This window comes from Stegostoma tigrinum, chromosome 22, assembly GCF_030684315.1.
Source record: "Stegostoma tigrinum isolate sSteTig4 chromosome 22, sSteTig4.hap1, whole genome shotgun sequence".
Taxonomy (NCBI): domain Eukaryota; kingdom Metazoa; phylum Chordata; class Chondrichthyes; order Orectolobiformes; family Stegostomatidae; genus Stegostoma; species Stegostoma tigrinum.
Genome location: NC_081375.1, coordinates 19759040 through 20047397, shown reverse-complemented (window position 1 = coordinate 20047397; position 288358 = coordinate 19759040). Strand labels below are relative to the sequence as shown.

At 40.7% G+C, this 288358-nt stretch overlaps 1 long non-coding RNA gene across 1 annotated transcript; it reads left to right on the top strand.

Annotated features, from left to right (window-relative positions):
- The first annotated feature begins 47617 nt into the window (after nt 1–47617).
- LOC125463489 (uncharacterized) lies at nt 47618–270290 on the top strand. Its single transcript, XR_007249838.1, has 3 exons — nt 47618–48496; nt 204339–204387; nt 268742–270290. It is a non-coding gene; the product is annotated as an uncharacterized LOC125463489 (long non-coding RNA).
- Nucleotides 270291–288358: the final 18068 nt, after the last annotated feature.

Genomic DNA, 288358 nt, shown 5'->3' with positions numbered 1-288358 from the left:
CAGTCCTAAGCAAGGGCGCTTGTGTGATCCTAATCCAGACCAGAAGATCCCAGTTCAAATCCCACCTATCCCAGTCATGTCATGATGTGTCTGATTAAAAATATTATACTCTCAGGCATGTTCAAAATTGCCCAAAAAGTTAAGTGCTTCTGAACTCTAAATTCAGACCCCATTTACACTTCAGTTGACCTACCAACAATCACAAAACCCACTGAACTGCAGTGGAAGGATATCATCTTCAATCCTGTAGGGCTGGCTAAGAAGAAACCATGCAAAACCAGTTTAGATGGTGTGAATGCACTCCTAGGTTACCTATTACAATTCTGAATTCAACCTAAAACTGACTCAAACCAGACCAGAGTGCCACAGACTGCATAATACATTATTGAGGAGGAGATAGCCTAATGGCATTATCACCAGGCGAGTTATCCAGAAAGCTAGCTAACAGTGTATGAACTCAGGTCCAGTATAGTAAAAATCTGGAATTCAGAGTCTAAGGATGATAATGAAACTGTTGCTGATTGTCAGGGAAAAACCCTTCTGTTCACTACCTACACATGATTTTATAACCAGCAGCAATGTGGTTTACTCTTAAATGCCCTCTAGGCGATTAGGGATTGGAAATAATTGTTGGCTTAACCAATAGCACTGCCCACATCCTGTGAATGAATAAAAATAATTATTTACTTTCTGAATATTCTAAACACATTAATCTTTTCCTCAGCTGCAGTAATATAATGATTTTTATTTTAAAGTCAAGCAGAATCGCGGGCAACAGTACATCCCTACTGCACGAGCTCAATATATACTACGCTTGCCTCAAACAGAAGGTCAGTACAACAATGTCACTTATTGTAACAGCTTTGGATGCAACTGTACCCACAAACACGGCCACAGATGTTAGATTGGCCTTCTTGAGGGTAAACCCATGGAAAGCAACTGACCCGGATTGAGTCCCTGGTCATGCACTCAGATCCTGTGCAGACCATCTGGCGGGAGCATTTGCAGACATCTTTAACCTCTCATTATTTCAACTGAAGTCCGCACTTGCTTCAAGAAGACTACCATCATCCTGGTGCCAAAGAAAAATCATGCAGTGTGCCTCAATGAGTACCGCTCAGTGGCTCTGTCCACTGCAATTATTAAGTGCTTCATGGCTCTCATCAACTCCAGCCCACTTGATCCTTTGCAGTTTACCTACTAGTGCAACAGGTCTATGGCAGACACCATCTCTTTGGCCCTACACTCATCCCTCAAACATCTGGAAGACAAGGATTCCTACGTCAGGCCCCTATTTATTGACGACAGCTCCACCTTCAACACCTTAATTCCAAACTCATCTCTAAACTCCAAGACAATAAAATGTGAGGCTGGATGAACACAGCAGGCCCAGCAGCATCTCAGGAGCACAAAAGCTGACGTTTCGGGCCTAGACCCTTCATCAGAGAGGGGGATGGGGAGAGGGAGCTGGAATAAATAGGGAGAGAGGGGGAGGCAGACCGAAGATGGAGAGTAAAGAAGATAGGTGGAGAGAGTATAGGTGGGGAGGTAGGGAGGGGATAAGTCAGTCCAGGGAAGACGGTGAAGATGGCGGAAAAACTGCTCTACGAGAATTGGAGAATGTGAGATAACAAGGTGTAGAGCTGGATGAACACAGCAGGCCAAGCAGCATCACGGATGTAGGTGGGGAGTCTCAGCCTGCTCCTGCCCCACCGAACTCATCTCCACCTATCTGGACTCCATTTTCTCCCCTTTGGTCCAGGAACTCCCCACCTACGTCCGTGACACCACCCATGCCCTCCACCTCCTCCAGGACTTCCAATTCCCTGGCCCCCAACACCTCATTTTCACCATGGACGTCCAGTCCCTATAAACCTGCATTCCTCATGCAGATGGCCTCAAGGCCCTCCGCTTCTTCCTGTCCCGCAGGCCCGACCAGACCCCCTCCACCGACACCCTCATCCGCCTAGCCGAACTCGTCCTCACCCTCAACAAATTCTCTTTCGATTCCTCCCACTTCCTACAGACTAAGGGGGTGGCCATGGGCACCCGCATGGGCCCCAGCTATGCCTGGCTCTTTGTAGGTTACGTGGAACAGTCCCTCTTCCGCACCTACACAGGCCCTAAACCCCACCTCTTCCTCCGTTACATTGATGACTGTATCGGCGCCGCCTCTTGCTCCCCAGAGGAGCTCGAACAGTTCATCCACTTCACCAACACCTTCCACCCCAACCTTCAGTTCACCTGGGCCATCTCCAGCACATCCCTCACCTTCCTGGATCTCTCAGTCTCCATCTCAGGCAACCAGCTTGTTACTGATGTCCGTTTCAAGCCCACCGACTCCCACAGCTACCTAGAATACACCTCCCACCCACCCTCCTGCAAAAATTCCATCCCCTATTCCCAATCCCTCCGCCTCCGCCGCATGTGCTCCCACGATGAGGCATTCCACTCCCGCACATCCCGGATGTCCAAGTTCTTCAAGGACCTCAACTTTCCCCCCACAGTGGTCGAGAACACCCTTGACCGCGTCTCCCGCATTTCCTGCAACACATCCCTCACACCCCGCCCCTGCCACAACCGCCCAAAGAGGATCCCCCTCGTTCTCACACACCACCCCACCAACCTCCGGATACAACGCATCATCCTTCGACACTTCCGCCATCTACAATCTGACCCCACCACCCAAGACATTTTTCCATCCCCACCCTTGTCTGCCTTCCAGAGAGACCACTCTCTCCGTGACTCCCTTGTTCGCTCCACATTGCCCTCCAACCCCACCACACCCGGCACCTTCCCCTGCAACCGCAGGAAATGCTACACTTGCCCCCACACCACCTCCCTCACCCCTATCCCAGGCCCAAAGATGACTTTCCACATTAAGCAGAGGTTCACCTGCACATCTGCCAATGTGGTATACTGCATCCACTGTACCCGGTGTGGCTTCCTCTACATTGGGGAAACCAAGCGGAGGCTTGGAGACCGCTTTGCAGAACACCTCGGTTCGCAATAAACAACTGCACCTCCCAGTCGCAAACCATTTCCACTCCCCCTCCCATTCTTTAGATGACATGTCCATCATGGGCCTCCTGCAGTGCCACAATGATGCCACCCATAGGTTGCAGGAACAGCAACTCATATTCCGCTTGGGAACCCTGCAGCCCAATGGTATCAATGTGGACTTCACCAGCTTCAAAATCTCCATTTCCCCCACCGCATCCCAAAACCAGCCCAGTTCGTGCCCTCCCCCCACTGCACCACACAACCAGCCCAGCTCTTCCCCTCCACCCACTGCATCCCAAAACCAGTCCAACCTGTCTCTGCCTCCATAACCTGTTCTTCCTCTCACCCATCCCTTCCTCCCACCCCAAGCCACACCTCCATCTCCTACCTACTAACCTCATCCCACCTCCTTGACCTGTCCGTCTTCCCTGGACTGACCTATCCCCTCCGTACCTCCCCACCTATACTCTCCTCCCCACCTATCTTCTTTTCTCTCCATCTTCGGTCTGCCTCCCCCTCTCTCCCTATTTATTCCAGAACTCTCACCCCATCTCCCTCTCTGATGAAGGGTCTAGGCCCGAAACGTCAGCTTTTGTGCTCCTGAGATGCTGCTGGGCCTGCTGTGTTCATCCAGCCTCACATTTTATTATCTTGGATTCTCCAGCATCTGCAGTTCCCATTACCTCTAAACTCCAAGACCTTGGTCACACCACCCTCCTCTGTACCTACATCCTGGACTTCTTGACCGCAATCATGAAATAATGGCAATAACACCTCCTCCAGCGTAATCCTCAACACTGGTGCCCTGCAAGGCTGCATACTCAGCCCCCTACTATTCTCCTTAACAACTCATGACTGTGTGGCCAAATTCTGCCCTACCTCCATTTGCAAGTTTGCTGATAACACCACCATTGTAGGTTGGATCTCAAACAACGACGAGACAGAGTACAGGAAAGAGATTGAATGCTTAGTGGTAAGGTGTAAATACAACAATCTCTCCATCAAGAGATAGCAGGAACTGCAGATGCTGAAGAATCTGAGACAACAAGGTGTAGAGCTGGATGACCACAGCAGGCCAAGCAGCATCATTTCTGAAGAACAGTCTAGGCCCGAAATGTCAGCCTTCCTGCTCCTCTGATGCTGCTTGGCCTGCTGTGTTCATCCAGCTCTACAACTTGTTATCTCAATCTCTCCATCAATGTCTGCAAAATGAAGGAGGTAGTTATTGACTTCAGGAAGTGGAGAGGAACACACTCCCCAATTTACATCAATGGTGCTGAGGTAGAGATGGGTGAGAGCATCAAGTTCCTGGGAGTGATGATCACCAACAATCTGTTCTGGTTCACCCACATCGATGCAACTCTCAGGAAAGCACAACAACATCTCCAAATCCTCAAGAGGCTAGGGAAATTTGGCATGTCGACACCGACTCTTACCTATTTTTATAGATGCACCACAGAAAGCATCCCAAATGGGTGCATCACAGCTTGGTATGGCAATTGCTCTCCCAAGACTGCAAGAAACTATAGAGGGTCTGACATAGCCTATCATGCAAACCAGCCTCCCAGTGACTTCATCTTTTCTCCCCCATGCCTTGGGAAAGTGACCAACATAATCAAAGACCACTCCCCCAACCGAGTTATATTCTCTGGCACCCTTTTCCATTGAGCAGAAGGTATAAAAAATTGACTACAACTACGATCAGATTTAAGAACAGCTTCTTCCTTGCTGTTCACAGAGTTTTGAACAGACCCATCAAATGCCAATTCTGATTTCTCTCTCTGCACCTCCTCTCCAGCTCCAACACCGCACTCCGCACGCTGTTCTGCTACCCCGATTCACTCTATATGGCGCGACCTGCCTGCACAGCACGCAAAACAACACTTCCGCCGTATCTCCGTACATGTTAGAACAATAAATTAAACTTTAGTTTAAAATCCACGATTGGCAACTTGAGAGTATGTGCTGAGCAGCAAAGGTGCCTGAGATTGGCATGTGTCACAAGCAGCTTGCACCAGGAAAAGCTGGGTCACTGTGATGGTTTGGTTCCGACAGGCGGAGATCAAGAACAGAAACGAAATATTAAAACAGGGAGGAAGAGAGCAGGAGAGGGAGAGCGACAGGTGATTTCTGTTGCGTGTTGCTGGTGTTCCGGGTTCGATTGAGTCACAGGCTGGGAATGCATGAGGTGAGATTGCGTGCGGAGAAGGCTTGTTTACTGTCCCAGGGAAAGGTGCAGTAGAGCGGCCTGCGGTTTCACTGAGTGGGCGGGGGGACAGAGCGATCAGCCTGCTTCGCACGCACTTTGAACAAGGGGCCCTTTCAAACAATGCTTCCCTTCTTCCACAGCCTGCGCCAGCTCCCTACTAGAATGCACTTCAGCAGACAAATAGGCAATTAAACCCTCTACCTGGTGACGAATCGACATGCCCGTAATGATGGTATAGACACTCTACAAATTTTCCAAATCCATCGTTGGGGCGGGAGTGGAAGCAAACTTCCCACGTTTCATGTTTGTACCGCGCATTTCTGCCCGCACCTCTGTCTCTAACATACCTTTACCATTGCTGTCTCCTCCCCAAATATAATGCAAAATGCTCGTCTCGGCTGAAATGTACACACGCGATCGGAATGTGACTTAACAGAAAACGATTAGAAGCGGGTCTTACGGTGAACGAAAACAGCCTACAACTGATGCTATGAGATAGTCAATAAGAATGCTTCATAGTTTCACCTGGAATTCCTCCCTCCGCTATTCTGTCAGGGGAGGTACCCCACTTTGAAAAGTTAACGCCTCCTTTAGCAGAGAGAAAAAAGCGTTGCTGTCAGCAAGTGCGATTATATAAAATTCTTTTGTCAATTGTTACAGTGGCGCCGTTGAGCTATTTCATTTTAAATGAACTTGCACGCAGAGTCACTCCAACGCACAGAAATTTGTCGGCGAATTTTAATTCCTCTGGAAATGAAAACAACTCCTACATTTATGTTTATACTTCAGATGCACTGAATTAGAACAGGTTGGGAATTGTTGTGAGTAATAGCATTTACATCACCGTGTTGACCCCAAAAAAAGTCATTTAGTATGAAGCGTCAGCTTTATACAGAACTGAAATCCCGATTGATAACAAAGTGTGGAGCTGGATGAACACAGCAGGTCAAGCAGCATCTTCCCCATTGAACCTGTTTGAAATTGGAGTTCAGCCACAATAGAATTAACAAGTTTACTCCATTTTCACCTTACCTCCTCCCACCACTCTATCTTCAGCATAAAAATCGACATTTTCCTAGCTATTATCAGTTCTGAGGAAGAGAACTCGATCCAAAAAGTTAACTCTGATTTCTCTGCACAGATGCTGAGCTTTTCCAGCAATTTCTGTTTTAGTTTCGGATACACAGCATCTGCAGTTCTTTCGGTTTTAACTTAAAATTAACAAGTACTCCTGTTCTACAAATTATAAGTTTCAAGTTTCAATAGTCTTCTGCACTGACCGTATTTTGATGTAAAGAAAAGTTTTTTTTAAAACTTTGTTGCATTAAAATGAATTGCGTTAGGTTTTGTTAGGAAAGTCAAGATTTCTCAGATTGAGCTATAGGAAGAGATTGTTTACCTTGGAGCTTCAGAGGTTGAGGGGTGACCCGAGAAGATGAAGTTTATAAAGTCAGAAGGCACATGGATAGAGTGAATTGCCAAGGTCTATATCCCAGGGTAGGGGAGTGCAAAACTAGACCTCAAAAGGTTTAGGGTGAGGCAGAAAAATTTAAAAGGGACCTAAAAGGCAACTTTTTCATGCAGAGGGTGGTGTATGTATGGAATGAGTTGCCAGAGGAACTGATAGATTCTGGTACAATTACAACATTTAAAAGGCAACTGAATTGGTACACAAATAGGAAGTGTTGAGAGGGATATGGACCAAATGCTGAGAAATGAGACTAGATTAATTTAGGAATCTGGTTGGTGTGGATGAGTTGGACTGAAGTGTCTGTTAGTCTGCTGGACATCTCCATGACTCTCTGCTGGCAAATCAGATGAGATTAATTTAGGATATATCAGGTCAGCATGGATGTCAGATCGAAGGGCCTATTTCTGTGCTGTACAACTGTATGACTTTATGTTGTGACCAAAGAGTTTTTATACAGTATCAAGTAGAAGGCCAATTTCAGAAACCCAAACTTTCAAAGCATTCTGGAGCCCCTGGGAACAGACAATTTAATGGAAACAAAATATGTTGTTAGGCACAAATAAGGCAGAACCTCAGACAAGGAGCAGATCCATTGCTGAAGGTGGACATTCAAAATTTGGTTATTTCTCCACAAAGCTCATGAAAATAGCTTTTATGAAAATAGTTTTGTGTTCTCTGTCTCACCATTGAAGTGCACTGAACAACCTGAAGTTAACACTATTTACACAACAACTACACTTGCCACAGAAATGAGTCACATGAGTTTAATTGTATTTTAATATGCTAATTGTTAATTCCTATCAGTTTGACTTTTGAAACTGAGAATGAAATATTACACAGGTGGAGTCTCATTCCTCCAGATTTTAATCATACAACCCTGATTGTATCCTAGGATTGTCATTATGCCATATTTATAAAAAGTTTTCCTTTGTTTCACTCTCTTAAAACAATCTTTCTTACTCCTTAGCTTCTTGCACCTTATTTGGCATTGATTTCACTCACATGCATTTGCACCCTCATCTCAATGTTGTACCTTAGTTTGTCTCACTGCCCTTGATTCTCATTGATTGAGGAGATACACAGTTGCTTCTCCTGGTAACTCAGGATTGATATGACATTTCTCCTCTCTGCACCATCATCACTTTTCAGCAACTTGCAACATAAAACCTGTAAAAAGTTAATTATACAAGATCCAACATAAGCCCTGTCACAGCAAATTGTGATCCAATATTCCTACCCTACCCATCTGTCTAAATTGAATTTGGTGTACTTTATTTCCTGCAACCATTGATGATATGTATTATTTAAATGTGAGGTGGAACACCATGAAAGGAAGTATGCTGAAACCAATAAGGGATTGATTTTGCCCACACGCTCATTTTATAAGTTTTACATTTCAAATTATAGGCAGTTCCAAACTGCAAGTAATTTAACTTTGGTCCCAATTTTGCAGGTGATGATCACATCCAATTAGCATTATTGGGCAATGGAGTTACTCATTTGATTCAAACTGATCCTTAGAAGTTAAGTTTAATTGTGTACTAGGTGCGAGAATGCATTGGTATAAGCCAATCATATTAATTCGTCACGAATACTAGGATTTTGTTGTGGCAACTGTTAACTTCTTTAGCAGAGAGGTGATTTCGCAAGACTTGTGAAAAATCATAAGTAAGAAAAAAAAGTTCACACAAGAAAAATCAGTTAAAGCAGAGTAGGGTAAGGGGAATAATCAGAAGGGAATTCAAACACAGAATTTAATGCACTTGTGAAAACAACCTAATCAGTTATTGAGATCCTTCTCTCATGGAGTAAATGACGTTTTCTATTGCTCCCCAGTGAATGCCCTCTGTTACGTATTGGCTCGCTGCCCATGAAGTGTCAATGATCAGTTTTCTGGCAAAGCTTTTGCATACTGAGGGTCATGGATCAGTGAGAAAATATGATTAAACAAATGGAAATACATTGCAAACATGACAGCTTTAAACAATGCTCAATTTATCAAAATAAGAGACTGTTTATAAAAGAAAGAAAGAGGCAAGTATGATTCTGCCTGTGAAACTACATTTCATGAAGCAATTAATGGGAATTATTGGAAATCCAAATTCCTCTCCAGTGAACAGACAGGCCATTTCATGACTTAATCAAGGACTAAAGGGACATTTAGTGTTCTGGAATATTTGTGCAAATTTTGGGCAAAATTCTACCACCATCTGATGCAGCTCTCCAGAGTTTTCAGTGCGCTTAATGCATATTTGATTTCAGCATGTCACTGCTTAAGATAGACCAGTACAGGAGCATCTCCCGAAATCAACTTGACCTCTCTCTTCTTGCTTAACATCCTCCACTTTAACCATTTCTTCCAGCAAGCTTTCAGTTGCATGTCCCCAACTCTCCTTTCCTGGCCTGGCATACATTTCCATGTGACAATTTCTGAAATTTTGCTATTTATGGTGGATCTGCAGGAGATATCTTTGGAGTTCAGCATCACAAATTATCTTGCAATTGGATGTCATATCCCCTACATCCTGGAGAATACCTTAACTACCTGATGTCACAACGAAAAAAATAGCACCAGACAAAAGGTTGAAGCCGTAATTTTTTTTCCCTATACTCGATACTACGATATTGCACATTGCCAGGTGTATTTCTCTATGCTGCATAAAATGGACTGATAAACTTTCAGTGGGACAAGGTCAAATGGAAACAAATTTAGCACGTAAGATACAAATGAAGAGAATATAGTTAGCACAATAAGATTCAATCAACTTTCTATTTCTTCTGTATCTTAAACAAAATATGGGAAAATTCTCTCTGAAGTTCTGATGAAGGGTGACTAGATTCAACATTAACTCACAGAAGACTAATCCATTTAGATTTTAATACATAGCTTGTTGCTTGCAGCACATGCGGCTTGTGAGCTACAAATGCTGCTGCTAGCATATTATGTACGTGTGAGCTTGATGTTGCAATGAGCTGTACAGAAAGATCCCTTGACGAAGGACTGCTGACTAGCAAGACAAGCTACCTAACTCTCTGTCTATTCTGCAAGGCAAGGTAAAGCAACTGTGACCGTGTAGGCGCTAAGTGAGTGAGAGCTAAGAGAGTAATTGAGCATCTCTTGAAATGCAGCCAGGCCCAATCCGTGAGCTGGGTGTGTGTCCCTGCACACAAAGTGCCCTGGCAGCAGTGTTTGATACTAGCTGCCGGTGTGCCTCAGGGTGCATCTTTAAATTGGAGAAGCATCCTGCAAGTGGATATGGCAGAGGTCGGTGATTGTCAGATGCCAACGTCTGTGGATGTGGTGTGCACGTGGCCAGAGCCCATGGAGTGTGCCTTGAGATGTTGCGGGTAAGTTGACAGGGAGAAATGGGAGCTGGACTCTCCAGGTACCCACTCTGACTTTAATGTTGGAAATTGTGGAAATCTAGTTTCCTCATGGGAGGTGGTAAAACAGGAAACTGAATATTAATAAGGTGAGATTTGTGTTAGTGAGGCTGATAATAAGCAATAGCTCCTGTTAATTACATCTTACTGCTTTCTAGAGTGAAGCTTGTTGGGACACCCTGAGCTCTTTGAAAATGCAACAAGTTGCTCCACGCATCGGGAAAGGTGTCACCTGATTTCTCAGATAAGTCCACATAGCCCATGTCGTTCAGTCCCCTATAAGATTTCACTGAATGTCATTGGTTCCTTCATTTTCGAGTGAACTTGATTGTGATTGAAGTTTGATAGCTGCACAATAAAATGAAATAAAAATGTTCCGAGAGAAAATTAGAAAGAACGCCCCTGATTCAACCTCCTCTTCTGATCATAGCAAACCAAAGAAACATCTCAGGGTGTTTTTTAACATTAAAAGCAATGCATTACTGCACATTGTTAAATTATGTCCCAGTAAGATCAGTCTGGCTGTGGTTTGCAAATATTGCACATCATCTTTTCTCAATATCTGGATTTTGACTGTAAGTTTGCGAGGTCTTTTTCCCTGAAATTCTTTTCTGAATTTTCCAGATTCATATATGTCCTCTGTCTTCAAAATTTATTCCAATAGTTTGCTACTTCAGAGATACATAAACACCCTTACAAAGCTAAACAGCTTGTGTCACGATACTCATCATTATAGCAGCATTATTTTTACACGAAAATTTAGCTTTAACTGTATTGAAAAGTACTGCAAACAAGCAACATTTTATTTGATAACCACTTTAATTTTTATAGCACCTGTACTGCAGAAAAAGTTTCAGGGTTCTTAATTAAAGGATCATTAAATAAAAAGTTAGGAGTGGTGACTAGGAGGAAATTTTAAGGCCTGAACGATATGGGCAATGGCGAGAAATGTGAGAGACTCATCTGAGAAATCAGGTGATGTTCCTCAAAGCCTGGAGCAGTTTGTTGCATTTTCAGAGTCAGGGGTGAAGATGAGCTTGAGGAGTGGTTGAGGACTCTGGGTTTGTACTCGACGGAATTTAAAAGGATGACCTTATTAATATTCAGTTTCCTGTTGGGATGAGGGGAGATCTGATTGAAACATACAGAATACTGAGAAGTCTGCATAAAGTGAATGTGGAGGAGACTTTTCTCCAGTAAGAGAGACTGGAATCTGATGGCACAGCTGCAGAGTGAGGAAACAACCCTTCAGAACTGAGATGAGAAAGAATTTCTTCAACCGGAGATTTGTGAAATGCATTGCTACAGAGGGCTGTGAAGGTCAAGTCATGGAGTGTATTTAAGACAGGGGATAGATAGGTTCTTGATTGGTCCAGAGATCAAGGGTTATAGGGAAATGGGAGGAGAATGGGGTTGAGAAATATAGCAGCTGTGATTGAATGGCAGAACAGACTTGATGGGCTGAAATAGCCCAGTCCTGCTTCTGTATCTTATGTCTTATGGACTAAAACTCCTGGCTGTATGAGGTGGCTTCTTGGAAAGTTTTAAAGGATCAAAGTGGGGGATAATGTTTACAGGGGTGACTCTAGAGAGTGGGACTGGGATTTAGTTGGATTGGCTATGCTAAATTGCCTATCTTGTCTAGGGTGGGAAAAGCAGGGATAGGGCAGGGGGTGGGGGTAGGGGTTGGGGCGGAGTGGGATGCTCTTCAGAGGGTGAATTTGGACTCAATGGGCCAAATGGCCTGCTTCCATACTGTAGGGATTCTATGGTTCTATGATTTTATTCTATGGCAGTCTGAAGAAAGTTACAGAAATGGTGAGCAACAATGCCCTAAAGAATTTACATGCAAAGATGAGAATTTTAAATTCAGGTTGTTTGGGTAGACCAGCAAATAGATTGGTTAATGCTTCAACAAAACTCAATAGGTCAGAAATAGACCATTCAGTCACTTGAGTCTGCTCCATCATTCAATATGATCATGGCTGAACATCCACCTCGGTATCCTGTTCCAGTTTTTGCCCCATCCCCTTAGATTCTTTCTCCCTAAGAACCAAATCTATCTTCTTTTCAATATTTTGGCCTCAACCACTTTCTGTGACAGAGAACTCCACAGACTGACCACTCTCTTGGTGAAAAAATTTCTCTTCATCACAGTCCTAAATGGCTGACCCTTTATCCTGATACTGTGACTTCTGGTTCATGATATTTAATTCCGCTCCCACCCCTACTCTTCTTAACTCCAGTGAATATTGTCCTAAGCAATCAAGTCTCATACATCAGTCTTTCCATCCCTGGAAACCAGTCAGGATAGTGTTAGAACCCTTGCTGCTTTTCATTATTTTTACTTTATTCTTTTAACAAATTTGGGTTTGCAGCTGTGAACAGAGAACTATGAGCTAAAAATGACCTTTGGACTGTGGGTAACAGCTTGTGTTAAAAGGAAAACAGACCAAACAAGTTTTTGTTTATTTATGAGACTGGATGTTAATTGCAAATTGGTTCTTGATCGAAAGGTTCAGCAGACATTCCAACACCAGGGAAGACCATTATGTTTTAACAGATGTTAAAACAGAAGTTGACCTTTAACAAGATTGGTACCTGGGAACTGGTTCCAGCAAGTCTGGGAGAAGTCTTATTCTCAAGCAGATGGCAGATGTTGAATGGTAACTGGGACCTCGTTGGGAGATAGTCAACCTGACAGAGAGAGGCTAGAGTTTGAACTGGGCTTTGCACTGTGTTTTCTATGAGAAGGAATTGCCTGTTGATGCTTTTCAAGATTTGAAAAGTGCTGTGTCCATTATCAGCTATTGGAAGTACTGAGAATGGAAATTAACTTATATGTGTCACTGACTTCTTGCAGAGTGAATTATTTGTTGGTACTGATTGAAATCTTAAGAAATTCAAGCAAAAAACAATAATATATGCCCGTGGAACAATTGTGAAAACCACTCAAGTAGTCTGGCCAGCTTAGTTATTTTCTTTTATTTGTCCCTTAACTGTTTGTTAGCCTGTCTGTCTTTAGTGCGATGGGGCAGGACACAAAGGTTTTTGTGTTTAAAACGTAAATGTCAATTAGATTACTTTGTTGTTTAATTTGGCTCTGCTAGAGATTCCTAATGAATTGCTAAGTCTTTATTTAAGATACAAACTAGAGTCTGGATTTGGTTATTCAAAAGTTCTGTTTGGAACCAGTGAGATAAATTTTGAGGGTCTTCGAAAGTTTTAATTTTACTTTGTTGCAAGTACATAGGTAAAAAGGCTGATCTGGTGAAGCAGGTTTTTGATTGAGCTGACATTGAAGGAAGGTATAGTCTGGGATTCAGGCCAGCAGAGGAGCTGACATTGAAGGAAGGTAGAGTCTGGGAATCTGGTCAGCAGAGCTTTGGAATAACTGAATCTGGAGATGGATGAGGGTTTCTGAAGCAGATGAACTATAATAGCTATACAAGCAAGCAAAATTACAGAAATTGAATAGGTTGGGTTTAAGATAGTGATACTGGACATGGGATTTGAACAGTCTGGTTCAACCAGAAAGAATTGGCCATTGACAGGATTGGAGCCTGTGACAAGGATTAGAAGCTTTTGAAGACTTTGGTGTTTCCTCTTTATAAATAGAGAAGATTACAGTTAACACAGTGCTGACTTTTGGGCAAGGCAGTAGATGGCTTGTGACTGATGAGAGTGAGGTAAAGCTCAGTGTCATCAACATAATCTGGAACAGAATCCCAAGTTTTCTTACAATGTCATGAAGAAGCAACATGCAGTTGAGGAAGTGAAAAGCTTGATCTTTGAGAGTGGCAAGTGGCACCTTTAGTGGAGGTGCTCTTGTTATAATTCAAGACAGAACAATGGACCCTCGTGTTGACACTCTCACCTAGATGGATAATGGAAGAAGGTTAGCACGCTTAATGTTTGTCAAAAGCTTTGGAGAGTTTGCAAAGAATGACGAATGGTAGCGCCCCAGTGCAGATCATTTATAGTTTTAATTGGGGCTGTTTTGTGCAAGGCAGCAATCGAAAAGAATCAAACACAGAGATGTGGGAAAGATGAATATGCAACAAAAACAAAAATTGCTGGAAAATCTCAGCAGATCGGGCAGCATCAGTGGATAGAAATCAGAGATAATGTTTTGGAACCCCCAGTGACCCTTCCTCAGAACAGATGAACATGGGTTTGTGAAACAATGGCACATTTGGAATTTTATCCCTACTGAATTTGAACTAGCCCTTAATTATAATATAATTAAAAAGAAATAATCCCAGAGAGATGAAATATTTAGCATCAGATGTTTTTAGACCAAAAATATTTAATGTGACTATGAGGAACAGACAACATTTTTGCCGCCAAGTAAATGGGAATTACAAAGTTTGCGCCATAGGTAGGGATATGGTTTCAGTTTAAGAGGAAAGTAATGTTTCCTTGCATTGAGCTTCTTATGAAACAACAACAACAACAACATGGAGCTGGATTCAAAAGAGGAATTGTTAGAATTCTGCTAATTTGTTGCTGTTATTATATAGTAATTACTCTTCTTCCCATTTCTGCATGTTTGTGTATGAATGAAATATATTCCAGTGTGCACACAGATCTGTGGTAATCTCATTAAAGTTTAATTAAACTGAAATAATTAAAAATAAATTAACCAGTGTTGAGGAGCTTTTTCATGTTACTTGTGTATTTAAAAGTCCCACCTTATGCAATCCTGATTGGTACTGTCTATGACAGATATGTTTTTGTTTGGCTGACTGAGTTGTCCATTAAACTTCAAGTGGCAGTGCTGTGATTGACACATTGCGTGTAAAGAGCAGTGAGGATTTGGAGTTGTGATTACGACTGATCTCTAGCCTGCAGCTTGCGGTTTGCATTGTGTGCTGACACTCAGTGACTGATTGACTTTGTGCCTTTGCACTGAATGGAGGTGCTGTTGTTGGTGGATACAATAGAGATTATTGTTTGCTGTGCAGGTTCCAGCTCGCTTCCCTTCCAAGCCCAGTCATTTCTTGGAGATCTTCGTGAGGAGCTGATGCAGGTGAATTTTACATGAGTCACGCTATGTGCTGGAAGCCACTGTAGTCCAGCTGATTAGCTATGTTCATTCTCTCATGCCAAAAAGACACAAAAAAATTCAAATTGCAATGTTTTTTAATTTTATTAAAAGGTACCATTAAGAATTACACAGTAAATCCTTCAAATTTAGTTTTTATCATCATTTACAATGGTACAGTTGTGTCCCTCAAAAATAGAAATATGGGACAGATAACTAATGATCAATTTGGATCATGGAACACATTTTCCCATCACAACATAATACAATTGTTGTACTTATGTAACATATTTGACAGATGAAACTTCCTTAATTTTTTGCAGAGAGGAGAAAGAGCTCAATAAAACCAGACATGGAATGGATGCCAAGCCACGGAGAGAGAGATTAGGAGAGGCGACTGAAAGATTAGTTGAAAAGATGGGATTTGAGAAGGTGAAGGGTGTGGATCTGACAAGAGAGAAACAGTAAGGTTGAATCTTAAGTAATGTGCATGTAAATGGGCACATTGTCTAATAAGTCAGTTTAACTTTTTTAAACATTTATTTCATGGCTTGAAAATAGAAAATTTGGTTCAAGGAAACCTTTTGGTATAGCAATGCCATCATTGACTATTAATCACAATGCCTACTTCTGAATGCATTGAGTAATGCTTTAATCTACTGCTGTTACAAGTCAGAATAAAATTACTGTTAATATTTTAATAAAAAAGAAGGGGTAGCTATTTGAATATACCTGGACAAAAAGGTGCTGAGGTAATTTCAAAATATAACTGTAACTTTTTCTTTCATTTTCATTATCTCTTCTTCCGCAGAAGCCCAGAAGCTTGCTGTAATATGGTTTTACAGGTGTCACCTACTTTCAGTAGCTATTCAATTGCTATGTGTATGAGGTCAAAATATTTGACAAGAATAGATATTATAGCTAAACCTAATTGGGTTTTTATACATGTGCTGAATCTCCAGCTAGTGATCAAGACCAGGAATTTTGATCCTCTCAGGGAATTGTTTGCCTTGTTGGAGCCCTGCATTCAATGTTAGACTTCAGAATGCCACTCTGCAGTATATTGTTGAATGGATCATACTTCTGTTCATGGTGCAAGGAGCCAAGGATCTATGTAAAACCTTGGAACAGTAAAGAGCAAGATTTTTAAACAAATTTGAGAATGTTTTTGACACTTGGGGCATGCACAAGCGAGTTTCCCCTCCCGAGTTGTCACTGTATGAACAAGTAGTTTCCCTTTTGCCCTTAGCTTTGTGCAAGATGTAAGGCTCAATTTGGAACGCTGTGAATACTTTAAATATTCATCACTTGTGTCAGATAATAATGGAATTTGCAGTACAAATCATGAAGCCTTGTAACATCAGTAAACAACCTATGATTCCCCAATTTCAAATATGCTGTTAGTTTTATTGCTAATACAGTTTGCAATGATCTTCATTCCAGATACCAAATTTTAAATCTCCAGGCTGATACCCCAGTGGAGTACTGAGATTAAGCTGTACTGTCAGATGTGCCATTCTTTGGATGAGGCATTAAACAATGGCTGAGTCTGCCCTTTCAGGTAGACATAGAAGATCCCATTATAGTATGTCAAGAGCAGGGGAGTTATTCTCAAAAAATTTCTAGCCAATAATTATCTATTAATGAGCACACAAGAAAACAGATTATCTGGTCAATATCATATTTGCTGTTATAGTGTCATAGAGTCATGGAGCTATATAGCACAAAAACAGACCCTTCAGTCAAACTCGTCCATGCTGAGCAGATATCCTAAATTAATGTAGTCCCATTTGCCAGCATTTAGCCCATATCCCTCTGAACCCTTCCTATTCATATACCCATCTAGATGCTTTTTAGGTGTTGGATTTGAACCAGCCTCCACAACTGCCTCTGGCAACTCATTCCATATACGCACCACCCTCTACATGAAAAAGTTGCTCCTTAGATCCCTTCTGAACCTTTCACCTCTCACCTTAAACCTATGCGCTCTAGTTTTGGACTCACCAACCCCAGGGAAAAAGACCTTGTCTATTCACCCTATCCATGCCCCTCATGATTTTATAAACTTCTATAAAGGCACCCCTCAGCCTCCAAAGCTCCAGGGAAAATAGCCCCAGCCTATTCAACTTCTCCCTGTAGTTCAAACCTTCCAACCCTGGTAAATTCCTTGTAAGTTTTTTCTGAACCCTTTCAGGTTTCATAACATCCTTCCTGGAGCAGGGAGGCCCAAATTGCATGCAGTATTCTGAAAGTGACCTAACCAATGTCCTGTCCAGCTGCAAAATGTCCTTCCAACTCCTAAACTGAATGCATACCAAATGCCTTCTTCGCTGTCACATCTATCTGTGACTCCACTTTCCAGGAACTATGAACCTGCACTCCAAGGTCTCTTTGTTCAGCAATATTCCCCATGCTTGCAGTGTCAACATTGACTGATGTATTTCCTGCTTTGCAACAATATCATTGCACTGCACTTCATTGGATTTCCTGGGCATTTTACAGCCATATGTCAAAAAAAGGCTCCATATTAAGGCTCTTTCTCTGGACATGAACCAATTGCTCAGGGGAATATTGAAAAAAAATACTTGCTCTAACATCACTACCAAAAATAAGCTACGGTTTGTAAGTGCATGTTTCAATTCATTTGAATAGCACAACTTCTGCGCCTGTTGTTAGACACTAAAATATATAGCCAGAGAGGATCAGCTTAAACCCATTCAAAACTCAATCAGGCCCGTGGCATTTGTGTCTCATGTTCTTTCACACTTATGAAAGAGGGGTGCTACAGGCAAATGTTTATTCACTAAGCATTAATTTCCTGAGATTTGATCGGGCTCAAACTGTAAAATAAACTGCCTTAATCACTGACTTTAGCATCAAAGGTTGAAAACTATTTGGTAGATCAATTGACAAACCTTTTTCTGGCTATTTGATTAGAAACTAGAAATTAACACTGAACTCCAGTTGAAGTACATACGTTCTTTGATTTATCTGATTGCAAAAAAAAACGCTTGAAGGTTTCCTACTATGACAAGCTGTCTGTGCCGTTTACATATATCTGAAAGCAGAAACCACATTTATCTGCTGCTCACAATGTTCCAAAGGTTGTGCAGGGTTTATTGTCAGTTTGTCCTTTGGAGTTGAAATTTCAGTGGAGAAAAAGAAACAGTGGAATATAAATTGTGTGTGTTTCATCTGTTTTAAGGGTATAATACAGACACAAGCCAACAATTTAGCAGGGGACAATGTGAATTGATTATGTACAGACATGGTCCACTACAATAATCATTTACCATTCTGGGCAGATGCTTACAATCGTTCCTTAGTTATGAATCTTGACAGAGTGCGCTAGGAAACTATTCAAACTACGAAGAACATCAAGCCCAAATTTTATTCTTGGCTGACTTTCAGCCACATGCACTTTACAGAATAGACCACTGGATAAAAATCAGTTTGACCAATTCTTCCTCTTATTAGCTTGGGGTACTAATGCCTGTTGTAGTGCCCATATTGCCACCCAACTGAGATCAAATCTCGACACAACCCGAAGATTACAATGAAAATTGGAACCTTCACAATGTACATGCAACTATGTTATTCATCAGATGCACTAATCAGTCCATTAGATTGGTCTTTTTTGCCATGTTTTGCTTAGAGCTAATACCAAATACAATATGTACATACAAAGTAACTTGAATAGATGAGTTGCAATATCAAGTAGTGGAATAGATGAGAGTTCCAGGGATAAGTACCAAAAGGAGAGGAGAGACAATGAGAAACACAAAACCTATGACATAAATAAAGATACACAATGAAAGTTATTAACTGATTTATGTTTTGAATAATTCCTGTTCTGACACACTTAGTTCTGATTGTTGCTGATATTTCTCAGTTAGTAATGTAGTCATGTGACATTCCTTTTCACACAGGCACTAAACCATCTATTTAAAATTGTAGCATAATGAAGGAGAGTCATGTGAAGCTATTCCATATTGGGTTGCTAATATCATAAACCATAATTTCTATGCTTTTATATCATACTTATCCATGCAATCATGGAGGAGGCAAATGTTGAACATGAATGTGGCTGATTACTGCTATGAGGTTGGTCAAGGCATAAGTTTCTGTGGGTTAAAAAAAAACACTTTTTACTAGGACCTAGCAACTGAATTTGGTCATATAACAAGAATTAATACAAGATGTGCAAGCAGTGTCTCTAAACTTTCTGTTGCTGTTTAGTTGTTCACTTAATTCACACTTTCACTTCCAACAAATCTCATCACGCATGAAAACTGTACAGTCGCATGAACTACTGCTTTGGCTCTCCTCTGCTCTATTCATGCAATTCTTATTAGGTAGCGTATTTACAGATTGTTCGCAGTTGAGAAAAGGGTCTCTGTACAAACTATGCCATGGTACTCTCTTACATGCAATTTAAAATTACTAACTCAACCCTGGACGCTGAACTTGAAGAGCATAAGGAATTTACATCTATCTGCTGGTACGTGAATTGATGTACATCTTTGCATTTCCTGCCACACGGAAATAATGTGCATGTTGGACTGCAAGCTCAATGCATGAAATGAGCAGCAGCACAAAGTATTGAAATATCATTTCAGATTATTGAGACATCCCTAATGTTGTCTTTTAAACCCCACAGTCCTGGAAACATTTAGTGCAAGAATCATCCAGGTGTTTTTTTCTAAATCATTTAAAATCATGACTTACATCTTGCAAAAGGAATATGTCAAACACTGCTGTTTTGTAGCCTGATTCAACACTTCTATTCCCACATTGTATACCTTCAAGTTATAGTGGGAATGGGGCAGCTTTGGTTTGGTTGCTGTTATACATCCACCCCATTTTACACACTTTTCTTTAGATGGTTGATTTGAGCTGGGACAAATTTTCCAAAGTAACAAGATGCTTTTATTTTCTCCTGTTTGTTTGAAAGGATTGAGATCCTTCCAGCATCTAGCTTCAAATGGCTATTATTCAATTTTGATTATTGACTGTGAGTGTTGGCAAGTTGTTTCACTATGGAATACATCTCAGCCAATGTAAATCGTTTTGATGCCTGCTGAAAATGTGCCAAAAAGTATTCTAACCAAAAATAATTTCAGTGCATTATCCGTGTGATGTCTTCATTTTATTCTTCATACCCATGTCTGGGATAATTTTTTTTTCAGCAGACCTGGCAGTTTGTTTCCAATAAATCTTTATTGATCCTGCAAGGTGATTAAAAATGCCTGAATAAGGATGGAAGCAAAGTTACCTAACTTCTAATGATGTATTTTTGTGCACCTCATTCTCTCCTGAATTTCCCTGCAGGCACTGCTAGAACATTTATGGAATTTGTTCTAGAATTTGGTCAAAAACTGAGCTTGTGTGTGGTTTGAGACCTTTATACAAGATGGGATTAGTATTTCTCAGAATAACTATGATCATAAGAATGACAAAGATAAGTTAACCTCAGCTTTTATCATCCTGAAAATACCAGCTTCTATATCTCACCCGCTTCACCAGTTGACTATGCAACAGCAGGGATTCACTGGAGAAGCATACATGATTATAACAATCTACAGTCATTACAGGGAGGCTGCTAATATTTGTGACAAACTATCGCAGCAACACACAAATGTATGAATCAATGTCAGGCAATGACCATTTCCTATAAGATACAATCTAACCACACCCTGACGTTCAATAGTGTTGCCATCACTGAGTTTCCAACTATCCACAGCCTGGGAGTTATCATTGACCAGAAAATCAACTGGATTCAACACTGAGTGGCTACAAGGGCAAGTCAGAGGCTAGGAATGCTGTGGCGAGTAACTCATCCCCTGACTCCTCAAAGCCTGTCCATTATCTACAAAGACATATGAGGGAATATTTCCCACTTGCCTAGAATGACGCAGCACTGAGGAACCTTGACACCATCCAGGACAAAGTCTCCCACTTGATTGGCACCACATCCGCAAGCATCCACCCCCTCCACCATCGACCCTCAGTCACAGCAGTGTGTACTATCTACAAGATACGCTGCAAACCTTCACCAAAGATCTTTCAACAGGAACTTCCAACCCCACAACTGATTCCATTTAGAAGGACAAGGGCAGCAGATGCATGGAGACACCAACATTTTAAAGTTGCCCTCCAAGCTAATCACCATTCTGACCTGGAAATATAATCGCCATTCCCTCACTGTCACAGGATCAGATTCCTAGAATTCCCTCCCTAAGGGCATTATGCTTCAACCTTCAGCATGTGGACCTCAGCAGCTCAAGAAGGCAGCTTACTTGCACCTTCTTTCAGGGCAGCTACAGATAGTCAGTAAATGCTGGTCAGCCAGCAATGTCCCTGAATGAATTTAAAAATAAATTCCTGAAACCTGGGGCAATTTTGTTTTTGCCAACCTCCATCTTTTCAAAGTCATTAATATGCCTCTACTTATCACTATGACCTGTTACGCAAAATTAAAGATAGTATCTGTCCTCCACCACCTGAATACAAAATCACATACTATCCTTTTGATTGAGTGAACCATGTCCTTGCCAGACAACCTAGTATCCATTTGCTTCATGACTAAAATACCAAGGGAGGTGTGATATGACACAACAGTGAAGAACTGATTATAATACTCTGTAACAAATGTACCAACCAGCCATTGGATGCATATACGGCTACAAGTTGAAATAGTGAAGATATTTCAGCTATCCACTCTTTGCTATTTGCAAATGAGAATATATGCAAAGAAACCTCCAAGGAAAGACTTCTTTGCTTCTTACTGCATTTCACTTTCAAATCCTTTTTGAATTAAAATAACCAAAGTTCAGTGGATCCACCATACGTAGTTTGCACAGAGTGATCCTGAACAATCCCTGCTAACCTGTTATTCCAAAGTTACATCTCAAATGACTTAATGTAAAAATTTTACAGGATGGAAATTGGCTATTTCACCTGTTGTACCTGGATTGGTTTTTGAATTAACTGTCCAACTCAGTTCCACATCTCAGCTTTCTCCATGTAACTTTAAAAATTAGTCAAGTACACATTCAATTGGGATTGTCCATTCCTATTTGCCTTTGAGAAGGTAGTGGTGAACTCTCTTTTTGAATCATTGCAGTCCATGTAGAATAGATACATCCTCAGTTCTGTCAGAAAGGGAATTCCAGGATCTTGGCCCAGCAATTGAAGGAACAGTGATATAATTCCAACATGGTGCATTTTATTGGAAGTGAACTTTCAGGCAGTGGTGTTCTCATATCTGCTGTCCTTGTGCTTTTAGATGATACAAGTTGCAGATGAATCTCCAGAAATGGTTGACCTGTGAACTGGCTGTTGTTTTGCAGATATGTCCACAGCAACCTTCCTGCATTGGATGAGCATTGCTGTAACTGCTGTGCAATATTTTTGACATGGGTGCTGAACATCACACAGCGCTGCCACAACATGATGCACGAAAGGTTCACAGCTCTGGTATTGTTGTTTAATGCGCAACATTCTGACTTATACAGACTGAAAATACCCATTTCCAAAATGAATATCTATTTGAACTGGAGGCATATTCATGACTCTATTTTTCATTTAGTGGTTTTTTTTCCCCCCTCACAAAGCAGAATTACAGAGATGGCATCTCTACCTGTTAAATTATACACAAAGACACAAGAAACATTCTGCAATGTGGCTGAAATCATACCTTTACACTGGTGCACATGCTCGTGTTGCCAATTAGCCTTGCAGCCCTGCAATCTGTCTGCCTATTTCCAAACTGACTCAGCCTTAAAGGTATTGGCACAAATTGCGAAAGCAGCAGCCAGCAATGTACACTGCTACCTAACAACAGCTATAGTTTCTGAATGCAGGTGAGCATACAATGTCAGGACAAGAGGAGGGGTGGAATACCAGGATCAAATGGAGAGCCTCCAGCTTGGTTTTGAACAACAGGCAGTAGAAAATTGTTTTGGACAAACTTCACCTTGAACCTACTGTACCTGGGCATCGTCACTCCGTCAGTCAGCCATTCACTCATTCACCCTCACTGTCAGTCACTCACTTATTTCTCACTCTGTCAGTCAGTTACTCATTCAGTCCTGCTCACTCACGCACCCTTGCTCTGTCATTAGGGGCGGCATGGCAGCTCAATGGCTAGCACTGTTGCCTCACAGCACCAGGGACCCAGGCTCAATTCCATCCTCGAGCGACTGTCTGTGTGGAGTTTGCACATTCTCCCCGTGTCTGCATGGGTTTCCTCCCACAAAGATGTGCAGGCTAGGTGCATTGGCCGTACTAAATTGCCTGTAATTTCTGGGATGAGTAACTTAGGTGGGTTATCGGGGGATGCGTCTGGGTGAGATGCTCCAAGGGTTGGTGTGGACTTGTTGGGTCAAAGGGCCTGTTTCCACACTGCAGAGCCAGCATTGACTATATCCAACAGAGAGAAACCATAACTGGTTGGCCACCAGCATCATTTTTTTAACCTGGTCTTACACACTGATTTGCAATGATTTCGCCTATTTTCTGGAAAATTAGAATGGGTGATAAATACTGGCCTAGCCAACCACATCCTGTGAACGAGAACAACCAGTTAAAATGCCTTTTTCTTCAGTGATCATTACTTGTGTGTATGGGCATGTGTTCTACAATTGCATAAACAGACAACCTTATGTAATTAAGCAAATTCTCTTCTGGAATGGGCCATGGAATGAGCAGAACAATCAGGTTACATGTCACCGGGGAGATCAAACTGACAAAGATCGCGTCTTTGAAATGGTTCAGAACTTTTAAAAACTTCAACACAATCTTCTAGTACTTGAAGGGTTAAACATGTCCTAGATGTCGAAGAAAGAGCAATGTATTTTATCCACTGGGGAAAAATAACGACACTGAGTGCTACTGTTTCAAATTCCATGAAGCTTTACACATCAGTCTTGACGTTATAATCTGCAGAGTTTATAACGTTTAATTCCATGTTCTGATGTAAACAGTAAATTGTGACAATTTAATAAAAACATTATGTCAGCTGTTAGGTTTTGAAATGGAAGAGATTGTGGTTCAAGCCCCATTTGAGGGACTTGAGTTGACACTTCAGAACAGTAATGAATGAGTGTTGCACTGTCAGGGGGTTGTCTTTTCAATGAAATGTTAAACTAAAGCCTCGCATGCTCTCTCAAATGAACGTTAAAAGTTCCTATGGAAGCAAGAAGAGCATTAGCATCCTCTCCAATCACCTGCCAATATTTAAATCTGAAACCAACATCTCTCAAAACAGATGATCTGAACATTTACCACATTGTTGTTATTTTGCATTAATTGTTGTAAGGATTTTAAAACCAAACATAATAAGCTCATCATCCTGTAATAGACATTAAAATGCTTTAAGGCCTTTCTAGGGTGCATCTACTTTCAATGTGGCAGGGGAGGATCATAATACTGAAGAATACACTGGATGATAAATATTTTTGAGAGAGTGAAAAATATGTTGATGATATTCCTGCTAATGTGCATTGTGTATCTTTGAGGAGCAATCTCAAAGTGATATGTGCAAAATACAGGGATAACAAGTTGAAGAAACCAAGATGCCTTTGTAATTCACCTTTACCTTGGATGTCTACTATTTGAAGAGTGGATTGATCTGAAGACGTTGATTTGTTTCATGTCAATTTGATAGTTTTGCTGTTGAAAATAAACTTTTTTCTTGTTGCTGACATTAGCCAGTGCATATTTGTATCGTGGTCATGTTTACTTTTTCAGAAATTTGCAATGTTATCTGCACTACTGAGATAACCAGGCACACACAGTCACGCTGAAATGATGCAGAAGCTGTTGAAATATATCCTGGCTGATGGAACCCTATTAGTAATTTGGGAAAGCAGTTATCTACTGAAAGAAGTTCTAAAAGTCATCAGTTCCTGTGACTCTGGGAAAAGAAATACAGACCAATATCCATAGTTAACAATAAGCTTGGAAAATTCCTTTGCACCTAGAAACTTGGGGTTGAGCACTTCCAGGGTAAGAATTTTGTGTCTTTTTTAATATTGCAATGTTCAGTGCCTTGAATCTAATCACTCACACAGGTATCACCTATCTCCCAAGCATGAGCAAGGGATTTGGATTGGAAATCAATGTGCAGTTGCCCTTTGAAATTACCACTAGAATCAGGTTGTAGAGATTGGTTAGACTAGGAACAGACTCAATGTTTGGCCTTTAAAGTTGATGAGTTTGCTACCCCATGGATCATGGTAATACTGAAATATTTGCATGCTGCTAGACAAGTGATAGTAGGCCCCATTGTATCTACGATGCAAATGTTTTGGGTGTCCATTATAATGAGTGATATTGACATTGAAGATGGATAATCACAAAGCATAGGAATGTCAGAGCCATTGCAAACAGTTAGTTTATTGAATGTGGATTGCACCATAATGTACCAGTTTTCTGAGTACTTTTTTAAATTTAAGATCTGTAAAGGGGTGATAAATTTCACCAAATACCAAGACTGGTTATTGTTGCAAGTGTATGTTGTACATTTTATTTGGGGGCACACATTGTTTGGATGACTTCAGTTTTACCAATAGTGTCAGTGTAAATTGGCCACATGTACAATATAACTAAAAATGTGGTTTGCAGCTACCCCTTTGTTGACCTTCTTGTGTGCCATTGATGGGAGTATGGAAATATCCTCAGATTGTCCCTTGGTTCGCTCTTCTTCACACATTGATGTGGAATTTATGGTGCACGTTGGGTTTCTCTGAGCACTTGGACGTCTTGCACGTTTTAGCCCAATATCTTCCGGCAGAATATAGCTTGCACATGTCACAAAATTCTGAATTCGGTTTCAGTGAAATAGATAATTCACATCTCATTCAAGTTTTGGATGTTTTAATGACAGTATTGATGGCTGTAAAAGTTGTTGAAGTGCAAGGCATCTATAGATGTTACTGTCATGCTGCAATTGTTTTGAACTTGCGTCTTTTATCAAGCAGTGTGTTAATAGTACGATCTTTAGGTTAGTCCACAAATGCCTTTTGGAAAGATTGGATAAATGTAGAAGCAATGATCAATTCCATCAACTTTTTAAGCCAGATTAATTTCAATGAAATTGCATTCCACACTATTGCACAGACATTATCAAGTGTTTCACCTGGTTGGTTGTTGTAAAGTAGGCATGAACTCAAGCCTTTGAATTCTGATTTGACTTGGACTTTAAGCTGGTCTTATAAATTGGAAAATTTTATATTGGTCTTTGCGTTCATTGCTAGGAATACTGATGGACTTTATTCTTCTCAATCATTGATTTCCCAAAGCAATGGCTGTTTCTTTTTTAGTTATCTGTCGATCTAGTAAATGAAGATCGAGATATTCCTTGAGTACTGAAGTTCTGACAGAATTTTGCTAGGTTACCAGTTCATGTTTAGCTATTTAATTTCTGTCATTGTGCTTCTTCCCTTTATAAATTGCAAGCATACAAAGGGAAACAGCGTGGTGCACAATGCTTCATTTATTCTGCATTGGCTTCTCACTATACATTTAACTCCTTGTTTCTGCATTAGCAATTTCTACTTTCCTTCTTTTATTTTAAAATAATATAACTGAACAGTGCTTACACATTGCATTTGTATAAAGAAAATGCTGGGGTGACGTCAAGGCTTTTGTTTTGTTTTGCTTTTACGCAGTTTCTGAAGAAAATAACATGGTGGAATAAACCCATGATTGTATGCAGATGAGCCTCAATGATTGATTTTCTGAACAGGTGGTGTCCTGGTCCTCTTATAAACTCTTGTGACTTTTTAAGAAAGTCTTTAAAAAAAAAAGAAAGGAGGCCCGTGTGCTGACAACGGTTCCTATGTTGTGGCTGCATGTGTCAATAGACTTGTAGACTTTTCACCTTGGTTATTAATTGCAAACTTTGTGAATGCATTGCAAGGCAACTTCAGCACTGAACGTGGATGTTTTATGGTGTGTTTGGAAAAACTAACACCTGTTGCTGCTGCTATTATTTTCTGTCAACCTTCAAGACCATCTTAGGGTCTCTAGCATCTGATGGCTGCTTGCCCCTGCCATGATGTGATGGGATTTTCTATATATTAGCTCACCACAGAGACTGAGGTCCTTATTGAGCCAGAGTTTGTTTATAAAAAACTCTGTACATTAATGGGGGCACCACAGACTTAGACATCACAGTCTTGGTTGTAGATATCTGCTAACCAACCTGTTCAGAGTTGCAACAGCACACCTCTACAGTCACTGGGTAGTGAGTTCAGACCTCCTGACTCAGAGGTAGGAGCACTATCAGTCCACCATAAGAACCCTCTTATACTTACTTTGATTACTAAAATGTACGTAGCTGATGGACTAAAGTAGCAGACTGACTGGTCTGTTAGGAAACAAGAGAAAAAGAGATCTTGTATTGTTGTCACATACATGATATCATCAACCTTTCTTAAAAAGGTACTGCATCTTTCTGAGATCCCTGCAACAGTACAATGCTTGGATGTACTATCCCCATTGTCTGTGTAAGATGATGTAGAAGTGTTTTGATATCATTTTCCTCACTTCTCCCCTCTAATCACAGAGGACTGGTAAATGTAGGAACATTTTTAAAATGAGCGATAGTAGATGTAGGTATTAAGAATAATATAGCTTTGAGGCATTTGAAGAGTTATTTGCACCTGGAAGTCTGGCAAACATTTAGCAAAAGAGAAATGTGTGTGTGTATGTCTGTTAGTAACATTTTGATTAGCTGAGAGTTAGTAAAAACTGCTGATGATGGAATCAGATAACAGTGTGGAGCTGGAGCAGGGCTGGCAGGATCAGAAGAGCAGGAAAGCTGACATTTTGGGTCAGGACCCTTTTTCAGAAATGGGGAGAAATAAATAGAGTGCAGGGGTAGCGCTGGGGAAGGTAGGTGGGATGGTGATGGGCGAATGCAAGTAGGCAGCGGTGGGGATTGATCAGGTGAGGTGGGAGGAGCGGATAGGTGGGAGAGAAGACAGACAGGTCAGGGAGATGGGGATGAGAGGGAGATTTGGTCGTGGGATGAGGCTGGGGCTGGGGAGATTTTGAATTCCACATTGAGACCATTGGGCTGTAGGTTCCCAAGACGGAATATGGAGTGCTGCTCCTGCAGTTTCCGGGTGGTGTCATTGTGACGCTGGAGGAGGCCCAGGATGGGCATGTTATCCAGGGAGTAGGAGGGGGCGTTGAAGTGGTTTGATGACTGGAAGGTGTTGTCATTTGTTGCAATCAGAGCACAGGTGCTTTACAAGCGGTCTCCAAGCTTCCGCTTGGTCTCACCGATGTAGAGGAGGCCACATCTGGAGCAGTAGATCACATTAGCAGATGTGCAGGTGAACATCTGTCTGATGTAGAAGGTTTTTGGGGGCCTTGGTTAGGAGGCGAGGGTGTGGTGTAGGGGCAGGTGTAGCACTTCCTGCGGTTGCAGGGAAAGGTGCCGGGGTTTTGGGGGGGGGGGGGGGGTGGGTGCTAGTGGGGACTGTGGAGCGGACAAAGGAATCGTGGAGAGACCGGTCCCTACAGAAGGCAGATAGGGGAGGGGAAAGAAATATATCCTTGGTTGTGGGGTCAGATTGCAGGTGGTGGAAGTGGTGGAGAATGATGCATTGAATCTGGAGGTCAGTGGGGTGATATGTGAGAACAAGGGGGATTCTGTCTTTGTTTCTGTTGTGGGGAGGGGATGTGAAGGCAAAGGTGTGGGAAACACAAGAGATGTGGTCAAAAGCATTTTTGACCACTGAGGTGGGGGCGTGGGGGGGGGGGGCGGGGAGGGGAAAGAATTGCGGCCCCTGGAATAAGAGGACGTCTGGGATGTTTGGGAGTGGAACACCCCATCTTGGGAGCAGATGCGGCGGAGGTGAAGGAATTGGGAGCAGAGGGTCACATTCTTGCAGCAAGGTGGGTCAGAGGAGATGTAGTCTAGGTAGCTGTGGGAGTCGGTGGGCTTGAAATAGATATCAGTTTCAAGGTGGTCACCAGAGATGGTGACAGAGGCCCAGGAAGGAGAGGGAGGTATCAGAGACAGCACAGGTGAACGAGGTTGGGGCGAAAGGTATTAGTAAAGTTGAAGAACTGTTCAAGCACCTCATGGGAGCTTGAGGTGGTGTTGATACAGTAGATGAGGAAGACGTGGGGGATAGTGCCAATGTATCTGCAGAAGACGGACTGTTCCACATATCCTATGAAAAAGCAGGCATAGCTTGGGCCCCATGTGGGTTCCCATGGCCACCCTTTTAGTCTGTAATAAGTGACCACATCCGCTACTCCCGATGTGGCCTCTGCTACAATCGGTGAGACCAAGCAGAGGCTCAGAGGCTGCTTTGTAGAGCACCTACGCTCCATGACAAACACCTTCTAGTCACAAACCATTCCAACTCCCCCTCCCACTCCTTGGACGACACGTCCATTTTGGGCCTCCTTCAGCGTCACAATGACGTCACCCAGAAACTGGAGGAGAAGCACCGCATATTCCATCTTGTGGGCCCATAACCCAATGGTCGCAATGTGGACTTTACCAGTTTCAAAATCTCCCCAACCTCAGCCTCATCCCATGACCAACCCTCCCTCTCATCCCCACCTCCTTGACTTGTCTGTCTTCTCTCCCACACCCACTCCTCCCCGAATAATCCCCACTACTGCCTACCTGCACTCACTACCACCATCCCAACTACCTTTCCCAGCCCAACCCGCCCTCTCTATTTATTTCAGAGCTCCCTTACCCCTCCCCCGTTTCTGAAGAATGGTCCCAACCTGAAACATCAGCTTTCCTGCTCCTCTGATGCTGCCTGGCCAGCTGTGTTCCTCAAACTCCAAGCTGTGTTATTTTGATTAGTTGTCTCATTTATCATTAAAAGGCCTGTTTCAGTCAGATCTGCACAGAATTAGAAGCACCCAAAATTATTCAGTTGTACAAAGAGATCTGGTTCATATTCTTTGCAAGCATTCTTTTGACTACAGGCCATATACAGGTAGAAAAACGTTTTGATTCTGTATAAATGTGTATCCATGCCAAAATGCTTCTGTTTCAAGTACTTCATTAAAAGGGTTCTGATAAAAACATTGCTGAAATTGATTTTGTTGGCAGCTGAGTGAAAGGCTGCATTAAAAATGACTGAATATTGAGCAATTATGAGGCAGCTTTAAAAAGAAACTATAAATGGCAACTATTATGATAACAAAACTTGCAGATATTTTCATTTTAAATATAGCAGCTGATGCGATTTTGCCAGCAACAGGGTATTTTACTTGGATAATGCAATACTTACATTATCCATCGTAGTAAAAGAAGTTGGGTGTGGATATCACGTTAGTATATCCAACAGATATTTATTACAGCTAGTTATTTATATGAAAAACATTATGTTCAGTGGTGCATAAGCGTCTGGACTCACTTCATGCTATTTGTTACACAGAGCAGCATGCTTTCCTTAGCATATCATGCTTTAAATGATCACAAGTGAAGTGGAGTCAGATTTTTATGCCATCAGGTGGCTTGCCAAGATACAGAGAATAAATCATGCACATCTATTTTAAAGGTATACAGACATGCTTTGTCTCTTAAAAGATATACTGACTGTGAAACATTACACAACATTCCCCTTTTCCCAAAGTTAAAATCATATCACAATTAGATATATATGGTTATACAAAGACACCTGTTGTTATTTCAATAATTATGCAAACTGTACAATGGAGTTTAGAAGACTAAATTTCAAACTTCAGTATAACACGCAGGAGGTCCAGATATTTTCTGGATTGTTCAGAACATTTGTAGAAAGGCTGGTTGTGTGAATTTTTTTGAAGCCCTTTTTTTTAAAACCAGTGGAAGTTTGTTTTCATTCACTGACAGGACATGAGCATTGCAGGCTGGGCCAGCATTTATTGCCCGTTTAAGTTTCCCTTGAGGAGATAGTAGTGAGCTATCTTCTTGAACTGATACAGCTTATGTACTTAAGGTAGACCCATAAAGCCGTTAAATGAGGGAATTCCAGAATTTTGACCCAGTGACAGTGATGGAATTTCCAAGTTAAGATGGTGAGTTGCTTGGGGGTGGGGGAGATTGTACATGACGATGTTCTCATGTATCTGCTGCCTTGTCCTTCAAGTTGGAAGCGGTTGTGAATTTGGAAGGTTTACAATGGCTCATAGGTCTTGGAGACCCAAAAATTCATAGAGATAATGGGAACTGCAGATGCTGGAGACTCCATGGTAACAAAGTGTGGGGCTGGACGAACACAGCAGGCCAAACAGCATCTCAGGAGCACAAAAGCTGACATTTCGGGTGGTTGTCCTACAATGCAATAGTTGCAGTCTTATGTGACGTTGCGCTACAGAAAATCGTGTCATAGAAAAATCACATTATACAGAAATTGCCGTACCTGCACAGCAGAAAGTTCACGTTATCCAAACAAACAATGTCCACTGTTCATCAACTGTATGAGAACATAGCACAGTACAGGCCCTTCTGCCCATGATGTTGTGCCGAACTTTTACCCTAATCCTAAGGTCTTTGTAGCCTCCACCCCTACCTTTTTACTATCATCCGTATGCCTATCTAATAGCCACTTAAATGCCCCTAATGAGGCAGATTCCACTACCCTCTCCGGCAATGCGTTAATGGAACATGTGCTACAGCAGAACTACCTGGGGAGTTCCGGTGGTCTCCTGCATTAGCTTGGGCAGAACCCCAAGGAAAATCTATGGGGACGCTAACAAACACCAAATTACTTTGTTTAAAGGAACAAGAAGGTAGGAGAGACCATTTCCTCAGTGACTAACAATGGAAAATATGGTTTGTGGATGTCAGGTAAGCATGGATTCAGATTGGGCTGTGATGCTCTTTAAGTTAGGTAAATGATATAAAATTTGAAAGGAAGCTTTCCAACAATGATTAATAGCATAACAAGGAGTGGCCTATGACAAACATTGAGAAATAATATCTACTGCAGTCTCAAACATGCCCAGAATCATTATTTTTGCGACATGAAAGTGAGCATAGTTTCAGGATTGAATCAAAATTATTTATTTATGTTTATAAGATTAAACCATTCAACCCCTCTAAATTATTCCATTATTTAATTGCTTTTCTATATCTGGACTCCATTTACCCATCTTTGATCTATATTTCATACCTATTAAAATCTGTTAATCTCGAGTTACCTTTCAATTGAACCAACAAGCATTACTATTTGGGCACAGAATCCCACATCTCCCATTCCTCTTTTTAATACTTTGAGAGTGAAATCCTGATTGGCATTGCTGTAATTTTAAGATCTTGCCCTGGTTCTGAATTCCCCAGAGGATATAGTTTCTTGATATGGACTCTGTCGAGTTCTGTTAAAATTTTAAAGCATTTCAGTTACATTAACCCTTAACTTTCTCAACATTAAAAGTGCATCTTGTGTTTTAGCAAATTGCCCACAAGTTTAACTTCATTATCATTTAATAAAATTCCACCATCTGAGGCGAACATGTCCTCTTGGCTCACTAACAGAGCTAGCTATCAGTGCACACAATTAATTATCAACACCATTAAGAAGTGCTAACTGTAACCAGCTGAAGAGATGTGGTAAATTCTTGCTAAATAAACTTTGCTTTAAATCAAATTGTGAACTAGTTAAGTCTTGCCTTTTTATTAAACTGGAACTTTACTCTGTACTATCATCTAAGTACTATTTGTTTTAGAAAATTGCCTGTATAAAATGAATAGTAACCCTGGTTAACAGTAAAATATAAAACTTTCTCCAATGCATAGTGTTGAAAGTATCCCCATCAGGAATGTGAAATATAATAATGTGTAATCTCCAGGGAGACTGCTATCTGCTTTATATTTCTCTGGTATGCCTTGATAATACCCAGTGTCAGAAGAATTTTCATGCTCAGGTTGAATAGAAGCTAAGAAAGGTTAAGGGGTGTAGGCTGGGCTGAGAATTGGAGATATGTTGTTTAGCTTGTTGGACACTACGAAGACTATGTATATGCATACAGGTGTTAGAATGCTCAGAATGTGCAGTCATTGTTTCCAGATAAATTGAGTGAATGGTGTGTAACATCTGCCTGCAAGGTACCAGCAATCAGGTGCAAAAAACTTCCACATACAGCTGTGATTTCAGATGATAAAATTTATCTTTTGCCAATCATATTTAACCCACTGATCACCAAATGTAATTCATGGCTTGGAGAATAAATACTGGTGCTATTTTAGGAGACATGCAAATTTTAAACGATAACTTTATTCTGTGAAATATTCAATTAACTTGAGGTTCTCCCCCCAAACAGTTATCTGGGATCCTAATGCCAATTATAATACCTCTTCTGCAATTGCAACTGCGATCAGCAAAATTAGCACAGACTGGAGACTGAACCCAGACTATCCTGCACTGATGCAGAGGTACCGGTGTTGGTCTGCTCTGTTTAAGTTAATACCACATAGCATGGTCCTTTTCACCTATTAAGCCACCAAGGGATTTATTTGTTTCAATATCACATTAAATGAATATGTGAAATAATTATGACCACACTTGTTTACTGCATCTACCAGTTGACATTGAAAGCCAGGACTTTTCTAGAATATCCTCCGCTGAAATGTTTTTTGAAGCTGGAATTGGGATTTTGGATGGAATAGAATGTATAAGCTTTCTTGGGGAGGTTTTCCTTCTACACTCCTAATTTTTCTTAGTGTGTCAGGTGTCTTAGTGACCCCGACAAATTCGAACCACTTAAAAACCCTGTTGATTTTTAAAGAATGTTTTCATAAATTAATTTTGTTTTAAAAACGTTGCCCAGCACTTGAAGTGAAAGTCTGTATTTGTTTTCAAGGCAAATCTATGTAGTGACATATACCAGGTTTGCAATTAATTGAAATACTTTGACCATGGGTGAGGCTGTGTGCATAACTGACCTATAATGTATGGTGTCTGTTCAAATTTCTCAACATAATGACTTATGTAGGTAACATTGGTCCCAGTTGGTTGAGAACATTGCTTTCCTTGGCCCAGTGAACAGCTGAGTCATACAGGCCAAAAGTCTCTAGTTTTATCTCTGGATTGCACAGAGTTAAGCTGTTTGAGCAATAAATCTGCCCACCTCAGCAATAAAATTAGCCAAAGAAGCTGGTTAAGCAAGATCTGTTTTCTTGCTGAAGTCAACAGTTGGCAATTGTTTAATTTTCAAATTGATGATCTTAAAATTATTTCTAAGGATGAAACTATTTTTCAAGCTGTATATCTAAGACAAATGTCTTCCTAATCAGTTATTTGCCTTTTTAAAAAACATTGTAAATGTGCACTGCTTGACGCATTAATGAAGTTACCTCTGTGCTCTTGGTCTCAGATTGGAGATCCTGGTCCTGAAATACTCTTTTCCTCAGTCAATGAAAAGTTGAGCTGGCACATTTGAGGTGATTTATCTTATTTATGTTTGTCTTTGTCAAGTATAGAAACTTCCATAATATGGAAAATGTTCCATGCTGTTCACGACTTCATTGTCAATATTAATCAAAGGACTAAGGTATTTGAGAACTGGTTGGAAGAGGACTTCAGTTTTCTAGGTGTTCAATGAAAGGTCCATTATCTTGTCTGCTTTGGAGTACATTAAGCACTACCCAATATGTAATGTCATACAGACTTGGGTGGAAGAACAGCTTGAAAATCTTGAAATAGATCTACCATGTAGATCTCCCTCAGTCTTGACAACAACATGTCATACCAATGCAATTTGCACTTGCTTGTTGTCCTTACAATAAACTATATCTTGTTTAAGACAAGAACCCCCTCTCACCATATTACCTAATGGTTTCCTTCTCTGATTCGAGCCAATCAGATCCTTTTGTTCCCAAACTAAAGTGACATGGTGAAGATGCATTGAACAGTAATGTGTTACTTCCCAAGATTAATTTATAGAGTCTGAAAGTCAAGATGGAATTGTGAATCTATTTAAAATCTTCATAAATTGTTCATTTTTGAAAGGAAGATAGTGAAGTAATAGTAAGTGTGATATATGCATTGATCTGTAGAAAGAAATGTTAACACCCAGAGAGACTTCGAGAGAAATTAGGCTGTTTCTGGGTGCATTTAAGAAACTGGACAAACTAGATAGGAACATACGCAGTGTTTCTGGAAGTTGATAAAGCGAGATCAAGAGAATGTGATATTAAATTAAATGCTGGTGATGTAGCATAAAGAGCAGCAGGATGGTTTCCAAGACTGAAGCAGTCCATGTCCAAAAGCTGCAAGACCAGGACAATGTTCAGGCTTGGGCTGACAGATGGAAATAACATTCACACCAGTAACAGGCAAATGACTACCTTCAATAAGAGAGAATCTAACTATTACCTTTGACGTTCATTGCTATTACCACCACTAAAGCCCCCAATTTCAGCATCCTGGGGGCTAGCATTGACCAGAAACTCAACTGGATTTGTCATACAAGTACTGGTTACAAGAGCAGGTGTGAAGCTTGGAATACTGCAGCCTATGAACCTAGCTGAGTAATTCTTACACTTGCGCCTCCTCACTCCCAAAGCCTGTCTAACATCCTCCAGGTGCAAGTAAGGAGCATGATGCAATATTTCCCACTTGCCAGGGTGAGTTCAGCTCCAACAAGCATTCAGGACATAACAGCCCACTTGATTGGCACCACATCCACAAACATACTCTCTCTCCAATACTGATACACAGTAGCAACATTGCCCATCAGCTAGAAGATGCACTTCAGAAATTCACCATGTCTCCTCAGACAGCACCTTCCAAACCCATGAACACTACCATCCTGAAGGTCTGGGGCATTAGATACATTGGATCATCACCTGCAAGTTCTCCTCCAAGCCACTCACCATCCTAACTTTGAAATATATTGCTACTGGTTTACATTGCTGAGTCAAGATTCAGGAACTCCCTCCCTGACAGTACAGTGGGTGCACCTACACTGGATGGACTGCAGAGTTCAAGAATGCAGCTCACCACCACCTTCTCACGGACAAGTGATAAGCAATAAAGTGTTGGCCAACAATGCTCTCATTCCCTCAATGAATAAATAATGAAAATAATTTCCAGTGTTGTGAGGATGAGGAATGCATGGAGTTACTGACTGAGGCAGAGACCCTGTTGGAATTAAAGGGTAGGAGTAAATGGCAGGTCCACAAGATTGTGACTAGTGTTCGTATGAAGGATAAATGTCAACAAAGGATTGGACAGACTAAATGATCTGCTTTCATGATTGAACTTCTCTGTAAGCATTCTTTCGTTTTCCTTTCATGACTGACCTTTGGTGGAATATTGTTCTGTAGGTACTGGAAAGCTTACTATACCTTGATGTGATGGTTGATCTTAGCCACATCTGTGTATTAAGCACTGGCGGATTATTTATGGTTGAGGAATCACAGCTAAGCCTAGGACTGTTTTGATAGCTGATGTCCACATGTACTATTCATGAGGCAAAACCAGGTAATGATCAGGTCTGGGAGGCCTAGCTCACTTTCCACTGCATTTGTCAGAGGACATTGAGATTCATTCTTCATGTCCTTCTTCTCCTGCCCTGACTGAGATCAGTTTATTTAGCATGGGACACAACTCAAATTTGGCAAGATATGGAGGTGCTGGTGTTGGCCTGGGGTGGGCAAAGTCAGAATTCACACAACACCAGGTTATAGTCCAACAGGTTTATCTGAAAACACAAGCTTTGGCAGCCTCAGTCCTTCTTCCGGTGTTAGTGAGAGAGGTAGTATCAAATACGGAATTTATAAATAAAGGAGCAAAGGTTCACACCATTGAGGAGGATGTACTAAAACCTAAGATGTTGTTAAATTTTTGATCAGTTGGAAGGTTTTAATTGGTTATTATTTATATGTAGATCCCTGAATTCCTTTCAAGTCATGGCTCAAGGAGAACTGAAGGTTTTATCAGTGTAAAGAAGTGACATTTTAAGTCAGACAGTGCATATTCAGTGTGAGGCCTTGTTTAGAATCTGTCTGTGTTTTAGTTTGCAGTCAGGTTGGCTTTATTTCTAAAGTAGGAATTTATAAAATGCCTTATTGACTGTCTATAAATTGTGTGCTTTTTGAACAAAAAAAAGTATCTGAAAATACAAATTCACCCCATAGATTCATGTGTGTTTGTGTGTATGCATGTTGGGGAGGGGGGGGAAAAAAAGAGAGTGCGCGTGCGTGTCAGGGGCAGGGGAGCATGCAGGGGGAAGGGGGGGGGGTAAGAAGGTGATGGGGGTGAGTGAGTGTGGTGGGCCCATCTGCAACATGAACAAAAGATTCTGGGTTAAGGCTGTCTTCATTGATGCCAAACTTGGCTATAAGCCTCTGCTCGGCTTGTTGTGTATCACAAAAGTCTGCCTTGGGAGGACATTTATCTGAAGATTTGAGACCTAATGCCCTCAAATTGCTGAAGTGCTCCCCCGCTGGGGCAGAGCATTCCTGTCTGGCGATTGTTGCGTGGCTCCATTCATCCATTGTCATAGTCTGTATGATTTCAGCTATGTGCCACAACGTACCAATTTTGGCATGCGAGGCTTTTTCCTCAAGGAAGAAAAAAAACTCTGCATGTTTAAGTGAGGCAGCTAAGGTGTAGTTCCAGCTAAGTTTGCTTAACGGTCACTCCAGAACACTGCGTCAGAGGTTTGTGAAGTGCTGTGTAACCCACAGTTGGTGACTGACATAAACAGTTCATCATGTTCTTGACTTGTATACTTAATACGCATTCCTATCCATGAGTAGACCACATGAGAACGTAATTACAATTAGGACGATCAATGTGCTGTTCTATTTAAAGTGTCATATTTCATTTGGAAGATAATGTTTATCATCTAAAAGACACATGATTTGTTAACACGTGCCCTCATGCATTCTAACAAAAGAACAAATCTGTTACGTGGAAGGTTGCGTTGTTTAATTTGAAATAGCACATCTTAGTCTACCAAAGAAGGATCATATTGTATTGCGTTATGTCTCATGTCTGAAGCATAAAGGCTGCATAAATTGAGCTTTCATTTCTTAAATTATGGGGTTGTCATCCAGTTCTCAAATAGAGTGCATACCACAGTGTAAACGCTCTGTGCGCTGACTGACCACGATCATGCTTATTGGATAACAAGACATGACAAAAGATCTGCATTTATTTAAATTGGTAATTTTATTGATGAGAGTGTCTGGCAAGCAGTGAATCGATTTACTATTGCAAGGGTATACTTTACTATGAGCAATTCTTGTGTTCTAAACACAAACGGTTTTGTTTTATAAGGAAAATGCAAGGCAGGCCTATCAAGATAGTATATAATTTTGGAAACTGACTGTTGTAAACCAGCTTCAGGTGCTGAGAACAGGACTAGTTGTGATTTGATACAGAAGATCAACAATTAAAATCAAACACTTGAAGAGGCCTAATGGAGCAAAGTTGGGTTTATTCCATCATAGCAAAGCTAGTTTTTTCCTTCACAATTTCTCATGTTCCTACTCTACCACAGGTTTGGTTTTTTTTTGATATGCACTCCAATACATGCTCTTCTGTTTTTCCAAATTACTGTCCAATGCAGTCACAAAGGAAGGTGCTGGCCTAGTGGTATTAGCACAAGACTATTAATCCAGAGGCACAAGTAGTATTCCAGGTTCACATCCTGCCATAGTAGATAGTGGAATCAAAGAAAATGTCTGAAGTAAATAAGACACACAGTCTAATGATGGCCATTGTCAATGGTCAAAAATCCCATCTGGTTCACCAATGACTTTAAAGGAAGGAAATCTACCATCCTTACCTGGTCTGGCCTACCTATGACTCCTGACCCCAGCAATGGAGTTGATTCTAAACTACTCTGTGGCCAGTCAGGATGGGGAATAAATACTGACCCAGCTAGCAATGTCGCAACCAGTGATTGAACAAAACAAAAACCATATTTACTGCTGATGTAGGAGTCCCCAACCCACGACCCCATCCTACCTTCAGATCACCTTGGCCTGGGCCTTAGAGGAAGTCCTGGATTTCTAGTGGGTGCATTCTTGATTCTTACCTCTAATGCCCTAGTGCTGCCAATATACATCTTCTAGTCTCTTATTTGGCTGGATGAATGCTTCCTTTGCCCACCAGTACCCTATGTGTCATTAATCTACAGGAGTCCCGCATGTGGCTACTCAATGCCTAGTGGGCACTTATTTCAGGGTATCTTCCCAAAAATACCTGGTGCAGGGTCTCCAACTGATGGATATCTCACCTATGTTAATACCACCCAGCATTTCTACAGTTCTACTGAGGACTGGCTGCAACTTTCATACCCTTTCAAATTTATCAGCATGAATAAACCAACAGTCACAAAAGTAACAGAATAATAGATATACAGTGTCCCTGGAATTTTTCTGAGAACAGTAATTAATTGTCATCAAGAGAGGAAAGCAGAAAATTAGGAAGAACCTTTGTACACATTGATTACAGGAGCAGATTGCTTGTCTCATCTCACGTTGAGTAATAAGTATCTGATTATTTATAGGAGAGTCTAATCACTGAAAGAAAAAAATTGTTTATCTACAGTGTAATCATATTTTTACATGCCAGCCAAAACACATTGACAGCATGACACAATCTGAAATCTAAATTCATCTGATTCAAAATTCCTATCATGGTTTCTTTTCTCCAAGAAAGCCTTGTGACAAATATTTGGTTCAACTTAATGTCATGTGATAGGTTTATAAAGCAAGTGCTGGTACTTTGTGGCTAAGCAACAGCATTGTTACCCAACAACAACCTGTCTATTGCTCTTGATTGGCTCTGAATTCTCAGTTCACAGCGTGTAGGAACATACACAGTCATCAGTCGTCATGATTCCCTCCCAAATGATGCTTTCCTCTGCAATGCAAACATAAGAGATTTTTCTCTATGTGAGATTGCAGCCTTTGATAGGTGTGTGATTTTATGCCATGGTTTGCCAAATGTTGGTTCCCCAATCTAGAATTCGTCCGCTGCAAAATGCCCAAAAGAAATAGTTCTCATTTTTTTGACATTTATTGAAAGTATTCATAGAAACAGATAGAAATTATAAACAGGAAGTGGGCCATTTGACCCAACTGGTCCAGGTCAGTCTTCACTGTCTACATGAGCAAATAGTTCTAACCATGTTTACCCATGCTGTTCCCACATCCTTTAAATTCCTCTTCAGCCAGTTTTCAAATCTAATCTCAACATTTATTTTGTGCCACCCACTAACACTGCACATGAACTTCACAGCCTTAAAACTCCTTGTGAAGAAGTGTTTCCTGTTTGCTGTCCAATGTCATTTTATAACCATTCTTCACTGCTCACCTGACCTAGTCGGATCTGATCTACTTTGTTCCGTTCTTTCATAATCAATCATCTTTACAATCTGTCAGCTGTAGATGCAGCAGTAAGGATGACCACTGCACAGTCCTTGTGGAGACGAAGTCCGAACACACGTTGAGAATAACATCCATCATGTTGTGTGGCGCTGTCACTGCATTAAATGGGACAGGTGCTGAACAGATTTGGCACCTCAAACTGAACATCCATCAGACACGGTGGGCCATCAAGAGCAGCATAATTATACTCCAGCACAATCTGTAACCTCATGGCCCAGTAGAACCCCCCACTCAACTATTACCATTAAGACAGTGGACCAACCCTGGTTCAATGGAGAGTGCAGGAAGGCATGCCAGGAGCAGCACCAGGCATGCCTAAAACTGAGTGGTCAACACACTGAAGCTACAGAACAGAACTACTTGCATGCCAAACAATATAAGCAGCAATTGATAGGTAGAGCTAAGCAACCCCACAACCAATGGATCAGATCTAAGCTCTAGAGTTCTGCCACATCCAGTCATAAATGATGGTAGCCAACTAAACAACTCACTGGAAAAGAAAGCCCCACAAATAATCTAATCCACAAAGATGGAAGAGTCCTGTACATCAGTGCAAAAGACAAGGCGGAAGTATTACCAGCAATGTTCAGCCAGACGTGCCAAGTGGATCATTCATTTGGGCCTCCTCCAGTGGTCCCCAGCATCACAGATACCAGTCTTCAGTCAATTTGGTCCCTCCATGTGATATCCAGAAATGGTTGGAGACACTGGATAGGGCAAAAGCTATGGGCCCTGACAACATTCCAGCAATAGTGCTGAAGTCTTGTGCTCCAGAACTTGCCACTTTCCGAGCCAAACTCTTTCAACACTGGCATTTACCAGACAAATGTGGAAAATTAGCCAGGTATGTCCTGTACACAAAAAGCAGGTCAAATCAAACTTGGCTAATTACCATGCATTGGACTACTTTTGATCATCAGTAAAATTGATGGAAAGTACTATCAGCAGTGTTATTAATTAGCACCTACTCAGGAATAACGGCTCAGTGATGCCCAGTTTGTGTTCCACCAGGTCCAATCAGCCCCTGATCTCATTACAGTCTTGGTTCAAACTTGAACAAAAGAACTGAATTCTAGAGGTTGGGTAAGAGAGTGATAGCCCCTGACATCAAGGCTGCATTTGACCCAAATGTGGCCGCAAGAAGCCCAAGGAAAACTAGAACCAATTGGTATTAGGGCAAACTCTCAGCTAGTTGGAGTCATACTTGGCACATAGGAAGATGGTCAGCTCCAGAACACCTTTGCAGGACTTAGTGTCCCAGGCCCAACCATCCTCAGCTCCTTCAATAACATTCCCTCCATGATAAAAAAGGTCAGAAGTGAGAATGTTCACTGATTTTAATGCAACATTCAGCACCACTCTTAAACACTGCAGACACTGAAGAAGTCCATGTTCAAATGTAACAGGACATAGACAATATCCAGGTTTGGGCTGTCAAGCATCAAGTGACATTCACACAACACAAGTGTGAGGCAATGACCATCTCCAGTAACAGAAAATTTAACCACTGTCCCTTGATATTCAGTGATGTTACCATCATTGAATCCCCTAGCAACTTCCTCAGGGTTACTACTGAATGCAAACTCAACTGGACTTGTCACATAAACCAGTGGCTTCAAGAGCAGGTTAGAGGTTAGGAATATTGCAATGAATAATCATTTCCTGACTCTGCAAAGCCTGTACACCATCAACAAAACAAAGTCAGGGTGTAATGGAATACTCCCCACTTGACTGGCTGGATGCAGCTCCAACACTCAGGAAGCTTGACACCATCCAAGACAAGCATCCATTCCCTCCACCACTGATGCTCAGTGGCAGCAATGTATTCTATAGACACAATGCTCTGCAGACATTCACAAAATATCTTTAGATGACATCTTCCAAACCCACAACAACTTTAATCTTGGAAAGGGGCAGCAGATACATGGAAACACCACCACCTATGAGTTCCCCTCCAATTGCCATCCCTTCACTGTTGCTAATTCAAAAATCTTAGAATACCATCCCTAACGGCATTGTGGGCCAACCTAATAGTACAGGGACTGCATTGGTTCAATGTGACAATTCACCACCACCTTCACTAGGGATGATTTCATCTGTTTTTGTGAAGTTGGTTGAGGGATGAATATTGACCTGGATACTCAAGATAACCCCACTGCTCATTTTTAAAAAATTATTACCATGAAATCACCTTCCAAGAGGACAGTCCAGATCTTACTTTAACTCCTCAACCGAGCCATAACTGACACCTTATTTTCATCTGGGTGAATATCACCCTCCCCTGCCCTATTCTTACAGTTGATAGGTAACATCTATATTCTGATTATATCCCATTTTTGATGTTCCATTCATCCATCTATCTATCTTCTGTTTGCTGACTTATCTTGGGTTTTGTCCACCAACCCTTTTGTATTAAAATACGCACGCGCACACACAGCTCCTCCTCCATAAACCTCAGAACTCAGCATTCTTTCACCTCTGGCCTTGTGTCAATTCTCCCCACTTTCTCTATGTCTGGGCAAACTGCTCAGTTTGTTAAAACTTACCTCTTTCCTATATTTTTGGTCAATCAAATCTCTTTTGGATCTACATTGATTTCTGTTGGACTGAACTCAGAATTATTATCATATTGAAGGTGCTATTATAATCATATTGAAGGTGCTATATAAATGTAAGCTTTTGATTAAGCAACTGGTAGGAGGAGGGTAGTTGAATATCAACAGCTGTAATAATTTCCAGAGCTCAGCACGCATGAAGAAAACGCACAGCTGAAGCACTTTTAACTACTTTCAGCTGAAAGTCTTAATTAGATGATTCATTCATTATCAGTGGAGTAAAAGCTACAGGGCCTTGATAACAGCCTGGTTTGTACAGTTTTAGACCCTGTGCTCCATAATTAGTCATGCCAGCAAATTGTTCTAGCATGGCAATAATGTTGGTATCTACCTAGCAATGTGGAAATTTGCACAGGCATACTTTTTGGACAATAAGTGTTACAAATCGAACCCATTCATTTACCATTCAATTAACCTACACCCAAATTATCACTAAAGTCATGGGGATCAGGGGAGGGTGATATTCACCCAGATGAAAATAAGGTGTCAGTATTATTTACCAGTAACCTGCTCCCTCTTATCAGATTTAAATGATCCTTCTGAAATTCACTCATTATGCCCATTTGACTAAGGGTGTAATGTCTAAACTTTCAAAGATGTGGTGGCAGTGACTGCTCTTGACATAAAAGCAGTGCTTGATTGAAACTGACATGAAAGAGCCCCAAAGAAATCCTACAGTCACTGGGAATCGGGAAGATTGTCCTGCTGGAGTCGTGCAAAAATAAGATGGTTATATTCCTTGGAGACCAATCAATCCGAGACATTGCTGCAGATATTCCTCATTTCAGAACTACCCTCAACCCAACCATCTTCAACTGTATAAGCAATGACATTCTCATGATCATGAAATCAAGCGTGAGAGAGCTTTGCTGACAATTACCCAGTTTTCAGCTCCATTCACAATTCCTCAGACGACGCAGCATCATATCATCATTCAGACTTAACACTGGAGTGCCAACAAGAGAGAGTTTGACCACCTTTCCGTGATATTCAGTAGCATCATCATTGCCAGCTCCCTCATCAGCAACATGCAGGTCACTACTGACTTGAAACTTACCTGGAAATGCCACTGACACACCATATTTACCGGAAGATTGTGGCTTCGCTGACACTCCTGAGCCTTTATCGCCGGCAAGGCACATTACGTGGATGATTGAATACTCTCAACTTGTTTGGATGGGTAGAACAGGTGCAAAATTAAGAAGCTCAACACCATCGGGTCATTAGTCATGTGCTTGATCGGCACCCTGCTTAACATAGAATTCCTGCAGCACCAACACAATATAACTGTGTTCTGTGCTTTTCAGATAAAGTACAGCAAGTTGCGGAAACTAGTTTTGCAGAACATCCCAAACCTATAACCTCCGCCATTTTAAAAGTGGGAAACCCTATCACTTCAAAGCAGACTCAGATATTTTGCACCATTGGTTCAGTCTTGTTCCATTTCATCCGACAAACGGTCCAGCTGTTCAACATTAAGAAAAATCTAATTATGAATGTACCTGTCTCGGAAAAACACCAGCTGACCTCGAAAGTTTTTCTTTTCTTTGCAATAAAGTTTTTCTTCCTGCTGCCCTTGGCGATCTCTGGCACGGACCCAGTTAATGTGTAACTATAACAGCCTTTCATTCTGATCTCCGTGGGTATTTTATGCAGCATAAGGGCACACTTGTTCGCCCGAGTGTGAATGAAGCGTTGTGGACACACCAAATAAGGCTTCATGGAAATCAAAAGTATCTATTTGCATAATAGTGGCCTATAGAATTGTTTACTCTCCTTTTAATACTTGCGTCTAAAGGACTAACATATAACTCATATAACTAATATATAACTAGACATGTTTCCTGTTCCTCTCAAAATACAGAATTTAAAAGTCACTTTCCTGCTTTACCTATGTAGAAGTTCAAAATCTGCTTCTCGGAGGTGTTCCAATCCCTTGAATATTCACTGATGAGATTGTATTTGAAGCTAACTGGTAAAACGTTTTGAAGTTTGTTGTGTTTTTTCTTGACTCCGGATTATGGCAATTACTAAGTACAAATCTGTTTTCTGGGAAAGTGTTATGAAGTAGTGGGGTTGGAAGAATTCGAGGAGGGTTTGGTTTCCAATGCACGCGAGAAACTCTGAATACAATTGCTTTGTGTTGGCAGCCAGCTCTAGTCACGCAAACTTGTGTGTACAAACTTTTAAGTAACCAGACAATAAAGTGATCGAGTCCAGGTATTTGACAGCATCGCGTGCAGCTCAGGTACTAGACGGTTTGGCATCCAGCCAATGTGATTCGCAACATCAGGACTGGAATGTTATTCCAGTCTTGGATTTTTCCAATCTTATTTCAAGAGCCAGGCCAGCTGACCTTCCTTACTTAAATCCGGAGTAGTCTAAGACTTCAATCAAAGTCCTGGGCTCTCTAACTCTATTTCAGTAGCCAAATTAGCCCCAACCCCCCCTGGAATATCGTAAATGATTGCAGCTCTGACATTTGAGACTGCCGTGCCAATCGTGCGATAATTTGACAACTTTTCGTTCAGTGATTGTACGTACGTTCTTCCACTAACTTCATTTCGATGTGTTACCTTTGTTTTCGCCCGAGAGGCAGCTCAATGAGCTGTTCGGCTCCATGAATCCTTCCCGTGTTTTCTGAGATGATATTTTTGCGTGCTAAACACTTTAAAGATACCGAAAAGAAATGGAAGCCCCGGGCCAAGTAGGAATTGAACGTAAGGTAGCTGAACAAAAGTTCATTCATTCTGAGGTGATCCACAGGAATGATACTGATTAGTGCATGTGTTATTCAAACTATTAAGGCACTGCCTAGGGCAACACGATAAAAGCCTACTTGCCAAACAATAATATTTAATGTTCACATGTAACAGGGAGCAACTAGGCCTTTCATTTTACAACCCAGTATTGTAAGAAAATGATTTTATTCTATTTTTGTTTAAATCCATAGCTTTTGAAACCGGAGTCATTTAAATGTATCTAAAGCAATTCAGCAGGGGATAAATACTTCCAGTATATATGGATTGAAAATGAACTAATGTTTTATTACTGGGTTAAAATGAGGGTTTTTTTCTAAATTAAAGTCTTGTATTCTTTTAGGTGAATCCCATGTTAATTTCTCTTGACCTAAATGGTGCAGATTGACTTTTTTTAGGGCCGAGCGGGCAAGTCTACTTTCAATTATTTGTTTTACACGCAGTTGTCAGTTGTCATTTTTAATGCTAGGATATATTCTTTGAACTAGAGTAATTTAAACTTAGTTTTGTATTTATGAGCGTGTTATTATGCACACTTGATTTTGAGAGCGATTTTACTTTCAGTACTGTAGCCTCATAAGTCGGCCCAAGTAAATACTTTTTTTTAAATCGCAAGATGTCACTTGTTATAAATATCCATTTAATCCAAACAGATTTTGCCGCCAGGGACTTAATGTATTTCACCCTTGGGCGACTATGTGGAGTTTGCATGTTCACCCTGTGTCTGTGTGGGTTTCCTCCGGGTGCTCCAGTTTCCTCCCACTGTCCAAAGATGTGCAGGTTAGGTGGATTAACCCTGGTAAGTATGGGGTAACCCTGGTAAAAATGCTGTTCGGAGGGTCGGTGCAGACTGAATGGGCCGAAAGGCCTCTTTCCCCACAGTAGAGATTATATATGATATGATTTATTGCAATGGAAGATCTTGAAATGTTCGATATTTAGAATCGAATATTTTTAAAAAGTCTTGTTTTTAATTCGTCGGATTCAACAATTCTGTAAAACATGATAGAAAGAAGAGGCTATGAGCATTGTCTACACAGAAACTGCTTGCTTCTGCCAGTTCATGTAGTGTCAATCAGAATTTGTAGTTGTTTCCTGTGTGGACAATTGCAGATCGTACGCTGCATTGTCAATCTGAAGTTTTTTAAAAAAATTATCTTCAAGGTCACGCTGCTCTGAGGAATTTTCCTGAATAAATGTGTTCATGGTCACAATTTGAAAGATCAGTGAATGGGTTGATACACTGCAGTTGTAACCAGGGGGCTGGGATTCATCCTAGATTTTTTTTAAATTGACCTGTTCATTTCACACTTCAGGAGACTGGAACACGAGCCTGAGTCCTTTTAGCTCAGAGAAAGGGACACTACCAATGCGCCACAAGGGTCCCCGAAATGGTGCACATCAAAAGCTGAGCAGACCCACCTTGAACTGGTCTTGCAGAAAAAGCTTGGGCACGTCCCGGCTCGGTGCGCTTGCGTGCGCGGTGCCAGCCGGTCTTTGTAGTTTCTTTCTCCGGCCTTCAGCGCTGACTGGATCAAGGGCTTGAACTACAATTCCCGACGGGCCCCGCAGCGCCTTCCGTGGCCCCGCCCCTCCATTTGCCTCTGATTAGCCTATAGGTGGCCCTGGGGGTGGGGTGAGGAAGGGAAAGGTTTACGCTAAGTGGCCGCTGGCGTAGCAGGTTTGGTTGAGCGCCTGGTTTTATAGTCAGTGTAAGGTTCACCGTCACGCTCAGTCGCTGCAGCAAGGCAGCCAGGCGGGGAGGGAGCTCCGTTCTCTGCAAATTGAAGGCACCCAGACAGATGTACAGAGCCTGGGTATGCAGCTCCATCCATAAAGACACTACTTACTGGAGCAGAAAGGAAGAGAGCCAGGGACAATAGCAATAGCTGTTAACTGCTCCTTACTGAACATCCAGAAAGAATTTTAGCCAGGATTTTGGCTCGTTTGCCAATGCAATTACCATCTCCCCAGACGTGACAAAACTTGGGGCTCATTGGATTATTGGAATCTAAAAGGATAGCCAGATCTGTGGACTTTTTTCAAGATGATGGATTATTTTGACCTTTCTTTTCCGTCCTTTCACCACCGCCCCCCCTCCCCAGCCAGCAAACTTGGAAGTTGCCTTGCACTGTTGAGAACACGTTGATGCGGTATTGAGTTTGGATGATGGGAATCACTGACTCAAAGCACTTGCACAAGGAGTAGTGGCCCCGCTGATGGAAAATTATTGCGGGACTCTTCTGGGATTATTGGAGTTGGACCATTTTTCATTGGGAGATGCTTGGGGTGTATACTGTTGTGTCAGGAACGTGGAAACATCATGGTTCGAAACATCAAGCGTCGAGATCCGCATTGTAGTTTCTATATGGAGTTATACGGATGGCTCTTAGGAAATTATTACCCTCCTTTCCCAATAAAAACCCCTGGAATATGTTGTACGCTTTTGGAATGTCCTTGCCAATGGATTAACGTCGCCATTGAGTGGGTTGGATGGAACTCCGAGGATATTTTATCCAGATGATGTATTGAAGACCCTGGGATGTATTAGAGGAGACTATGTGGATTTAAATCTCAGTGGGATAACGTGGATTGTTGCTATGTTTTGGTTTGGAGTTGCTTAAGAGGTAAGTGTGTTTCAGTACGAAAAAATGTATTGGCAGGTATTGAAATCGATGACTGATTCCTTTGTTTTCAAACAACGAAGTTGTCGGAGCTGATCACTTACGTGGGCAACAATATCTTATTAAAATAACCTCTTATCTGCTGCCTTTCAAGATTAATGTATTACAAAGGCCCTTTGATGAAGCACTGCTTAATTGAAAGAGTGAATGCTACAGTGGGTTATTGTGACAGTATATGGCTCCACGCACATACAATATGTTACATTGTACTGTGTTTCACTGAGTTTGTTCAAACTGGGTTTTAGCGGGTTCCTGCCTTTAACTATTACCTCGCCGGTTGCTATGACTTGGAGCACGATTAACCAGTTTCCTCCCGGCTTGCAATGTTAACTTGGATCAAGTAGACTTAGACAGGATTTGTGTTTTAGGATCGGCGATTCAGCTGTGCCTCCATTTTCTCATTTCCATGCGATAAGAGTTTTTAAACATTAAAGCCTCTGTCTTGGCATCGGAAACGGAGTCATTTTCAATGCCACGTACATTTTATTAAAAGTAAAATTTTAAGTCTCACTTTCAGACTCGAATTTTCCTGCAATGAAAATTAACTCGGTGTTCTGAAGGTCAGAACTTAAAAATAAGAGGATTTTTGGGAACATTTGTTTTGCTTATCAATCTTCTATTTTGTTTTGAAAGGGCGATTAATCGTTTTGGCATAAGGTGGCGTCACTTCGTTGAAGTCTCGCCGTTCTTCCCTGATAGAGCATCAGGGTTATTATGGTGTTTTTTTTTCAAATGATATCTGTAAACTGCGTTATCTCTGTAGCGGTACTGGGACAAAATGAGTCGCTGTCTTTGTGTCTGCCCCCGCCCACCACACAAATTGACCTCCCCCAGAGTAATTGACCTGGTGTGAATGCCCAGCGAGAAATAGCACTGATTCCAATGTAGACTGCTTCCTCCCATGCACCTGTCAGTGCACCATACCGTTCAGCTTTTGAGAGGGTGGGCTGGAATCGGCGACTGAGAGCGCTGCTCTCAATTTTCCAATATTAGACTTTGCGGAAGCAAGAGCCTTTGGACTGACCGTGCTGTCTCATCACCTTTTGCTTCATTGTACACGCCAGTCGGTTATCATCTGATTCCAAACTCAGGATTTAAAAGGGGATGCCATCTGGTGACCTCGCCTGTTCAGCTTTGTTAGAATCCACATGATACATGAATGAACCATGACTGGGCACTGGAGATGTAGATTTCCCCCAGCGACTGAGAAATGCTAAAGGAATCGCCCTCTTGGAATGGGGAATAAAGGCATCAATCCTTTCCTTTTGCAGCGCTCTGAGATTTGTGTTACAGTAGACAGTGAATTGACAGTGTAGTTATGTAGACATAATGCATTGTTGGGTGTTTTAGTCTGCAGTGCTATAACATGCCTAATTAGGTCGGTATATTTGAGACGTAACCAATCCTGAAATGTGATTTTTGATGTGGCTTCTGATCTGCGTACAGTGTCATGTAATATTCTCCCCACCTCAACTCCAAATGGACCTTTTCTTTTGCGTTTCCGTGTGATTCCTAATACCTCTAGCAACACAAGCGTCATGCCTGGGGTTACGTAGTATGTGTCAGCAGACAGTTGAGTTTTTTTTCTGTTCCTTTTTTTCTTTCACGGAGCCTCGGGAAGGGTTTGATCTCCGATGACTTGGACACCTGTTTCCCAGGATCACAAATGAGCTCCTGGGGGATTCGTCTCTTCACCTTCTGGTGATCTAACACAACATGTGAAAGGCTTCACTCCTCGGCAATAGATTATCCTGGCACCAGGTTGGAATTATTGATTCAGTGACACATCAGTACTGGGCCACTCTAAACTATATTGTTCGTGGGAAAGTTAATTTCCTTTGGCAATAAATCACTCGACCGCATCAGATATTTGTTTTTTTTCCACCGTTAGGTTTGTGCTGCTACCTTTTAATCAAATCTGTCTATATTTTTCGTGTGTGTATGAAACATATGGATGTGATTGACTAAATTGGAGAAGTTTACATATCCATCAGTTGATATGATTTTAATGTTAAATGTTTGTCACTGTAGCCTACAAAGTGACTGACAACACGATGTCTTGCGTTGTGGAAAGTTTTCTGTCAAGGACCAACAATACTTTGTCCAAAATACAGCCCTCCTGCTCGTGTCAATGAATTATCTTCTCAATGTGGCTTGAAAACTCAATCACTCTCAGTGTAACTAATTTTTTTAATATTGGCTGTTCTATATGAATAATAAATTTAGCAGATGTCTGTACTTATAAGTGCTAACCAAGCCAAAATATTATCACCTCCTGGGCCACTGGCATCGTTTCACTTAGCACTTTTTAATGGGCTCAATGATATGTGTTTATACAGAAGCTAGGGCTTTCATGTGGCTGGTAGCTTTCTGCTGCTTCCTTTGTGACAGATTTAAGAAAATGTTTGTTTTAACTTTAACTGTTTTAGACACACAGACACATGGCTGCTTAATCACAAAAGACTTAACACTCCCGAACCTGAAAATGGTCCAAATTGACCAATCTGAGTGATTGAAAGCCTATCTTTTATATGACCATAATATGTTGAGCCAGAGCAAGCTTGAACACTGGCAACAATAGCTAAGTAAAAATGTGATGCAATAGCATACAACCAGAAGTCAAAGGTAGTTTCTTATACTGCCAGAGGAGCAGTATTGTTAAACAAATACTTTGTTGAGACAGTAGTTTGTTTTTGTTATTCCTTTTTGTGGATAATACAGAAAGCCTGTTGTTAGAAATATGAGAATAAGGTCACACTATTTTCCTGACCATATTTACTTTGTCATATTCAGATCTGCACTGAAGTGTAAATAGTGTGCTCCAAAATTGCTGCATCAGCAGCACATTGTGAAACTTCCTGAGCTAGAGAGAGCTTGACAATATATTCTTCTGTTGGGGGAGTTGGACATAAGATGTGAGGATCAAGTAGCTTCCTTGAACTAATTTGTGGATCCATGTTCTGTTGACCTTGGATGTAATCAAGATTTTGACCTAGTATTACATATTACTTGAAAGCACTCATTTGCTTTAGGCAACATCGTGGCTCAGCAGGTTCACCATTACCAGAAAGTACTACTTTTGAATTAAGTGATGATATAGGCCATTTTATTTAACATAGAATATTTTGCCCTTTCACAAGTATGTTTGTTTGAAAAAAAATGTTGTACTTTGTTTTGAAAGTTCGCAACAATGGTGGTTGTGTTTTGACACATTCAGGGTAAATAAACATTTCCAAATATCACTACTGCAGTACAAGCCTGTTTTTCTGGTTCTGTGTAGAAGGTATTAGTCTTTGGGCAAATTAATACAGGAGATGATCTTTTCATTTTCGTACAGAATTCAAATTGGACTTTTTAATGGGCATTGCATTACTGCACCCACACCAATGTTGGCATAGTCCCCCATTGGACTGTTAGATGCTTCCTTTCCCATAATATTTGTGTTTAGCTTGAGGTTAAATGAATGATGTTTTGAAGGTTAATTCATTGAAACAGTGCTGCCTTCAGCTGGACTTGGCTTATCCTGAGCATGACTTGGAAAGAACTATTGAAAGGTCTCCAGATCTCTGACAGGAAGTCCGAGGGAATGGTGTATTACATAAGAACTGCTTGTTAAAAGAATATTTAATCCCCGACATTGAGGTACAGAGCACCTGCACAATACTTTAAACTCTTGTCAGCACAGAAACATTTGGACAACAATATTTTAATAGCAATTACGTTCCTAAACTCTGAGAAAACTAGAACGTTGGCAGCAAAACATGAATTGGACTTCTAAGTGGTACCCTCTGAATTAGAAAAGTAAGTTTTTTTTTGTTTAAATTGCCTTTGGAACCTTTTTGGGGTGTAACATAGCTAGGGTGGCTGTGGATGGCTACATCTTGCAAAAGACTGGTACAGGCACAACTGAAATACTTATACTTATAGTACCTGCAAGAATATCAACTTAATCATTAAATGACTGCATCCCTGGGATTTGAGGTTGGGCCAATAACCAGGGTGAGTAAGGATTCGTTCCCAGCGCACTTGTGGTGGTATGGGAAGTTATATTTTATTTTCTGTAGCCTCTGTTGCTTTGCCATGGGGTGATGATCATCTTTTGTTAGTGGTTGTGCCTTTAGATCAGTTTTTCAATCTGTAACTTTTAAAGATGTTTAAAACCTATTGATTTGCTATTGTACTTGTTTTATTTGTGTTAAAACATTTATGGCTCTAATCATTTTTTAGATTCCATTTAAAGAAAAGCAAAATTTGTTCTAGCATCTCTGTGCTTGAAATGTGTCGATGTCTCTGTATCTGAATTATTTTGTGACTGACAACAGACAGTTACTGATTTTGGTGAAATAAATACTCCTCTGTTTACTGGCACTGCCAGTAAATTTTGTATGAACAAAGTATACAGCCAATTAATTGTACCTTTTTGTATGACTGCATCTTGTATGATGTTTTTAAACTGCATTCAAAAAAGATCTAATCTTTCTTCACATTAAAGAGGTATTATAATTATTGCAAAAGATGAATAGAAATAACCTCTCTCTAAGACACTATGAGGTAATGTCAGAAAACATTGCCTAAAGTTCCATGTACCTGTCCACATAAATGACATGAGGAAAACTCTCAGTTTCTTAAGACAAAGGCATATCAATTACAAAGGTAATTTCCAGATGTAAGTGTATTTTTAAGTATTGCAGATTTGAATTTTTTGTATGCGAATTGATAATATAGATGTATGGATTCGGTCGAGCTGTGTGTGATAGAATTCCTGCAGCATGAAAAATAAAGTCCAGAACAGAATACTTATGAAGTCCGGTTGTTTTGAACAACATTTGGTCATTGTGTAACTCATGCCATCAGAATGGACTTTCCACCTGGTGCTTTCCAATCTGATGAATTCTTCCAGTGTAGCTTTCACAGAAATAGACAATAGGAGAGAGATTTTTATTTCATACACTTAATAGTTGCCTATTATAGAGCTGCATATGTTGAGATGCTGCAGTCTTGAATGGCAATAGTTTGTATTGTAGTAGAACAGAATTCAGCATTCCACCCAAGACTAAAGCTGGAAGGTGTTACCAGTATGATCAGTCGGGTTGACGTTCTGAGTCTGAGCTCTGTGGAGAGCTTTGCTTGCTGGCTTGGCATTTCAGGAAATCATCACAGGTGCACACACCATGGGGTATTTTTTCACATTTGAAGTAGAAGGAAAATCATGGGAACATGTCCATAATTTCCTGGCAAAGTTCTGTGCCATGATTGCACATTTGGAAAATGTGGATCTGAATACAGGACTAGAAATGTTGGTGAAATGTGACAAGAATTCCTGTCTATGCAAAGCAGTTATGTTTACAAACCATTATCACCAGCTGAAGAGGAACAGGCATGCAACAGATTGAAGGGCTTTTACTTTTTTCCCCTGGTTTAGACACTGGTTTAAATAACTATTTACCTTAACATCTGTCTTGTCTGTTTGCCTTGTGTGTGAGGTGGAGCTCTTCAAGCATATATTCTGCATGAATAAGTAATTCTACTTGTTCACTACCTTTAATCTGTTGTGACTCTATGAATAAGTACCAGAAATATGCTTAAATTAAAATTGGACCTATTATTTTATGAATTTGACTTTGTACATTGCTATTTTTAATAATTATCGGCTGGGGGGAGATTTTAGCCCATTGCACTCAATAGGTAAAATTTTGAGAGCTTGCTATGCATTCCAATTTGGTTCTCACCAATATCCACCTTACCTAGGCATTGATCTTTAGGTATCTGTGGCACCTATTTGACCCAGGTTGGAGTCTAATTAGTAAGTTGAGTCATTGACACCCCATTGGCATTTTAACTGCTAACAAAGATGGGAATGCCCACTCTGGTCAGTGATCTCTTGTCTGTAGGAAGGAGAGGCCCTCCTGTAAATATTAAACTCCATCCCGGGGGCGGCAAGAGTGTCACTTCAGGCCTTACAGTTTCTGGGCTGCCCAGCATTCTCTAGCTATGATAGCTAGCTGTTTTCCTCTTTCTACCTGGTTTTGGGTGTGTGGCTATCTGAATGATGATGCCTTTAAGTTTTAAAGAGAAGTGTTGTGACTCAAATTGGTGCCAAGGAATTATTAGGGAAAGAGCTCTAATATTCTCCTTTAACTCACTCCCATTTTTTTCTTTTTTTTTGAGAAAGCTTCCCTTTCCTCCACCCAACACTCTTTCAGACAAGCTAACAGAAGATTATGTGAATAGAATTCTTTGTTTTCATCCATGAACAATAAAATCGGAGAGTGACTGGTTTAAAAAACAATACCATCTGGAGACTTTCTTCCCCTCCCACTCTTAAATCCTTGCATATCTCCAGCTCAGTAAGCTATATGTGACTGGGCCTTGGCAGCTAAGGATTTGATAAATATATAAAATAAGACGCTTTGTTTCCAACTGCCATTTTGGATGTGTATACACTTTCTGTCAGATCAAAAAGAACTCTAGATCCAGTCATCAGGGCCAAGAGGTTACTGTGACATTTTAAGTATACAAAGCACAAAAGAGATGCATAATCTTGAACAGCTACCTCTTTGCTTCATTGAACATTAGTCCAGACTACAGCATGGCTTAAAATAACCTCAAAAACATTATTATCAATTAAAAATCAATGTATTGGACCATCTGTCATATTTTTCTCTCTCTCTCTCTCTCTCTCTCTCTCTCTCTCTCTCTCTCTCTCTCTCTCTCTCTCTCTCTCTCATGCACAAACCCATGTTTGTGCCTAAATAAAAATAGAATTCTCAGCCCCTTTTTAAAAATTCATACCCTGCAGACAACTGAGCAAGAATAAGTTTTAAGCCTGCAGACACTCTCTCTCATACAAGGTTGAGCAGGTACCTGTGGCTGTGTCTGGAGATGGTGGATAGATCCTGTTTTTGGAAGGGGAGAATGGATAAAGGGCCAGTGATCACACAAAGATGCTTTTAGTCCATAGAAGAGATTAACTAAGTCTAGTAGAATAGGAGCTGTGTTGTGGCATGCGGGGGTTGACAGGCGAGCAGTCATATTGACTGCTTGGATACTGACTGCACATTGGAACTCCAAAAGTTCTATTTTAAAAAAAAAAATTTCCACACACATTGCTTTATGAATACATTTCTGCTGCATGGAGCCGTCATAAATCTGGAGCAGAAAGAAGAAAACAGACATTGCATCTGGCATATTTACTGACTAACAATCTGCAAGCAGACTGACATATCATCACCTTTTGGGATATTTCTACTGCAAACTTTTTTAGGTTTTGAAACTTTAAAAAAAATTACAACTTTTATGCATAAAAGGAAATGGAACAGACCCATTTTGTCCCAGTTAGATGTTTTTAACACTCAATTTAAATAATCATTACCTCATCTGTTGGATCCAGCAACCAGACTTTCCTATTTGAAAACTGGGCTCTCAAATCCCGTAACCTGTCCAAGCAACACTAACCTTACGGCACAGGTACTTGGATCTCCATAAAAGAAGTATCAATTCAGCAACACCCACAGAAGGGAAAGTAGCATCTTTCGGCACGCCAGTCTTTCACCTTTTCGGGTTTTTTTGTTTGTTTTTTAAATGCTTTCTATCTTTGAATGATTTGATTAAAGATGAATTTAGGTGAGACACCTAGACTAGGAGTCAGTGATGCAATGCACTGTATATGAGATGATTTCCCCCTTTTTTAAAGCATTGGAATCCACCTCAAAATATATTTTCAAAGACCAAGTGGAGGCATATGCAAGTGGCAGCACAGGATGCCTTTGATTGCGATGATTTCGGACTGTAGGAAGCTTTTTTATTGCTTTCCCATGTGAAGCAGACATAGACGCTCTGTTTTTCCGTGGCACTTTTTTTTTAAAAAGGACTATTTTGAAGCGTTTGTAACTGACTCAGAGTTCTCAGTTTGCAGTTTGACAGAGACCCTCTGTCAGACTGCAATGTATTCCTCCAGCTTCCCCTTTCCACTGACCCCCTCATTAAAATTTCTTCCAACAAGCATTTTTTTCTCTCTCTCTCTTTTTAAGAGAGGCAACTGTCTAATGCCAAGTGACTATCTGGATTGTTTTCATTGTCCGACACTCTGAAAATGTGAGTTTACAAAGAGTGCTGGAGTGTCATGTAAACTCGGTCAGGCCCTAAAAAAAATTCCTTTTTCCTTTGGAGACAAAGGCAGACTTTGTGTCTATGAGCAGGCTCTAACAAAACAGCATTTCACGCAGGATGGTGGACACTCTAAATCATGTTGCTTTTGACCAGTGTGAGGGTTCGCTGCTGGAGCTGAGTGCTTCTGACCAATCTCCATTTACCCACTTGCGTTATTTTAACTGCTGGCACACACCGAGCATTTCGTTCAGCTTTTTTCTTAACGTTCTTCTCCACACACTCAACCCCACAACCGTCTTTCTTTTGCAGCCACCTTTTTTTTAAACTTTCTATAGGGATTTAGTTCTTGTTGACGCCCCCCCCCCCCCCCAACCCACCTCCCTGTTCCACAGGTGACCTCACTCAAACAAACATTATTCATTTGTGAGGCTGGTTAGTTTTGACAGACAAAAGTATAGGTTTCGCACCATCATCATCTTCATCATGGTGAAACCTGATCTTCTCTATGGCCAGCAGAAAGTTTGGCAGGGGTGGCTTACGTTGGTGGCCGGCGATCGATTTTTTTTTGTATTCATCGCTCTGTTCAATCACCCTATGATCTTTGTATGTTATGATCTGCCTGTACTGCCCACAAAAAACACAATTTTTCACTGTAGTCAAGTACATGTGACAATAATAAATCAAATCAAATCACTGATTGGAGTGCCTAGCTTGATCTCCCCATTCCTCTAATCTGGGATTTACAGCCAGTTGTGCGCTTACTACAGTTCAGATCACGACAGACAGTATGTCAAACTGTGACCTTTGGCTACTTACTGTATGAACTCTGGGCTACCATTGACACCAATTAACTTTCCATGATTTTCCCCCCACTCCCAACCCAGTGTACAACCCTCCATGGGACGAGTCTTGGAGAAAATGAATCCCTTTTGAGGTGATAGCCTATTTGAAAATTGCCACTATCTTGTAGGAAAGAAGAAAAAAAGGTCATAATGGTTGTGAATGAAGCATGGATACAAAGTTTCACACAGCCAAAAAACATCAACTTTTACATAAATAACATATCTTCACTGCTTGGTAATGGTTATCCACAATCACGTGTTGCATTACTCTGGTTAAACAAACATTTTGAAAAGTTCCAGCTTGTGAAAATCTATAGCTATAGTTACAAAACATCTTTATCCTTTGTTGACCAAGAGGAAAGAAATCTCTCTCGGAAACAGAACTTTAAATGTGCCTATGTCATTATGTATTGAAGCAACTTTGAAAAATGAGCTGGCCTACCAGTGCAAATAAACACACTGACAGCTAGACTGAGTAACAATGAATGAACCCTTTGCCTTCAATTGATTTTGACCTATCTGAACAATGGAGCTGTAATAGTTCTGGTACCAAGCCTGTGTTGGCTGATAACATTCTCCGGTTCAGAAATGTGTTGTTTGCAGCAAAAGATGCTAAAGCTTAACACTAGCGTGTACAAAGTGTGTGTTTTCATTGCCATGGAGAGTAAAGGGTAGGAGAGCCATTACAGCAATCTGCTAATAACAAACCCACCCAAATGAAAACCTAAGCAAGGGCAAAGCAGTATCAATTCTGTGCCATTAACTATCTTGGCACAATTGGAAACAGAACAGTTTCCATACTTGCCTTAATCTTAGAGCTGCAATAGCAACCCATTTCTAAGATACTGCTATTGCTGCTGTGCAAATCTGAAGTGATCGCATCTTTTATACATTCCCTCTGTTGCTGTATCCAAATGTTCCTTTCATTTTCTGTTGTACTGCAGGAAATAAACTCTTGTTTGATTCTTATTGATCCATTGAATTAGTAATATTTGTATTCGGGCATTCTTAAACACATCAAGGGAAAATACATATTATTTGGAGCCTGATTTTTTTTTGTCGAGTCTGATCAACGTCACATATTTAACCAGCAACTCTTGTTCCGACAAGACGGAGTCAAATAATGCGAAGTTTCTTGCGTTGTAGCTTTTAATGGAACATTGTATACTGCTGATTCTTTTGCATTGTGTTTGTATGGTATCTTTTGTTCCTGCTGTGTTCTCAGGAGGGGTATTCTTTTAATCATGGATCCCCTTTGGATAGGCAGTCCTTCAGTGTCATCCCTCCATCTGACTGAATGCTATAATTCAAGGATATACTCCCTTACATTGGCTTTAGGTAATTTCAAAAGGCAGAGCCTGCATTAGATTGTGTGGTTAAATTATCTGCAAGAAGCTGATATTGGAGCGGATATTCTTGTACAGTTGGTCAAATTAATTTGCAATTAATTATTCCTAATGGAGGTAAAACTCCAAAAGATTAGTTGATGTGTACAGACAGACATCCTGGTGTTGAAATTATGAACTGGTGCAACAGTGAGTTCTGCCAACATTGTTAAAACAAAAGCAAGGGAACACAGATGAGTGTGGAGCTGGAGGAACACAGCAGGTCTGACAGCATCAGGAACAGGAAAGTTGACATTTTGGATTGTGGGCCTTCTGCAGGATTGGCAGTTCTTACTATTGCTGAGCAGGTGAACACAGGTATTTCGAACATGACCTATGGTTGCTCGAGAAATTCTAATCGATAATTTCTTACATTGGTGGAATCCAGTGCTAAAAGACTTTATTGTTTCACTGAAGCCACTCTTGTCTTCCCAAACTGGAGAAAAATTTCCTTTTTCTTTGAGTCTCACATGTAATGTAGTAAAATGTATTTGTTTGTGTAAACAATATTTATTTTCTTTAAGTTAAATTATTGTCTCATCAACTCCTTCTGTTTGTCTCTGTACTACACCCACTTTTTAAAATGTATGTTGTTCGCGTTACAGTACACTCCTTTCGAATTCTGTTCAAAATAATAGAAACACCATCAGTAAAGATCTTGTCCTAGACATTAGTTGTACTGAAGCATTTGAGTGTGAATAGTACATAGAACATTACAGCACAGTACAGGCCCTTCGGCCCTCGAGTTGTGCCGACCTGTCATACCGATCTCAAGCCCATCTAACTTACACTATCCCATGTACATCCATATGCTGGTCCAATGATGACTTAATTGTACTTAAAGTTGGCGAATCTACTACAGTTGCAGGCAAAGCGTTCCATTCCCTTACTACTCTGAGTAGAGAAACTACCTCTGACATCTATCCTTTTATCTTTCACCCCTCAATTTAAAGCTATGCCCCCTCGTGCTCGCCGTCACCATCCTAGGAAAAAGACTCTCCCTATCCACCCTATCTAACCCTCTGATTATTTTATATGTTTCAAATAAGTCACCTCTCAACCTTCTTCTCTCTAATGAAAACAGCCTCAAGTCCCTCAGCCTTTCCTCGTAAGACCTTCCCTCCATACCAGGCAACATCCTAGTAAATCTCCTCTGCACCCTTTCCAAAGCTTCCACATCCTTCTTATAATGCGGTGACCAGAACTGCGACCGCACCAGAGTTTTATACAGCTGCAGCATAATAATAGTATGACAACTCATTCATATAATTAAAAGTGGGATGAATTCTCGTTGATATGAAATTGACCCCAATTTGTCTCTACTTGTTGATATTCCTGCTTGTTTTGTTACATCAGTGGTAGATAACTTTTGTGGCTTAAAGTGTATTGGCTTAATTATCTCTGATGCAAGATCAGAGCATTTCAAAAAGTGATGATAATTCCTAAAAGGCTCAACTGTTTTTTTTTGAATTAAATGTAGTTTAAAAAGAAAATAGCTTCCACATGATTGAAGCATTATAATAGAAATTAGTAATTGAATGTGTTTTTGTGTCTACTGCTGATTCAGCTGTGAAATGCAAATTGCTTATCTTTTTTACATATGACAATTCCAGCAGAACCATCAAGTGAACCAGAGATGGTAGGGGTCAGGAGTGAGCGTGCAAGACTGTTGCAAATGTGAAAGGTTTTGCAATCCACTCATGTGTATTTTTTATTTTGGTAATGCTAGGTAACTGATATTCATCGTCCTTCTTTAAGTCAAGCGATCAAGCAGATGGTTAGCTTCTTCTGCATACCATCCAGAGCTGTCAATGCTTATGTTGACAGATGGATTTTTGCAATAAAACTGGGAGATTTAGCAGCTTCATTGAATTCTCAATGTCTGAATCAAAAAACCATGGTAAAACTCTTGAGCTTGATTTCAGTACCCCTGCCTGTGTATTCATTGCTACAGATGATCGTATAGTTCCTGGATTGGATACAGTAGAACAGTTTTGGTAAGTTGAAAACTAAGCAGTGACTCAAAGCTACAAGCATGATATCTGTCGAAACTAGGAGATGCCAGGATTGACTTCAACTCTGATCCCTTCAACAGTCATCAAAAACTGCTGAGGTTTAGGCATGTATGATGGTCACTTGAATGAAGTACTGTAAGCCACTTGTGATGTGGATGAATGCTTCAGCAGGGACAATTGTAAAGCATAAAGCTTTAAACTCAAAAGCTCGGCTTCTCCCAAGTTTAACGGAGTGGAAATGGAATTATAACCAACAGCTCTAACGAATCTGAAACTTGAAATCAAGGAAAGAGCACAGAATGCTGGAGAAATTCAGCTAGTCTGGCAGCATCTATTGAAAGAGAAAAAGAGTTAATGTTTCAAGGATCAGCTTTGAGTGAAATGGTTTTTTTTTTCCAAAATTCATAAGTGCATTGTAATTGTGTCACTAGAAAATCCCCTCTGTCTCATTTCAAAATGATGTGGAGGTGCTAGCGTTGAACTGGGGTGGGCAAAATCAGAAGTCACTTCACCTGATGAAGGAGCAGTGTTCCGAAATCTCCAGCTTTCAAATAAACATTTTGGACTAAATCGGGTATTATGTGACCTCTGACCTCATTTAAAAATGATAACTGATCAATGTCTGCATTTTTTATTATCTTGTTATGTTATCTGCTGATGTTCAGTGCTTTTCAAGATATACACTACTGTTCACGCTGGATAAGTGACATTTTTACTCTGAATGTTTGCTACTTTAATTGCAAGTGTCACGGACTTTCATTATGCCTAGCAGTCTCCGTAACAATGAATTAATTTTTTTTGTGTGTTTGGTACCATCTAGAATCCAAGGGAATCTGTAAGTTTTGGGCTACAAGGTGGGACTGACTGACCAGCGAATGTAATTCATTTGAAGGCATGTATGTTTTTCATGTTGATCATTGAGTCTCACCATTAACTATTCTGAAGTTGGGCACAAGTCAGTCAGAAGCCTTTTGTGACAATGAAGCAACAATGTTTTGCAGACAGCACCTCTGCTTCTAGTTTTGTTGTGCAATAGTATTACTGTTGCACATGCCATACATTCTGAAGACTATTAGGGCCAATGAGTCCAAAATCTAACGATAGATTTGTGGTATTGGCCCTTGCCAACCAAGAACCAGGTTGTCTCTGCCCAACCATTTTAACCATTTTAGTTTCAACCAAGCATCCAATTTTTCTTTTTGTGCAGTGAAAGTACCACTTACACACTCAAAGTAAACTCTCTCTCTTTTCCATGAGTCATCCTGTTAAATGGAACTGGATAGATCACATATTTTATAGAATTGGGTCTTTCCACCTCCTCCTCACACCACTGTTTTCCACGGGTACACAGATGTCCAGTAAATTAGAGAGCGCTTAAGCATTTTGACTCCCAACATGAACTGATTTGACAACCGACAGCAAAAACTGAAATGTGCTGCAGAGGTGCATGTTAAATTTCACTTCTGCAGCATACTTTTGGACAGAATGCCACAATTACTCTTTTTAGAAGTTATATTTGATCATAAACTGTCGGATAAGCTTTAGGGCATGTACGAAGAGATTTTAGCTGAATTAACTGCTCTTTTTTGGCAGTGGTTTCACCTCACTCCTGTGTGAAATAGTTCACTAACAATGCTCTGCTTCAGCCTTCTTATAATGTACAAAGCAAGCAGAATACAAGCTTTCTATATCAAAAAAGAAAAGACCCATTTAAGCAACTTTAAAGTGTGTCAGTGCAGGGAGTTGTCGTTTATTGGTGTAGCAAAACAATGTGGAGCTTGTTTGGAGAGTTATAAGCACCCAAAGAGCTAGAATGAGCCTGGGTCCAATGCGCAAACAGGCACACATTTGATTAAAATATGCTGACCCTTGGGAAGAAAAAAAGCACCTTTTGTTTCAAGAGTGAACAGCTGAGGTGTTTGTGCTGAGGGAGGGCTGCCTATACTGAGCAGCTTCCAGCTAATAACCTGCATTCTTGAGCATGGAGACTTTTACATTGGTGAAATTGGAACGGAAAGCAAATCTAACATGACATGAGTCTGGGGAGGGGAAAAACTAATGTCAAAGCTACAAAGTAGAATTTTTATATGTTCTGGCCCTACTTTTATTGTATGGTAAATGTACACTTTCAAATAAGTAACTTGCTGAGCTAAGTAGATTGGGTGATTCTCAATGGAGAACTTTTAATGCAGTTTGTTTTCTTTGGTTTGAAAGGAACACTAGATTTGGTGTAGAATCTTACATTTTGCTGGAGATTTGTTTTTGAGTCACTTGAAGAGAATTATTCAGTTTAGTGCTTTAGATAGTAATACAGACCAGCTTTGTGAAATGGAACCACAGACAAGTAGGAGCCCAGTTCTAGTTTCGTATGTTGAGGAAGTTAGATGCACACCTCAGTGATTGCTGTTTTAGGAAGGGATAAGTTGACCAGATTTCCCATTTCCTTACAAACAGTGGCTCTTGCCCAAAGGTGGTCCCTGTCTTAACAAGTGAATTGGGTTCAGATACAATGCACTTTAGCTATCAGATGAACTGTTACATATTTGCAGAATCACCAGAATTGTTACAGAACAGAAGGAGATCATCTGGTCCATCCCATCTGCACCGGCTCCCCAAACAATCATTAATACTGAGTGCCTTTTGCCCATGACCCTGCATGCTGTTTCAGTTCACATGGTCCTCTAATGTCCTCTTGAATGCCTCCATTGAACTTGGCTTGACCACTATGTCTTGTGTACCAGACCCTAACCACATGCTGCACAAATACTTTCTCTCACACATCGCGTTGTGGTTTTTGTTTGCAATTTGTCCCTTCTTGTTTTTTGTCTCTTTAATGAGTGGGAACAGTTTCTCCTTGTCCACTCTGTTTAGACCCCTCATGATTCACAAAGCTTCGGCCAAATCCCTTTTGGAGATGTTGGTTGGAATATTGAAAGGTGACTTGCGCATGTGGAATTGTAGGCCAACATCAGCCAGTCAGCCTGGGGACAGGAAGAGAAAGAAGAAATTGTGGCATGGAACTTTTTTACCAATTCACAACATTGCAATTGCAGCTATTGAATTGGCCTTGAAGTGTGGTCATTGTTCTCTCTTTTAAAGGCACATATATATGCAGTCAATTTATACAGAGTAACATTGCTATTTGGCAATGATTAAAGGACTCACTGACTATGTTTGGTGATATTGGTCAAGGATGTATCTTAGAATATAGAACATAGAACATAGAACAATACAGCACAGAACAGGCCCTTCGGCCCTCGATGTTGCGCCGACCTGTGAACTAATCTAAGCCCGTCCCCCTACACTATCCCAATCTTAATTAGGATATGGGCAGACTTTTAAAACTTCTGTGGGACCATACCTGCAAATGGGGTGTGGGTATAATTGCTCAACAGTAAGACGTGCTGCACTCCTTCAATGCTGCATTAGTGGGAGGAAAATAAAATAACATTGCATCAATCCTTCAAAAATGTAAATAATTTTTGTTTTGTTGTATTTTCATCTGGGTATGGATCCTGTTATTTTGGGCTCAGAAAATTCTGCATAATGGCACGTTGATTGCTGAAGAAATATCACAAGCTGATAAGTGGTGTATTTTCTGATTTCTTCATAATGCTCATGTTAACCAGCAGTGTAGTTTGTTTTGTGATTTGGAAAGTGAACGTTGACCATTGCTTTATGGTAGTTCTGTGACCCTGTGGTTGCATCTCCTGTCCACGAGACTTGAGTAATTCAGTAAGGTACTGAGGCAATGCTGCATTATTGGAGGTATCATCTTTCAGATGCGATGCTAATGCAGTGGGATGGCTTGATACCATGCTGTTTAACTGGTTGATTTGTGGGTATCATACGGTTTGTGTTCTCACGAGCTTAGAAAGCTGTGTGATCTTTTTGAATAATAAAGGCATTTGATTTGGTCTGTACAGAGACACTTGCACTTCCTCTTTTGATGGAATTCAATTCAAAGGAGCACAAACTTGTTAATATATCTAGGCCAGTTAAGACTGAAATGGGGAGTCATATATTTTCAAAGGGTGTGAAATTCTGGCATGCCTTGTCCTCAAAATACTGTAAATATTGAGTCAATGTACATTTTTCTGGACTGTGATTTAGATTTTTGGGAGGTCATTGCATGAGAATATGGAGGAAAGGGAGGTCCATGTTAACATCAATCATTATCTCAAAATGAAACACCAGGTTTGAATAGCTTTTTCATGTTCCAGTGTTTACTCAGTTTGGTAGATGTGAAAGATCCCGTGGCGCTATTTGAAGGGAGAGTGCTCCTAGTCTCCTGTCATACTTATCCTGCAACTGGCATCGATGAGACATGTTCTTGGTGTTCTAGTACGAGTCACAGAAGATTAATGTACAAGTACAGCAAGTAATTAAGAAGGCTAACAGAATAAAATCCTTTATTATGAGAGGAATCAATCATTACTGAAGTATAGTGTCCTTAGTTTTATGTAGGGCATTGATGAGGCTGTATCTCAAATGCTGTGTGGGATTTTGGTCTACTCATTCATGGAGGCATGCAAATGCATTAGTGGTAGTTCAAAGGTGATCTACCAGATGAGTATTTGGATAAGCAGATGAAAGTTTGGACAGACTGCGTTGGGTTTTTTTGTGGAGTTTAGAAGGGCGAAAGGTACTTGATTGAAATGTATAAGTTCCAGAACGGTTTTGATAAGGTGGATGTGAAAAGGATGTTAGCCTTTTGTGAGTGAGTTCAGACTGGGGGGTGCTGTTCTTAAAATTTAAGGGTCAGACTTTTAGACAGCCACAAGAAGAATTTTTTTTGAGGGTTGTATGACTTTGGAATTCTCTGCCTCATTGAATACTTTGAAGGGAAAGGTGGATAGATTCTTGTTAGGCAAGGGAATCTAAGGTTATCTGGATCAGATAAGAATGTGGAATTTGAACACTGTCTAATCAGCCATAGTCTTATTGAATGATGGAGCAGGTTCGTGGGGCTGAATGGCATTCTCCTGCTCTCAATCCACACGTTTGTATGTGTAATCTAGTCATTGTTTGTGGGATCACGCATTTTATGTTATTTGCCATGTTTGCTAAGGGCTGGACTTTTCTTCTGGCTGTAAAGTATTTTGGAATATCCTGAGGATATGAAAGGTGTTTGACAATTACAAACTTATTTCGCACCCCCCAGATTTCACGCTCCGCTTTCACAATCTGTAGGAACCAATTTGGCTATCAGTTGAGTATATTGGAAGTATAGCGATGCATTACAACTTTAAGTGTTGGGGCATTTGCTTCTATTCTCTCTTGTGATCAAGGATTAATTTCAAAGTTTTCTTAGTGGATTTATTATCAATGCTTAAGTGACCTTTTTGGCAACTGACTTAAACTGAGCAATTGGTCTGCTTGATGCAGTGGGCTCGATAATCTGATAAATGGCTTTTCCGCAAATGGGATGTATTTCATTTTGAAATGTGCCTTGAAGTCTGATTCCTCTGAGTCTTGGATTCATGATGTATTATTGTCTGACTGGAAATCACAGGGAGAACACATTTTCAAAGTGGAGAAAGCATCTTGCATGATTTTTGTTCACATCTGTTAGCAATTTTATTCATTTCCCCACACTATTTCCTCTTGACCCATTCCCTTATCAAATTTGGATTGTTCCAGGAGGCCACAGATGAATCTTTATGAAAGGGTTGTACTGAATGGAGTGTGGATTCATGATATGGACATGACATCTCATTCCATTAAATTGATGTTTAATCTAACCTCAATTAGCTGAAGCACTGTGAAGATGAAAACATTTGTGTGCAAGTGAACGTATGTGCCATTCAGGTTGTCGACTTCAACTGTCCCAATTTTTCTTAAGTAGATAGGACTTTTTACATTTGGGTTATGGATGAAATGACTCAACAGCCTCCCTCTACCTTTTTCAGTTGGCCTTTGAATGACAAATCTACTTAATGCACTGAAGGACTCAATGCCCAACAGAGGTTCGGGGTACTGGCTGCTGGATATCACAAACTGGTTCAGATCATTTTTTTAATCAATCTGTTTAGAGATCAGATGACATCTCTGGAGCAAGTAGGGCTTGAACCCAGGCCTCTTAGCTCAGGGGTAGGAAGATAAAACTAGGAGATTTGGCTGCTTCAGTAAATTCTCACTCTCTCTCTCTGAATCATAAAATGTTCACATTCGATGAAGCAAGATTTCACTTTTTATTCTTGCAGAACAATCAAGTGACCCTACATTGTGTGTGATTGCAGAGATGGCAAAGCCTAGGTATGTATGGATGAGAGAGATGCAAACATGCCACAACAGCCCTCACAGAATAGTTCACTGACTTCCATACTCCCAGTGAAATTTTTAAAAGCACCTGAGAAGAGGTAACAGAAAACCATTTCCCTCATTTATTCATTACTTGATAAAGGGAAGAGAATTTTGCAATTCAGCATTTTAAAAAAAAACTTATACAGGCCAACAAAAAATTTCATAAATGCCTACTGCTAAGTTGCAGCAATTGTCAGCAAAACTATACCCTGCTGTAATGCCTGCATACAGTGCAATGCTTACATCACAGTCTGAGTTTAACTCTCAGACTATCTATTCATACAATTCTTTTAACCTTCCTCCATGTCAACACTCCGCTGGTTCTGCTGACGTTTATTTTACTTCAGTTGCTATTTGGGAAGTTTTCTAATGACTATAGGTGCTGAAGAATTTCTGTTTGTGTCTTTTTAAGCCATTTTTGTTTTGCCTGGGAAATGTAAAATTAAAGTGTGTGTCATTGTCCCGGTTAAAAGTAGTGCAGTTTCTCAGTTGCATAGTCCTCTTCTGTTCATGTAGATTAGAAAGAGATCCACAGTTTTGTACAGGAAACCCGTTAATTTAATCAGGAATTTGTGGACTTAGCCGCTGTTGATATTGGCTTTGTTAGGATGTTGCTATTTAGCAGCATTTAAAGCATAATGCCACTTATTTGAGAAGTCTCTCTTTTTGTGTTGAACTGCTGGGTCTAGCAGGACATTTCTGAAAAGATACATTATTCATGTCTATGTTGACTGCGTGGAAGTCAAGTGATGTTTTATGAAGGGGATCTTTATGAACTACAGTATGAAAGTGTAGCATTGCCTGACTTTTTAACTAGTGCATTTTGCATGAGATTATGATTTGACTTGACATTGAACTTGAATCTGTCTCGTATTCAGACCTCTTTGCTTCTTCTGAGATGAGTGCCTTTTTTTTGCTTTTGTTTGACTGATGGGGAGGAGATCGAATTAACTGGAAAGTGAGGAGTAAAGAATATGATAGCCTGGGATCACTATGCTCTTCAATCCATACCTACACATGGGCAATCGATCTACTGAACCGCAAGAGAGCAGAGAATGAGTTATTGACATGCATGTCTGCCTTACTGCCCATACCTTCAAATTTGTTGATTTCAATACATAAATGCAAGGATGTGATTACATGGACTCCTGATTCCTAATCCTTTGTTGCTCAGTCCCAGACAGGAAAAATGCAGAAATGCTGATTACTAATTAGTGAACAAGCCTCTAAAAGTTTGAAGGAAATTGTATTACCACAAATCAGTTTCTTAGTAATAGCAGATAAAGTAACTTGTATCACTTCTGAGAGTAGTGACTGGGGTCAGAAAACTTCTTCTATCCATTGGTGTGCACATGCACAGTATTACGTGTGTGTGTGTGTGTGTGTGTGTGTGTGTGTGTGTGTGTATACACTCGCATGTGCACATAGTGTGCTAACCCTGATGCTTGCGCAGAATACTTTGGCTGTCTAATATTGCTCCATTGCTAAAAGGTTTACATAGCATCTAGTAGCAAGAAGCACAGCTCCAAACCATATTGTTCAATTACTACTTGGCATTTTAATTCTTGGCATTTCTCCAGTTCATTCAGGAACCTTGATGCCTCCTTCTGCATGAGGCAGGGTGGGCCTTGGACTGTGTGTTGTCAGTAATGGGCTTGAGACTGATTTTGATTTACTGTCAAGTACAATAAATAACTATGCTCGATTGGGATACATTTCTCGAGTCTTCTTAACCAAGTAATCATTTTTTGTGACTGAACTTTATTTCTCTGAAATTCAGCCTGATTTAAAAGAATGGGGCAGTATGCAAGTTTGTCTCTGTCTTGGTGAGGGAGAGCCGGTGTTCTCTTCTTGGATCAATTAAGAGGAGGATATGGATCTTCTCCATTTCCCAAACTGTACTTTTTTTTAAATAACATGAAGAGTAATCTCTATAACAATGCTACTGTCCAAATGTGGTGTTCAATATTAAGCTTCCTTTTACTCACGCATATCTATCCCTGTTAGGGGGGCATCATCACCATCCTTGGGGATCAGATCAGAGAGGTCTACCTCCTTATCTCAGAGTTGAAAACAGTGCCCCTTGAGCCACTGAGTTCACTGGACATTACTGTATATGCTAAGGTTGCAAAGAAATTACACTGCAATTCAGAAATTTAAGTTCACTGTGGCATATTTTGAGTTAGGGAGGTCTCCAAGGCTAATCATAACAAAGCTCACAATGAACATATTTTGAATTGCATTAGTAGAGGAGTAGTCAATTGTACATTGGCTCTAGAAAATTATTTTATTCAGAGAAGTATCTTCTCTTATTGTGTTCATTATGAGCAATTTGTTTCTGTTGATTTTTCAGGTTTTGGAATAAATTCTATTACCCTTGTTTCAAGTATGAATATGAAGCCGTTGCTTGTGTATTGGGGGATGGTGTAACAGCTGACCATCCAGTAATTTTCCTGTAATGAGAGAGTGAGCTCAATATTTGTGAATAATTTGAAGGAAATGGAATTAATCCTGTGCCTTTGGCGAGGCACTAATTCACAAGTCTTGGTGAGGACTTCAGCAGGGGCTAGGGTGGGGCATGATATCAAAGGTAGGTTGAAGCTGGGGTAAGAGATTATATACTTGGAGAAGATGCTGAGCTGCCTGTGTTTAGAGCTGGATTTACTTTAGTGGTGACACTTATTTACCCAGGCTGCTTTGGCAGATGTTTTTTCAGCTGTGAATGTTTGTACAACCCGTCCCTCTCTTGCAATGATATCCTCAGTGCTTGATATTGAAATAATATTTTAATAATCCACCCAAACTGGGACAAATACCTGAAAGATGTTCCACTTAAAGAATTTTTCTTTCACACTTTTTTTTAATTTGCTTTTAAGTGAAGAACCTCACTCTGAACTGTGATTTGTGACCCATTTGAGTTATAATCCACTTGAGTAAGTATTCATGGACCTTCTTTGGGGGAATGTTTCAATCTAGATAGCTTTACCAGGAGAATTAAAGAAATGTGACGGAGGAGATTTCGGAATTGTGAGAAGTGATTGCCATTCCCAGGATTGTATATTTGGATAAAGAAAAATGCAGAACGGTACTGCTACACAATTCTAACATTGTGCCCAAGTGTATTAAAGACAGTTGCTGTTATTAGCAGGTCTTGTTAAAATATTAATGAAACACCATGGGAACAGGCAGTTGCTTTCCAAATAAGTAGAAAGAATATGGATTGAAAATCTGAAAATTAACAGACTCAAGAGCAGTAACGGGAAGCCAAAACTGTTGGAATTTTGAATGCAGTCGTCCTTTTACTTTGAGTAGATGTTAACCATTTGCTACTGGAAGATGAACGAAGACATTCCAAAGCTTACAAGATACAACTAAAATTATTTAATCCTACCTTTTTACAATAATGATTTTTTTGGATATTTAACTGCCTCAAGAGTTTTCTGTTGGTCACCTATGGTTACATGACATAAGTTCAGACAGTTTTCCTGACTGATCATTGTTTGCTGAAAACATTTCGTGAATAGCCTACCATGCTTAGTGTGCACCTGTACATACAACTTGTTAAAACTTTTATGATTGATTATCGAAACCATCTATGCTAGAACTTGTTTAAAAGCCCTGCCTTGTCATGCAGTCTGGTGTACCAGAACATTACTGAGAACCCAAACACTCAATGGTAGTGAGAATAAGTGCTATTTGCTTTTACTTGAAAGAGAATGTAAAGTACGAGTATTCACTTTTTTTGCTGGTTATTTCCTGATTAAATAATATGTAAATATAAGAGATTGTTTACTCTCCATTTTGTGTGAGTTGATTTTCTTGAGCAGTAATTTCGAAGTGGATGTATTCTCAGTGTTGATAATCATTTTATTAATTGCTGCAGTCAAAAGCATGTAACAGTACGAATAGTCTTACATTCTGGAAGAGCTGTGCTATTGAGTTTATGGGCATTTCTGAATAAAAGCCCAGAATTGAAAGTATTTTACCAGAGGATTCTGCTTAGGTATGACTAGTTGAAGAGCTATGTGGTAAAAAAGAAAAGATGTAAATCAGTAAAAATTTAAATCTGTTCTTTTAAAAGAACAATTTCCTTTTAGCATTGCTGTAAAATGTCATGCCCTGAGAGACGGACAGTGAAAGAGAGAGCTGCTGTTCCATACTGGGCCGTCTTATTTATTTAAAGTGTGGTACGTGAGGGAGCAATTTACTCACCTGTCTGCCGTAGCATGAAAAATATATTCCTTATTTACCATGGATGAACTGATCGTCTTTTCATTCACTCATGGGGCGTGGGTTTTGCTGGCAAGGCCAGGATTTACTGCCCATCTCTAATTGCCATTGGTGGGATCTTGACCTTCTTTACAAACTCTTTCATGAGGAAACATGCTTTCCTTGGTCTGTAACTAATGTGTTCACGGCCAGAATGAGAGTGGTTTAGTAATGCATTGCCCGCAATATTTTTCCCATCAAAATGTCTTGTACCTTTGCCACATACTGAGCGTAGTTCTGAGTAACGTGCAATGCTTTTGTATTCCAGATTTCACATTCTGTTGTGATCTGTTTGGCTTTCCCTTGTCGATGATTTCTGCCCTGTCACCTTTCCCTTTTGAAAGGTTTGACCTTTTTTGTGCTAGTTCCATAAACGCTGGTTTACCCCTGATGACTCATCTGAGTGGCCATCATTCAAGTGTAAGACTTGATAGTACACTGGCCATGGGGAACATTTTGATTCTGACCTCACTAGAGGCCTATAAATCTCAGTTTGCAGGGGTGACTGGATAATGAGTAGGCATGAGGAGTTCAGGTCACTTGCTAGACCTTTTTTAGTCTTTGGACTGAGATTATTTCACTCCACCCAGGGCAAGAACTGAAGATTGGTGCTTCTGTGTCGACGTAACCTGTGAATCACTGGATAGTGTTGCTAAACTTTTGGTGAAACTTTCTGGCATTGTTTTTGTTCCGTTAACCTGCGACTCGTACTGTTGAAATTTTAGAGGGACATGGAAAGTAAGAGGCAGAGAAATTAGACTTGATAAAATAATTGCATAAAAATGAGTAATATTACTGTATATGTTCACTTATTAATAAGACAAGTTAATAGAAAACATTCAAACTGTCCTCTTATACATTCATTTTACAAACAAAAGCAATGATCTTTTTCATAAGCTATAAGTCAACTTAAGAGGGATTCTAGTTTGTGCATCAACACCTCTAATACTCAGTGCACTGAAATTGTTTGTGTGTCATGCAGTGCACTGCAGTGTCAATATACAGGGCTACTGTATGGGTTTCAGTGGTGCACTGTCAGTATCCTTACCTTTTTTAGGCTGAGGTCTGGGTTCGAATCTTGCTCGTCATGACATGTCCTATCAGATGAAGTTAAAGTGATTTTTTTTACAGGTGCAGAACAGATTCCTTCACGTGACATTAATGGTGCAATGAATTGATGGGAGGGGCTAAATGAAAAGTGACTCAAAATAGCCAGCTTTAACACTTTCGTACTAAGTCCTTCCAAGTAACATGTTCTAAATTAGTATAAGTGACATTGTGATGCCGTCTTGGCACATCTGTTGTCCTTTTCTTTTGAAGCCTGGTTATCTGTTTTCTTTCCTCAGCTCTTGCTCAACAGACGGTCTGAATTTCATAACCCCACACTGATTGCACTACCCCTTCACTAGCTCTGTGTGTGGTGATGTTCAGTACAGATCCTCCACTTATGCTCACTGACCTGAAGGAACATGCTGTGTCTCAGCAGTCATATATACTGACTTAAAGGTCTTTCCCATTCAGAGCACAGCATGGAATGGACATTGCTTGTTTGCTGCAAATGAGAATGTGACCTTGAATTTATAATCTTTTGGCTGGATGACCAAATATGTTACTGAATGACTTCTGAGAAGCTTTCTTCTTAAATGTACACTCTCTCTCTCCCTCTTTCTTTCATTCTTAAATGATCACAAATGTTAAACATTGTTTTTACTTTTCAACTGGCAAGGCTTCAGAGCCATCTCAATCTTCTCCTTGCCCAAGGTCCACATATTCCTCAGCAGGAATTGCCAAATAGAGGCAGGAAGCTAGTCCGTTGTCACACCATTAAATCATAGCTTCTGATAAAATTGAGAAATAACGCACCGTACGCTTCCTGGTCTGTTGGCTTCTTAAGGAGTGCTTTAAATTTTTGGCAAATTTGCTTTCTCAGACTGCACTGCCACTTGCTGGCTGATGTGGCATTTTGCAAATTTTGTTTTTGCATCTTTAATTCTAATTTGTGCCGCCCATGTTAGACAGAGAGATGGGCATAACATGGAGCAGGATCTTGTTAGACATATTGTCTTACTGCACTGTTATAAGATTTCAAGTTATTTTATCTGTTATTCAGAGGCACAACTAGGAAAGCAATCAGTGACTAAAGTGTGGTTTAACAAGGTGTAGAGCTGGATGAACACAGCAGGCCCAGCAGCATCAGAGGAGCAGAAGGCTGACGTTTCCGGCCTAGACCGTTCTTCTGAAGAAGGGTTTAGGCCCAAAACATCAGCTTCCCTGCTCTTCTGATGCTGCTTGTCCTGCTGTGTTCATCCAGCTGTACACCTTGTTATCTCAGCTTCTCCAGCATCTGCAGTTCCTACTATTGCTAAAGTGTGGTGTTTTTAACAGTAGAGCTGTTTGATATGAGGATGAGAGCATCCCGCTCTCCCTGTCATTAACATTTGGGGGTGTCTGAGGATTATGTTTACAGGAACCTGATTGGAAAGGGGCTGATTTGTATCATCTTTAACTGAAATTATTATTTGACAACTTGGTTTTCTAAAGCTACAGACCAACTTATTTTCGTAGCATCTAATAAACTTGGAATTATACCACATGATGACATTACAGAGCAAAGTTTGAGAGGTATGTGTATATCTCTTTTTGTGCTGGCATTTCCCCAACTGAATTACCAGAAGAAATCAAACAAGTCATAAACAGAGGTAGAAACAAACCGTGCAGTGACCTACCTATTCTGACTGTTTTTAGCTGAGTTTTTTTGACTCTTAATCATATTTATTTCTGTTGCTTTCCTCCCTTTTTTTCTATTGCATGTACTCTAACAGAGTCTGAAGGACAAAGGCTCCTTTGTTTTGAGGCAGTGTTTTAAAAACGCTGACTTTTGAGCCCAGGTGGCCCAACAGCCTGAACCTGAGGCCAGTGTTAGTCCCACTGGTCTTCCAAGAAGAACATGTGTTGATAAACCACTAGCTGACTGCTCTGAATTTGGGATTGTGAAGTTTTGATGACTAATGGGAAAGTTATTTTGGCATATGCTGATTTTTTGTTTTCTTACTGTTTCAATCCTTTACCCCAGCTGGTTTGTGTCTTGCACTGTATTTCAGAGGAGACTTTAAACTCTGCTCCCATCTGTTGCCTTGAATAGATGAGGAAAGATCCCATAGTACTACTTTGAACAAGAGCAGAGATACTAGCCAATATTTATCCTCCCAAAAACAGAATGCCGAATCACTACCCTGGTGCAGTCCCCTAGAAATTATTGCCCATCCCTCATTGCCCTACAGAAGATTCTGGTGAGCTGCCTTCCTGAGCCGCTCTCCATGTGCTGTAAATTGACCCACATTGCCATCAGGAAGGGGATTTCTTTGTGTTATTCTGGCTGAAAGATTGCCATCATGCAATAAACGGGATGCTTTCATTGCTGACAGGCTTCATCTTGTGTGCTTGAGATGTTGGTTTTGTTTTAGTCATTGCATCTCTCTACCATGGTGTAGGATTCAAGTACTTTTTTGGTAACCATTTTCCATAAGAGTGCGTGATTGATGTTTGAAAGCAAATAAGAGCAAAAACAAGATTTCTTCTATTGGGAAGAAGGGAAGTCTCCATCTGAGCACACATTGTTTTGCGTGACTCTTTTTTAATGTAAAGATACCAACCAGTCATAACCGCTTCTGTGGCTCCACTATATATTAGATACTGGCAGAAATTTCTATCTCCTAGCTTTAGGGGTCGATTTAAAGCAGGACAAAAATGCCTGACCAGGGATTGGAATAATTATTGTTTCAGACGGGGTTGGGGAAATGAGACGTACATAAATTGTGTTCTCCATGTAATGATCAAGTGAGTCCTCATGATTCAGGTAGTGAAATTTTTTTCCTATTTGTTGTTCCAAAGCCCATTAGCGCCGGAAGGTGGCTGTGGAGGATGTGAATTTCAATCTGTGTTTTTGAACTCTTGAATTGATCAATTTTGAGCATTTGCCTTGAGTTCAACTACCTCTGTGCTGAAGCCAGAACTGAGACAAAACTTCAATCTTTATTAGCAAGATGACTTCTAGTTCAGAAAGAGGTCAATTAGTATTCACCCTAATGTGGTTCAGATCACCTGGCTCTAATATGATGCTTTGTTTAATTTCAAACACTTCACGTTCCAACGCTGCAAAGGGTTGAATGGGGATAATATGTGGCTCTAATTGAGGCAAAACAGTTTTACACTTCTACTCATTCTTGTCCATCACCATTGTCCACTATCATGGTCACTGGAAATGCTCGCCTTTAGAACATGTAGTGTGCCACTGCACTCATTCCAAAGAAAATGATTTGATCCCGAATATGTGTAGAGAGATCTCCCCTCCCCCTATCGCATCTCAAAACCAGCCCAGCTAGTCCCTGCCTCCCTAACCTATCCTTCCCCCACCTATACCCTCCTCCCACCTCAAGCCCCAGCCCCAGCTCCTACCTGCTAGCCTCATCTCACCCCCTTGACCTGTCCGTCCTCCCTGGACTGACTACCTCCTCCCTACCTCCCCACCTACACTCACCTTTATTGGCTCCATCCCTGCCTCTTTGGCTTGTCTGTCTCCTCTCCACCTATCTTCTCCTCTATCCATCTTTATCAGCCTCCCCCTCTCTCCCTATTTATTTCAGATCCCGCTTCCCTTCCCCCATTTCTGAAGAAGGGTTTAGGCTCGAAACATCAGCTTTCCTGCTCCTCTGCTGCTTGGCCTGCTGTGTTCATCCAGCTCTCCACCTTGTTATCTATATGTGTAGAGAGAGCCGTTTAACTTACTGCTGAGATAATAAAATGTGAGGCTGGATGAACACAGCAGGCCAAGCAGCATCTCAGGAGCACAAAAGCTGACGTTTCGGGCCTAGACCCTTCTTCAGAGCTCTGATGAAGGGTCTAGGCCTGAAACGTCAGCTTTTGTGCTCCTGAGATGCTGCTTGGCCTGCTGTGTTCATCCAGCCTCACATTTTATTATCTTGGAATTCTCCAGCATCTGCAGTTCCCATTATCTCTAACTTACTGCAGAGGTTGCTTTGCACAGGAATAGTTCCTTCTATTTAATTGGTGTGTCAAAACTATGAATAACTGATCAAAACTACTGTTCCCTCATCTTTCCTGATGAATGGACTGGACTACTTTTTCAAATTTAAGAAGGTAGTTACCTTGAAAAGAAAGTTACTGTGTGTGTGTGTGTGTGTGTGTGTGTGTGTGTGTGTGTGTACAGGACACTACACTTGGTCCTTCACAGTATGTCACACATTTGCATCTATCTTCCTGTAAGTTGTTAACTATATTCTGCATGGCTGTGTTCTTGGGCTACAACATGTTTATTGTTTGGATTCTGAATATGTGACAGAGGTGATAAAGTAATATATCTTTGCTCTGACAGTTTGTACTGCATTACAGGAGGGGACAGACTGAATGAAATCAGGAATGAGTTGCATCAACCAGATTGAGATCTCTTAATTTAACAAACTCTCTCCTATCACATCTAACATTGTTTTATACAGTTCATTCTTTTTTAAAAAAAAAATTAGTTCTGTTCTCTTCTGGGATTAAAAATAAGGTACGTCTGTTATGTTCAGTTTCCAAACTAATTCCAGGTCTCTGGTGAGGCTGTGTTCCTCTCTTTAGAAAAGTTGTGGCATTAAGCTCTTCAGCATGCCTGTAGTAGTCAATATAAAAACAATTTTATGTAAATACTGGAGGCAGAAATACGTTTTCTGATGATGCTTTGCAGAACCGATTTATTTTCATAGGTGCTGAAAGAAAGGGCTAATCTCACTCTGTTTGAGCTTCAAGTTTGTACTAGCTGGAGCTGGGTGGAATAGTGCTTTCCAATCTTCATGGGTTATGTTTATACCATGAAGCTTCTTACAAAACAGTGCCCAAAATCAACATTGAACATTCTGTTTGCACAGATCTCATGCGATTGGTATTCACAAGCTCTGGATATCCTGGGTCCCAGCAAAGAACCTTTACAAATTTCAGAAGTGCAACAAAAATGATTTTGCAAATAGAACCTAGAGTAAACAAAGACCAGCATTCCTATAGCACTGTACGTGACCTTGGGACTTCTCAACGATTCTTTTAAAACAAATGACGTACCTTCGAAATTCAGTGACTATTGTAATGCATGAAACACAAAGCGTGCATTCACAATCAATTGTCTTTTTTTTGTCAGACTGTTACAAGTATGAAAGTTTTTACATGTGGATCTTGCCATTTTAAGTTTGGATAAAATGGAGGAATGAAGGGGCTTCTGTGACCTGTTTTTGAATTCTGCCTGACACCAACTTTAGTGAATAATTTGCTAAAGTTCCTTGGTCAAATACAAAATTGCAGTGATAACAAAGTGTGAAGCTGGATGAACACGGCAGGTCAAGCAGCATCTTCGGAGCACAAAAGCTGACGTTTCGGGTATAGACCCTTCATCAGAAAAGACCTTTCTGAAGAAGGGTCTAGGCCCGAAACGTCAGCTTTTGTGCTCCTGAGACGCTGCTTGGCCTGCTGTGTTCATCCAGCTTCACACTTTGTTATCTCGGATTCTCCAGCATCTGCAGTTCCCATTATCTCTGATACAACATTGCAAATGTTGACTTGAGGGTGCATTATTGATCTAGGCACTGGGAATAATACCCCTGCACTTCTTTTAAATCATGGCAAGGAATCTTTTTACATCCTTCGGAGCGGGAGATGTGGATTTTGGTTTATCATCCCATCAGCAAGGCAGGGTGTCTTGACAGAGCAGCACTCCATCAGCAGTACATGGGAATGTTTGCTTGGCTGCCTGGAGTAAGACTTGTACCTTGACTCTGTGGTGAGTGAACCATGGCGGCTATGTCACTAGAGTTGGTCTTTGTGGGTCGGGTTGTCCCAGTACATCACCTGTGACCCTGCTGACTGCTGAAAGGGCCAATGTCATTCTTCTTGCATCATAATGAAAGGATGATTCAGAAGGAAGTCTGTCCTTAGAGACACTGACATGACTTGCTTTCTGCAAGTTGCCAATCGATAATTTCCTTTTTAATGTGCTTGCAGAATCAGAAATATTCCTGGTCTGGAAAATATTTACAGTGACCAGCAACATGTACACATTCACTGTGAATCTATAACTTGAGTAGAAGGCAGTATGTTTCCTGTGGGGAATATAGACATTCTGGAGCGGGTAAAACCAGTGTATCTTGTACCAAACAACTGTTTGTCAGTGACCAAGTACCGGTGGCTGCAGGTGTCACTTTCTAATCTGCTGACCTGTGACTCTGTCTCTGTCTGGCTGTCTTCCCAATGTCATTTGAACCCCTTTCCCTCCGCTGTGTTTAGGTGGATTCACTTGAATTTTTGTTTTGAACTCCACACCTGAAACTGTCTGATACTGCAGTTTTTGTATGACTACAAACTGGCCTTCTTATTTCAGCCAGCATAGAACAAATTTGTACAGTGGGTGAAATGAGGTAGAGGTTTTAATCCAGAGGAATATATTGTACTAAGTAAATTGCATCATTTGTGGGAATTAAGTTTCTTCCTCTTTGTTTATTTTTCCTCGTTCAGTATAAGTCCAGTCAGGTAAGGGGTGTTGTAGTGACCTCACTTTCTGAAACGGTACAGATTTGATGTTTCCATTCTGAGGTGGGCCATTGTTGTTTTCTCCTTTTTTGTCTTAAAAAGAAACATTTTGTGTACGGCATCTGCTACTGGAATGCGTGACTAGTGGGACTCTGGCCACTTGTTGCTTCTGCATTGGCTGGCCCCCCTCGTAAAAATGTCTTTAGTGTAGCAGTCATGGGACAAAAGTGATGGTGTTCTCCTCCAATGAGTGGGAAGGCAGGTCACAGATGGGAGGCATATCGTCAGATTAGTGTAAAATGAACAGACCTCTGTGGTAGTCATGATGGGGGATTGGCCTCCTGCCAGCCTTATTGGCTCTTTCCAGGTTGGTATCCCAATTTGACTTGCAGATGACTGAAGGGTCTGTTTCAGTGCTGCACGAATCTATGACTCTAGGGGTGGCACTGCAGTTAGCACTGCTGCCTCACAGCACCAGGGACTTGGGTTTGATTCCACCCTCAGGGAACTGTCCCTCTGTGTAGAGTTTACATGTTCTCTGTGTCTGCGTGGATTTCCTCCTTGTACAGGGTAGGTGGATTGGCTATATTAAATTACCCCTAATGCCCAGGGAGGTGTACACTAGGTGGGTTACAAGGGATTGGTCTGGGGTTGGATGTGGACTGGTTGGGCCAAAAAGCCTGTTTCCACACTGGAAGGATTCTATGATAAATGGTGACCAAACCATGGTTTTAGTCCTGTGTCTCCAGCTTTCTTTTAAGAAATAGTTTCTTTTAATGTCACATTCCTTCACTCATAGGATAGTTTCCCATTGCAAATCATCAGGACACTGGCAAGAAATGCTGTAAGGGCTCTTGTGGTGTGGTGACAATGTTCATACCTCTGGACTGGGAGGCCTAGTTTGAAGACTCACATGCTCCAGAGTTGTGACAGCAACTGTGAACAGGTTATTTTCACTGTACTCCTGTACTTGAGTACAGGTGACAATTACCTTTTTTTAATACTAGAAAACTTTATGAAATGCTGTTGCCATGGCAACTTAAACCAACACCTTGATGTGTGGACAACTATGATTGTGCCAAGATAATAAAATGAGAGGCTGGATGAACGCAGCAGGCCAAGCAGCATCCCAGGAGCACAAAAGCTGACGTTTTGGGCCTAGACCCTTCATCAGATGATTGTGCCCCTCTTTGTATCTATGTCTGAAGTGACCACCAAGCAGTTGCTGCAGTGAGAGCTCCACTTGGGTCTATTGTATTGGAAGCTGTGCTGACTTTACAGCCATTCTGCCCATCAGCTTGGACTAATGCTGAGAGCCAAAGTGCTGTTGGAGAAATGACTCAGCCAAAAAAAATGTAGCTGCAAGATGACTTGAGTGGGGATAGAGGGTGCATGTAAATTAACAGAAGCATGACTTAAATTGCACTGTTGCTTTGTTTCCTCTGCTACTTCCAGAGACAGAGCAGTGTTCCATGTGCCCTAACAAGACCTGCGTCCCAGTACGCCCTGAACCCTTAATTTTGAGTCAATTGGATTTTGTATTTGCTGAGTATATTGGGGTTATGTAACGCAGTGGGTAAATGCTGTCATACAGGTCAGCTGTGATCTAGGTGGATGGTAGAATAGACTCTCCGGCCTGAGCAGCCTGTTTTTTTTTTTGCTTCTCTGGTCCTGCCATTGGCCAGATGTTAGTTACCTGGTGACTGAAGCCTAGGCATTCTGCTTCTCATTAAAGGATTACTGCTGATATTAGAGTGGTGTGATCGGAAACTTTCGAGGCTTTTTAAAAATCTTTTTTTCCTTCCACGATCACAAGTAACATTCTGTTTATCATTCGGTAAACTTTCATTTCCCAGTCTGGAATGAAGGGAGAGTGCAGGAAGCTCTTTCCTTTGTTTGCATGCCATTACCTCTCTTTGATTTTTTTTGGCTTCCACTCTGTAAACTTTAGCAAGCCTGGAGGGCTGGTACAGGCCAGTCACTTTCTGTTGGAAGGAGGCTACATCCATTAAACAGGAACCTGTCTGTGTCGCAGTCCTCCCGGCAAGGCTTTAGTGTTCAGAAACTGGGCGGTTGTGGATGAGATTACACTGTGAGCTGGGAGATGACGAACAAAGAAGTGACAGTTGGGACAGCGTGTGGAGGAGGAGGAGGAGGAGGGGGCACAGTGGGGGTTGGAGGAAAGAGGATTTGCATATGCTGCTCTTTGATATCTGACAACTTGATGTTAGTGCAATTAAATTCAGATCTCAACTTTTGTAATATGCACCCGTGATAAAGATATCTCTTAAGGTTTTTGAAGGAAAAGTTCAGGGTGAGGGGCTTCACTGATAATTTGATGTTAGCAATCCCTAGTTGTCTTTAGAAGCTGAGGGTTGTAGAAGATAGGGCCAGGTGGAAGCTGCTTGGTCCATCCACGCTGCTCCATCTTTCACTGTGGCCTTTTTACCACCTGGGTCTGGCTCTGAGGAAGGGTCCCTGGACCCGAAACGGTTACCTCTGATTTTCTCTTAAACAGATGGTGCTAGACCTGCTGAGCTTCTCTAGCATTTTACTGTTTTTGTTGCTGTTAATGGATGGGGAGCAGGTTCAGATGGTCTCCTGCTGCTCCTAATTTGCATGATGGTATGAAAGAAGCCTTTCCACAATCCAGTCTGTGAAAGCACTCTGGTGGCTTGTTATCCAATAAAAGCTCAACATGGCGTGCACTTCGAGTGGTAGATCCAAAGAATTAATCAACATGGGAACAGACCCTTCGGTACAACTTGTTCATGCCAACCCGAAATCCTAAATTAATCTAGTCCCATTTGCCAGCATTTTGCCCGATGTCTGTTGCAGATCTTCAAGCTTTTGTTGCAAAGAACAAACAGCCCGAGTAGTGAGTAGAAGTGATGCAGGGTGTTGGAAGAAGCTTCTAAATAGGAAGCAGGAATGCAAGTGAATTTCAAATTCCATTAAAATGATGGAGATAATTATGGTGATAATCAGGGTTTTCTGTGTGTGCCACCAAATCATGGAATCCCTATAGTCTAGAAACAGCCATTTGGCCCTTTAAGTCCACACCACGCCTCCCATCCAGGCCTACCCCCTACCCTATCTCTGCATTTCCCACCCCAGGTACTATGGGCAATTTAGCATGGCCAGTCCATCTAACCTGCATATCTTTCAACAGTGGGAGGAAACCGGAGCACCCTGTGGAAACCCACGCAGACACAGGGAGAATGTGCTACAGGAACTGGCATTGTTAACGCTTTCAACTTCCAATAAAATCTTAATTTTGATTAAATAACTTTGCAATATTTAAAAATACCTGCGTGACAAATTACCTGAAGGATTGGAGATATGGAGACATGTGGCTGATTTTCAAGTAATTGGGTGTTTAGCTGATGATGTCTGAGGAGGTGTATTGAATGTGTACCTCAAATGATGCAGCTTCTGCCAGTTTAAGCCTCTGGTTTGTACAGACACATCTCTTCAGAGTGAAGCATGGTGTTCACATTCACAAAGCATACATTCCATTTGAAGTTGAAGGTTTTCCCCTGCATTTTAGGGTCTAATATTTGGCTTCAGCTGTGAGCAAGTGGATTGTGCTTAAAATTGAGGAGTGCAAAGAGATTTATTTTCCTTGATAGTTAATATGCATGCACTCTTGTGTAGCTCCCTTCAAGAAATGCACATTGATATTTTCTATTATGAAAGTGTATTAATAGCATAAGCAACACCACTCTTCTCTCCACAAAATAGATTAAGCTCACTGCATGGAAACTTTCCTCTTTCAAATTGTCATCAGTATGGAACAATCTTGATTGAGTTGAGATTGAGGTTCACAGTGAGAGTTGATGTGGATAATGCAATTGATGTGTGTAAAGATTCTCAAGAGCTATTTGATCAAATGCTACATAATAAGCTTGCTGGCAAAGTTGAAACCAATGGAGTAACTGGGAAGGTAGCAAGATGGATCTGGAGATAGCAATAAGACAGTAATGGTGAATGGTTATTTTTCTGTTGGGAGGGGAAGTGGTGGGCAGTGGGTAGGAGGGAAGTATGTTGTGGTGGAGGCATATACACTTGTGGCTGAAGGAAGGAAATTTGCTATTCTCTGGGGAAAGGATGAAAGTGTGCAACCAGCTGAGGGTTGCCGTGAACACGGGGAGTCTAACGGATGACTTATGAAGCCTAAATATTCTCTAATTCTGTGATTTCCATCTTTCTTTCCCTCCGGCCCCAGGTTCTTGGGTGTCAGAATGTGTGTGGATGTATTCAATCTTATCAAATACTAACCTCTGCTGGTCAGTATGCAAAAGTGCAGTTTTTGACTTTTAAGGCACTGAAGTCACTTGAAGAATTATGCACTCCACTCCATCTTTATCATTAACCCACAACACTAGGGATCTGAAGATCTCAAAATATGCAGCGGATGTATGAGCAACAAGGCAGGGCTGGTGTCTGAGAGTAGGAACCCCGGAAAATAAATGTAGGGAAAAACACCGCGGCAAGATGTTTTAGTGATCCCTCTACTTGTGAATTGTATAAGTTACTGAGACTGGACTTCATAGAAATCCACGGGGGTTTAGTTTCTTTAAACCTGTTTTTTGACTAAGACCTCTGGACATTTCTCTGCAGCCAATAAACTGACCTCTAAAACAAAGTGTCTCACTCTTTCACCACATGATTTTAGGCAGGCACGCTGGAGGAGTACGGTGTTGAAGGAATATCAAAAATACTAGTATTTGGTTGAGATGTTTGATGTTTCCCGGGGCTAACAGGAACTTAAAGGTTCCCATCATGTAAATGGTAACCAAAAGGGGCACGGATTGGGTGAATTGCTAAGGTCTTTTTTTTCCCCCCAGGGACTCCAAAACCAGAGGACACAGGTTTAATGTGAGATGAGAAAGGTTTAAAAGGGATCTGAGGGCAAATTTTTCCACACAGAGGGTGGTATGCATGTGGAATGAGCAGCAGAGGAAGTGGTAGATGGAGGTGCAGTAACAACATTTAAAAGACCTTTTGGACAGGTACATGAACAGGAAAGGTTTAGAGGGATATGGGCAAAAATGCAGGCAAGTGGGACAAATTCACTTTGGGAACATGGTCAGGGGTTGGACTGAAGGTTGTTTCTGTGCTGTATGAATCAATGACTCTGTAATGAAAAGGAAACACGTGTGAGATTCACTGCAGGCTCTTGCTTATTGCCCTTGGAGTTGTATTCTCATTGATCAACAGGGAACAAAAGTCCAACAGGTTCAGTGGGGTGAGCATCACTCATGCTGTTACATCGAGAGGAGGGTAAAACTCTGCTGGAGGAGAACTTTGGGGTGCTCAGCGTCAATGTTAGTTACTCACAATGAAATGTGCCAGTTACCACACGATAGACCCCGAACTATTTGTATGCTGGTGTCCAAAACATTAATTTCCTAACTGAAATCTTAGCCTTTATGTAAAGGACTATGATCAGCTCTCAATGATTTCTGATATCTGCCTGTTTTATGTTCAAATATCCAATACTGTCGAGGAATAAGCTGACAAGTTGCACCACACTAGTGTATAATATTGCTAGTATCGGACAGTAGTCACAGCCACAGTGATTAGTTTATCATGGGTATTTTCTCTTTAAAGAACTTCTCTTGTATAAAGCCAGTATTACACGTGGAATTGTTGCAAGGGCAATATGTTTTGATCCCATTAAGAATATTTCTATGTGTGAAGCTTCCTTTCTTTCCAGTTGTAATCTGAACTTTTGCCTGTGCTCACTTGTAGCTTTTTGTAAGGCCCAATACTCCTGTTGACCAAGGCATTCCAATCCACCTGGACTCAGTCATAACTGATGCTGCCCTGTTTCCAGTACCTTGTGCCTTCAGCTTTAGAAATACCTGTACTTAGTAACATCATTTGGTGATTAGAATATCAGTTGAAGATCTGTTACTAACTGTGTCGCTTGCCTTGTGTAAATGAATGCTTTAAATTTTATCTGTGCTTCTTGAGGATCTGCATCCAAGTATCCAACAACGACTAAAATCTTAATGCTCCACCTGTAGGATTCAGCAGTGTACGTGTTACACTCGATTCTTCTTCACTAGGTAAATGGTTTTCAATCTCTTGTCCAGTTTGCAAGAATTAAAGCTGTTCCTGAAGAAACATGTCTCTGGTGATCCTGAGCGGCTCTATACAAGAGCCGATTGTTTGAGGCAGATCAAAAAGTGGTCTTTCACAATTTAGCCATCCTCCTGCAGCGCTGAGTGCTCTATTTGCTGTGCTCTACATAGAAAGACTTACATTTATTTAGAGACTTCAAACACCTCACAAAGGATATGTAATCAATGCAGTATTTCCAATGTACACCAATGGGGGAAGTAGGGCTCTCACTTTGCAGGGTCCCACCATTAAATTGTGATAAGTGGATCTTTCTCTTTTATTTTGTTGTATTTTGATAAATATTGGCCCGGGCATGAGGGGCATCATGTCTTTCCCTCCCCAAACAGTCATAGGATCATTGTGTTTGCCTGAGAAGGTGAATGGGGGCTTCGGTTTAATGTCTCAGCTGAATGCATAACTCCCCTTTCAGTGCAGCTCCCCTCCTCCACCAACCTCTCCCAGCCCCCCACCACCACAGACCATGCAGTGTCCCCGACAGTGTAGCACCCTGTCGGTACTGCACTGCAATCCTCCACTGAAACACCATCAAATGTCTGGTTGGTCTCCAGGCTTGAAACGACACACAACCTTGTGACCCGCAGGGGAGAGTGTGGCCACTCAGCTTATTAGTACTTTGAACCCCATTCCAATGCATTCATGTTAAAAATTAGCTGGACTTTGGTTTGGAAAGGTGAGTCATTTCAAGTCGCATGTAAAATTATTCGAACATTTTTGATTTCAATTTGGAGTCATTGCTACTTGTAACCTGCGTGACCACAACTCCATTTCTCCCCAACACCCCCCCCCCCCCCCCACACCCCCCTGCAGTGGTCGAGAACGCCCTCGACCTTGTCTCCCGCACCTCATCCCTCACACCATGCCCTCGCAATAACCGCCAAAAGAGAATCCCCCTAGTCCTCAAATACCACCCCACCAACCTCTGGATACAACGCATCATCCTCTGACACTTCCGCCATCTACAATCCGACCCCACCACCCAAGACATTTTCCCATCCCACCCTTGTCCGCCTTCCGGAGAGACCACTCTCTCTCTCTGTGACTCCCTCGTCCGCTCCACACTCCCCTCCCACCCCACCACACCCGGCACCTTCCCCTGCAACCACAGGAAGTGCACACTTGCCCCCGCACCTCCTCCCTCACCCCTATCCCAGGCCCCAAGATAACTTTCCACATCAGGGCAAATGTTCACCTGCACATCTGCCAATGTGGTATACTGTATCCATTGCACCCGGTGTGGCTTCCTGTACATTGGGGAAACCAAGCGGAGGCTTGGGGACCGCTTTGCAGAACACCTCTGCTCGGTTCGCAATAAACAACTGCACCTCCCAGTCGCGAGCCATTTTAACTCCCCCTCCCATTCTTTAGATGACATGTCCGTCCTGGGCCTCCTGCAGTGCCACAATGATGCCACCCGAAGGTTGCAGGAACAGCAACTCATATTCCGCTTGGGAACCCTGCAGCCCAATGGTATCAATGTGGACTTCACCAGCTTCAAAATCTCCCCTCCTCACACTGCATCCCAAAACCAGCCCAGTTCGACCCTCCCTCCACTGCACCACACAACCAGCCCAGCTCTTCCCCCCCCCCCCCCCCCCCACCCACTGCATCCCGGAACCAGCCCAGCCTGTCTCTGCCTCCCTAACCGGTTCTTCCTCTCACCCGTCCCTTCCTCCCACCCCAAGCCGCACCTCCATCTATCTACTAACCTCATCCCACCTCCTTGACCTGTCCGTCTTCCCTGGACTGACCTATCCCCTCCCTACCTCCCCACCTACACCCTCTCCACCTATCTTCTTTACTCTCCATCTTCGGTCGGCCTCCCCCTCTCTCCCTATTTATTCCAGTTCCCTCTCCCCATCCCCCTCTCTGATGAAGGGTCAAGGCCCAAAACGTCAGCTTTTGTGCTCCTGAGATGCTGCCGGGCCTGCTGTGTTCATCCAGCCTCACATTTTATTATCTTGACTCCCAGAATAATGATTTGCTTTTGATTTGGTATTCTGAGCTGGGGTCATGAAGATTCTGCCCATTGAACTTTTTTTTTTGGTTTTGGTTTTTACGACAATGACCACAAAGCTTGGATCTGTGGCAGTCTGGCACCCTCTCCTGGTGAGTGGAGAGACTGCATTTTGGAGCTAATTCCCAGATAATGTTTCATAGCATCTTTGAGGCCATCTGCAGGCTAGCTGAGGAACTGCAAGCAGTAAGTCTCTGATCTGGCACTGTCTCTATTTTTTTAAAAAGAGACGGGCAGTTGCAAGTAGAGAACTGCATAAGTGTCTCTGCTTCCCCACCTCAAACTGTACAGGCACTGCTGTAATCAAATGTTTTTAATGTTGCTATTAAATATTGTTATTTCTTTTCAACAAGGAGGAAGATAGATATGGGTCTCGTGTGGGGAGGACAAGATTAGGCTCATAAGCCATAATCATATTGAATATTGGAGCGGGCTTGAGGATTCAAGTAGCCTTTTTCTATCTTCTATGTTTCTGTTTTCTTCCCCTTGGTCACTGGCTGGCCAGCATTTATTGCCTGTCCGTATTTGCCATTGAGAAGGTGGTGGTGAGCAGTGTTCTTGAAACACTGCAGTACATGTGCTGTAGCTAGGCCCACAATGCCCTGGGCGGGGGGAGGAGGGGGGGGCGGATTTCCAGGATTTTGATCCAGTGACACTGAAGGAAAAGGATAAACAGCAAACTTTTTTTTATTAACTATGGAACCAGGAGTGTGCCAATTGATCAAATATTCTGGTTGATCATGAGGTCCACATAACCCATGTAAAAACTCACAATAAGTAATAGAATTATAATGCTGGGTATATACTCATGACTGTCATACCTTTTTTACAGCACAAATCACTTAAATGATAATGCAACTTTGCCTTTTTAAAAAAGCTTACTGGCAAAGAACCTTCTCACTCATTCCCTCAGCTGACTACTTGGACATCGCAGAGATTGCGATAATATAGTAAACTTCTGTATTTCATGGATATAATTTGTACCAGTTTACCAAGGATGCCAGTTCATAAGGTGCGGGTTAAAACAAAGTCTGCTGTATTTTCAACTCTGGATGGTGAGTGCCTTATAGGGGAACTTTGCAGGCGGTGTTCTTCCCATATATCTGCTGCTCTTATAATTCAAGATGGAAGTGGTTGTGAGTTTGGAAATTGCTGAGTAAGGATCTTTTTGGGTAAATTTCTGCAGTGCATCTTGTAGATAGTAGCAGCAGTGTGTATTGAGTGCTGGTGGTGGGGGGAGTCCATGTTTGTGGATGTAGTACCAATCAAGCAGGCTGCTTTGTCCTGGATGGTTTCAAACTTCTTCAGTGTTGTTGGAGCTGCACCCATCCAAGTAAGTGGGGAGTATTTCATCACAGTCCTGACTTGTGCCTTTTATAGATGGTGGACAGGCTTTGGGGAGTCAGGAGATGAGTTATTTGCCACAGTATTCCTGGCCTTTGAATTGTGCTTGTAGGCAGGGTGTTTATATGTGAGTCAAGTTGAGTTTCTAGTTAATTAATAACCCCCAGGATGTCGATAGTGGAAAATTTCAGTGATCATAACACCAACGAATGACTAAGGATGGTAGATTGTCTCTTATTGGTGGAAGTCATAGCCTGGCATTTGTGTGGCGCAAATGCCACTTGTCAGTTGTCAGCCCAAGCCTGGATATTGTCCAGATTTTGTCATATTTGAGCACTGACTGCTTCAGTATCTGAGGATTTGCAAATAGTGCTGAACATTGTCCAATCTTCGGCGAACATCCCCACTTCTGACCTTGTGATGGAGGGAAGGTGTTTGATGAAGCAGCTGAAGGTGGCTGAAGACCATTGATATAAGCAGACACTCTAATTTGACTAAAATAAAGCTCTGACTTTTATTTTAAAGTTGGGGTAGCTGTCGTAAAGCTTGCAAATACTGCAGTATAGTACTTTGAGAGGCTATAAACCACTGTATGGACTGTGGACGATGTTTGGCATATAATGTGAATGTATATTACAAATATAACCTATAATTTCAAGTACAGTAGAGACATAGAGTTATATCACACTGAAACCGATCCTTTGCTCCAACTTGTCTTTGCCAACCAGATATCCAGGATAAATCTGCTTGCCACCATTTGTCCCGTATCCCTCTGAAATACTTCCTATTCACATACCATCTGAATGCCTTTTAAATGTTGTAATTGTAAGCAGCGTCCACGAATTCTCTGGCAACTCACTCCATACATGCATCACCTTCTATGTGAAAAAGTTACCCTTTTAGGTCCCTTTTTAAAAATCTTTCATAACCCCTCCACCCCCCGACCTTTAAACCTAGGCACTGTAGGAGTTCCCTACCCTCTGAGTAGTTGGAGGGGTGGGGGGAGAAGGGGAAACCTTTCTTTTTTGGGTTATCCAACCCATCCATGCCCCTTTTATGGTTTTATACACCTCTATAAATGAGGCATCTCACTCATTGAAGAAACTGAGTTGAAATCACACTTTGTCTCTTCTCAATTCCACCCCCTGCCCCACCTCTGCCATCAAAATGCCTGAGATTTACCTGGGAACTGGTTATTGAATTGTGCAATCTCCTCAACATTGTGGGGAGATGTAGGAGCCGTGGGCACCTGGCTTTGCCAGGGAAGTGGGTTTCCTATTCGTGGTCATTACTTGTGGCTTTGCCCATCATTGCAGAGTGTTACAGAAACTTCAAGGCATTAGATTCTATTAAAGTGTGACCACATACATACATCCCACCAAGATGGTCAATGCCTGTGGAGCAGCTATAATGTCCCTTCATCCTGCAGCACCCTACTGTTCCTGCCATTTTCCAGGCTCTGTGCTGGTTGGTCTGAGACCAGGGGACAATCCTGGACATTGGTCTCCTGACTCCGTTGCTCAGCCTGGCTGAGAGAGGACCATGTGGCCTGCAATAACAGCCAGGCTGCAACGTGGTGCTGGCCACTGATCTCTGAGAGAAATCCCTATCATCCTTTTCTCTGGGCACCATGCCTCCAGGTATGTGGTCATCGTATGTACACAGCACACCCTCACTGAAGTGGGTGTGCTGGCATTGGCTGCCAGGCATGGGAGACGGTCTGTAGGCAGCAGCCCCATTTCCACCCCACCCCCGCCAACCCGCCACCACCGCCACCCTTGTCGGGAAACCACTTTGGTTCCAATGCCGGAGGCTCCGGGAGGGCAGTGCGATGATCTCGTCCTGCGAGGAGCTGTGTAGATTCTCCTGAGCCAATTTGTGGTACTTGATCATACAGTTAGCCGGCATTTGGAGTGAGTTGGCTTCACCAAAATGAGGGAGAATAATCAGCAGGACAAGTTATTAAATTATCAACAAACCACGTATTGAACTTCTCCAGTGACTTCTGCAACGCAAACTCCGTGGCTTACGTTCCTTGTGAACTACATGGGCATATGTGCACAGGGGCACACACGTGTGCGTGCGCGCGCACATAGACTCTGTCTCTCTCACTCTGTGTCGCACATGTACACATGCGTGCGCACACACACATACATATATATATATCGTGCCATCATGCCATGCCATATCCATTGATCTACATTGGTTTCCTGCCTTGCAGCATCTCCATTTTTAAAGCTACTTATCCTTGTTTTCAGCTCCTTTCCTCCCCAATCTGTGTCATTCTCTGCAACCCATCATTCTCTGAGATATCTGCATTCCTGTAGCTGTGATATAGCCCCAATGTTTACTGCTGCACACTTACTGGTTGTGCACTGGACACTCAGCTCAGGATTCTCTTCCCTGATTCTCTCTCTTTTTTTAAACCCTTTCTGCTATTAAAGTGCTCCTTAAAGCCAACCACTTCAGCTCCAAAGTTCCCTCATGTGGCTCAGTGTTACATTTTGACTTTGCTCTCCTGTGGGATGTTTCAGGATTTTTACAGTATTATAGGTGCTATGTGATAACAGCTTAGGTGAGCAAGTTGAGACTGAGATCATCAAGAATTTTGAAGAGGAATTTGGGCAGATGTTGGCAAGAAAATTGATTTGAGGACTATGATCAGGGTCATGTGTGTTCTAAGTTGTGAATTGTTGAGCCAGCCCCTGAACTGACTGTGCATTCCTGGATTGTAGTAATTGCTGTCAGTTCCTGTCTGAACTCCCAAAGAGAAATCCTTGTATAGAACCTCTGGCTGTTCTAAATGCACAGGCTCCTCTTAAAACATCACACGTTGATATAGCATTCCAGAGGAAAATGCTGCTGGGTCTCCTCAGAATCCTTAGACCAGTGCTCACTGTAAAGTGTTTGTTTTTCTTTTCCAAAGGCTTTCTCCAAAGAAGAAATAAATTAAACTCCCTGAAAAGATTCCAGATGGTCGCACTGTTGAAAAAGCAATTGTGATGAGGAGAGAAAATGATGCAAATCTTTGTTTTACCAAATATATCAGTATAAATGGGAGAGAGAGGGCACACACATTGCTTCAAGGTAACAGAGTTGAGAATATCCTCCTTCCCTCCCACATGGTCATATTGTATATGTTCCTCTGCCACTCCCTCCTTAGCCTGTTAGAGATTGAAGTAGGCTTCGCTAGACTTAACATTTCCTTTCTGTTTGCGTGACTGTGAGCATTGGCAAGGACACAAGAACAAAATGATCAAAATAGTTTTCCAAGGAGCTCAAATTGATGGCCCCAGAGCATCATCTAATGGAAAAATGCACCATGACACTCTATTGAGATACACTGAAAGGACAACCACTCAGAGCCAGCCTTCTGATTGCTGCCTGACTGCCCTCCCTGTCTGTAATTATAGCCCTGTGTGACCTCCTGTGGTTCTCCTTGGCTTTCGTTGGTGACAGGGGGACCTGTAGAAAGGCTGCCTAACTCAGGAATTGGATGGTCTTCAGTATTCCAGTGCTGGTTTGAAAACTCTCCATGCATTTAGCAGAAGTAGATGGTGGGAAATCGTGTTTCCTCAGTAACTCAGCTTGGGGGTTTGTAGCTCAGTTGGCTGGACAGTTGGCTTGCAATGCAGCGTGATGCCAACAGTGTGGGTTCAGTTCCAAAACTGGCTGAGGTTTACGTGAAAGACTCCTTCCCAACCCCTCCCCTAGCCTGAGGTGCGCTGACCCTCTGGTTAAACCACTACCAGTTGCCTCCCCCTCTCTGATGAAAGAGAAGCCCAATGGTTCTCTGGGACAATGACAAACTTACATAACTGGGCCAGTAAACAGGAACTGCTCCAGACAGCCGCCAGTGCCCTCCACAGGGGTACATGCTTCTCAAATACAATTGCATTTTTCTTTGTTTCGATTTGTATTGGTAGTTTTATCTGGTGTATTGAGATTCTGGCTGGTGCGGGGATTGTCTGAAGGTCTTGCTGCTGCTGAACTTCTAGACTGAGTGTGACGTTCTGAGGGTGAGTAGCTCGAGATGAAGGGACAGTCAAGCCAAGCTCCCCTCAATGTTGTGACGAAGTCTGGAACTGTTTGGCAGCAGCCAAACAGCTCCACTTTGGAAGTAGAGGAGGGAATCCTCAAAGAGATGCAACAGACAATGGTGTCTTTGTGGGAGGGAATGTTGTCGGAGGGGTCAGGTGAGTGGGAAAAACTTCAGAAATATGACTCCTCCTCTTTTAATTGTCTCTGTCTATACAATTAATGTCCTCTGCTGAAAGGCCTCCTTTGAAATAAATAACCAGCAATGAGAATCTCAGCAAAATGAACCTTAACACTTTTTTTTTCTGATTGTTGTATGGTTCAAAAATTGTACTCTGTATATAGCTTGATTAATTCAGTGAAGTGTTGATGGAGCCAATGTTTTACTAGTGGGAATAGTGTTCTGTATATATAACTTACAGAACATAAGAACCAGGAACGGAGCAGGCCATTCAGCTTCTTGAGCCCAAACTGCCATTTGATATGACCTTGGATGATCTCCTTTTGGCCTTCGCTCCCCTTTTGCTGACAGCTCTCCCTGCACCCCATTGCTAATTTAAAAATCTGACTGTCTCCTCCATTGAGTCAACTTAATGTCTCAACATCAGCTGCCACAGATTCACAACCCTTTGAGAGAAATCATTTCTTCTGATTTCTGTTTTAAATCTGCTTCCCCTTATCCTAAACCTATGACATTCTTTTGATCTAGCTTGCCCCTCATGAGGAACCATCCTCTCTGCCTCTACTTTACCGATTCCCTTTAGCATTTTCTATACCTCCGATGAGAGCTACTCTGGAGCTTGAGATGTTGGTGAACCCTTTCACATAGTAGGTAGCATGTAGATAGATTGGGAGCAGCAAATGCTGTCTCTTTTTCTAATTTCAAAAAGGCCTGACTAACTTAGCAGGAGTCTCATTTCGTATGCTAAACCTTGTATTATGGGAACTAACATAACATAGATCTGAATGGACTTCCCAAACACTTGGTGGTCATCTGAGAGATAAACAGGAGAAGGCAGTGTGATTCCAACTATTTCTCACTCATTGCGGAGAATATGACACAAGTGACAAATTAGCAGAGCAATTCCCTCAGTGAATGTGACTTTCTATCCCTGGGGCTGCCTCTTTATCTTGTGTAATGATTACTTGAAGCAAGCCTGGATTTGGGAAAGGAAGGTGGGGCCTCAAACTGGGTTTCTGAGTGATGATGCTCTTGTGTTTTATACCCCGAATCATTCCGTTTTGCTTAGTTGTTGATGAAGGCTTTCGCTGCGCTTTGGTTAAACATGAAGGCTCCTGAGAGCAAGAAGGATGTTGTCAATAGCATAATGAATTCATCTATTGATGCCTTGTGCCTTGTTTATTATGTGGTTTATTAAAGGTGGTTGCTATGATTTTGGGAAAGGAAGCTGGGAGATCTCTCTCTGCCCTCCAGGATCTATTTGGCATCCCCTACTGTTCATCATTGATCCTGAGTTGTATTTGAGAGCAAACTACAGAGAGGAAATGGGATAAAATTCAAAGCAACTGGGCAGATAAATTTCAGATGACTTCAAGGAGTATTGTCATGTGTGTAAAAAAGAACTTGTCCTTAATTGCTTACTACAATATTTACTCTGATCCACCTTTAGCCCAGCGGCTGGGTCACAAGCTAGGATGGCATATCAATGTGGTGCTATTTGTCTCACAGGGCAGATGTTAAACCATACCATAAATAAAAGACCAGTTTGGTACTGGTGTCCAAAGTAACGTAAATTTCTTAATCAGCACGACAAACTGTGCATATCTATCTTACTGTCTGTTACCATTACGAGTGCAAATTTGGCAGTTGTGTTTTCTGGCAAGTATGCAATATAATGTGAAGTGATTGTGCTCATGATATCATTGATGTATTCTGATGTGTAACCTGATGGTATGGTAATTTCAATCTATTTGACTGGGCCCACTTGCAGCATGACAGGCTGAGGGAAGGGTGCAGTGCTCAATACTAGTCCATTCACAACACTGACCTGTTATTGCAATATATGTAGTGCCAGGAGCTATGATAAATGTTGAATCTTTCAGGACTATGTTACTGATGTCTAGACCTTGTATTATGGGAACTAACATAAGTATCACCTCAAGTATGAGATTCCTGCTGAGGGAAAAGTAGATTTTGAAGGCAGAACAGATCAGGATTAACATGTATATCTGTTTATAAAGTGACTCAGATCCCAGATATTACATCACTACCTAACAATAGGACTGCAGCAATATGTTGCCATTAGCCTCCTTTGAGACTTCCTGAGGCTGTGAAAGGCACTATATAAATACAGAACTTCCCTGGAAATTCATCGAATGTACACCAGGATGAATCATGTCTTGTAGGAGAGTGAATATCTTTAAACCGAGAAAACTTGAATGTAGTTTTTGACCAGAGTGAATATGTTGATAATTTGGTTAGCAACAGTTTGAAGAGAGGTCGTTAGAAGCATGAAGTAGATCCATGGGCTTGCAAGTATAATTTAAGTATTAGAGAGGCCACATTCAGACAGTTAAATTCATTTGCTTTCTTTTTTGGCCATCTGAGAATGGAATTGGCAATATTTGCATCTTTCAGATCATTGAGATTTCAGGGTTGGTTTAGAGTATGGAGTGTTTGGAATATGAAAGGTCATTTTGTCCATTAAACCTGGTCACACTGGAGACCATTCACTGGAAAAAAAGGCAGAGTGAGGACCGAGGGAATGATACTTTTGTATGAATTTAAACAGACCTATTTGACAGTGTGTGTACTTTTTGTCCTGCTAAATGATTTATTTTAACCTTCCTGCAATCTGTATAAAGGAGCTAGGCAACTGAATTGGTTTTTATTCATTAGAAACTTGTGTTTAACTACGTTTATAGTTCACACATGTTGCACAGATTATTCAGGAGAAACTACTTGAGACAGGAATACTGTCGAATCATTTGGCCATTCGGCAGAGTCCATTACAGATTCTTCTACCATTCTTCTAAGAGGAGATGGAATTCTTTATTAGTTATCATACTGAATTCCTGATAAGGAAAATATTGTTGATAGGTAAATAGCGAAACATGTTGATGGAACAGACAAATACTTAGCAGAAACTGACTGTCCTATAGCTTTGAATTTTCGCGTTTTGCTTCCAGTTTTGATCTTGTACACTAGGTGGCAGTAAAACCCCACACATTAAGCCCTAACCACCAGACATGCTGGTGCTGTACTCAATTAAGCAGGCTGACGTACAGGCTCCCTGTTGTAATACACATGGGTTTTGTTGGAGACTTGGACCAAGTCCTGCTCATTTGCAATATGTCCAAAAAACCTTTTGCACAGCACTTCGTTGCACCCATCTTAAGCTTTTTAAATAAACTTTAACATTGTCTTAACTAATCTGTATTTGTTAGGTGATCAGTAGTTTTAATAATTTTAATTCTCACTTGTTTTATGCTGTAATATTCCACTGAAAACAAAGTGGAAAAAGAGCGCTAGAGCAGTTGAATTCAAAAGTAATTGCATTGAAGTTGTCTAGATCCTTGCTTACAGCACATTTTCAAGTACTGTGCACAATTCTGATCCTTATATTGAACAATAGCACAGAGGCGTAATGCGCAACAAAGATTTACCAGTGTGACAGCAGAACAGAGAACGTTGGGGAAAGACTAAACAAGCTGGGGTTTTCTTTCTCCAGAAGGAAGACTGAGAGGTGACCTGATAACTTATCTAGTGCCTTGTTTTAAAGAATGCTATTTCCATTGTAAGGTGACCCCAAAACTAGGGACCAGAAATACAACGGAGAGAAAATACTGTGGATACTGAAACCCTGGAATAAAAATTTTAAAAATCCCGAAACAACAGTTAAGATTTCAGATGAAAAATAATGGGCCAGAACACAATTATAAAACACTTACTTACTAATACATCCAATAAAGAATACAGGAATTTTAAAAAAAAAGAGTTGTGTGAATGTATAATTTTCTGAGATGTTCGCATGAATAGCATCAACACATTTGTACTGAAACTGGATTTGTGTACAAAAGAGGGCTAGAGGACTGAAGGTATACTGAAGTAAGTAGTGGCAATGGGATCACAGCTTGCAGGAACACTCACTGGTTAGCTGGTAATACACAGGCCCCAAACCCCACCTCTTCCTCCGGTTACACAGGCCCCAAACCCCACCTCTTCCTCCGGTACATCGATGACTGTATCGGCGCCGCCTCTTGCTCCCCAGAGGAGCTCGAACAGTTCATCCACTTCTACCCCAACCTTCAGTTCACCTGGGCCATCTCCAGCACATCCCTCACCTTCCTGGACACCTCAGTCTCCATCTCAGGCAACCAGCTTGTAACTGATGTCCATTTCAAGCCCACCGACTCCCACAGCTACCTAGAATACGCCTCCTCCCACCCACCCTCCTGCAAAAATTCCATCTCCTATTCCCAATTCCTCCGCCTCCGCCGCATCTGCTCCCACGATAAGATATTCCATTCCCGCACATCCCAGATGTCCAAGTTCTTTAAGGACCGCAACTTTCCCCCCACGGTGATCGAGAACGCCCTTGACCGCGTCTCCCGCATTTCCTGCAACATATCCGTCACACCCCGCCCCCGCCACAACCGCCCTAAGAGGATCGCCCTCGTTCTCACACACCACCCTACCAACCTCCGGATACAACGCATCATCCTCCGACACTTCCGCCATTTACAATCCGACCCCCACCACCCAAGACATTTTTCCATCTCCACCCCTGTCTGCTTTCCGGAGAGACCACTCTCTCCGTGACTCCCTTGTTCACTCCACACTGCCCTCCAACCCCACCACACCCGACACCTTCCCCTGCAACCGCAGGAAATGCTACACTTGCCCCACACCTCCTCCCTCACCCCTATCCCAGGCCCCAAGATGACATTCCACATTAAGCAGAGGTTCACCTGCACATCTGCCAATGTGGTATACTGCATCCACTGTACCTGGTGTGGCTTCCTGTACATTGGGGAAACCAAGCGGAGGCTTGGGGACCGCTTTGCAGAACACCTCCGCTCAGTTCGCAACAAAAAACTGCACCTCCCAGTCGCAAACCATTTCCACTCCCCCTCCCATTCTCTAGATGACATGTCCATCATGGGCCTCCTGCACTGCCACAATGATGCCACCCGAAGGTTGCAGGAACAGCAACTCATATTCCGCCTGGGAACCCTGCAGCCTAATGGTATCAATGTGGACTTCACCAGTTTCAAAATCTCCCCTTCCCCTACTGCATCCCTAAACCAGCCCAGTTTGTCCCCTCCCCCCACTGCACCACACAACCAGCCCAGCTCTTGCCCCCCCACCCACTGCATCCCAAAACCAGTCCAACCTGTCTCTGCCTCCCTAACCGGTTCTTCCTCTCACCCATCCCTTCCTCCCACCCCAAGCTGCACCCCCATCTACCTACTAACCTCATCCCACCTCCTTGACCTGTCTGTCTTCCCTGGACTGACCTATCCCCTCCCTACCTCCCCACCTATACTCTCTCCACCTATCTTCTTTACTCTCCATCTTCGGTCCGCCTCCCCCTCTCTCCCTATTTATTCCAGTTCCCTCTCCCCATCCCCCTCTCTGATGAAGGGTCTAGGCCCGAAACGTCAGCTTTTGTGCTCCTGAGATGCTGCTTGGCCTGCTGTGTTCATCCAGCCTCACATTTTATTATCTAGGAACACTCACTGGCATGTGTTTGTCCTGTAAATTTGAAGCAAAATCAAACCAAGCAGATTTTCTTGCTGGTGTTTCAAGACCAGAACAAAATACTTCATCAACACTCATCTCTTTAATCCAGTAACAAACTGAGATATGTGCTGTTTTCGAATAGATCTACTTCATTTTGCATCATACCATTTTGCTCTTCCGTCCCCTGCCCAGTAAAGTTAACGGGAGATGAAATGGTGAACGAGTTAGATTTTTTTTAAAAAAAGGCACTGACACACGTGTAATGAGCAGAATTGTTTTGTTCTGTGAGTATTGTTCTGCAGTTTTTGCAGTGAAACATACCTTTTCTTTGTAGAAAGGTTTGCAGAGACTGCAATTTGTTGATCTTAACCTATTTACCTGTGGATCCTAGCAAGATTGACCTGCTGACTGCTTAGTACCTTCAGAGGATTAAATCAGCCGTGGAAGAGCATTGAGAAATCAAACTTTAGTCATTGCTAAAGATTGAGGCAAGTGAGTAATTCACTGCCAGGTACTTTTTCACTGAAAAATTGAGTGACCAGGATCTAATCATGTTTCCTGTTAGGAATAAGGTATTTTATTTTAAATTATTCTGACTATCGTTGCTGTCAGTAGTCCCCCTTTTTTCCATCTCACAACAGCCAAATCTTAAATGAAGGATTAGTGGCGAAAACTTCAAAAGTGGGTGAAAATATTGGTATTGAGCTTTCAATACTATTAATATTAAACTTTTTACCTGAAATTGCAATAAATTGTTATTGTTGCCTTGTGGAACTAGGTTTTTGAGTTGAAATCCAGTAGGAGTTGGTGTAGGTTAATCAAACCGCGCCTTTTCACATTGCAGCCAATCCTGGGCATATAGTGCCGACGCTGTGTGTATGTGTGTGTGTGTGTGTGTGTTTGTCTCCCTGAGCCTTTCACTGTCAAACCTGGGAATGGTGCAGTTCAGTTCAGGGTTCCCTTCAAAATTGGTCTATTTCCCCTACCCACAAGTAACATCCCTCCACCCCCGCCCCCGCCCCCACCCAACCCCTCTCTGATGCCTGCTGTTTTCAGGTACTTTATCTGAAGAGGTTCTTGGTGATTTTTGGTGCCTGCGATTATTCTGGGTAATGCTTTGTTGTTGGACTCTGCAGGAGAGAGGACCCAGTCTCGCTGCCTGTTGTCAGGGGAAATCCGAGGGATTTCCAGACTGACAGTCTAATTGTTTGGCCACTGTATGAAGGCATTGAGTCATGTTCTTGTTCACTTCCACAAAGTGGATTATTTACCCAGTGTGCCTTTCCTGGGATCCCTTTGGGATTCTTGCAGATGCATTAGAATCTGTCAAGCCAATATGAGAAACTTGGAGAGTGTGGTACCACAGTGTGCTGTACCTCGGGGGGTGCATTGACAAATATCACTGTCTGGCGTTTTACCTGGGGAGCTAGGGCCTGTTGTTTTGAGGAGGGATGTTGTGTGCTTTTACTCTGGGGAAACTCTATGTGGTTTGCCGCCAGGGCAGCATCAGGTTTCCCTGTCCCTTTGGACAGAAATACCTCTCTGCTGGACCACCAGGAATGGCTGGCATGAGACAGTGGGGATGGGCGGGAATAGTATTCACCAGAAATTGCTGATGGATCCACGGGCAGAGGAAGGAGCTTCACCAGCGATTGGAGGAGATCGAGGATGTTCAGAAGCAGGAACAGAGCTCCCAGCAATGAGGAGCCACCGCCCTGTAGGCCCAATTCCACCTTAATTGGCAAATCTTTAGAAAGCTTTTGTTGAGTGAGTGACGTTCCTGGGAGCTGGAACCTGTGTCCCCTGCTTGAATACCAGAGGCATCAGTAGAACGATGATATCCTTAAGTGATCCATCAGTGTCTCCCAAAAGATTGTAACTTTTTTGTGTGAACGGTTGGCCCACTGCAAGGCTCATCACCCCAGGTCCTCCGCTGTCAACCCTCACCCCTCTGCCTTCAAACTCCTGGCGATGGCATGTGTGTAAAGCAGTTCTTTCACTCTCTCGATGTAAATCTGGGTGCCGTCCAATGAAGAATCCTTGTATCGCTATCCTGCTGAGCAGCTGATCCAGTGCTGCATTTGGTTTGTTTTGTAGCTGGGTCTTGTCGCCCTAACACTGAAACCAGGCCGTCTCCCACCTTCTTTTATTTGTTTTTGGTGGGTGTTTCTTTTCGTTTTGGGCTCTCATTCAGCTGACTGTGCTCAATTTACTTTTCATTACGAAAGTCATTGCTGAGGAAATGTGAAGTCTGTGTTGTTCTCCGACCTTTTTTAAAACTTGTCGTTCTATTCCAATTTCCAACACCCCCCCCCCCCCCACCCCACCTCTCGCCCCTGTTTCCACATCGTTTGCTTTCCCCACCCCCACTTTTTCTAAAACAGCTTTCCCTGTTGCCACTGTGTCTATCACCCACTCCCCTACACCTCTCCCGGCCCACGTTCTAATGCTGTTGTGTGCTCGCTCCCTGGATAACGTCTTGCTTGTGCTCGGAGCTGACTTTTTGCAGGATCTGCACTGGCTCTAGTACGAAGTGAGTCAGCAGCAGAGCTGCAACCAGCGTTTGGTTGGCTCCGGTTTGTTCCGGTTGAGAAGCCCACCATGATTTCCTGCACGTCGTTCAGCCGATCAGAGTGCGAGAGAGCTGACCTGATTTTCTCCCCGTCGCTTTCTGACAGCCAGAAGCAGGCTATCAGCTTTCATTCTCATTACCTTTTACCTTCTTCATCGTCCAAACTTCTGTGCTACTTTGTTTTCAACAAAACAAATGTTCTCGCTGCCTGCTTTTGTTCCCTTTTTTGTGTAGCAGTATCTTGAGTTGGCCTGGCATTCGCACAATATAACATTTTCAGTGAGCACCATCTCCATTCCTTGATTCTGTTGCAAACAAAGACTTTTCTCTTAAAAAATTCCCCATAATCCTTTTTTTTTGTTTTAAAGGGAGGCATGGCTCACTTTACTATCATGCAGTTTTGTTTCCTTCTGACAAAAGCTGTATGTATGTTTCCCCTCTGTCTCGCTCTCTCTCGATTTGTGTTTGGCAAGCAGATTTCTCATGTTTTGGGGGTTTGTGACTGCTACTGCCTGCTGCCTGGACCCCACACTCTCTAACAGAGCTCTGCTAATCTTGTGTAAATCTGTGTTTCCCATGCCTGCACTGCACAGAACAAAACTGACCCTTCAATCACCTTGCCAGCTGCCCGTGGCCAATCACCACTCCCTCTGCTTATCTTTTCTTTTGATCTATTTTGATGAAAGGAGCGGCCTGTTTGTCTAAAGGCTTATGTCTTTTCATATAAATTTTAAAGGGATATATTGAGTTTTATGTTTTAACACCCACCTTAAGGCCTTGTAATACTTATTTTGTTGTGCTACAGTTTTGATTTCAGCACTAACATTTTGTCATTTGTTAAGTAAACTCTGGAAAAATTTTTAAGATTAATGTGTACAAAGCATAGACTTGCTGTGAGAATGAAATCACCTTTTTTAAAATACTGTATCAAGCATATCTGAGTTCAAACTCTTGCATTCATTGTAACCCTTCGAACACTAAGTACTCGGCATTCTGAAACGGGAGCTCACTGCCATCAAAACCACCACCACCCCTCAACTCCCAAAACCCTGTTAAGGTTCCTGACTGCCCTGGATGATTTGAGGCAAGAGCTTCATTCAGTGGAGATGGTCAATAAGGAAATACTCTCTACTCCCTCACTCCCCTCACTCTCTCTGTTTTTACTCTACAGCAGTTCATGATCTGTCAGTGAAAACGGAGGGGGGGTTGTGGAGAGATCTGTGAATGCAGTTGTGGGAACGGCAGTGGAGGACAAACTGTTAGACTTGTAGCACGGCTGCTATAATAAGATCTTTGTTGCATGATGTCCCTTACTTCCACAAAATCTGAGGCCCGGGTTATTAGCTTGTGGCCCCACTTGGCACTGTGACCCCCACTTTGGGAAGCCCTGCTCTATGGTATGAATTAGAGCAGATAAGGACAGAAGCATTGACGGATCGCCACATTGAATGGCAAACAAGGCTATGTCATGGGGCACTCCGAAGCCATGCAGAACGGTTCTGGGTTTGATTTTATTTTTTATGCACGGGATGTGGGTAATCAAATCAACATTTAGTAGCCATCCCTAAATGCCTAGAGAGTAGCCAAGAATCAACCACATTGCCATCAGTCTGGAGTTACTTATGGGCCAGACCAGGTAAGGATAGTGGATTCCTTCCCTAAAGTTCATTAATGAACCAGATTGGTTTTCCTGAAAATCGTGCATGTTAGGTGGATTAGCCATGGTAAATGTGGAGTTATAGAGAGAAGCTGGGATGTTCTTTGAAGGTTCAGTGCAGATTCGATGGGCCAAACTGCCTCCTTCCGCACTGTAATGATCTTATGATTCTAACAACATGATAAGAACAGCAGGAGATGTAAGGAAGGCTGGAGCTGAGAGGGTTGCCTAGCTGGAACTTGAGGTTGAAGAATATTTCAGGGATGGCAAAAGCCCGTAGAGGGATTTGAAAAGTCACCTTGGGATTTTCGTTGCTTTTGTGAGCAGCAAGTGAATTCATGTCGAAGGGAAGTAGAACCATTCTCTTTAAAGAAAAGGATAACAAAATGTGAAGCAGGCTCAGGTTTGAGACTAAACATGACGACCAATGATTCTATCAACTTTTGTATAACTCATTGCACTGAATGGGATCCAGTTTGACATGACTGGACAAATTAGGGAAGGATGCGATTTCTGTAATTTGAGGGGAGATGGAGACAATGCATATTTTCTAGATGGTGGAAGCATTATTTCCAGAATACACATGATCCTCCGTGGCACGGTTTCACAGCAGCTTTACTGTGACTGACTGGTTGTTTAAGTCTATTGCTGTCAACAAGTACATGCACCATGTCCTTGATTCCTGATGGTTTCTGAGTTGGTCAGTTAATCCCTGCTGTCAATTGTGTGCGTGTCCCTGCATGTCTCCCACCTCTGCCAATACCTGTGTTCCATGATGTTCCAAATTCCACATTGCACCCACAGAGCTGTGTTATATAGTGCTGCAGCTTATCTTTCAAAGGTCCTCCTCCCCTTTATTGGGATTTGCGGAATATGAAGTATGTCCCATGGTTGAAGCACGCTTAGAGGAAATAATATCTCCAATCTCTTGATCACAACGAACCAAATTTTGCTTTTCGGATCTGTTTCATGCCTCACCTTTCAGTGAGCTGCTCTGGAATTACCCTGCTCATACTTTTCCATTCTGCGATTTCAATTTTTGAAACAAATCAAATATTGTCCAAGTTTGATTGCTAAATGCCACCTTTGTTTGTGCAGTGCAGATTAGTTCTCCCAGAACAAGGACATTTGTAGCTAGTTAAGGACAGTGCAAGACTGGGCTGGGCCTACATGTTGGTTGATGACTGCCTGATTTCCCTTGAAGTATTTAATACACAGGTGAGAAAGCATCTGAATTGTACATAATTTTCCTTTGCTTTTTTAGAAGATCTTTTGAGGTTGTTGTGTACTAAATGGAAAACTCCTGGTTGATTCTGCTGGTAGTGATTAATTAGGTGAATAAAGAACAGTTGGCTTTTATGATTACATTTTATGCAAGGGAACGGGCTTGTGGTAGTCAAACTTGATATGATAGCCACATGTTACTATGCTAACTTTCCACAAGGTAATATTCTGTTTATAATAAAAGCAGATAATGTTGGAGAAACTCCGCAGGCTTGGCAATGACTGTGGAGAGAAAAACAGTTAACATTTTGAGTCCAATGTGACTCTTAAGAACAAAGTCCAAAATAATTCTTCCAAACTCAATACTAATTCTGTTTTTCTCTCAACACGGGCACTGCAGGCTCTGCTGAGTTTGTTCAGCAATTTTTGTTCTCCTTGCAGCTCAGCAGTGCTTTACTACTATTTTTGTACTCTTGCTTCAAAGTTTTTTTTTTGAGAGAATTAAAATGACAAACCCATGCTCTGAGCAACTGTTGGAATGAGGGAATTGTTGGTGTTTAGTCAGTGGTGCATGAAATGAGGTCCATTTCCAACTCCAGGTAGGTATGAGGTTTGGTGCTGCTGATTTGAACTGATCTTGGTGAGAGTGAACGCAGTTTAAATCAAGTCCCTGGCAATTACTGCCCGAGGCAGCTGAAAGCTTGCCACCTGTGGAGTCAGGCAAGTGCATGCATGTGTGTGTGTACACCAGATGTGAGTAGGATCAGGGCTCGGCTGTGATTTGCACTCCCACCTCCACATGAACTTTGAATACCCTCCCAGCACACCGTGTCCTGGTCCACATGTGGGGGAGTTGTTATTTGTGTGAAGCGTTGGAAGACTGCCAAACATCTAGGGAACCATTCTCATGCCACAGACGAGGCCTTCATAAGAGACAGAGCAATGCAACGCTCTGCTTATCCCCTGATAATTCTTTCAAAATTAAATAATGCATCTTTTTAAAAAATTCAACACTGGATTCTAACTTGTGTGATGTGTTCACAGCAAGTTGGAAAGTGTAGTCTGTCCTCTGTTTGTCATATATTGCTGTCTCTCTTCTTCTCAAGTGTGGTAGTGGAAAAAATGTGGAAATTAAGCTGTTTGTTGCCATGTGTCACGTCCAGCGTGCACTCGTTCCCTTGCCTTTACACTACCATACAGCACTCCCATTGCTGTTTGACCCCCTCCTCCCATCAATCCACTTTGCCCTGCTCTCCCTTGCTTTATTTTTGCCCTTCAACAACTTCAGCAGCCAACTCCCACTTAATTTTTCCCCCCGTGTGGGTGGCAAGTGGCCAATAAACCCCTTCATCATCACATTGTCTCCCGTAGGTTACTGGAACAAAGCTTAAATAAAAATAACTTCTCATATGTACGCCATCAGTCTGCCAACTAAAATATATCCCACTAGTGAGAACAAAGAATCCGAGCTACTGCAAATGAACCTGGATCATGAATTTTTTAGAATAAAGATGCACAGGATAAGGCAATGAACATTGTGATCTGGTGCTTGGGATCATGTATGTGATAGTCTGTGTGCTGCCCATTCAGCACCTTGGAGGCTCATCCTGTTGACTACAAGATGTGGTTGTTATCTATTGCAAATCAGTGCAGTGTTGAGCCTCCCTTAAGGGCTAATCTTGAATATGCATAAATTCAATAAGGCAGTAGTCCAGACGAGACCTTGATCAAATTTCTATTGGTTGTCAACATCTTGGGCCAGCATTTCTGTCCAAACATAATCAGATGGCTTCCCTTTTCCTCTTAAATAAAAACATTGAAGACAACGTTTTCCCAGATAGGCAATCTGAAAATGTTGTTAAGTTCAATCCTTGTTACTTATTTCTACAAATATTCAGAGAAACTCAATGGTGACCTCTGTTGACAAATGACCAGCCAATTAACATCAACAAAAGACATGATTCTTAATAGTGGACTCAAAACATATTAACTCTGCTCTCTCGCTGCAGCCAGACTTCATGACCTTGAATAGACTTGCTTTCCAGTATTAAACACAAGCTCACTATAGCACTGTTTAGTCTTTTTACAAGAACTCTATTGGTTAATCGGATGATTGTATAACAATCAGACTTTTTTTTTTCTTTTTCAAATCAGAATTGAAATCTTCTCCTCTGATGTGCTGGGCTCTTCCATCACTGAGCATGGGGATATTTATGGAGCCCCCTCCTACAGTGAGTTGTTTAGTTGTCCACTATCATTCTTGACTAGATGTGGCAGGATTGCAGAGCTTAAATCTGATCTGCTAGTTGTGGGTTCGCTTAGTTCTATCACTTGCTGTTATGCTGTTTGGCATGCATGTAGTGCTGTTTGGTGGCTTCAGCAGGTTGTAACTTCAGCTTCAGGTATGCCTGGTGTTGCCCCAGGCATGCCCTCCTGCATTGTCCATTGAACCAGGGTTGATGTCCTGGTTTGATGGTAATGATTGAGTGGGGGATATGCCAGACCTTGAGATTACAGATTGTGCTGGAGTACAATTCTGCTGCTTTTGGTGGCCCACAGCACCTCATGGATACCCAGTCTTGGAAGTTTATCCCTTTTTTTTGTTCATTGGTTTAATGCAGCAATAATGAAGGATGAAAATATAATTGCAAATTGTTCTGGAGTGTGAATTGGAGGGAACCTTTAGAAATGGTGCTGTTCTTGCCTTCTTGTTACACTCTCCACCCAGACAGTTGTGGAGATCCATGTCTTTGGGAGGTGCTGTCAAAGAGGCTTTGGTGGAGTTGCTGTGGTATATCTTGTAGGATTCTTTCAGGTAATTAGTATTTTTAGTCCTGGATTTTTCCTGGCAATTTGTATGTCATGAATATATATCGTTCCCCTGTGGATACAAGAATGACAATACAAACATTTCACTCTGTGTGCGCATTGCTGGGATGCTCACAGTTCTAGACATCCATCACTCATACCAGACCAAAATGTTAAGAATGTTCCTTCATAAATGGTTGGAATGTATTTTAAAAATAAAAATCCTCCATGGCAAATATTTGAAAATGATACAGAAATGTCACTAAGTGGGCAGGGCAGACATTTTCATTCAAGTCTAAACCAAGCCAAGGATTTGGCATGACTGTTTGCGACCAAATTGGAATGGTGCCACATTAAAGCTGTGGGTTGCATTGTGCTGTCTCAAGTCCTCACCCTCTTTGCTTCCTAATGCATTTGCAGAACTGAAAACATTGATTAGATTTATAAGTGTTTAGGTGGCTGGAGGTGCTGACTTGTCTTTTAGCCAAATCCACAGGTAAACACTGTAATGTTTGCATTGTACAGTATGCTCTTCCCACCACTAAATGTCACTAGTGTGTTTTATAAATGCAGAAAAAGTTTTTGACAGTGAGAGGTTGTATACCCTGATATTTTGCTGGACCTTATGTTGGCTGAATGTTGGCCTTGCTGAAATTCAGTTTGAATTGTTGGATCGACCTGAAATTGTTGTTACTCTTTAATTCAAAGAAAAATCATCTTTAGATTCTGCAGATCAATGAACTCTTGCTCTATGATTTCTCCTTAATCCGGTCGGACTGCATTGACTTAGATATGTTGCTGTGTTTCAAAGTAACTCACGGTTGGTTAAGTATTTCTGTGATGTTTACAAGAGGTGTGGGCAAGTGCTGTACAAATGCAAATCTAGCTTTGGAGGAAAAAAGCCTGCAATCTTTGAATATCATTGTTATATTCCAAGAGCTAGGAAGAAGGATAGAACTGGAACCAATCTTTTACATACTTTGTAAACAAACAGTTCGACAGCCACATTGTGAGTGTGCAGGTCCTAAGGAAAGTTTTTCATTCCATATTTACTTATAAAGGCTTGAATGAATCCCCAACTAATACCCACAAAGTTTACATATTAAACACAATTCACAATTGTGGCTATTTTCCTGGAGCAAAGCAGTATTGGACTCTTATCAGCAATGGAGTATTTTGGGACTTCTTATTTTGGAGTTAAACAACTCACTTGAAGCTTCCTATATCACTTTACAGCAATTAACCTTCAGTTAGATAGTCAGTGGTGTTCTCTGGAAACAGGCTCTATTTTACTTTGCTCCATGATGGTGAGATCATGACAATGGCAGACAGTAACTCAAACCTCCTTTCATAGTGCGAGATTTTTGACCCTGAATTGGATTAGGTGAGCTTTCTTCGATTTTCCTGAGTTTGCTCGGCTCTGAGGTTTTTGAGGGTGTTTGGGCAATTATTGGATGATGGGTAGACTTCCAAATAATTCCTGTCTATTCACTGGGACCTGCCCAAAATAAAAAATAGAGTGAGGTTATTATACATTGATTGCAATGTTTGAACACCTTCTTCTGCAATAACTATTAAGCAAAGTAAATGAAGCTCTGATCCCAATCGGGCTGTTCAGAGAACTGTGAACAGTGCAGGCTTCCATGCTCACTAAAGGCTGGATTTAACTTCGAGTTAAAGGGAATGCATTTAGTTTTTAAAGTTTTACCTCTAAGTGACTTAGGTCGGTGTTGGATGCAAACCTGACCAAATGTGAATTGCCTGTCTCTTTAGCAGTTCATCAGAATTCGGTGTGTGTTGGGACAGGTCTTGACTGTGTTTCCTGTTGGTTTAGCTAATCTACTCCCACAATTCTCAATTGTCAACAGACTGTGGTGTCAGCCACCTCTTGTAAACCAGTCCCACTGAGGGCCTTTATAATGCTGGCTAGCAGTTGTTTCTCTACACTATCTAGTCCTTGTGCATGTTCATGCTTGACCTACAAGCGAAGGGGACTTCCTGTACTGTGCCAAGTCAACATTGGCTTCCCTTTGTAATATTCTTTCACCAGCATGTGCAACTGTCGGGGAGGGGGCGTTGTTGGTGGGGTCCTGTCTGCATCTGTTGAAACCCCAGGGTTACTGGAGATGGAATACTCTGGAAGGCCTGCTAGTTGGTTTAATAGGGATAATGCTAGGTAAGCATTGGTCCCTGCGGAGATGTCCAAATGTCAGAATTTTTTTAATTTTGTAACTTAGTGAGAGACATTTTTTTAAAAGGTAAAGTGCTCCTTGTCACTCTCCTTGGGGACTTTCCTAAAGTTCGAATGTGCAAGAGCTTCCCCTTTTTTATTGGCCTCCTGTTCTGTCATTTGAGTCAAAAAAAGATAAACGGTCAAATGGAAGTTTTGGTTTATGCTGTTAACGATTTGGAGTGTAGGCCATTCATTAAGTGAACATTTTCTGTATATTCTCCAGGTACATAGCTTTTTGAAACATTTATGTTCTCTGACAGCTGTCTAAAGATTAATGTGTACAATGCTAGGGTTTGGCAGAGCTGCAAACACACATATCGGGGACTGAGAGAACCTTGCTCACTGCTTCAAGTGAGCCGCTGCTTGCCGTAGTTATGACAACCAAGTTTACAGTGTTAATGGTACTGATTATGAGTTTCTCCATCCTGTCATCCGTTTCGAGACCATTTTATTAAGAGGCTCAAAGGTCCTCCCTCAGAAGTTTGACCAGACATAATAGCAAGATAAAGAGGAAATTAAATTCTATAGGTGATTATTCAGTTCTGAAAGTGCATTTGTTTTCCTCAGCATTGCCAAGTACCATTAAGAGATTGGATTCCATTATAAAAACTTCTGAGAAACTAACTGATAAATCACTTATTGGACTGAGGACGTTAAGGCATTTCATTAATAAATGACTATAATTCCTGGTATGAAGCCAGCACAGAATACAGTGAATTTTGAGCTTTGAGGCTATAACTTGTAACTCTGGGAGGAAAGATGGTGAAGTGAGCTTTTCAGTCTGATTTGTATTTATGGATGAAGGCTACTTTTTCAAAAGATTTTATTGTACTGTCAGTGGTTGGCACACCATGGAATAAACATTGTACTGTACAAGCTTCTACGCAGCTTGTAGCATTGACTGAATTAAGGCTTTCTGAACTGCAGCTTGTCGCTTATCTCCCTCTCTGTCCCAAATACAACTCCTGCCTCTGGAGTGCATGATATAATATTCAGACAGTACAGTGAAACCCTTCTTAACTCAATCACGGCCAATATTTTTTACTGTGAAGCTGTTGCTGTGGGACTGAATGCATCTCCTATTACAATAACATTGAATGTTTGCTGTGTGATTGACGTTTAGACTGAACTTTCATCAGAAACTTGGGAGTTTCCCATGTGTGGATTTGTAGAAATTAGACATTTAAAGAGCCTATGATTAGGGAAATCCTAGATATCATAAATGTGAGTGCATTTCCAGAACTTAACGAGTGCAGGTGATGTGAATTATGTGCCTACATCAATTTTACTTTTTTAAAGTCGTATGCTTTGCTTTCCATTTCTGAAACCTGTTTAACAAGAGAAATTTATCACCATTTCCTAGGAGGCTTATTGTCCTCAGTGGTGCATGAATGAGTTAGCTGTTATATTCAAATTGTGGCAGAGAAAAAGTAATTGTCATTTAAAACATACAGAAAATATGGAACTACATAGGTATGAGAACATTTCACTACCCCTCAAAAATTTCTCTGAATAGAACCAATTTTTTTCTATTGTAATTTGCCACAAATTAGTTTCAATCTCCAGAATGCAAAATGTTTCCTTCATGTTCTAGAACAATTTGCAACAGGACCACCTAAATAGAGGGGATTTTCAGCTTGGAATGATTTTGCACATACCAAGGTAGAGGCGCACACTGTTTAAAATTGGCAAAGTACTCACTGCAGATACTTTGTATGAACAAATTTGTAGCAATGTCTCTTAAAAACTCAATGTTGAAATGTGCCAAGTACTTCAATGCTATTACATAACCAATGCCTTCTGCACTGTAGCTGTCTAGGCACAGGCTGTGTCTGGAGATTACTTTGTAGTATATATATATATTAGTTTAGCTGTAAGTAAAACCTCCAAAGATCTTCAAGTAAACAGTCCATGTGTCTTATTACTGTTACATTTAGATAACATGAATGTTATTGCAGTTATTATCTTATTGTATCTATAGATTCCCTACCATCAATTTTTTTGGCAGTATTAACCTCTGCTACTGATACCATTCTGAGGAAAGTTTCCTACATTACATTGTCTGTAAAATCTAAGCTCAGGCTTGATGAGTGAAAAGGTTTATTGCACATTACTTCATTTGTTAATTATATCTAAGATACGTGATCATCTCAAAGGAGACATCAGGCTCACTTTAAGAGTGCATTCATATCGCTTCTTTCGCTGTGTGCTATTAACATGAAGCTCAATCATTGAAGGATTGGCTTCAATTAGAATGTACCACACATCCGTGGTCAGCTCCTCCCCAGGAATGGTTGTTTTTTATACTGTATCATGATAGGTGGAACTTTACTTAGGAGATCAGTTAACCTCCTCCAGTACTGATTACCTTATACAATGTGGAAGATTGTCATCGCCACGTTGTAGTAGAGATGTACAATGAAATACAAGTTTATTGGCAGAACTTGCACATCAGGAGAGACTGCTTAGCTCTCATGTGCTGCTGAATGGATTTGTTGCCTCTAGTTGAAAATTGAGAGAAATTGTTGCTTTTGCTTAGGCTTTTGCTCCTCTTTTTGGGCAACAATCTGTCTGCACAGGCACCCATGAAAATGAGCAACGTGTAGCCCTCCCAAGCTCTCTGACATTTGATCAATAAAGCTTGAAGCCTTTTGTTTTGTTGAGAAAAGGTGAAATCAGTATTGTTACTGCATTGGTCAATCAGCTTCTTCTCCCAGTGTTTTTATAAGGCAAGTCCGCTGTTTTGGTACTAAAACATTTAGGACTTACTGTTGAAGCACCTTCTCCTCCCATCTTATGTAATACTAATACTAATTTCTGTGCCATTTCACTTCTAAGTAAAGAAATAAGGAGACATTGACAGTATCTTCAAGAGAAGAAGAACACAGTCTCCTGGGATGTTTATCCATTTTGATCAACATTCCAACAGTTTTCTACTCTTCTCACTGAAAACTGCTCTAAAAATATCAGTGAATACTTGAAACTAGGAACAATCTGTAGAAAATGAATTTTTGAATTAATAGGACAATAAATCAGATCTCATCAAATCTATAGAAATGCAAAGTTTAATATCATCCATGTATAAATTTGAATTGTTGCATTATTTTTAGAATGGGGGCAGTTTAATAATCTATATTCATATGATAATTTGTCACAAATTTCAAGTTGGTGCCACTGATTACAATTGGCTGCAGATGACCTTTGTATGATATATGGAAGATATAAGTGTAATAGGTTCACTGTGTGTGGCGGTGTTGGCTGGATTAGACAGTAACTGCCAATTGCAAAAATGCAAAGTAGACCTCTCTATTCTGACAAACGAGGGTAAATTAAATTTTCTTCGACATCTCCAGGAACGTAACTATTCACTAAAATCTCTCTCCCCCACCTCCTCGCGTTCCCCCCCCCTCACATTTCACCCCCCTCGCGTTCTCCCCCTCTCACATACACACATGCGCGCGCACACACTGATAATACAATTGCATTGGGGATTGAATACTGAAGCAGCTGCAATCATAAACATTAATTCTGATCATCTTGATCGAATTTAATGACTTGGTATAAAAAAAACTAGGAATGCTAACCTGTTAACAATCACCAATTGCCTCCTTCACAAAAGCACAATGTCCCCATTGTCCTCATTCTCAAAATATACTAAAAACATTGCAGTCTTCTATGTGGGGAATGAATCTTCCCTGTGAAGTTGGTTTCATTTCTGAAAGATCATTCAGAAGATTCTGATCTTTGTAGTTAGTTGGTTTTTAGTAATGTACGATGAATGAGTGGGCATCACTTTGAATAAACATGAGGGCAACAGCAATTTATGTTAATGAAAACACCTTTTAATATAGGGAAACATTCCAAGACACTTCACTGCAACATTTAGCATCAAAATTTGACACAGATATTTGATGCTATTAGGAAAGGTGTCCAAAAGCTTGGTTAGTGACTGGTTTCACGTAACTTCTGAAAGGAAAGGAAAAGGTTGAGGAGGAACTTCCAGAATTTGGGGCTGAGGCAACTGAATGCTTGACCATCAATTGTGGAATGGTGGAAATGGGTGTGCACAAGAATCCAGAATTCAATGAATGTGGGGATTTTGCACGTGATGACATAGGGACAGATTAAATTATAGGCTCAATGAGATCATGGAAAGATTTGAAAATGACAATGAGAACTCAAAAACTGAGGCATTGCTGGACTGTGAGTCCAAGTGTTCAGTGATCTAGGTTAATTGGACATTATGTGCAAGTTAGGACGAAGGCAGCAGAGTTATAGAAGAGATAAAGTTTATTTAGCAACACTGTATTTGTGCTAGGGTGACACATTTGGCCTGCAGAACAAGTGAGTTATAAAAGGCCAGTCCTACGGAACTATAAACATTTACAATGCAAGAAATCTCTTCAGCCCATGTCCATTTGTGCCACCTTCTTAGCAGAGCCATGCAAAACAAAATTAATTGATTTACTTTCGTATCACAGCCTTGCCGTTTCCCATTAAAATGTTTTCCGTTTCCCTGCATGAAGATGCTGAAACGCTTAAACACTGCTTACAGCAAAATATTTCATGCTTGAACAACTCTGCCCTTCCCTGACGCCTATTCCTCCCTCTCTCAAATCGACAAGCTGTCACCGAACCCCAAAAAGACAAGACCTGATATAAGAGATAATGGGAACTGCAGATGCTGGAGATTCCAAGATAATAAAATGTGAGGCTGGATGAACACAGCAGGCCAAGCAGCATCTCAGGAGCACAAAAGCTGACGTTTCGGGCCTAGACCCTTCATCAGAGAGCTCTGATGAAGGGTCTAGGCCCGAAACGTCAGCTTTTGTGCTCCTGAGATGCTGCTTGGCCTGCTGTGTTCATCCAGCCTCACATTTTATTATCTAAAGACCTGATATAGTTACTCTCTTGCTTTACATGACTTTCTTTTGTCCTTCTCTACAACTTCTTCATTTCTCATTAAAATGTTTATAAATTATATTTGGATTCTGCCACAATGCACCAAGTGCAATAAATGATCTTTTTAAATAACTAATGGAATAGAACTGTTATAATGAATCAACCTAAACAATAAATTGTTTCCACAGAAACTGGGCAAATACAGGAGAAAACAGCACCAATGATTTTGATCGGAAATGCCATGAAACCCTACTGCATATGTAATAGTTTTCATTTTTCATTTGTCAAAGGTCCTCCAACAATTGCAACTCTGTCTGTGGTGGTCAATTAGTCAAGGGGAATCAAATTGAGACTAAGCGATGTGATTGGCAGGCTAGCCAGTACAGGCTGCCACAAGAGTCTAGCGCTTGAAGCTTCAACATTTAATCTTCCAAATTCTCTTTCATCCAAGCTTTGGCTTTTAAGTTAAAAATCAGTCAAGGCAGGAGAGATAGTAAGAACTGCACATACCGGAGTCTGAGACAACAGTGCAGGGCTGGATGGACACAGCAGGCCAGGCAGCATCAGAGAAGCAGGAAATTTTGATGTTTCGGGTCAGGACCCTTCTTCAGAAATAAAACACAAAAACTCCTTTCTTGGGTAGTACTGATTAAAGCAAAACTTATATGTCTCCCAGTGCGAGCTCCAGAAATGGAAATGTGTCCTACACCAGCTTCCAACAAAAAAAAACAAATTTGTGAATTGAGAAAACACTTCTGTTTTTGCCAGTTGTCTCCAAACCTGACTGGATCAGGTGTGTTAAATGTTTAGCTGAAAATTTGAGTGTTACATTCAGGATGAGGAGTGGAAGTTTTGAGGTGGAAATTTGGTCTGCATGTACCTTGAGACTGAGATTTGAACCAAGTCATGTAGTTTCCCAGCACTGACTGACCTCCACATCCCAACAATGAAATAAGTAGTGGGCGTAGATCTACCAGATTACATGTAACAGAGAAACCTTTTTTGGATCACCAGTGGAATACCACCAGGGACCATGATAATGAGGCATCAATGCAAAATCACACTCTAGACTTGCACCATTTTAAAATATGAATCAATTAGCAGCACTTGCTGTCTCTGGTCTGTAGGCTTTATTCTTGCAAATTATGCCAAGGAAAGGCATCAGATTCCAGTGATGACACTTTCACATTTTCACATTCAATGTATCATTGAGCGCTTGAAAACTTTCTTTTAAAGTATTTTTGAGAAGTTAATTAAATGTACCTGCTACTTTACTGAAATACTTGCTGTATCAGTAGCTAGGAGATTAGGTTGTAGGGTCTTTATGTCAGCGAGCTATGGAAATATAGGGTGACTTTCTTTGCCCTATTCTTTATGTGGAACAGGTAGCTGGAAAGTTAGACTTCTGATACTAGAGGCTTCGATAAGCAGACAACCATTCCTCCCTGACGCCTGTGAGGTAAAAAGGGATTATTTTGTTAAACTTCTGCAAACCAGGATTTGGCCCATTTTTTCCCCATTCGTTTACACAGCCTCTGCTATTGCTGTACTTTGTAAAAAGAAATGTTTATTTCGGAAATGTGCCCAAATCTCAGCGTGTGCTGTACCTGCCGACTGGCAAGAAGCCTGCAAGAAGAGAAAATATGGAAGAATGTGAGGGCTCCAGTTAACCTGAAAGCAACCACTAATGTTTTGAAAGGCAAAAATAAACTTTTATTGGTGCAGTTCTGAAGCCAAGTGTGTGCCTGCTCTAAGCACTAGTGTTAGCTCACACTTAGACTTACATCAACAACTAGGCTTCCCGAATTTGCAAACTGTTTCAATTCAGAGCAAGTTGGGTGAGGACTCTTGATTTATGGTACAAAAACTTGTTACAAGGCTCTATTCATAAAATAGGAAGCAACATGAATTAGGTGGGGGGGCTTCCACCCTAGATTCTCCAGTGCATGTTGTTGTTGTATGAGATCTGTGCTGAGAATAAGGCCTCCTACCTTCACTGCTATGTTCTTTATTTCTTCAGCTTCTGTCATTTTATTTGAGATCACCTCGAGCTGGTTAATGATCCTTCTGTCAGTCACCTATTTCTCTTCCAATTACACTTCATTTAAGTCACTTACTGCTGCATCTTTCCATGTGAAAGAATACCAGTAATGCTTGAAAATGTATGGTCCTTCAGTTTAAAGTAAACAGGATATTCTGACCAGTAACTATCTGATTTTATTGGTTTTACTTTCTGGATTCTGATCCTTCTATTCCACCACTTGCCTCACCAAATTTTCCTGCCTATTTCTGTTAAAGATGACCATTATTGTTTCAAACTGTTCTTGGTTACTTGCTGTAATGTTCTCACAGTTTTCATTGATCCATTGATGTCTGGCTCCTAATCGTGTCCCAAATCATTGCTCCACATCGTGATTGCCATATCATCTCATTATTGTCCAATCATTGCCTTTCTCTGCTCTTGATGTTGCCCATATTTCTGCACCTTGTTAACAAATCCAGCCTCTCACTATTTTGTAAGTTTTTTTTTATTTTTCCTTCAATTTCGGTGATACTTCTCTGGAGAATATTCTACTTCCAATCACTCCCAATACTGCAATGTTCATGCCAAGTTAAACCAATGAATTGTCACTGACTGAAGGTGTTGTTCAAAGTATGTTCTAAAATCACCACACAGCAAGCCTTAGAGTATTCACAAAATTATGTTTTTGTCTAGATCATTTTATCTGTTTTAAATGAACCTACTCCGGTGGCTCACCGCGGCCTTACAGTGCCAGGATTTGATTCCACCCTCGGGCGGCTGTCTGTGGAGTTTGCGTGTTCTTCCATGTCAGTGCGGGTTTCGTCTGGATGCTCTGGTTTCTTCCCACAGCCCAAAGATATGCAGGCTAGATGGATTGGCCAAGCTAAATTGCCCAGGCTAGGCAAATTAGCCATGAGAAATGCACCGTTACAGAGCTAGATTAGGGGGATGGGAATGAGGTGAGATGCTCTTTGGAGGGTCAGTATGGACCCAATGGACAGATTGGCCTGCTTCCACACAGAAGGCATTTAATGATTCTTTCGCTTATCCTCGTACTACTCTCACTCGGTCTTGTTCTCTCGCATTCTCTTCAGACTTTTTATTTTATCTAAATACTTATGTACCCATAATGTGCAGCACATTTCTCATTTAAGTTACCTGGGAGGCTTAAATGCAACATCTTCCTTGTCTATTGGAATAAGATTTTATCTCTAGTAAGCATGTATGCTGCAATCTCATTCTTTTTGAGCCATATTTTTATGGATGGCTTTAAGTAGAATTGTATACCTTGATACATTGGAGGTTTCCATAATATGGCTTGTGAATCCATACAATTCAACCTTAAGAATACTTCTTGCAAACGTAGTTGGAATAAGAAATAAATTGAATCCCACTTACGTCATTGATGGCAGGGCCCTGTTGTCAAACAGATCTCGGGGTGTAGGTACATAATTCCTTAAAGATGGATCACAGTAGACAGGGTGGTGAAGAAGTCATTTGGCACACTTGCTCTCATCAGTCCTCACCACTGTGTACTGGAGTTGGGAAGTCATGTTACGGCTGTCCGAGGCATTGGTAAGGCTGCACTTGAAGTACTGTGTACAATTCTGGTAGCCTTGCTGTAGGGAGGATGTTGTTAAACTAGAAAGGGTGCAAAAAGATTTTCTAAGGTGCTACTGAGACTGGAGGGTTTAAATTACAAGGAGAGGCTAGCTAGGCTTGGGCGCTTTTTCTCTTGAGCATAGGAGGTTGAGGGTGGCCTTATTGAAGTTTATAAAACCATGAGGGGCATAGGTAAGGTGAATGTCCCAGGTCTTCTCCCTAGGGTAGGGGAGTCCAGAACTAGAGGGCATAGGGTTAAGGTGAGAGAAGAAAGATTTTAAAAAGCAACAAGGCAGAAAACTTTTCAGACGGTGATGTGTATATGGAACGAGCTGCCAGAAATAGTCGTCGAGGGGAGTACAATTACAACACTTAAAAGGTATTTAGACAGGTACATTGGAAAGGAAAGGTTTGGATGAATAATGGCCAAATGCAGGCAAATCGGACAAGTCCGGCTGTAGGGTCTGTTCTCAAGCTGTGTGACTCTCACTCTGTGACTCCCTCGCTGTTTTTCTCCAAGCAGTACACGTTTCATGTAAGTTACTGCTTTTCTTTTGAATAGACTTGATTTCCTTATTTGGTCAGAGAATTTCAAACCCCAGCCAGGTGATATGTGGGGAAAAAAAAATTAGTCACTAGACATAAGAAAACTTGGAATATTGGAAGCATTTAGCATTGGGCAACATCTGTTGGTGAAATAGGTTGATTTATTGGTGTAGGTGTGGCTTCCAAAGTGTGCCACTTTTACATGTCTGTTCCCTATTCAGATATTCTGCCTGATTGACTGACTGCTTTCCAGTTTGAGCTTTTCTTGTGTGTTCCAGGTAACGTGCTTCAGCAGTGAATAACCTTTCTCTACAGTTTCTGCTGTCTCTTTTTTTTAAATCCAAAGACTATAGCCTAAGGGTGTACACTTTCAAAGAGTATGATTGGCTGTGAAGTGCTTTGGTTCATTCTGAGATTACGAAAGGTGCTACAGAAATAAATCTTACTTTCTGTTCGGTTTGCAAGCTATTTCTTTGTGGGTGATTTGCTACCTATTTTGGAAACTGCTTCCGTGTTGTGAAGTTACGTAGAGTATTTGATGTCTGTAAAATGATGAGGGGGGAAAAGTGGATGATCCCATTTAAAAGATGATGTCCTTTTCTAGGCTTGGGAATTTTAACAGCAGATGCCGAAAGTTCTCAAAATTGAAACATTTATATCAAAAGGCTGTGTGGTTAGCAGCTAGGTAATTCTCTTGTTTTGTTCTGAAGGCAACCAGTTTCAATATCAGCCAATTGATTTAAACCAGGTATTTAGAACTAAAATACCAATTAAACTTAAATCTGATGGTTTTGACAACCTAGGACCAATCCAATTATAAGATATTAATAGGTCATCAAGGATTTAAAAGAAGAGGGTATTTGAACATTTATGTGACAGCCACTGCCATCTGTTAGGGTTAACAACCAGCAGCCCTAAAGAGAAAATCACTGGTGCTCTCAAATTTCTGAGCTCTCTGAAAACCAGCATCTGGCTAAAAGTACAGCAGCACTTTTGAGCTTATATTTCTGACACAAGAATTTGATGGACAAAGGTTCTCCTGACCGAAGGAACAGCAGAGAAGGCGCAGAACATTCAGAAAATGCATGCTGGCCATTATTTCAAGAGATTAAGTTTTAATTTATTTTATAATTATTTCAGTTTTTATAAATTGGACATATATTTGTTGGAGTGGCATACCATTAGAATTTTGTTTTATTTGGGAATTTTTAGTAGTTAAGGAGGAATTGTCCAATTTGTTGTTAGTTCTGATAGTTTGTTCACTATTAGAGTTAGAAAAATAAATTGTTACTTGTCGATTTTATAGTGACTGTCAGCAGTTCATTTCATTTAAGTTCTCCTTTATAACAGATTGGAGGGGTGAGAGGCAGGTTATACCACTTTTCACTCTTCCTTTAACAGATTATGCAGTGAGGTGAGCTTCTCTAGGTGTTTTGGCTTTGGTTATCGGGGTGGGGGCAACCTCTACTTTTGTAATATCTGTCATTAAGCTCTGAATGTAAATGCGCTATTGATAGTTCACAAGACACTTCTGAACCAAATTTGTGACTTGCCTTTTCTATATTTATATCCTACATATCCCATTCTAAATTCCTGTTTCCAAGGAAAGTTTGACATTGGCACATTCAATGACCATTCAAACAGATGAAAACAATTTATTCTGCGATAACAAGGTGTAGAGGTGGATGAACACAGCAGGCCAAGCAGCATCATAGGAGCAGGACAGCTGATGTTTTGGGCCCAGACCCTTCCTCAGAAATATTTCTATTGATTTTCTGAAGAAGGGTCTAGGCCTGAAACGTCAGCTCTCCTGCTCCTCTGATGCTGCTTGGCCTGCTGTGTTCATCCACCTCTACACCTTGTTATCTCAGAATCTCCAGCATCTGCAGTTCCTACTGTCTCTAAAACAATTTGTTCTCATCCATTATAAAAAATAATGTTGTCTATTGTTCTTTGAACTTGACCAGTTGATCTCTCTACATTCGTTGAATGGGATCCAAGCCATGTAAAAAGTCTCAACTTTAGAGTGATCCAATTATTGCAAATTATAAAGCAACATTTTCCTACATAAATGAATCATACTGTGAAGCATATGTTTTAGGTTCTCCTCTTTTAGATTGCATCTCATAAGAGTCTATAAACATTGGTGAAAGTATTGTGTATATTGAACAGTCATGTGTATGTATGCTGTTGACAACTTATACTCAAGGCAGACTGTTATTGGCATGACTTGATTTGACTAAGTAGTGAATCCACATGGCAGTTCAGCTTCTGCAGTGAAGAAAAAATGTCTATAATTGAAATCTGGGTTCAAATAAAACATAAACTTACACGTCTTTAAAAGCAGAATTCTGGTATAGTGGAATCAGTAAAATTTTAAAGTGGGTGTGGGAAATCTGAAATAAAAATAGTCAATAGTTTTCGTTCTGTCGTCAAAATGAAATGCTAAATAGCTGTTACTGTTGACAACTTTACCATGACCTGCTGAGTATCACCAACGTCTCCTGATTCTATAGATTGTTTGCGTTTTATGGGTGAACAAGTCATGGATGTAGAACTTGCCATGCAGCATTTCTTTGTCAGTTTCGTGAATGTATCACATTTACATGCAAATTAGGATATGGCTGATATACAACTCATGAATTCCTGCCCTGGCCTTTCTGTCAGCCAAATATTTACCTTAATATTTACCTTCTGTCTCTTATCAACCTTGAATGGGAGTGTTTTCCCATTCTGACCTTGCATTTATGTGAGCCCTAAGAAATCATTGACCTCGTTTCAGCACTTTTTCAGATGTTAAATTGCATTATATTTTTAGCTTGAATTTTCAGATGATTGCATACAATCCTATGTATGTGAGGTCCACTGTTACTTTCTCCTGCTTTGTTGCAATTGATTATCCATTTCTTTAATTTCTACACCTAACTAAATGGTATTGCAAAGCAGCAACTTTGTATGCGACAAAGTTGGAGATAAATATAACCTTGATTCAAGACTATCTAGTCAGAAAGAACATTGTGTTACATACTTTCTTAATTGTTTTTAAGAATTTTAGCCAGAGACCAAATTCTATTCATCGCTAGCATACCAAAACAGTCTATAAGAGAATGGGAGTAAACCTGCTGGTGCTACCGCAATGAGTGGCCTCTTTTCATAGCACAAGTTTTTTGTTTATTTTTAGGAAAACCCATTTTATTGCCATTCTGACGAAGAGCAGTGTTGTGTTATGCTATCCATTCACCTCCTAGTTTCTTGGCTGACTTTACAAGACTGGCACCTTGTGTGATCAGCCTATGGACTATCATTCACTAAGCAAGGTTGCAGATAAGTGATAATAAAGGATATATATAGGATTAGAGTAACTTGTGATTTGATGAGGGTGGGTTGAAGATTAGACCTTGTTTTAATAAGCTGCTTCTTCAATTAAAATTGCCACATTCATAATTGCTAAATTGTTACTAAAGTATAATTTGGATAAATCCCTTCAACAGGATGAGGGCATTGCTGGCTAAGCAGCATTTATATTACCTGTCCCAGAGGACATTTCAGAATCAATCACATTGCTGGGGTCTGGAGTCACATGTAAGCCACACCTGGTAAGGATGTCTTAAAGAGCACTAGTGAACAAGATGGGTTTTACCTGACACTCGATTCACGGTCATCATTAGATTCTCAATTCCTGATGTCTTTATGGAATTCAAAATCTGTCATCTGCCATGGTGGGATTTGAACCCAGGTTCTCAGAACATTATCTGGGTTGCTGGATTAATAGTCTAGCGATACCACTAGGCCATCAGCTCCCCTGGGGTTATTTTCTTTGGAAGCAAAAACAAGAGGCAGATTAATACCTGAATGGCTGTAAATTGGGAGAGGGGAGTGTGCAGCGGGACCTGGGTGTCCTTGTGCGCCAATTGCTGAAGGTAAGCATGCAGATGCAGCAGGCGGTAAAAAAGGCAAGTGGTATGTTGGCCTTCATTACAAGAGGTTTAGAGTGCAGGAGTAGGAATGTGTTGCAGTTATACAGGGCCTTGGCGAGGCCACACCTAGAATATTGTGTGCAATTTTGGTCTCCTTTTTCTAAGGAAGGATGCTCTTACTCTGAGGAGTACAGCAAAGGTTTACCAGGCTGATTCCGGGATGGCAGGACTGATGTTTGAGGAGAGATTGTTTGTGTGGAGTTCAGACGAATGAGGGGGGATTTGTAGAGACTTGTAAAATTCCAACAGGACTGGGCAGGATAGAAGCAGGGAGGGTGAGTGTGCTGAGAACTAGGGATCGCAGCATGAGGATTCAGGGTAGACCATTTAGAAAGGAGATGAGGAGGCATTTCTTCACCCAAAGAGAAATGAGCCTGCGGAATTCATTACCGCAACAAGTTATTAATACCAAAACATTGAATGTATTCAAGAGGCAGCTAGATGTAGCACTTGGGGTGAATGGGATCAAAGGTTATGGAGAGAAAGCAGGATTAAGCTATTGAGTTGGTCAATCAGCCATGATGGTGATGAATAGGGAGAAGGTTTGAAGCGCTGAATGGCCTTCTCCTGCTCCTATCTTCTATGTTTCAATTTCATAAGAGTTTTAAATTGCACTCCCCTGAGGGAAGTCAGTCACTCATTGCATACGGTTTCTTCAGGTGCAAAGAGCCCTCAGATATTTTGTGATGCCTACCCCACAGAAAGCCCTTTCTGGTGCTGTTTTCTGAGTCACCTGTACCATTCCCTTTGTTGGGCGGCTTAATGACTGGTACCGATTGGTGGAGCATTTGCTTGATTTTAGACACTTCAAGACTCAAGATGGTAGCTGCAGGGATAGCCGCTGTTTTGAGGCTTTTTCAAAAAAATCCGCTGGGCCAGTTTTAAGGAGGCATTGGGCACATCATTTTCAATTTACAGCTTTGGGTCACGCTCATTTTCAGTTCGAACCAGTTGGATGGTGATTACAAATTGCCTTTTGTCACGCCTTAAAAGATGAGAGATACAGTATTGAATTTTCCCAGCTCGTTGGAGAATTGACTGGGTGGGGAAGAAGGATGGTGAAGTGAAGGTAGGAAGGGCATCCCAATATCTTCCTGCCCCCTTATTTTGTTACCAGTGGCAGGAAACGGCTGGTATTTTATCTGCACATGGAAGTTAATGTTGGTAGTTGCCCAGTGGGGTTTGGGGTGAGGTGAGTGACTTGATGAGTGAACCGTGGCTCACAAAGGGGTGTCTTTACAGCAATATGTGCCATTTACTGATATGTGCAATATTTCACTTTTCATTTGCATAAATATTTTGAGTTCAACCACTTAGCACTGTTCCATTTTGATTGGCATGAAGGACAACTTACAGTCCAGTAATAAAAACAGAAATAGCTGGAAAACCCTTAGCAGGATCGGCTACATCTGTGCAGAGAAAGCAGAATTAGCATTTCAGGTCTAGTGACCCTCCCTCAGAACTCAGAACCTGTTCTGAGGACTGGTCACTTGGTCTGAAATGTTAACTCCGAATTCTCCTCCCAGATCCAGCCAGACCTGCTGAGGGTCTTTTTTAGCTATTTCTGTTTTGGTTCTGATTTCAAGCATCTGCAGTTCTTTTTGGTCCCTTGCTGTTTTTAGTGGTGAAGGTTTTCCAGAAGTCAGGCCTAGATTTCAAGGGGGTTGGGAGTGAGGTTTTGAGATGTTTTCACATGATGACAAATTCTGTGGCATCCTGCTCCAAAGATGAACAAACTAAATGTGAGTACTTGGATGCCTGGTCCCTGATTTGCAATAGGTTATTCTTAATTTTGAGAATTCAAAACATAAAGTGTGGGCTTTAAAAATTAGTTAAAAATCAATATCTGATCAGAATAGTGAGAATTCTTTTGAAACAAATAAAAATCACACTACTCAGGACACTGACATCACCTAATCAATGCAAATTGTACTGAACCGTGGCCACTTTTGTACTGTAGAGTTAGGCTGCTGTCTCTATGACTTAAAGCCACCTCGTTCTCTTTACAAGGCCTCAAAGCGATGAAGCATTCACCCCCTTGCTCTTGGCTGGATGCAAGCCCAAGTTCCTGAGGGTGAAGGACAATGCTGAAAGCCATTGTACAACCCAGTCTCTTTAAGCAAAAATATTTTACTGAGAAATGAACCATTCACCCTACACTCTCTCAGCAAACAAATTTTGAAATTGTTTGGTTTGATACAATTGCAAATCTTCAGTCAAATGAGAATTGCTGAACTCACATATTTTAAAGCTTGTGTCAGATGCCATGCATGTGCCAATACTTTGAATCCAGATTATATCCACCACAGGCTTTAGATGATGTCTGTGAGAAACACTGCAGACAAGTTACTTGACATTTATTTTCAGTATTCTATACTAACCCTGGAGGGCAAAATAAACCCCTAACTATCATGGCTGTTAATTGCTTGGCTTTTTAAAGTTCTCTGTCGGCATTTAACACATTACTGTTTTCGTCTGGAGGCCCATTGATGGCACAGGGGTGGTCTTTGGAACTGTGGGATAGAGCTTACAGTAAGACTTGTTGGAATTGCTGCCACATGTATTTGAGATCAGTTCATTCTTTCATTCAAAGAAGTCATGTACTGTGGCTCAGAACACTTATTTATATTTTCCACCCGACTTTTAAAACCTGTGAAATATCTCAGCGACTTCTCACACTACTTTTTTAATAGAAATTTTCTTTTATAACTACAGATCCTTTGAATATGCCCGTCTGCACGTGGTGGCACTTACACTCTGTCACTTTTATAACTAAAATTGAAGACAAGGTACAGACTCAAGACCTCCTTGTTTAATTTATCATTTGCGACAGATTAATCCCGTTTGAATCAATGTATTTCAATAGAGTAGAAGTTAATGCTCTTGTCTCCTTCAGCAATAGCCCAGTGGACAAATGAACCAGAAAGGTTTCTGAGGTGACTCTTGACTATTGGTGGGTTAGTTGATCAAAACTGGGCAACAGAATGCTTTAGGTAATTTGAATACTGTTAATACAGGAGAAGGAAAACATCTAGCCTGGGGCTTCCCAGTGACCATGGTGGACAGTGCATGGATGCTAATGAGTACAGCGCAAGGCTCAACATTTGTATAAACTACTTGGGTGTAATAGCACATTGATATGTGTAGTTGAAAGCTGGTATGAAATAGCATCCAGTGTTGAGTGGAAAGGAGCAAAACATACGAGTAGGGAATATTGGGAGGTGAAAAGAAAACTTAACTCTGATTTCATGACATAAGTTTCATATAACAATGTTATGACAAATGAAAGTAATTCAGTTAAAAGGTCAGATGCTCTAGTAAATTATACAAAATTTCCTTGTTCCTTCTGAGTGTGGCCATGACCTACATGCTCCATGCTGATGTTGGACTGGCAAAGGCATTACTGCATTTTATTTCCTATTCTCCACAGCTACAGTGAGTTGTGGCATCTCAACCCATCCTTGGATCGGATAACAACACCAAAGATACTTTAATTATCGATTTCGATTTGGCAGGCTGGTTAATCCTCTTTGACAATTGGCGGGCACAGCAGGGCATTCACTCCATAACTGATAGTTGTGACAACAGATTAATCTCTTTGTCTGATCAGACTTGGTTGGAGGTTAGGGGGCACTTGTTGAGTTGATTCCCTGTCTGGTCAGCCTGGAAAAGGGCATGGTGGCAACATTGCTAGCTTAGTTTAAAAGAGCATGCTGTCATCCTTGGGTATGGCAGGGTTGCAATTCAGCAGATATGGCTTAAAGCCGCTGCCTGAAGAATTGCAGAATTTTTTTTCAATGGCTTCTGGCATTTGTTTCAGAAACGTTAATTCCCTAGTCCAGAAGAAATGTGTGGAAGTTATGAAATTGGCATTATTTGAATAAGATAATTGTTCGGCACTGCCTGTGCCCTGTTTGTCTGTGCAGTGGATAGCAGCTGTTGTGGGTTTACGTATCCATTTGCATTCCTGTTGCCTTACATTGGAAATATATGAAACAGGTGTGTTTTTGAGGAGCAATGTCTAAGTGGTTCTATTAAATATGAACTTGTAATGACCTGTAGGTGCGGATTAACTACAGCTGTGTGCAGCTCCACACATATACAGTAAACTGCCTGAGATCATGTCACTGCTGAAAGATGGTCAATAGAACTTTGCTTTATCGCAACTTAAGCACAAAGGGAATTGAAATCTTCAGTTTACTAATACTGACTGAGGCACAGGGAAAGATTCCCCTCTTTTATTAAACTTACATTATGGACCTGTCTGTATGTTTTATTTTAAGAAGAGGAGATCCCACCTGTCTGAATTGACTTGTCTTGCCTTACTCTTGTCTTCAAGGTCCCTCTACTTCAAAACCTCAAGCTGTCAATTATCACAAATCCACCGATTATCCATTTAATATCCCCCTATACTTCTCTCTCATATAAATCAGTTCTGTTCCCATCCTCTGATTCATCTTGTGTGACCAAATCCCATTGAATTAATGCCGTCCTAATTCTGAACATTTACCATGATACAAATAATCGGCCTGTTTCTCTAATGTGCGCTTCACACGCCAGTATTTTTCCAGTGATATTCTGAAACCAGTGATTTGTAATGTGAATTTCCACATTGCTCTGCACAATATCAGAGGTAATTGAGAGGATTCACTTAGGGGCATTCAAAGTAGGGAGCCAGATTTGATTTTCTTCCTATGTGCAATCCCCTGACCTTTTCTCACACAAGCAAACCTGGGGACATTGAGTCCTGCTGAAGGATTTTCCCTATTAGTGTCCTTCCTTTCTTATTTATGGGTAAGATAGGAATTAAATCAGAAGCAACAATTGAGTAAACCAGTTTAAGTTGACTGACCGACTCAGAAAAGTGAATAATTAACAAATGGCTCAGTTGTGATGTGAAAATTAGTCAGTACACTGAAACTGCAGTGAGATGTAGGGCTGTAAGTTCTTGCTTTGAATCTATGAAAGCCTAAAGGGATATGTTCATGTTTGTGACAGGCCCTCCGATCAAGGATGAAACTAACTGTCTAAACTCGTGGAGGTTGTTACACTGCAGCTTCCACACGGTTCAGTGTATCCAGGAAACAGTTCTGCTCTTACCAACTGCCATTGGCATATTTAGAAGAATTTACATGTTGGCAATTGGCTTATCTGACACACAGTAAGTCATCTATGGCTGCCAAGTTCTAATATGGGGCTTAAATCCATAAGTTCTGGCTCATAGGTAGGTTCATTACTCACTGCAGCACAACATCCCTTCTGAATAGGTAGAAGCTTTGATGTTTATTTCTCAGCAAGACAGTTCCTCCATCCTTGGAGGATGAATGATACCTGTCCTTCCAAGCATACATTGCTTTCTCAAACTTCTAGTGTCATGAATAAATGAACCTTAACTAATGTTTCCAAATAAAATAGAAGTGGGCTCTTGATGCTTTTTTTATTTCCCTAAGAGATTCTTCACAAAATGACCTTCAAAGACCTGGGGGCAAAAAGCAACAAATAAAAATCAGATATGAAACAAAAAATCAGAAACTGCGAGAGAAACTCAACAGGCCTTGTTGGCCTGTGAGCATTTCTGAAGAAAGATCTAGGCCCGAAATGTCAGCCTTCCTGCTCCTCTGATGCTGCTTGGCCTGCTGTGTTCATCTAGCTCTACGCCTTGTTATCTCGGATTCTCCAGCATCTGCAGTTCCAATTATCTCTGCCACCAGACCCTGCTGAGTTTCTCCAGCAATTTCTGAAGTCCTTACTTACTGACTTTGACCAATTTGTTGAATAACCTTTTCTAGAAATATTTTTCATGCTAATTGTTTTATTTTGTGTCTATGGTGGAATCTGACATATCCTGTTCTTCTTGGATTGGATTTAATTTTACTTTTGCTTTCCATAAATCTTGCCAAAACTCCTTGGCACACCATATTTAGATGCATATCTACAGAAAGTGGTTGTAAAATCCAGAGAGTGTCTTGCTTGGTCCTCCAATGCAGCACTCTACTTCTTGAGCTGTTGGCTTGCCATGCACACATGGGAAATACACAATCTGTGGAAGAACTGAGCTGTGTTAGTTTGTGGAAAGACTTTGGCTTGGGAGGTCAGAATTCTGTCTGATTTGAAGCCATATGTGTGGCCCACCAGAATCTCTGTATTCCTTTTTTGAATTGAACCATCTGATGGGCACTTTTTGTATCGCACCCAGTTTTTGGATTATTAATCAATGCTTTGCACTTGTACATGCATTTGTAAAGACTGGCTAAGAATTGCTCTCTTCTGTCCATTGTTCACAGTCAATCACCTTCTCTAAATTTCTTAGCCCCCTTTAAATGCGTTTCCATTGTACATTTTTTGCCATCAATGTTCACAGGTGGTTTTAATGTTTGTGGTGCTGGACGTTATTCATGTAAAAGCTATTTCTGTGACAACAACATAGCATTACTGGAGGATTGAGCTTGTGAATAAACTATTGTATGCTTCTTAGAGTTTTTGCAGTACAAATTCTGTAATTATATCATTCACTACTCTAATTAAATATTGAGCAACTCTATTTTCTGTTTGGTTTCTCCAATCATATACAGGAGTGTGAAATGTTCACAGGAACAGGGTGGTACAGCAAGTTGGCAGGAATGAGTGTTTTGAATCCAACTGGGCCAGAGCCTTTCTCCCCTTTGCTGACTGCAAGGTTCCTTTTGTGTTGTGAATTTCTACTAGGTGTGGCCTGCAACACAAAATTGCCTGCAGAATAGTGCAGGTTGTCATTATTTTGGTACCATTGCCAAGAACACCCTGTAGCTTTGCCTCTCCAGTGCCTCATCCAAACAAGATGGGGATAAGTCACCGTATTGCTATTAGCAGCATTTCTTTTTTCAGGTTGGGACAAAGCAGTGGGAGCATTGCTCCAAATCAAACCAGGAATTTTTAACACTGCCAGTTGTAGCTAGAAAGCAATAATTTGGAGATAGATTGCACTGATTATTTTGAAAATGAAAACATCGCTAACGATGAAGAGTTTATGGCAAGGGTATGTATGCAATACACTTAAATAGGTTTTGTTTAACATGAAATCAGTAACAACACTCTCAATTTCGCAAATCCAGGCTCTAACATAAAGGGTGGTAGATGTTTGGAGTTGTCTTCCACAAACGGCAATTGATGCAAGATTAGTTGATTGAGACCGGGTTGACCTCATTGACTACAAGGTGTTTGATTTAGGGTTGTTAATCTGCACCAATCAGGAAAGTCCAGGCTGTCCAATATAACCAAGAGATCAGAAACCCCTCAGTTCTGGTGATTAACTTTGAGTTGGCTGGTCATAGCCAGTATACTGTGCACAAGTAAATAAAAGGGTGACTTAGTGATGGGATACTGGCCTTTGTGCAGTTATTTCAGTCAACAGTTTTAAATTAGTGATGGATACTTAAAAGTTATTGAGTGATATGGGCCGAAGGCAGGTATATGGAGTTAGGCCACAAATCAGCCATGATCTCAGAGAATGAAGGAACAACTCGAGGGTCTGAATGGCCTACTCCTGGTCCCATGTTCTCGAAAGATATCTAATTCCAATTACCTCAGGCTCCAGTGCAATTTTAATTTAGGGAGAATTGAGTTTTGCAGAGGTGGATGATAGTGGTATGGAGGAGTTTGAATGTTTTTTTCCTAGCAACACCGAAAAGATCCTTGGGTAAATTGACTACTCCTATTCTCCTTTGCCAATGCAGAGGTAGATTCAAATGGAGCATGTGTCAGAGATGGGGCTTTGTAGCTCCTTGCCCTGTGTTTCCCTTGGGCGTGGCTTTGCACTGGGAATGTGGGATTGGTGAAATTATGTTTGCAGAAGTGAAACTAAAGAAATCTGGAAGTAACTAACCTATTTACAGCTCTCTCAATCTCGTTTGTTTACAAATACTTGTAGGATTAATGAGTTTGTGTTGTTTTTTAGCATTGAGTAATTATAAAAGGGCTCCTGCAGTGCAAATAGAAAGTAAGAATGACCTGTACCTAACCCTTTCCCCAGCACATGTTTGTTTGCTGAGGAGCTCTTCACACCATACGGTGTTTAGACTTGTTCGAATTGACACTGCGGCTTGTGCTTCTTCTTTTGTTGTTTGGGAGATGTTAAGCGAAGGCAAGGTGTTTCCCACAGGGGGAGGGGAAAATCAGACAGGGAGTCAAATAACAGCATGGAATTGGCTGGCACCTTGTAGCAGTGTGGCTGCCAATACTTTCGAAGAGGACGGGTGTGTGGCGTGGGAAGGACTGGGAAGAGAGCAAGATGAATTGGATTTGCGCACAGGACTTTGATACAAAAGCTACACCCTCAATTATTGTAATAATAAAATTTTAACTTGATAAATTGTTAATGTGCAAGGAATTGCATTGCTCTCCTGATTTGTAATGCCCACGATAAAAGTAGGCCAGGGTAGAAAGTAGACCAATGCTTTTCCTAAGTTGTTGCAGAGACATCATATTCATTGAGCTGGGCACTTCTGCATGTGCCAGGGCTTTGCTACCCCATGGATTTTAAATTGCTCAAGGCTACAAGATTATACCGAGTGAGGGCTTTTGATTGAGCTGCCCACCTCTGTCAAGTTGGCAGCTGACCTGGCATCCCAATCTGCTCAAAGAATGTTCCCTGCCAAGTAGAAAGCATTATGGACTGCTCCATGATCAGGGTCCACCAGCCCCCTGCTTCTTTTGTCACCCATGACCCCCTTCGCCAACCTAGCCACATTACTCTCAGGTTGTGGAAGTTGAGCTCAATGTATCTAGGCTGGTACAAAGCTTGTTGATTTTAGATAAGTACCAACTGAAGGGCAAAATGTATTCCTGTCCCTTTTTTCTTTTAGGAAATGAAAGGTAATTGCAAGAATGATTCAGAATAATTTGGACCAGAATAATGTCAAAATGTTTTGCAAGCACAGTAAAGCTTAATGGATTCTGAATTACAAAAGTACTTAAAATGCTTGTATCATCTGGAATGAAAGGTGCTCGATTCTTTTCTCCTGAATGGAAAACTTTGGTGAATTTCAGGAAGTGCTTTAGCAGATCAATTTGGGTGGCAGTTATAGGATAGAGAACCGACAGTTGTTTCACTCTGGTGAATTGGTAGTAACTGGTCTGTGACTCAGCGGTGTAGTCTTCCAGCATTAACAACCTGCACACACTGAGGGAGACGATGAATGAATAAAGGTTATCTGTACTGTCCGTATGAATCAGGATTAAGACAATGTTTTGGTGGCACTTCATTGACCAAACTGTGGACATGTTGGATATTTCTCTTATCATCTTGCTGCTTGAGCTGCTGGATGTTGAAGGGTTTTTTGTAAGTGTATGTTTCTTCTGTGTTGACAGTTAAGCGCAGAGAGACTGCAGCTTGACTCCTCTGGGTATTGCCATGAGGCCTTCAGTATTTGTATAGATGTCAACTTCAAAACATCTAATACCCAAATGTTAGACCCTGAGCAAGGAGGCAAGTGAGCTGACACTGTTACAGTGGTGTTCCTTGTCAAATGAAGCCATGCAGGCTAGGTCAATTCCAAATCAATAACCTTTCGTATCTTCCAAACTCATGACCATTTCTATCTAGAAGGGCAGCAGATACATGGGAACACCACCACGTGCAAGTTTCCCTTGACTCAATATTCTGGCTGGGAAATATACTTCACTGTCACTGGATCAAAATCCTGGAATTCCCTCCCTAGGGTCATTGTGATCAATCGACAGCACGTAGACTGCTGCTGTTCAAGAAGGCAGCTCACCAGCACCTTCTCAAGGACAACTAGGGACAAGCAAGAAATGCTGGCTCACATCCATGGGTGAATTAAAAAAGGCAGAATAGAAATACTGAAAATGTTGGAAATCTGAAATAGAAGCCCAAAGTGCTGGAAAATTTAAGCAGGCCATCAATGTGAAACATTAACTCTGTTTGTCCTTGTGTATCATTTAGCATTATGGTTCACGTTGTTCTTGAAAAGAAATGGTAGTAATCTTGGTAGTAAAACCAAGACAAAATAAGAGCAGTGGGTACATGGAAACGTGATTGATATCTAGTTCCTCTTCTTTGTTCAAATCCTGGAAACACCGACTTACCATCATTGTGAATACCACAACCCCATTCCAAAATTAGCTCCCATTATAGCTACCCTGACGGCAGCAACTTACCAGTGATTAAAAACAAAGTTGCTGGAATTTTGAGGAAGGGTCACCGGACCGAAACGTTAACTCTGTTTTCTCCTTCACCGATGCTGCCAGACCTGCTGAGCTTTTTCAGCAACTTTGTTTTTCTTCCTGATTTACAGCATCTGCAGTTCCTTTGGTTTTAAACTTACCAGTGATGCCTATCGCCGTAGAGTCATACATGACGGATACAGATCTTCGGTCTGACACGTCCATGTTGAATATAATCCCAAACCTACAGTTGATAAAATGAAGGATTGTGGAGCAGGCTGTTGAACAACCAACATCACTGCTACCAATAACCTCCACTGCAATGGTCATTACCTTCAACTATCCACTCCTTGTGAGCAATTCAGTGACTGATGAAAGGTCTAGGCCTGAAACGTCAGCTTCCCTGCTCCTAAGATGCTGCTTGACCTGCTGTGTTCATCCAGCTGTACGCCTTGCTATCTCGGATTCTCCAGCATCTGCAGTTCTTACTATCTCTGTACTCTAAATCTATCTTTTTGAGCTTATTTCTTATTTCCAATCTCTATATATGTGTTGCACTACTAATTCTTCTCCCATTTTGTAATTAATAAACAGACATAAACACAGACTTTCTCACGACCTAAAGCTTGACTAAATTGGCTCCTTTTTAACTGAAATGTACATTTGGTTCTGCGGGAGAAAGGTATCTACACAGGAAGGCGTCCTTTCTAAATTAACTTTGATGCAGTCCACTGAGGCGAGTGCGTAAATAAAGGGGAGCCAGTTCTTCACTCCTCATTCAGGAGCTTAACAGATTTGGGGTATTCCATCTGGGACCATGGTGAATTGAGGAAATTTACCTGGGGTCTGGTTGTCGCACTTTGTTTTAAGATTGAATTATATTAAAAGCTCTAACAATGTATTTAAATACCAGTAAGAGGAATGTTCAGAGCAACTTTAGATTAGGTTTTGTGAACTATTACCTGTGACAAATTTTACTGTGTAAAGAATTACGAGTAAATAGAGAAGCCCAGCAATTCTTCAAACCTTAACAGCTCCCACCAGTCGTCTGTTGAAAGTCTGTCTAGTTAAGTGAATGAGCATCGTGAACACAGATTTGTGGTTTTTGTGGAAAAGCTGATGGAATGGCAGAATACAATCCCTAAAAGACTACTTTAAATTCCAAGCAGAAAGAAATTTGACATCCTTTTTTTAAATCCATGAGGCCTAACCACAAATGAGTGGAATTGCAGGATGTAATCTCAAAACACTGGCAAATTTCCTGCGACGATTGGATTTATTCAATGAGAAACGGTGGTCCTGCTAATGGAAGTTTACTGGATTCCTGAATATATTGTTCTGAAAGGAGAGTGCTGGAATGAATTCTGGGATTCTATGCTGAACCAGAAACTGTTTGTCTTTATTGCAGTAACCAGATGCTTACTGAATCAAATGGAAGCAAAGGTGGAGAGCAGTTGGATTACCTTCTCTTAGTGAGGCAGTGACTTGTGTTCTTGCAGCCAGGTTTTTAAAAAAAAAACCTGTTTCTTACAGGTGTATCGTTCTCCCATAGTTCCAAGAAACATGAAACATTTTCAGCTGGGATTTCAAATGGCTACAGGGACTGACCTTAAAACCTCTGTCCAAGGTTGTTTCGGGATCCCGATGCCTCCGGTACAGTTTATTTTGCAAGGGCAGGCAGGAAGATGGAATGGGAAGCCAGTTTGCTGCTAATTAAGGACGCATTAAGTTCCCTTCTGGAATTTTCTTATCATACTGTGCTGTTGGAAACACAATTATTTGTGGTCATTTTGGCAAACCTGAACAGATGGTATATGTTAATGCTCATCTTTCGTTTGCTGTGGGGCTAACGGAAGTTTATCTTGTGTTGGGGAATTATTGGGTACTTGGTTAATTTGCATAGGAACGTGTGCATTATCTTGGCTTTATCTAGCTGTTCTTCACGAACAATTTGACCTTCTGATGAATTGCTGACTCACTTTCTTCGTGAAGACATCAGTAATCCCCAACATGGCTGCCACTTGCCTTTTCCACTGGACTTAGGCAGGCAACTCCCATCTGCTGGAGGAAGTCATCATCTGTAACTGGATGCTGAGTTCCTCTCTGCCCGGTGAATGGATATCCATCCAAAAATAGTGTTGTAAGAATAACACAGCTGAGGCACAGTGTCGCGTACTAGAATTCATCTGGACCTCTGATTTCTGAGCTCCCTTTGCAAACGTGGTCCTATATCTTGGTTTTCAGAGCCTCAACTGACCCCATATTTTAACATTATAACAAAGTGTGAAGCTGGATGAACAAAGCAGGCCAAGCAGCATCTCAGGAGCACAAAAGCTGATGAAGGGTCGAGGCCCAAAACGTCAGATTTTGTGCTCCTGAGATGCTGCTTGGCCTGCTGTGTACATCCAGCTTCACACTTTGCGGATACTGGAGAATCCAAGATAACAAAGTGTGAAGCTGGATGAACACAGCAGGCCAAGCAGCATCTCAGGAGCACAAAAGCTGATGAAGGGTCGAGGCCCAAAACATCAGTTTTTGTGCTCCTGAGATGCTGCTTGGCCTGCTGTGTTCATCCAGCTTCACACTTTGTTATCTTGGATTCTCCAGTATCCGCAGTTCCCATTTTCTGACCATATTTTAACATTGGAGTGGGAAAGGAACACTGACAAAGAAGATTGGCTGAAGTCAACAAACTTGTTCCACATTGTCCAAACATAAATATCCACTTAAGATTCAAGCATTGATCTTTTCTTGTGGCCCAAGTTTCAAGCTGTTAAACATAAGATACAAAACTGTTAAGTTATCCATCATAAAAGTAACTGTTCAAAATTATTGTTGTCTTCCAGCTTGTCTTAAAGAAATGGGTCCTCTCAGCTTCCAAACTTGGCAAATGTGATAAAATTACTTTTTGTGTCATCTCCTTCGGCAAAACGTATGAGTTCTCAGGAGGCGGAATCCTTAGAACAGTATAAAAGCAGCTTAACTGTGGCTAATGTTAGTTTCTTTGCTGCACAGAACAATCTTAAGGGAACATATCTGTTGCCAGTTCTTCACAGTGCAAACCTATTTTAAACAGATCTTCTTTTGTTTCAGTCCCATCACGTACCCTCAGTTACCACAGAGTCCAACAATCTCTCCTTCAAACAGTCTTTTGACTTTTGGCAACAGGACAAAATACCGATCCATCAGCATGTTGGGTGCAGGTATATATCAAAGAAGTGACTCTGGAAGGAACTTGTAGACAGCCTGAACTGTACAGGTAAATCCACTGACAGCCAAAGGCAAAACAGAAACCTGTCTATTTCAGTGACAAATCCTTTCATTGGCCTGTTGTTATGCTATTAAATTAACATTTAGCAGCCCTTCTTGTTGCCCTCAATAGTTGAAATGGAACATTTCTAAAAGACTTTCTTCCTCCTTTTTCTCTCTCCTAACTCCAGAAAACTTCTGAACTTCACTTGTACATTTCCCTGTCTTGCAAACTCCACATCAGTTTGACTTTAGTTAATTTAAGTGTATGGTCCTTTCCTCAGCCCCAGTTTATATGAACATTTGATAGGCGAATTGCAGGAAATTTGGCATAAAGCCGGACTAGTCCCGCAAGCTTGTTTATCCCACTTCTCTTCACTCTTCTGCCACCACACCCCTTCTGCATCAAAATTTGCTGAGGGAAAACAAGGGTGTGCAGTACTGTCAAGTGTGGGATTTGAACTCTTGAACCTTCAGTTGGGAGTCTCAGCTCTCTGTTGTAGGAGCTACTGAACTGCCAATGGTATTTCCAGAAGCAATAAATTAGTAAGGCCTTGATTTGCATGCATTTCAAATGTTCTAGCAATGTCACAGGAAATTAAATTTAAAGAATTTATGTGCACTGAATAGTAAAAACTACAAAAAACTAAATCTAGATGGTTGTTTTCCCCTTACTAGGTTCTGATTTTCAAAGACACTGACTAAAGTACTTCAGTTGACTCAGTTTCCAACCCTACAGGTGACAGCAAAATTATCCCAACAAGATGATGTTCTCAAATATGCAATTTTTAATCATTGTAGTAAATCCTTTTTAAATATTAAAATTATTTTGACTGAAGTTTATCACAGCATCTTTTACCAAACTTCTGATTATCTTGTGTATTTGAATGTAGTGAGGTCTGAATAAAAAGATGGTGCATTGCTGGACTACGGTATCAGAACAAAAGACTAATGCAGATACGAAAAAAAGTGGAAAATGAGTGGGAAGGAAACCATAAGCTTCCCCCTTGTCATGAAATGTCAGATTTCATGAGAACTCAAATAACCGAGGTTGTTCGAATATTTTTTCATTTCTTATACTTTACCAAACAGGTCAAATTAAACTACAAGCTTCGCCTTTTGATTTTTACACCTGTACAGTACACCTATGTCCATTTTGTAGCATAAAAAAGAAATTTTAATTTCTAATATGACAATTTTCCTAAATCTCATTTTTGTGACATAACTTCTTAAAAGCAGTACTTTTTCTCCATGTGATGTATCTCTACTGTGAAAACTGCCAGATGGAAAACATACACCATGACAAAAGTGCATCCAGAAACATTTGTACTGAATTAGCCTTGTAAAAGTTAGGGTAGAGCTTTTTTGACAGGTTGCTTCCTGTGACATAGCTATTAGTGACTTTCTAAATGAGTAGCAACAAACTTAAACTGCTTTTAAGTGAGTCAATAACACTGTGGTAAAATGATGTTCTGAGAATTTCAATTAAAGCCATGCAAATAGTAACATAGGCAAGGGTTTATTATAGAGTTGTCGTAATTATATAAAGATCAGTGGCCTTCTCTTGCTTGACTGAGTAAACATTACCCAGATAAAGTAGATTCTCTTAGATTTTTACTGTAGGTGTCTTCTTTTTCAAATCTGCCCTGAACACAAGCTCCAGATGTGGCTTTAAAGCTTTGTTGTGATCCCTGTGTGGAAACCGTAAAAAAAAAATCCAGATTTGCTGAGTCACCCCCATCTTAGTAACAAGTAGCTTTGCTTTTTTTTGCAGCACAAATTCGAACCAGAGCAAATTGAACCTTGAATTAACAAGCAAAACATACTTCAAATAGAAATGCACGTTTCAGTTTAGATAGTTGATATAAGGATGTAACCACAAACTTCTGCAATAACATACAACCCCCACCTGAGTTCATTTTCAATGTGACTACCAAGAACACTTCAGTTTGGCCATTTTTGGTAAAACGCACCCACCTTTGGATCCATGAGCTATTTATACAGCTTTATTTCACACACTGCAGTATTTTAGACTGCAGCATTTCCTTTTCCTTTTCTGCCAGGTAGAAAATTGACCTCTTCCTCTGCATCACTTACTGCTGCTCCTCATGAGAAATCACTGCGCCCTTCTTTCTGCCAATAGTTCTGTGAGTCTGTATCTGATGCAGACCATCTTCACTTGTCTGTGCAGCCAAATTCTGAACGACTGCCTTAGTCAAGTTTGCTGATGACACTGCCATGGTTGGATAGATATCAGACAATGATGAGTCAGAATATAGGAAGGAGATAGAGGGCTTGGTGACGTGGTGCAATGATTACAATCTCTGTCTCAATGTAAGCAAAACAAGAGAACTGATTATTGACTTCAGAAAGAAAGGAGGAGAAAGTGTCCCCATTTACAACAACGGAGTAGAGGTTGAGAGAGTTGAGACCATCAAGTTCTAGGAATGATGATAACCGACAGCCTGTCCTGGACTTCACCCATATATGTGACAGTCAAGAAGGCACAACAATGCCTTTTCTTCCTCAAGTGGCTTAGGAATTTCAGCATGTCCACAAGGACCCTCACCAACTTTTAAAGATGCACCATAGAGAGCTTACTGCCCGGGTGCATAATGGCCTGGTACGGCAACTGTTCTGCCAAGGACTGTAAGAAACTACAGAAGATGGTGTGCACAGCCCAGACCATTGTGGAAGTCATCCTTCCATCCGTGGACTTCACTTATACCTCTCCTTGCTGCAGAAAGTCTGCCAACATCACCAAAGACACATTCTACCCCAGTAATGATCTGCTACAACCTTTTACGCAGGCAACGGATACAGAAGCTTGAACACACATACCGACAGGTTCAAGAGCAGCTTCTTCCCTGCTATTGTTAGACTGAATGGACTCTCTAACTTTAATTTTGACCTTGTTTTGCGCACATCCTGTGCAATGTAACCTGCGTGCCTCACTCTGTCCAAGTTTTTTCACCCTATGATCTGTGTGTCCTTGCTTACATGATCTTCCGATACTGATTGCAGACAAAATTTTTCACTGTACTTAGGACCACATGACAACAAATCAAGTCAAATCATTCTGGAATCTCTCCCTAAAGGCATTATGGGCCCTACCTCCAGCACATGGCCTGCAGCAATTCAAGAAGGCAGCTCACCATTTATGTGAGAGAAAAAGAAAATCCTCTCATGTTCTGCTCGTAGCTCTCCTTTTGTGCCTTCAACTTTACTTTGTGTCTGCCATCCACGCTGATTATTTAACTCCAGTTAGTATTGCTTCCAGATCTAGGATCACCATTCACAATATTTCTGTATTGAAGACCAATATTTCTTATCACACATTAAAATTACAATTGATCCCTTTGTTATTCATGCAAATGTTTTTAACAGTATTTTTCAAACGTTTCTAAATACAAATTCTAGGTCAAAAGTAATCATACAGGTTCAACACCCTCAACACATGGGAAAGACTAGCCCTGGATGGATTAAAGAAGGACAAGAACATCACTATACTACCTGCAGACAAAGGGTGCATGACAGTGACAATGAGTAAAAAGGATGACAACTCCAAAGCACAAGCACTGTTTGCCGATGAGAACACATACCGACCAGTACAAACTGACCTGGCATCACAATTTGACAACAAAATCCTATACACGCTACAAAGACTTAAGCAGATAGGACAGACCAACAAAACAGACTTCTTAAGAATGAAACCCAAAGATACCAACACACCCCGATTCTATGGCCTCCCTAAAGTGCACAAGTCGTAAGTATCCCTCAGACCCATAGTCCCCCTGCCAGGCATTCCATCGCACAGATTAGCCAGAGAACTACAAAGAAGACTCCAGCACCTAGTCAACAAATCAAACCGCTCTATCCACGGACAAACGGGAAGGAAACTAACAAGAAGAGTACGTGAACACCAACTGGCTACAATAAGACATGACCAATGCGCTCTCATCTCAATCCACATGGACAAGGAGAACCATGACTTCGACTGGGACAACACCAAGATCCTGGGACAGGCTAGGCAGAGACAAGCACGAGAATTCCTGGAAGCATAGCACTTCATGAAGCAGGCTATTAATAAACACATTGAACTCGACCCCATACACGTTCCACTACAGAGGAAATCTGAAGTGAGGCAATTCGTCACAACGGATCCCAGAGTTTAAAAACCAGGCGGGGAAACACACTGATGCTTCATCAGAGGCTGCACAGAGGATGTTACCAAGGACAGTAACAAACGTCTGCGGAACAACAAACCAGCTCAGCGAGTCAACCAACCTTAACATTCATACAGGTTGTTTGTGAAGTTAGTACGAGTCGCTCAGATGAAAAATCCACTCTTTTAAATAACTGCACAGTTATGATCAGATGTTCATTGGACAAGGACCAGTATTTATGAATTTTTGTCCTCATACTCTGTGGGTCATTATAATTGAAACACCATCATGACTTGTCTTCAAATTTCTGTGCAAGGAATTTGGCTTGAAAACCTCTTTGCCATGCTACTTATTTTGGCCAAGAGAAAAATCAACTGAAGTTCATTTTAATTGGATTGAGAAGTTTTTCTGTGTGCAGGATTAATCATTTCAATCTCTCCTCTTTGACTAATGTACCATACTCTGCTAAAGCCCAATGAGCCAGCCACAAAGGAACTAACCTGGCTGTGAGGATTGACTTGTGCAATCTTTGAATTAACAGTTATATATTGTTTGAGGCATAAACTAATCTGTCAGGAATTATTTTGTTCACATTTATTAACAACAATGTAAATCTTGTATAAAGGAAGGTGAAACCATTTCTCAGATGTTTTTCAAAAAGTGTAGAAGTACAGCTATTTCTGCTATTGCGTGTGGTTCGTTAATGCAAGTTGGCTGTAATATGATTGAATAGTGGACACTGTTTGAATAACACACACTTTCTACTGTACAGTGGTGTGATTTTCTATAGCGATTTACTTATGTGATTTTCTATTGTGTGAGGTCACACAAGAATGCATCTGTTGTGTTAAAGGAGAACTATCTGTCCGTAAATTAAATTTGATTTTGAATTGAAATAAATTACTCATGCAAGGACATGAGCACAAATCATTGTCAGTACCAGAAGCCCCAAACTGTACTAGTAACTTACACAAGTTTCCTTGACACAATTTATGCGATGAATGAGTTTTGTTTAGATGTAATTAGGCAGTGTTGAGGTTTGTACTTTTTCTGTTCTTCTAGACCCTTTTGAAAGGTAACAGATAAATGACAAGGTATATGCCTCCAGGTGCTCAGCTTGAAAAGTGGAAGCTGATGTTTTAACAAACCAATCCTAGTGAACAAATTTTGTTTGTATAATTGCTACATTTTAGTTTTGTCTTAAGATTTGTGTGTGGTAAGACATTGTCATTTCTATGGCTCTGAACACTTTCAGAACGTTTTCAGCTTGCACAATTCACCTGTTGTTGTTTTTCTTTCACTAGATAAATTATAAATCGATTTGATTACTTGAATTCTAAGCACAAAGCTGGGTTTTATATACCCAATTATGATTCATGGATTGAGATTTCAAGGTACATTGGATTGATACACTTATATGGAAAACTCAACCCTTCAAGTGATAAATTCAGTGAGCTATCTTTTTTCAGATAAATCTTTCTCAGTATATTCAAGCCAACACGGAGGGGGGAGAAAATGGACTCCTATTTCATTACAATATTTTCTTTCCAAATTCAAACAGTTTTCCTAGAATTGAGGTCATTACGCAAGAAGGATATTGCGTGTGAAAGTTGCAGTGTGTACCCCTTTTCATTTATGCAGTTTCCTAATTAACTTTATGCAATAGTGCAAATGAACTTGATTTGGATTTTATTTTTGTAGACCTTACCCTATCTATGCGTTTACTCCCTCTGCCAATCGTGGCTGTCATGTCATCAACAAGAAGGCGAAATCTCCAAGGACCTTTTTTCTTTTAATAGCCCATTTTAAATCCATGGCCTCTGCCATCTAAAAGAGAAAGGGCACATGGGAACATGACCGCTACCAGGTTCCTGATCAAGTCACTCACCACTGACTTGGAACTATATTACCATTTTCCCATTGTCTCTGGGTCATTAATCTTGGCACTCCCTATGTAACAGCTGTGGCATATCTACACCAATGGACTACAATAGTTCATTGTGACATTTTCATGGGCAGACAATAAATGTTGGCCCAGCAAATGTCGTATTCGCATCCCATCAAGGAAAGATGAATTAAGAACAAAATTGTGAAGAAGGAACATCTTCACTCCATGATATTTGTGCTTATTTTGAAAAAATCTATCCTCCTTCCTGAAAAATTCCCTTTGGTAGCTTTAGACCCTCTTTTTTTTTTTTGAAAAACAGAAAGTTTGTTTCATGCCGCCACAGCACACTAGAGCATCAACATGTCCCATGAAAATGTAGAACGATAGATTGGAGCATCTTGTTTTGAGACCCAATCATGTTGCATTGTCGCAAGGCAAGTTTTTTTTATAAGGAAGGGGAATGGTTGCTGTTGAATGGGAGGAAACTTTGACAGGTACTTATCAGAAGTCTGTGAGCAGTTGCTGTCTGCTGGTTTGAACACCTTTTGAGGTAACCTGCTCAACACAACAGTCATAGGCGATGCATGATTGTGGATGTTATAAGGCATGGAATGGGAGTGGTGAGAGGGAAAAGATACAAGGATGTGTGTAGGTTATGAGCTCTTTGTATGCATGATACAACCACTCTCATGCTGTGTGTCGAGTATCAGGAAGAGGGAGTTAATGTGGGCAATAGCCTCTTATGTCAAGGTCCAATGTTGGATGCAGGAGAAGAGGTTAAAACAAAGTTAGGTGCAGCTAATGGCGACTTTGTCATGTTCATTTGTCAGTGGAATACTCAATAAAGAGATTGAGCTGAAGTCTGGAATCGGTTATACACAGTTTTTGGGTTGGGATGTGGGGTGTGAACAAAAAGATGGTTTTTTGGTGAGAAAGTTGATGAATTGAAACACTGATAACTTGCTGGTATTTTGCATCTAATTTTGTTCAGTGACTGTTTTGGCACAAGTAGGCAGTGTTGTATGCAAGTATGAGGAGTTTCGAAATGCACTGCTTTTAGCTGAACCATTTAACTGAAATAATGCATTCTGGGTTTTTGTATGATGCTTTAACGAGTGCCCTACGAGGGGGAATTAAAATCCTCAAGTAAGAACTGACCTGATTGCAAGATTCTTTCATTCATTTGATTTAAAAGTAGACATGGGTGTCTGGGAGCTCAATTAAATCAGCTTCCATAATTGAGCTGAATTTGTGTGAGGCTTCAATAGTTAGGTGAGTATGAAAACTGATCTTGGAATCTACTGATAACTCCTGGAGTTTAACTGGGAGCTATGATTGTAGGAGTCATTGGAACAGAGCCCATCAAGCCTATTTCAGTTAAATTGGGGCTAATCATTTACCTCAATGCCACCTTCCTACACTATCTCCATACCCTTTGATGTCATTGATCTGTAATCGGTTGATTTCTATCATGTTCAATGATTTTAGTTTTCAAAGAAGATAGTTCCAAAATTTCACCAGTTCTGAGTGAAGGATTTGCTCATCTCTTATGGGACCTAGCCTTTATCATGAGATGTATATCCCTGGTTTAAATCTCTCAGCTGAGGGGGTTGAGGTGTGGAGATGGGGGAGAAAATTCCATCCATCCTGTCATATTCTGTAAGAGTTTTGTAAGGTTCGATGAGGTCACCCTCCACCCTTTAAATCTCCATGTCATATGGACCCAGTCTCCTTTTCCTAAACCCTCCTAAGACAATCCTGCCATCCCAGAGATTAATCCATTGAGCCAATGTTGCACTCCCTCTGACAAGTATATTTCTGTTTAGATAATGGACAAAAACTGGATGCAATAGTCAAGATCTCAAGGCTCTACACAACTACAGCAAAACATCTTTTACTCCTGTACAATGAAAGCCAACATATCATATCTTCCATGTTGCTTGGTGCACCTAATTTCTACTTTTTAGTGCCTCATGAACAAGGACACCCAGAAACTCTGTGCGCACACAGTTCCCAAACTCTCATCATTTTAAGAAATATTCTTTCTTTCTGACCAAGGTGAATTTCACAATTATTCACATTATATTCCACATGCCATGTTTTTTAGCTCATTCCGTTAACCTGCCATGCCCTCTTGAAGGTTCCTTGTATCCTCATTACGACCTGTATTCCCATCCAGTTTGGTATTGTCAGCAAATTCAAAATATTATAAATGTATCACAGATCCAAATCATTGATACAGATTGTGAACAGTTATGGTCTTACGGTCTGCCACTGGTAACAACTTATCATCCTGAGAATGATTATATTTACTTTGACTTTTTTGCCCGTTAACCAATTCTCAATTGATAACTGTATATTTTCCCTTATCCTATGTGTTCTAATTTTAATTACTATTCACATGTGTTTGATATTAACAAGGGCCTGCTGGGAATCCAAATACACCATATCAATTGGTTCTCTTTTATCAATGCCACAAGTAACAAGTAAAAATAATCTGCAAATTTGCCATACATGATTTCCCTTTTGTGAATCCATTGTTGACTCTGTCCAAATTTACCATTATTTTCTAAATATCCAGTTAATAAATCCTTTATAATAGCTTCCAGTATTTTACCAACTACTGACAGGCCTGCGGTTTTCTATTCCTCTTCTCTCTTCCTCCTTTTAAATAGTACAGTTACATTTGCTACTGGCACTGATCCAGAATCTATTGACATTTGAAAGATAACCGCCAATGTTTTCACTATTGCTATAGCTATTCCCTACAACAATTTTGTGTGAGTTCACCTGATCCAGTGGATTTATCAGCCTTCAATTGCATTTCCTTTTCAAATACAATCTCTTTACTAATATTAATTTCTCCTCGTTCATCTGGATTTATTAACTTTCTTTCATGAAGACAAAGGCAAAGTGACTGTTTAGTCTCCTGGCCATGCACCTATTCTCCACTATGGACCTTTTTGTTCTCATGTGTAATGGATACTCATTTGTCCAACGTAACCTTTTCTTTGTCACACACTGAACGAAGCTTTTTCAGTCTGCCTTAATGTTTCGTGCTAACTTGCATTCCTGTTTCTTTTCCCTTTCTTAATGGATTTCTTGATCCTCCTTTGTCAGGTTCTAAATTGCTTGTAAACCTCAGGCTTACCTTTTTTTTGATAGATCCTTCCAAATTACATCTGAGTCAACCTATGCCTTGTAATGCAGTCTTTAACATTAATTTGCAATGATTTACTTTTACCTTTTGAGTGTTTCAGCCTTGGTAGAATATATGTCTGTTGTAGCCTGTGTGGCATTTCTTTAAATATTAGCCGTTGACTGTCTGTTGTCAAGGCTTCCGTATATCCTCCCAATTCACCACAGCCAACTTGCCTTTTCAAAGAAGATGGAACATAGAACAGTGCAAGCACAGGACCAGCCCCTTTGGTTCACCATGTCTGGGCCGATCACAATACTAATCTGAACCAATCCCATCTGCCTGCATGTGATCCATATCCTTCTGTTCTCTGCCTGTTCATGTGACTGTCTAAATACCTCTTAAACTTTCCTATCATATCTGCTTCTACCACCTCCCTTGGCAGGGCATTCCAGACATCACCTACCCTCTGTGTTTTTTTGAAAAAAAACTTGTCTTGTGCATTTCTTTTAAACTTGCACCCTCTTATCTTAAACCTCTACTTCTGAGTATTTGCCATTTCCACTCTTGGAAACAGACTCCAACTATCCACCCTTATCCATGCCCCTCACAATTTTATATCCTCCTATGAGGTCACTCCTCAACCTCCAACTCTCTTGTGAAAACAGCCCAAGTTTATTCAACTTCTCCTTTTACAGCTAATGTACTTCAATCCATGTAACATCCTGGGAAATATTTTCTGCACTCTAAGAGCCTCCACTTCCCTGTGGTGATCAGAACTGCATATAGTTCTCCAAATGTGGTTTGACCGAAGTCTTTATTCCATTGCAAATGACTTGACAACTTTTATACTAAATGCCCTGACTGTTGAAGGCAATCCTGCTCGATGTCTTTTGGACTACTTTATCCACTTGTGTTCAGGGAGCTGTCAACTTTGAGCCTAAATTCCTTTTTACCTCATGTTAGCCACCAAGAGTGCCCATTAACACCTGTTCATTCCCCTAGGCTGACTTTTCTCTCTCTATTTGGACGCTATCTCCATCTATGATTTTCTCCTTATCCCCTCCTCCCACTTTATCTTCTGCATGAAAAATAATTTTTTACCGAGCTACCACGGATCATTGGACCCGAAATGTTAATTCTGATTTCTCTCCAGCAGGCGTAGTGATATCTGTGATATTTTCCAGCAATTTCTGTTTTTGTTTCATGCTTCCTTAACTTCTTTTCATCGAAGTTAGAATAGACTACGTCTATTAATGTGGCATTTTATGGTCACTATTTCTCAGTGCTTCTTACACACCAAGATTATAATTAGCCATTTCTCATTGTACAACACTAAATCCAAAATGTCCTATCCCTAGTTGGCGCCTCAAAGTATTGTTTTAGAAACTCTGTTCTTAAATGTTCCATAAATTCATCTGTTAAAGCATTAGTGGTGATTTATGTAAACCCATCTGCACATAATTGGCATGATACATTCTTACTGTATTACCCATTTCTCTGTTATCATGATTCATACCATACTCAACATTATCACAACATTTTGGTGGAAAATCGACAATTACCATTAATATTTGTTGCCACTTGCCATTTCTGAGCTTCACCCAAGTTGATTCTTGCTTGGCTTCTGAAGAACGTTGCTCAAAATCCAAAACTCTGAACGCTAACTTTTTTTAAAGTAAGGAACACAGTTTGGGAGTATAAAATGCATGAGTATTTGACCGTAATTGTTGAGTTGCAAAGTTCGATGTAATTGAAGCAATGTTTTCTTAAGAGACGGTGTTTTGCTTTCCACAGGAAATTTTTTTCCTTGTCTGACACATATTGTCCAACAATAGCTGCAGTTTTCAGCTTTAATTCGATGGATCATCACCCTGCAGTCAACAGATGACACCTATAGCTATGTTTGAGGTGGCTTAGAGCTTGTCCAAAAATAACATGTCTTAGTCAAAGTGCACACCTTAAAAATAAAGTGGTGAAGGGGGCAGGTATAGAACACAAAGGCTCCATTATTTTCACAAACCACATAATTTTAGGTATGTAGAAAATTGCATGTACCATCCTTTTGATAGTACGCAGATGCTTGCTGGCTGAGCTCTCTCTTTCCATGAGAACAGGATTTTTTTGTCCAAACAGTGCTTTATGTAAACAAAATAAATTCATTCAGTGAATAGTATGTGTGTACACTGGTTCTGCTACACCAGAGGAATGTCATATATCAAGAGTTGTATAATATTTGTTATAATTCTACAACCTTTGTTGGATACCAATTCTCATTTCACATTTTGCAACTTGAGTGAAAGTTTCGAAGATGTTGAAACTTTTTCTTCACACCTTCTCAGGCAGTGTTGAATTCATTGAGCCCTTTTCATGGTTTTGCTTCTAATTTAGTCGACAGTCAAGTGAGGAAAGCATTTGTATACCCTGATTCTGCCACACTGGAGGAATATCAGATATCAAAATTGCATAATTTTCTACAATTCTGCAATCTGTGCAGGATACCAATTCTTGTTTTTTACATATGACCCTCATTCTACTTGGTTCTCAATCCTCAGACGGGGCAGATAATTATGTGAATTGTAAGGTTTTAGTGTGCTATCATTTCCAACTACATCACTGCAAACTCCATATTGAATCAACTGTAGCCACTAAAAGGTTTATCTTTGAAATGGATTTTGTTTTAGTCTCTATTGACCCTTCAGCTTGCAATCAAACCCTTCAAATTTTTCTTTCTCTCTCTGCATCAGTTTAATGTCTTACCTTTACTTCTGCATCACTTTGAACCTTAATAGTCTGTATCAGTCAAAGATATGGTTTGCTTACTACTTATGCCAATGACAGATGCAGGGCTTTTAGGACTGTTGAGTTGTTAAAGCAAATGATTTGCATTACGGTGAGGACATACTCTTGATTAAGTCATTTAGGCTGAACATGCTGCTCCTCTACTGGGGAAATGAGAGAGCAAATTACTCTTGCCAGTAGTGCACAACTCTTAATTGTCAATTTTATAGGGCCATCATTGGCAGAATTCTGTAAAAGTTTGGACCATGCTCTGTGAAATGGAGGACAGCAATAATTTTTTTTTTGAAAAGTAGAATTTTTTTAATATCTTGCATTTGAACTTCTCTGTACATTGTTTCTCATAACTTGGGGTTTTAATGCTCATAATAGAGAATTAGTCATACAGGATAGAAACAGGCCCTTTGGCCCACCATGTCGATGCCTGCTAACCAAGATCAGGCTACACTAACCTTTATTTACTTGCAGTTGGTCCATAGCCTACAATGCCCTGGCATTTTCGGTGTTCATCCAGATGCTTCGTAAATCTGCCTTCATCACTCTCTCAATTCCACACATGTACCACCCTCTCGGTGAAGAGAGAATTTCTCAGATCTCTTGTAAACCACTTCCTCTTCACCTTTAAACTTATACCCTGTGGTCTTTGGCACATCTGCCTTGGGGAGGAGATTCTTAGGAGCTACTCTGTCAATGCCCCTTATGATTTTGTACACTTCAGCCAGATCATCCCTCAAACTCCTCTGCTCCAAAGAAAACAAACACAGCTTATCCAGTCTCTCCTCACATCTGAGACTTCTCATATCAGCCAACATCCTGGTGAATCTCCTCTGCACCCTCTCCAATGAAATTATATCCTTCCGATAATGAGCAATCAGAACTGTTCTTAGTATTTCTTCTGTGGCCTAACCAATGTTTGATAAAGTTGTAACGAGACTTCCTCACCTCTATATTCGACACCCTGGATAATGAAGGCAAACATCTTGTATCCTTTCTTCACCACTTCCTGGGCTGACACCTTCAGGGATCTATGAACTTGTACACCAATGTCTCTTTGTTTCTCAGTTTTCTCTCGGGACCTATCACTTATTGTGTAGATCCTTCCCTTCTTAGAACTCCCAAAGTGTGGCATCTTGCACTTAGCAGGATTAAATCACATCTGCCATTGTTCTGCCCAATTTGCCAGCGGACCAATATCAGACTGTAGTCTGACACCGTCCTCCTCGCTCTTAACAATCCCCAATTTTCATGTCATCTGCAAACTTAAGAATTAAATCTTCTATGTCCACATTCAGGTCGTTCATGTACATCGCAAATAGCAAGGGTCCCAGCACTGATCCCTGCGGTACACTGGTGTACTACTTTGGCCACTTTGTACATTAAACCTGAGGCTGTCATCTAATTTAACGTTTCAGTGCTGTAGTAAGGGGCTACCACAATAACAGATTTGTCTTTGAGATTAAATGAATAGCCATGGCTTTAGTGCAGTCTCAGATGCCTTAAAAGATTCCTTTTTTTGATTATTTGAAGATGTTCAAGGAGCTCTTCCCAGCATTTGTCCTTCAACCACTATTACGAAACCAGGATATCTGGTCATTGCTGTTGATGGAATCTTTTGCGAATTCTAATTGCCATGTTTCCCTGTGTTACAATGAGTACTCATTGTTGTGACCAGGTACGGAGGAGTACATTAGTTCCACTCCTTTAAAAGCTCTTGGTGACAAATATTTTCTTTCTTTCTAGCATCAAGCATGTCCTGGTCAAATAAAATGTAATACAAATCAAAATTAAGCTTCCAATTACAAGGTTTCCTTGTCTTGAAAAAAGAGAAATGTTATTACTACATAGCATGTCAAAAGTGAATACAACATCAAACAGATATACAAAGACAGATAAAAGCTTAAGAAGGGAGAATGTTCAGTACCACAGGATGATAACGATTACAAAGTTTAAAAATTTCTTAGTCCTTGAGTTGTTGTAGTTGAATCTGAGACCTTGATTGATGTCTTGTATCTTCAGCATTAGTGATATTTGTACAGTCTTGATCTCTGGTGAATGGACGTTTCTCCAAATCTGCCCCTTTCCATGTCCTCCCTCCCTGCTCCCTCAATCCAGCATGCTAATGAGAGACAGCAAACACTGTCATCCTCTATCAAGGAGAAAAATGTTCCAAAGGTCCTGTTATGGAAGGTACTCATTCACTCATTGAAGAAAAATGTTGGATCTTAACCCATTTGTATGGGAAGGAGCACAATGTTGATGCTGGCAGGAGTCAGTGGGCTTGTAATAGATGTCTATAAGGCATATTGGTAGAATTGCAGGAATTTAAAGAATTTGACAGACGAGATGAAGTGTGGGGAGGGGAAGTGGAATTGGTACAAAGAGAGTGAGAAAGGAATGAGTTAAGTCTGGTAAAAAATGAAGATTCTGATGGACTGTACAAAGTGAGGTAGATGGGAACTGGAAAATTAGCTCATGAGAATTTCCTGATCAGAATGAGGAAGCAACAGAAGTACAGATGGTAATGAAGGAAGGAGACAAGGAGGGGCATAAGTAGGATTGGAACTAAGAAAGGGTCTCAGTGTCTACTGAGAGAATGCCCTACCTAGGATTTGTGTAAGGCCATATAGTGACACCCTCCTTAATGTAGAGAAGTGAGTAGATTTGAGCAATTACTTGATGAGAATATTTGGCCACGAGGAATAAGATATATGGATTGGGAGCAATGATAATATTTGAGGAAGAGCTGTGTTAAAAGTCTTCCTGGTGAATAATTTTGAGTGCCAGGCCTAGTAGATTTCAAAAGATATGTGACTGTAAGCTTGTCTCCTTGTCCTTCTGATAGCATTATTGATGGTCTCCATCTTAAGTACCAACATCACCCACATCCCAACCCCATTTGTGGAATTGGTAGCATTACCTGGGTTGTAAGGCCAGCACTTGCTGCCAAAGAGAAAGTAGGGCCTGCAGTTCAGGTTCAGAAGTTAAAGCTAGAATTGAGGTTCAGTGATGGTAGGGTAGCCAGCAGAAAGCCCAGGTTCTTCAGCAGACAAAACCAAAAATTGCAAATGCTGAGCAATGTAATGTGCTCTTTAGTCCTGTTTGAGATCTAAAACCAGAGGATTTTTGTTTACCAATAAACACAGGAAAGAATTGTCTATGATTACATGCAAGAAATGTACTGTTGTATCACTTTTTGGTCTGTTCAGTAGATTTACTTTACAGGCTCATTATATTCACATGAAGTTCCATGAAGTGAATATCAAACATATCAATGCTGGAGAAAAATGTTCTTAAATGCTTTACTCTGCCTATAGAGAAGATTTGCTGTTGTTGGTATATTTAGCAACATTGTGAACACGTACCAGTCTTCATAACACATTGTTCAGGTGCCAACAGAGAGTATTTCGAGAATCAGGTGTGTAATTTCTGGAGGAGAGAATTTGAAGATTGAGGCTAATCCTATGGTCACTTTGAGTTTCAGTTTTAGATGTTAAAGTATGCTGTTTCGATTAAGGTTTCAGTTTTAAGATATGTCCCAAAGGTGCCCAGGTTTACAACAGTGAAGCCAATGATTTTAAAGGGCATTGTTTTATTAAAGGAGATATTTATCAAGTTGTAAATTATTTAGTGACTGTTGACCAAGATGGTCTGCGCTGTTTATAGTTGTCCAAGAACGTAATGTAATGTGTTGGCTACTTTGGGATGGAATGCAATTTTTAAATATCAAATTGACATTGCAGGGCTAACTTAGACTACCAAACAGCTTGCGCGTTAAAATAGATATTTAGGGAGTTGCATGGCTTTTCTTTCTGCATCTAATTTTTAGACAGCCCTAAATGTTGTAATTGTTGTGTGGTTTATTGAAGCATTGACTGGTGTAAATTAGATTTTTAATGTAATTTGAAACAGGTTAGGCAGGCCTGATGGGAACCTAACACTGTTGTTTTTAAACCTGGAAATAGCTTTGTAAAATGTGAAGGAGAGTCATTCAGAGGTTGCAATGTTAATTTGCAAACAAATAATTTGTATTTATCTCAAACTGTGTGCTCTAGGACTTTGCAATTGTAACACATCATTTAAAGTGAATTGTCTTTGGCTGTTAATTTGACATAATCTAACAAATATTTAATTTTATATATTCTTCATTGTGATGTTTAGAAAGCTGCGAAAATCTAATGTTTTTTCTGGTGGCACTGCAGAACTGTCACTGAATAGTGTTTTACTCTTCTGTACAATGATAAGCTGTAGTTTGGAAAAATAGGTTCCTGAATTTTAAAGAATTTGCCTTCATTCTCTCCTTATGCTGTTTAAATGTTATTATGTGCAGTTAGCTTCCAATTTTATTACATCGTTGTTAACACAGCTCTGATGATGGACTCTGTCTATGTTTATGAAGGACATGGGAAAAACCATGCAAATTTGTGAAAATAATTTTGTACCCAATTCTATTAAAATGGTTTCAATATTTAATTATTGAGATTCATGTATATGATCCTTTCAACCTCAAAAATGAGAAACTTTTTTTATTCGCATTTTATGTTTTGAACGTGTGCAATCTGCCTTTTCATTCCAAACTAAAGACACGAGACATTTATAAATTACAGGCTCTCGAATCTTCCTCAAAGGCTTGGTTTATACTCATGAAGGCTAATTTGTGTGCGGCTGCCTAAAATAAGATTTGTAACTACAGACTGCTGCTCCTAAATCCTCCCCGTAATCTACTGTAGGAAAATGTAATACCTTGTCAACAATTACTGAGGCACAGGAAATCATTTTACTTGTGGATGAAGCCTATGCAGGTGCTGACATGACTGTGCTAGCCCAACAGATGTGCTTTCAGTGGTGGAGCAGCTGTTCATAAATTCACTGATTCATATCTGCCTGTCTGATGCACTGAACTGCAAGCTATCTGCACCTCTTGAAAGTAGCTCATCACTCTCGCAGTTGCTCACTTAAATACTTTTGATGGATACAATTAGCCTGTTCAGGGTCCAGGCCTGCAGAAAGGGACAGTGGGATAAGGGTTTTTTAAAAGGTGGACAATCTCGGTTGTGGCATTGACTGAGATTAAGTGTGACAAATGACACTTCGCTACCTCAGTTCATTTACTGCTGAATCTGTATCACCTCCAGGCTTGACTATTGAATGTTTGCTGGCTGGTCTCCCATCTTTCATGCTTAGTAAACTTCAGCTCATCCAGAACCTTTGCTGCCCTTATCCTAGCCTGTGCCAAGACCTGCTCACCCCTTCCTATCTCCTCCTACAGTAAAACAATCTCCCTGACCTTTGAACAGTTTGCACTCCATCCTTTCTTTTGTCCTATCATTCATAGGCATGCCATCGATCATTGCACCGCCAAGCATATGAATTCTTTCCCTAAATATTTCTGTCTTCCCATTGTTCCCCTCCAGCTTCCAAGACCCTTTCCCTGAACACCCCTTCCTAATATTTGTTTAAGCATGCATTTGTTTACATCTGAAGTGCCTTAGGATATTTGTCTACATCAAAGACAGATATGTAAACGTGATTTATTGCATTGAGAAATGTTTAGAAGGGCCCGTGCAGACTCGCTTTGTCACACTTAAGGTAATTCAAAATATTCCTTTCACGAGCTGTAGCAGTGACTAAATGGAAGTTCATGTGCAGCCATGGATAAGGAGACAGTAGACATATCTTACTTAAAACAAAAACAGAAGCTGCTTGTGAAACTCAGCAGGTCTGGCAGCATCTGTGGGGAGAAAGCAGAATTAAAGTTTCAAGTCTGACTCTTCATCAGAACGACTCACAAGACTTGAAACAGTAACTCTCTTGTTCTCTCCCCACAGATGCTGCCAGACCTGCTGAGTTCTGCAAGCAACTGCTGTCTTGTTTCTGATCTCCAACATCCACTTTTCTTTGTTTATATCCTGACTTGGCTCATGTGGAACAACTAATACCGCTTCTGTTTCAAAATTTCTATGAACAATTAACATCATATCGGGTGGTATATGGGTGGAAAATTTTAAATATGAAAAAATAATTAGGATGCAGGGGAGGAACATATAATCAGTTCCTTCAGCCCAGTCAGTCAGTGTAGCAAATGTGGCCCTTACTGATGACAAAGATGAATGCTAATTTTCTTGCTGGCTTTGCTGTACACTAAAAGAAGTTAATGTAATTTAACTCTGTGGTGAAAATCTGAGTAATTTTGTTTATTATCGTCGTCATCACCGAAATTGTTCCATCGTGATGACCATCTTTAATTGTGCTAAATGCCTCCTCTACTTGCAAATGGGATCCCAAGCATGTAGGCTTAAGTCATTTTGGATATCTATGCATAGTTTCCAAATGCAAAGTATACTGAGATTTTACTCCAGAGAACAACAGAGATAAATTTGAATGCAAACGTTCTTGAAATATTGCCTGGTGGAAACTTCACTGTTCCATTATATAAAGCACAGAATTAGTTTGCTAATGTGGATATTGTCCAAAAGCGTCAGATCAAAACCCCATGAAAGTGAAATCTGTGCTGATCTTTCCCTCGTGATACTGCCCAGCAGCAGTGGTTTGGAGTGTACCAGAAACATGTTGTACTAGGACCCAGAGAACAAACATCCAAGATTGATCTTAAGTCTCAGTAAAATAAGGAAGCACAATAGGGGCAGAGTAGGGAAACAGGTATGTGAATGGGCATTTCTCCTGCTTTAGAGCACCAACAACTCGAAGGGTTTTATTGTGCAGTAGGCAACAAGCAAGGGGCCTTTCCTCAAAACCTTATGGTGAATGCTGAGTTAAGTTTGTTGTTGTATTAAGTGTTGCTGTAGATTATTTATCAGTAGTCTCCTGTGGGGAAAGACGATTGTTCTGCTATTCTGTGACAGGTATGTTAATAGCACCAGGCACCCTAACAATCATCTTTGTTGGCGCTGCTAAGAGTGCTAGGGTTAATAAACAAATGGAGTGGAGGTGCAGGGACTTGAGGAATTGTGCAACAGGAATAAATGGAGGTGCTAGTTCATCAATGAAGCTTCCTACGCTGTAATATTAGAATTGAACACCTAACAACCTCCTGCCATTTGTACTAAGGCAGTAAGAGCAGCAATTCTGGAGTTGCATTTCTGAGTTGTTTAACCTGAACTGTAGCTGATATTGTGAAAGACAATTCCTGTTTAGAGACCACTGATATTTATTTTTGAAAAATAAACTGTGTGGTACGTTCTTTAAACACAGTCTGATGCAATGCAGACATCGGAAGCATGATGTTGAATGAGGAATTTAGGAGGATTTTGTTTTTAATGTATGGAAGTTGCTGCTACCTGGATTGAAGCAGATGCTTTTAAGACTAAGCTGGATGCTCTCTGAGGCTTATGGTAATATTGGTATATGTGATGGGTAGGGAGCAGTAAATGGAGGACAGAATAAAATATAAATATGGAATAGATCAGCTGGTGTAAATTTGCTATTCATGTATTGTAAGTTAATGTCTAGTGCTATTCAGAAACAGAATTGGAGAAGAGTGTTCACAACTGTTTTCTTTTACATTGCCCTCAAATTTTAGATTTTTTTTTGGAAAATCTGACTCATTCTATGAATTTGTGACATTGAATTAGTAGAAGTAGGCATTTGAGTTTCTTCCATTATTCAATGAGATCACGCTGATATGTTTACTCCACATTGCCTGGTGGTAAAATAAGATGGATTTTCTTTCCTTACCTGGAGTTGACCAGTGAATTTTGGACTGTCTTGAATTACATCTCGTACTTTTCAGTTAATGCTTTTAAAACTGCCTTTGGATACTTGCTGACTTGTAGGAGCCATGTATGAGCTAGAGGATGGGGAATGTTTATATCGAAGGAAGTGAAATTCCAAACAAAAACCAAGTGCTAGAGAAACTCAGCAGATCTTATAGCATTTTTACAGAGTTACTGTTTTGAGTCCAGTGGCCCTTTGTCGTAACTGAAAATAGTCGGGAAAAGGTAGTATTTATGCTGATGGCAGATGGTGAGGGGCAGATGGAGGACTGGGGAGAGAATAGAATACAGAGAGGGGGAGAGAGGGAAAAAATGATAGGCAAACAAAGAGATTGCAGATAATAAGCTAGAGAGATAAATGTTCAGTTGGGCACTAGTGAGAAGAAGTGTAATTCATTTGGGATTGACTGATTGTGTTGGGAGCAAGCCATACAAAACAGGAGCTAGGGGTGTGGGTAATGAACCTGGAGAATGTGTTCATATTCTGAAATTGTCAAAAGTCATGTTGAATCCTGAAGCTGTAAGGTCCCGAAGCAGAAACTAAGGTGTCGTTCCCCCAGCTTGCATTAAGCATCGCTGGAGCACTACTGCAGGCCTGAGCCAAACATGTTGGCATGGGAATATGGTGGCATGTTAAAGAGGCAGTGTTCAGCAATGTGGTCATCGAATCGGCATTTTATCTCCCCATTGTACAGGATACCACACTGTGAGCAGTGAATAATATGACCTTTCCACAGCTATTTTTGAATTTTGACGAAGGTCACTGGACTAAAAATGGTAACTTTGATAGCATCTGTAGAGAGAAAAACAGACTTGCTGAGTTTCTCCAACAACTTCTTTTTCTGTTTTAAATTCAGATTTGTAATATCCACAGTTCTTGTTTTTATTACACATGAGCTTCTGGATGGTTGTCTTGCGTCAAAAGGTAGCCTGCTTTTTACGATTGGCCAACAGTAATGGAAAGCAGTCCGCTTATGACAATAGAATTGAAAATTCATTTCTCAATATCCACCGAGTGCCATTGCCCCTACCTCCCCCTACTAGAATGAATCTGGCCCACCTTTCTGTGCACTGCATCCTGCTGGCACACGTTGCATTAAATGACACTGTAGAATCTTGCCAGTTGTCATCATTGTGAAGATGCTGGTAATCATTCCAGTTGGTGTTTTTGAATAATGTGAAAGCCGAATATTAAGATTTCTTCTGGAAGAGGAGGTTTTGTTCAAGGGCCCAATCATGTCATCAATTTTGTCATTGTATATCTTTAAATTCCAGGCCTGTTTTTTCGGCTATAACAACATTTGGATAATCATAATCTGATCATGCAGAGTCAGCATGAAAGGCAAATCATTTCTGACAACTTTATTGGAGCTTTTTGAGGAAGGTTGAACCAGACTGGATAGAGGGGAAACCAGTAGATGTGCTGTATTTGGACTTCCAAAAAGTGTGGATCCAGTTACCTCAGAGGCTTAAGTCACAAAGCCACGGTGTTGGAGGTAGTGTATTGACATGTGTAGAAAATTGCTGAGGGGCAGAAAACAGCGAGTGAAGATAAGGGGTTCTTATTCAGTTTGGCGACCTGTGACCAGTGTTGTTCCACACTGTTCACTGCAGGGACTGCAACTGTTTACATGATATATTGATGCCTTGGAGAAAGGAAGCAAATGCCCTGTAGCCAAGCTTGCAGACAACACAAAAAAAAGTAGAAAGATTGTGGGAGGTCTAAAGAGCAAGTAAACAAAGAGTTTAAAGAGAAAGAAGTAAGTGGGAAAAACGTTAGAAAATTGAGTATAATTTGGGAAAATATGACATTGTTAATTAATGGAGAACAAAATAACAGAACATTACTTAAATGGAGAAAACCCTTTTGGCTTCAATTATGCTCAAAACCCAAACGGTAGTACATAGGGATAGCAGGTAATCAGGAAGGCCAGTGGATGAAGGGTTTCAGCCCGAAACATTGACTTTCCTACTGTACAGATGCTGTCTGACCTGCTTTCCCAGCTTCACATCTATTGACTCTGGCTTCCAGCATCTGTAGTCCTTACTGTCTCTAAGGCTAATGGGATATTGGCCTTTTTCAAGGGGAAGTAAGTTAGTCTCACTGCACCTGCATTTAAGGAAAGATTTCATTGGAGGCACTTTTTAGAGAAGGTTTACTTGGATGATCTCTAGTTTGGAGAGATTCTCTTATGAGCAAAGGCGCTCCTCACTGGAGTTTAGTAGAATGAGCAGTCACCACACTGAAGTATGTTGGATTTTTAAGGGACTAGACAGAGGAATTGTTGAGAAGAATTTCCTTTCCTGTGAGAGCCGAGGACCAGAGGGCATAGCCTCAGAATAAAGAGGCACCAGTTTAATACTGAGATGAGGAGGAATTTCTTCTGAGTCTTCGCTACAGAAGGTTGTGCAGGCAGAGTCCTTGTGTGTATTCAAGGCTGGGATTGATAGATTCGTAATCAATAAAGGAATCGGGAGTAATGGGGAAAATGGAGAAAAGTGGATGTGAGGAATGTTGGATCCTATTAAGTGATGATGGAGCACTCCTGAGGGACTGCTCCTATTTCTTATGGTCTCAATAGTGCAGCCAGGGTTTTTAGGTTGAAGGAGTGTGAATTTGAAGATACTTTGTATTCATTTTGGGAACGATTAATGTTCAAGTGTACAAAAAGACTAACTTTTTTTGTTTAAAAAAAATTGGAAATCATGTTGCTTTGCACAGGTTTAACTTTGACTTTGTGGTATTGTCTAAAGAAATGTACCAAAACCTTAGCCTCCTGTTTATTTCATCGATGCCAGAGAGAAATGCACAACAGCCTGTCCTCCGCAAGGAGGAGATGGAGCAGAGAAGACTTCCGACGAATTCTATCCACCCTCCCCCCAAAAGAAAGTACATGCAAATCCCTCAAGGCTTAATTTTCAAAAAAAACCAGGAACTTGTACAAACAGCAAAATTAATTTGAGCACTTTTGAGAAGTCAATCCTTGTTATAAGTAAAGTTCTTTTTTTTTTGAGGGGAAAAAAAATGTTTTTTGGAAAACTTTCCAGTCTCAGCAAGAGACTGTGCTACCTTCAGGCAATGGCAGCTCGAGTGTTTCGATTTTATTACAGTCTGGCTCCAAGACAATGGCTGGTATGGGGACATGCTCGGTCCTGACACACTTTAATGGATTAAAATTGGATGCAGGTGTTTTTACCCAACCATCACCTGTATGTTGCCGTGGAGATAATCCACACTGAAACAAAAATAAAGAGCAAACCGGTTTGACAGAAAGTGAGCCTGATTTGGAAAGGTGGGGAGCGAGGGCAATGGTGGGGGGAGGGTGAGGTGAGGTGAGGAGAGGTGGAGATAAGAAGAGGAAGAGAAGAAAAGTACAAAAGATTGGTTATAGAAGCTTTTGATTTTAGTACAACCAGGAGTCTGCATACAAAAGCATTTTAAAATTAATACTTGCCATAGACATCACATCAATAGGGATATTCCTGTAGATGTCAATGAGCTTTGAATCCTGTAGATTGATTGCTTTACAATTTGATGTATAGAACCACTTAACATAGAAAATTGTTCTGTAGTGGGAGGAAATGCATCAAAATCTGAACAGCAATCTGCTGTAAATTTGCTATTGTTTGTCAAATGCAACAACAACTTTTATTTTTATACAATGCCATCACAAAAAAAAGGAGTTTTTAAGGATTGCCTTAAAGGAAGATTAAGAAAGGTGAGGGAACTCATGAGCTTAAAATCTCGCCAGTTGAAGACCTGTCCATCAATGACTGAGCAATGAAATTTGAGAATGCACACAAGGCCAGAATTGGGGGCATTTTATTTCAATGGGATTGCAGGAGACTAGAGGGCTGGAAAGGCAAAGCATGGGGAAGTTGGGGGTGTGGGGGTCGGTACTTGGAAACCAGGATGAGGATTTTAAAATCCAGGTATTCCCAGTTGATAGCAGGATGGGACTTGCTACAAGGTAGAACATGGCCAGCAGGGTTATGGATGGTCTCAAGTTTTCAGGGTAGAGAATGTGGAAAACCAGCCTGGAGTACGTTGGGATGGTCAAGTCAAGAAGTAACTGAGGCACGAATGAGAATTCAGCAGCTGATGAACTGAGGTAGGGTTGAAATTGGACAATAATACAGAGGTGGAAATAGAGGCACACTTGGTGATGGTTGAACATGATGTTGGAGATTGACCTTGGCATTACAGGTGACCCTGAATGTGGTTTGGAACAGACTGGTTTAATCTCAGACTTTGACCAGGGAGAGGAATGGAGCCTTTGACAGGACAGAATTTGGAGGGGGTGGGGTGGGTGGGGGTTGGTGTGGATTGGTTGGGCCAGGAGAATGTGGAGAAGACACTAATGGCTTTGATCTTCCCAATTTCTGGTCACCCAGTGTTGAATCTGGAATAGCCACGTTGAAAATTTAGTGCAGTGGAGGGGTTGAGAGATAGGTAGCCGTGAGGAAATTTGTGTGATTGAGTTATGTTTCCAAAAATTGTTAATATTTACTTAATACAGCACACAAGGAATTAAACTATATTCTGCTTAATTGTGAATAACCACCAGTCGGTTTCTGTGGAGAAGAATTAATATGGTTGGTTAAAATTTAGGTTTATGGCTGTATTGCCATTATGGCTTAATCTAAAAGATATGTAAGCTGACTAACGTTAAAATGCATTTTAAATGGATACAGATTTTATTCAAAGATAGTGTATTTTAAAATGATAACTCGGAGTTTATAATACATTTGTGTGTTAGTTTGTATGGCTATTTTGAGCTAGATTGAGATAGCAATGTCATTGTGGAATTCTCATGGTCAAAGGATATTGATAGATTATGGAAAACATTCAGCATTTATTATATCAGAAGTGTCTTCATTTAGATCCTTGCTCATTTTGTTTTTCTTTTCAAGTTCCAATCAGGGTGTCCTGTCAAGTATTTCTTTTCTTCTTTAGCAAACTGGAACTCTTGCTAAGTTGGGGAGACCATTCAGCTCCACCATAATCAGTAAATGGGTGAATGAGAAGAGTCTGGATGTCACCAAGGTTAATTTTTGTTTTTTAGCATGCTATCTCGGATTGATTCAATTTTCTGAATATAGAGTATTGATACCAAGACTTGGAGAGTTAATTTACAGTGTAGTTTGGATAAGCTTGGATTGCATTGACTTGAATTTATAAGCTTAAGGGATGATTTAGTCCTTATGGTTTAAATCAGAAGTGGGCTCAGTAGACAACTCTTTCCTTTGTAAAAGAATCCAGAAAAAGAAACATAATCTTGATTAGAGAACAGACTAGAGGGGCTGAATAGCCTCTGTTTGGCCTCAACTCGTGTCAACGTTAATTCATTCTGCATTTATACATTACACAGTATTATACATAATACAAAAAGATCAGGAGCCCATGACTCATCCTTTTTTCCATACTATACTTTTCCGTGCAATGACTGTTGTTATCCCAGTGAGTAAAATTCTCTGCAGTCTTGTTATATGATTTTTATGGTGCCTTGTCTTTCTTGGACAGTAAGACTCCAAGATGAGGTAGCAGAAATAGGCTGTTCAGCCGAATGAGTCTGCCCCATCATTCAATGAGCCCGTGGCTGATCTGAGAATCCATTCCACCCTTTTCACTTCCATAACCCTCGATTCCCTTACTGATTAAAAATCTGTCTTTCTCAGACTTAATGAGTCAGGTTTGACAGCCCTCTGTGGTTTCCAAAAAAAACTTCACCAGCTTCATTAGCTGTCTGAGAGAAGAAATTCCTCCTCATCTGTCTTAAGTATGTTTTAGAATTATATATCAGTTGAGACATTGAAAGAATTATTGTGATTTGTAATTTTGATTGCAATATAAACAAATAGAAATCTCTACACTTTCTATAGTCTTTCTATAAAATGCGCTGTATGTGAACTTTCATCCTAGAAAGGAAAATCCCCATAAGTCTAGACTCCAAACTCCAACAACCTGTGTGCCTTTTAACATTGTAAAACACCCAAAGGCGCATCACAGCAGATTTATCAAATGAAATTTGACAGTGAGTTACATAAGATATTGGGACAGGATCCAAAAGCTTGCTCAAAGATGCAAGTTTTCAGAAGAATCTTAAAGGAGAGAGATCCTTCAAGAGGAAATTCCAGAGTTTATGGACTTAGAAATGAAGGCATGGCCACCAACATCAGAGCAAACAAAACTGGACATACGCAAGAAGCCAGCAAATGCACATCTTAGGGGTAGGGTGTGTGGTATTGAAATGTAGAACTCAAGGATGTTACAGAAAAGGGCAGGGGTACTGCCATGGATGTACTTGAAATCAAGGATGAAAATTATTCAATTGAAGTACTGCTAGAATGGGAGCCAGCGTAGGTCGGCAAGGATGGTGGCGATGGATAAACCAGATTTGGTGCAAGTTTGGGAATGGCAGGAAAATTTGAATTGGCTTAAGGTTGTGGAGGAAGCAAGGTTAGATACTGTCTGAGAGGCTGCCTCTATATTTGAGTGTGACACTGTGTTGATTTATGAAAAGTTTAGTAAGTTTGGAAAGTTTTATAGGAAATATCTGCAAACATAAACTTAAGTGTGTATAGAAGTTCTTGCTCGTGTATAATTAATTGTAAGCTACTCATTCTCCACCACTTTAGTCACCAAAATACTAGAGCTAATGACTTTAAGGATTTTTCAGGTTCAGGCTGCTTGCAATCTGCAAATGTCACCTTTTGTATTGTGGACCTTTCTTGATGGTAACAATTTTTTCAAATATGTTCCTGGCTCTTAAGATTTTACTTGTTGCATCAAAATTCTTATAGGCAAAGTTTTGCCAATTTTAGCAAAACCCTGAATATGCGGTCGTAATACATTAAGTTATGTTTAAACAAAATTGTGCTGCTGTTTTTGTTTGTATAGCACAAAGCTCAAATTATCGCTGTAAAAACATTATCATTGGCCGGCAAGAATGTAATTTGGCTCCAACGGCTGACCGTCTAGAATATGGCCAAGCCATTCAAAGTACAATCTGGTGTTTAGAACATTTAGTCTGGGAGAAGTTTGCGCTGTGCCTGATAGTTGGCTTGAGCTGAGCTGGCTCAGATGTCATACTGGGAGCCCAGCTCCGGTCCAGTAACTATTTTTGTTCATCCAAACATTGCCGTGGGTAAAGCCACGTTGACATCCTAGCCTTGGAGGAAATGGCCGTCATGCTCCCTTGCACTCCCTGTGGGAGGTTGAGGATGCTGCAAGTGAGGGGTAAGAAGAGGGCAGTGCCCAGAAAGGAGATCCAAGTTCAAATTTAAACAGATCTTTATTGAAAGTCGACTAAATATCCCGCTTGGATTTTGAATACATTAATTTGTTGGTCAGTAGTGAGTGCAAGAATTTATTTATTTCAGCGCTTTCTCTTAAATGAGCTTGTAGCGTGTATTTATGTACGAAAACAGTGGAAATTCATTTTTATATGGAAAGGTGAAGTAGGAACAGGAGTAGGTCGCTTTCCATGTTGTATGATTTAGTAGGAACCTCCCCAGTTCAAAGGAATCCTGGAAATTTAAAACCAACATATCACCTACCTCAAAAGCTTTTATTCTAAGGGTCCTAGATTAAGTTCATCTAGACCTGGGGACATGTCAGCCTGTAGCTCCAACAATTTGCTCAATAGCAATCTTCTGTAACTTTTAAACTTTTCCCTCCCTTACATTTCCTGATTGAAAACTATTTCTGGGATATTGCTTTATACCTTCCGTAACAAAGACAGATGCAAGGTACCTGCACTATTTGTCAGCCATTTCCTTACTTCTCCATTACAAATTTACCGAAGTCCCTTTTTGTGTAGAACAGAAACTCCTTTTGTTAACTGATTCAGAAAAACTATTGAAACTCTTACTATCTGTTTCTGTTATCTCTAGCTGACATTTTCATCTACTTTAATCTTTCTCTCCTTGTCAATCCTTTGGTCATTCTTTGCTGTTTTATATATTTTGTCTAATGTTCTGACTTGCCACTCTCTTTGTATAACTGTATTTTATTCCTTTATGTGATTCCATCTTTGGTTTTTAGTACATAGTGGGTTCTCTGCTTAGAATGTTTCTTTCTTGTTGGAATGTATGTATTCTGAAATATCCCTTAAATATCTGCTACTGTACCTCTTGATCTGTCTGTTAATTTGCCTATGTGTATTAGACCTGTTTCCATTCTTTCACCATGATTATCACATGCCTTTCTGACTAGCTCCTATTACTGCTTCCTTTTGTACTCCATCTTCCTGTGTGGTTTGTGTTTGGGGAGCTGTACACCATTCATACATGTGACCTCTCGTCTTTTTCATTTCTCTTCTCATCTCTTCCCGAAACACGTTTATATCTTCAAAGATAGTAAGAACTGCTGATGCTGGATTTGGAGATGACATCAAGTGGAGCTGGAGGAATACAACAGGCCAGACAGCATCAGAGGAGCAGGAAAGCTGCTGCTATGGGTCGGGACCCTTCTTCAGAAACACATTTATATCCTGATTTCTTGAACTTAGGTCATCCCACTCGATTGTACTAATCCTATCAGTAATTAACAGAGATATCCCTCCACCTCTTCGTAGCTTTCTGTTCTTCCTAACTGCTGTGAACTCTTGATCTAATCTGTCATCCTGCAACAATTAATCTGTAATGGATATCATATTATACTTTTTAAAATTTCTATTTGTCTATATCTGTTTTGTTTCGAATATTATGAGTGCATTCAGATACAGAGACTTCAGTTTTTTGTTTTTTGTTAAACCTGGCACCTTTTACCATAGATTTATTCTTAGATTTTTGCTCTTTGATCCCTGCTATCACAGTTTGTTGTTTATTCCCATATTAATACCTTTCACTCTTGTCTTGTCTATGACCAAAATCTGCAATGATTCACTCTTCAGCAGGTAATGACAATGTAGTGCTTTGACTAACAAAACACCTTGTAATATTACCTCATCATCTGGAATTTGAAATGAGAAAATAAGATTGTAAACCAGATAGATCACACTATCCACTTTTCGACAGTGATTAGCTGGGAACAGTTTGGACCAGTGTGATGTAATTGTTTTTCTCCTAGCTTTTCAAAGTGAATGTAACTAATTCATGTTAGAATGCAAGATAACAAAGGAACGATGTTATGAATGCAGTATCTTTCACAACTTCACCAGTTCTCAGATGGGGAAGATTATGTGATCCAGTTCTTGGTCTCTTGTCTCTCTGGCCTTTGAGCCAAAGGTTCCCTGAAGCACTTGTGTTCCACTTGTTTCAGTTCATTAATAGTGATAGATATTAGATATTTTGTTTTACTTGGAAATTGACTGTTGGGAGAAGGAAAAAATGTTGTGACTGTAATGGGCTGTGTGGTTTTAGCAATATTCAACCAATGTAAACATTCAGAATGTAAATATCTTATTCTCCTTCCCTGATTTGTATAAGCAAGGAAAATTTGAAACTTCACTGGGGAAGCAATCTCCCATGGACGGTTTAGTTGTGTGGAAATAAAACCTGGTCTAATTCAGAAATGGAAATACCAGGTTATTTACTGCAGCCAAGTATATTTGAAGTGGAAAGATTGGCCATGAGGGAAAGAGGACAGCAAAATGGCTGAGTTCAGAGTGAAGGTAAATACTGAAAAACATTCCAACTGAGCTCAGTTGAAACAAGCTATGGTTCTCTGGATTATTTTAGTGGTTAAATTTGGCTAAGATAAAGGCCCTAGAATGACATCCTGTATGCTTAAACAATGTAGAGGGAGATAGTGCATAAATACTTGCAATAAAGCCAGTTAACGGTTGGCAAAATACTTGAATTCATTACTACTCAAGGAGTAACAAGATATTTTGAAAATGCAATCAAGTAAAGTCAACATGACTTAAGGCAGGGGAAATCATATTTAACTAATTTGTGACAGTTATTTGAAAATGGAACAGACAGGCTGGATAAAGGTAAATGTAGTGTATTTAGATATTCAAAAGACATTGGATAATGTGACACACAAAGGTAAGAGCAGACAGCGTTGGATAGTGGGGTGGATAACTTGTACAGATAGAGGATATACTGGCTAACAAACTGGAAACAGGAATCTGTGTGTCTTTGTACATGAATTACAAAAATTGAGCATGTAGATACAACAACTCATTAAAAAGAAAGTTAGAATGTTGGCTTTCATTGTGAACACAATAGAATATTAAAGAAGGGAAGTCTTTCTTCAAGACATTGGTGTAACAATGCCTGGAATACTGGATACAGTTTTGCTATCCTTACTTAGGGAAGCGTATGTTACTGCAGACGGGTAAGAAATTGTACAGGGTTTGTCCCATTCCACGCACCTCCCAGATTTCTTTCTTTGGCAGTTTGTTCAACACCTTTTGTGATTTAACAATCTCCAATATCAATTGTTTGCATTCTTATTGGTACCACTGGGATCTTGGGAACTGCTTGTAATTGACACATGGTCATCCCATCAAAGACTTGTTACTGAGTCTTGCTTTTCTTATGCTGACAGTTTTAACAGGCCAATTTTAGCGACTTGTTTGACTCCTGCAAATTGTTGCTTAGGGTGATATCTTGCAAAGAAAAATCATTATTTTTTAAAAAAATGATGGAAAGTTGGTGTAGACCAAGGACAGATTTATTTTAGTTTTGAAGTTATTTACAAATATTAACTCCTGCTGAGTGGAATTGCCGTACATTACTGAGATTACTAGAGTGAAATAAAACAAGGTCTGAGGGTCACTTGTGTAACTTGAGGGAAAATCTGTTAACACTGGATTATTACCAGAAAATTAACAGTTGTGTTTTGTTTTATGAAACCTTTGGGCTACAGTCTCATGCCTTTACATTGATGAAAGCAAAGCCAACCAGCAGGCAGCATTTTACATACAATTTAACCTCATTAAGATCATCACTGATAAAATAATTTTGCCTTCGTGTATGATTTTAAAGATTCTTTCTATGGGAAATCTGTTGGCGTTTCTTCAGCCATCTTTCTGTGCAGTCTAAGTCTAGAACGGTAGCACCAATGGCTGGTCTCTTCAGTAATTTATATTCTGCTTGTGTAGTTAGGGTGACTGCTAAATTGCAACTGTTAGAAACCTGCAGAACAGAGATATCATAGGCACAGGCTATGTGGTCTGTCATTTGTGTCAGCTGTCTTCAAAAGCAACTCGAGCCGTTCTGTGCCCCCACCCCCTTTCTCTTTCTAAAATTGAGGTAGGAGCTATGAAGAATAGTTGTACTAGAAAATTAATACCAAACCCATTTTAATTTCATTTACAGTACTTTGCATGTAATAAAATGCTGGAAAACTGAAATAAAAACAAAGTACTGGAAGAAGCTCAGCAGGTCTAGCAGCCTCTGAAGAGAAATACAGAGTTAATGTTTCAAGAGTGATTATAATTCTTCTTCGGAACCTATTCCAAAGAATAGTCATATTGGTCTCAGAACATTTAACCTTGTTTCTGTCTTCACAGAGGCTACCGGGCCTGCTGAATTTTTCCAGCACTTTCTGTTTGTATTTCCGATGGATTCAGAGCCATGCAGCATCAAAACAAACCCTTCAGCCCAACCAGTCCATGCCGATCAAAATCCCAAATTAAACTAGACCTACCTGCCTGTGCTTGGCCATTTATCCCTCCCAACCTTTCTTATTCATGTACTTATCTACATATTTTATAAATGGTATAACTGCGCCTATATCCACCACTTCCTCTGGAAGTTCATTCTACACATGGACCACTCTCTGTACAAAAAGAAGTTGTCTCTCTTTCTCCTGTCACCTTAAAAATATACCCCCTAGGCTTAATCTCCCACCCTAGGGAGAAGACACCCGCCAGCATCCCTAGTATTTTGCATCTGAGTAAATTGTTTTTATTGTCGGGTGATCCTTCTGAAAAATGTGTGCGCTTTAGGAGAGACTAAACAGGCTTGGATATGATAACTTAGTGGTGAACAACCTGTCCACTCCTCTGTGCCGACCTAGGTATGGGAAGTTTGCTGGATGGCTAGAACTCATCACAGAATTCCTACTATGAGTTGTGTTTTGTATGTTCCTGTATTAATGCATGCTCTATCAGCTAATTTCAGGAAGCTGATGGGAAGTGTTGTTTGCACATGGTTGTTTCTATTGATTATCTGCGACGGGACATAAACCTGAGTTCCTACCAGATGAATTTGCAAACTAGAATTTACTTAACTCGGTGAGACCAACAGACAATAAATGGCCAACTCTGATAAGTTGTGCCTAAATGGTAACTAAATTAAGCACATCTGAATTTGTGGACCTCCTTTGACAAGGATTTCAGACACTACAAGTGCTGTAGCAATATAAAAGTTGTGAATAAAATTGGTGAGCAATTTTTGAGAGATTAATTTCTTTTTGAACAATTAAATTGCTGGTACTTAAATCTGGCACCCAAATTTGGAGCAGCTGTTGTCCAATACTAAGAAATTTATATTCCGTGTTGTATTTGTGTTTAATAGGATACATACGTGCTCAGCCATTGTAGAATTACAATAGTCAGAGGGTACTCAAAAAGAAAAATCAAATCGCCTGACATTCGGCTAAATTTGCCATGTTTCAAAATCTCCATTGGACAAGATTTCCTGCTGAATCTCGAATTCCATACCTGAGATTTTTCTTCTTCATATTGCAATCGGTTGGGATCACGTTTATGTGTAGCAGCTCACTCAGTGGCTATCTGGTCATCTAGACTTGTTGCTTTTTCTACAGTTAGTCGTAACAGGACACTTCCAGCTTCTGTTGAGGTCCACACGTGGAATGCAACAACATTTACATATATAGTGTAACTTAAAGACTTGACTAAGTAAAGAATGCACATTCATGTATCACTTAACGCATGTACAGGGCATTCTAAGAGACTTGACAACTGAACAATTGTTCAGTCATTAAGTAGGTAAAAGTAATGAACAAATTTGACAGCTTGGAATATTATCCTGGATATTAATGGGAGAAATCCTTTCATTTCTCTGAATAGACCTGTGGAATGTTTTGAGCGGGTAATGTAGTGTACATTTAACCATCTCCTTCTAAATTTGTCACTTGTCACAAGGCTGCACTTGATTCTACTGCATTGAAATAATGATCCTGATTATGTGCTCAGATCTGTAATGAGACTTGAACCCAAAGTCTTCTGATTTGGAGTTTGAGAATGTTACCAACTGAGTTAAGTTGACATGTGCATTATTTCAGTTTTCGCTTGAGGGTAATTGTTTGTTCTCTGAAGTAATACAGTCCAACAGAGGATTTTCAATGTGCCTTTGATATCTCACTTGCTTTTTATCTTGTAATTAAGCATGTCCAGTGATGATTTTCTCCCTGCCTCAATATAATGAGTGCCAAGCATCTATCCTTGGCTTTCAACTTTCCCTTCTCTATGCTGCCCGTTCACTGCGTCAATTGCTGGTTTACTTTCAACTTCTACAGTATTATGACTAGGTGAGAAGGGTTGAACTGGCTCCACTCTTTCCAACCTTCTCCGTCAGTCACTGCAGAGGTTTGAGTTGTTTGTAGTATAAAACTATATGTAGTTAGAGACAGCTTTTTTAAAAAAAGTGGTGAACTACATTTTACTGTGGCAGCAAAGAGTTAGTCACAAGATTTTGTTGAATAAAAAACAGAGCATGATCATGCTGAAGAGGACAAACAGCATACTCCTGTTCCTAGTGCTTATAGCCATACTGTCTGTTTCAGAAGGAAGATAAAACACATGCAGTTTCTAGCCTTCTTGATGTCTTCAAGGTGTATATTTTTAACCTGACTCCATGGCTGATTAGTTTTCTCCAGCTGTCATCATTTTCCAGTTCTTTGTTTCCTCATGTTAAATTAATGCCGTAACTAGGTGATTTTTTTTTTCTTCCTGAGAAACAGAGAGAGAGAGAAAATCTTCAGATTGTTTTCAGTTCTTCAGTTTTAAATCCATCACTTCTGGCGAGCTAAAAGATTTCCTTGAAATACAAGCTGGTTGTATTGGATTCCATGCCTGTGGAACTTGTTGTCAGACTCGCATAATGAAGAATGCTTCCATCTCCAACATGTAATGGTAAAGGTGTAAATCAAGATAGAAGATAAAGATTTTTAAATGTCTCCCCGGGAGAGGCTAGTTGGTTTCATTGCCTTGGATGTAATGTTTATCTCAGTTCAGACTTGTTTTTATGTTTAATCCACATTGATTTCATGAAACGTTGTGAACCTGTATGTGTCACGTGATGTGGTCATTTAATGTCAGTGTTTTGGGTCAGTTTCTAAAATCATTTCAGTTCATGCAAGTTGAAATAATAAAACTGATGATATTCAACTCCCAGCTCTGGCCTTCGCTTCCCTATTTGGTTAACTTTATTTACACAATGGGATAGATTACCTTTAGTGATTGTTGCAACACCTCTCACTACACAAGGACCTGGGTTAGAAACACAAAAGTGAAATACTACAGGTCTGAAAATCTGTACAAAATTTTTAAGCTGCAGCTGGAGCACTGTGTGTAGAGTTATGGTCACCAAACTAGAGGAAGGATACATGGCACTTGAAGGGTTGCCAAGAAGGTTAACCATGATATTGCCTGGCATAGAACAGTTTTTAGCTATGGAGAGGTGCTGGAAATACTTGAGTTGTTTTCTTTAGAGCCGAGAAGGCTGAGGGGGGATCTGATCGAATTGTACAAGATTACGAGGGGCATGGAGAGGGTGGATGAAAAGCAGTTTTTTTTCCCCTTAGTTAAAGGGTCAATAAAAAGGAGAAATAATTTTAGGGTGAAAGGCAGGCGATTTGGGACAGATTTTGGAAAAAAATATTTTTCACACTGAGGGTCATGGGAATCTGGAATGCACTGCCCGGAAGGGTAGATGAGATGGGAAACCTCACAACCTTTAAAAAGTAATCGGATGAACTTTTGAAATTCAAGGCTGTGGGCCTAGAGCTGATAAGTGGGATGAGTGTAGATTTAGGGCACCTTGGTTGTGCAGAATCAATGGGCCAAAGGGCCTCTTTTATACTGTATGATTCTGAGATTCTGGAACATAAACAGAAAATATTGGAAAAACACAGCAGTGCAGACAGCACCAGTGCAGAGAAGAAGTGATCTGAAACATTTAATCTGTTCTTCCTTTTGCACATGCTATCTGACCTACTATCTTCAGCAATTTCAGTTTTATCCCAGGAAAGCAGAATTGCAAATATTGCCAGAGAACAGAATGACTGACTAATTTCTAAATGTTGTGCAATAAATTGATGGAGGATGTGTTTTTTTTGCTGAAAACCCAACAATAATTTCAGTGCAATTTCAAAGTCCACTTTAATCAGTTTTGCAAAAGCTTTGTTCATTGAGATTGATGTGCATTTTATCTGATTTAAGTTTTATCTGGTAATTGATCACAGCCATGTAAGCTTTTTGTTTCCGTTTCCACCGAACATTATTGTATGTAAATCACTGCATTCTGCTTTGTTTGGTCAGCCAAAACTACCAAAAGTTCAGTGATTGTCTGTGTGACATTCACAGATCTGGTGCCAAAATTTTGGAGTGGGCTGAAGGACCCAACACCTGGATGGACTTTGATACCCACTCCATACTGAAACACTGCTTCTGCCATGCTGTTTTAAGATTTAAATGTTCTGTTTGGGCACAAGTCAAGATTGACACCAGGAGGCAGGAGCACCTTCCCTGGTACCAGTGGCATCTGCAAGAGGCAGCCATTTTGCAGTCTGCTCTGGCCTTGCCACATTAAGCAGGCATCCCCTACTAGGATCAACAGCATTGAGGAGGTTGGAAGGGCCATGGTGAGAAGCTGTATGTGGGCCAGCTAAATGTAAATAACTAAAGGAGATAAACTTTAATTGCCATCATGGTGAACTTGAAAATTGTGCATGAATGCACTGTTGGACTTGCTGAAATAAAGTTTAAAAACTCGGTTTTGCATCAGTCAGGCCCTGTTTCTTAAGGACTGTGTACAAAAACAGAAAGAACTGCAGGTGCTGTAAATCAGGAACACTTTCTGAGGAAGGGTCACCGAACCTGAAATGTTAACTGTTCTTCTTTCTTCACAGATGCTACCAGACCTGCTGAGCTCTTCCGGCAACTTTTTGTTTTGTTCCCCTTTCTTAAGGGGCTGCTAATTAGCAGTGAACATACTTCCCATTCCTTATGCCCTCAATCACCTTTGGCAGTAATTGCAAGCTATTTTTGAGGCATTGGGACCAGGGGACAATCTCCGGGACTCTTGATTTTCAAATAACGCCCGCACCTAGTCCTGGTGCTGTGGACCTGTAAAGATCCAGCTCCTGGTTTTTGTACCAGTTTAAGCTGAAAGCCGATATTTTGGAAACCCTGGCCCAAAGTAAGTGGAGGAAGATATATCTTGAGAGGGGATTAATGATGGAATGCACTGCCTAAGAGGGTGGCTGAAGCAGCCTCAGTTGCAAATTTCCACAAATAATTTGCTAGGCTATGGGGAAAGAGTGACCAAATGGGATTAGTTGCATTATTCTTGCAGACAGCTGACACAGAGGTGCTAGATTGGACAGCCTCCTTCTGTCCTGGAACCATTCTGCAATTCATTCTATGACCTTTTTTGTTTTTGGCAGCTTAAGCCATGTTGTGTACGGAGTTGACTTGCATTTTTTCTGATAGTGTTGAGCAAGATACTTTTGGTTCTTACATTTGGGTTTTTAAGATCCCACGGCACATTGCAGACGAGCAGTGTGTGTTCTTCTGGTCTCCTGGCCAACACCCACAGTACGACAAATGCAACTGAAACCAATTAGCTTTACTCATTTGCTCTTTCTGAGATCTTGCTGGGTACAAATTGGTTTTCATGTTTACCTACATAACATCAGTTACACTGCTTTTAACTTAATTAGTTGGCCATAAAGTGCATTGGAATGTCCTGAGCACAGAATTAAATCAACCTTCTTATTATATCATCTGTAGTCCTATACTAAGGTAGTATTTATGCCAGTGAGACGCCACAACTTGTTTGGTGACGCTAGGAAGCTTTAATTTGCAGATTCTTTGTGATAGCAATCAGATAAAAATAATTGTATGCTTGAGACAGGAAGTTATGCTGGTGATTCACTGTTGCATTGTGTAGGGAGAGGTGAGGGATGGGGAAACATGAATGACTCATAGTGGCTGACAATTTTTTTTCCACCTTAACCTTATGGAAACTGAGCATGGGGGGAGGGGGAACGCACATGAAGGGAAAGTGGGGTACTTTCCCCATGCCATTCACCTCCTGTTTGAATTGTTGGTGGCAATGATGCCCATTGTAAGCAAGCAGACTACCATTGGAGCTAAGGGTTTGAGCACAGAGCCGAATGGCAATGACTGTCTGAGGCCTGGGCATGGTGAGGAGACAGTAATTAGCTGTCTAGTCACACTGACTCTGCATTGAGGACCAAAATAGTCCAGCTAAGGTATTTTCTTCTGTAAATTATAGTTGAATTTTACTTGTTGCACAGCAAGTGTTCCTCTGGGACCCCACAAGGAAAGCTGGGTCTATTGAGTTCCTTACACCCCACTTGCCTGTGCTGGATATCACTTCCATAGCTCCCTAGTGCCCAATTTACTTTTGTATGATTCCATGGACATTGTTGCAGGCTGCATGCTCTTAAAGCTCACTGTTAACAGTGGTGGAGATTCCTGAATGGGCTGACTGCTTGCAGGACACATAGTCAACCCCATCGTCTATGTTAATATCATCCTAGAGTGCAGTGAGAGAAAGTACACATCCATCTCTTGGCAATCACACAGAAATTTTGGACTGATGCTGACTTCTGGTGAAAATACTTGGTAAAACTTTTATCAATTGGAAGCTGCAAATCGAATAACACGTGTATGGTTTACCCATTAGAGATGCCTAAGTAATTCCTTATGCAGCACAGTTTTCAAATGGCCTATCCAAACAAAATGCAACATGTGAACTCTGTTCAACTCCTTCTACCTCTCTCTGGAACGTACACACTGGCTCAATCAAAGGCAAATTTGGTAATCACTCCCCCTTATAACTTCAAAAGATTGCACAATTCATTTCTCATCTGATTTTCAAATCATGGCCAAAGTGGAGAAAAGTTAAATAAGTATTTAAATAAATCGAGATTATTTTCAGAACAAAAGTTAAACCATGAATTAATTGTGTATGTTTGTGTGTCTGTCTCTTTAGGTGAAAAACATGCTTGAAAATTATTCTTTCAAATAATTTTATGATCTTGAGTGTGTTTTTTTTATGCATACAGGTGTGTGGGTGGTTGGCTGATGCGTAGGTGTGCATCCTTTGGATCAGAGAATGAAAGAGACTTCAGCTTTTTGGGAATCCCATGTGGGTCATCAGTGATGCCAGAGTCTGGTGGGTTTATGGGCTGTATATAATGGTTGGAGATACTGACTAGAAGGGGCACATGTCTTTATTTCCCTACTTGTGGGATGTGGGTGCCACTGGCTGGGCCAGCATTTATTGCCCATCCATATCTACCATTTTGTAAAGGGGGTGGTGATCTGCTGCCTTGAACCGCTGCTGTCTGCCTGCTGTGGGTTGACCCACAATGCCCTTAGAGGGGATGTGTGACTGGAAACCAACAGTGCCAATGCAGGAAAGAGACTGCACTTAAATCTTTGGAGCATGGTGCCACCAGCCAGAAGGGAGAAATGCTTCGAAAAACATGACGGGGTTTACTTTTATGCCTCTGCCCAAGTACCGCATTAAAAACCACAGTAATGTCACTATAAACATTAAATTGATATACAATTGCGTGCACATTGTTTTGCTTCTCAGTTAATTGAGAGTTTCGAAGTTGTCCTAAAAGTCCTGTACGTGAACTTGTATAACTCGGCACTCTGAGTCATTGCAAAGTCCCATAAGACTGATGGGTGCATTTAAGACGGAGAGCGTGAGAAGTAAATCAGTCTTTCAGAGGTACTGAAACAATTCAGAAGGACATTTCCTCCTCTTTCAGTGCAGTATGATATAAATTTCAGTGCATAAAGTCTTGTATTTATCTGCTACACAGCCAATGATAATAGCATCAATGAAAGCCCCAACATCAGCATCCTGACTGGTTGTCAAAAGCTTGCTGCATCTACTAGACCAGGCCGGTGTATCCTAGCAACAGGATGGCATCTCACTTGCTTCTATCTGGTGGCTTCATATGGTTGCACATTTTGTTGATGTCACCAAGGTAGGTACAAGTACAAGTTTTTGAGAGAGTCTGCAAAGGGATATATGTAGGTTATATTAGTGCACAAAAGACTTGACATGTGGAGTCCGTTGTTGGAAAATGTGAACTGTTCGCTTTGGCAGAAGGAGTACAAAAGCAGTTTGTTATTAGTTAGATGGAGAATTCAGGAGTCATATTTGGTAGGAAAAGTTTACCTTATGAAGATAAGCTATTTAAGATATATAATTGGAGTTCAGAAGAGTGAGAAGTAATTGTGTTGAAACACGCAATGGCTTGGAGAAAGGCTTGTAGTGGAGTTGTGCAGGGATTGCTATTAGTACCCTTACTTTCTCTGATTATATATTCATGACCTAGATCTTGGCGTACAGGAGACGATTTCCAAGTTTGTGGATGATGTGAAACTTGGAAGCATTTAAAACTCTGAAAAGACAGTATAGAACTCCAAAAGAACACATTAGTGGAGTGGCCAGATACATGGTAGATGAAGGTTAATGTGGGGATGCGTGAGATTTTGGTGGGAAGCACATGCACATACAATATAAAATGGGGAGTTCAATACTTAACGTGTGCAGGAGCAGAGGGACCTGGATTGTAGATGTGAATAGATCACCAAAGGAATAGGACAGAGGAGAGAACAGTTAATAAAGCATACAGTATTCTGGGCATTATTAATAGGAGCATAGAATATATGAACAGAGGTTATATTGAATTTATGTAAAACTTGTTTGACCTTAGCTGAGTATTTACAGCATATAATGTTGGTGACTTATATCGATTTTAATATTACTTATTTTGAATTTTTGAATTTCAATTGAGTGGCAAATGGGTTTCCTGTGTGTCTATGTAGTGATTTATGATTAACTTGTTAATATTTCTGCAGCCATGATAATTTCATTTAAAGAACAGTTGAGGGATAGTTTGTGACGGTTAATGGGCATGTATTTACATTAAAAGAATTTACAAGTGAACAAATTAAACCATGTAGTTCATCAAACTTTTTAAGGTTAGGATTATATTTTGGGGCTTAGGGAATTTTTTTTTCATTTTCAGGCAGTTTTCACAAGTTTTGGCTGAAAACTAAGAAGGGAAAAAGGTTTCTCCATGTAAGAATTTTAGTTTAAAGTTTCCAGGCCAAATGTGTTTTGCTGTAACGCTGAAGGGGTTATTGAAAATTAAGAAAGTTTCGGCTCAGTTGTATGAAGACTCCAGGAAGAGGTCATCAGATTCTCAAGATGGTTTATTGAGGGCAAAGTTAAAATAACCCCTAAAGTTGTGAAATAGAAAGAAATTCCATCTGGTGTGAGTACTGCAGAAGAGTGTTTTTTTGGATTAACAGGATTTCATTTTGCAGTGTGTTTCAAGCTCTTAAAATTTGTGTCATATGCAAGTGGCTGTGTTTATTCTATTTTATTTTCATTTCTTTTGAATAATAAACTTCAGCATTATTGTTAAACCTGAATCTGCTGCATTGTGTGTTTATGTTCCAGTAAAAGACCACCTCATTGAAACAGAAAAGCCAACAAAATATGACCCATCAAGCCAGATTTTGGTCTGGATTCCGATTTGTGCAGTAATAACATCAGCTAGGAATCTTAGCAAGAGTTCTAAGCACCAGACTATAGGAAGTATATGAATGCATGAGACAGATTGCAGAGAAAATTTACAAAAATGGTGCCAGGAATGCAAAACCTCATTTACAAGGTAGATAGGAAAGTTTGGAGATAAGAAGACCAGGATTGATTTTAAAACCATGCGTTGTGTAGATAGGTGTAAAACCGTTCCTGCTGATAAAAGCATTGAGAATGAGTGGGCACAGATTTAAAGTGATTTATGAATGTGATGAGAGAAAACCTTTTCACGCCTGTGGTTCAGATCTGGCATGCACTGCCTGAAGTGTGGTAGAGGCAGAGTCAATTGAGACAGTGAAGAGGGCATAAGATGATCATTTGAATAGAAACTCTATGCAATGTTATGGGGGAAAAGGCAGACATTGACATAATGCTAATTGGAGAACTGGAGCAGACATAATGGCCTGTGTAGCCTCTGATAGGACTTGACATGTGGATTCAGGGAGGATGTTTCCTCTTGTGGAAAGATCTAGAATCACAGGACACCTTTTTAACATAAAAGTAGAGATGAGATTCTCACTGAGGGTCAATAGTCTGTGAAATTCTTTCCTAGAGAGAGGAACTGCTATAAAGTGCAAGGTTGACATTTCGTGGTGGGTGTAAGAGAGATACTGTTGGGCTGCCTTGTTGGTCTCTATTGCTTATTGAGTTGATGACTAAATGGACAACAAGTGTTTCACAATGGAGGGCAGTGTTGGTTCAAATTTGTTCCAGATTTGAAAAGGCACATTCTTTGCCCTGAGTACCTCTTGCACTGGTCCAATTTAGAACTGACAAAACTATCTGCTTGGAGCTGATGGCCTTGTGGTAGGCCAGCCCTGGGACATGACTCATTTCAGTGGGGAAAGAATTTCATTTGCTACATATCAGGTTTGCAGTGAACACATCATCATATTTAATCAATCGAACTGGGCCATGAGAAGGAAAACAATTGACCCATGTATCAGAATGCTTCCAATTCTTGTCATTCAGGTTATGGAAAACCATTTCCAGCCACACATGTGTGAAAATTCCTGCAGTTTAATGGACTTAAGCCAGTTTTTAAAGTAAGCTTTATTCATTGAGTTAGCTTTCCATGAGGGAAAAAGTGAAAATGAAAAGGAAAATTACATAACAATGATATTTGTGCCAATCTGTCATTTTAACTCTCTCAATCCTGCACCTCCTTTTCAAATATCCTCCTCAGTTGTATATGCTGCAGTCCGTGCACATTGGATAGCAGTAGGTTCAGGAAGGCAGCTCGCCACCACCTTCTCAAGGACAGCTAGGAATACACAATACATGCATGCCCAGCCAATGACAGCCACGTCCACAAGCGAAGAAAACAAGTAACTGAAGAGTTGCATTCCAGGAGGATGCATGAGGAACTGCAGAAGAGTGAGTTCCCTCCAACTTGTTTATTGCACTGTGTAGCCAAGAGCCTGGCTCTGCTGGACTGTGAATTTCAGCTGCTGTCTGTGTCTGTCTGTCCGTCTGTCCGTCCATCCAATCTATTGATGTTATGACATACCAGTCAACCATCAAGTACACAGTGAATACTTCTTGCGTGTGAGCAGGTATGCAAATTACCTGCTTAATTGGTCCTCCAGACAATGCATTTTAAGGACATGTCAGCTTCAATTTTGGGGACACTGTGAAAGATTTACATCGAGTTCCTCAGGCATTTCTGATGATTAAAATCAACACTCTTCATGTGTCAGCACTTGTTAAACTTGATGTAATGTTATGAGAGAGACCATAAGGAATGCTCGAACCATTTAAGTTTTAAACCATGATTTAATTCTCTACTTGTACGTTTCTTCTTGCAAGCAGAGATTTATCTATAGTTTGGTGGGCTGAATCTTTCGAAATAGGATTTGTAGTCAGCATTGTTATCTATCTCCAGAGCTGGGGACAATTCTCTTGCATTTGACAATTATTGCAGGCACAAGATGTTTGTTGGTTAACTGTTGAGCGAAACTGTGTTGCCTCAATGACCTAGGATTCTCAACCTAGCCTTCGTTCTGACTCCACCTGCTACCTATTGCTTTGGTCTAATCCCCAGTTTGAAAAGGCATTTCAAACAGGCAGTTATGAAAACCCTAAAATTTCTAGGTAATGAGCATTTATCATTTGAAATGATAGGTGTGTAATTCCTAAACTGAATGGAAAATTGAATACTTGTTGAATGTCTCTCATGATGCATCCATCTATGTAGAAAGCTGGATGCTCTGCAGGTTAAAAAAGGTGAATTGAAATGAAAACACAATATCCTGACAATACACAGCAGGTCAATTAGCATTTGTCAAGAATACTGGAATGGTAAAGCTTTCGGATGCCTGCTGGGACGCAAAAGTGGTGATTCGCAGTGGAAAATAGGACACTGAAATTTCTGAAAAATGACACTTTTGCAAATCGAAGGACCACAAATTTGCTGATTTGTACAATAAAAACACTGCCACTGCTGGGAGCTTGAGGAAAAAAACAGATAATGATGGAAATACTAAGCAGACCAGGCAGCATCTGTGGAGAAACAGTGTTTAATTTTCGGATTGATGACCTTGCATTGTCAAACTGAAACATTTAAACTCAGTTTCTGTCTCCACGGTTGCTGCCAGTATCCTTTCCAGGATTATCTGTTTCCATACCATGTGTCAACACTCTGACAATGGTAAGTTTGTAAATTAGTTAAAATGCCTTATGGATGAAGGCATCTATCACGAATAGGAAAAAAATGATATTTATAAAATTCTGTCCTTCAACGTAGTTGTTCAGAGGGAGGTGAGCAACAGGCTATGGTGAGAATTCTAGGAGAATGGTGTGGGAAGTGGAGTGGGACCCTTCTCGATGTCAGGAACCATTGATTATGGTTTAAAACAAAATTTAGAAGTTGAGATGAAATTTTGACTTGGGAGCAGTGGAGCCTGTTAAGGAGGATTATTGCTTGTTAACAACATTACATCCACAGACATCGGCATCTAACTGAGAAGCATAGAAAATAGATGCTGGAGTAGACCGAATAAAAACTGAAAGAACTGCGGATGCTATGAATCAGGAACAAAAACAAAGTTGCTGGAAAAGCTCAGCAGATCTGGCAGCATCTGTGAAGGAAGAAAACAGAATTAACATTTTGGGTCCGGTGATTCTTCCTCAGAACCAAATTCACTGGTCCGCAAACGTTAACTCTTTTTTTTCCTTTAACAGATGCTGTGAGATCTGCTGAGCTTTCCCAGCAACTTTGTTTTTGTTGCTGGAGTAGGCCATTTGGCCCTTCAAGCTTGCTTCACTGTGTCCAATTCAAGAGCCTGTTCCTGCTTTTCCCTGCTAGACTCAAAGTGAGCCCTTGCCAGTGGAAAGTGCACCGTCTTCAGTTTGAATGACCATAAGTGTGAGGGTCACAGGCAGCTTGGAGACAAAAGTCCCTGCCACAATGGCGTCTCCTGATGGGAGCCATATGAGGGGCCTGTGTATGGTTCCTCTTCTGAGCATGTGCCTCATAGTACCACCTTGTGTCCTTTGTAAAGAGAGGGTATCTGATGTGAGGTTGAGGTGCCCTTCCCTCTGTCACTTTTCCCTTTTGCTGCCAAGGGCCAATGACTAAGATGTGCTGGTCTGTGTGTATATTAAGCAAACACTGAGGCTTCTGCTCATGACTCTCCATTGCAGCCACCAACCTTTCCATGGAGGCTACCAGGTGGGTACAGGCTTGAGGCAGATGGGTCCCCATGGTATAGCTGTACTCTTGCAGCTTCTGGGCTATGAGGGCCATTGTCTCCTCACATCCTGCATGCTGCTCTTGTGTTTACTTGTGCTCTGGCTCCTGAATCCGTCGGATCATCTCCTACCTGAAGAGGAGCAGGTACCCAGTCTCTGGCAGTCCTCCAGGTGCCAGTGACCTGAGGTATTTCTTCCTCTGCTAGCTGCTGAAATGTGGCAGTGAGGTGCTCAGCAGAAAGTGCTCCCAACTCGAATCTGCTTAAACATCCCAACGGAGATTAAGTATATAGGTTGGTAGAAGGTGCAGGAGTCAACCTTGTTGATGCCTCCTCCGAGACCTTTGAACGCTCCTCCTCAGATGCTGTGTGACACTTCTTGCAGAGCTGCCTTTTTGACTACCAAGACTGTGGATATCCTACTTGAAACTGCAGAAGAAAAAAAAGAGAAGGTGTTACAGTCGAGAGTCAGGTTGCACTGATGGACAGAGGCAGTGGGTTTAGTTCACAGAATCCCTACAGGGTGGAAACAGGCTTTATGGCCCAACAGCTCCACACCAACCCTCAGAGCATTCCACTCATCCCTGAACACTATGGGAGATTTAGCATAGTCAGTCCACCTAGCCTGCACATCTTTGGTCTGTGGGAGGAAGCCAGAGTACCTAGAGGAAACTCATGCGGACACTGGGAGAACATGCAAACTCCACACAGGCAGTTGCCCAAGGGTGGAATCCAACCCAGGACACTGGTGCTGAGAGACAGCACTGCTAACCACTGTTCGTGAGAGCTGCATTAGAATCAAGAGTTGTACTTAATCAGTTGGCGAGACATGGCTGTCTCAACATGCCTGCAGAAGCTCCTGGGACTTCTCTTAGAGTGCCTTATGTGTGATGTGAGGAGCCTAATCTCATGCATGTCACCAGCCATCTGCCCCCTTGCTTTTTTCCGGACTGGACTAAGTCAAAAGGAGGAGGAGGGATTGGGTGTAAATGGGTAGCACAGATACTAGTGTAGTTGGGCTGAAGGTGGTGAGGTAAATGGGCAGGTGGATCATGGGGCATGCAGTGTGAGTAGCGTGGGGAGATTGGCTGGATGAGAGTGTGTGAGTGAAGATGTTAAATGCATTAGTAAGAGTGTGGAACATGAGCCTTGGTGGGAGATGGAGCAATACCAGGCATAGACTATAATTTGTTTTATATCTGTGTGTAGAATGATGGGACAGTGAGTGGAACAGACACTGAGTAACAGGGATAGAGAGAAGATAGTAGCACTTACCGTGGTGGAGCAGAGAAGGTCAATACCTTCTTATGGCACTCATGTACGTTACTGTGCACTGTGGATAGCCGGTCTATTCCAGGATATCCAGTGGGTGGCAAATTTGTTCAGTTACAGCAAGGTGATAAAATCGGGCTAGTATCAGAATAGAGCAGCTCTGAGGGTTGTGACAGGTAGTTAATGAGACTTGTGATCTTGCTGGACCTCCCGAGAGAAACTGTCCATGAAATGCAGCAAAATTGACTCTTGGTCAAAATACTGTATAGTTCAGCCCTTATCTTTTTTCCGTCCCATTCTTCTGATTTGTTTGGTATCTGGGTGTAGAATGATCGGAAATGCTCCACTCAGTCGTAGCACAGTGAGTCAGACTTGTACCTGAAATCCAAATGTTTTTAATATAAGGTCCTGTTGTGACCAGTGCTGGTAGATCTTGCAGGAAATTAATTACTCATTGAACAAGACGTAACCGGTTTGGGATATCAATTGGGTTCATGACTGGCATGATTTCTCATAACTACAGTGTTCAAGCAAGGACCACTAGGGAATGGAAATTCATCCTGAGATTTAGATCATTTCAACTGTGTTTTATTTAAAAACAAATGATGTTAATTATTCTCATACAGGAATGAGGAAACTGATGACCAGTAATTTGAGAGGTATACAAAACCTCCCAAAATTGTGAGCAGAATAGGACTTTATTTGTGCATTAGGGGAAACCCGTATTTCACAACAAGAATGAGTAAAGTCAAAAAGTATGAGGAGATGAGAGAATATTTGTTGAAAATCCACTTGTAACAAAGTCTCGATTTGCTATTGAACATGGCTCATCTGAGTTTTGGTTGAGAAAATTAGCCCCTTCTGCTAGCTCCCTTTCCGGTGAAATCCTTTTCCACAATACTTTCAGCCATCTGCAGCACTACTATGGAGAAAATAAAAAAACCGCAAATTTGTATCATGAGATGGATAATTATGACATTTGTAGAGGCTTCTGAAAAGAAATTTGACATCCAGTTAATAATTGAAAAGAACATCACAAGAAAATTTCACATTTTAAGACTGTGTGCTTTTAGCATTGTGTTACAGTACAGTTAAATAAATAACACATTTTGTAGGCTTTACTTTAAACCTTAGAACTTAACGTTTTTATTCCCATGATGGCTTTTGATTTTCTGTTAGTGAAGTTGACTAGTCCAGATGTTGTGGGCTTGCCGTACAAGTTTTTTGCTTCAATATTGGCACTAGATAGAGGTGATGGGTACAGAATCATAAAATGTTCAAAAAATTAAGACCATTCAGCCCCCCAGTTTGGTGCTGCACTTCTAAAGATAGACCAACGTAAGAGTTTTGAAGATCCCATTTATTTTACTTCTGACCTTCAGCAATGTAACATAGAACCAGTTCTGGTAATTAAAATGCACACATACAAATATTGAGCCATGTAAAGCATATTATTTTTCTGTGGGCCCTGTTAATCAATAAAGGTGCTTATAAGCTTCATGTTGCTAACCAGGCACTTGTTAGCTCTGTAATCTCATCCTCGTGAAAGTTACTTTCATGTAAACGGCAAGGATAGTACAAAATGTATAATCTTGGGTGACATTGCAGTGCAGTATTAAAGGGAATCACTCTGTTCAAAGTTCTCTCTTTTGAATGAAATATAAAACCACCATAAATTAGACATAAAAGATCCCGTCACACTATTCAAAGATAAAGGCAGTTGACCCAGATTTAGTACCACAATTTTAAATTAAGCCATTCTAATGATTTTTTGATTTAATCATTGATTTATCTTCTCTTATTTATTTGAGGGAAGTGGGTGTTGTTGGCTGGCAATCATTTTATTCTCCATCCCTAGTTGCCTGTGACACCTACTTTGTTCACTGCAAAAACTCTTTTCTCCTGCACTAGTTTATTAGCCACTGAACTGCAAACGTAGCTAACTGATATTGAGTATTTTGGGACACTAAGTGAAAATGAAAAATGCTGAGTCAATAGAAATTCTTGTTTCCTGTTAATTTGCTGTCCTGCCTTCTTTGTTTAAACTAATTCAAGTGGCATTCTTTGAATTACCAGCATTTGGATATTGGACAGGTACATTTTCCAAATAGCAGTTTTACTTCAGTGGTGATATGTTGTCATCTTTTGAAACTATTTTGAAGCAAAGATTCTGTTCCATTTAATTCTCTCATTATCAGGTAAATGCACAAAGACTCCTCTATAGGACAATAGGAATATCCGACCTTTTTAAATCAATGTTTCATTTGAAGAGTATACGGAGTTGCTCTGTGAATCAATGAGCAGATCAAATAATCTACTTTTTCATTCTGACCAAATCAAGTTCAGGAGTAGGGGATTGATGTCATTCAACAATAAGCCAATGATCTTTTATAGAGTTGCTAAATCAGAAATCACAATTACTTCATTGACTATATATTTATTTAAACTCTGTTATTGATGATGAACTATTATTCTTCACAGTTCAAAAGAGTTACACAAGTGGAGTTATATCTGTTTCATATGTTCCTCATTTTGTAAAGCCGCATAGATGAAGACTTTTAGTGATTTCATAAAAGAAGCCTAGCTGAGCAAAGCTTACTGTGAGTGTGCTATTCAAGAGGCATGCTGTTTCCATCTCAATTTAGTTTGTCGCTGCTGAAATGATTAAGCCTATAGAAACCTAACAGATAAGTTGAAAGTGATACCTTTTGTGAGATTAATAGATTTTTTTACAGTTCATAAAGAAACTTAAATCTCCAGAGACCTCCTTGTCAGGGTGCTGCATGGTTCTTGCTATTTGCATTCCCTATACCAATTGAAAAAATAGCTGAATATTTTACAAACGCCTTTTCTAAGTTTAGATGCTTTTTGTGAAGCCTGTTAGCAGTCGATTTTGAGAAATAATGAAGGAATCATTCTTGCCCTCAAGTCTGGAAATGTTATCAAATTGCAACCAAACCTAGCAATTCTGAGGACAAGAAATATTTTAGGTAGGAGTAAAAAGTTAAATTAAACATCAGTCTTGCAACTTCGATGCATGGATTTAATCAAAAATATCACCTCCAGCACTTAAAAATATAAATTATTAAAGACATTTGCAATACAGCCTGATATTCTAATTTTTTAGTTGTAATCTTTACAATAAACTTTAGAAAATAGCCTTGGCATTGACTTAAAATCTGTATGTGTGTGTGTGTGTGTGTATGTACATAGACTAGCTGTTTGTTCCTGTACAGAATAAACACAAGATAAATTCACATTGAGACCATATTCTTCAGTCATTGGAAGAGTTTGTGTTTCAAAGGTTACTTTTTCAAAAGCAAATTACTGACCAGACAGTAAGAGGTATTTTTAGTTCAAAAAACCTCCTCATTGTTCCTCAGATTATTTTGATTACATTTGATTGTTTAGGTAGGCCCTTTCCCTTGCTAAGATGCTCCAAGTCAGTTATTGATTTCAGGAGTGTCATAGAATGGCTCAAAACAGTGTTTCAACTGTTCCCTAATGCGTCTGGTCCGAAGCAAACTTGTACGTTTCTGCTGCCGACTTCAAACTCTGCAAGTTCTGAATGTAGCATTCCTTCCCTTGGCTTTGGTTCTGGGATCACCAAAGCCAGTTTGCATTTATTACTCTATTTCCTTCATGATGGCACACTTAGATTTTCACCGATAGTGACTGAATTAAAGAAGCCTCAGAAGGCTGCACTTCCCAGAGAAGGGTCATGGGCTGAGCTTTCGAGGTGGCAATCTTTACCCAGTCTGGTCTAATTGTGACTCGAGACCTGCAGCAATGTGGATGGTTCTCTACTGCCCTCTTGGCAAATTAGGAATGGGCAATGAAAACTATCCGGGCCAGCAATGTCCACATCTTGTGAATGCATTTGAAAAAAATGCTCTGAAGCAGCAATGTTTAGCTCTGACCAAGGTACAAAGGTTGTACATCTGTCCTCCTACTCTGTCAAATCTTGTGGAGAGGCTGCCACAATTTTTGAATGGGCATCACAGAGGGAAAAAGGATAGGAAGCACTGCTTGGAGAATCAACCCCCACCTGCTGCTTTAGGCTGATGACACAAATTTAAATGAAGTCATTAAAGAATAATGATTCCTTCCATTATGTAGGAGAATGCATCAAGCACTAAAATTGCTTTGAAATTAGATGGTTTGTTTAAGAATGTCTGGTAGTTTCTATGTCACAAATCAATCCATGCGTTCTATGACAGTTCCTACCATAAAGGATACAAGGGTGCAAAACTTGTTTGATGTCTCATCATCCAATTTCCTACTTTGCTGCTGCTGCCCAATTTGTAATCTGTGTTATATGGCAAGTTCCAGATGTTCACTGTGCCATGAGAGAAGTGATAATCAGAAAGAAGGCACTTATCTCAAAGGGTGGGTCTCGCCTGGCCAAAAGTCCACGTCTGTCAACAGGCTTTTTGCAGAGTTGAGTAATTAGATCAAAAACAAATTAAACAAATCATCTGTCCAAGCACTCTTGACGCAATGGCTTGGGAAGTTTACCAGTGTAGGAATATCACTAAGCAACCGACTTTGTTGGCTATTCTGTACGGTAATGTACATGGACGAATGGATTTATTTCAAAACATTATTCAGCAGGGACTGAAAGTGTCATGGCTGCTTTTATGCTTGTAATGGCAGATGCTGCAGAAATTTACCATTCATCTTTTTAAAATTTATTTTTGGGGTGTGGGCATTGATGGTTGGCCAGCATTTGTTGCTGTCCCTAGTTGCCCTTGAGAAGGTGGTAGTGAGCTGCTTTCTTGAACTACAGCACCCATGTTCTATAGATAGACCCGTCAGGGAGGGATTTCCAGGATTTTTGACCCAGTGACAGTGAAGGAGCAGTGATATATTTCCAAGTCAGGATGGTGAGTGGGTTGGAGGGGCACTTGCAGGTGGTGATGTTTCCTTTATCTGCTGCCCTTGTCCCTTTTAAATTGAAATGATCGTGGGTTTGGAAGGTGATGTCTAAGGATCTTTGGTGAATTTCTGCAGTACATCTTGTAGATAGTACACACTGCTGCGACTGAACATTGGTGTTGGAGGGGGTGGATGCTTGTGGATGTAATGCCAACCAAGCGGGCTGCTTTGTCCTAGAAGGTGTCGAGCCTCTTGAGTGTTGTTGGGGCTGCACTCATCCAGGCAAGTGGGGAGTATTCCATCTCACTCCTGATTTGTGCCTTGTAACTTATGAATGGTGGACATTCTTTGGGCAGTTGGGATGCGAGTTACTTGCCACAGTATTCTTTGCCTATGACCTGCTCTTTGTTTATGCCACTGTTTATATAGTAAGTCCAGTTGTGATTCTGGCCAATGGTAATGCCTAGGGTGTTGATAGTGGTGCTTTAGTGATGGTAACAGCATTGAATGTCAAGACAGTGTTAGATTGTGTCTTATTGGAGATGGTCGCATTTTGTGTGGCATGAATGTCACTTGTCATTTGTTAGCAAGTCTGGATATTGTCCAGATATTGTTGCATTTGAACATGGACTGCTTCAGTATTTGAGGAGCCACGAATGGTGTTGAACATTGTGCAGTCATGGGCAAACATTCCCATATCAGACTTTACAGCAGGAAGGTCATTGTTGAAACAGCTGTGCCTTGTAGATGATGCAATATTTTCATCTGTGCTCCTTTAAATTGCTGCATATTTTATGTAACTGTATACACTTAAAAATGTATTAAATAGTACTAAAGATTTTTTCAAAAACTGTAACTAAAGTAGTCTTTATCCCTTAGTCCAGTTTCAGCTGTGTGTGAATATGAAATTGGATTTTCATTCTTTGTGCAACATCATGGGAGATTAGAGCAATATTGACCGAGGTCAAGGAATGGGCAGTAAATGTTGGCTCAGCCAGTGACACCCACATCCCATGAATTAATATAAAGAGGAAAGGTCAGGTTTTATTTATTTGCTTTGGCAATGTTAGGAATGAGTTCTTTTTACCATGTCAGCTGGTAGTGGTCTTGACTTTGCAGCAGAAGGTCATACATATTCCAGAGATTTGAGCAAAAATAATCTAAACTGATGTTCCAATGCAGCACCGAGGAAGTGCTGTGCTGTTATAAATGCTTTTTCGTTTGAATGAGCCATAGCCAATGCTTCATCTGCTGTCTTGGATGGATATTAAGATGCCCTGGGACTATTCTGAAGAAAAACAGAGGAGTTATCTCCAGTGTTTATAGATAATATTTATCCCTCTCTTAACATGAGTAAAATGATGCTCATGTTGTTGGGAAAGTTTGCTGTGTACGAATAGGCCACCATGTTTCCTCTGTGATAACAATGACTGTGTAATTCAAAATGGTTTTGTTGACCTACGTTTGGCATGCAGGGCACAAGTTCAGTGTTTGCAGATGATAAGGAACTTGAAAGTATTGTAAACTGTGAGCTTCAAAATGACACAGATAAGTTTGTTGGAGTGGGTAGAGAAATGGCCAATGAAGTTCATTGTGGAGAAATGTGAAGTGATTAATTTTGCTAGGAAGGTCAGAGAAACAATATAAAATAAACGGTATAATTCTAAAGGGGCTGCAAGACCAGAGGATGTATTGGGGTGGCAGGACATCTTGAGAGCAGACATAATGAAGCATATAGTATCCTAGGTTCTCTTAACAGGGACAAAGAGTACCAGAACAAGGAGCTCGTATCGAACTTATGCAAAACACTAATTTGGCCTTCACTGGTTATTGCATACAATTTTGTGTACCACATTTTGGGAAGGATGTGAAGGTATTGGAGAGAATGCAGAGGAGCTTTATGGGAATGGTTCCAGTAACTAGGAAATTCAGTGATGAAAATAGAGTGGAGAAATCATTAGACCGGAAATGTTAACTCTGCTTTCTTTCCACAGATGCTGCCAGTCCTGAGTTTTCCCAGCAATTTGTTTTTATTTCACATTTCCAGCATCCACAGTTTTTTTTTTGGAGAAGTTAGGACTGTCTTCCTTGGTGAAGAGAAGTCTGATAGCGATATTCAGAATTAGAAGAAGTCTGCAGGAAGTAGATGAGATACTGTTCCCATGCATGAAAAGATCAAGTATTAGATAATACAGATTTTAAATTATTGACAAAAAAAAGCCATGTTTCACATAGTGACTTGTTCAGGTCTGAAATGTGTAGCCTGAGAGTGTGGAGTAGGCAGTTTTAATTGAAGCATTCAGTTGGCAATTGGACAGTTATTTGAAAAGGAACACAAATGCAGCAATATGGGGAGAATGGCCTGAAGTGAAATACTCATTCAGAGAAGGCAGTGCAGATGCGATGGCCCAAATGTGCTGTAACAGATCTGTGATTCTATGACTGTTAATATCTTTAAGATGTCCTAATGTCATGAAAGATGGCAAAAAATGTAATCTTTCATCGTTTTATCTGTGAAGTAATTGTTTGAAGTAAATGCTTTTGCTGATGTATGCTATTGGAAAGACCAATCCTGGTTACTGACACTTCTGCATTTCTTTTCATATCAACCTGTCAGCATTGCATGTACAGGTGACATTGGATTTTATTGTTTCTGATCTTGTTCTTCAACTCTTCAAAAGGTCGTGCAAGTGAATGACTGATGTACACTTTTTTCTCTTTTTGATCCAATGGAAATTAACCTGAAGAATCTCTGCTTCATTCACTGTGATACTGTCAAATTATGCAACAAGCTTTAACATGGGTACATTTTAAGATAGCCCAATAAATGCAGACTTTTATTCAACCATTTCAGGACGGGAAACCGCTGCTATGACAGTAGAATCGATTGATATTGCCGAATTAATAACGTAGCTTGTCAGAATATCAAAGGGACAGATTTATCTCTGTGAATGTGTTTTAACGGCTTATCCCTGATTATTTGTAAACTACCAACTTCAAAAAAAAGTCTGCGATAACACATAGCAGTAAAGTAATTTCATTTACATTTATTAATGTTTCCTGACAGGATCAATTTGGCATTTGGTTAATGCCATTGTATATTCTGCTAAGTCATTGTAACACTTCAAACATTGAATGTGTTTTGTCGCAGCCCAGTATCAGTGTTCAGTGTGAATCCACCACTTTTTGAACCTTTTTTTGCCATATTTTTATTACAACTATTTATATCACGTCATTTGATACAAGTAAAGAAATAGAATAATAAAGAACAATGATAAATTTCTTTTTTAAATCCTAGTATTTTTTCAGACCACCATAGTTTTGCAAAATGTCTTAATATGCAGACCATCGTACTACATGCAAAGTGGCAGAGAAGAGTGACCCAATTGCCACAACTGGATGTTAAATACAATTGCAGTTTGGTAACTCTAGTGCTAAGAGCACTGGTTCTCACACCCTCAGAGACATGAGTCCAACAAATCATTTCTGCTGTCACTCACACACCATTGTTAAACGTATTATTTGGGGGTTTAAGGGAGACTTGCTGCTCATCCATCCTCCTAACCAGCTAATTAAGCAATAGCTCCAATTTGTCTCTGCTAACTTTACAAATTGGGAGTGCAGCTTAAAAGCAAATGTGGGGACAGAGGAAAGGAAATGGCATAAGGAGGCCTGACAGCATTTGTGGGAAAAACACAGACGAAATGTGTTTGGGCATGAACATTTGCTCAAAACTCATGTCTCTTGCTTCCAAAGATGCTGCATGATGTGCTGGGTGCTTCCAGCATTTTCTGTGTTTTACTGCAGATTTTCAACATCTGGAGGTTTTGCTTCTAATCCATTTTGGAGAGGGTGATGGGCGTGGCATTCGGGATAGTGTGGAGAAAATGAGTAGAACAGAAGAAGAGAGAGAGAGGTGTGCTGTATTTAAGACCGTATTGATTTTTGTCAATGTCCCTTCTTTTTTGCAACAAATAAAAGATGAAATGGAATACAGTGATCTGAGATGTCTCAATGTTAATGAGTTGTGCGCAAATCTTGCTTTGTAAAACACAATTAAATGGGCTACTTAGCCTGAAGAAAGGCTGTCAGTGGACTACATCCAACTACTGCTCGGATGTCAGCTGTGTGCATGAGAAGAGCTTTGAAAATACTTTTTGTACTGACCTCATTTGAATCACCTCATGGCTAGTTTAAGGTGCATTTTTTTGCTACTCACTACAAACAAAGTAAACAAATTTGCACCATTAATGTGAAAGCACATTTTAATGTCTAACAGCTGAAAATTTTGTAAATTAGCAACTGCTTTGAAAATGGATCCAATAAATTGCCATAAACTTACTCTTATTATCTAAGATTGTTATTATCTTAGGTTTTTTTCAGCATAATCCATTAGGATACATGGGAACTGGCAAACTGAGTTGTTCTCTGGCTATTATACAAGGTTGTGCCAGTTCTCTACAGCAGTAGGGGGAGGAGTGGTGCACCACAATTGTTGAAATAGGGGACAATTAAAACAATGAGCTGGCAAACTGGGACTAAAGCTGCAATATGTAGATCTTAATGTGCATGGTATTGCTATGAAATTTAAACAGCACTTGAATAGAAGGCTCAGGATTAGTGACTACTTGCTAACCAATCAGATGACCAGATTTTCATGAACTATCACCTAATTAGCATTGTGTATGTATTGTGAGATGTCTTATTCACAGAGTTTGAGTTTATATAGTCTCTGCTTTGTGGCCTTCCTGAGAACAGAGAAATGTAATCCCTAGTGGCAAGTGTCTTTAAAGGAACTTGTCCTCCCACTGGTAGTCAAACCATTAACTTGACGTGTGGGCAAAGCAGTGTGTCTCGACGTTTTTATGCCGTCATCCAACACACAATCAAACAGAGGTGGCTTTACATGTGTTTTGAGATACAGACACAGATTTTTTTATGAGTAAAGTATATTTTTGAAATAAAAATAATCCTGATCAATTTCTCAAGCAGCTCTATGACTCTGTGCTGTATCGTCTGTACTCCCGGGATGCACATTGGCACAAATATTGACAGCACCTGGAGGTCCATCAACTCTGTGAAAGATGCTCTCTGGTCTGCCTGAAACGTGTTGGCCTTTTCAGAGCAAGGAGTTGACCTCAACTGAGTGCTGCAAACTGGCACAATCCAAAGTTCAGGACAATGGGCTGAGGGATGTACTAAAGCTTTGGGGCAGCTGCTGCCAAGGTGCAGTGAGGAAAGATCACTGTCTGAGATCTTCCTACTGAAGTTAAATTTAGGTCCGTTCAGTTATCTGACCTTTCCTTCTGGTGCCTTAAATGCATATAAATATAGTCTTGGTACAAGTCAGAGATGCTTTTGGTTTGTCTGGTTTGTGTCAAACTCCAATGTTTGTTTGTTTCCTTGATATGCTACTGTACAGAACTGAACTGCATTTGTGACTTTGTATATATGAAGATATTTTTTAGGAATAAAGTATATTTTTGAAATATATTTTTGACTCAACCAAGTGTTGCTGACTGGCACATTCCAAGGTACAGGACTACATGCTGAGGGATGCAGTAAAGCTTAGGGAAGCTGGCACCAAGGTGCAGTGGGGAAAGACCACCATCTAAGGTCTTTCTGCTGAAGTTAAATGGGGGTCTGTTCAGTTATTGGACCCCCCCCGCCACACTGTGCCTCAAATATATGTAAATATAATCTTGTACAAATAAAAGATACCTTTTGGTTTGTTTTTTGGATAGAGCCAAATGCCACTGTTTGTTTGTTTCTCCATATGCAACTATACAGAACAAAACTGCTTTAGGGAGTATGTTATGTATATAAAGATGTTTTATGAATAAAGTATATTTTATGAAATAAGAAGAAGGCTCTCCAGGATGAGGAAACTGCCGCAAAGGCACAGGGCAAGACCACCATGTAAGGAATTTCTGTGAATGTTAAATGGAACTCGATTCAATTATTAGCCCTCAAACTCTTTCTCCTCTTCCCCCTTCTTCCCCCTCCGCGCCCCCCCCCCCCCAAACAAATGTGCTTCAATATGTAAATATAGTCTTGTACAAAAGAAATGCCTTTGGTTTGTTTGCTGGATAGAGTCAAACTCCAAGGTCTTTTTATTTCTTCATGTGCTACTGTACAGAACCAAACTGCTTTGGGGGCTATGTATGTAAAGATTTTTATGAACAAAGTGTATACTTTTTGAAACAAAAAAAAGTGAGATGCTAATGACTAACAACTAAATGAGATTCTGATGTGGGATGTTTGCAAATTCCTCACTCTGCCACTCCCCAGGAATGTGAGACTGCACTTGCCATTTAAGTCCTCCTTTAAAGTATTCCAGTGGAACTACACTCTCTTGTCACAAATAAATTAATTGTCCAGTTTTCATTTTCAGTCATGCCTTTTTGAAGAACTGAGGCAGACATGACTGAGCAAGAAGAATGTGAATGTGGGATAGAGTGTCAGCAGACTGAAGTTTCCTATTGCTTGATCTATTAACTGTTTCCTTTCTAGTCCACTTCCAAACCATGAATATAGTTTCCAGTAAATACAATGAGAATCCTATGTTCACCTTACACAAATAAGTGAGATTTTATTTAGTTTCAATGACAACTGGACCTTCCTTGGATCAATCAGTTAAGGGAGATTTGAGGTTCTCAGTTTGTGCTGAGTTTGCCGATGCATAAGTCACATTACAAAAATCTGTGCTCCTGGCTCAGTGCAAGAAAGCAGCATAGTTTCTATTACTTACTGATGTCTATAGAGCAACCATTGCTGGATGTGTGCATATCAAACAGCAGTCAAGGAGAGGAATGTGGACTTCAGAGATACTCAAGCAAATAGCTTGTTGTCTTTCACTGTTGTGACTGGCAGTAGGTAAGACAAGTAATTCTGTGGAGCCCTTGAAAACGACAAGTAGATGTTGGTACGATAGAGGAACAGACAGAAAGTCGTAGAATTCAATGTTGGCATATGTTGTGATTATATTTAAAAGTTTTGAAAATAGGTATTATTTAAACTCTGAATAGGATAAAACCGGAAAGGGCTGAGGCCTAGAAGAGATTGAGATATTGCATGATAGCAAAAACAGAATCTCAAGTGGACCAGGTCATTTAAAACAAAATGGATATGTTATAACAGTGCACATATGTTACGTAAAAATCAAAATGTAATTATGAATCTATGAAAATCCACTATTTGGATACCACACTGTAGGAATCACTTTGAGGCCATCAAGGAATTCAGCAGATTCACAAGGATCTGTTTTGTTTAGTAAAATTGCTGTGATGCTCGTTAAGATATTTTACTATTTTAAATGTACAATAAAACTGCAAGTTGCTGCTTGTTATTAATGACATTACTACTTAGACAAAATAGCCAGAAATTTCATGCCTATTTGGCTGTTAGGAAAGAAGAGTTCATATTGATTTTCTGGATGTTTCGTAATTGCAGAGAGATGCAACAGTGCAGCGAGAAACTGATTTCAATGAATTGGAAAATTTGCTGCCTTCTGCAACTGTTGGCTAATTTGCAACCCATGTTTTACACCCCGCAGCAAGTTCAAAGATGTCTATTTTTCCAGTGGTGGAGGAGTTTAATTCATGCAAATGAGCTTTAGAACAGAGATCAGGAGAACTTTGCTTCAAATAGTGTAGGGTAGATGGGCTTCAGATTGGTTTCACAGGTCGGCGTAACATTGAGTGCCGAAGGGCCTGTAACTGCACTGTAATGTTCTATGTTCTATGTGCCACTGAGGATTGAGTGTGTGAAATTTGATTCTGGAAATACATGATTAAAGCACAGATCATGTCAACGTTTCGAGAATAGCTTACACTGATGGTTGTTGGGATATAACCACACAGTATGTTCCCAAAGTGGGATGACCGCTGGTCAAAATTTGGTCAAGCTGAACAGTCTGTCCATGTTGTAATTTTCTGTATAATTCTGTATAATTTGTTCATGAGATGTGCACATTTTTGACAAGTTACAAGACAGCAAATAATGTGGAAGGGTTCAGGAGCCAACAGAGAGGAAGGAAGGAGAAAGAAACTCAACAAACAGCTACTTTTCCAGTCTTTGGAAATTATTAGCAGATATTCATTAAAAATCACAAGATGGCTGTCTGAAGAGAGAAAGGGTTAAAGCCAAGTTTCAAGTCTGACTGGAGAATGCATTTTCCTAATGTTGATTTGTACTCAAATGTCGTGTCCAATCTCTTCTGGCATACATTTCCCAATGGAAAGGGCCTAAGTGGTTAATTGCTAGTCTCACACTAGAATCTTTCTTATCTAATTGCTCCAATAATGCGCTGTCAGCAACTGCACCATATCATTTTAGGCAATGCAAGAGAGCAAGATGTCAAAACTTTTTTTAATAATTTGTGTGCAAACCCATTTAATTCATACAGGACTACAACAATGGGGAAAAGATTAGATAAGAACATGCTGCCAAGTCTTGTTACATGTAATATTTCGGGTTGGGGTCAAAAAAACTACAGTTAATCACAATTGCATGTTGGAGGCTTGGGTTTGCCAAGACTGAATTAATGATCCAGCATTGTGCTGTATTCTGTCTGTTGTATACTGCATCTAAAACAATACATTAAGTGCATGTCAGAAACCTGTCAAAGTGGACTTTGGTGGTTGTAGTTTCTGCTGTGTCTCTGCAGTTGCAGGAAGAATAAAGACTTTGTAAAGATTTACATCGGATTTTGAGTGCAAGAAACTGGAACCAGAAAGCTCACCAGGTAACGTTCCTGGTGCAGCTTGGATATGTTTGCCACACATCTTTGAAGCTGTTGAGAAATTGTCTTTGTATTAAAAACAGTAAACTGGCCAAAGATGTTTGTGTTGTTTCCAGAGATGAAAGAAACAACCTTGCAAGTGTTGAATTTTTGTTTGATAACATTTGTGTGAAGCATGTTGGGCTGACTTACAACATTAACAGCACTATTTAAATAAAGTTATTGTGTTAGAACAGAGGGAGATGAAGAAAACTAGTCCACTGAGTTATATTTGAATCCTTTAGAATTTCTCTGTGTAAAGCCCTGCATTTACAGTTGAACCAAAGCATGTATTCCCCCGGAAGATATTTCTAAGAGATTCTTGTTAATTAAGAACCAGTTCAAATAATGCAAGCTATGTTGAAAATTCTCCCTGTGATATCTTGTCACTTGCTCCTCAAATGTATGTAGCGTATCATTATAGATGTTTAGAAATGTTACATTTCCATAATAACAGGTTTCATTGCCAGATGAAATTATTGGCAGGTTTTTGCACACACAACTTCAGCCAGAACTGCCAAAAATATAACAACCAATTTTGGGGGGAAAAGTGATTTTTAGATTGCTTGCGTTCCAATTTTTGGTAATGTTCTCAACTAATATGATCACTACATTACTCTTACCATTGAAACTGGCTGGACAAGGAACACATTAGCACAAAGAGCTTTTGTTTTAAATTCACTCATGGGGTGTGGGTGTCGCTGGCTGGCCAGCTTTTATTGCCCGTCCCTCGTTGCCCTAGGGAAGATGGTGGTGAGTGTCTGCCTTGAACCACTCTGGTCCATGTGCTGTAGAAGCTGTTGAACCGAGGCTAATTGCCTCCCAACTCAGTTTTGCAACACACAGTAAGAACTCTTAGCTTTTGAATGTTGCAGTACTAACTTTTTGCAAACCTCACCCGGATTGAGCCTGCAGGTGCTGTCTGCACACCTGTATAATGTAAGTTACACAATAGCTCCCCAGACATTACCTAGCTACTTCGAATCCTGAAACATTTGCAACAGTTCAATTGCAGTTTATTTTTGGATGCTGTACTGCAAGGCAGCTCACACCCCAGTGCTTTTTAATGGCATCTGGGGAGTTGGCTTCCAGTATTACTACTTCACAGTTCAGAAATTCCACCAGAATATAACCTGTGGAAACTATATGGCTTTTACAAAAAATAATTGAAATCTTCAAGAGATCATGATGAGCAAATTCAGGACTGCGGTAATCACAAATATTTGAAGTAGCGAGGCAGGTGGCTTCTTGGGTCTGATTTCACAATGGTCATTATTGAACTAAAAATTCAGAGGTCTGGACGAATGATATACAGATATCACGTCTCACTACATAGCTAGGAAATTTAAATTCAATAAATTCAAACCATGCAACTGTATTGAATTAAATAAATCTAGCAAGTATCAATTGACTGAATTACCCAACCATGACATTGAATATTTCGAAGGCACATCCTTCCACAGTTAGAGCCTGCAAAATTGTCTATGCTAATATTTGGAGATTTCTGCCAATTCTGGGGGACTCATCCCAATTTCCTTGATTAACATGCCAGAGGTAATAGTGCAGTTAGAATATAGAACATAGAACGGCACAGCGCAGTACAATCCCTTTGGCCCTTGATGTTGCGCTGACCTGTGAACAAATCTGAAGCCCATCTAACCTACACTATTCCATTATTATCCATATGTTTGTCCAATGAACAATTAAATGCCCTTGAAGTTAGCAAGTCTATTACTGTTGCAGGCAGGCATTCCACATCCTTGTTACTCTGAGTAAAGAACCTACCTCTGACATCAGTCGTACAACTATCACCCCTCAATTTAAAGCTATGTCCCCTCATGCTAGCCATCACCATCCAGGAAAAAGGCTCTCACTGTCCACCCTATCTAATCCTCTGACCATCTTGTATGTCTCTATTAAGTCACCTCTTAACCTTCTTCTCTCTAAACAGAGAGAAAACAGCCTCAAGTCCCTCAGCCTTTCCTCATAAGACCTTCCCTCCATGTCAGGTAACATCCTGGTAAATCTCCTCTGTTCCCTTTCCAATGCTTCCACATCCTTTTTATAATGTGGCGACCAGAACTGTACGCAATACTCCAAGTGCGGCCGCACCAGAGTTTTGTACAGCCGCAACATGACCTCATGGCTCTGAAATTCAATCCCTCTACCAATAAAACCTAACACACTGTATGACTTCCTACCAACTCTATCAAGCTGGGCAGCAACTTTCAGGGACCTACGCACATGGACACCGAGATCTCTCTACTCATCCATACTACCAAAAATCTTGCCATTAGCCCAGTACTTTCTATTCCTGTTAGTCCTTCCAAAGTGAATCACCTCAACTTTTCTGCATTAAACTCCATTTGCCACCTCTCAGCCCAGCTCTGCAGCTTATCTATATCCCTTTGTAACCTGCAACATCCTTCCGCACTCTCCACAACTCTACCGACTTTAGTGTCATCCGCAAATTTACTAATCCATCCTTTTATGCCCTCATCCAGGTCATTTATGAAATTGACAAACAGCAAGGGCCCCAAAATAGATCCTTGTGATATCTTCAACATTGACCCTGGACCCTATGAAGTGGCATAGCATCAGTAAGGAAACCTCCTGATTTTTTTTAATGCCAGTATTCCCAGAGTTCTGTCTGCCTGGTCTGAGGTTGGGGTGTCTGCTCAATTAGGGTGGGTATGAGGTCAAGGAAAGAGTTAAATGAAAGAGGGTTGTGGGACAAGAAGGCACCTCCAGGATGCCTGTGAGAGGAAGTAGGGGACTCCAAGAGGGGTGTGGAGCAGAAGAAGGCTTCAAGGAAGTTATAAGTGGTGTGGGGGTGGGTGTTTCAAAGTGATTGGAGGCTGGAAGACACCATCGAGGCTGCAAGATGGGTGTGGAGGGGGAGATTAGAGGTGCAAATATGTTGCAGAGGGTGAAAAGGAGGCTGTGAGATGTCGCTGGTGGGAAACAGGGCTGCAAGATAGATGGGGTATGGAGAAGGAGGCTGTAAAGGAGAAAGCATTGTTTTAAACCTGAGAAACAAAGGAATACTTGATCAACTGGGATCCAAGAAAAATTTTATATGTCTGAGGCAGTGGAATCTTAGCAAATGAATGTGGAATATCCAGCTTAAGGGTATGTAATTTCAGGAGCTACAGTTCTTGGAAAAATGCAATTAATTCTTCAGTAATGAACATCATATTAATTGTTAAATTTAAACCTCAGATTTAATTTGGCAGAAAGGATGTTAAATCACCTCATTAGAATATTCCAGCTTCCCACAGACGCAATGGAAATACCATAACTGAGCTCACCAGTATTTGGGAGGTGTGTTTAGAGTGATGGCATTTTGTACCCAGAAGTATGTTTCAGTTACTTTGGAAAAAAGAATTCGGGCTAACTTGTGCCTGTTGTTTTATAACAGTATAAATATTGTGATATCTATCATTTTAATGCTTTCCGTGTGTGTTGTAGCTTTACGTTTTAATGGAGAGTTAATGGTTATCAAGGATATCAATGAATTCTTCCAATTCTGCTTCTGTCTAAATACTATATATGTCAACATAAAGACAGAAGGTATTCTTAATGGTGAAGCATCACATAAAAAAAAAATTGCTTGGTGAGAATGAGAAAGTAGCTCTGGGAGTCAAACCATAGCCCTTAAATCTCAGAAACCTCAAAAATCTATTTTGATACTTGCATTTATCTTCATTCACTCACAAGTCAGCTTTTATGAGTTGTGTTCTGCAGTTGTGTGTAAATGTCGTACTTGTAAATTGTCACCCCACTGCTCTTTTGCAATGGTTTAAATCTTAACGGAGGTAATAAGTTTAAAAGCTAATTAGCTGGAAGGGGAAATGTTAGCAAGGGTAGATTTTGCATTGTGTTTCCATATTGTTTATCTTTTATCTGACCCTTCACCATCTAGTAATATTTTTTGAATAGCGTGGTGAAGGTTTGATTAGAATCAAGTTTCGATTTGTGATGTTGCAATGGAAAAGTTGAACTTTGTTTTTTGAGCAAGGAACGTGTATGTCTACTTAACACCTTAGTCCTGTCATAGTTTAGACAAGTAAATCACATGGAGGAAGTTTTGCTCAGAAAACATTCTTTCAACCTGAACTAATTTCCTCAGCTTGTTGCTTTTCTTGTTCAACTATTCTATTTTTAACCTTAGCAATGTAATGACGTACAGTCTGGCCATGGAGTGATGCAGGGCTACTGAGAGTGCCATAAAATAAAGGGCCTGACACGTACCTGACATTAAATTTGTAGAACAATAGTGTTGGTATATATGTGAGTTACAGTTTCGCATCAGATTAGATCTGGCATAGATCTACATGATGTCATGAAAAGTCCCTTTAGAGATGCTCAATCATCGACACATCCTGTTCACCTGGGGAATTTTCCCTTTGTTAACACTTCAGCTGAGCGCCGTGAGATTCCATAATCATCAAGGGAATGATTTTTCTTTTCTTTGTGATCTGCTCTACTGGTTTCATGCCTCTGCTTGAATATATGCGGTACCCTGAGTTATGATCCCATAGCTTAGTGGGTACTATCCTTGTGTGTGAGCTTTGATGGCGAGTGTTGACAGGCTGTATTTTTGTCGGGACATTGTAACTGCACCTCTCTGTCCCTTACATCGAATATTTGTGGTCAACTGAGAGCACAGGAGCCACGAGTTAGGCACTGAAACCAGGGCCAATCCATTCCGTGTGGTTCACCTACTTGCTTAGCCTGACATTTCCAAAATATTTGCCAGAGCCCAAAATTCCTTGTAAGAAAACTGGGAAAATATCTATCTGGAGAGTTTTGATTTGATGCAGCTTCTGAGATGTGAAATTCCTTTTGTGATTTTATGACTGAAACAAAGCATTTTCCTACTTTACGTTGAAAGAGGAAATTTGAGGCCTAAGATTTGTTTTAATTATTTGCAAAATAGAACAAGTGGTCAATCTGCACCTTCACTCCACGATGCTTATTATGCCAAGACTGGAATTCACTGACCACACTGTCACCTTTGAGTCAGATAATTGTTCAAATCCAACTCCAGAACTTGAAGACAAGGTGGTTGGTACTCCAGAGCAGTACTGGGGAAGAGATGTATTGGTGGAGGTGCAATCTTTCAGGATGACACTTCAAATCAAATCCCTGTCTGCCTTCTCAAAAATATTTCCTGGCACTATTTTGATGAAGAGCAGAGGTGTTACCCAATGTCATGGCTTCACTGTTGTTAGTTTCTGGCTGTGCAGAATAGAGTAAATGTTACCCATTCTAAATTACATTTTATGCTTTAAATTATAATCTAGTGGATTACTAATAAAATTCTCACGATCTTATCTGATATTGGTGTCTCAATGTTTATGACCTCATTGGCTGAGATTCAACAATTATACATCTAGTCTCCCGAAGTAAATTTATTAGCATATTTCCAGGAGATCTAAATTTTCATAGAAGGCCCTTGCATCGTGTAGTGAAATATTCATAAGAATATATTGTATGAGTTTAAGTATCTACAAAAATAATACCTTTCAGTGCTTCTGCTATGGCGCACTTGAAGATCCACCTATCAGAAACTCAAGTCATTGCAATGCCATTTGAGCATCTGCAAGTTCAGACACTAGAATTCTTATCCCATTGCCTCCCAGTGTATGAAATTTATTGTTCTTTGGAGGAACCTTTGATTAATGCCATCTCTTTTCTGCTCACATCCTGACAAGCAACAATTGGTTAATATAAAATACAGAACCTTTTATGAAATAACACATGGCATTTGTATTACTGAATCACTTAAGGGTGATCTCTTTTAGTACAATTTATTTTGAGTGTGTGTTCATCAAGGTGGGGTTTGATCATTCTGTGGGAATGGGACCACCTCACAACTTGTCATACGTTAAATACAATCAGGAATTCACGGTGCTCTGATTTCACACATTAAATACACTTGTTTTTAGCTTCACTATGAAGACCTTGCATTTCTTTACAGCTTTGTACTCTCTGTAGGAACAAAAAATAGCAATAGAAGCAGGAAATAACGGGGATACGTGAAATTTCACTCTTCTCAGTTATGTGGGGCTATTTGTGAACTGCAAACCTTGTGTGCTCTTTTTATTATTCCTTGTAAAATTCTGCAGTAAGTTCTGGAAAAGACTTTGGCAGACATGGAGTTCTTGCCAACTGGATGCTGGGGAACAGGTATATCATTCTTCATGTCAACTTGAATCAATCAAAGCCATTGCCACAGTTATTCGTGCTTACTCTCTGCAAGCAAGACACAGCAGCGCCCTGAGGCCAGTTTTTGGGTAATGATGTGCTACAACTGCCTGTGTACTTGAAGCTGGAAATCCTTTGCATCCTGCACTCTGTCGGTTCAATAAGTTGTCTGATTTCAATTTTCATTGCTGTGTACTGATATAAATATTTTTCTGTTGTGATGTTACTCGTCCCATTTGACATGGTAGATGGGCTTTATAAAAGTATTGTCAATATTTTCTGAACGTCAATAAGCTTGAAAATACTGTGTTATGCGACACACTTATTGGTAACTTAGAATGCTACTGGTGTGAAAAGGAGCAGGCGCATTTAATTCGTGAGCAAAGTGTTGACAGAGGAGAAATGAGTTGGCTTGAAGCTGTGAACTGCACGTAAGCATCTATGACAGAATAATTTGGAGCAGGCCTCCAATCTTCACTGCGGGTGATGTTGGTAAAATCTGTTTCCCCTTTGCAATGCATCCCACCCAACCCCAGATGAGATGTCATCAAAAATGTTTCAAAGCGCTCAAGAATTTACAAATTTCTAACTCTATTTCATTTTTAAAGAAATGCATTTAAAATTGGGGTTGCTTTTTCTGGCTCCTGGCAATTCACTTTATCTTTGGGTAGTGGGTTTTTGGAGGATTTCTGCTTTTCAACATTATTCATCAAAATTTGTTCGATTTCTTCAGATTTGTGGAACATTGTGGATTTGAGGTAATGTTCTGAAATGTTCAGTTAATCATTACAATGTAGAGACACATCTTGAAGTATGAGAAATTATAGCATTTTTGGAACATACTTTTACAGGACTGGCAGTACTTTCACTGCTGGAAATCCACAGGACTGCCTGTGATGAACTGGTGATGCCATATTAAGAATGGGCAATGATGTGATTTGACTTGATTTGCCATTTTGGAAGGTAGCTGCTGCAATGCAAATTGTTTTGGCTATCAACAATTCATTTCAAATGTTTTCAAAAATGCAGAAAAAGCAAGAGAGAGGTCAAAATGCTGCAATCATTTAAAGGTACATCAATGGCTTCATGAAAAAATAACCAACTAAAATCAAAAGCAAAGAAATTCCATGCAACAACAAACTCTCTTCCTTTTCTGGAAGAAAAATATTATACGAGCATGCCCATGAGTGGACAAAATCTCCAGACTCAGTTTGGAGTACGTACTCTCCTAATCAAGATTCTTTCAAATCAAGTGAATGAAGACTGTTGAGATCTCAATTTGAAGTTTACTTAGAAAAGACAGCAGTTCTGTCAATTGCAAAAACAGAGAAAAAGTCTCATCTGCTGCTTCATGGGTGTTCCATTGAAATGAATCAACTTTTTTTTAAAAACAAAGGAATAGATGGGAAAGTAGTCTCTATGTTAATCGATTTCCACAAAATAGTAAATTTACATTAAACAAATTGCCTGTTAAGGTCTCTTAAACCACGGATGTCTAATACTAACAATACTTGAGCAGTAAGTAAGTTTGCCACTTGACAGAATGAATTCGACAACTTTATGTGGGATGTGTGTAGACTGTCTTAAAACTGGCAGACCGTAATGCCAAGACTCATTCAGTATGGCCACAGTTGGCTGCTCCATTCCAGGTATCCTGCAATAAAAAAATTCAAGAGGTTGCAATTTGTAGGAATGTAATAAGCCAGTGATCGATTGTCATAGTCCCTATTTTATTTTGCCATTTTTTCCCCCCAGAATTGTGGTATTAAGACTAACAATGGTCAAGGTTTCGTATCAGCCACTTTTCACTGCAATGAAGCAAAGACATCCTTCAAAAATGCAATGTAGCCACTTCAAAAAGACTCATGTGCACAAATATATCCTAAAGACTTCAATGTTATGCTGTTATCGAATTGAAATGACTGCTTGAAGAAATGGAGCTGGAAGTCCTTTCCAAACTAAATTTGACACATGGTTTCATCTCAGCCATACCTGGCTGCAGTGAGAATTTGGAGAGCCTTCAAAATAGCAAGAAGCTTTTAAAGAAAGTAACAAGTGAATGGATAGATGGTTCAAGTTGGCATCATCAATATGCTAAATAGTTTGTATCTGAAAACCCGAACACATCGATTTGACCTGCACAGAAGTAGTTACGAAGTTGGTGAAAGACATACTCTGTCTCTTCAAGGAAATTTAGGCTGCCCTACTTTACTGGAAGCATAATTCTTGAATTGCCCATGTGAGAAATTCAGATCAGTGATCATCTGCCTGCCAGATGATATCCTTCTATGGAATGGTCACAATGTGACAAATGTAGAGAGGTTGAAATCTTGAAATTCTCAGTGATTCAGCAATATTTTGTCTGCACCAAGGTGTCAAAACAATGCCCTGGAGAAGCTGGTAATAGATCCAACCAGTGGCACAGTGGCTAAGTGGGTAGCACTGCTGCATTACAGTTCCAGGGACAAGTGTTCATTTATAGCCTTGGGCAACCGTCTGTGTGGAGTTTCACATTCTCCCCTGTGTAGGGTTTTTTTGCCTGGTGCTCAGGTTTTCTCCCACAGTTCAACAATGTGGTGGATGAATGGATTGACGATTGTATATTGTCTATAGTTTCTAGGCATGTCCAGGTTAGGTGGATTGGCCATGGTAAATGTCGGGTTATGGGGATAGGGTGTGGTGCTGAGTCTGGGTGGGAGAGTCAGTGTGGACACGATGCGCTGAATGGCCTCTTTCCACATTATAGCAACTCTATGACTCATCAATGAGTAACTGTTTGAGAAACTAGATAGCAAAATAGCACATAACCAATTGGCAAAACCAATTAAAGAACAAAAAGGTTCAATCATAATAAATTCCACAAGTGATTGTCTCCAATCTCCAAGCTTGGGCTTTGTCTACTTTTTCAAAAAGGTAAAACAACTGGTTGAATCTGAACACTGACTTGAAACAAGCCCAATTCCTCGATGCCATAAATTAATGTGTAGCTTATTCTGAACCAGATACACACACACTTTCCCATGGATTGGAAGTAAAAAGGAGATGTAACCTGGCAAATGAAACAATCTCCTACGTATAGAAAAATTGTAACTTGTTTCAGCATGATAGTTTTTCAAGACAGTGAGATTCTTGAACAATTGGCAAGTTTGATGGGTATCACATTGTACTAAGCCAAGTCGCTCTCTGGAAACACATTATATTCCAAAAGGTAGGAATAGTAGCCTTTCTTAATGTGATGGTTCAGCATGAGATAACCACCAGCCCTTAGATATTTTCCTAATCTGTGTTCAGAGATGCTATTATATATCTCTTGAGTAGATGGGATTTGAACCTAGGCATTCTGGCACAAACTACTACTGCACCAGAAGAGCCCACCACCAGCCCTTAAGACAGTTTGTAATGAGAAACTGAAATACCAATGCCTGGAATCTGAACTAAATAAGCACCAGTGTTATATGGTGTGAAAGGCTACATATTAATGTTATTCATAAAAATATTAATTGTAAGCCATCTTTTACTAACTGAAATACTTGGCTGGCAATTCACTTCAACTTGGAGCTTTTTAAGTACTCTTGGACAGGTGTTCAGAATTTAGTTACTTGCTATTCTTTTGTAATCTACTATGTATTCACATGATACAGAACAATAGTAATTGCAATGTTATTACTCTCCTGTTTACCTATCATTATTAATGATACTTTTTTAAATTCTAGGTGTATTTCTGCATGACCTCAAAGTGACTGAATACATCAGATGATATTGGTAAGATGGCTAATAAATGCCACATTATGACATCATATCTGATTTCATTCCAGTACTGTCTTTTGTGGGTGAAACTTTAACTCTAAATGGTACTTTCCATTTTCTTTCTGTTGCAAGGTCCTTCCCAATTTTTGCAATGCTTGCTTTCTTAGATCGACCGTACCTTATCTCAACTGCAATGGAAGCATGAAGCTGATAAGAGACCACGAAGGTATCTCCGTATGAGACAGATGTACTAAACTCATGTAATAATAATCATTAACGGTGAGGAGGTCTGCAACAGGTTTCAGAATGACACAGACAGACTGATGAGATGGGAAGACACATGTTAGATGATGTTTCACACAGCTAAGTGTGAAGTGATTCATTTCAGAAGGAAGAATGAAAAGAGGCAATCAAATCTAAATGGCATGATATTAAAAGGGATGCAGAAAAAGAGAGCTCCAGGGAAATACAATAACAAGAGCACCAGGACAAATTAAGGAGTTTGTTAAAAAGGCAGACAGTGCACATGGAAGTTATGCTAAGTCTGGCATAGGTTCCAACTGAAATATTGTGCTAAATTCTGAACATCACAGTTTAGCACAGATGTCAAGGCCTTGGAAAGGAAGCAGAGAAGAGCTAGGACAATGGTACCACAGGTGTGAGACTTCAGTTATGTGGACCTAAATGAGAAGTTTGGATTGTTCTTGGAACAGAAAAAGTGAAGGGGTTAATCGAGGTATTCAAAGTCAAAAAAGGGTTTGGAAATGTAAGCTGGTGGAGGCAATTTCAATATATGGTTCCTATTCTTTTCGCACTGAGTTTTTAAATTAAGCTTTAAACATTGTTCACAAGTCTTTTACATTGTTATGATGTCAATGAACATATTGTTAATGTTTCAGAATGGTCACATGATTAGAAACTGGCTATTAAAAGTACACTTTGACTGCTGGACCTGCGCAAGTGTAAGCTAATGTCATAGTATCACCACGTATCCTAGTCCAAACGAAAAAGCAAGACAATTGATCCTTCACATAAAAACAACTTTAATGCCAGTCAATGCTAGTATAGAATAGATGACGCATCATTGTATTTTGAAAAGGTCTCAAGCTATAGATGTCACAGTCTCACAAGTACATAAGTACTTTGTTCTGGAAAACCCACGATATCCAGTCCTCTTTGAAATGTGCATTCTCTTAAATTGAATAACAACTTACCAAGGCTTCACTTTTAAATTGTTCTGCAATAGTTAAGTATTTTATGGAGCCAACTCCATGGGAAATGATCTATGCGGCTGTTGGCAAACTATGAGCTTTTTAAGCGCTGAAACGTTGACTCATTTCCATCACGTTGAAAGTCACAATGCAAGTACTGACTTTGTTACAGAGTACCATAACATTCAGAATCACCCACTCACATATGTGCTTTCTACCAGTTTTGTGCTTAACTGAAGGAAAGATAGTAGCTGGTCAGATTGTGTGCTACTGAACTTTATATTTAATTCCCAGAAATACTTAACCGTCTGTAATACATACTAAGATTTGGATACTGCAGGCCCATACTTCCACTTATCATCTTATCCAAACTGAAAGTTTTAAAATGGCTGTTGACAGCAAGGATTCTCACTTGGGGGTTTCAATCTTTTCTCCCTCGCGCTCTCCTGCTTTCCACCCAATGCTGGAAGCCAATTTTATCACCTGTTGCCAGTCTTCATCTGAAGGAATTCCAAATCCTTTGTGAACTTCAGGTCACCTGAAGCAAATTTTCAAGAGATGTTATTGTCCCTGATGAGTACCCCTGTGGGAAGTGCACCCAGCTGCAGCTCTTGGGAGACCATGTTAGGGAACTGGAGCTGGATGCACTCAGGATCATCCGAGATGCTGAGCAGAACAAAGATAGGAGTTTTAGTGAGGTGCTCACACCTAAGGTGCAGGCAGAGAATAGCTGGGTGGCCAACGGGGAGGGCAAAGCGAGTGGCAGAGAGTGCGGGAATCCTCAGTGCCCACTCCCCTCAAACAAGCATACCATTTTGGTTACTGTTGGTGGGGATGACTGACTGGGGAAAGCATCATCAGCCAGGTTGGTGACACTACAACTGGCTCTGGGATACAGTGGGAAAGGGTAAAGATAAACATGGCCTTAGTGATAGGAGACTCGATAGTTAGGGGTGCTGACAGGGAGATTCTGTGGCTGCCAATGGGAATCCAGGATGGTGTGTTGTTTCCCAGGTGCCAGGGTCCAGGATGTCTCAGAGCTGCAGAATGTTCTCAAGGGGAAGGGTGAACAGCCAGAAGTCATTGTGCACATTGGCACAAATAAGATTGGTAGAAATAGGCATGCGGTCCTGTCGATTAGAGAGATCTAAGAAATAAGTTTAAAAACCAGGATATTGACTGTGGCAATCTCCAGATTACTTCCAGTGCCATCTGCTAGTGAGGGTAAGAACAGGAGGATAATGGCAGACGAATGCGTGGCTAAAGAATTGGTACAGGGGGCAGCGATTCAGATTCCTGGATCATTGCGATCTTTCCTGGGTAGAGGTGACCTGTTCAAGAGGGACAGGCTGCACCTGAACTGGAAGCTTCTAATACCCTAGAGGGCAAATTTGCGAGTGCTACAAGGGATGGTTTAAACTAGATTGGCAGCAGGATGGGGTCCTAAACAATGGGGAGGCAAGTGCGAGGCTAGAAAGAGAGATAGGAATCTGAAATAGCAAGTTGAAGGGACAGATTAGGATTGAACAGGGCAGGAAGCGAGGAATGCCTGATGGATTAAATTGCACCTATTTCAATGCAAGAGGGCTGACCGGTAAGGCCAATGAGCTCAGGGTGTGAATAGGAACATTGGGGTGGGGTGGTGGGGGTGCTGCAGAGGTGTGGTTGGGATATTGTAGCCATTAGGAAAATATGGCTAAGGGTGGGACAAGACTGACAGCTCAGTGTGCCAGAGGACAGGTGCTACTGGTGGGACAGAGGTAGAGGAAAGAGGGGAGGGCAAGTTGCATTTTTGATTAGGGGGAGTATCGCAGCAGGAGTCAGATGAAGTAACTGAGGGATCATCCAGTGAAGCTTTGAGGGTGGAGCTAAGAAATAAGAAGGGGACGGTGACATTACTGGTTTGTACTATCAGCCCCCAAAATAGTCAATGGGAATGAGAGGAACAAATATGCAGGGAAATTGGGGAGACTTACAGGAGCAATAGGGTCGTCATAGTGGGGGATTTTAATTTTCCCAACATAGACTGGGAATGCCATCGTGTTAAGGGCTTAGATGGGGTGGAATTTGTTAAATGTGTTCTGGAAGGTTTCCTCAAGCAGTATATAGAGGGCTCTACTCAGGAAGGGGCAAAACTCAACCTACTGTTGGGAAATGGGGCAGGACAGGTGACTGAGGTGAAGTTGGGGGAGCACCTTGGGACCAGTAAACATAGTTCGATTAATTTTAAAATAGTTATGAAAAAAGACTAAACTGGTCCACCGATCCAAGTTCCAAATTGGGGCAAGGTGAATTTTGATAGAATTAGACAGGAGCTTACAGAGATTGATTGGAGCTGTTTGTTTGCAGGCAAAGGGACCTCTGGAAAGTGGGAGACATTTACAAGTGTGATAGCTAGGGTTCAAGGTCTGTATTTTCTTGAGAGGGTGAAGAGCAAGGTTAGCAGGAGTATGGAACTCTGGATTACAAGAGATATTGAGGTTTTGACCAGGAAAAAAAAGGAGGCAAGTTTCTGGTACAGGTGGCTGGGATCAAGGGAATCCCTGGAGATATATAGGGGATGCAGGAGCTTACTGAAGAAAGAAATCCGGGGGGGAGAAAGGAGGCACGAGAGAGGTTTGGCTGAGAAGATTAGGGTGAATCCAGAGATCCTTTAATTATGTTCAAGGAAAAAGAATAACTAGAGAGAGAATAGGATCCCTCAAGGACCAAGGTGGACATGTATGTGCGGAACCACAAGAGACGGGCGAGGTTCTCAATGAATACATCACCTTTTTGTTTACCGTGGAGAAAGACATGAAAACTCGGAACTTGGGGACATTAATGGCGATTTTTGGGGACAGTCTATATCACAGTACAGGAGGTGTTGTAAGTATTAGAACGTACAAAGGTGGATAAATTGCCTGGTCCTGACCAGATATGTCCAAGAACCCTGCACAAGGCTAGGAAAGAAATTATGGGTGCCCTGGATGATATATTTGCATCATCGTCAGCTGTGGGTGAGGTCCCAGAAGACTGGAGGGTAGCAAATGTTGTGCCCTTATTCAAGAAGGGCTGCAAAGAAAAATTATAGACCAGCAAGCTTAGCATCTGTGGTAGGTAAGTTATTTGAGAAGACTGAGGGCTAAGATGTACATGCGTTTGGAAAGACTGGGTTTGATCAGGAGTAGTCAGCATGGCTTTGCGTGTGGGAGATCATGCCTTAGAAATTTGTTTGAGTTCTTTGATGAAGTAACCAGGAAAGGTGACGAGGGCAAGGCAGTAGATGTAATTTCTATGGATTTCAGTCAGGCCTTTGGAAAGGTTCCACATGGTAGGCTGCTCTGGTAAGTTAGACCATGTGGAATCCAGGGACAGCTGGCAAATTGGATACACAATTGGTTTGATGTAGGAAGCAGAGAGTAATTTTATTTTAGATTTCCTACAGTGTGGAAATAGGCCCTTTGGCCCAGCAAATCCACACCACCCCTTTGAAGCATCCCACCCAGACCCATCCCCCATAACCCACGAACCCCTGAACACTATGGGCAATTTAGCATGGACAATCCACCTAGTCTGCATATCTTTGGACAGTGGGAGGAAACCGGAGCACCTGGAGGAAACCCACGCAGACACGGGGAGAATGTGCAAACTCCGCACAGACAGTTACCCGAGGCGGGAATCAAACCCGGGTCCCTGGCACTGTGAGGCTGCAGTGCTAAGCAATGAGCCACCGTGTCGCTCCTATGGGAATACCACTACCAATGCATTCCAGTAATACTGGAAGGATGCCATCTGACTGGAGGCCTATGACTCGTGGTGTGCCTTGGGTTGGTGCTGGGCTCATTGCTGTTTGTTCTCCATGTTGATGACTTGGATGAGAATGTACAAGGCATGATTGGTAAGTTTGTGGATGACACTAAAGTAGGTGGTATATTGGACAGTGAGGAAGGTTATCAGAAATTGCAACAGGATCTTGATTGGCTGGGAAGTGGGCCAAAAAATGTCAAATTGCATTTAAATAGACAAGTGTGAGGTGTTGCATTTTGGAAAGTCAAATCCAGGTGAATGGCTGGGCCTTAAGGAATATAGTGGAAGAGAGGGACTTTGGAGTAATGGTGCATGATTCTCTGAAAGTGGAGTCACAGGTAGACAGGACAGAGAAGAAGGCTTTTGGCACATTGGCCTTGATCAGTCGGGATACGGAGTATAGAAGTTATGTTGCAATTCTACATGATGTTGGTGAGGCCGCACTTGAGTATTGTGTTCAGTTTTGGTCACTTTGCTGTAAGGGCTTGAGTTATAGTGAGAGGTTGGACAAGCTAGAACATTTTTCTTTAGAGCGTAGGAGACTGAGGGGGTCCTTATAGAAGTATCTCCGATTATGAGAGACATGGATAGGGTGAATGCACTCAGTCTTTTTCGCAGGGTTGGGGAATTGAGGACTGGAAGACATCAGTTTCAGGTAAGAGGGGAAAGAATATGCGGGAATCTGAAGGGTAACTTTTTGACACAGATGGCGATACCCAAATGAAATGAGCTGCCAGCGGAAGTGGTTGAGGTGGGTACATTAACATTTAAAAGGCATTTGGACAAACACACGGATAGGAAAGGTTTAGAAGGAAGTGGGCCAAATAAAGGGAAATGGGGTTAGCATGGTGGGACATTTTGGTTGGTGCGGACCAGCCTGGGCCAAAGGGCCTGCTTACCTGCTGTAGGACTCTGTGACTCTCTCTCTCTCTCTCTCTCTCTATATGACTGTGTAATCAATATGAAACCAGTTACTGCAACTGTAGAGGGTGCTCCAGGCTCATTTATCCAGCTTCTCTTTGTATTTTGTTGAAGCCTTGGGTTATCTGTGGGTTAGATACAAAAAGAGTTCAAGCGGGGGGCAGTTCTAGTCAAATATATTTAATTTTTTCTACAAGATGAATATTGATCCATTAGAAAATTCTGAAATACCTTCCTCAGTCAAGCTCAGAATGTAAAATTATTAATCCTATTTCTTCACTTCAAACTGATACAATTCTAAAGAATAGATTAGATTTTTGTGACAGAACAGTTGCATTAATTGGCCGGCCATTACACTGACCTTTTATGTGCCAATTATAGTACTCAATAAGCAAGATTGAACTTTTTATCTGCAAGATCAAATGTCAAAATATTGTAAATGCAGCCCAACAACAGGGTAGTTACTGATAGTGATTTAAGTTAGGAAAATAAATGGCACCATATGTGATATGGCTGATCTGGACTTCATCAGAAAAAAATATTTGTTTTGGAAATGCAGTAATACCTCCACACTATTGTACAGCTGCCACATGCTGCTAGTTAGTTTAACCTGTGCAAAGCTGCAACACATTTTCTTTTGAGTAGATTCTTCCCTTCTCCTGAGTGGAGTGTCTGTCTGTTAGTCTCTCTTGCTGCCTTTTTCACTCTCTATCTTTCCCTAACTCTCTCTCATGCCCTTTCCCTCTCATGCCTCTCTATCTCGTGGCCTCTGTCTCTGTTTTGCCCTCTCTTTCTTTTTCACAAATTATAGGAACCCGTTTAGAATTAACAGTAAACTGCACTCTTCATTTGTGGCAGTCTGATTGCTTAAAATGGATAGCTTCATAATTCAGGTGACATACCACCCTTTTGTCTCAGTTCAACTTCAGTCTAATTGATTGATATAACAAACTTTTTTTATTAAGATGTTGCTTAATCCAGGTGCAGTTATTAGTTTTCAATGACTTCTTTTTGGGGTAATCTGTCATTTATTGTAGTTCTGCCCAGTTTGGCAAGTGTCTGTACAGCCTCTTTACGGGGGAGACTTGTATTGAAAACCTCTTGGTTGAGGAAGAAATGGAAGATGAGGGATTTTACAATCTTCTGATTGAGCTTGGTATTGAATGCAAATACACATACGTTTATCTAAAACAAGATGATTTTGGCCTTCAAGTGGTTAATCAGAGGTGAGAAGAAATCAGGATCTCTTGGTGTGTTTCTAGTTTGTATTCTGGTCTGTCTCAAGGGCTTCATTTTCCAATCCCTTTTGATTGTGATGGTTGAAAAGCACAGGCACTTCTTTTGTGCCAGCTCTAACATTCTTCTTCCTTGCAGTGAAGTAGCTTGTAGTTGGACTGAAGAGACAGCTTGTAAACTGAAATTAACTGTTTTGAGAATGGAAGGAGTTTCATCACAGTCCAAATTTTCTGCCCATTTCAGCAACAAAAACTTCTGTAAATGGATAATACTGATTTATCATGGGGTAGAAGATATGAGACATTATACCTTCTGATGCTAAATAAATGTAGTACATTGAATAAGTCTTACTTTGATGCAAGGACCTTACTGAGTTACGAAAGGACTGTGTTCTACAAAACTAAGGAATTACTTTTCTTCAACAATCAATAAATAACTGTACAAGGAAACAACTTTTATAGCATTGTGCAATGAAGATTAGCAGTGTCACATTATGGAAGTCATTGGCTGAGTTTGAGTCAGCAGTAGTTAAAAGTCTTTTTTTCAATTTATAAGCTAAGAAAGCAACAGGATAAGATGGTTTGTGTTGCCGATTGTCCTGTCTAGCCTGCCCGATCTAATCCCTTAGCGGGTACCTTTATATTGATCAAAAAAAATTTATTACACCACTAAACACTTGTTTCTCTGAAGTTTTGCTTTAACTTTTTCTATTGTGCTATAACTGAGTTATTAAAGTTGATATCACTCTTCCTTGACCTCGCACGGTCTTTATCAGCATAAGACTATAACGGCAATGGGAAGTTATAATCAGGGTTATAAAAGGTCTTGTAAAAATTGGATGACATAATGTACATTTTGCACAGGCATTGCACTATGAAGCTTATAGTTTGTGTCTGATATATAGGTAGATGGTAACAGAAGTATGTGGAAGAGGAGAATGACTTGGGTTTCCACCTCTGATTCTTACAACTTGTTTTCACTCATCGGTGTTGCTACACGGACATCTACATGAAAGCTAGGTATAGAAAGAAGATGAAGAGGAAAGGTTATCTGGGGCATTCTTGTGCTGTAAGTGGTCTTTTTAACAGCAGCATTGATGGAGGTGTGAGAAGAAGTGTTTTGTTGCCTTTGGATTCAGGAAAGGGTATCACAGTGCAAAAGGGAAAAGGAAGAGAATAAAATATTCGATGCACAAAAAGCCTAACCCATACTGGGATGCAGTAATGTCCTTTTTTGATGCTCTTGTCATCCTCATTTCAAGCAAACTCTCATGTTCCCTTCTTCATTTTGCCATCTGTTTCCTGCATCCCTTACTTGGAAAATAAAACAAATTGGCAACAAGTTTGAGAGTGGTGAGGAGCTCTGTGCTCTCTCCTATTTGCTCATGTCTAGCTGCTGAAATTGACTTTTGGGTAGAAGCCTTGAATTACATAGTGCAACATGTTCATTGACTTTTCTCCAAAGGGAGGATGGTTTGTATTGCGAGTTCCATGGGGCTACAGAATCCGAACGTGGTCCATGACGAGAAACCAGTGCACAACCAACACATTTGGCACAATGTCTATTTAACGTGCCTGTATGAAACTGTGCAGCTTCTGCTTAGAATCCTTCCCAGGAGATTCTTGTCCCCCTTGGACTGCTGTGAATGCTAAGCTCTACCACCCTCTGAACCAAAGCACTATGCCAATAACATACCGATGTATCGTTATTCAATACTCTTCTGCACTGGTGAATTAAGCCTTCAGTCATCTTCTAGAGCTGTACAGCTTTGTCCTGATGTTGTAAGACAGATAGAAAATGCTAGTGGCGCTCTGCAAGACCATCAGCATTTTTGGAATGAGCAGACAAGGTAATGTGTAGGATGTTGACCCTTCATTTGAATTTGACGAGATTCTGCTTGGTAAGTGTGCAAACCCACATAGCTCTGTCACTGCAAGGGTTAACCAGAACATACAAAGTCTGGGGTATGATATCGTCAGTACTTGCCCATCTCACCTCGTCCGAGTTTGAAATGTCTTTAGAACTTTCGAGTAGAATTGAGTAGTTTTAATTAGTTTGGAATTTGGATTAACTGTGCTTGATGAGAAGTGCTTTCATCTTATTCTGCAAAATATTACCATTCTTGGTTAACAGAGGTGATGTAATTGGCAAACGATTTGAAAGTTTGTGGTTCAAAATGTCAACTGCAAATGTCATAATCTAGTTATAGCATTCTAAAAATCATTCAAGTGACATTTTAAAGATGATAGGCTGCAACAGGAGTGGCTGGGCACTTATGCGACAACTTGCAGGTAGTTAATTAAAATTGAATTAACGTCTAATCACAGTCAATTCCATTGGAATGGTTATTGACCAATTCTCAGCCAGGTTGTGTGATTTAAGGTCTCTCTCGAAGGGAAAAATTCTGATCTCGCTTGGATTACTCATGTTCACCTTGGGTGGATACCAACATCCATTCCACAATTATTCACTCAGTGTTGCAAGAGTCAGATTGGATCAGACGGGTTGTTGTCTGTGGTTACAAACTTCTGTGTAGCTTAACCCTTTGCAGAGTGCAATGGAGTTTCTGTACAGTGACCCTAAAACAATGATGTCCCTCTACCTCTTTGTTCACCAAGGTGGACCAGGGCCGCTCTACATTCCCTGTACAATCAAGTATCAACCTTCTGAAACTCAATAGTTTCTCAACAGTGACAAATAAATGGGTGAGGAGTTCAGTGACATTGGGAGGTGAGGGTAGGGAGCTTTTACACAACGTTCCACCCTGTGGCTGACAGATGTGAGGAGGACATGTTTAGAATTTGAACTTTGGAAGTCACCCTTTTGTTGAGCAGGCTGTGAGCACCACTTGTTGGGTTGAATGTTATAATTGGGAGTAGATCATGTTAACAGCTTTGGACTGCATGTACCTGGGACTGAATTACAAATAAGTGTGGTTCATCCATATTTCTATCCATATCCACATCACCCTAGCCTTTACAAACACTGACTGGTGTTCCACGACCTCCGCCTTATTGTCCAATCTTTACTAACCTCATTTGTCGTCTTTCCTATGGTCCTTTAGCCACGGGCTACTTTACACTTTGCCACCTTTACCTGTGCAGTCACCCATCTTGTTGAAATAGCTTGGAACTTTGTCTACAGCCCTCTATCTCTCTCAACCTCAAATCTTCTGTAAGGTTCATAGGCTCCATGGTTCTTAGTCTCCCTTTTGCAAACTTGTTCATCAGTATTATCTTGTTGCATGAGCTTACCTATTGTGAAGCATGGAATCCATAGGTGTTATTAGGAAACTTGAGGACACGAGGGCGGCACGGTGGCACAGTGGTTAGAACTACTGCCTCACAGCACCAGGGACTGGGGTTCAATTCCACTTTTTGTGTGGAGTTTGCACATTCTCCCTGTGTCTGTGTGGGTTTCCTGCAGGTGCTCTGGTTTCCTCCCATAGTCCAAAAATGAGCAGGCAAGGTGCATTGGCCATGCTAAATTGCCCATAGTGTTTAGGGATGTGTAGATTAGGTGGGTTAAAGGGTGATGGGCCTGAGTGGGATGCTCTGAGGTTCGCTATGGAATTGTTGGGCTGAAGGGCCTGTTTCCACACTGTGTAGGGATTCAGTGATTCTATGACTAATTATCCAATTATTTTAAACACCGCATTTAGAGTAAAGTTGAACTGGGTTAGGCTTTGGTTTAAGATATATATTTGGTAAAGTTTTAAGTGAACTGTAAAAATGAGACTGGAGCTACTCTGTTGACAATCACACCATGTTTCACTGAAAAGTTGGAGATGAGTGAAAGCAACAAGTTATCTCAACCAAAGCAAGTTTAAGAAATCATGACCTTGATTTAGGTGAGTACAATTTTTGTTTTAATCAACTGAAATATATAATAGAGGTAGGCTGTTGCGTTGCAACAGGTGTGACGGGATCTTTTATTTGAACTGAGGGATTTGACATTTAAAATCTAATCTTTGATCTCACCATCACATTGGGATACTTTTTCACTTCTGTAGTATGTTTTAATGAAGTAACCAAAATTAGGAATTCAGGGTGGGAAGAAAACTTTAATCCTCCTGGCATGACACTGCAAGCTATGTACAATCGCTTCAATTCTTGAATCATTTGGATGATATTGGCAATCTACGTCAGTATGATCTGTGCTTTTTTTTCTCACAGCTCTCAGTTGCTGTACTTCGGGATGAATGTTGCATAATAATAGGATGTGCTGGTGTTAGATGGTGTCTGGGGAAATAAAACTCGCCCTTTCAGACACCTCCCATACGATTAATTTCCTAATACAGTAGAAAAGGATGACCTCAGCTGTGTTTATATTTGTTGTAGATACCAGTTATTGGGATGTGCTTTAGTGGTGGCTGCTTTTTCTGCAAATCTGTGGATCTAAAGTTTATATATTACTTATTTTACAGGTTGTTCCAACATTAGTTTTTGAGAATTACGAGGAAATTGCAGCCCAGTCATTGGTTTTCCATTGACTTATATCCTATATGAGCCTCTTTGTGTCTTATTTGATCTCCCCATCTGACAGTGTCCAATATCTATCTCAAAGAATTACATCACGTCACATAAAAATTGCAAGATAATAAAATGTGAGGCTGGATGAACACAGCAGGCCAAGCAGCATCTCAGGAGCACAAAAGCTGACGTTTCGGGCCTAGACCCTTCATCAGAGAGGGGGATGGGGAGAGGGAACTGGAATAAATAGGGAGAGAGGGGGAGGCGGACCGAAGATGGAGAGTAAAGAAGATAGGTGGAGAGAGTGTAGGTGGGGAGGTAGGGAGGGGATAGGTCAGTCCAGGGAAGACGGACAGGTCAAGGAGGTGGGATGAGGTTAGTAGGTAGCTGGGGGTGCGGCTTGGGGTGGGAGGAAGGGATGGGTGAGAGGAAGAACCGGTTAGGGAGGCAGAGACAGGTTGGACTGGTTTTGGGATGCAGTGGGTGGGGGTGAAGAGCTGGGCTGGTTGTGTGGTGCAGTGGGGGGAGGGGACGAACTGGGCTGGTTTAGGGATGCAGTAGGGAAAGGGGAGATTTTGAAACTGGTGAAGTCCACATTGATACCATATGGCCGCAGGGTTCCCAGGCGGAATATGAGTTGCTGTTCCTGCAACCTTCGGGTGGTATCATTGTGGCAGTGCAGGAGGCCCATGATGGACATGTCATCTAGAGAATGGGAGGGGATGTGGAAATGGTTTGCGACTGGGAGGTGCAGTTGTTTGTCGCGAACTGAGCGGAGGTGTTCTGCAAAGCGGTCCCCAAGCCTCCGCTTGGTTTCCCCAATGTAGAGTAAGCCGCACCGAGTACAGTGGATGCAGTATACCACATTGGCAGATGTGCAGGTGAACCTCTGCTTAATGTGGAATGTCATCTTGGGGCCTGGGATAGGGGTGAGGGAGGAGGTGTGGGGGCAAGTGTAGCATTTCCTGCGGTTGCAGGGGAAGGTGCCAGGTGTGGTGGGGTTGGAGGGCAGTGTGGAGCGAACAAGGGAGTCACGGAGAGAGTGGTCTCTCCGGAAAGCAGACAGGGGTGGGGATGGAAAAATGTCTTGGGTGGTGGGGTCGGATTGTAAATTGCGGAAGTGTCGGAGGATGATGCGTTGTATCCGGAGGTTGGTAGGGTGGTGTGTGAGAACGAGGGGGATCCTCTTGGGGCGGTTGTGGCGGGGGCGGGGTGTGAGGGATGTGTTGCGGGAAATACGGGATACGCGGTCAAGGGCGTTCTCGATCACTGTGGGGGGAAAGTTGCGGTCCTTAAAGAACTTGGACATCTGGGATGTGCGGGAATGGAATGTCTTATCGTGGGAGCAGATGCGGCGGAGGCGGAGGAATTGGGAATAGCGGATGGAATTTTTGCAGGAGGGTGGGTGGGAGGAGGTGTATTCTAGGTAGCTGTGGGAGTCGGTGGGCTTGAAATGGACATCAATTACAAGCTGGTTGCCTGAGATGGTGAGGGATGTGCTGGAGATGGCCCAGGTGAACTGAAGGTTCAAAAATTGCAGCCTCCTTGGATTTCTTTGCGAAAGGGTTGATTAACAGTGACCAATGGCAGAAAATTAGTAGCATTGGAGTGGCCTTCTGTCACATACTATGCCCCAACATAACAAGGTGTGGAGCTGGATGAATACAGCAGGCCAAGCAGCATCTTAGGAGCAGGAAGGCTGACATTTTGGGCCTAGACCCTTCAGGATCTAGGCCTGAAACGTCAGCCTTCCTGCCCTTCTGATGCTGCTTGGTCTGCTGTGTTCATGCAGCTCCACACCTTGTTACCTTGGATTCTCCAGCATCTGCAGTTCCTATTATCTCAGATACCCTCCCCTATTTCCTTTGCCAAATTGGACAAAGTGAACAACAAGCAGCCAAACCACAGTTGTTGAGTTACAATGTCAATGTTTTATCTGGTAGAGTGGCACTGAGGGCACATTTTCCCAATGAAATAGAATGAACTTTTTAACTTGCTGAACACTTGAGGGGAAAATGGTGCATCCCTGGATTGAACCAAAAATCCCTTCCACATGCTACCGTGTTTGAATCGACTTCAGAAGGTGAAAGGATAAAAACTCTCAGACTCTGACTGAACATAATGATAGAAATAATACATTTATAGTGGTTTCTGTGTTTAATATTCAACTTTTCACGACAAAAGTAGCAAAAATTCTCCTCTTGTACCAACTTACAATGTAAAACTGACCCTTGAACCGTGCTTACTTACCTTTTTACACATTCTCGCAGTCTAGACCCCATAATGGCCTCAGGCTGTTTTCTGAGGTGATTCAATATTGCTATGGCTCCAAATTCTGTTGAAGATAAGCCAGAATAAAGGTCATTAAAAATCATAGGGTGGAAATTCTTTTAGGCTCATTTTCTCCCAATTGGGCGGCCTGAGGTGAGCCTGAAATGGGACTTCAAGCTTCATTAGAATTATTTGGGCTGCTGCCCTTTCCTGTCTTGACTACGCATACGGCTCACCCATTGAGATGAATGTTGGAGCATTGACTCATTGGCATGGCCCTTTTGGTGGCAGCCATTTACCAGTCCCCATCCACATCTGGAAAAGTGCCTCCTTGCTCTGGGCAGTCCAATTCACAAACCCAAAACTGATCCCAGCAGCTCCCCAACCACCTCCCACACGCATACCACGAACAATGGCCCTAAACAGTATTGGATCAGATCTACTTTGACTACATTGACCACAAGAACTTGGACCTCAAATTAGCTCTCAATGAGTGTGTTTTGTATTTTGAGTGAAACAGACGTGGCAACGTCCCATTTCTACTCTGATGTATCACGTAAGGTACAATTAGCTGCTTGAACATTCACAAGCTTCCAGCCACGAAGGAGCTGCGCTGGCCAAGATATTGTCGAGTGCATTCTGAAGCTGAAAGCTTGTAATTACATTTAGATGTTCCTGGATAGCTTTCAGAGATGCTGAGGGTGATACAAATCGCTCTGCGCTGGATGGGCATTGCCACCTTAAACCCCTTCGTATTTCACGGGAACAACTCACATCTGCATTGTCACTCATTAAATGGAATGACGCCCAATCTCTCCAGCACAAAGAATTGACTAATTTTATCATGATGAGCAAAAAGCGTAGTTGCATAAATTATGAATTCATTTGTGTCGTGCTGGACAATAATGAATGTGCAGAATGGGATGCTAAGTGTCTTGAGAGAACATTTCTCTCGCAACTCGCGGTTGCACAGCATGCTTCGGGTGATCATGTTTTTACAGTGCCATTGCTTGTTAAGTTCAATCACATTAATTTCACTCCTTAGGACACAAGTAACTTTCTGTTCTGTGCTCTGACTGGGGCAAATCGGGAGGTGATTTTGTACCCAATCGTAGGGGTGTTGAGGAGGAGTTGAGAGATTAGCAGAACAGAAACCAGATGCTTTTATTTAATGCGGACGCAGTCTCCCCGAGCAGCCTTTTCTATATTTCTACTTCTGTTATATCCACTTTACATCATGGTCAGAAGTCTTCGAGCCAGCACCCCTAAAGTTGGAACAAAACTGTTCAACAATCAAATGGCCTAATTAAGCAAAAGTGCAAACTAAAATCAGCGTTGTCACTTTTTTTTTCTTAGAGACGTGCGGATGATGAAACTCTGTCTCTGACAGAGCTGACCATGTTTTAAACCACAATTTTGTCTGAATGTGTCTCGCAAAATGACATCATTTAGAATGACAGACCGAACTATGAAATAGTTATTTGTTTGACAGGAAACCTTTCTGTGAGCCTACTCCCTAACCACAGTGTTCACATCCAGATCATTTCATACCTGTGGGCACGTTTCATTTGCAGTGACCACTTTCAAAGACAAGTTCTGGGTATCTCAACATGACTGTAGAGACCCCTGCATTTTTAACAACAGCACCATTTTTCAAATATTGAATCATTTCCTTCCATCCACCCTCCACCCTTTGGAAACCTGCACCTTCTTCAACTGGCCAGCCTGACTTGCATGAAAAAGCAAACTTTTGATCATTATTTTAAAACCCAATGCCTGTGGGAGCTATTTTTAAGCTTGATATTAATGTGTCTAATACCATTAAACTGAGCACAGAACATTGTACAAAGCCAGGAGACCATTCAGCTCATCCATTCCTGTTTCAGCTTTTTGCAATAACTATCGAAATAATCCCACACTTCTCTTCTTTCACCATTGCTCTAAAAATGTATACCCTTCACTTATTGATCAAATTTCTTTGTGCTAGTTAAGTTAACCTGCTTCCATTAGCCAACAGATCATAACAATTTTCTGCATTTCTTTTGACAAAAAATACCCCTCCTCACTTATCTGGTTCTTTGCTAATGATCTTGAACCTGTAATCTTCAGATTATTGACCCCCTTGTTAGTGTGAAATTCTCCTTATTTACTTGATAAATATCTTTTGGAATTTTGAATGCCTCTATTAAATCTGCCCTTAACCACCTCTGCTCTAAATATTTTTAATATTTGATCAAACTTTTTGTTATACACTAAATAAAAATCTGAAAGAACTGCTGATGCTGAGAGCTGTGAGGAAGGGTCACCGGACCCGAAAGGTTAACTTTTCTTTTTCTTCACAGATGTTGCCAGACTGGTTTAAAGGGAATAATCTCAGGTTCAATATTCGCTTCATTTTGCTGGTGTTTTTCATCTCTGATACCATCCTGGTAAATCTTCTCTGCACCTATTCCAAGAGCTCAAATCCTTTTTTAAAGTGATGCCTAGCTATGATGCTCATGAAGCACGATCCAGGAATGTGTAACCAATGATGAACAAAGGTTTAGCTTTACTACCTGATGGACTCAGAAACTGGACGGAGATTAGCCCCACCTCATTGCTCTTGGCTTTGTACTTTGATTTTTCAGGTTTGTTCTGCGGTGACTATTAGGATGATCACTAGAATATAATGACATCCATTAAGTTGTTATCAAGTCATTGGCTTCATTTGGTGACCTTGACACTAATTCCTATGTCTAACCACAGTCCATGTGTATTAATTCACTTCATATTGTGGATACAAATGGGACATTTTTAGTTTTACTGGTCTTAGCAACTCATACTAGGCACAGTTCTATATATGTAGTTTGTACAAATCATGTTTTCCCATTAATTATAACCATCTTTATGTGACGTTGGCACATTTTAATGATTTCTGGAGATCATTATTGAAAGCAAACCACTTTTCGATAGTAGAGGACTGGTCTCTGTTGGCAGTCTTGCGATATTTATGTAATTGGAGGAAGAAAAAAGAAGGAAATGGCAGTCCACTGAAAGAACAATGAGTATGTATTTTAGCAGCACCACACAATGAAGAGCGCTAATGTTGAGGGATACTGTGCAGCGTTTGCTTCGGGGAGCAGAACACCCATGTGGCTGACCCCAATGTGCACATGAAGCCTCTGGAGGAGCATTATCTTTGTGTGTCACCCATCCCTAACTGATGTGACTCCTGAATGTCTGGTTTGAACCATATAGGTCCAGACAATAAATTTGTGAGTCACTCCACAAAGGATAATGTGCCTACCATAGCTTAACAGCTGGAGATAGCTGTGCAATTGTCATCATTGCCAAATGTGAAGGTGAGGTAGAATTCATGAATGGTAGAAGTGAGTTCTGAGTGAGCGATTTTACTGTTGGATGAATGGTTGGATGAGAGTTTTGTCATGTAATGGCAGAAGATGTCATTTGAAGATGCATTCACTGACTTTGATCATGCTGATGAATCCCTTTTACATTTTTTGTGGAATTGCTGCATGTTTCTTAAGGCTAGATTCTGACATTGACCTTCCTTGCCAACTGTTCTTAATCCTTTGGTGGCTGCTATGTGAGAGGCTCCCCTTAGACCATAAGAAATAGGAAGAGGATTAGGCTTCTGAGGAAAGATCCCTGGACCTGAAACATTAACTCTGATTTCTCCCCACGGATGCTTCCAGACTTGCTGAGCTTTTCCAGCAACTTTTGATTTTTTTTGATTTACAGCATCTGCAGTTCTTTCATTTTTTTTGAAGCAGGAGTAGGCTGTTTGGTCCCTCAAACCTGCTTCATCATTCAATAGGATCATGGCTGATCTGACACTCCTTACATGCACTTGCCCTTTACCCTTGGTTGATAATGAATCTATCTATCTTAGGCTTAAATATACTTGAGGACTGCAGCACTACAACTTTCTGCGGCAAGGAATTCCAAAGACTCTCAACCCTCTGAAAAGAAATTTCTCCTTCTCCCAATTTTTAAATTGGCACCCCTTTATTCTGGGACCATGTATTTTGGTCCTAGACTCTCCCATGAGGGGAAACATCCTCGCCCTTTACCCTGTCAAGCACTTTGAGAATCATATGTGTTTCAATGACATCACCTTGCAGTCTTCCAAACTCCAGCAAGTAGAGCACCAACCTATTTATCCTTTGTTCACAAAACAATCTCTCAATATCAGGGCTCATCCTTGTGAACTTTCTCTAAATTACCTTCAGTGAAATTATATCTCTTCTGAAGTAAGGGGGGGAAAAATTCCTTTCATTTTGGAAACGTGGCTTCTCTCCTGGACTCCATATGGGTGTCACTAGTGCCTAAATATTGGAGCCCTGATCCTAGCCTGGTTCACAGTTTAGTGTTCCAAACTCATTATCAACTTTCAATGCGGTTAGTGCAGCTTACCTTTCAAATGGCCAACATGTGTTTTAGATTTTGAGGAACGAGCGTGCTGTTCGATCCTCCTATTGTAAGCTTGCAATGTGGTAGATGCTTGGCCTGATGCTAAACTGATGGTGTGATGGACTACCGGCATGAAATTTGCACTGACCATGCTGAACGCAAATGCTCTTGACAGGTCACAAAAAGTAATCCTTGCTGCCAAAAAGCAGGCTAATCCAATTTAACATGAAACAAAGGTTGTCCACATTCTGTCTCTCTCTCTCTCTCTCTCTCTCTCTCTCTCTCTCTCTCTCTCTCTCTCTCTGACACACACACACACACACACACACACACACACACACACACACACACACACACACACACACACACACACACACACACACACACACACACACACACACACACCTGTTTTGCATCACAGTGAAGTATATTGCCTGAGAAGGTCAACAATTCTTCAAGGTGGCAGTGAAATATTTGCTCCATGTCCGGTAAAAGCATGAACCAACCTTGAGGTTGTGCGGTCTACTGCTCTTTGCAGGAAAGACCACTAACTCAGATTGTTTGAATCTGTAGCTCCTTCCAAGGTCCCACTGGACAACCATGGGAAGCTTCCAAACAGGCTCTGGATTGAGGGGAGGCAGCATTATCCCCTCCACAATCCTCAACTACCAATTCACACCCTCCAGACTGATGGTTGATGGAGATCGGGTTTAACTTATCCTAAGAAACCATCCATAAAAACAAACTGAGCTGGCTTGGCTGGTAGATAGGTGTAGAACATTTGCCAAATAACTGAGGAAGAAGGAATTTGAAAATTTCACAAAATCTTTTGATTAAACAATGTTGTTTCAGGTAGGTGGCATGTCTCTTTTAAGACTGCAACACTGTTGTATTGACCTGTACACATTAGACATTTTTTGAAAAAAACTCTAAAACTAACAAGTCTGCACAATGTTCTGTTTTGCATAGCTCAGCCTTGTTATAAAGTTCAAAGTATTTTTTTATTACATTTGGCCTCTTATTACAGAAGAAATCAGCTACCACCTTTATTTATGAGTCAATAAACATTGCTTTGAAGTAGTCGAACATTCCTTTACCAACAATATACCTGTCAATTCCTGGTCAGTTTTGCCAACTCCAAAGTAAACAAAATCAATTCTCAGTGTGTACCTGTGCTATCTGAAGCATCAGTATTTCACTAAGGAGATTAATATGATTGAATTTTCTAAAACAGTCACAAGAAAAATGGTAGTGACGATAAGATTACTGAGACACAAATGAGGGAGCAAATTAAATTTTGGCCATGGCCTGTAAGAAAGGTATAGAGACTGGGGGTGGGGAGAGAATCACTACCTTGAATTGTAAGTTTGCCTGGGTTTTCCTGACATTACCTGTTCAAAGGATTTCTCTGAAGTCTGGAATTGATTTGGACATGTTTACACCCAACTACAGACTCATATACTTGACCTTGTGTATATATAGACAGCAGAGTGGAAGATGTGGATGTGTGCTAAAGGACTAATTGGTTTGGAGTAAGAAGACCATACAGAGCAGTTCTGAAATTGTGCAAGGTTAGGATGTAATATAATGTACAAATGGACTGATCTGTTGAATAATTGCAGCACTTTTAATCAACTGTATTGTGGAGCTCATAATATTCTACCTTTTTTGCATTTGATTTATATCCACACATGGTCAGGTACTTTGAAACAACTAGCCGTTCAACTCAGTTCCAACATCATGAGCAATCTGCACATACTGCCAATGTTAATTACTGATTATACCTAATTGGTTATTTGTGAAAATGTAGGGAAGGAGAACACAGAATAAATGAACTGAGCCTTTAAATCCCCGTGATATAACAAGTTGAAGACCTTTCTATTCTGTCACATTTGAAAATCTACAGCTGTATAACACCTCCATGTTTATTCTGCTTGGGGTTTGAATGTAAGTACCACTTGTTAATAATGTAAAAATTAATCTGTTATTTTCCCTGCATGCAGCATTAGCCATAACCACCTCGTAAGAGGGGGGACAACCATTTGAAATCTCTCAAAGAAAACAAGGAACTGCAAATGATGGAAATCTGAAAAAAAGCATAAATTGCTAGAGGAACTCAGCAGGTCTGGCACTGTCTATAGAGAGAAAACAGTTAAAGTTTTGAGTCCAGTGGAAAAGTCACTGGACCTGAAAAGTTAACCTTGTTTTCTATCCACAGAAGCTGCTGGACATGCTGAGTTTCTCCAGCAACTTCTGTCATTGTGCCATTGAAATCTCTGTGGGTCTGGGTTCTTCTCAGCACCTGCATGGCCCAAATGTAAAACAGGATCACTGCTGGACCATGTGCATGTTATGTCAATGATAATTTTATGGCAGTTATTGCATCTTTTATGGTTTCAAGAAGGTGTTATGGAGTCATGGAGATACTTTGTGTGTGGAGACTTTGGCTCACCTCATCTATGTTGAACAAATTTCCCAAACTATACCAGTCCTATTTGCCTGCCTTTGGCCCATATCCCTCTACAGCTTCCCTATTCATTCATCTGTCCAAATGTTCTTAAATGTTATAACTGTACCTTGATATTGCACTTGAGACTAAACACATGAAAGGATATGGGGGATAAAGCAGGAACAGGCTAGAGTTGGATGATCATCCATGATCATAATGAATGATAGAACAGGGCCAAATGGCCTACTCCTGCTCCTACTTTCTATTTTTTTCTGTATTTCCTTAATGGCATAACTCACTGTTTGTTGATCATGGTTTCATACAGAACTTACTTGGTGCATGAGTACCACAAAGTCATAGAATCACAAAAGTCTTATGTGCAGAAGGAGGCCATTCAGCCTCTTGTGTCTGCACCAGCTCTCCAAATGAGCATCATATGCTATTTGACTGCCTCTTTCCAATATCCTCACACATTCTTTCCATTTTAAATATCCATCTAATGCCCTTTGAATGCTTCAGTTTAACCTGCCTCCACCACACTTCAGGGCAATGCATTCCAGACCTGAACTAGTCATTGTGTGCAAAAGTTGTTTTTTAACTTCACATTTGCTTCTTTTGCAAATCGTTTAATGGCTAACACGTTTCATTCTTGAAATAGCTACCTGCAGAGGAGGGGGGATAAAGAACCTGGGGCATCCCTGATGCTGAAGACAACTTTCTCCTTAATGTGAGGGCACCTGAGATCTTTTACCATATTAAAACCACAACATAATTGCAAGAAAACTGTTGAGATGATGGGGTGGTTCAAGTCACTGTGTAGTGCCAATGATTCTGACGTCACGAAACTCCCTCCTTATACTGCAATCTGTTGGAAAATCCAAAACATCATTGCTCTCCTGAAAATTAAACTTCAAACCTACTTAGTAAGTACTTTTACACATCTGGCAAAATATGGAAATGCAGATTAAATGACTGAATGCTTTCATCCTTTGTTTTATGATTCAATAGCAAATGTGTTTGCTGTGACTGCAAACCGAAGGGAAAATATGAACGAATTTCTACAGCTGTGCTTTGAAGCTGACGTGTGTTCAAATAGCTATTTGTGCTGTGTAATTTCATGAATTTGAGGGTAAATCCATGATAGTTAGAAAGAGAGAAAAGGGACTGATGCCTTCTAAATTAGGGCAGTTCTACTTGTTTACTAATCTCCTGGCTTGTGTAGTTTCACCCGATTCATGTGTTCCAAAACCCAAAACGTAGCCTCATGAAATTGGCTGGAAAAGTTAATGAGACTGCATTGGTGATGTATTGAGTATGTTACATAGGAAAATGTCTAACTGAGAATCTGGCCAAGTGTGCAGGTGTGGTTAACACAGTGTAATAACTTGCAATTTTTGGCTTGTTTCCACAAAACTGTGGTCAGCAAATGGAATACATTTGATTGGATACTGTCAGTAGTTCTCCTCCCTCAGAGGATAGAGTGTCATTGTCTTCTGAGTGTTGTTGTATCTCATGGTCAATAGTCGGTGTACATTTAAGAGACATGCAGATGATATCAGCATGTGACCTGAGTGCATAAAGGTCCCATACGAGTCTTAGACAGGGACTTTCACATTGTTTTGAAGTCACTACTCTTTGAAGTTTCTCTTTGTATTTCACATATGTTTCAGCCTGTATGCAAAAATTTAATAATTTGCATAAAGCAAACAATTTGATAATTATAGCACCCACTCTTCTCTCAACTAATCAGAATTATAAGAAATGGTTCGCATGTACTTCATTTAGAAAGATCGACTTTTGCTGAAGATCTGCCAACGATTTAAGGAATTTTAAAGTTGAAGCCAGAAGAGAGGAGGCAGGTCCCTTCATGTAGAAACTTAAGGTTTTGACCCTTCAATTCAATTATTGGCCTCCTATGCATCACTGAATTTAATCACTGTGACATTACTGCTAAGTTTGTGAGGCATCAAGCTCTAGAATTCCCTCCATGAAGCTCTGCCTTACTTTTGTCTTTTTGAGATGCTTTCTGGTTACTGAGCAGGTGCTTCCCACACTTTTTCCCATTATGACAATATTTGAGGCTTGTATATTGTTGTGACCTTGGCGTCTGTAAAACTGCGAGCCTTTTCTGTCAGAGCATGAGTGTGGCAGCCATGAAACATGACACATCTCCATGATAGTCATTGCCTTTAAATTAGCAACCCCAAAGCTTCAGGGTGTCTTATGTCTTGGTCTGTCAGATTTTGTTTTTTCACTGTCCTGTAAAGTTCCTTCACATGTTACTACATCTGCTATAACAGGTGTATAAGTAGAAGTTTTGAGGTTTATAGAATGTTCCAAACCTTTTGACCCAAAAGAGAGTCATTTGCCCATTATATCTGTGAAAGAACTCCAGTTACTCCCACTCCATTTTTTTCTTTCCTCATAGTCTGGCAATTTGTTTGTCCTCTAAGTATTTATGTACTTCCCTTTTTGAAAGTTACGAAATAAGCTTCCCACATTGTATTGCAAATTAAAACCGTTCACTGTGTAGAAGAATTGTCTCTTGCTTTACATGTTAAGGTTCAAATTTTTGACGGTGGGGGGCACCTCCATTTTTAAAAAAAACTCAACAAGGATATAGGACAATCAACTAAATACCTTTGGAAAAATGCATGAAAGATCATAGAGAAAATGCATAATTAAATATCCCATCAATTCAGCAGTTTCCAACATCTCGCAAGCTGGGATCCTAAAATCAAACTGTTTTTCAATGAATTATAGGGAACTGCAATGCATGAAAATATGTAGGCCCTCTGTTTGGGATTGCCTTTTCTCTACAGCTTGGCTGCCAAATGGAAAGCAGTTGGTTCTAGGTGGAGTATCCAATCTGGCATTTTGTAAAAGACACCTGAGAGCCATGTTTATGACCCTTTTAAGGAATTACCAGAATTACTCTTGACGGTCTTTCTTTTAGATGGACTCTGGGATCAATATATTATCTGTCATTTTAGCCAACTTCGTGAGATAGTGTAGTAGGATGTTGAAACTCAGTTATGAAGTAAACCACGTAAACCACGGGATTACTAAAATGTGAAACTCCTGCAACTGCTTTAAAACTCCTGGTGATATTTTTAACTCAGTCAATATTGAATGCTCTTTCCAGCTATCAAAATAGACTAGAAAAACATGTTGGATCTGTCAGCATCTGTAAGAAGAAAAGACAGATTAATCTTTTGGGTTATTGTTTCCTGTTTTTGGAATACATCATCTGTGTTAGCAATGTCCAAACCTCAGGCCTTCTGTCACTGAAGCCCAGTGCACTTGATTCGATTTGTACTTAGAAGTTTTACTGAGCAATTCACTCCATTTAGAATCCCATGCTCCTGTAGGTTTGAAATGGACCAAGTTTTTTTCTTAGCAATGTTCTTCCATTAATTCTAAATCATTGTACCTTGTGTTATTTATATTCAGAATCTGAAACATATGAATTTCGACTTAATGTTTCTTTGTAGCCCAAGAGGAACTGTTACATCTGTCCAAGTGGCCAATATAAAGAAAGGGTTTGAATAGTTTTTTTTCTGACAGTTGACATTGCTTCATTAATATTTGATTTAAATTGGAATAAGGCATGGACTGCAGATTGCTGAATTCAAAATATCAATAAGCTCAAGTTTATTAGGTTGTTGGTATTAATGCGGAAATTTTACTGCTGTTCTCAACAGGATTAAGCATTACTTTTCCTTGGAAAGCTTAATTTGTAAGGTGGGGATTGAATGGTCTCGTGCTTAAACTTTGGGTTGAAGGATATTGAACTGACGGGTAGGAGACTGAACTTTTCATCTGTGGTTAATGTTCAGAAAAAGCCAGTGCTGATCATTGCATGGGGAACAGTTGAGCTGCAAAATTGGGATACGTTTTGTATATATAAATTAACAAAAACACACAACTAGGTTTTACAAGCAAAAAGAACAAAATTTTGTTAAGTAATAATCTTATGCACCGTATTGTATATAACCCCATAGGGAGATTATGGGAGATGGAGAATGAATGAACAGTAGTGTTAGAATCTTGACCATCCGAATTGATTTGAACTAGTTTCAGTATTTGCTGTTCCTCCAATTTATCTCTGAAATGAAACTTCAGGAAAGAAGCTTGAAATTGAGTGTGTAGATTGTCATCAAATTCTATAATATCCAGCACATGTGAAACTAAAGATATTCATTACATTTGAATTGTTGTAATGTGAAAGCACAGTAGGAACATTAACCATAGCCATGCCATGAGGCTAACAAAAAGATCTTTCTATTTCGTATTTTTGATTTTGATTAGTTTGATTAGATTTAGTTAAAAGAATACATTTTGCACAAAGTTGCTCATTTGGAATGCAATGCTTAGTTGTTTTTAGAAAGTGTTGTCAGCTGAAATATTTCCTGAATTTTCTTATTAAAAGAGTTGAAATATGTGTGAAGATTCAAACAAAGCAATTATAGGCAGCTCTGAAAGTAAAATAAATTGTTATTTAAAAAAAAAATAGCAATGCTACGTACTTTTGTGGCTCTTGCCAAGAGCTCACTGCTGTTTCTCTGGTGCTGCTGGCTGAATGGGCCTGTTGGAATGGTGGTTGAACTGACAGAAGAGATTAGCAGCTGGGTGTTCACTGAAAAGTGACTGAAGATACTCAAGCTGTTGTCTGAAGTCACAATGAGTTGGAGTCTGAATAAAATCAAAAAGCAAAACTTGATCCAAACACACAATTCTAGTTTACCAGACTTCCCTTCCCTTCGTGATGATTCACTTAAACCTGTTAATGCACCATGATTCAATGGTACGTGAACTAGAGAAGAGTTATTAGTTCACAACCGTATGCTAAACTCAGTGATGTATACGCCAATATTCATTTCTATTTATAAGGTACTATTTGTACATATTGAAATAATTGTTTCTCTGTGGAGTATAGTGAAGACTGTTGTTTCAGGTAAATGAGGGGACCTATTCTTTGCTCACCATTCTGAACGTATTTGCTGCTACTTGTGGGACAGTTGGCAATCAGTTGAAACATTGAACTAGATTTGTTTTTAAGGATGTAATGCATCGATTTAGTGTTGTAAGCCAGAGTGGTTCGGTGACAACTTCCTTGCTGCTGAGTGTGATTTGGCTGGCTGGCAATTCTGTAAATTCACAAACAAAAAGTGCAAATTGTTGGCTCAAGGACAATTTTCCATTTCAGTTTTAGTTGAGTTGAAAAAAAGGGCTACAAACACTCTATTTGTCAAATATTGCTCAGGAGGAGGGTATCTCAATTCAATCTCAACACTAAGTGCCAGCACCATTCGGGTCCTTCTTGAATACCCATCAAATAAGAAAAGGCAGGAACAATAGGCTATCTTGAGATCATTACATAATCTGTGACCCTTTGCCTATACTTCTGTCAGATCTATGGTGGGATTATGCCAAAATGCTCTGGATATACAGCCTTAATATGCTTTTGGAGCTGTCCATTTATTGAATATTTGGATAAATGGCATTCTGGGTAACCCAGTAAGGTGGGGTTCCCTTCATTTTGATTTTATTTTTCAGTGTCTGGAATGTGATAATTATTTGTGTTATATTTACACCAGTGAGATATAGTGATCGAAAGCTTTGACCAGAGGGATCATTTCAGAACTTAAGACAAAGAAAATTGCTGCCATGCTGGGTGGTGCTGTTTATTTGAAAAATAATTCTGGACAAAAGATGACTAGTTTTACTGTTTTCATGGGAATTTCACTGGTTGAACCAGAGTCTGTGACATATGACCTGCAGGTGCAGATTGTGATCATGAGCTGTTGTGTAAAATCCTTGTTACATTACTTGAGTTGAAATTTGTTCCCATTGTTGGGAAGAATTGATCATGCCTATGTTTGGAAGCATACTTTGAGCTCAATTTCTTCTTCTGCCAGTACCTTTTTATTCCTCTGGGATAGTAGGAACAGCAGATGCTGGAGAATTTGAGATAATAAGGTGTACAGCTGGATGAACACAGCAGGCCAAGCAGCATCAAAGGAGCAGGAAAGCTGATTTTTTTGGGCCCAGACCCCCCTCCAGAAGTTGGTTTGAGAATATGAGCAGTGGCATCTCAATGCGTTCTAAATTACTTGTATCATACTCACGAGGTCCAAAGAGCTGTCTGTTTAGGAACTTTGGGCTCTTTGTCCTGCAGAGATGGCACTATAGAAACGAGCAACTCGTAGACTGGGGTGGGCACTAACATCAGCCACTAGTGACGTGACCTGCATGGTGTGCCATGCTGGAAAGAGTGTCGCTATGGGCAGTCCCTTGCTGGACTGGAACTGAGAAGAAGTCGTTAAAACATTAAAAGCAGAACTAGGCCATTCAGCCCTTTGAATCCAGTCCACCATTCAGTGCGATCATCGCTGATCCTATTAACTTAAGCTCCAGTTTTCAGTCTTTCCCCATAACCCTTGGTCCACATTCGAATTAAAAATCGAACTATCTAAGCTTTGAAATACTTTAATGACCCAGTCTCAACAGACCTCTATGACGAAGAATTACAAGATTCTCAAGCATCTGAGAAGAAATTACTCCTCATAGCTGTCTTTAGTGGTTTGACCCCTTACACTAAGATAATGCCTTCTTGTCCTAAACCCTCCAGAAAGGGAAAGAACCTTTTTAGCATCTACCTGTCAAGCGCACAAGACATCTTAACATTTCTGTAAGGTTTGCTTTCTTTTTTCTAAACTCCATCACGTACAAGTCCAACCTACTCAACCTATCTTCGTAAGAAAATCTCTCCATGTGCTGAATTAAGCGGGTGAACTTTTTCTGCCTGCCTCCAGTGCCAGTATATCTTTCCTTATAAAACAGTTCACAGTATTCCAGAAGTGGTCTGACCAGTGTCTTGTACAGTTTTAGAAGACTTCCTTTTTGTTTTAACTCCAATCCTGTTGAAATAAAGGCCAATATTCTGTTTGCCTTCCCTATTATCCACTGAACTTGTTTGCTAACTCTTTTGTGGCCCATTCACTAGGATTCCCAAATCCTTCTGCACTGCATCTTTCTGCAGTCTTTCTTCATTTAAATAATATTCATTCCTCTATTCTTGCCAAACCTCCACATTTTTCCACGTTATATTCCATCTGCCAAGTTTTTGCCCGTGTTCTTAACTTCTCTGCATTGCTATAGATTTTTTGTGTCACCGTCACCATGTTAGAGGAGATGATGGCCAAGTGGTATTATTGCTGGATTGTTAATCCAGAGACCCAGTAAAATCTGGGAGCCTGGGTTCAAATCCAACCATGGCAGATTTTGAATTTCAATTTAATAAATATCTGAAATTAAGAACCAAGCGATAACCAGGAGTCAATTGTCGGGGAACATCCCATCTGGTTCACTAATGCCTTTTAGGGAAGGAAACTGACATTCTTACCTGGCCTGGCCTACATGTGACTCCAGACCCTCAGCAATGTGGTTGACTCTTATCCATCTGGGAAATTAAGGATGGGCAATAAATACTGGCCTAGCCAGTGACGCCCACATCCTGAGGATGAATAAAGAAAAAAAAAACTTTCCTTCGCACATATTTTTGTCATCTGCAAATTTTAGTAATATCATATTCATTTCCCTCATCTAAGTCATTAACAAATATTATAAATATTTGTAGCTCCTGCACCATTCCTTGTGACACTCTGCTAGGTATAGGTTGCCATTGGAAAATGCCCTTCCAAACCACATGACCTTAAGTTTTAAAATGAGCCAATTTAAACAAGCTTTCTTGAATTAGCAATAAGAGTAAACTTATTAATTACTATCCATGACAAGAAATACTAAAGCAACATATAAACACACAGATTAGAAATAGGAGGTGAGTCCAAAATAACAAAACGTTATAGCAGTCAGATTCTGCTCACAGAGTGGATAGCTGATTCTTGTAACTCTCATACTGGAGGCTACAGATGGCAGCGCTAGTGGTATTTGAACAGTCAGGTTCAAGATTCTTAGTTTTTCAGATTGGTTGAAATTCTGTCATTCTGATCCTTTTCGACTATGATTAAATTTCAGCTTTCGGGAATGTTGTCCTCTTTTCCCTTCTATCTGGTCTATAGGATTTATAGTGAGAGAGGGTCTTATTTTAACTGCAGCCTTTGGGTGACTAGGAGAATGTTTGAATTCAGGATGGTACTTGCGCAATGCTCAGTTCCTACTTGCAATTTCCAGTTGAGTCAAAATTCTCTTTTTAACCCCTGTCCATGTGTGTTCTTCAAAGGGAAAAACATGTATCTGTGGTTTGGGACAAAATCCACAGGGGCTGGCTTACTGTTGAGTAGGAGATTATCAGCCCCACATTATTTTTGTTGTCACAGGAGATTACAATATAGTGTCTTTTGACTTGCCTATCTTCCCCTTTTGAAGGGGTAAGAGGAACTGCCGATGCTGGGGAACCTGAGATAACCAGGTGTAGAGCTGGATGAACACAGCAGGCCAAGCAGCATCAGAGGAGCAAGAAAGCTGATGTTTCGTGTCTAGACCAGAAAGGTCTTTTGAAGAACGGTCTAGACCCGAAACATCAGCTTTCCTGCTCCTCTGATGCTGCCTGGCCTGCTGTGTTCATCCAACTCTATACCTTGCTATCCCCTTTTGAAGGGCTGTAAATTTGAAATTCCTTTCACAATGATAGGTGTGTTGTTTTGTGTATTTTTCTTTCCAAATAACCACTTCCTTTTCCATTCACAGTTGCTGTTGGCTGTATAAAACCTCTTTTATAAAACCTATTTTGAAATTGCAAGTTAAATAAGTCTACAGTAATTCTGAGTTGTGACCCATGGTTGTGACAATAGCCAGAGTCCCAACTTGCAGATGAGCTCGTTTTGCATAACTTCAGATATTGCAAAATACTGTGTGGTATTTTTGGGGTGGGAGGGAGGGAGAAAGCATTCCTGGATTTGGCAGCAAATGTTGCTACAAGTTCACAGTGAGGACAGGGGATACAGCGGTAACTCCACACAAATTTGTTCATGGTTATGAGGGTTGCACTTGTAGCACCTCTGCATCTACAATGCAACCAGGAGATGGAGCAAATGCTGCAGTGAGGGGAAATCTTATCTGTCAAGTTTGAACTGGATTCTTCATGCATATTGTCGATGACTGGCTTGCCAGACAACTGCCTTTCAACGCACCCAATATTTCTCCATACATGGCCCTCAGTATTTCTCCATATTCTTCCCCATAAAAGCCCCATCTACATACCTGACAACAGTAATGGACTGAATTCTGCATTTGATGGACCATCCTTCACTCATGTCCCATTGCCCACTGTCACTCATGCAGTTACCCTTGGTTTACCAGCTATGCTCTGCTAAGTATTATTATAGAAAATAAAAACATGGGCGAGTGCAGGCCATTCAACCACTTGAACCTGTTCCACTGTTCAGGGATAGTGTGTGCTGAAAGAGAGAGGAATACTCAATGCTGGTGAATGGTCTCACTGCTGAAGTGATTGGCTGCATACGGAAGTATTTGAAGCTCAGATACAAGTCTGCAATTACTGCTGTGTTTGTGAAGCTGAGGTGAATTAACTGAGTGGAAGGCGTGGGCATTGAGTACCAGGGACTGCAACTGGTATGTGTTGGGGTTTCAGCCCATTGACCATTGTGAGAGGTGGTTGAACCAGTGAATAGATTATGTTGTGTGAACATGCATTCACTAACCTTGACCATCATTGTCAGGTGGTTAAACTTATTGTTGCCTTGTCCATGGGATAGATCCTGGGCACTGACCTCTATGACCACCCACACCCATTCCTTTAAGATGATGAGGGATGGATAAATGCTGTTGTAGCCCATCCGTGTCCCATGAATAACTTTTTAAAAAAAAAAAAAAAATCTTTGAGGGCTAGTTGGCACTCAGTCACATCTATGAGCTTAGGTATCATCTGTCTCTCTCCCCATAGTGTTCCACTTATTTAGCTTCTACTTACAGCCAATGTCAATATAGGTCGTCAGCTACGAGACCCTTCCACTGAGTTCTTCTCCCAACTGTAGAGGTATTGTACCTTCCAGGGCAGCAGTCATGTTTTCCCTGTGAGCTAATGCTGCCGTCAGGTTAGTGCGAAGACGGTATTAAGTTTGTGTGCTGTCTACTTCTGTGGCAACAAGTACAGCAGGTCGTGAGTGACCATCCCTTCACCCACAACATGGTGCGCGTGATTTTTATACTTGTACACAATGCATTCGCACTACAGCCTTTGAAAGACTAGCAGAGCAATACTGCAACGTCGTTTAATGGACAGAATGTTACAGTGTATCAATTGCCGCATCTTCTAATTGTCAGAAGTGACCGATTCACCTAGTTTGGCTTTTCACTCTCTCTCTGAACCAATGTTTTCACAAGCATTGATAAAATTGGCCAAGTGTATAAAATTGGCCCTCGCTGCAATTTCCAGTGGAGCCTGGCATTTGCCTGGCAATTTTTCCTGGTTTCATGATTGTTTCATATAGCCATGCAAATGTCCTGGTGGATTACAGCCTTGCAATAACAGTGGCATTATTAACTAATGTCAACTGTTTACTTTTTTTTACAGAAGTGATAGTCATTACAGTCATTGTGATTTTGCAATGGCCCATCAAACTTCAGGTCAGTGCATAATTTTTGGTTGGTGTAGAGAGTTGCTTCAGCAACAGGAACGCAATGCCTCAATTGTATTATCGCTAGCCTATTATTCTAAAGACCCAACTAATATTGGGGGGAACTGGGTTCAAATCCTGCCATGACTGACAGTGGACAGTTTTTTTAAAAAAAAAATCTGAAATGAACTGTCTAATGTGACACCGATGCCAATTTTTGGGCAAATATCCATCTGGTTTACTAATTTTTTTGAGCAAAGTAGTCTTTACTGGTCTGGCATACATATAACTCCAGAACCAGAGCAATATGATTGACTTTACTAGCCTACCTATTGCCGCCCACATCCTGTGAACAATTTTTAAAAAATTATTGAATTTATTTTAGCAGCAATTTCTTTTTCCAGCAAATTTTTTTCAAAGGCTGAAATTATTTTGAAGTGTTTTTTTTCAGAAAAAAGTAAGCCTCAGAAATTGATTCGGGAATTATTCAGATCCAGGAAATCCTGGCCCTGGAAACAAACTGATCTGCCAAGAACTAACTGCTGGTCCTATCGTAATATGCCTCTGCCTCAGTTGTTGGTTTAAGTGCCATCTACATGGCTCACATCTGCACTGTTACTGCTGTCAACAACTTAATCATGGTGTTACAGTGATGAGTCCCCTGGGGACATCCATGCTGCAGTGGTGCACTATTCCCTAATAGTTCTGCATTGCCTCCCAGGACCTCAGGTATTGCTGGAAATTTATTGTGTATGCATCTGGACAGAATTGGTTTCATTTCCATCTGCTGCCCAGTATATAAAAGCACTACACATGGGGAACACTCCCCAAACTAGAAAGAAAAGAAAATAGCAAGGTTAAAGCTCTTTTTGAGACCTATAAGTCAATGCAGTGTGTGGGAATGCAACCCGAGAATGTGACCCACACCTGAAGCAATTTCTTTATCTTCTCATCCAAGTTCATGTGGTTGCTTGGCGACTGGGAGGAAGTCTCTGTCAGGTTTCACTCCAGCAGTGACCTTTGTATCTAAATCTCTGTCCCGTCTGACTTTCATCTTTTTGACTTCGAGCCAGGGCCTTTGAGTCAACTGTAACTTTTTCAGATTCAGGGTCATTGAATGTCTTTGAACATTTGCCCTGCTCATATTTCTGAGCTGTTAAGGAATGTCAGAGTCCAAAGCGAAGGATCAGCTGTTTAAATAGAGGGGGATACAATCCTAATCGAATTTTATAAAATGTATGAAAAGCATCACCTTGTCAACATCTAAATGTAATTTTTTAAAATAATTAATTCTATTGTTGCTTCTGGACTGAGTGTGAAATGTTTGTCACCCCAGTTTTAAATTGCCCTGAACAACAACCTCCAGGACTGGTCAAGCAGCCTTATTTAGGTATAATCTGTCTATTTCTGTGGGGCACGTGCTATAAATATTCAGCATAAATGGATTACAGCTTTGTTTGTGTTACGCTACTGACATGCTTCGATGAAAAAATTTGATGTTCCTATTCATAAAATAAAAAATGTCGATTATGCATCTGTGACTTGGACTTGGGATTTTCTTCATCGTCATAAAGTCATACAGAATGTAAGCTATTACATTGACAATTATTTTCCTGCCTTTCGCTAGTGTTTTTTTAACTCATATATTCTCATTGAGAACCTCAGGTGCAAAAATTACTCCGAAAAACACAGGCTTTCCTACTCCAAAAATGGACCAAAGTTCAACAAATATAAGAGCAATGCAGGGAAATAAGGAAAGGTTTGGCATCGTTAACAGTCAGATACTGAAAATACTGATGGTGAGGTCCTCAATATGTGAAAATTTTGTCTTTGTTATTTCCCATTCTGTTTTCAAAATAAAAACCCAAAGTAATTTGATTTAGGAAAAAAAAATCATTGAGGGATTCGCACAAAAAAGCTACAACTATTCCCTGACTCTCTCAAGACCCTGAAGAATTTCTGGAAAATTTTTAGTCTGCTGCTGAATAGAAATGGCTGCATTTTCAGTTTACATTAGTTTCATTGGTATCAAAACTACACCTTGAACGCGAGATGTCCAAGCATTGGTGAACGTCAGTCAGTTGGTTTGAATGCCATCGAAACCATCTCCATACTGTCCCACAGTAGCGTGGCAACCCATTCTGTGGCCTAAGTTATTAGCATGCAATCTCTGTATGCTGTTGGGAGAACAACATATTAAAACCCCATGTTATTTATATGTTAATAGATATCTACATGTATCAAAATGCACAATTGTTTGACATTTCCTGATATCCTTTGACAAATCCTTAAGTTTCAGCACTTATGCAATGTGATTCGCTACCTTGAAACCACTGTTGTAAGTTCTGAAGATAGTGTAGTGCAAATACTGGTATCTGAGTGATACCAAATCAATGACTGCAACAAAGAAATTGTAAATTTTCTAAATTATCTACAATATTATAATGACTGGGATTTTGTGTTCTCCTGAGACCTTCTACTTAAGCCGAACTGTCAGCCTTGGGAATGACAATGTAGCAATGAAAGGGAGAATAAGCTCAGATAATACCAAAAGAGAAACTGGATCAAGAAGTAAATTGATGTTATGGAAAGGTAGCTTGATGTATACACCATGGCTTTTATGATTTTCGAAATTACATTATGCATTTTCAGTTTCTGTTTTCTTTTCAACATTTTCACAGTTAGATTGTTCAGTTGTTAAAGTGTTTAAAATTGGTTGGTTTAGAGTGGAAAATATGACTAGGTAAGCTCCATGGCAGAGTTGCGCTATTGATGGGAATGAGAGTCTATTTTCGGTGTCTCCCAGTTCCTGGATCAATTTTAGAAAAAGCTACTTTATCCTTTGTTGGCTGGAGAAATTGTCAAAAAATTCTATTTTACAATTGTTGATGCAAGATTACAGAGGAGAGTAAAACAGAGCTTAACACCAGATGCTGAGTTCAGATGAAGGAACAGTGGGTGAATTATGAACAAGGTATGATGGCTCAGTGGTTAGTGCTGCTTCTTCACAGTGTCAGGGACCCGAGTCTAATTGCTTCCTCAGGCAACTTTCGTCCGGTGTTCCGGTTTATTCCCACAGCCCAAAGATGTGCAACTTAGGTGGATTGGCCATGCTGAATTGTCCGTGGTATCCAGGGATCTGTAGGCTCGGTGAGTTAGCAATGGGAAATGCAAGATTACGGGCATAGGGTAGGGCCGTGTGTGTGGGTGGGATGCTCTTTTGAGGAGTCAGTGTAGACCTGAAGGGTCGAATGGCCTGCATCCACACTGTACGGATTCTAAGTGATGGGATCCGTTTCTGAAAAACCAGTTGGATGTGGCAAGGAAGCAAATCTGTTCTGCACTCATTGATTTACTTGTTCACCCAACTGTATCAGCTCAGTGTCAAATAAAGGGTTAATTTTTTCCTTCGCTTTAAAAGTAGCTACTGAGCATGGAAGAAAGGACCTGTCTCAAAGGGTCTCTCCTACCCCCTCTCATGCACTCCTCTTTGATAAAAATCAGTTAATGTTGAGTCACTTGAAAGTAGACGTGATCTTCACACAGTCTGTTGGATGAGCATTTGTGTTGATGTAATACAGGAAGTTGAACCTCTAACGCATGTTAATTGATGGTGGCTGCAATCCTTCATTTTAAAGATGCTCATTGTTGTTCACCTTTTTCTTTCAATATAACAGCATTATTTTGATGTATAATCCATAAAGCCATCTAATTATTTTAATTACTGTTTCTATCAAAATAATGGAAGGTGCTATGACATCCAGCTCATGTTGTTGAGGATTAAAATTGAACAGTGTTCGCACCCATTCTCGTGTACCAACAGATATGAGGATGCCATCTGGTTATAATTATTCTATCAAAAAACAATTTTTTTTTGCCCTCTATACAATTATTATAACTTTGGCATTTGGAAGAATGAGAGGAGATCTAATTGAGGTCTACAGGATGTTAAAGGAGATTAACAAGATTTAGACCTGGAGAGGATGTTTCCTCACGTTGGACCATCTAGAACAAGAGGTCATAGTTTTAGGATAAGAGGTAGCAAATTAAAAACCAATAAACAGAGAAATTACTTATCTTTAAAGGGTTGTGAGTCAATAGAATTCACAATCGCAAATTGCAAAGGATGCTGGGACATTGCTCAAATTTAAGGAGAAGATAGAGAGGAGTTTTAATTCGTAATGGGTTGAAGGAATATGGAAAGTGGGCAGGAAAATGGGCTTGAGGCCAAGGTGAAAACAGCCATGATCATATTAATTGGCGGAGCAGGCTCAAGGGGCTGAATTGCCTGCTCCAGATCGTGGTTCTTATGTTCTTAAGCATTACAATGGGAAGGAAGGTTTTAACTGATTTTATCTCTTCAAAACAGGGCACGAGGAGGCTTGCTTTGAATTGCAAGCATTGTGATTGGTAACAGTCAGTTGTGGGGTACTGGCCTCTTTCATTACTCCACACTCTGTAATTTGACTTTTAATGGATCAAGCTGCAAGACGTATGAATAAAAAAGCAATCTGGCAATTTAAGGCTTTAAAGAATATGTTTATGTGAGCTGGAACAACAAGCAGGCGTTATCTGTCCGAAGGAATAGAGCCCCTTAAGGTAGACTGTGTAGCTATTTAAAAAATGGTGCCGACTTTCTCAGTTATGTATAAAAACCAAATCAGTTCTATTAATGGTATTAAAGTAAGAACAGTTGTGTTTTAGTTTGTCCAGATAATGTACTAACTACTTTGGCATACCCAACAAAAATCAAATGACTCGAGTGGTGCTGGAACCAACAGAAAACCAGCGTTACATGTTTCTCTTTCCCAAGACCTGCACTCTTTTTGGACGCTTCATATCACAAGTTTTGGGAACACTCATTTAATTATGAATACACATATCATAGTTAATAGTTCATGAGCTACAACTGCTCCTGTTCACTGACCCTGCTGTGCTGTCTGTTTGATCTAGGCAATAGACTATAGGTGCTGGAGTAGGCCATTTGGCCCTTTGAGCCAGCACCACCATTCATTATGATCATGGCTGATCATCCACAATCAGTATCCTGTTCCTGCCTTATCCCCATAACCCCATACTTTGGAGAGTCCTTTCTCTACCATACCTTAATAGAACATACTGGCTGAAAACTTCTCAGAAATTGAATAGTCAAATGCATTTGAGGCAGATAAACATTTGTGAGGAAGCTTCTTGCTTCAAGTTGTTTTCAGCTTGTGAATTTGCAAGAGATGCATGTCTTTTCAGTAATATTATCTGAAAGTAGATCATTCAAATGGGTTTCTATTTTTTGTTTGTGGTCCAAAGGAATAAATATACATTGTTATGAACCACTCCAGGAGGATGGAAGGAAATGACCTGCTCAAGCTCTGAGGCATGCATTTGTGTTGTTTACCTGAAACTATTGAATTTCCCCATTGCTCTGTAAGGAGCTGTCTAGGTTCTGATTTCCCCTCAGCCATACTGCTGAGCTGAAATCAACAGCACTGGAACCCAACTGGCATCCCAATCTGTAAAGATGCAGTGCTTTCATACTTCTGAATTGTTTTAAATTAAGATCATTGGTGATCCATTTTCCAAATACAACAGGTTCCTCCGCTTCAGTGACACAGTCTAAAACATGAGCTGTGGTACATGTGGATTGTGCTGTTTAGCCGAAATTTTCCACTGGCCAAACAGTTGTTATTCTAGAGTAGTTAGGAATTGCTCATGGGGAATCCTGTGGAATCCCCAAATAACAGACTCTGGAATTTCCTGGGAAACTGAAGATCCCACTGGGCAATTTCCCAGCAACTTAAACTCTCCAAAAATCTTTTAAATTGGAATTCAGAAGGATCCAAGGAAAGTAAGGAAACAGTTACAGAAGCATGGCTAGATGATTAAATACAAAATTTAACTCCTTTCCCAAATGCAGAGCTCCCTCCTTTCATAAACAAAAAAGAGGCAATTTGACAATCTCACTGAGATTCTCACTCAGAAAATCTGTCTGAATATGTTTCTCTTTGGACTTCTGCTTACTTCAAGGATGCTGTCTGCTTGACCCTTGGTAAACCTTAGTAATCTTCTAATAACAATGTATTTATATATGCATGTAACTATGTAATCTTTTGATTCGTATAATCTATTAAGGTGTATCACTGCACATTTTGGAAGTTTATATAAGTTAGGTGAGGTGAGGTTCACTGGAATGAATACAAGAACATCTAGAAATGTGATAAAAGTTTTTTTTAAAGAAACGTGTGATCTGAACATCAATGTAGCTGTAAAATGTGTCTGTAAGAAATAGAGAGAGCAGAGGTGGATTTTTTAAAATATTGTTTTGTAAGGTATATGATCTATGTGTATTTGTTGCCATTTATTTTAGAGTATAGATTTTGAACTAGAGTCACAGGGGTTTAGTTTGAGAAGGCATAATAAATAATTTGTTACGTTTTCTGGAGCCTTGATTTTTTTTTTTGAAGACAAGTATGAGAGAGACAGTTTATGGAGTGGTATCAGTTTTCTTCCAATTAGGGCTTTTTTTTTTGAACAAGGAAATCCCCTATAGCTTAGAAAGCTTTTTGTATCAGTTGTAGTTGAAGTTTTTTTCTTTATTCATTCACAGAATGAGGGCGTTGCTGGCTAGGCAGCATTTATTGCCTAGAGAGCAGTTAAGAGTCAAGCACTTTGCAGTGGGACTGGAGTCACATGTAGGCCAGACCAGGTAAGGATGGCAGTTTCCTTCCCTAAAGGTAAGCCAGATGGGTTTTTCCGACAATCAGCAATGGATTCCCAGTCATTGTTAGAATGCTGAACAGAATGATGATATAAACCAAGAGCCTTGCAAAGAACAGCGAACCTGGCAAATTCAGCAGATCATTGCTAGTTATACAGAAAATCCGGGTCCCAAAGAGGCCACTTGAATTTGACCTATTCAGTATTTTGCACAAGTGAGAAGTGTGGTGTATTGGAAAGTAGCTTTCTCTGCTGCATGATCAGGAGCAGACAGAAAACAAGGCTGTTTCTGTGTCCATCAGCTCAGTTTCTGTTGAAGGCATCTTTGACTCCAGAGGAATGTACCTCTTTTTGCTGCTGTGCAATGTGAAATGCCAGTTGAGCACTCTCTCTTTTGGATGAGGCTCCCTCTAGTTGCAAACTGAGGCCTAGATAGAGTAGAGAGGTGGGAAAATAAGGTGATAGTAAAGAAGTGAGACACGGTGGCTCAGTGATTAACACTGCTCCCTCACAGCGTCAGGGACCCCGATTCATTTTTACCCTCAGGTGCCTGTCTGTGTGGGGTTTGCACATTCTCTCTGTGTCTATGCCGGTTCTCTCTGGGTGCTCTGGTTTCCTCACACAAGGATATGCAGGTTAGGTGGATTAGCCATGGGAAATGCAGGGATAGGGTGGGGGGCTGGGTCTGGATGGGATGTCTTTGGAGAGTTGAAGTGGACCCAATCGGCTGAATGACCTGCTTTCACACTGTAGGAATTGTATAATTCTCTGAGAGATTGGGAGGAACTGTTTGTTGGTCGGAGGTTGAGATTCAGAGACCAGGGATTCAAGGTGATTGGCAGAAATAAGATGTTGGTTACAGGGACTGAGTCAGATAATGGGACCAGCAGAGAGCTGGCGAGGGCATTTTGGACTGACTAACAACCACTTATATTGCAACTGTTCTATTATTCCATGATATGATTATAAGAACGAGAACTGCTCCTTTAACACATGGCTTTGAAAGCTCTGGATCTTTAAAGTACATTACATTTTAATATCTATTTTAAACTTACATTTCATTCATTCATTTTTGTGTGTTTGGGTCCTGAGAGCCTACCTACTTTGTACAAATTAATATTTCACAAGCTTTACTGAGGTGACGCCCACTATTCCCTTCTTTCAAGTTTGGACTTAATTGACTTGTTTATTTACACGTGTTGCTCTGCTGCTTTTCTCTGCATCCTGTCCCATGTTTGCACAGATATTAATCTTGATGTATTAGCCTAAGCAATTTTGGGATTTACCAGAATTTTAACGCATAAATTTATCTTTTATTCCCTCTGCCTCACCCATGAATTTTTAGTGGAAACCTATTTTGGCAGATCATGGGAAGGATTATTTTCGCACCACTACAGTTTTTGCAGAAAATTTATGTGGCAAATTAATGTCCCACCCTCTGCTTGTGAATGCAACTGTTAGTCTAAATGGACACCCCTGATTTACTAAGTACTGGAGTGTAGTAGATAGTGTTTGTGTCCTCTTTTAAACTTCTAATAATTATTGTGAGCTGAAACAGAGTATGTACGTGGTTTCATTGCCGCTTTCAAGGATTGTCCCTGACATGCCAACAGCGGTGCCTGTCTCTCATTCTGAGAGTTAAACTGGTGGTGTTACAGATGAAACTTGCTTACAAAAAAAATGGCTGATCAGTGTGCTGAACTACTCCACTCACCTTTACACAAGCCAACGATGTAACTTCCCTCTTGACAACCTTCACAAGTGATTAACAAAGGTAACAACTCAGCAAATGAATCATAAGCTACAAGTTCCAAACAACTGCACAATGCAATATTCTGTATGAACAGTTGTTTTGAGCTCCCTTTTTATGTTACAGGCCTCCAGTGCCAAGACACAGATGATCCCAGGTTGTTAATACTGTTCCTGCCTGATGCAATGCAATAGCAGAAGGACTCATGTCAATCTCTTGTTACCAAGTGTTCCCACTCCAAAAATTCACTCAATTCAAAACGACAGCACGCACGCCATTCAGAATATCTTTTAATGCCGCTATTGCTTTAAAGCTCTTATCATGCCACTACACACCCATACATTGTGCAGCAATGGGAACTGAAGTCTTGCTGTATATTCCTTTTATCCTGTTGTCCTACAGTACTGAGCAATGTATGAACTTGTGGGAAATAAGACCTCGAAGTGGAACAAGTACAAAGGAGAAGTTTAATTCCAAGGGGCAAAGTGTTCCATCGGGGGCAGCAAGCTTCAGCACTGTGTTGCCGTGGTTTATAAATATGTCAAAGAAGCAAGAAGTTAAAACATTGTCTCAACAATTCTGTATGAAATGCGTGACAAACGTGACCTTTCGTGTGCTCATCCTGCCCAGTTTAAAAGACTTGCAGACACTGAATGAACAGCCTTATTATCTATATAGTGCCTTTCATCTCAAACATCTTCATCTTGCTGGCTTGTTCTTCCTTTGCCGGATATGGGGGCGAATTGTTAATCAAGCCAGGTCAGAATGGGCTTCATTTTTCTGCATTTCCAAGGACTTCTGTATCACTCTGTTGCCACAGTAGCCAGCAAAGATTTTTTTTCTGATCTTTCCAAGCCCTGCGCTTTTGATATCAATATGCTTTATAGCCAATGAAGTAAAAATCTTTTGGACATGTGATTCATGTCAAGTCTTACTGCTTACATTGAAAATCTGCAGAACTGTAAGTCCATTCATATCCTGTGCAAAAAATAGCCAGCATTGTTCAGTTATTTCTATGATTTATCTCATTTTTTCCTAAATTAATACAAATTAAAATTCTTTCCACCCACCACCCCCCTATCCACTTTTACCACACCCAAATTAGTACTTTATACAGAATTAATTATTGGCTCCAGAAACATTCAGTTGCATTCATTTTAACCTCTTACACAGATATTTCAAATGAAATGTTAGTATCTGCTATCAATTTTAGTTTGGGTTATAATTGTTTAAAAAATCTTAGAGTGAGGAGTGGGTCGATTAGAATAGTACAAGATTTTCAAGGGGCATTTTGGGTGTAGTCAGATATCTCTGAGCAGTTAAATGTCACAGTTAAATAATCATCTGAGAAGCTTTCTTGTTTCGGGTTTTTGTTGGAAAATCCGAAGGAATCGCCAAAAAGCGGGGTATATTATCTGAAGGATCCTAGACTGAGGTCTATTAGGTCAGTATTGGAGGAATGAAGATTGATTGTAGGAATGGACAATTGAAGGACATCATGGAGGTAGGAGGTGGGAAGATCACACAGGGACTTGGAGATAATGATGAGAATTTTAAAGGTGGTATTTCTCCTGCCAAAATACCCATTGCCAGACCTGCTGTGTTTCTCCAACACTTTCTGTTTTCACTTGAACAGGAGTTTAGTGTCCATGACAATGTTGTGCATCAGAACACATAAGAATGGGAGATGGAGTACACACTGCTGCTGCCTCTCCCCAGTGTTCCCCTGTCACCACTCCCCTCTCTGCCCTGCTCACCCTCTAATCGGCCCTCCCCTCACTGCCCTGCTCACTCTTTCTCTCTATTCTCCACTCCCCTCACTGCCCTGCTCACTCTTTCTCTCTATTCTCCACTCCCCTCACTGCCCTGCTCACTCTTTCTCTCTATTCTCCACTCCCCTCACTGCACTGCTCACCCTCTCTATTCTCCACTCCCCTCACTGCCCTGCTCACTCTTTCTCTCTGTTCTCCACTCCCCTCACTGTCCTGCTCACCCTCTCTATTCTCCACTCCCCTCACTGTCCTGCTCACCCTCTCTATTCTCCACTCCCCTCACTGTCCTGCTCACTCTTTCTCTCTATTCTCCACTCCCCTCACTGTCCTGCTCACCCTCTCTATTCTCCACTCCCCTCACTGTCCTGCTCACTCTTTCTCTCTATTCTCCACTCCCCTCACTGTCCTGCTCACCCTCTCTATTCTCCACTCCCCTCACTGTCCTGCTCACCCTCTCTATTCTCCACTCCCCTCACTGTCCTGCTCACCCTCTCTATTCTCCACTCCCCTCACTGTCCTGTCACCCTCTCTATTCTCCACTCCCCTCACTGTCCTGCTCACCCTCTCTATTCTCCACTCCCCTCACTGTCCTGCTCACCCTCTTCATTCTCCACTCCCCTCACTGTCCTGTCACCCTCTCTATTCTCCACTCCCCTCACTGTCCTGCTCACCCTCTCTATTCTCCACTCCCCTCACTGCACTGCTCACCCTCTCTATTCTCCACTCCCCTCACTGCACTGATCACCCTCTCTATTCTGCACTCCCCTCACTGTCCTGTCACCCTCTCTATTCTCCACTCCCCTCACTGTCCTGTCACCCTCTCTATTCTCCACTCCCCTCACTGTCCTGCTCACCCTCTCTATTCTCCACTCCCCTCACTGTCCTGTCACCCTCTCTATTCTCCACTCCCCTCACTGCACTGATCACCCTCTCTATTCTCCACTCCCCTCACTGTCCTGTCACCCTCTCTATTCTCCACTCCCCTCACTGTCCTGTCACCCTCTCTATTCTCCACTCCCCTCACTGTCCTGCTCACCCTCTCTATTCTCCACTCCCCTCACTGTCCTGTCACCCTCTCTATTCTCCACTCCCCTCACTGTCCTGCTCACCCTCTCTATTCTCCACTCCCCTCACTGTCCTGTCACCCTCTCTATTCTCCACTCCCCTCACTGTCCTGCTCACCCTCTCTATTCTCCACTCCCCTCACTGCACTGCTCACCCTCTCTATTCTCCACTCCCCTCACTGCACTGATCACCCTCTCTATTCTGCACTCCCCTCACTGTCCTGTCACCCTCTCTATTCTCCACTCCCCTCACTGTCCTGTCACCCTCTCTATTCTCCACTCCCCTCACTGTCCTGCTCACCCTCTCTATTCTCCACTCCCCTCACTGTCCTGCTCACCCTCTCTATTCTCCACTCCCCTCACTGTCCTGCTCACCCTCTCTATTCTGCACTCCCCTCACTGTCCTGTCACCCTCTCTATTCTCCACTCCCCTCACTGTCCTGTCACCCTCTCTATTCTCCACTCCCCTCACTGTCCTGCTCACCCTCTCTATTCTCCACTCCCCTCACTGTCCTGCTCACCCTCTCTATTCTCCACTCCCCTCACTGTCCTGCTCACCCTCTCTATTCTCCACTCCCCTCACTGCACTGCTCACCCTCTCTATTCTCCACTCCCCTCACTGTCCTGTCACCCTCTCTCTTCTCCACTCCCCTCACTGTCCTGTCACCCTCTCTATTCTCCACTCCCCTCACTGTCCTGTCACCCTCTCTATTCTCCACTCCCCTCACTGTCCTGCTCACCCTCTCTATTCTCCACTCCCCTCACTGTCCTGTCACCCTCTCTATTCTCCACTCCCCTCACTGTCCTGCTCAACCTCTCTATTCTCCACTCCCCTCACTGTCCTGTCACCCTCTCTATTCTCCACTCCCCTCACTGTCCTGCTCACCCTCTCTATTCTCCACTCCCCTCACTGTCCTGTCACCCTCTCTATTCTCCACTCCCCTCACTGCACTGCTCACCCTCTCTATTCTCCACTCCCCTCACTGTCCTGCTCACCCTCTCTATTCTCCACTCCCCTCACTGCACTGCTCACGCTCTCTATTCTCCACTCCCCTCACTGCACTGCTCACCTTCTCCATTGTCCATTGCCCTTACTGCCCTGTCACCCTCTGTATTCTTTGCACCTGTAGTCAGCCTTCTCACCCTCTCCATTCTCCGTTCCCTTACTTCCTGGTTCATGCTTTAATCTGTCCTCCCCTCACTGTCCTGCTCACCCTCTCCCCTCCATTACCTGTGCCCCCTCTCCATTCTCCAACTCCCTCACCACCTACATGCCCTTCGTTTCTTCCACTTCTGGCTTTGCCTGCTTGCTCTTTTGTTTTCCTCATCCCTTCCTGCCTGCTCATCCTGTGACCTACTGGCCACTCTCTTCAATGTGCTTGTTTTTCATTGACAATTCTTGCAGCTATAATTTTGATTTGTATTAGTTATCTCCAATTATATATTCAATGATGCTGCTATGAAGTCTTCTCTCAAAGCTATGATACAACATCAACTGCCAAACAAAAGCCAAAACAATGTGACTTCTTAGAAGTCAGTTTTATGTCAATAAGTAGTCTGAAATGAAGTGGTCCATTTTTTAATGGTATGATCCACCTGATGGAAGGAGTCAATGGACTGAACCATTTTCATTGTAGGGCCTCCTCTGTGCTCTGAGTCAGCTGCTGTACTCCTTGTGCATTTCGCAGTTTCTGCTCTTGAAAAGGAGATTGCCTCTGCCTCTGGTAAATTAAGGCAGAGAAATCTGACTGTCTGTATGGGCCCAATGCTAAGATTTGAACATGGTTCCAAGATGTTTTAAAGCATACGTTGCACCCAGGGCAGCAAGACAGGAAAAGCCTATGGGGTTGTAAACACTCAGTCTGCCGCTGGATTGATGGCAATGAGGTGGAAGAAACTCTGCAGCTTCTTTTGCTCCCCAATAACTGCTGTCAGGATACGTAAAAGGTTTGTTCAATTGGTTTTGTGAACACAGGGTTTGCTTATTTAACCTAAAAGTGGGGCAATGACAATTAGCTCATAGCAGCATCAAAAGAATCAGGTGAGAAGTTGCCTGTTCTGTACTTTCAACGTGATGCAGTGCCTGGTGTAGCAAACCAAGGTCAAGAGAACTTGATATCAGCTGCGTCCTGTCAGTGAAAAAATGTTGTCAGAAAGTGTTTCCCTTAAGCTTGTTTTCCGACACGAGGCACCTCTGCTGTGTTGAAATGACATACAGGCATCATGACCGGTTTGTGTTGATGTTGCTGTGTGATTGGCTGGTACCCCTTTCCCTGTCCCTAACTTTGTTCATGGCACTTGATCTTGAACGTAATAGATCAGCAGCAATCAGGACTATCTATTGATGGGCATATTAAATGTGGCATTCTGTTAATGAAAATATGCTTTATTTCCAGAGCTGAGACATAACTCACCTCTATTACTCATTTGCAAAATTAAACATCCTTCAGTCTGAATTTGAGCAGGAATATCTAAACTGTGGTCTGTTGTCTGTCACTGTCAAGTTATAATGACTTGACCCAGAGGCTTAAGAATGTGTCTGTTGATGCTTGTCTCTCACTGGTTTGTTGCCTTTGAAAACCTGTGAGGTGTGAAAGTTTTGAAAAGCTTTTTCTTAGTACGATAATCAGAGGAGAAAATGCTTGTAATACTCAATAGGTCAGGCAGGTACATGGAGATAACATAGGAAAACCGGTGATGCATTCATATTTATTGTAAGTGGTTTGCATAATATTAAGAAATCCCATCTCCAATTATATTGACTGTACCTGAAATAAGCAATGAAGGTTCATGACATTCATTCCTGGAATGTGAAGCTGTCCTATGTTTAGAGGTTGTGCAGAAGGATCATTTCTGTTTTGAATTTTAGGGCAGTAAGGGAGGATCTTGCTGAAATGTATTAGATTCCTCAGGGACTTGTCAGGATAGCTACTTAGAGGCTGTCCCTCCCTGGATGTAAAGTCTAGACCAGGGTTTGTGGATCTACATTTCCACTTGCATGGCTGGAGTATGAGGTTTTCCTGGCTCACTGCGTCCACCTCTGGAGACCACCCCCACACCCCTCAGTCAAAGGCGCAGTCTTTGTTCCAAAGGAAGGTGTGCGATTCAGAATGGACACAAGCCTGCCACTCCCATTAATTGGGTGTGATTACAGGGGCAGCCACGTGACAGGATGTGCTGATTAAAACTCGCCGTGCATTGTTTTGTTGTATTTTAGGCCATCTGGCCCTCACAGCTCACGTCCTATGACCTCTCTGTCCACACTCCAGCCCATCTCTGTGCCCTGAGGCCAATATAATATCAAATTATACCAATCCATACATCCTCCTGAATGCCAGCTCATGCCCTGCCACTCATTCCCACCAGCTCTTACAGTCCTGTGCTAATGCACAATAACATACCCTTGACCCTTACATTCTCTGTTTGAACTCACCCCTTGTGGACTGTAGGCAGACTTCAGGAGCCATGTTGAGATCAAATATAATAAATGTCTAAATGTATATTACTGCTATGACTACGCTTAAAGGTCTGTGTTTACTGTCACTGCAGCTACAGGGGACACTCACTACATGTGCATGAGTTGTTACTGCTTGTGACACCGTTGGTAACCATTCCTGTCAATAAATAGAACCATCTGCAGTACTGAACAATGCAAAGGTATTTGAAGAAGTGCAGCACCAACAAAATGTGTTTTCTACAAATGCTGAAACTCAGCTCAAATCAATTAAATTCCAATCCTAGAATTGAGATTTTCTTGCTGCCCCACTCTCAAAACTCAGTTGCTCGGCTTGTGACCATCTGACCCCTCATTGCCTTTCTCCCGCTCACTACCCTGCTTCTTCACTATTTGCCATTCCCTGAGTGAAGGCAGTGAGGGTTCAGAAGTAGGGTGGCATGGACGGTGGTGAGTATACACACAGTGATAATGTCAATAACACTGCAAGTGTGCTTATGGATGGAATGGGTCTCTAGGCGCACATTGATGAACATTCCTGTTCCAGTGCAATGTCAGGAGATCAGGCGTACTTAAAAAATGCTCCTTCATGTGAAAGTCCATTTGAAATTTCTGAATCTCAATTGCATAATCCCTTACAAAATTCATCTCCTATTCATTACTTCACAATAAAGAGACTTAATTATCTCTTTGAGCTACAAATCAAACTGTGAACTTAAAAAGTGCTTTCTGAGGTAATTATGTAGAAAACCACCAAACATTCATAATGCTCTTGGGGGAATATCAAATGGCTACTGTAACTGCTAGAACAGAGCCTTTTCCCCTGACACAGGTAACTTCTTAATATTTAAAACACTGTGGATTTAAGTAACTTCAAATTGTGACAATTCTACAGTCCTTCAATGCCCTGCAAAAGTGTTCATGACTCTTCCATTAATTCATGACTGCTACACCTTTGAATGAGGCCCTGAGTCTGATGAAAATATCTGTTTGAGCTGAGTGTTGAGGTCAAAAGACCCCGTTAGGTTCAGGTTTCCATCCAAGTGAAAATAGGATCTATCCGATGTGGAAGTCCTGTCCCCATATTCCGGTGCTACCAGCCATTTTGAGAAGTCCAGCAAGTCTGCACAACTGTGAAAAAATTCAGGCAATACTTGCGATTTGGGGTTGCCCATTTAGGATAAACAGTAGGAGCAATTTCTTCACTCAGGGAATTATGAACTCTTTGAATTCCATTCTCCAGTTGTGAATGCTCAGTTGCTGAGAAGTGATAGATTTTTGGGCACAAAGTAGAGGAGTGGAGAAGATCAGCAATAACCTTATTAAAAGATGGAGCAGGTTGGGGGGCCTCTTCCACCTTTTGTTTCCTATGGGTGTGTTTGCAGCTAATGTTTCAGATTAGGGACCTTCCATCACTGCTGTTGCCTTAGAGTCACAGAGTCATACAGCACAGAAAAGGAGTCTACAGTGACCTTTCTACATTAATCCCACTTCATTGGCATAAAAATCCTGAATGCTAGGTTAGGTGGTAGCTGCAGCTTGTGTTGTATGCAAATTTAATGGGACATTGATTAACTGGCTACATGACCCGCATGTCTCAGCAGTGTTCAATTAAGGATCCCATAAAGACAAGAATAAAACCTTGGATATTTTTGTTTTGATATTTTCCGTTTTTTTGCTGCTCTCCTACCATGCTTCCCTGAAGAGGGTTATGAAAGGATGATTTCACAAGCATCGGCAAAACATGCCTGCAGAGTGTGTGATGCTTCTTCCAAAACTGTACACCTAGAAATGTTACTTTCCGCTGTCAGTTGACGCATCCTCTACCTGAAGTTGAGGTTTTCACAGCCCCTCCTAGGGCCAGATGCTAACTTGCTAAATTCCTGTGCTGGAAGTTGTTTTGCTGAGGTGCAAAATAATTCTTTTTGGTTTTAGTTTTTCAAGTGTTCGGACACCTCTGTGTGGAATGTAGGTATGTGCAGTGATAGAATTTGATATATTTAGCATTGACATGTAGGGCTGGTTTTATGGCACAAACCAAATTGTTTTTTCGCTGTCATGGAAGAATAAGATTGCAAACTGATTATCTGTCATGTAATCTGAGCAAATTCAATCACCTTCCTTCGACTATAGATTTACCATTTGCTTTGGAGGTTGTGCTGGCATTCAGTATCCTGTTTATTATGAGCATGTAATGGATTTTTTAAACCTATTGGAGATGTTAAAAAAAACAGTGGTATAGAGCCAACTTCACCTTGTCTACCTTCTGATGTGGCTGAGGTGTTAGAGTTTATTTTTCTGTCTGTTACAGGAATATCATGGTATTAATTCAAGAGGATCTGACAGCTGGAAACCCCGCAGTTTGAATACAACTTTAAACTGTGCCACCTATTTGCTCTTTATGGAAGCCAGGGGAACTTAAGATAAGAAATATGAAGGGCGTCTAAGGAAGGCTGTGTGGACCAGACCTGGGGCAATAATCAAAGGGAAACTGTGCATAGGCTAGGAGAAGTAGGGCAGGGACGCTAGCTGGAGATGTGGAGAGGTGGGGTGAGACAAAACCGAGTTGCTTAGTGGAGGAGGAGAGCAGAAAGCAGGAAGCACACTGAATCATGAAATATTCAATTCCATGAGTTTCTGTGCAGGCATGAGTTTGGATGGCACAATTCAAGAAGTCCAATGTGCAACAGCACCTCTGCATCTGCTTGACTGGGTCTTATAATGAGAAGACCTGTTAGCTCTGGCATGAAGTGACAACATGGATCAATGTGGCCATTCCACATCTGGAATAATGATGTGGACTCATCCAGGATTCTGATCTGTGTTCACTTATAACTAGTAAAATGAATTTGGAACCAAGCATGTGTCAGGAAAGTTTATGCATAGCCCTGAAATCAGGAAAGGCCTAACAATTTATACAAACATATTTTTGCACATTAGAAGCATAATTGTACTAAGATTTAGTAAAAATAAATCATTCCAATTATTGACCAAACTATTTCCCAATTTTCTTAGCTCATTGAATCATAAATCATTGCACTATTTCTGAGTGGAACAGTATTTTGTGACACATGACAGTGAAATTGTTCTTGATGGTACTTGATGTGCACCTTGCTGGACCTCGATACCCCCAACACGTGGTCCGTTCTCTTGATGAATCTGGAGTTTGTATTATCGATTACCTGCCAGAGGAGCATGTAGTACCCGAAATAATTCCGCCATGACTTGATCATCTAATCCACAAGGAATGTGCAGTTGCAAATAGGTTATGTTGAGGTTGGGTAATTGTTAAATATTTTCTATATTCCCCAGTTGTCGACCACACATTCTCTTCATACCAAGGACTAGCTGTGAAGCTGGAACACGTTGATGATTCAGAACTCTTTGTTTTGTTTTGTCAGGTGCTTTCTTTCATGGTTTGAATTTGTACTTGATAGTGCTGGATGATGTGGTGAGACGTGCTGTTGCTATGGTGCATTGTTTGGCACTAAAGAGCCCTGCGTACCTTTAAATTGAATGGGTGTTATTGAGGAGTTTGGCAATGAGCGGGGGGTATTCATGACGTAAAAACTCTCAAACCTCACACTCTGTCTATTGAGAGGGATCAAATAACAACCATTTCCTGGAGGAAGGGAGTTCTGTTAGCAGACAGGAATATGCTGGAATGTTGCAAAACTTATAAGAGATCCTATTTCCTAGGGCGATTCGGTGTCACCAGTGACTTATTTTTGAACAGGACACGTTTTTGTTTCTTCTGCGTGGCTTGTCTAGAAGTCTCTATGGTGTGAATTTAATATTACAAAGTTTGAATATTTGTTTACTACTTCTATACTGTAAAATATGGAGATATTGTAGTTATTAAGGTTTTCACAAAAATTTATTTATCAGCAATATGCTCATTGTCTGACTGCACTTCAAAAGTATTTGGTTGAAAACTCTAATTGGCTGCAAAGTGCTTTGTGAGGTCCGGCAGTCTGGAAAACTGCTATATAAATGCAATTCTTTGTTTATTTCTCTGTCATTTTGCTGCTACCTATCCAGAATTGGGTTCGACAAAAGGGTGGCGTGTCTAGAATGTATTTTGGCCTACAATGAGTGTAAAGCATTCCTTAACCCTGCAGAGGTGATATTCTGTATTCTAAAGCACTTTCTGCCTGCTAATTCATCCCCAAATGGTGCAGCACTTTACTTATCTTCTGAGGGATTATAAGAAAATACACTCCAATGCATAGCAATCCAAGTGATGGTTTGCAACAGCAATCATCGCATTTAGTTTTACTGCGCTAAGGTATTGTGTGAAGAACCAATGACCAAATAATGCACTTTAAATAAATTGCAATCTCTTTTGAGTGGTTTGGAAAGGTAGGTTTACAACAGCCTCAAAAGAAGCACCGCACGTTTTAATATTTATGAAATGTTTTCCAAAGAGGTACAAGAGTCACGACTTCAAAGCAGTATTATTGCATATATTTCGAGTGTGCTGTAGAAGGCGGTTTGTTTGTGAGCTTTAATTAAATATTAAACAGAGCTACGCCTGCTGATGGGAGTGGCAGTTTTATTGATGCGCTAATGAATCTCAGATCGTCTGATCCTTTTCTTGAACTACCTGCGGGGAGAAATGCTGACAGAGGTGGTTGTGTTTTATTAGTTTGTCTGGTGAAGAGTAAACACACCTTGTTTAGTGCTCTCACACTTCTAATAACAGCAGAGCACTCTTAACACGATAGGAAGCCTTGGGTGGAGATGATTTTTAATCTTCTGGAATAAGGTCATCAAATTTTCTGCACTTTCATGTTTAGTGGGGCTATAATGTGCGATTGATTAGTATCGACTCTTTTATTCACTGAAGACTTAATAAATGTGACACCTTGTGACATCAGTAAGTTCAAGATACTCCCACATGAGCTGATTAATTTCACCACAGCACAAGGCCTGAATTTTGCATACACTTGTCTTTCTGAAAAGTAAAAGAAAACCCAGTAATGCACAGCAATAAGTACAGCATACTTCCTGTGTGATTACTGCTAAAAAAAATCTTTCAGTCCTCAACTTATAGCTATCAATACTTCACTCCTCCTCTTGTATCTTGTTCTCCGCCTTTGGTGCGGTGCACCCAGCACTTCACTTAAATGGAATTCTAGTGAAGGAAATCTCTTCAATGCAGTTAGATGAGAATGATCCATACTTGGGGCTGGATATCGTCTGGGTAGTGGTGCCCCCAGTGACAGATCAAAAAGCTGGGAACATAGCTTTGAGACTCTCTGACAATGACCTGCTTGGGGGTTGTGCTGGCTGGTGTCTATTGCAAATAGACAGCGAATGAGCTGCAAGAGTGGTGGTCACAGGTGTACTACACTCTCTGCTGGAGAAACAGCATGCCACTCCTCTGGAAGCAAGTTAAATGGATCTGGGCATTGTTGAGGCTACTCCCTGATGGAAGGGCTGGGAGCGATTTTAGTGATGTGTGGCCATTGCTACCAGGCATCACCACCATCCACCTTACTGTCAAACCCCCAAAGCTCAGGAAACCTGCCAAGGTTTGCCAGGCAGTCTCCCCATAATGCAGGGCCCACCCCTGCCGCTGATAAAATGACAATGGGGTGACGCCCTTCATGGTTACTTCAATAGCACAAGGCCTCTGGGCAGGAGGGCCATCCTCCATTTCCCCCACCACTGTGGGAAGATGATGGGTCTGCCAAATCTCGTTCTCCATTCTGATTTTACACACAACCACCTCCTGTCCCATTCCCGCAAGTTCTGTAATATTCACCACTTGTTTAGTGTGCATCCTTGTGACTATCTTAAAATATTAAATTTTATTTATGTTTGTGTGTGAGAGAGAGAACACCACAAAAAGTTATTGCTGTCAGGCGGGTTGAATAGTTTATTTCTTTGTGTTCAGCCCTTGCGCTGTGAGGATCCTTACTTTTATCCAGATTTAGGCATTTTTCTTTCAACTATTCATATCTGAGCACAAATGCTGTTGGTCGTGCTACTAACAGTCATGGTGACAGTGATGTTGTGGTAATGTTGGTGCATTAATCCTCAAGAGGCCTGGTCTAATGCTTCAGAAGACACAGGCTTAACCTAACGGGATGGAACTTAAATTTAATTAATAGAATCAGGAACTTAAAGCTAATCTGAGCAATAGTGACCCATTAATTGAGGCTAAAACCCATCTGGTACACACATGTCCTTTGATAGTAGGAATTCTGCCATCCTTGAATAGCCTACATGGGACTCCAGACAGACAGCAATGTGGCTGACTCATAACTGTTCTCTGAAATAGCTCAGTAAGCCTGTATTCCCATGATCAATTAAGGATTGGCAATAAGTGCTGGTCTATAGCCAGCAAAGTTCATCAAAGATATTTATCAGGTGATTCTGTCTCATTGGTCAGATTTTGGAGAAACAAACAAGACGGGGCAAACCAACATATCTGAACATTTCAGATTGAGGGTCCGATTGCAGATGTATTGGTCTGCCGCTGGTCTGCAGATTGTGTTTCAGTCAAGGATAACCATGTTCACACTACTTGGCTCTTGCCTGAATTCTTCTGTGCATCGAATACATTTTCATTTGAAAACTGCTGAATTAGAGTCCATGCATTGTCCACATTCACAGAATCATAAAATTGTTACGGTGCAGAAAGAGGCCATTCAGCCCATCAAGTATTGTATATACCTAAGTACATGTGACAATAATAAATCAAATCTCCAACGAGCATTATGACTCAGTGCCTTCCCAAGGATAGGGGATTTCAAGACGATGGGGGCATATTTTTAAGGTGAGAGGAGAAAGATTTAAAAGAAGAAATGAGGGACAACTCTTGCAACCAGGCCTCTTGAGGATTAATGCACCAACATTACCACTATATCACTGTCACCATGACTGTTAGTAGCACGACCATCAGCATTTGTGCTCAGATATGAATAGTTGGAAGAAAAATGCCTAAATCTGGGCAAAAGTAAGGATCCTCCCAGCACAAGGGCTGAACACAAGTTCAGTTTCATTCTCCTGCCTTTTCCCCCACACCCTTGCATATTATTTTTATTCAAATAGTCACTTAACACCCTCTTGAATGCCTCAAATGAATCTGCTTCCACCACAATTCCAGGCAGTGCATTCCAGACCTGAACTACTCAGAGTCATACAGCATGGAAAGAAACCCTTTGGCCCAACCCGTCCGTGCCAACCATATTCCCAAACTAAGCTAGTCCCACCTGCCTGCACTTGGGCACATTTCCCTCCAAAGCTTTTCTATTGGTGGACTTATCTAAATGTCCTTTAAATGTTGTAACAGTAGTTGTATCCAACACTTCCTCTGGAAGTTCATTCTACACATGAACCACTCTCTATGTAAGAAAAGTTGACCCTCATGTCTTCTTTTAAATCTTTCTCCTCTCACCTTAAAAATGTGCCCTCATTGTCTTGAAATCCCCTATCCTTGGGAAAAGATACCTGTTATTCACCTTTTCTATACGCCTCATTATTTTATAAACCTCTAAGGTCACCTCTCAACTACCTACGCACCAATGAGAAGAGTCCCCGCCTATCCAGCCTCTCCTTATAACTCAAACCCTCCAGCAACATTCTGGTAAATCTCTTCTGAACCTTCTCCAGCTTGATAATATCCTTCCTGTAACAGGGCAACCAGAACTGGACACAGTACAGAGGAGGTCTTACCAATGTCCTGTGCAACCTCAACATAAGGTCCTGAGTTGTACATACAACAGTCTGAGCAATAAAGGCAAGAATGCTAAATGCCTTTTTAACCATTTTATATGTATGTGATACTAACTTCAAAGAATTACATACTTGAACTCCTAGGTCTCTCTGTTCTTCAACACTGTCCAAGGCCCTACTTTTAGTTGAATAAGTCTTATATTTTGTTTTACCATAATGATAAATGTGAGGTATTATAATGTGAGATTCCATTTGCCACTCTTCAGCCCATTGACCCAATTGATTAAGATCACTTTATAATCTCAGATATCTTTCTTCACTGTCCACTACACCACCAATCTTGGTGTCTTCCGCAAACGTTCACTCATTGTGTGAAAACGGCTTTCCTCACATCATACTTGCAATTCACTTTGGATCTGTGCCGTCTCTTTTTCTCACTCCTTTTATGAACTGGAACAGTTATCTCCTATCTACTGTATCCAGACCTCTCATAATTTTGAAAACTTCGATCAGATGTCTTCTTGAACTTCCTTCTCTTCAAGGAGAACAGTGCCAATCTGAACAGTGCCATAACTGAAGGTGTTCCTCCCTGGAAGAACATTTTTTAAAGTCTTTTCCGCACTGTCTTCAAACCATCCACATCCTTTTCTATGGACCCAGGACTGAACACTAGCTGAGGTCGAACAGGTTTTTTTATTGAAGCTTATCATAACCACCTCCACCTTGTAGTCTATGTCCCTGTTAATAAAGCCAAGGATACTGTATGCTTTATTAAGTGCTCTCTCCAAGTGTCATAGAAGCACGGAAACTAGGTGCGGGATTGCACCAGTCAGCCCTTCCAGACTGCTCTGCCATTCAATATGATCACGGCCAATCCTTTATTACAACACCATACTCCTGTTTTCACTTCACTACCCTTGTTGCTTTTAATATCTAAACATTTATCAATCTCTTTGAATAAATTCAATGACGCAGCATCCACAGCCTTCTGTGGTAGTGAATTCCGCACTTTGAGTGAAGAAATGCTTCTTCATCTCAGTCATAAAAGGTCTATCCCATATCCAGAGACTGTTACCTGTGTTTCTGGCTCCCTTGGCAGGGGGAATATCCTCTCTGCATTAATTCTGTCAAGTTTTGGGTCAAGACACTTCATTGGAATACATCCTGATGAAGGGTCCTGACCCAAAATGTAGACCTGCCTGCTCCACTGTTGCTTGACCTACTGCGTTCCTCCAGCTCCACACTGTTTTGATAATATCCATCAGGCTATGGACTTGACTCCAGTGGCTTCTTCCTCCCTTCTGCCTCTGATAAATTATGGTATAAATCTGGAACCAGTTTGAGGCCTTGATTCCTCTGCATTTAATCTGCAAGATTTACCAGTCAAGCATGCACGTACCTCCAGCTCACTCCTGAATGTCACTCCTACCGTCTTTTGTAGTGGGTGAACAAGCCACTCTGTTGTAAAAGCAATTCCTGCTGATGCAGCACTTAAAAGTTGTACAGTACATATGGCCTGACCAGTATTGCCAACATCTAGAGAACAAATTAGATAGAATAATATTTCTAAAGCAGGCCAAACCTATTTCTCCTTTGAGAAATATATGGTGTTGTGACAGAACGAAAATGACGAAGTTTCTATTCTGTTGTTTAAATGGCATCCTGCGTGGATTGGTTGTAGTTTGGATCATGACCTAAATTGACATGGAAAACTTAAGATTTTAGTTTGCTGCAATGAGGGAATTCCTGAGAAACTAATGTTGACTGGCCTTTCGGTGATGATGGCTAATCACTTGAGTTTAAGTAATCTTTGGGCTGGTAAAATGCACACAAATGCATCTGTGCATGGGGCAGAAGAATAAAGCAGAATATGCTGAAGGGATTTAACAAAAAAAAGTACATGTTGTGAGTCTCTGAAGCAAAAATTGGGAAATCAGTTTGTCCTTTTCATTTAATCACATTGAGTCTCCTTCTTTCTTTGTGTGTAACTTGTTTTGATTTGTAGGTGGCCTCTCACGAGGGGAGGCCTTTTAATTCTGCGACACCTTTGACTTTCACCTTGGTGCTCGCCATTCAGGCAGGTTTAGTCATGTAGCACAGGATTAAAACAGCTCTTGAACAGTGAGAGACATAGTGGGACTTCTCCTCAGACACACAAAAGGCCCAAATAAAATTTGGAGGTGGGGGAAGGGTTTGTACAGGGGAAGATTAAAAGGAGCAGTTTGTACTTGCTTGTGTGAATTACTCCCCATATTGCTTTTGTGCCTCAGTTTCAACCTGCAGAAAGGCCTTGGTCATGTTGTACTGACCTCAGCAGGTAATGCATTGTTAAACAGCCAGGCAGAGTGGAAAGTACTGGGTTCAGCACTTTTGCAACTGAAAATTATCTTGAATCTCGGGAAGAATTTGGCTGCACTACACAGAGAATTCAGCCAACCATCATGGCCAGTTTTCTTCAGAACTACCTGCTTGGCAGAGACACGGGAAAGCAATGTTACTTAAAGGGAAAGTGTTCCATGGACAAGTCAGTCTGTCACAGACAAGTACTCCCCGATTCCATCTGAAAATTGTTGTTTGCCTTTTGACCCAAAGGTGTGGCAGCCTTCTGTGCAATTGGAGTCAAGAGTTTGCTCAATTCACTCCCTTGCTCTCATTTGCCAGGAGTTAAATTTCACTTGTCCACACTTGCCAATGACTTGTGTACACTCTTCTCTGTGATAAGGCTTTCTGGCAGACCTGAGTGCATGATTATAGATTTTAGCAACCTCAAAAGGAGTTTCAGACTTGGAGAAAGTTGCACTTAATTGGACAAATACATTTTGAGCTGCATGGGGTTGCTTCAGAATGACATTCTTATTCTGTAATATGAAGCAATAGACTTTTAATTTGAAAGTGGTATTTACTTTCATCTTTTGTTGTAATTTGGTTTAAGTGACTCATGCTCGGGCACTTTCAATAAACAAACTTCTGTAACTCATTAATGTATTCTCTGTCTGTCTGAGGGTGTAAACTGAAGGGAAATTTGACTGCAGATTTAGTTCAGTAGTTGAATGGTTTGTTGACCGACTGTATATCAAGGTTGGGAGTTATGGACACAAGAAGTTCATCTCTACTCCGTCCATTGAGTTCTTGCTGTTGAAAGAGCAAACTTTGAAATGACGACATGCTGGCAAACAAAGCAAAATTGCAGTGTCTTAACACACTAATTTTCCCGAGTGCCTGCAAGTTGTATGAGGCTATTGAAATTCTTCAAGAGTACGATGCATCAATTTGAGAGCATTGGATTGAATCCACAGTTGACGCTCATTTTAAAAAAAAAAGGACATAATTACATGTTACTCGACAAGTGGTTCTGGATTACGTTTCTAGTTTGTGATGCAATAAGTGAATTTCTTATTCAAGGTTTAGCTTTTTAGCAACATGAATGACACCCATTTGATAGTCTACATAATCCATTCCCAATTTTTGATTTTGATAAACAAATCTGTTTGTCGGCTCTGTCATTTCAGTTTCTTTCCCCCAGAACCCAAGCAGTACATGTAAATCACCTTACGTGGCTTATCACCTGGTCATGTAAACTGTGAAGGATGTGAGCCTCATGTCTTCTGTGAAAGTGGATTAATCTATGTAACCAAGTTTAGGTTCTCAAAATCTTCCCATCCTCAACTGTATCCCTGTCACTGACCTGAGCTTTTCCATGACTTCGGCTGCAATTTGTGCCTTTGCATCATATGGCTTCCATTTGATTGTTGGGAAGTTCTCCGAGAACTTCTTTCCCTGTGGGAACAGTAAGCTCCATCTGTTTCTTTCAGCATCTCACCTCCCCCCTCCCCCCACCCCCCCACACCCAAGCTTGTGTCCCCTTAGCTTTTGGTGTGGTCTTGCTTGATAAGTTGCAGATTAGGTCCAGATAGTTTTTGGTGTGCAGTTTGTTTTTACAGCTTACTAGTTTTCAACTCATTTTGCAGGTGTGCTGTAGCTTGAGTTTTACAAAGCCGTCAGGGAGATCGGCTCCTTATTTGCACGTGTAGCTATTGAAAAATAAACTCTGCAGTTGTTGTTCCAGCATCAAGTTAAGGTTGTCAGTTTTCTGAGAGCCTGTGTGCAAGATTTTCTCAACAGGGGAATGCTCTGACATTTCAGTTTTTGGCAGTTTATGGTTTGTACTCTGTCAGTTTCACAAAGTGCTTCTATTTCTGTTCTGACAAATTAAATGACTCTAATTTAATAGAAAGTTATTGGATCCACACTCTATTTTTATGTAGGAACACATGTATGGTCATATGCACAAATTTTCAGAGCAGAAAATGCCTTTGTTTTGGAAGCTGCTGGAGTGAACTGGTTGAGTGCTGGATCTGATAACTTCCAGTGTTGGATTGATATGCTCCATGCCAAGGATTCTGTAATGCATGCTCATGAAAGTTAGATTTTATATTTTTTCCTCTCTTTTTAACCAAATTGCACTAAAATCTTCTGGTGTCAATTCAAATGTCAGTGCATTGTGTTGGCAGAGTGGGTGGTATCATCATAAACTCAGACACTGCAGAAGATGCAGCTACTTTTTTAAGAGTGTGCTATTCGGTACTGTAGGCAGGATATTCATTGCCAAATAGCCAGCAAACTCTCAGCATGCTGGACTCGGGCTCATATCCTGCATAGGTGAAAGGTCACACAGTGAAACTGTGACCTCATGCCAGTCATCGTCTACACACTGCTTAATAACACATTTTTCTAATGTTTATTTCGGTGCTAGATAAAGCATATGAAAAGCATTAAAGCCTAGTTAAACGAATATGGGATAAATGATATTCTCAGTAAGTTTTTTTTCTGTCTTTCACAACCTCAAGCTAATATGCTTGTTTGCCTGAACGTTAGTTCAGAACACACTAGTTCATGAATTGCTTAGTACTGAAAAGTATGAGTCAGAAATTTCTGACTTTTGTCCCTCTAGAAGCCTCAAAGTCATCAGGAAAATGCTGTTTACATAAACTGATACCATTTTGGTTTTTTGTTTGGAAGCCAAAAATCTGGCTTGCAAACTATAATTCAGGGACTATATTGCTGCTGTGAAAACTGCCAGCTGGGCAGTATCCAAGATGGCAGTAGTTGGATCAAGCTCATCATCATATTTGAACTGAAATTGCATTTGGGGCACTGGGTGGTACAGTTGGTGGGGGCACTGCCTGTACTATTGAATTTTGGGTCCAGCCCAAACTAACAGCATAAAATAATTCTCTCCCAAGCTCTAAGGGGTCTAATTGAGATTAGTTATGGAGGTTTTAACTCAGCTGTTGGTGGCACCAGGCCACACTTTGTGTGGGGGGGGGAGCGGAAAACTGCACATAGTTTAGAGCCAACTGGAACTCAATTGGAGGCCTCACTTGGTCTTTAATGATAGATAATTTTGGAAATGTTCCAGTGATATCGTTAAGCGTGTTTACAGGTTGTGATTAAGCCTCATTGTCAGGGTATTAAAAAGGTAGCTGCTACATTAAGATAGATGGTCTCCTCGGGTTCAATGCCTCTAAACATTTCCTTCTGAATCTATGTGCATCTTTCCATTCCAAATTGCTAGGTAAATGTCGTGAGATCTGGGGATCAAACAGAGAATCCCAGTTACTGAGTTGGTCTATTACATATACCACTTTGTGATCACTTCACTTCCCTTTGATAGATGAATATATTCTGAGCATATGTGGCTCAACCGGTAAAACAACAGGCACATTTACCTCCAGTTGAAAATGTATTTTTTTTTTGTGTCTCTCTTATTTACTGCATTCTTTATTGCTGACCACAGTGTACAAGTGGGCAAGTACTAGCTATTTTGGCAACTTGAAAGGAAAATAAGTTATGCTATGAGAAAAATGCTTTTTTTTTGTCTCAGCAAAACAAAAATGTTAAAACAGCTTTTCTGAAAAGTTAGTTTCCAAAGTGTTGACCTTTATGTAACAGCAATATTTCTTACTTAGCCCTGCATTCTACATTTTGATATGGATCTTTTATTTCTATTCATTCACCAATGAGGTGCCACTAGGCTAGCAATTATTGCTCATCCCAGAGGCTAGTTAAGATTCAACCATATTGCGATGGATCTGGAGTTACATGTAGCCCAGACCAGGTAAGTGTGGCAGTTTCCTTCCCCAAAGGACATTAGTGAAGCTTTTATTTAAACTGTGGTGGTGCATCGTGAAAACGTACATTGAAGGGCCCACAACCCAAGAGCATGTTAAATTGATATTTCTAAATTGCCTGTGGCATTGCCCAGCCAGTTGATTGATAAATGTTATTTTACATGGAAGAGGGCAAAGGAGTTGGACTCTGGAAAGTCACTTCTCCAAAGTTACCTTGTGACTGGAGCTTAGAATGCCAGTGACAGTAAAACTGTGCAGCAATGTCAATGTTGTTATTTGCCTGTAGAAAATGCAGCCAAAAAGGCAGGACCAAAATTTATGAGAACAAGGAGTAAAGTTTATTGGTGGGCAGTACGTAAGAGACGCCAAGATTTTTAAGCACGTTTTCAACCATGGTACGCACCGACATATGATATGTAACTGTTGAAATAAGCAGGCAGTGTTGTCTTGAACTTTTCTCTATTTTGTGATTTTTTTTTTTCTTTTGTTCTACATCAGTGAGAAAATGGAGCCAACCTGCCATTTATTGTTTCTTTTATTTAACCTGATAATTATTCATTTGAAGAAGCAAGACCATCAAGTGGGAGAGACGTTGGTGGAGTGACAAAGTCTCAAGTCTTTTGTGGTGTAGTTTTAAGGTCATACCTGAAACTATATCTTGTATATAAGGCAGGCTGGTCAGAGAGAAAGCAAAATCAAGAACTTTTTGTCAGGCTTAGGCTTCTGTCAAGCTCTATTAATTGCATGTTAACACTATATAAAACTATGCATGGTAATCTGAGATATCCAAGTTCCAATCATATTTTCACATTGTCAAGAGACTGTTACTTACTTGTGCTTTTCTCTTCACATCTATTTCAAATCTACCTTGTATTGTTCTGCCACCTTCTATCTTTTTTAAATCTAACTCCACCTGTACGGTGCTATTTATGCCCTGTGGGAAACCAGTTCTATCATATCATCCGAAGGTTGCTCCAGGGTCCTAAAATCCTTAGGCAATAACTTGACGAGTAATTCAAAGACCCAAGCTAATGTTCTGGGTTCAAATCCCATCATGTAGCTTCTGAAATTTAAATTCAATTAGTGAACCTGGAATTCAAAGTTATTCTGAGTAATGACAAACATCATGGACTGTTTTTTAAAAAAAAAACGCCTAGTTCACAGGTCTGCTTTTGGAGATGGAAATCTTCGCACAATCAACCCAGCTCTTCCCCTCCACCCACTGCATCCCAAAACCAGTCCAGCCTGTCTCTGCCTCCCTAACCTGTTCTTCCTCTCACCCATCCCTTCCTCCCACCCCAAGCCGCACCTCCATCTCCTACCTACTAACCTCATCCCACCTCCTTGACCTGTCCGTCTTCCCTGGACTGACCTATCCCCTCACTACCTCCCCACCTATACTCTCCTCTCCACCTATCTTCTTTTCTCTCCATCTTCAGTCCACCTCCCCCTCTCTCCCTATTTATTCCAGAACCCTCACCCCATCCCCCTCTCTGATGAAGGGTGAAGGCCCGAAACGTCAGCTTTTGTGCTCCTGAGATGCTGCTTGGCCTGCTGTGTTCATCCAGCCTCATATTTTATTATCCTGGAAGTCTTCCACCCTTTACTTAGTCCTCTAGCCTGGCCTGTATGTGACTCCAGGCCCACACAATGCAGTTGACTTTTAAATACCTCCTGCCATGGGCTGGTCAACAACGCACGTCCAGGGAAATTACTGGTGGGAAACAAATGCCAGTGTCCAGTGGAAGAATAAAGAAAAAAAATAATAAATTTTACCGCTGTGGATAAAAGCAACATCAGGGATCTAAAGAATGAAAAATGCCTGAAACATCAATACATGTCTTGTTAAGAATTTGTTCTGATTTAATTGGATTTTTGAAGCCCCTTGTACAGGACTGGTTTATAAACATCTTGAATACTATATTTCTCGGCTTGTAGGCAGGTGTCCGAGTGGAGAGAGAAAATGATCCTTTAAGTTTAATTTTGCACATTAATGGTACTTAGTAATTCATCTACAAGTGCCATTTTGTCTGTCGATTTCAACTAAATGGAAATACAGGTAAAATGGGTGGGTCAACATTTGTGTTTGAGGCCATCAGACCAGAAAAGTGGATAAATGCACTTGTACATATCAATAGCAAGATAGGGCCCTTCTTGCAGTCGTCTAATAGAGTCATTGGAAAAAAGGAGCGAAGAATGCTACATGGAACAGTTCAATGGATAGTGGATTTTGTAATACTAGAAAAATATGATGTGTTGTGTTACATTGTTTGACACCGGTCCCATAAGTAAACTGAAACAGATTGATTGTTTTGATGAACTTTGAAAGGAGCTCCAAGTATCTTGATTTGCCTATGACCCAGAAAGGTTAAAGGGCAAGAGTCCCTGAGAATATGCCCGAAGGACTGTCTCTTCTAAGGAAGTAGCAAGAGGGGAAAAAAAGAACAGAACTGCTCTTAATCAGTTAGTGTCAACTGATGACTCGTTTGGAGACAAAATACAATTCTAAAGTACCTAGTCATTGAATATGCTTATTACATTGAGGGAATTTTGTGTTTGTTAGGAAGTTTGAGTGTAGAGTATATATTTCTTAGGATTTTTATCCTCCCTGTTAACCGTGAACTGATCTAAACATGTATGGAGGCCTCCCAATGTAATCTCTGCATCAAACCAATTGAGAACAAGTAACCTGTTTAAGAATTTGCTGACGTATCGTCTGTCGAGTTTGGCCCCAACATGCTGTCAAACAAAAGATGTCTTAAACATTTGAAACTCCATTTGTGGGAACGCTGCCTAATTTTCAGCTTGCTTGAATGCAGTGCAATTCTCATTGTTTGTTGGAAGTAAATGTGAGCCTGTTCCTCGAATGGTTGTGAGTAAAAACTATTAAACTTGTTACCCATTGAAAAGTTACTTATTAAGAGGCTTTTAGAGTGCAGTGGTAGTGGCCCAACCTCGGGGTCAGCACTTTCGGTGTTGGACTCCCACCTGCTACAACGATATGCTTGTTTGAACATGTTGATTTTAAGAAAAAAAGTGACTTGGATTGTCCCGGTTTGAGCTCCATGACTTGATCATTTATGAAATAAGGGAGCGTTTAGCTAGAACCACTTGGTTTGCTGTGTAATGCTTTTGAATAGGTATTGTCAATCTTACTGGGACTAAGGCAGTATAGATATGACTTGGAAAGTCTGAATGATTCAAAGCTCCCTATTGGAACTGTTCAGAAATAGTTGGAAAGCACAGACTGTATTTGTTCAAAGGTTGTACTCTTCCTTCCTCTTGTGCTTTGTTCCTCCCCTTGACATGGCTGCCAGATGTACAAAGCCTTTAAAAAGCAATGTACTCAGAATCTGATATGTTATACACAGAACAAACTCAGTGGCTGCTAGGGTTTAGAAAAACCACTGGCCTCTCTGCGTGCCACTAAGAGTCAACGCCCCTAACGGAGAAGGGGAAGAAACAGGGGAGGGGGCAGACACATTGCTTATTAAAATGGAATATTTTTCTAATATTTGTTATCTAACTTACTGAAGGATTTGTGCTACATTTTGTAAGTTGTATGGATGCATCATGCTCTACAATAAAATTGGAACTGGCATGTGGACTTTTCCCAATAAGTGGTATAGGAGATACATGGCTTGTATTGTATTATTTATCACTGTTCAGATCTGTATACATCATTTTGGAAGAGTTATACTGGAAAAAGTTAAGATAACCGTCTTTCTTTTCACTGACAATACATTTTATTATGTCAGTAGTTCCATTCAAAATCAATAAAAGACAGATGGCAAACTCCACAGTCTTGTTTGCCAAATAGGTCTGTAACAATTTAATCCTGCAGAAAACTCTCTGTGGTTGGTTTATTTGTTGATGCAACCGTCAAATGTGGCATGGAACAGCTTAGATCCAGAGTATACAAACCCTGATCTCTGAGTCTCTGCTGGTTGACAGAAAGGGCACTCTGAAAGGTCACAGCATTTCTTGGTTTGATATGTGATGCATCACTCAAGGCTGTTGCTCATGATCACTCTTTAGTGGTTTACGCTGAGAGATGCGCATGTCTCTGTCTCTGTGCCTGTCTGTCCATGAATTCTGGGTGAATTCAGAATCAGGCTGAGCTGTGATGGCTCCCAGGAGGAAACAGTCCACTGATACTCCATGATAGATGAGGCCAGTCCTTTTGGGTGAGGTGACAGAGGACTGCCAGCATTTGTTCAAGAACCTTCCAAAATGAGCCGTCATCAGGACCCAAGGGAGAAAATTGGAAAGAATCACTGTTACACATTAACATGAGGTCTGAACCAATTTTATGAATAGTAATTTTAAGTTTAGAGTCTCTCCCAGGTAGGCCGTGTAAAAGCATTTTGTTTTTAATATGTAAACTTTATCTCTCAAATGTGACTGACATACAATTTTGCTTTACTTTTTGCATTAGCTATTCCAAATACTACCACCCACTACCTGAAGATCAAAAGACGGCTTATTCCTAACCTCACTATTGGAACTACAAGCTGCCAAACATGACATCGTGAGCAACATTTGCTCAGCACTGAAGGCTAAAACTCAACATTCCCTCTGACAAATCTAAACAGGACACAATGACAATATCAAAAATCAGCGCATCATTTCAACACCTCTTCATTTTGGTCTACATCTGTGCTTAATTTGGCATTGGACACCTTTTCTAATATAATTCGGAAAATAAACTGCAAGGAAGGAAGATTGCTGAAGAAATGAGAGAAAATACCACATGAAAAAATGACTGTTGTTGATAGATTTCAATGAGGGACCTTTTGAATGGATTTCCACTGTTAACAATTTGACAGTTATCTAATTCGTCTAATCCTGAGATTGCCAGATGAAAATTTCTGCTTGAACAGTATTCATTTGTGTCTGAAGAATTTTATTGTCACGAATAGGTAATATTAATGAGCATTGGGTTGTAAATGCTTCATGGATGTGGAATCTACAGTTTGAACTTGGTATCTTTGAGATATTTTATTGTCCTTTTAAATGTAGCGAATATTAGGATTTAGTGATTGTTTTAAAATTTTTACACTACAAATGAAGTGAACCAACTGGCTCTATATGTTCGTTTGTGTTTTCTCATAAAACAAACTTTCATCTATGTATGAATTGTGTTCAGTTTTATCTATTTATTGAGTGTATGTCCAAATAATTATGATTACGCTATACTCTGTCTTCCCTTTTAAATCATTGTCCTTTTGAAATGTTTGAACTCCTTAATTCTAAAATGACCATCAGAAAGGACTCCTACAGAAAATTACTTATTGACATTCATATCTTTACTAAGGTTAATTGGCTCGGAGCAGTTTAGACAAAGTTACTTTGTGATGTGCAATAGCAGCACTTCCAACATAGAAAAAAAAGCCTGTGCATGATTTCAGTAGAATGCTGGGTTCAAGATGTATGGTATCTGTCAGTAATGTGTTCTGTGTTATCTCTATGTTACCACACAAAAGGAAATTAGTGTTATACAGCATCTTATTAAAGGTTTTAAACATGCCAGGAATAGAAAGCTGAATTCAGCAAAATATAAGCTGGCTCAGTGCTATAACTTGCTGCCAATACATTTTATTTAAAATAGAGGCTGGGGGCTACATGTGATTTCATACTGATAATGATAGATAAAGATTTATTGCCCTCTCAATTCATATGTTCTTCCTTTCCAGCTATGCCTCTGACATGACCAACCAAGTAATACATGTAAAATGAAGTTTTAGTCACTCGAGAGAACTGACGTTTTGAAAAAGAAATCTACTGACAATCAACACAACCTTAAAATAGCTGCTCCTATTTGTTTTGAGTGACTACAGAGGCAATGTTTCATCTTTTATTTAAAACATGGATTCTAGTAAGATAATTTGATGTGTAACTTTCAATTTCATTTTGTAATTATGATTTTACTTTGCAATTGTAAAGTGCATGTATGACCTTGCATAATAAATATTTTACAAAGAAAATGTATTTTGTTTGTCTTATCTTTAGTCACAGTTGAGGATTACTTGAGACTGCTGTACATTAAAGTTCCAATGCATCTGGTTTGAATCGCCTGTCTGTCTCAAAGCATCCATATCAGCCTTGCTGCTCAACAAAGAATCATATGGGGTCAGGTGTTTGGCTGAAGAGAGATGGAAATGAAAAGAGAGTTTTCCAGTTTCCGCTTTTGAATGCACTCAACCTGCCACTTCGACTATCAATAATAGAAGGCGCACAGTGCATTATCTACCTGCTCTCCACACTGATACTGCCAAAAGTATTTAGTTTGAAAATAATCACTTCCTTCATATTAATAAAGGTGCATGTATTTACTTTGTATTAAATAAGAAGGACTTGAGAGTTAATATTTCAAAGCTGGAAAACATTAAATATCTGCCAATAGTTGCTGACTTTGATTGGGTGGTTAACTGTATCCACCTGGCTCAATACTTAGCTTTGTTGCTTCTGACTCTCAAGGTTGTGGATTTTCCAGTCAGCACAGGAGCAGAAAATGTAGATCGACAATTCAGTGGGGGGGGGGGGGAGAGAGGGGGAGAGGTGGTGGGGGGGGGGGGGGAGAGAGAGGTGGGGGCGGGGGGTGTGGGGGAGAGGTGGGGGGTGATAGCCTAGTGGTATTTTTGCTGGACTATTAATTCAGAGGCCCGAATAATATTCTGTGGACTCAGACGGTCGAATTTGAATTCAATAAAGAAACATCTGGAATGAAGAGGCTAATGTTGACTGTGAATTCATTGCCTACAAGTGACTCCAGACCCACGGCAATGTGGTTGACTCCTAACTGTCCTCTGGGCAATTATGGAGGGGCAGCAACACCCTCATCCCATAAATAAATAAAGAATAAAATACTGAAGGAGAGTTGCATTACTGACCATCTGCAGGTTTGTGGATGATCAAGTTCCCATGGCACAATTTTGGAAAACAGCAGAGTTCTTCTGCTGTGCTGGCCAATGTCACTAAAAAACAGGTTATCTGGTCAGGTATTTATTTACTGTTTGTAGGACTTTGCTGTGCACAAATTAGCCACTGTGTTGGTCTCCATTACAACTCACTACATTTATGAAGTGGTTAATTGGTTCTGCGATTGTCGATTGGGATATGCTTTCAAAGTAAAAAGCGATATATAAATGCAAAACTTATATTTTTATAATAACTGAGATCAAATTGATTCAAACTTGTAGCAAGTTTCAGTGAAGTAATTTTTGAGCAGACTTTCCTGTTTGTGTACGTTGACCTGTTGAATTTCTTTGTGTTCTTCATTTGTTTTACTCAAACATGAAGGAGAAAATGACCTTTATAAAAACTCAATCATGTTGCAACTACTTTGGAAAGGACAGAAAATCAGAAGGGCACTAGAACTCTGTACTGTCCACTGTGTTCATTATAGATTGTTACCAAGCAGTGCAACAGACTAAAGAACAGAAAGGTGTGTCCCAAACTGGAATCAGAGAAACCATTTCAGTGTAAAATAATCTGTTAAATACAATCACTTTGCAAACTTATTTGGGAACGCTGGTGTAGAGATATGCTGCTTAATAGATTTAGAACTAACAATCCAAGATTGAGACCAAGCTGCCCCTTTTGCAGAAAAGGGTCAAGAGTTTCCCTCCTTTTTTGTTATCCCCAGCCTGTAACTTTCCATTCATTCATTTTTCTCGGCACCAATTCTAATTTTTTCCAAGTACTTTTGATGGTTTTGCCAATTTAAGTGAACTGTAACCAATTAAAATATTAATTAAAATAATTAGTTTAGTCAATGAGTTAAACCAAATGGAACAGTGCAGTACATTGTCACCTATCAGATTGTTACACACAACTGTTAGATTAAAACAAGCAATAGCCCTTCTCAACAGTGGCTTTGCAACTCACGTAATATATCAGCTGAAAAATGTAATCATGAATGCACTGGTCTTTATTTAGTCTTGTATTCCATTATTAAATAAGACATGACATTTTAATATAACTTGCAACTTAGATAGCTTTTATAATGGATTGTTGCATCCAGTTACTTAGTTCTTTGAAAAAAAAGTTAATTGACAGAATGTTCTCTTACCAAAATAAACAACAGCCATGGGTCGACGTGACTAATTGCATTGCACAAATTAAATTTCAAGAGATTTTAAATCTTTTGGCAAAGGATCTGTAAATTCCTTGTTTCCCCATCAGGTAATCTGTACTGTAACACAATTCGATTATTCTATGTAAATCATGAGGTGGGGCAAGTTTTCAACTGGCATAGAGGCAAAATTAAGCTAGTCAGAAATTTTGCAATGGATATGTGGCATATTTTTGGCTGAGTACCTTTTTAACAACCCACAAATACTGGAATCACTGAGACCAGGGCTTACATTTGTTTTAAAAAATGACGATGTTCCCAATCAAGGCAGCCAATTGGCTTTTAGTGTAAAGGTTAGAAACATAATCCAGCCTTATTATATGTTCTTATGGGAAAGTGGTTTTCGTTTCGCACATTTTCATTTGTCATACAAACGTGTGATACATAGTTTAGCAAGGCCACTTTGTGGTGTTAGTAGGGAATTCAACCTATATCACAAGTACATCACATTGAATGCTCAACAGCTGAAGTCACAAATGCATTGGTTTACAATTTTGGCAATAATAGAAGGGAAATGAAGATCTGTGGTGGGAGAGCATGGGCCTCGTAAATTGCAGATTTGATTCCTGCCTGAGCCTTGAGGCAACAGTTCGATTTGACTTTTCCTGCCTCACCCTTGTGACACAGTGGCAGTATCCCTCCATCTGTGCCAGAAGGTCTGGATTCAAGACTCCCCTTCCCCAGACTCCCCTTCCCCAGGCATGTTCCATTACATGCCTGAACAGATTGATTAAAAATATCTGTAAGGTAAATAGAAGGAAACCTACTATTTCTAGTCCTATCCAACAATTCCAGCATTTGAAGTGACCTAGAAGCATTTGAATCTCACTATAGATCATAAAAAAGTATTTTAACTTCTACTGCAGTGACTTTGCTACATGTATGATTCCTTGTCACACAATATCTTCAGACCTTTTTGTCTTCACGCACTCTCATCACTACCCTATTCAATTCCCAATGGAGATCCAAGATCAATTTCATTCATTGGGTTCCAAACCTGTATTTGCTATTTCTTTCCTTCTATTGGCATTATCATCTTCTCAAAATCATATTGGAGCTGCTAAAGTCTAAAATATAAAACAGATTTTTATTTCTGCTCTTTAGTAAAGTTATTAGGATCTTCAAAGTTTCATTTTATTAAATGTCTCATGAAGATAATAATTACTTTGATGTTTTTATTCATGTTTTCTCATATGTTATAAAAAATGCAAAAGTGTTTGTCTGCAGCCAGACGATTTGCAGATGGATCAACAAGGCCTCTTTTGCAACAATACTATGAGAGTAAGCTTGGTGAGTTATGTGTCAATGTCTCTCTAAAAGTGTGATCTATAGCTCGCACTTAATTGATTGTTACTAACTAAGAATTAACATAAGCAAATAAAGTAGTGATTTTCTTCCAGCCTTGGATAAGGTAAACAGGCAGTATGGAGAATAGCTGATTAGTTAATTAGGTGAAGCAGTTCACTGTAATTAAAAGGTAAATAACTGCAAATGTCTCTGTGTCGCTTGCAAGTAGAGCGCAGATTTCAACCAAAGGGAGTCTGGTAAATGTTGAGTTAGCTGACATGAGGAGGAGCTGTTCTGTATTCCACCCCCCCCCCCCCCCCCCGCCCCCAACTTTTTAAAATGCACTTTCTTCAACATCCAATACTTGGTTCTTACTTTGGTGCAAGAGAGGCAACTATTGGTGAGTGACTGGTAAGCTATTCTATGTGTAATACATTGTCAGTACAGTTAAAATAAGGCAGGGGAAGTGGAATGTATGACCTGTGTGGAATGTGGGGAGTCATGTGCCTGAGTTGAATACATCTGCAGAGAGTGTCTGCACAAACTTGAACTCTGTGATTCGAAACTCAGGTGGAAGTTGGAGTCACTGTCATGCATCCAGGAGGTAAAGATTGACATGGATAGCATATTTAGGGAGGTGGTCATACTCTAGCTTAAGGCTGTGTAGACAGACAATGAATGGATAACCATGATACAGCCCAAGAGAGCCAGGCAGGTCGTATATGTGACCCCTGGGATGATCCCTAGTGTTTTGAATAATAGGAAGTGATCTCATTTAAACTTGCAAATTTTGGACAGAGTTTGACGGGATATAAGTAGACAATATTTCCCCTGACAGGTATATGATCTTAGGATAAGGGGAAGAAATGTCTTTACTCAGGGCATGGTGAATATTTGGAGGGCTGTGGAAGCTTAATTATTGAGTGTGCTCAAAACAGAAATTGATCATTTTCTGTAAACTAACGGTATTGAGGGATATGAAGATCATGAGAGCAACTGGCATTGAGGAGACGCTCAGCCACAATCAAGAATGGCAGGGCAGTGTTGATGGGCTGAATGGCCCACTCCTAATTCAGTGTTTCTTCCCAATGTACAAAAAGTAGACTAGAGTAGCATGGATATCTCTTCTTTAAGGGAAAAGACTAATTAAAGTATTGGAAACTGCTCTAATAGCTTAGCTAGTTATAACAGCTATTGGTGATATCTCACAGGTAAAATCATGGAGCCTTGTGCAAGGGAATTAAACAAACTTTTAAAGTTTTTTGCATGTTGAACTTTGAGGAATCACAAGTACAAAGGAAAGCAAAATGAAAATTGATCACATGAATCCATGCTTTAGTTGTCCCTCTCCCATCCTCAACAATTGTATGGAGAGAATTTAGCAGAGCCCAACCACATGAATGACAGCCAACATCCAAAAAGACATTTACAATTCTTCAAGATGGATGTAATGACCATGTTTGTTCGCATTTATTTTGCCTCTCTCTGGATGTTAGCATTAATCTTCTAAGAGGCCTATTAATAAAAGCATAATAACGCTGCATCCATTTTGACCAACTTCAACTGATCCTGGGGAAACTATGTGCAAAGCATACCCATGAAAGTTGCACCCTTACATCAATCTGAATGAAGACACGAATCTCACTGCTCCCGTCTTATGTGGAACTCTTGGGTTTACATCACAGAAACCAGTCTTTCCTAGATTTGAAGGAGAGGGTTGTTTATTACTTGGAGAAAGGGATTGAAGAGACCGGGCAACTTGCAAGTAACTTTCTAGTTTGCAATGTAAGCATGTAAATTAATAAATTCCTTTAAATTCCCTCCCAGTTCAGATATCTCCAGGTTGAGAGAAGTATACCTAGGCAGAGTTTGGAGAAAAGGGCAAATAAGTGGTCACCTTCAACAGTACCATCCAGAGGTCCCATTCAAGGACAATGAGCGTGCTGCTGAATTTAAGGAGCAAATGGGGGACCTTCCAGCAATGAATGTTTTACAATCCTATTGACAGAGGTGGGAAACTCTACCATATCTGATCTTGTCATCACTTGGTGAATTTAAGTATAAGTTGAAGTCACAGAAACCTATTGACAATGATCAGCATATGCTAGCCAATTTCAACTACCCACTTCAGACCACTAACCATTGACTTTTATTTCCTAGGTGACAGTGGTTGACTACACGAGGGTGGACTATGGGGAACAGTAATGCCAGACTGGGCCAGCAATGAACTTGTTTGTGAAATCAAAAGCAAGGTGAATGATCAGGGCATATGATGCATGTGGGTAGTTGCTGGTTGCACACACTTTGACCATGTCTGCTGAGATAGAGCTTGCTGGCTACCATTGTATAAAAAATGTTTGAAACATTTTCACTACTGCAACACAACCGCAATAAGGGTTAAGCTCTGAGAAAAGGATTAATATTTATTACAATTTAGAATTTGAAGAAATATCTGATCAAGAAAGTTAGCATTTGACAGAATGATGGAGCTGGAGGTATATGTATATCTCATTTTCACTTGTAGAACAACAGAATATTATGAGTGTTAACAACAGGATACTACTTCCTTTGTAACACCAGTTGTGGCTTTTCCCTGACAGTAACAGTCTCAGATCAGCCAGTGAGAGGCATCGATCTTCTACCACTCTCATGTTCCATGGGTTTCACTTGACAAGGCTGTAATCCTGATACAGCAGATGATAGAGCAATTCCGCTTTCCTCTGAAACCGGAGGCAGTACTGAAGTACATCTGACCACTTGTTTTACTGTCTATCAGCAAGTGGAAGTGGATTCAAAGCTATTCATTCATTTCCCACTAAAGGAAGACTGGCCATCTGTGAACACTTTTGAGAATCTATGCTGATCACCTTTCGCTCTTTGTGTAATTGCACTTCAGCTCTGGAAAGAACAGAGGTGTGCGCATAGCTGTGTTTTATTCACAACCATTGAATTGTCTCAGAAAGATACAGGACAATGGTTATCTTCGAGCTAGAAGGCTAGAGTCTGGTTCTGAGAATAACATCTCAGTTACAATTCAAATAACAAAAATGATTGCAAAGCCATTTTAGAATTATAGCGCTGGAAAATAAATTAGCTTATTCTTTAAATTGAAATTGAAATTGTTTGATTAATCTGGAAGAAAAAGCTAGAATTGTTTGTGGGTCAGATCTGTATGACATCGGACTTATTTTTCTTCCTAAATTTTCCTTATTCAATTGTGTGTGTGTGTAGAAACCTTTCAGAGATTGTAGGAACTGCTGATGCTGGAGAATCTGAGATAACAAGGTGTAGAGCTGGATGACGCAGCAGGCCAAGCAGCATCAGAGGAGTAGGAAAGCTGGTGTTCAGAAAGAAGGGTCTAGACCCGAAACGTCAGCTTTCCTGCTCCTCTGATGCTGCTTGGCCTGCTGTGTTCATCCAGCTCTATACCTTGTTATTCCATATTTTAAGAGTTTCCTCACCAAGCTATCAAGTTAGCTGCTGAACTTCAGTTCCTTATTTGCCCTTAATGGAGTAAACTTTCTCTATTAATAGGGACAGAAAAATTGGAAGACTTACGGAACATAATACGTAAAGCTTAAAACTCCTCAAAGAGGAATTACTTGAGGTTAATGAGAAATGTACACTTTGAATTTCACACTGCAATGTGAATTCCCCATACAGAGAATGACCCAGGAAGCTGCTGAAAGGAGATTGTGCACTTTTTCCATGCTGAATAATCTGAGAGAATACTCCCTGATGTGGGCAAATTCATTACAAAACACCAAGTTGCCAAGAAATTTAATAGGGAATTTGGAAAAAACTTTTCCAGCAAGAGAATGCTGCGATTGTGGGTTTTGTGACTGCTGGGGATGGTTGAAAATGGAGACTTGGTGAAGAAAAATGAAATAAAGGTATGAGTGGAACATAAACACCAGACTAAGTGGGTCAAGTGGTTTGTTTCCATCCTGTGCATCCTTATGCAACACTATGTAGATGGTCAGTCAAATCTGAACACTTCAACACATCTTCAACTGATCAACTTCCAAGGCAAAAGGAGAAAACTGGGAGCAAGGCCAAGTGCCTATCTTCTCAATTAGGAAACTGGATGGATACCTTGGCAACACAAAACTAAAGGAGAAAAAAGCTCATTATTGACTTTTTGATCCAAGTTGATAGTTAAATGTAGGCTGCTGAAAAAGAAAGACAGAAAGAATGGGCAAAATCCTATAAGAATCTGAGCAATGTGGTGAGATGAGTGGCAGAATCAGGCGAAAAGTCCGCAAATGAGGCCCATCTTGATATCAGAACTAACTCACTCCATCTTTAATGTTTTTCATTAAAGTGACATGGTGATTTCTCACCAGCCACTAATGAGTTGTCAATTAAGGGGTAATTATTATTTGTAATATACCTTGTGCATGGCACAACTCTCCTCATTCAGATTCAGCTTTCTACCTTACCAGACTTGCCAAATGGATTTGACATTGAGAGAACTCTAAATCAGAGCAGTTACCTGGTGGGTTCAGCTTGCCACTTGCTCTGAAGGATCTCAATGTTAGATACCAGCCTTCAACATCACAGGACATCTCAGGTATGTTCCATGGGCATTGTGCACATGCACCCCACATCCACGAACGCTGACATTTATGAATATCAGTATCTAAGAACCCTAATGGTATATCTCCGATCCACCTACAAGACACTTCTGCACCTAAGTGCTGCACTGGATCTTGTATTGAAATGCTACAGCAGGGATACTCTAGTAAGAGACATGCACCCAGACTGGACCAGGCTATGTTGCCGGGCCCTTTACTGACTGTCCTGGCACTCACTGTCTCTGAGCCAACCTGGATGATCATGACATCCCTGCCTTGTTGATCTTCGCTTCACCTTTTTTACACTTTGGCCCCTTTGCCAGACTTACTAGGCACATTTTACTTCTATCTTACCCTTTCATTTAGCACAGACACAAAGGTTGTCATGGTTGGCAGCAGATGTCAGTCAAATCAAGGAAGAATGTCTTGCTCAGGGCGTTCAGGTTGAATAAATCAAAGGCACCAGGGGTGTGGGTGGGTGAAAGGGAATGATATAAGATGTTGCAGGCAACTGTGAGAGCAGTAGAGTGTGAGGTTTGATGAGAGGTATGTACAAGAGCAAAGATAAAGTGAGGTTGAGGTTTTGGAGAGAAGTTGGTGACACTTGCGCTGGCAGAGTTGAAAAGGACATTGCCCATCACGAAGAAGGTCATTGCTCTAGGTGGCTGACTCCAGCATCTGCAGTTCTTGCTATCTCTAGATGCCTGAGACTGCTTTAACCTGGGTGGCAACCTTAGGCCAGGTTGTCATGTACTGGCGTCGTAGACTTCACTGTTAGTCATGCTCTGTCCTTACAGCAAAATCTCCAGGCTCCTGCTGCACAGCAGGACACAAAATTCCCCTTGGTTGCTGCTTCCAGGCAAATAACAGGGAGTGTGCAGGGCATCTCAGGACTGACAGTCTTTGTCTGGGTGCTCAATGGCTTTTTAAAGATGTCACTGGTGTCAGTGATGCTGGTCTTTTCAGGGATATCTTGGCAGGGGTGAGATGTGAGAAAAGCTCGTGGTAAGATGGAGCAAAAATCTCATGAGGGGGGTGTCTTAGAACTGGGCCAGGTAGTTAATGAGGCAAATTTGGTAAGATATGGTGTGAAATTTCACTCAGCCTCACAGGGAGAAACATGGCAAAAATATCAACGTTGCCCAAAAAAAGTGTAAAATTCAGTCTGATGCTTTTAGTGGAGGCAGTCTTCTATTCTGCAAACCAATAAGGTTTGGGCAACTGAATGAATTGAGGTCAAATTTGGAATGAGGTTCCAAATACCATATGCAAAAGTGAAATACTGCAGATGTTACAAATTTGAAATAAAAACAGAATACACTGGAAAAACTCAGCAGGTCAGAAAGCACTGCTGAATGTGAAACAGTTATATTTCAACTCAATGAACATTAGGCAGAACCATTGACATGTTACCTGTTATTCCAGCAGTGCCTTGAGATTTCTCTTTTTCTTTCCTTTCCCCTCCCCCAGCTGCCAAGGCTGCGATAATGAAGCTGTGCTTCGGAATAGTCTCTTAGTAAAAGCATTGCGTGATGGATTGTACAGAATTTGACAGCTTTGTTATCTTAGCCTTTCAAGTTGGGTGCAGTCATGGAACTAAGACACACTGCTCTTCAGGATTATCAAACCAAAAGGTACCTCATGACAGGAATCAATCATTATCATATCAAATTATACAGTTTTCAAATCTCATGTTCTAATATTTGGCGATGTTTGTAACCAAAGAGCAATTCAGTAGAAAAATACAAAAAAGTAACAATTCCATTCTCCATTGCTTTTGATTATACTATGCTCCTGTAATCTTAATAGCCTTAGTCATATGTAAATTTCAAACATTGATTCACAGTAGTTAACACCACACGATTGATGCAACAACAAAAACCTTACATTGAAATACACAATGATAACATTAGGAATACTTTGAGAAACCCAACCTGTTGTCATTCAGTGATAACAAGGCGTAGAGCTGGTTGAATACAGCAGGTCGAGTGGCATCAGAGGAGCAGGAAGGCTGACGTTTCGGGCCTAAACTCCTCTTCAGAAAATTTTCTGAAGAAGGGGCTCTAGGCCCGAAACGTCAGCCTTCCTGCTCCTCTGATGCTGCTTGGCCTGCTGTGTTCATCCAGCTCCTACTATCTCCGTTGTCATTCAATCATTTGTTTGAAGCTGGTATTTCCTTATGGTCTGTCACATTGCATTCTTTGTTGATCCTCTCCCTTCAGCTATTACTTATTTCTCACTGTAAAACATATGCATCCTATTGAATCATAATTTATATGGAGTCACTTCCAGCTGTAAAGTGTGGCCTTGTCTTTGTGTGGGTGCATTCATTCCTTTGTTCTTTTTTTGTGTTTTGAGCTTTAAAATGGTCTCTAGTTATATCAGTGAAACAGTGATGACTGTAGTACCACCTCTATGAGAAAACAGGAATGTTTTGGTAGAACATGTCGTCAAGACCATGGGGAAACAATATCTTTACCTTCACCGATAAAGTGGGGAAGCAGATTATCTACTCATTATAAATACATAATACTCCATTCCCTGTCCACAACAAATGTTACAAATTTTTCCGGATGCACCATAGAAAGCACCTTATCTAGATACATCACAGCATGATTTGGCAACTGGTTTTTCCAAGACAGCAAGAAACTACAGAGTCATGAACAAAGCCCGATCAATCATGCAAACCAGCCTTCCATCCATTGACTCCATCTACACCTCCCAACTCCTTGGGAAAGCAATCAACATTATCAAAGACAACAAAGTGTAGAGCTGGATGAAAACAGTAGACTAGGCAGCATCAGAGGAGCAGGAAAGCTGATGTTTCAGGTCTGGACCTTTCTTCAGAAATCTGATGAAGGGCCCAAACCTGAAACGTCAGCTTTCTGCTCCTCTGATGCTGCCTGGGCTGCTGTGTTGATCCAGCTCTACACCTTGTCTCAGATTCTCCAGCATTGACAGTTTCTATTATCTCAACATACTCAAAGACCTCCTCCCTTCACCGCAGTTATACTCTCTTCCACTTTCTTCCATCAGGCAGAAGATATAAAAATTTGAATACATGTCCTCGCTGTTATCAGACTTTTGAACAGACCTCTCAAATGTTAATTCTGATCTCGCTCTCTGCATCTGTAACATGATATTCTTCAGTCTGTGCTTCTACTCTGATGCAGGTTGTATGGTCTGATCTGCCTATATAGCAAGCAAGACAACACTTTTCACTGTATCTCAGTCCATGTGACAATAATAGATCAATCAAACAATTAATCAATCAACCAACCATTCTCAAACAGATCAGAGTTAAGTTTTGGATAGGTTCCACAATGGCAACAACGTATTGATTGTGAAAAGTGCACCCCAATGCTGCCAAATGCCCCTTTCACCCCACCCAACACAAGGCTGCTGGATGATCTCTCCTGTGATTCCCACAATAACTCAGCATGTGTGGTGAGAAGAATGTGAGATTTAAGTAGATTATAGATGCTTCTTAAATGTTGCTATTGTATCCAATACCACCTCCACCACCACCTCTGGCAGCGCATTGCAGGCGCGTATCACTCTGTGAAACAAGTTACCTCTCACATCCCCTCCTTAAACCTAGTCCCCTCATAATTGACACTTCTACCTTGGAAGAGAAGTTTCTGACTATCCATTCTTTCAAGACCAGTTACAATTTTATAAACCTGTCTAAGCTTGCCCCTCAGCCTCTGATGTTCAACAGTGATGGGCCAAAGGGTCTCTCTCCATACTGTATAAACTCTGACTCTTCAACTCTAAACTGAGGAGCCTTGACATTTTGGCACTGGCTCTGCCCTGTGTCTCAGAAGGTAAAACTTTGGACAACATTCACTGCACCGAGGGGAAATCTCCCTCTGCGTGGGTGATACAGGACAGAGTGCATGTCCTGAACAACATGACCGAGGAGCAACTGGTCTTGCATGAAGTGGGATGAACCTATTGTGAAAGGGAGTTGGAATAAAGTTTCAGAAGTAGGGGTGTGAAGTGTTAGGGGTGTTACCTGTACATGTTTGAATCAGTGTCACTATCTGCACAGGATGGCATTTGAAGAAAAGTTCAGGTTCTGCCCGTCTTGTCAGTGTACTGCATTCATTTTCTAAGTGTTTGAAGTTTCTGTTTTCTGTGCAAACTTTTGCGCCTTTGTGCTTCCCTTTGAGAGTAGCTGCAGAAACCATGAATCTTGCAAGCAAATGACAAAGCAGCATTACTGCTGATGCTTCAAGAAATTCTGCGCTCCTCCAATTCAAACAGCATCACATTTCACCCTGATTTGCATCCTCATTGCTTTGAGAGCAGTTACCGCTAGAATTTAGCACAGCTTCTGGACATGCACATGGACAGCAGTGAATTGAGGGGAATGTAGGTTAGATTAATTTATTTTTGAATAAGGAATATTACACGGCACAACATCGTGGGCCGAAGGGCCTGTACTGTGCTGTACTTTTCTACGTTCTGTGTTCTAAATCATTACTCTTTTAAGAAGCTTGCTCAATCTTTGCCCATGCTGGTGCTGGTGTGCATGGGCCTCATAGAGGCTCTTTAAATATTTGAATCATGAGGTTCCTAATCATTTTCTTTGGGCATTCTCAGGAAAATTGTGAATTTAAAGTATTGTACATGTGGAGATGAAGTAATTTTTTTGGATAACGCATACGTTATTAAACTATCGCTATTGGATTTAGTGGAATTTGGGATTTGATAGAGTTAAAAGATCACATTTCTTGGACATTTTCAAAGGATTGAGCTCTAATTGTGATTTTGTCGAAACTGGAGTACGGTATTGGGATTGCTCGATGCTGATTGTCGGCATTACAGCTCCCTTTCATAGTTGACAGTGGGTAATGTAGCATTTCAATTTACTGTGCAGTTCCAACAGCATTTAATATTGATATCTGATGCACTTATCTGAACATGAAAACCTGGTCATTTCCATTTTATAAAATAGTAAAACCTTAGTGAGCTGATAAAACCATCACAGCAGTGAAAAATCTTAATTTATCTACAACAGAAACTGCTGGAAATGCTCAGCAAGCTAGGTAGCATGTCTGGAGAGAAGCAAAGTGAACGCTCTAGTTCAAGATTCCTAAGGCACCTTTTCCTGCAAAGCAAAAAGTCCAGCATCTCTCCTCCGGTCATCCTAGTTGTCAAACATTCCTTCCAAGCGACAGAGCAATTCATTTGTGTATTTCTTCAGTTTAGTAAATTGCACTCAGGGAAAAACTGAGACACAGCCTTTTTGCATAATGAGGATTTCAGGCCTGGAACGCGTTATATGGAAGTGTGATGGAGACAGAGTCAATCAAAGCATTCAAAAGAGTATTAAATGATTATGTAGATAGGAATAGTATGCAGAGTTGTGGGGAAACAACAAGGCAATCGCATTAAGTAATGATGCAGTTTTAAGAAATGGTGCGGACACAGTGTGTTGAGTGGCCTCTTTCTGTAACATTCTGTGGTCTAAAGTATCAGCTTTGCTTCTCTTCAGAGATGCTGCCTGACTTGCTTAGCATTTCTAGTATGACTTTTATTTTAAATTTCAGATTTCCTGTTTCTGCAATATTTTACTTTTGCCTCATTTTCTGCACATTTGCCATGTAGTATAAATCAGGCCTCTGTCAAATTTTATGACAGTGCTTTGACATTGCTGTCAGATGCCATGCTACCAATTTTCCAGCCATGCCTTGGTCCTGGAAACTTTGAGGATGTGGACAAACGTGAAATCAAGGTGTTTTTGGCAGACATCTTTTCTCCTTGCATCTATGGAACAAAAAATTACCATGGAAAATTTTGATTTAACCTCATCCCTCAAAAGTGATTTTACTCTCAATATATTGGTTGTGCAGAGTTTTCACGGAGTTTATTGTAATCCTGACCAAATTAAGATTGATCTAGAATTGAATCCATTGATATTCAGGAAAATATACCATTGAATGACAGTATATAATCCATGAGTGCTGAATGAGTAAAGTGACTCCAGTATTTTATATTTCTGTAAACTGGTAAATCCTGTAGGAACATGTCTTGTTTATTTTACGTAATCACTTTAAAAGGATATTGTAATTGTTTTATAATGTTCTGTCAGACTTGTTTTAGGTTTCACAGTTGCAATACTGTGATGCACTCAGATAATAAGCTGGTTGTCTGCTGTACAAGTACCTAAGCAATACAATCAAAGTTCGTGTTCCCAAATGGGACAATGGCAAAGGGGAGAGAAGGAGTTCAACAATAGTAATTTTTATTATAAGATGAATCCTCACTGCAGCTCCCTTCCTGTAAGATCCAAATTGCAGAATTGCATTCACTGTCATTTTTCTTGGTCAGGATCTGGGTTGGGTTGAGTGTGGCAGAGGAAAACCGGCAGATGGTCTAATCAGAAGATGCTCTTCTCTCAAATGAGCAGTTGTTATCTGGTAGTAGCTACGTACAAGTTAGCTTCGTCTAATAAACATTGTTATTGTGATTATGCAGGAGATCTTGCTGTTAGCTCTTACCTCTTTGAAATCCAAAGCTGTTCCCATGCCCAAGTCCATGTGATGCCATTAAGCTGGGTGGCACTCCACGCATTCAGCCTTTCAGACCTTAGATTCTTATAAAATGACATTCACTGTGTGGAATTGCATAGTTTCAGGCTCAATATTGAAAGAAGAACATACTTACACTGGAAGTGGTCCTCTGAATACTGACTAGATTGCTTATTGTGATGAATGTTTTCCTATAATGAGGGACTGACCATATTCTCCTGTACTCTCTGTAATTTAGAAGAATAAGAGTTGATCTCATTAAAACATAAAAGACTCATCCCCTCTCTGTACTCCAAAGGGGCTATTTCTTCCATTACACCCTGATACACTCCTCAGTCAGCCCAAGCCTATGTTCCCTTTCCTACATCATGTTTCAATGTTAGTACAGGAGATGAAACTCCTTCCCTTTTATCTTGCAATTCCAAACATTCTTTCCAAGTGAATCTGTGTTTTACATCTACTTCTTTCAATTTTGTACATAGTTCTCACAATTCATGATGTCCTCTTAAATTGGGGAGATCAGTTGCAGATGTGTGACCCCTTTGCAGAACATTTCCATTTGGTGTGCAAGTATGACCCTCACTTTACTGTCACAATGGATAGAAAATTATAAGAAGTAAGAAATTTATAGTTTTTTTTTCATTTTTGTTCCAAGTGATCTTGGTAGTTAGGGACCTCCTATGGATCAAATGTGGAATCCTGACATTTTAAAATCTAGAATATGATTAGGTGGCTTTTCAAAGTAGTAATTATTTTACAGCAGAAACATGCTGCACCAAAAACATACCTCAACAATAGTGTAATATTAGACAGAGGTTATCATAAACATAGGATAACTTTTTTCCAACAATTATTGCCGCTGCAGACAGTCTCCCTTTAATTAGAACCAGATATGACAACTGTACTTGGATTATCTCAGGTTTATTTTGAGTTTAGGTGAAAATTGTCTTTTTATATCTGTGAAGTTATTAGAAATAAGTTGCTTGCCATCAATGTTTAATTTTAAATCAAAGTTGCAATTCATCTAATAAGGGGGAAAGTTTGTTTCCTTGTTTTGCCTTCCTCATTTACAAAATGACGTGAACTTGTAAGTTTCACTATACATCTGGAGGAAAAATGACGCTGTGCTGTTTACTCTAATTGCAAATGTGCTTTGTCAGAAGCACTTTAACCCCTTAATGTGCACTTATTTGTTATTTCCAATTCAAATTAACGTGATCGTTGAGCTTCTGGCAGGACTATCTTTGGTGGTTCTCCAGAGGGTGAGCTGAATTGTGAAGAGCCCTATTAAATGAGTTAAGATGTGTAACCACTCCTCATTATAAGTGGGACATTTCTTTATGAAATCACAAAATATGTAAACCTCAGGGCTGCCGGAAATTGCTGTGTCATGAGCTGAGGAGTTATGAATTTGACAAATATATTTTCACAGAAAATGGATACTCTGATAGCAATGTGCCTGTGCAAGAATGTGTCCCTCAGATGTGCATTTTCCCCATGAAAGTTCCTCACATCATACGGGATCATCCCTCTAGGAATTAAAAGATTTATCTTCTGGACACAGCTGTAAAAAAAGAGGGAAGTCATAGGGGGATATTAACAAGAATATGTTTACTCATTTGCTTTGAACATTCTCTTTTATTAGTTACAAAAAAAATTGGAGATGAAGAAAATAGCTACTTGATTGGGTGGGGCTGTTGACAGCAGGAGGTTTTATGATGAAATCTCAAGGATCGTATCCAAACAGAGTTGTCGACCCTGACCGCATCCCTGAGGTTTTCTCCTTTCTCCTGCAGGAGATTTCGGTGCATCCTTTTTAAGTTTGGTAAAATTGAGCTTTTGGAAAAGACAAGTCATGTCTAATGCATGATCTCCAAAAGGAACTGCGCTAGCTGCTTGCTATTGCTATAATATTATTAATATACAAACACAAAAGCATGACAACAAGTACTCATCTTAACCACTGTGCAGCAGATCGACAAATAAGGTTGTACTTCTGATGTTAGGCTGTACCTTTAGATTGTGTCCTTTCAGACAAAAAGATCTTAAAGCATGCCCTAATCTCAGTACACATCAAAGAAAGCAACCCTATGGTCATTACAGATCCCTGAGACCAACAGCCTTCATGCTGCTGCTCCACAGCATTTTATGGTTTTTCAAAATGGGAATGCCCTGAAATTGCATCTATTTAGGAACTTGGTCAGTGGGTTCTGAATTTTGATGCATATTTGATGCTTTGGATTTAAATGTGCATGTCTGTTTAAGAAGCTGGCCCCTGCAATGCACAGTGGGACTGCTTATTCATTTTTATTAATTCTGTGCATGTGCAGAGTCACATTGGCAGGCCTTCAGTACTGACATCTGGAAGGAAGTGAGTAACAGGTGTTGTTTTTGTGATCATTTCAACTGTTTTTATGCTTTGGAGTTTTGATGCATCTACTCTGGTTCAGTTCAATTTCCATGGCCACACAGGGCCTATCCATCCAAGGCTATTTACTTAATGTTTCATTTGTCATTTTCGAGGGGCTTTTTTGTTTCATAAATATCCTGCCTTGTACTGGGATTTCATGGAAATAACAGATACCACGAATTTCCATCATCTATGTCCAAATCTGCAACTGGAATGAATTCATTTCCGTATCTCACTGTCTATGATCTGTATGGTCTATCTGTGTCTGGCTTCCAGTAACAGTAAGCAGAGTTCCATTCTTCAATCCAATTGCCATCTCAGGAAACAACGTGGAGGGAGAGGACAAAAATCTGCACTTAGTGTTTCTGAAAGGTTACAAGGAACAGAATTCAAGAGATTTCTTTTATCTTTCTTTCATGTAGTATCCATAGTACAGTGAACGTCTTTACTCAGAGCATTGGATGTATTTGGAATAATCTAGCAGGAGTACTGATAGGAGCAAAGAGGTGAGGAATGGTCGAGATGCAGCTGTGCTTTAACAGCACAGAAAGAAGCCATTCAGTTAATCAAGGCTGTGCCACTGTTTTTCTCCATAGGAGCATCTAGTTTGACCCCGCTCTTCTTCAGCTGTTCCAGTTTCCATTTCAAAGTACCTGATGGATTCTGCTTCTGAGGCAGAGAATTGCACATTTCAACCACCCCCTGAACAGTAAGTGGAGCAGATTCCCAGAAACACATTTAAGGATGAGGCAATTAATTCCCTTATTGAGGTCCCAGATAATTATTGAATTCATTATCAGATTGAAATTCATAATAAGAGAAATTTGTTGTTGGCAATCAAATACTCCAAGAAGTTAAGACATCAAAGCATATCATGTATATCATAATATACTGGTTCTTCTCAATTATTCAGCATTATTGAAATGTCACGTTTCAAATAATTCACTTTGAAGTAAATTTAAGTGTAACATTTTAAGTGATGGCTCAATGACCTAAAGTTTGCTGGCATACATTGTTTTTTTTATTGGTATTAAAACTAAAATTGAATGTATAGCATGATGGAATGCAAAATTGACTGTTTAAAACTACAGTGGAAGCTTTTTTG